The 288,358-nt window shown below is 45.2% G+C and overlaps 3 protein-coding genes and 3 long non-coding RNA genes across 6 annotated transcripts; all 6 read left to right on the top strand.

The window, feature by feature from the left end:
* The first annotated feature begins 33,020 nt into the window (after positions 1–33,020).
* LOC122925035 (gastrula zinc finger protein XlCGF17.1-like) lies at positions 33,021–35,127 on the top strand. The gene is made up of 2 exons (XM_044276571.1): positions 33,021–33,077; positions 33,675–35,127. Exon 2 carries the CDS (start codon positions 33,704–33,706, stop codon positions 34,805–34,807), a length of 1,104 nt encoding a protein of 367 aa, XP_044132506.1. The 5' UTR covers positions 33,021–33,077; positions 33,675–33,703; the 3' UTR covers positions 34,808–35,127.
* A 32,471-nt stretch (positions 35,128–67,598) lies between these two features.
* LOC122925023 (zinc finger protein 585A-like) lies at positions 67,599–214,830 on the top strand. The gene is made up of 5 exons (XM_044276557.1): positions 67,599–69,233; positions 69,361–69,481; positions 69,919–70,624; positions 125,544–126,386; positions 213,871–214,830. The coding sequence occupies exons 1-5, from the start codon at positions 69,150–69,152 to the stop codon at positions 214,721–214,723; spliced, it is 2,607 nt and encodes an 868-aa protein (XP_044132492.1). The 5' UTR covers positions 67,599–69,149; the 3' UTR covers positions 214,724–214,830.
* On the top strand, positions 103,898–105,957 carry LOC122925043. Its single transcript, XR_006387486.1, has 3 exons — positions 103,898–103,961; positions 105,478–105,602; positions 105,917–105,957. It is a non-coding gene; the product is annotated as an uncharacterized LOC122925043 (long non-coding RNA).
* LOC122925041 lies at positions 190,237–191,152 on the top strand. Its single transcript, XR_006387484.1, has 3 exons — positions 190,237–190,297; positions 190,664–190,788; positions 191,103–191,152. It is a non-coding gene; the product is annotated as an uncharacterized LOC122925041 (long non-coding RNA).
* LOC122925042 lies at positions 191,429–200,800 on the top strand. Its single transcript, XR_006387485.1, has 3 exons — positions 191,429–191,489; positions 200,312–200,436; positions 200,751–200,800. It is a non-coding gene; the product is annotated as an uncharacterized LOC122925042 (long non-coding RNA).
* Positions 214,831–252,137: 37,307 nt separating the features above from the next.
* On the top strand, positions 252,138–265,833 carry LOC122925030 (gastrula zinc finger protein XlCGF57.1-like). Its single transcript, XM_044276566.1, has 2 exons — positions 252,138–252,193; positions 263,872–265,833. Exon 2 carries the CDS (start codon positions 263,904–263,906, stop codon positions 265,212–265,214), a length of 1,311 nt encoding a protein of 436 aa, XP_044132501.1. The 5' UTR covers positions 252,138–252,193; positions 263,872–263,903; the 3' UTR covers positions 265,215–265,833.
* Positions 265,834–288,358: the final 22,525 nt, after the last annotated feature.

A 288,358-nucleotide genomic window follows, 5' to 3' on the forward strand; every position in this document is an offset into this window, starting at 1 on the left:
GTTTTGTACTCGTCTGGGTATTCAGTTGTCTTTCTCTTCGGCTTTCAATCCTCAGTCGAATGGTTAAACTGAGCGCACTAACCAGAACCTGGAGACTTATTTGAGGTGTTTTGTCGCTGAGAATCAGGAATAATGGTCCTCGTTTTTGTCCTTGGCTGAGTTTGCCTAATTGCCTTGAATAACCGTAGACAGGAGTCAACTGATAAGTCACCATTTTTTGTCGCATATGATTTTCACCCTCAGTTTGGTACTTTTTCTATCTGGCGGAAGATTCAGGTTAATTTGAAAAAGATGGGCGAAATATATAATCGGATGACTGACAAGAGACGTATGACTGGTCCGGACCTAAGAACATTAAGTTGAAGGTACACTCTTGGAAGTTGGGCCTAAGATTTATTAGGCCATTAATAATCCGGTGGCATTTTGTCTGGAACTTCCGCAGGCCTGGAAGATCCATAATGTGTTTCACAGGTCCTTGTTGAAGAAGTATGTTAAACCTGCTGACCATCTCCTTTGCCTCCTCCTCCTGTCTTGGTAGATGGTAATCTGGAGTTTCAGATCTCCAAAATACTGAACTCATGTGTTTTTCAGGGTTCCCTTCAGTACCTGGTGCTTTGGAGGGGATACGGTCCTGAGGAAAGAATGTGGGTTCCGGCTACCAATGTCAAAGCTAGCCGCCTTGTGAACTCCTTTCACAGGGCACACCCGGATAAAGTTGCTCCTGGGTGCCCGGAGGTCACCGTTGGGGGGGGATGGGGGTACTGTTACGCCCTGCCCTGTGAGTGATCTGAGAAGATCTGTCAGACTTGCTGTACGTGAATCTATCTGAGAGCTTTGTTGTGGCTTTGTCCTGGATCCCACCCCCTCACAGGTTCTGCTCAGTAGTTAGTTAGTGATGCTATTTATACCTGCCTCTCACTTTAGCCCTTGTGGCTTATAGTTTCTCTTGGAGTTCTCTGCTGGTGTTTGGTGGATCTCCAGCTCCCAGTTCATCTTCAGTTAAGTCCTCCCTCCTTCCCTTCTGTTGTTTGTACTGCCTATGCCTTAGGTTGACGCCTATTCCTTCATCTTATGCAAGGAACCAGTTGTCTTTTTGCCTGCTCCCTAGCTGAGGGTTTGTGTCAGTTTCAGCAGGGCTTAGGTTCGTGTGCATGAACACTTTTACCATCGAATTCTACCATTTGTTCAGGTTGGTAGCAGTCAAGGAAAGGCTTAGGTATTGTTAGGAGGTGACCTTTTCCTGTTCCCTAGCTGTGGGGCCTAGTCTGCTGTTTTGTTTAATTTTGTTGTGTTTGGTTTGCTTCCCTTCCCTTCCCATACCACCCGTGACAATCAGTAGAAAAATAAAAGTAAATTCGCTGGTGCACTTATATGTTGAAAAACCTTTAGTGACGTATATCAGTAAAAAAATAAAAATACATTTGCCATTCGTTGCTGCACTTATATTTTGAAAAACCTTTATTGATGTCTGTGACGAATACCGCACCTCGCTGCCGCCGGAAGTCAAATACGTAGAGCCAGTGATATACGGTATAGTCACTGGTTACCAAGGCGTTATGCCGTCCCTGAGGAGCAGGTAAGGTCAGCTTGGTACAGTGTTCACAGACTCCTCCTGTCCACGCGGGCACAGAGAGGGAACAAGATGAGGGAGCCTTTTTACTGCCCCAGTGAAACAGCCCGGGAAGACTGCCACCAACTTCTCATTTGATATAAGTCCGGTCCGCTAACAGGATTATATAGGGTGAGAAGCACACCTGCAGTAGCGTATAACTAGGCCGAAACACAATAAGCCGTACGCTCCATAGAGTTGGGCTTTATGGCAGAGTAACATAGTAACATAGTAACATAGTACATAAGGCCGAAAAAAGACATTTGTCCATCCAGTTCGGCCTGTTATCCCGCAAGTTGATCCAGAGGAAGACCCCTCTCTAGTAGCTATAGCCTGTAATATTATTAAGCTCCAGAAATACGTCCATGGCCCTCTTGAATTCCTTTATTGTACTCACCATCACCACCTCCTCAGGCAGAGAGTTCCATATTCTCACTGCTCTTACCGTAAAGAATCCTTTTCTATGTTTGTGTACAAACCTTCTTTCCGCCAGGCGCAGAGGATGTCCCCTGGTCACAGTCCTGGGGATAAATAGCTGATGGGATAGATCTCTGTACTGACCCCTGATATATTTATACATAGTAATTAGATCTCCCCTCAGTCGTCTTTTTTCTAAAGTGAATAACTCTAATTTTGATAATCTTTCAGGGTACTGTAGTTGCCCCATTCCAGTTATTAATTTAGTTGCCGTCCTCTGGACCTTCTCCAGCTCTGCTATGTCTGCCTTGTTTACTGGAGCCCAGAACTGTACACAGTCCTCCATGTGTGGTCTGACTAGCGATTTGTAAAGTGGTAGGACTATGTTCTTATCACGGGAATCTATGCCCCTTCTGATGCAACCCATTATCTTGTTGGCCTTGGCAGCAGCTGCCTGACACTGGTTTTTGCAGCTTAGTTTGCTGTTTATTAAAATTCCTAGATCCTTTTCCATGTCAGTGTTACCGAGTGTTTTACCATTTAGTATGTACGGTTGACTTGCATTTTTCCTTCCCATGTGCAAACCTTTACATTTATCAGTGTTAAACTCCATCTGCCACTTATCTGCCCAAGCCTCCAATCTATCCAGATCCCTCTGTAGTAGCATACTGTCCTCATCAGTGTAAATTACTTTACACAGTTTAGTGTCATCTGCGAAAATTGATACTTTACTATGCAAGCCTTCTACAAGATCATTAATAAATATATTGAAGAGAATAGGGCCCAATACTGACCCCTGAGGTACTCCACTAGTGACAGTGACACAATCTGAGTGTGTACCGTTAATAACTACCCTCTGTTTTCTATCACTGAGCCAGTTACTTACCCACATACAGATGTTTTCTCCCAGTACGAGCATTCTCATTTCATATACTAACCTTTTATGTGGTACAGTGTCAGATGCTTTGGAGAAGTCCAGATACACGACATCCATTGATTCGCCGCTGTCAAGTCTAGAACTTACCTCCTCATAGAAACTGATTAAATTAGTCTGACATGACCGATCCCTCACGAAGCCATGCTGATATGGCGTTATTTGCTCTAATATAGCATCTCTCAGAAAACCTTCAAACAGTTTACCCACAACAGATGTTAAACTTACCGGCCTATAGTTTCCAGGGTCTGTTTTTGGCCCCTTTTTGAATATTGGCACCACATATGCCATGCGCCAATCCTGTGGGACATTCCCTGTCAGTATAGAGTCTGCAAATATCAGAAATAAGGGTCTGGCTATGACATTACTTAATTCCTTTAGGATACGGGGGTGTATGCCATCCGGTCCTGGCGATTTGTCTATTTTAATCTTTTTAAGTCGCTGATGTACTTCTTCCTGGGTCAGACAGGACACTTTTAATGGGGAATTTATTTTTGCATTCTGCATGTCATCTGAGAGTTTATTTTCCTCAGTGAATACATTGGAGAAAAAAATATTTAACAGCTTTGCTTTCTCCTCATCGCTCTCTGCGACTTCCCCCTCATTACTCTTTAAAGGGCCGACACCTTCAGATTTATACTTTTTAACATTTATATAATTGAAGAACATTTTAGGGTTAGTTTTACTCTCTTTGGCAATTAATCTCTCGGTCTCTAGTTTGGCCGCTTTTATTTGTTTTTTACATGTTCTATTTTTTTCCTTATAGTTTTTCAGTGCTTCCGTGCTACCTTCCTGTTTCAGTGAATGATATGCTTTCTTTTTGTCATTTATTGTTTTAGTTACAGTTCTATTTATCCACATTGGTTTCTTTTTATTCCTTAACCCTTTATTCCCATACGGTATGTACCTCTCACAATGAGATTTTAGGATGCTTTTAAAGATATCCCATTTTGTGGCTGTATTTTTATTTTTGAGGACTTTGTCCCAGTTAGTTCGGCCTATGGCCTCTCTTAGTTGGCTAAATTTAGCTTTTTTGAAGTTTGGTATTTTTGTTCCTCCCTGTAGAAACGCTCTTTTGAATGATAAGTGTAAGGCCGATTCATTGGCCTGTATTTGTGGGAGGGGCTTGGTTGCCTACTTCAACGGCCAGTGCCCTCCCACAAATCGTACGACGTGCAGAGTTTTGCAGGAAGCGTGCGCTCGTACCTGGCATCTTTGTCTTTAGCAGGCAGGTGAGTGGAGTCCGGTCGGCTGGCCCCTAGGTGAGTGGGGCTATGCTCCGGACCGCATCGCTTCTTTTCCTCCAGGCTGGGGGCGGACCGCACGGAGGCCAGGCTCCCTCATGCACCATGTCTGGCCGTCATTCAGGGGGAAGGGGGGCGGCGGCGGAGCCGCGGCGGTATCTGCGCCCCCCTCCTCCCCCCGTCCACACAGGGATCCCGAACTCTGCCCTCCTCCGGCGGGGGGGGCGGAGCCACGGCGGGGGGGGGCGGAGCCACGACGGTGACGAGCTCCCCTCCTCCCCTCCACACTGGGCTCCCGAACAGTGCCTTCCTCCGGCGGGGGGGCGGAGCCTCGGCGGGGGGCGGAGCCACGACGGTGACGTGCTCCCCTCCTCCCGTCCACACAGGGTTCACTGCCCTCCTCCGGCGGGGGGGCGGAGCCTCGGCGGGGGGGCGGAGCCACGACGATGACGAGCTCCCCTCCTCCCGTCCACACAGGGTTCCCTAACACTGCCCTCCTCCGGCGGGGGGGCGGAGCCACGATGGTGGCGGCGCTCCCCTCCTTCCCCGCTTACAGGTCCACCACGTTCCACTTCACCAGCGGGGGGCGGGACACTCGATGGAGCAGGGGCCCCCCCCCTACCCCTCCGATCTGGCCAGCGTCGCACTACCTCCCCACGTGGTGGGCGGGCTCAGCCGGCAGGTGGGTCGGCCCCCAGATGAAGGGGGGCGCCCCCGCACTGAGCGCCCTGCCAGGGAGCGAGTGCGGCGCCACGGGGCCACAGTTATCCGGATAAGGGGGGGGGGGCTGGGTCACATGAGGCCTCCCCCCTATCCCGGCTCCTAGATGCCAGGGGGCTGCGCCGTTTCCCCACGTGGTGGGTGTGCCCAGCCGGCGGCGGGTCGGCCCCTCGAGCAAGGGGGGCACCCCTGCACTGGGCACCCTGCCAGGGAGCGGCGTGACCCCCCACGCGGCTCGTCTCAACCGGTGAAGGGTGGGGGCCGGCTCATATAAGGCCCCCCCCTGTCCCGGCTCCTAAATGCCAGGGGGCTGCGCCGTTTCCCCACGTGGTGGGTGTGCCCAGCCGGCGGCGGGTCGGCCCCTCGAGCAAGGGGGGCACCCCTGCACTGGGCACCCTGCCAGGGAGCGGCGTGACCCCCCACGCGGCAACATTCATTTGACCGATGTGGCGGGGCCCGCGTTGATTCAGGGGCCCCCCCGCACCGGTTTAGGCCAGAGGGCTACGCTACTCCCCACGCGGTAGAAGTGCTCAGCCGGCAGGTGGGTAGGCCCTGAGCGACGGAGGGCACCCCCCGCACTGGGCACTCTGCCAGGGAGCCGCGCAGCCCTCCACGTGGCTCCCGTTCTGTGTTGGCGTGGGGCAGGGGCCAGTGCGCTAGAGGGTCCCCCCATTCGGGCCACGGTGCCAGGGAGCTCCGCGCTCCCCACGCGGTTATCGTGGTGGAATGCGGGGGGCGCATTGGCCATGCTCTGCGTTTTCACTAAAGTCTGGCACGGGCCGCCGTGCCACCTAGATAGGCAGGGATCCGTGACAACGCCGGAACGGTCGTGGGGGGTACATCTTAGCCAGTGACTAACCCCTTCTACCGGTCACCTGCAACTTACAGCTCATGTCCAATCATTCCATGTTTTACCTGCACGGTTCCGTATGGCAGGCACGATCCACAGTTGACACCTTCATTGTTTGCTTCCAGGGTCCAAGTTGTCTTGATCTCATTACGTAATTGTGGCTTATCGGTAAGGTAGTAGGGGTTCACGTGGGGGAGGGGAAAGGAAGTGCCCATCAGTGGGTTATGTGTCTCACGCATTGTCTCACGTCCAGGTTGTGCTGTTTCACGAACTTTCTGTGGTGGTCAGTGTAGATTTCTGAGTAGGTAAGTAGATCATTTCCCCCGTGTTGTATTTCCGGGTGGCGGTTCCTGGCCACTCCCTCACGGTTCCTTTTGTGTCAGTGTGCATAGCTACACGGGGGCAGTACACCTTTCCTTGCTTTGCGTGCAGTTTCACGGATACTGGTGGTCGTCCAGTTTAGCCGGTCACTTATGTTACTGTTTCCACAGCTGTGATGTCACACGCATCAGACATCATCGAGGCGTCCGTGGACGAAAACGCAGCAGGAATGTCTGAGGGGGGCAGTATTCCGTCCCTACGTGCATGGACCATTCCCAAGCTCATGTCGGAGCTAACGAAGAAGGGCGTCCCTTTCCCGGCTTCCGCCAGGAAGGCAGAGTTGTATCGACTGTGGAAAGACTCTTTAGTGCCCAGTAGTGACGATCCCCCTATGGCCACGGTGCAGACGTCACTCGCGCAGTTGCACGTCATGTTGAACAGTCTGACTTCGGCGGTCACCTCGATACAGGCTAGGTTGGAATTAATCGAGTCTCACGTCCCGGTCGTTCCGATTTCTGCCCCTGAGGTCCCGGTCGTTGCCACCTCTGCCGTAGGGGATACCCGTTCTGTCCAGGCCATCCCCAACGTGGCTCCATCTCATTTCGTGCCAATCAGCATCAGGAAAGACATCCTTGAGGGTAGGGATGTTAACCTCGCTTCATTGCTGATAGCCTCCAGAGACTTGTCTGACAACAAAGTCATAGCTTGCGGGGAAGTCTCGGTGGTGCTGAGAGGCCGTGACCACAGGCTTAACCGCAAGCTAACCATCCCGGAATTTGTCATGGCGTTCAGCCTTTTAGGGATGTTATATGTTCTGCCAGGCCGGACAGGAGGGAGGAACTCGATCTGTACCTCTTTCGGGTTACAGAGTTGGGTTACAAGTATGGAGGAAATTCGTTTTACGACTATCATTGTTCGTTTTGGCCAAAGCAGCAGCTGCGCTTTCCCAGTTCCAACATGTGACAGATTGGTCCAACTTAGACACAGAACTGTTCTGCAGGCACTTTGCTGGCCTGAAAGCTCCCTCCTGTTCCGCCTGTCAGTCCATCTTCCACTCGGTAGAGTGGTGTCACTAGTCAGCCGCCAGTACCTCATCGTACCCTGTCCAGCTCTACAGCTGGACCACTCGATGTTTTCAGACCCCCCCAGCTCCGTGGACAAGCTAGGTCGGCCCATTGTTCAGCTAGGTAGGGCTCAGATCTGCCAAGAAAGTTGAGGGCCCGTCCACAGTTATCACCTTTCTGGGCATTGAACCAGACTCACAAGACATGTTAGCCAGGTTACCTTCGGACAAATTGATGAGGATCAGAGAAGTTATCCACAGGTTTGCAGTCACGACCGTGGTCACTAAGGCCGATTTGCAGTCACTACTGGGCATGTTAAATTTTGCCATGCGCATCATTCCGCAGGGCAGGGCGTTCATATCCCGCCTGTTGGCGCTCCTGGCCACGGCCCGGAGCAGGACAGCCCAGTGTGTCTGGATAGTCAGGCCTTAGCTGATCTCCACATGTGGGATCAATTTCTTTGTCAATGGAATGGGGTGTCCTTGTTCAGTCCCGAGTTGTCGTGTAATTCTCCTGTAGTATTTTCAGATGCGGCCGCAAGCTCAGGTTGGCCGCTATTTTTGGCACCCACTGGGTCGCGGGCGAATGGCCTGCCGAGGTGAGACAGATCCCAGGTTTCCTCCACTCCTCGGTACTGTTCGAACTGTACCCCATTGTGGTAGCTGCCTACATATGGGGCAATCGTTGGGTAAATCAGTCTGTTCTGTTTGTGTCTGACAATGCAGCAGTGGTAGACATTGTAAACAGTGGGTCGTCTAGATCATCCCATGTTATGTGTCTCTTGAGACGACTAGTACTACTCTCCCTACATCACCACTTCCATGTCCATAGCGCGCATGTGCCAGGTTCACAAAACGTGGCTGCCGATGCCTTATCAAGGGCTAATTTCTCCCTTTTCTTACAGGTCATGCCAGAGGCAGATGTAGTGGGCGCTACCGTCCCTCCTCACGAATCCTTAATCCTAGCGTGACTAGTCACCTAGAGACGGCCCACGCCTTGATTTCCAAGTCCCTTTCCCCCAACACCACCAGGGCATATACCACCGGGTGGAAGGCGTTTTGCAAGTTTCAGGGGGAATGTCCTCAGGAGGAATCTAGTTTTGTAGAATACATCCTGGCGTTCATTGGCTACTGCCACTCAGAACTAAAACTCTCTCATAACACCGTGAGATCATACCTGTCGGGAGTGCAACATTTCTTCTCCATCAATCATCCCGAACGGACATCGGTGTTCTCCATGCATGCTGTCAAAGCCGCACTCGAGGGTTTGAGCAAATGCGGGCCCCAGGGCCAAGTACGTAGGCAGGCTGTCACAGGGCTCCTTTTCGTAGACTTTATGACGTTCTAGGATAGGAATCCTTTTGGGGTTCTACCCAACCTGGTGCTCAAATCCGCCATCTATCTAGCTTTATGGCTTCTTGAGGCCTGGGGAGTTCACTTGTTCTCCTGGCAGCAGCAGGTTTCTCACAGTCGACCAGCTGGTCCAAAACGCCGAAGGTTACGTGCTGCTGCTGAGGACGTCCAAAACCTCACAGGTGGGGCCCCCAGTACCGGTGTCTTATTTCCCGCGTCTCATCAATGGTGCCCTGTCACAGTTCTGTCAACTACTATCAGCCTTGTCAGGGTCCGGGCCAGATAGTCCATTATTGCCCTTTGGGGTGGCGTCACTCACCACCCATCAGTTCGTGTCCCACGTACGCTCCCTGGTGGCCAGCTTGGGCGGCGACGCCACCGCGATCTCGGGACATTCGTTCCGCATAGGTGCTGCGTCCGCGGCTTCCAAGAATCAGGTGCCAGCGCATGTCATTCAGAAATTAGGGCGTTGGCGCTCCTCGTGTTTTAGCCGTTACATACCTCACCCCGAAACTGAGATGTCAATAGCTTTCGGAGTCTGGTTTTTTAATCACGTTGTAATAAAGTACTCCTGCCTACCGGTATGTCTTTTGCCCTCTTTCAGGCGTCCCTCCACGACGCGGTTACGGCACAACTCTGACCGCTTTAGAGTAGGGCATCCCAGGTAGATCTCGGTACGTTCCTGGTTGCCACGACCACAATTGGAAGGTTATTACTTTGTGGTCACTATTTCCCAGGTGTCCCCCAACCTGCACGTCTGTTGTTCTGTCCGGCCTATTGGTTAATACTAAGTCCAGTATGGCCGTCCCTCTAGTCGGGTCCTGAACCAGTTGGGAGAGGTAATTGTCTTTGGTTATTGCCAAGAACCTGTTTCCTTTATGAGATATACAAGTTTCAGTTTCCCAGTCTATATCTGGGTAGTTGAAGTCCCCCATAATAACCACCTCATTATGATTTGCCGCCTCGTCTATCTCGTTTAGTAATAGATTTTCTGTGGACTCTGGTATATTAGGTGGTTTATAGTAAACTCCTATTAGTAATTTATTGTTGTTTTTAGCTCCATGTATCTCTACCCACAGTGACTCCACATGTTCATGTCCCTCATTTATATCTTCGCGGAGTGTGGGCTTTAGACCGGACTTTACATAGAGGCAGACCCCTCCTCCTCTCCGGTTTTGACGATCCTTTCTAAACAGACTGTAACCTTGTACATTAACCGCCCAGTCATAGCTATCATCCAGCCATGTCTCAGTTATTCCCACTGTCATAGCTATCATCCAGCCATGTCTCAGTTATTCCCACTGTCATACCTATCATCCAGCCATGTCTCAGTTATTCCCACTATGTCATAGTCCTCCTCACACATCACTAATTCCAGTTCACCAGTTTTATTAGTCAGGCTTCTGGCATTAGTATACATACATTTGAGAGGTTTATGTATATTTTTTACCCTACACCTTTCCTTCTGAACTGTTCTAGTCCCTCCTTCCATTCCTCCCCCAGTCCCATTACTTTGCCCCCGGTCTCTATCTGCACTATCTTCCCGTCCTATAACGTAATTACCCTCCCCCCAGTCCCTAGTTTAAACACTCCAACCTTCTAGCCATCTTTCTCCCCAGCACAGCTGCCCCTTCCCCATTGAGGTGCAGCCCGTCCCTACGATAGAGCCTGTAGCCGATAGAAAAATCGGCCCAGTTCTCCAGGAACCCAAACCCCTCCTTCCTACACCAGTTCTTGAGCCACTTGTTAATTTCCCTAATCTCCCGCTGCCTTTCTTGTGTGGCTCGTGGTACAGGCAGTATTTCGGAAAATACTACCTTTGAGGTCCTTGCCCTCAGCTTTTGACCTAAATCCCTGAAATCATTTTTAAGGACTCTCCACCTACCTCTAACTTTGTCATTGGTTCCGATATGGACCATGACCGCTGGATCTTCTCCAGCCCCTCCCAGTAATCTGTCAACCCGATCCGCAATGTGTCGAACTCTAGCGCCAGGAAGACAGCACACTGTTCGGCGATCACGGTCTTTGTGACAGATTTCCCTATCTGTTCCCCTAATAATGGAGTCGCCCACTACCAGCACCTGTCTGGCCTGCCCTGCTCTCCTGGTTCCCTGCTTACTGGAGCTGACATTCCCCTGACTGGCAGAGGAAGTGTCCGGCTGCAGCAGTGCCGTCCCCGGACTGACATCCCCCTCATCTGCCAAACGTGCAAACTTGTTGGGGTGTGTCAGATCAGGGCTAGCCTCCCTGGCACTCTTCCCTCTACCCCGCTTTCTAACTGTTACCCAGCTAGCTACCTCACTTTCCTCAGCCTCCTCTCTGTCACCCTCCCCCTCATCTACCCCAAAGAGTGCTTGCTCGGTGAGAAGCAAACTCTTTTGCAAATTATCAATGCCTCTCAGTGTTGCAACTTGCCCGTTTAGAGACTCGATTTGCGATTCCAAACGGGTTATTTGCTCACATCTAGAACAAAGATATGCACCCTTGAACTCCTGTTCCAGGACTGCATACATCATGCAAGATGTGCACTGGACTGCGTTGTAAATTGTGCAACACATACTAAATGGGGATTACAACAGTAAAAAAGTAAAACAGTATATATGATTCAGACCTAGACTCTGTCTGCTGTAGCCGAAGGGCTACGCTAAACCAAGCCAACAACACACAAGGAAATTATATCCAACCTTAGTTTCCAAACTCCTTTTCTTAAACTCCTTGAAAGTAATGGCCAGAAGAAAGCCATTACTTTCAGCTAAAAACAAAAAGGCACATTGTGAGTTTTCGAAAAGGCATGTTGGAGACTCCCATAATGGATGGAGGAAGGTGCTCTGGTCTGATGAGACTAAAATGAATTTTTCAGCCATCAAAGAAAACGCTATGTCTGGAGCAAACCCAACACATCAAATCACCCAAATAACACCATCTCCACAGTGAAACATGATGGTGGCAGCATCATGTTGTGGGGATTTTTTTCAGCAGCTGGGACTGGGAAACTGGTCAGAGTTGAGGGAAAGATGGAGGCCTCTACGTTGTCTGACAACAGATAAGATCCAGATCCCCAACACACAGAAGGACTGTAGGATCCCTGGGACATTCACATGTTCTACATCTAATGTTGTTATCTGATTCTCTGCACTAAATGTCCTGTTGGAGGCCTCTATGTTGGAGAAACAGGACAGAGACTCAATGCAAGGATGAGGTCCCACCGCCACACAATTAACCCCTTAGGGACACAGCCTTTTTACACCTTAGGACCAGGCCATTTTTTGCAAATCTGACCAGTGTCACTTTAAGTGCTGATAACTTTAAAACGCTTTGACTTATCCAGGCCGTTCTGAGATTGTTTTTTCGTCACATATTGTACTTCATGACACTGGTAAAATGAAGTCAAAAAAATTATTTTTTTGCACAAAATAATACCTAATTTACCAAAAAATCTCAAAAATTAGCAAATTTCAAAGTTTCAGTTTCTCTACTTCTGTAATACATAGTAATACCCCCAAAAATTGTGATGATTTGACATTCTCCATATGTCTACTTCATGTTTGTAGCATTTTGGGAATGATATTTTATTTTTTGGGGATGTTACAAGGCTTAGAAGTTTAGAAGCAAATTTTGAAAATTTTCAGAAATCTTCAAAATCCCACTTTTTATGGACCAGTTCAGGTTTGAAGTCATATTGTGAGGCTTAGATAATAGAAAACTCCCAAAAATGACCCCATCTAAGAAACTACACCCCTCAAGGTATTCAAAACTGATTTTACATACGTCGTTAACCCTTTAGGTGTTGCACAAGAGTTATTGGCAAATGGGGATGAAATTTGAGAATTTAATTTTTTTGTCTATTTTTCCATTTTCACCCATTTTTTCCACTAACAAAGCAAGGGTTAACAGCCAAACAAGACTGTATCTTTATTGCCCTGACTCTGCCGTTTACAGAAACACCCAATATGTGGCCGTAAACTACTGTACGGCCACACAGCGGGGCGTACAGTGAAAGGTGCGCCGTTTGGTTTTTGAAAGGCTGATTTTTATGGACTGGTTTATTTACACCATGTCCCATTTGAAGCCCCCTGATGCACCCCTAGAGTAGAAACTCCATAAAAGTGACCCCATCTAAGAAACTACACCCCTCAAGGTATTCAAAACTGATTTTACATTCATTTTTAACCCTTTAGGTGTTGCACAAGATTTAATGGAAAATAGAGATACAATTTCCAAATTTCACTTTTTTGGCAGATTTTCCATTTTAATTTTTTTTTCCAGTTACAAAGAAAGGGTTAACAGCCAAACAAAACTCATTATTCATGGCCCTAATTCTGTAGTTTACAGAAACACCCCATATGTTGTCGTAAACCACTGTACGGGCACACGGCAGGGCGCAGAAGGAAAGGAATGCCATACGGTTTTTGGAAGGCAGATTTTGCTGGACTGGTTTTTTGACACCATGTCCCATTTGAAGCCCCCCTGATGCACCCCTAGAGTAGAAACTCAAAAAAAGTGACCCCATTTTAGAAACTACGGGATAGGGTGGCAGTTTTGTTGGTACTAGTTTAGGGTACATATGATTTTTGGTTGCTCTATATTACACTTTTTGTGCGGCAAGGTAACAAGAAATACCTTTTTGGCACAGTTTTTTTTGTTATTTACAACATTCAGGGTAGATCATGTGGTAATTTTATAGAGCAGGTTGTCACGGACGCGGCGATACATAATATGTATACAATTTTTTTTATTTATGTAAGTTTTACACAATGATTTCATTTTTAAAACAAAAAAAGTTTTAGTGTCTCCATAGTCTAAGAGCCATAGTTGTTTCAGTTTTTGGGCGATTATCTTGAGTAGGGTCTCATTTTTTGCGGGATGAGATGACGGTTTGATTGGCACTATTTTGGGGTGCATATGATTTTTTGATCGCTTGCTATTGCACTTTTTGTGATGTAAGATGACCAAAAATTGCTTTTTTTACACCGTTTTTATTTTTATTTTTTTACGGTGGTCACCTGAGGGGTTAGGTCATGTGATATTTTTATAGAGCCGGTCCATACGGACGCGGCAATACCCAATATGTATACTTTTTTTTATTTATGTAAGTTTTACACAATAATTTCATTTTTGAAACAAAAAAAATGATGTTTTAGTGTTTCCATAGTCTAAGAGCCATAGTTTTTTCAGTTTTTGGGCGATTATCTTAAGTAGGGTCTCATTTTTTGCGGGATGAGATGACGGTTTGATTGTTACAATTTTGGCGTACATGCAACTTTTTTGATCACTTTTATTACCTTTTTTTGGGAAGTAAGGTGGGCAAAATTTCTATTTTATCATAGTTTTTAATTTTTTATTTTTATGGCGTTCACCGTTCGGGTAAAGTAACATTACCGTTTTATAGATCAGGTCGTTACGGACGCGGCGATACAAACATGTGTAGGGAATTTAATTTTTTTCATTTTTAATCAGTGATAAATGTGTTTTTTGATTTTTACTTTTTTTTCACTTTTTTAAACTTTTTTTTTTACCCAGACCCACTTGGTTCTTGAAGATCCAGTGGGTCTGATGTCTATATAATACAGTACTGTACTCTATATAGGGTACTGCACTGTATTTTACTTACACTGAACAGATCTATGCTTTCAGCACAGATCTGTTCAGCACCATGGACAGCAGGACGCCTGAGCAGGCGTCCTGTTGCCATGGGAACCTTCCCCGTCTGCCACAACTTCTCAGACGGGGAAGGGTAAGGACTGGGGTGTCGGGGGGCTGTCTGGGGGCTCTCTCCCTCTCCCATCGGGGGGCTGCAAAGGCACAGCAGCCCCCCGATCGGAGAGGGAGGGAGCTCCCTGCGCTGTTAACCTTTTCCATACAGCGGTCCGTACGGACCGCTGTATGGAAAGGGTTAAACGGCTGACATCGCATCAACGATGTCAGCCGTTTATACCAGGGTGCCAGCAATGTGCTGGCACCCTGGTATACCCACTCTACACCAACGATTACGCAATGGGAGGCGGGCGGGGGATCGCGATCCCGCCTGCCGCACCGCCCGCCTCCCGCACCGCCCGCAACCCTCCCCCTGCACCACCCGCCCACATAATATCATTCAGGGGTGCAGGGGGAGGAATAACATATATATTCTGGGCATTGTAAAGTTTCTGATCCCCGCGGTCAGGGACCGCGGGGATCAGAAACGGCAAAAAGCGCATCAAACCGCAGGTCTGAATTGACCTGCGGTTTGTTGCGATCGCCGACATGGGGGGGTCACGGGACCCCCCCGCGCATTTAGCCTAGGTGCCTGCTCAATGATTTGTGCAGGCACCTTGTTCCGATCACTGCCAGCCGGGCGGCAGTGATCGAAACAACACATGACGTACCGGTACGTCATGTGTCCTTAAGTACCAGGGCATCATGACGTACCGGTACGTCATGTGTCCTGAAGAGGTTAAAGAGAAGAAGCTGCACTTTCCTGTGGCTAAGAATTTCTGTAGCCCAGAACACAATGTAGAACACATGAAAGTTCTCATATTAAAAGGTAACTTCAAATCTCAAAAGCTAGAAGAATTTGGGAATACAAATTTATAACACTGCTTGACACTTTGAATACTGGACTGAATTTGTCCCCGGGATTTATGACACACTACAAGATCTAAAGAGTCTTCTATAGACATAGTCAGGGCACCAGGTCTCTGAGATAACATCAATTTAGAGACCATAAAACTTTTACACCCCTTATCTGTGAGATAATTAAAGACTCATTCTCAAGATCTTTAATATGTTGTTCTGTTTTTTTTTTCCAAATGTCCATTCATTCCCCCCATGCCTCTGTTCTTATTGTATATATATTGCTGTTTCTTCATATATTCTTGTAGTACGCCTGATGAAGAGACTGGTGATGTCTCAAAAGCTCGCTATGTAACATCATTACTTCTATGTTTGTTAGCCATTAAAAGGTTTCTCTTAATGAGAGCACTAAACTAGTTTTCTATAGGCTAACACGGTACCAGACTTTTTCCTTTTTCTTTAAACTTCCATCTGTCCTCCTAGTAGACGGGGCAGGAATACCCCCTTATAGTGCTGCATGTTAGGACGTCAGGGCAGCGTCCTCTCCTGATAATCGCCTGCTCCATTTACAGGCATCGATCCCCTCCACAGTACAGGGATAAGCAATGGCTGCCGCTCTCACTCCTCCCTATACAGAATCATCGTCACTGTTCACACTGCACAATCTGCTGCCCAGAGACTTGTGCGGTGTCTGCGGCTGGTGTGAACCCCGGGCCGTGTATACCGCCTGTAGGAAGCTCTCGGGGGTCTTCCAGTGTCTGCTGTGATGGAACAGGAGCTTCCTCTTCAGACCTGCATTCCCGGGAACAACTACATTTCAGTATTTTATGTCTACCATATGAGAGGTGACCACAAAACTATGTACAGAGAACTACAACCCCCAGCATGTCCAGACTGTTATATATCAGAGAACTACAACCCCCAGCATGTCCAGAATGTTATATATCAGAGAACTACAACCCCCAGCATGTCCAGAATGTTATATATCAGAGAACTACAACCCCCAGCATGTCCAGACTGGTATATATCAGAGACCTTCAACCCCCCCAGCATGTCCAGACAATATTTCAGAGGTGAGAACTACAACTCCCAGCATATTTCCAGTTCTATAGGAAAACTATCATAAACTTCTTCTCCATGCAAGGATCATCCCTCTCATGTCACATGACAACAACTACAGATCTTCCTCCATCTTATCTCCTCTCTACAGCTGACCCCGCCCCCTACACTGATCACATGATGGTGACATCATCAAAGGTCCTTCACCACCTCTTCTCCCAATTGCTGAGCCACGCCCCCTGCACTGATCACATGACAGTGATGTCACCCCAGGTCCTTCAGCTCTGGCAGTGCAGCAGATACTGGGCAGGTCCTGGTCGGTAGTCAGGGCTCTTGTTCTCTCTGGTATCAGCCATTCCTCCAGCCTGCAGGTAAGATGAGCTGTGAGGAGACAGTGTGGTGGAGAGCTCAGACATGTCACCTCTGGAGATTCTCCTCCATTACACACAAGGAATCCTTCTCCGCTCCTCAGCTTAGTATGATGGGGAGGAGTAGTGGGGATAGTGGGGGTTGTCATCATTCACTGGCCCCTGACTGTCCTGCTGAGGGGCCCCTGCATCCAGGAGGAGAATAAATGGAGCGGGGCCCAGCCTGAGCTCAGCTCTCTCCAGTCTCTTCTCTAGGAGTTCTGGACACAGCACAGCCCAGAGGTGGGACCTGCATCTATCAGACATTTATCTCCTGTGGAGCCACCAGAAATCTCCATGTTGGGGACACTGGGATCCATGTGGTGGGGCCCCCAGGCTCAGGAAGTGCGGTTCTGGAGGTGCCATCTGGTCTTGTCCCCTGGATGATTTCCTCTCCTCTTCTCATAAAGGCGCCTGCAGTACTAGAAGCCTCCAGCTCCTCCAGTTCTCTCCTCTTCTCCCGAATGACCACCAAGGATGGACAGGAAGGAGATCAGCAGAAGAATATTAGACCTCACCTTGGAGATCATCTCCCTGCTGAGCGGAGAGGTAAACTTTTCTAGATTTCTCTCTTCTTTATTGTATTCTGTAGCAAGTCAGACATCGGGAAGGAGAATCCATCATAGGAAGTGATAGGAAGAGTCCAGGGTCCTGGAGAACGGCCTCCAGACCTTCCAAGTGACGGAGAACCTGAAGATCAGCCCCCAGTATGGTGAGTGATGTGTCATGGGACCAGTGACCAATAGTAATGTTGTAGGAACCATGAGAAGGTAAGTAGGCACGTTGTATCCAGGAGGAAAGGGCCGGAGGAGAGCACATGGCCCATGGAGGGTTTATTCCCTAAGTGTCTCTCTCCATCCACAGGAGTACACAATAGTGAAGAAGACATCAGGGGATTGTGTGACTCCCATCATCCATCTCCAGGAGTCAGGAGGGCGGAGCAGGACCCCTCACCCCATCACAGAGCCTCCCCCTCACCCCCTGATACATGAGCAGAAGATCCTAGAACTCACCCACAAGATGATGGAGCTGCTGACTGGAGAGGTGACACTGCTGGGAATGCTGGGAAATTCTCCAGTAACAGCACTGGAGGGGTCTGGGTGATGACGGTGTCATTGTGTTGTCAGGTTCCTATAAGGTGTCAGGATGTCACTGTCTATTTCTCCATGGAGGAGTGGGAGTATATAGAAGGACACAAGGATCTGTACAAGGAGGCCATGATGGAGGAGCACCAGCCTCTTATATCACAAGGTAAGAGTCGTCATGTGCAGTGTATACACGTGTGTGCAGTGACATGTAATGGAGGAGAACCAGCCTCTTATATCACAGGGTAAGACCCGTCATGTGCAGTGTATACACGTGTGTGCCGTGACATGTAATGGAGGAGCACCAGCCTCTTATATCACAAGGTACGAGCCGTCATGTGCAGTGTGAAGTGAAAAGAAAAATATGTGTGAAGTGAAAAGAAATTGAAAACCAAGGAACACATCAGACAGGTCAGGGATAAAGTTGTGGAGAAGTGTAAAGCAGGGTTAGCTTATAAAAAAAATATCCCAAGTTCTGAACATCACACAGAGCACTGCTTAATCCATCATGTGAAAATGGAAGGAGTATGGCACAACTTCAAACCTACCAAGACATGGCCGTCCACCTAAACTGACAGCCCAGGCAAGGAGAGCAACAATTAGAGAAGTGGCCTATGGTCACTGTGGAGGAGCTGCAGAGATTCACAGCTCAGGTAGGAGAATCTGTCCACAGGACAACTATTAGTTGTGCACTCCACAAATCTGGCATTTATGGAAGAGTGGCAAGAAGAAAGTCATTTTTGAAAGCAGTCAAAAGAAGTCCTGTTTTCAGTTTGCCCTAAGCCATGTAGGGGATACAGCAAAAAATGTGGAAGAGGGTGCTGTGGTCAGATGAGACCAAAGTTGAACTTTTTGGCCTAAATGCAAAACGCTATGTGTGGTGTAAAACCAACACTGCACATCACCCTGAACACAGTATCCCCACCGTGAGACATGGTGGTGGCAGCATCATTCTGGTCAGGTAACCTGGTCAGAGTTGATGGGAAGATGGATGGAGCCAAATACAGGGCAATCCTGGAGGAAAACCTGGTAGAGGCTGCAAAAGACTTGAGACTTGGGGAGGTTCACCTTCCAGCAGGACAACGAGATCAAAGCATATTCATGTATTAGAATAGACCTAAATCCCATTGAGAATCTGTGGCAAGACTTGAGAATTGCTGTTCACAAAATGCTCTTCATCCAATCTGACTGAGCGCAAGCTCTTCTGCAAAGAGGAATGGGTAAAAATGTCAGCCTCTAGATGTGCAAAGCTGGTAGAGGCCTACTCCAAAAGACTGCAGCTGTAATTGCAGTGAAAGTTGGTCCTTGGGGGGTCTGAATACAAATGCACGCCACACTGTCCAGAACACCATGCATCATTTTCTTTACACTTTACAATTATTTGTACTTTCTGTTGGTCGATCACATAAAATCCCAATAAAATACATTTAAGTTTGTGGGTGTAACGTGAAAAATGTGGAAAAGTTCAATAGGTATGACTTTCAAAAGATTGTGTATCCATAGTGCTCCATTTAAATGATGGAAGAGTGGCCTTCTGGCCTCCAGGCTGGTATATAATAACTTTCCTTTCCTGTAGTCTGTAGGCAGCACAGTCACAAATGGGTTACAGCTGGGATACAGCTAAACTGAGACAGGTTAATAAGCAGTAATGATCAATTAACGAATCACCCTGGACCAATGTTTTTCAGTGGTATGTGCCCAGTTCAGCTCGGAATATGGCAATCGAGCAGGTATAGTGACAAAACTGGAGGCACTACTCAATAGTTCCCCTGATCCTCCAAGCCAGTGGCATTTTTTGCCCTCTGGCCCTTGATGTGTCCTTGATGCTGAAGAAAGGGCCTAGGGTTTTTTGAAGGTATCTGACCTTTGGCTATATATTAAGACAGTACTTCTGCCATGAACGGAGTGCCATTCCTCTTGCTCCTGACCTTGTGGATTCTAAATCTATGGAGGTCACTTGTATGTAAAGATCCTATAGTTAACTAAAATGCCTTGTAGAGGTGATGACAACTATCAAGATGATCTTGAAAATGATTAATCTGAGAGAAAAATCTTCGGATGATTTAAACTGATGGTTAGCTTGTGCAGCTGACACTAGGCAACCACAAGAATGTGCAGGCAATGAATGCTGGACTGAGATTCTTTAAGGCACTGAAACAAAAACCTTACATGAAGGTGGAGAGAAACCTTGTAACTGTGTCTTAATGATGGTGAATTGCACCATTATTGATTTTATTTTTCAATACTTTCTACAAAACTATCCTGAGCCTTCAGACAGCTGATTTAGTGTTAACAACCTAAGTGGAAATCCTAGGTGTAACAGGTTGCCCTTGCCAGCTTCCACACACTGAGATGTAACTTGTAGAGATAAAGTTGTTGCGATACCAAATTTTTGATTCAATTTCGATACCATAAAGAAGTATTGCGATACTCGATACCATTTGATACCACGCGAAAAAATAAATAAACCAAAAAAGCCACGTGCATTCTGCATTTTTTGAAAAAGGAGATTTTTTTTGTGAAACTCACCTGTAAAATCTTTTTCTCCTCTTTTCCATTGGGGGACACAGACCATGGGTATAGCTTAGAGGTATTAGTATAGCTTAGAGGTATTAGTAGGAGGGACACTATGCAAATATAAAAGAGAGCTCCTCCTCCTCGGGCTATACCCCCAGGCTCCACCAGGAGGAACTCAGGCGTTACAAAAGCAGTAGGAGGAGACAAGAAAAAATAATGGAAGCCATCGGACCAAAGCCCATGAGGTCCAACCACAAACAGAACTAAACTGAAAAAATCCCTCTCCTGCAACACGCAGAATGGGTGAGAGCTGTGTCCCCAATGGAAAAGACGAGAAAAAGATTTTACAGGTGAGTTTCACAAAAAATCTCCTTTTCTCGTACTTTTTTCCATTGGGGGACACAGACCATGGGACGTCCTAAAGCAGTCCATGGGGTGGGAAAAAAAATATCGGCACCGCCAGGAGGAATGTCCAACGGTCAAACAGGTACCACAGCCTGCAAAACCCTGCGGCCAAAGACAGCATCCGCCGAAGCCAGCGAATGTAACTGATAAAACCTCGTAAAAGTATGTAAGGACGACCAGGTGGCCGCCTTACACAGCTGAGACGCAGAGGCACGATTGCACCTTGGCCAGGAAGCCCCCCACTGCCCTAGTGGAGTGAGCGGTAATCCGAGCCAGGGAGACCTCCCTCAGAGGCTCGAAGTGGGCCATCTGGAGAGCACGCAGGACCAAATTGAGATCCCAAGGAGGCAAAGGAGGGACGTACGGGGGAATTGAATGCGCCACCCCCTGAAGAAAGGTCCTCACAGGACCCAAAAGAGCAAGGGACTTCTGAAAACAAACGGCCAGAGCCTAAACTTGACCTTTCAGGGAGCTCAGCGACAGTCCCATCTCAAGTCCAGACTGAAGAAACGATAGCACCATAGGGATGGAAAAACGAAGGGGAGGGAAACCCGAGTTCTCACAAAAGGCTAGGAAGGCCTTCCAAGTACGATAGTAAATCCGGGAGGAAGCAGGCTTCCTCGCTCTGATCATGGTTCTAATTACTGAATCCGAGAACCCCTTCTTCTTCAGGATAGCGGTTTCAACAGCCACGCCGTTAAATGCAGAGGCCGTAAATTCCGGTGGAAGAGCGGCCCCTGAGACAGTAGATCCTCTCTGTCGGGAAGAGGCCATGGGGCGTCCGCCAGCATCCGAGCCACGTCCTAGAACAATGCGCGGCGAGGCCAATCCGGGGCGATGAGAACGGTGGGGATCTCTTCTGCCTCGATCTTGCGTAGAACCTTCGGCAGCAGAGGAAGCGGAGGGAAGACATAGAGGGGGCTGAAGTCCTGCCACGGAGACACCAGCGCGTCCACCCCGTACGCCTTCGGATCCCGGGCACGAGCCAGGAACACCGGGAGCTTGTTGTTGAGCCTGGACGCCATCAAGTCCACATCCAGATGGCCCCACCTGCAGCAGACGTCTTCGAATACCTCCGTATGCAGAGACCACTCGCCTGGATCCACCTTGTTGTGGCTTAGGAAGTTCGCTGTCCAGTTGTCTACACCTGGAATGTATACCGCTGACAACACCAGAACGTGCGACTCCGCCCACAGTAGAATTCTCGTCACCTCCCGCATCACCATCCGGCTGCGGGTCCCGCCTTGATGGTTGATGTAAGCCACAGCCGTGGCATTGTCCGACTGAATCCTCACCGGGGGTCCGGTAAGGAGAGGAGTCCAATGGGAGAGGGAGTGGAAAATCGCTCTCAGCTCCAGGATGTTGATCGGGAGGCGAGATTCCGCCGCCGACCAAACCCCCTGAACCGTGTGAGACTGGAGAACGCCGCCCCAACCCAGGAGGCTGGCATCGGTGGTGACGACCGTCCAGGAGAATGGGAGGAAAGATCTTCCCGACCCCAGGTTCATTGGGGACCGCCACCAAGGGAGAGCTGCCCGAACCCGCTGAGACAGGCGGATGCGACGTTCCAGACCACAAGAGGTCTTGTCCCAGAGGGAAAGGATCTCCTGTTGTAGCAAAAGAGTGTGAAACTGGGCATATGGAACGGCCTCGAAGGAGGCTACCATAAGACCCAGGACCTGCATGCACTCCCGGATGGAGAGACACGTGGAGCACAGCAGGTGCAACACTGCCCCGTGGATCTGGGAGGACTTGGAGACTGGAAGAAACACTCTGGCGGCCGAGGTATCCAAAACCATCCCCAGGAAGGATAGCTTCTGGGACGGGAGGAGAGAGGACTTTGGGAAATTGATCAGCCAACCGAACTGTTCCAGAGTCTGAACAGTGATCCGAACGCTGTCCTCGGCCTGCGGAAGCGAGGGAGCCTTTATCAGGATGTCGTCCAGGTAGGGCAGCAAAGGAATGCCCCTGGTACGAAGAAGCGCCATGAGCGGCGCTAGGATCTTGGTAAAGACCCGAAGGGCGGTCGCTAACCCGAAAGGAAGAGTGACAAAATGAAAGTGCCTGCCCCCAATGGCAAAGCACAGTAATCGTTGGTGAGACACTGCGATAGGGACATCCAGATAGGCGTCTTGGATGTCTACGGACACGAGGAACTCCCCTGGAAGAAGAGAAACAATAACGGAGCGGAGGGATTTCATACGAAACCTCCGCACCCGCAGAAACTTGTTGAGCAGCTTCAGATCCAGGACCGGACGCACAGACCCCTCCTTCTTTGGAACCACAAACAGGTTTGAATAGAAACCCGTGCCTTGTTCCCCTGGGGGAACTGGGGTAATAACCCCCCGGTCCAGAAGGGAGGAAACTGCCATCAAGAGATCCGAGGCCCGGGCTGGATCTCCTGGAACGTGAGAAGGGAAAAAACGTTCCGGTGGTCTGGACGCGAACTCTATTTTGTAACCTGATGATACAACTTCTAGGGCCCAGGCGTCCTGAACATGAGCCCTCCAAACCTGCTGATAGGAGAGAAGGCGGCCCCCCACCACGAGGGATGGGGGCGGCCCTCAATGCGGAAGACTGCTTGGGGGCAGAAGGGCGGGTCGACTGTGCCCTAGGGCGCCAGGAAGATTGGGGCTTGAAGGAGGGCTTCTTGCGGGAGTCCTGTGACCCCCCTGCGGAGGAAGCCGGCGACGTTCTGTTAGAAGAGAAGCGTCGAAAGGACTGGTACCGAGAACCGGAAGACCTGGTCCGAAAAGGGCGCTTAGATCTAGGCTGGGGAAGATGAGTACTCTTGCCTCCAGTAGCGGCAGAGGTAAACTCATCCAGTTGAGCCCCAAAAAGTCTGGAACCCTCAAAGGGAAGGTTAGCAAGGGAGCGCTTGGAAGAAGCATCGGTGTCCCACACCTTCAACCAGACCTCTCTGCGCTGGATGACCTAAAGGGCTGAAATGCGGGCAAAGAGAGAAGCAATGTCCATGGAAGCCTCGCAAAGAAACTTGGAAGCCTGAGACATCTGGAGAACCAATTCCAATGCATCAGCACACGCATCCTGATCCGCCAGGTCTTGGTGGTGGCGCTGTAACCACATCGAGAGGGCTCTGGCCATCCATGCCGAGGCAAAGGCAGGTCGCAGGGACGTGCCCGCCAGTGAGAAAATTGATTTGGACAGAGAATCTAGGCGTCTGTCCACAGCGTCCTGCAAAGAGGAGCTGTCCAGAACAGGGAGAGCCGTGTTCTTAGCTAACCTGGCCACCAGGGGATCCACCTTAGGGGGAGAGGACCACTTCTCCACACTGTCAGCAGGAAAAGGATAAAGCGTATCCATGCGTTTGGTGGCCGAGAACTTTTGATTAGGACGGTCCCAGGCCCTGGTTAATACCGCGGAAAATTCCTCATGGGCAGGAAAAGCGGCGGCCTCCGGCTTCTTGGACGGAAAAAGGGCATACTCCCGACTAGTGGAAGGGGGAGAGTCCCCTTGAAGATTAAAGGTGTCGCGGACAGCCGCCACTAAGTCAGCCACCATGGTGGAGAGCTTAGGCGGAGGGTCCCGCTCCATGACCTCGTCCGAGCTGGACAATTCCCCTCCGGACCTGCGCTCCCTAGGGGGGGAGAGTCGTCCGAACGTGCCTCCAGACGAGGGGGGGAAACGGAGTCATCCGAGGATGGATGCTGCCACTCACGCTGCCTCTTAGCGGTCGAGCGTCCTCTGCAGGAACCACTGTGAGGAGATGGAGTGGTTGGAGCCACAGGATTGGAAATTGCCATACGTTCCATAAAGGACATGGCTGCCTTGGCGACTAAGGCCAAATCAGCGGCCGCGCTGGACATGGCAGAAGCCCAAGCGGGAACCGCAGATTCCGCAGGGATGGGGGCTGGGCTGGGCAAGCGAAGGAGGAGAAGAATGATCCTGTCCAGGGGCAGGGCAGGAGGCACAGACACCAGAGACCGACAGTGGAAGAAGACACTCCTTACAGGACCCAATTGTGGGCCGTGAAGAGGTCTTGGAAGACTTAAGGGGGGCCCCAGGGTTAGGCATGATGGCAACCAAGTAAAAAAAAAATAAGTCTTACCACCCAGCAACAGCACTGACCGGAGAGAAGCAGGGAGCAGCCACATGAGAGAGGAGCTTCAGGCAAGCTGCGGCAGACGGCAGAGCGAAGAACGGAAGCTCCACCCCCACGACGCGTCACACCGCACCCATAGAAGCACGAAGAGAGGAAGGGCGCCAGGTCGACCGAGCCCCTCATAGAAGCCACTAATACCAGTCAGTGCGACTTCCCCTGCAGACATGGTTCTCCACACTGTCATGTCCCCATGTCCCATAGTGCCTCCAGATATCCACCCCCTGACAGACAGAACATCCAGTCTCCATTCATCAGGCGGCCCATAGACCTTCAGGAAATGAGCGTGGGGGGGATTGCAGCCATACTTATCTGATCCTGCAGTCTTCTCCCTCTGCTCCGGACCAGCAGGGCTCACCTCTTCAGACATCTGACTCCCTGAGTACAGTGCTCTGGATGGAGGGCAGCAGCAGGTGACCCAGGAGCTGGTGGGATGCCGGAGCTAACAGGTCGAGCCCGGATCCACTTGTCTTCTTTGGGGAAAAATGGAGGCAGCCAGGCAGTGTCAAAAGACGGCGGCGGGCACTCCACGGGGGACCAGGAAGGCATAGCGCCGATCTGTGTCCCCATCTAGAAAAATAACAAAAAGGAGTCGAATCAATCAGTGAACCTGTCACCGCCAGATATCTGAGAAATTCTGACAGACGTTCTTCAGAACCTCCTGCTTGAGGTGCTTTTGTTTTGTAATCTCGTTTCCCTCTCTCAGCTGTCATTTAGTTGCACTGATTGCATCCCTTTAAATCCCCTCCCATACTGCATCACTTTGCGGTTTATACAACTTCCTGGAGTGTGCTCATGCTGCAAGCTTCAACTGATGCTTCTACAGATAAGTCTGTTCATTTATTTGTGTTTTCCTGTTGGCTTGATCCTAGGTGACCCTGACTCCCTCCGTATTAAGTGTCGGGAGCCGGTGGTCGTGTCCCCTCACTATTATAGGTTGTTCAGGTGTCATACAGTCGAGGAACGAGGGCATGCAATTATCTATCATAGAGATCTTTGCATGGGCTGAGAAGTCAGTGAGAGTGCAAGGGCTTTTACAGGGCTCACCCTTATGTTCCTTAGTTTGGGATCAAGTCAGTCGGATGTTCATTTGTTGTCTTCTAGTTTTCTGCAACACCATCTGTGACATTATAAACCGCCAAAACCGTCTTAAGCATGGATCCGGTTTCTCTCTTGACTGAACGTATGCAGGGTCTTTCACTGGAGGTAGCAGATCTCCGTAAAACTGTATCTCAGTTTCAGGTGACCGGTTGGTTCAGCTTGCGTTCATGGAGTTTGTTCTGAGCCTAAGATCTCGCTTCCGGATACCTTCTCCGGGGGTAGTGAGAATTTTGTTCGTTTTAGAGAGGCTTGCAAACTCCATTTTTGCCTACTTCCCCATTCCTCTGGTGATGAGGAGCAGAGGGTGGGGATCATCATCTCGCTGCTCAGGGATAACGCTCAGTCTTGGGCCTTTTCACTACCGGTGGGGGCACGGCCCCTCCGATCCGTGGATGAATTTTTTGTAGCTCTGGGTCAGATATATGATGATCCGGATCGTATTGCTCTGGCTGAATCTAGACTGCGTCTTTTATGCCAGGGTAAACAGTCCGCAGAGTTATACTTTTCAGAATTTCGGAGATGGGCAGCTGATTCTGGTTGGAATGATGCTGCACGCCGAAGTCAATTTTGCCATGGTCTTTCAGAGGGATTGAAGGATGCATTTGCCTTTCATGAGATACCTGCCTCCTTGGAGTCTGCCATGTCTCAGGCTGTTCGTATTGACAGGCGTCTTAGAGAGAGAGGAGAGATCACTCCTTCCTGTCATATTCAGTCCAAGGACAGTGGGTCTGTCTCATTCAATGCACAGGGGTCTCAGTCTCCCTCAATCCCCTTTGAGGAGGAGCCCATGCAGCTGGGTTTGCTTGCCTCTAATAATAGAGGATTCAGCTCTCCGAGGAGGGTTTGTTTCTGTTGTGGAGGTATAAATCATTTGGCAAATGTTTGCCCCTCTAGAAGATCCAGGGAGAGTTTTCAGGGTAATAAAGAAACAAAAAGAAAGAAATCCTCTAAAAAATTTCCATCTGTTACCATTGGCAAGGTTGATGCGGAAATTAAAAGCTTTTCCGTTTGCTTGTAATTCTCGTTTTGTCCTTCCTGCCAGGGTGGCGCTAGAGAGCAAGAACATTGTTTGTGAGATTTTTGTAGATAGTGGAGCAGCTGTCAATCTCATTGATAGTCAATTTGCTGTAACACATGGTTTCCAGGTTTGCACTTTGGGAAAGGACATACCTGTTTTCGCTATTGATTCCGCTCCACTTTCTCAAAAGTCGTTAAAGGGCATAGTTCACAATATCCGTTTGACTGTAAGTGATGCTCATGTTGAGGATCTGTCATGTTTCGTCCTAAGCGGGTTACCTACTCCTCTAGTATTGGGGCTACCCTGGCTCACTAAACATAACCCCACCATTGATTGCCAAGCGAGGCAAATAAATGATTGGAGTGACTTTTGCAGAGAGAATTGCCTCTCGATGTCTCTTTCAGAGGTTTTTACTAAGACTGTACCATCTTTTCTCTCTGAATTTTCAGATGTGTTTTCTGAGAGTGGTGTTCAGGAGCTGCCCCCTCATCGGGAGTACGATTGCCCTATTAATCTCATCCCAGGCGCCAAGCTGCCTAAATCTCGTTTATACAATCTCTCCCAACCTGAAAGGGTCGCTATGCGTGCTTATATCTCTGATGAGAGTCTGAGAAAGGGACACATACGGCCCTCAAAGTCACCTGTTGCCGCTGTTTTTTTTTTTTTTTTTAAGAAAAAAGATGGTTCTTTAAGACCATGTCTGGATTTCAGGGAGCTGAACAGTATCACAATTCGTTACCCTTATCCGCTTCCTCTGATCCCGGACCTGTTTAACCAGATTGTTGGGGCTAAAGTTTTTTCCAAGTTGGATTTAAGAGGGGCTTACAACCTGGTCAGGGTCATTCAATACCCCTGAGGGCCATTTTGAGAATTTGGTTATGCCTTTTGGTTTGATGAATGCTCCAGCCATCTTCCAACATTTTGTGAACAGCATTTTTTATCATTTAATGGGGAAATTTGTACTAGTGTATCTAGATGACATTTTGATTTTTTCTCTGGATTTCAAGACCCATAGGGACCACCTATGTCAGGTCTTGCTCATTCTGCGGGAGAATAAATTGTACGCTAAACTGAAAAAAATGTGTGTTTGCGGTTCCAGAAATTCAATTTCTGGGGTTTCTTCTCTCCGCTTCTGGTTTTCTCATGGACCCCGAAAAGGTCCGCGCTGTGCTTGATTGGGAGCTTCCTGAGAATCAGAAGGCGCAGATGCGTTTTTGGGGTTTTGCCAATTATTACAGGAAGTTAATTTTGAATTATTCCTCTGTTGTTAAGCCACTCACTGATATGACTAGAAAGGGGGTAGATTCTTCCTCCTGGTCGGTAGAGGCACATAAGGCCTTTTCTAGTATCAAGGAGAGTTTTTCTTCCGCTCCCATCTTGGTACAACCTGATGTCTCTCTGCCCTTCATTGTTGAGGTGGACGCTTCTGAGGTGGGTGTGGGTGCAGTCTTGTCGAATAAACTCTCCTCCGCAGAGAGAAATTACGATGTAGGAGATAGGGAGTTGTTGGCCATCAAGTTAGCTTTTGAGGAATGGCGCCATTGGCTAGAGGGAGCCAGACACCCTATTACCGTGTTTACTGACCATAAGAATCTGGCCTACTTGGAGTCAGCCAAGCGTCTGAACCCGAGACAGGCCAGATGGTCTTTGTTCTTTTTAAGGTTTAATTTTATTGTCACGTTCCGCCCTGGGGTTAAGAATGTGAAAGCGGATGCCCTGTCACGTTGTTTTCCGGGAGGGGGGAATTTTGAAGACCCGGGTCCCATTTTGGCTGAAGGGGTGGTGGTCTCTGCTCTTTATCCTGAATTGGAGGCAGAGGTTCAGGCAGCCCAGGCAGAGGCTCCTGATCTTTGTCCTCCTGGGAGGTTGTTTCTGCCTCTCACTTTAAGACACAAGGTTTTTAAGGAGCACCACGATACTGTCCTTGCTGGGCACCCGGGGGGTAGAGCCACAGTGGATCTCATCGCTCGGAGATTCTGGTGGCCGGCGCTTCGTAAGTCGGTTGAGAGTTTTGTGGCAGCCTGCGAGACCTGCGCTCGTGCCAAAGTCCCTCATTCACGGCCATCAGGTCCTCTCCTCCCGTTACCCATTCCTTCCCGTCCTTGGACACATCTGTTTACGGACCTGCCTCGTTCCTCGGGGAAGACTGTGATTCTGGTGGTGGTGGACCATTTTAGCAAAATGGCGCATTTCATTCCTTTTCCTGGGTTGCCCAATGCTAAGACGCTGGTGCAGGCATTCATTGATCACATTGTCAAATTGCATGGTATTCCTTAAGACATAGTCTCTGATAGGGGCACGCAGTTTGTTTCCAGATTCTGGAAGGCTTTCTGTTCTCGCTTGGGGGTTCGGTTGTCATTCTCTTCTGCTTTCCACCCGCAGTCGAATGGCCAGACAGAGCGCGTCAATCAGAATCTGGAGACATATCTGCGCTGTTTTGTGGCAGAGAATCAGGAGGATTGGTGTTCTTTTTTGTCCCTTGCTGAGTTTGCTTTAAATAACCGTCGTCAGGAGTCCTCTGATAAGTCACAATTTTTTGGTGCATATGGGTTTCAGCCGCTGTTTGGGACATTCTCTGGAGAAGGGTCTTCTAGTTTACCTGATGAGGAGAGATTCTCCTCGTCTTTGTCATCTATTTGGAAAAAGATTCAGGATAATCTAAAGAGCATGAGTGACAGATATAAGTACCTCGTTCATTGGGAGGGTTATGGTCCTGAGGAGAGGATGTGGGTCCCAGTGACGGACATTAAGGCCACTCGTCTCATCAGGGCTTTCCATAGGTCCCATCCTGAGAAGTTGGGCTCTGAGTGTCCGGAGTCCACTCGTAGAAGGAGGGGTACTGTCACCGCCAGATATCTGAGAAGCTCTGACAGACGTTCTTCAGAACCTCCTGCTTGAGGTTCTTTTTGTTTTGCTTTCGTTTTGTCATCTCGTTTCCCTCTCTCAGCTGTCATCTAGTTGCACTGATTGCATCCCTTTAAATCCCCTCCCATACTGCATCACTTTGCGGTTTATACAACTTCCTGGAGTGTGCTCATGCTACAAGCTGCAACTGATGCTTCTACAGATAAGTCTGTTCATTTATTTGTGTTTTCCTGTTGGCTTGATCCTAGGTGACCCTGACTCCCTCCGTATTAAGTGTCGGGAGCCAGTGGTCGTGTCCCCTCACTATTATAGGGTGTTCAGGTGTCATACAGTCGAGGCACGAGGGCATGCAATTATCTATCATAGAGATCTTTGCATGGGCTGAGAAGTCAGGGAGAGTGCTAGGGCTTTTACAGGGCTCACCCTTATGTTACTTAGTTTGGGATCAAGTCAGTCAGATCTTCATTTGTTATCTTCTAGTTTTCTGCAACACCATCTGTGACAGAACCTTCTTCACCAGACACTAAGCAAAGACTGAGTTCCTCCTGGTGGAGCCTGGGGGTATAGCCCGAGGAGGAGGAGCTCTCTTTTTTATTTGCATAGTGTCCTTCCTACTAATACCTCTAAGCTATACTAATACCTCTAAGCTATACCCATGGTCTGTGTCCCCCAATGGAAAAAAGTATGAGAAATGGCGAGTTTCGCAGTTTTTATTTTATTTTTTCTGTTCCGGCGTTCACCGCATAGATTTTTTTTCTATTTTAATAGTTTGGAATTTTCAGACGTGGCGATATGTGATATGTTTATTTATTTATATTTACTTATATATTTTATATGTAATTTATACTTAATATTTTGGTGTTTTGTTTTGTTTTTTTACTTTTTATTTAATAACTATTTCCCCCCTTAGGGGCTAGAACCTGGGATTTTTTTCCTCCCTTGTCCTATTCACCCTAATAGAGACAAAAGTATCGATTGGGTATCGAAATTTCGATACCCGCAACAACCCTAAGATAAAGATGAAGAAGACAACCCTTCTGTAAGTGAAGGCCCGAAATTTCTAGCAACGTTTTCAGTAACTGTTCTTAGAGTGTTACAAGAAAAACAGGAACCAGACAATGCAAGACCATCATGGGAGAATGCCTATGACTTCTGTCTGCTCCTCCAGCCTCTTCCTGAGTACTGGAGGAGCCTACCATATCTCCAGAAGGATATTGATACTTTGGAGGGAGTTCAGAGAAGAGCTACTAAACTGGTCCATGGATTGCAGGATAAAACTTACCAGGAAAGATTAAAGGACCTTAACATGTATAGTTTGGAAGAAAGACGAGACAGAGGGGATATGATAGAAACTTTTAAATACATAAAGGGAATCAACAAGGTAAAAGAGGAGAGAATATGTAAAAGAAGAAAAAAAGAGGACATAGTTTTAAATTAGAGGGGCAAAGGTTTAAAAGTAATATCAGGAAGTATTACTTTACTGAGAGAGTAGTGGATGCATGGAATAGCCTTCCTGCAGAAGTGGTAGCTGCAAATACAGTGAAGGACTTTAAGCATGCATGGGATAGGCATAAGGCCATCCTTCATATAAGATAGGGCCAGCGGCTTTTCATAGTATTCAGTATATTGGGCCAAATGGTTCTTATCTGCCGACACATTCTATGTTTCTATGTTTTCTGAGGCTGGGGAATCGGGAAGTTGTCGCATAGCGGATGTTTGGGTTTTAACCACCATTTCAGATCTTAGTGAGTTGAAGGATATCTTCAAATGTTTCTTATGCTCTTGAGGCATCTGTTCCAAGGTGTGTATATTGTCTTGAAGAAAGTGGACATGAGGTATTTTGGCTCCTGAGGTAGGACTAGCTCCCTAGTAACTGATCAGGGAGCCATTATCATGTAACAGCTGTATGGTTGTGTGCAAATCCATCAGAAGGGAGCCTGTCAGAAACCTGGCTCATAGCTACAGCCTGGGAGCAGAAGAAACGTAGAAGGGCAGACAAGTAACTTGTAGATGAAGAATGCCCACATTTGTGTGCACTAAGAACATGGGATTTTCCTGTGGCTGGGCAGCAAGGGAACGTGCAGGTAGATATCCATGGGATGTATTGTGGCCAGAAAAATGTTACTCTTTTAAACACATGACCAATTGAAAAGTCCTTTTCTTTAATTTCTTTCTGAAGAGGACACTTATTCTAATACTTTAACAACAATCCATAAACAAAACAAAACCCCGCTCACCAGTTCCAGACTGCTTCACTGCTCTGCTTCAATGTGCTTACATATCGGATCCAGTATCGCAATGCATTTGTGAGACGGATTCACATCCGGATCCGTCTACAAATGCTATCCGTTTGCATACACATTTCCGGATTCGACAGGCAGTTCCAGCGACGGAACTGCCTGCAGGAATCCAAGAAAGCAAGTGTGAATTTACCCAAAAATGGTGACCGTAGGAAAGTCTCCAGATAAAGGAGGCAGAGCTTGACGGCCATCAGAAGTGATGTGCTTATTACCCACTTTGTCCTGGGCAGAAGTGACCAGTCGGTTTCTGGTTGCCCAGCAGAGGCTATAGGGCTACTTCTCAAATAGTGAAGAAAAAAGGAATGGTCTTCCCAGGGAAAGGAGACTTGGAGGGGGCTATAGATGCAGAGTTTTCTGCAACACCTCGGTGCCTGGTGGACATGAGATTAGGAGTAGTTGGTTTACTTCTTCTTTGCACACTGACTAATTTACGAAAGTCTTTACTTTGGGTTCTCACTCTCAACATTTACCTCATAAGAAGTGGTGTCATTGTGTCAAGACGATGGCCTGAAACCTTTCCGGTTGGTAGGGTGCTGCAAGAAGAAACCTCTAGTCCTGACACTTATACCCTTGTTCTCCTTATACAAACATGGCCAATTCACTTTCACAGACCAGAGGTTATTTGGGCATGTGACCTGCTAGGAGCTGGAACCTTGGCACAGGAGGTGAGGAGAAGAACATTGTATTTATCCCTGATAACTAAACCTAGAAGTTAAGGAGCTGCAAGAAGTGTCTGATCTATAGATAGATCTACAGGAGGCCATGTATTCAGTCACTGTGTGCTTGTGTCTCCACAGATGGATCCAGGAGGAGAAATCCACCAGAGAGATGTCCTCGTCCTCTGTATTCCCAGGACTGTCCAGAGGAGAAGGTCCCAGAGAACCCTCAGGTAGATGGAGCTTAGCCCTATACACATCTATATAGGGGGATCCTGCAGTCATAGAGGGGTCATAGATTGTGGGGGTCTCTTATGTGGATCTGTTAGATGTCTGCTGTATTGTACTAAATTGTTACAGATGACAAATCAGAGGGAAGATCTGATTATTATTAAAGTGGAGGATGAAGAAGAGAGGATGATGGGCGATCTCCCGTGTAAGAGTGAGGTGAAGGAGGACATTCCAGGAGACGTCACCACAGGTATGGAATCATGAATGGAGAAAGTGACTTCAGATTCTGTCCTTGGTGCCTCCAGGGCAGGAGGAGAATTTGATCACCGGCTGCTGCGCAGCTCTTTGTAGATATCCCCATCACATCATGAAGTGTTACCCTTATCCAGCTGACGGTGATTTTTGATCAGATTCTTCTCTGATCCACGCTGTTCCTTCAGGACATGGCGGTCAGTCATAGCCACATCCAGATCGCGGCATAAAAGTTATTTGTGCCGCAATCTGCAATTATTCCCGCTCACACCAGGTCTAAAAAAGGGTGCACGGAGGGACATTCATTATTTTCTATTCCTGTTTTAGGCCTAGAAAGTGGTCTACATGTAAGACAGCAAGGAAGCTGAGTTACTATTAGACCGGTGGTGGAAACGTTGCAGTTATGTAGAAGCTTGGGCCTATACATAACCTCGGCAGATCCACCACCAGCTAAAGGGGTTATTAAAACGCCGGTCTTAATAAATGACCTCCTTGCTACCAGATCCATTTCCAGCCTAATAGAAATATTATGATGTATTTTGTGTATTGTATGGTTTAAAAAAATATTACAAATTCAAATTTTTATATTAAACAGGAAATTCCTGGAATTCTGAAGGAAACTTCATGTTATCAATAAATTATAATGAAGATGAAGATATCATGCAGCGCTCTTCAGGAGAAAACCTTAATGTACATCCAGGACTTCAGAGTACAGATCTATCATATAATCCCCTTAATCATCAAGAACCTTTTCCTGACCAATCACAGATTGTTACCACAACTAAAGGTCAGAAAGGGGATAAAGGGTTTCACTGTGTTAAAGAGTTCACAAAAAGCTCAGGTCTTTCTACAGACAGAAGATTTCACGCAAGGGAGAAGCCATACTCCTGTTCAGAATGTGGGAAATGTTTTACAGATAAATCAAATCTTGTTATACATGAAAGAAGTCACACAGGAGAGAAGCCATATTCATGTTCACTTTGTGGGAAATGTTTCACACAGAAATCAAATCTTGTTAAACACCAGAAATTTCACACAGGAGAGAAACCATATTCGTGCTCAGAATGTGGCAAAAGTTTTACGCAGAAATCAGATCTTGTTACACATGAGAGAATTCACACAGGAGAGAAACCATATTCATGTCCAGAATGTGGGAAATGTTTTACAGATAAATCATGTCTTGTTACACATAAGAGAAGTCACACAGGAGAGAAGCCGTATTCATGTTCAGAATGTGGAAAATGTTTTACAGAAAAATCTAATCTTGTTAGACATGAGAGAATTCACAGAGGAGAAAAGCCGTATTCATGTTCAGAATGTGGGAAATGTTTTACAGATAAATCATGTCTTGTTACACATAGGAGAAGTCACACTGGAGAGAAGCCATATTCATGCTCAGAATGTGGGAAATGTTTTACCGATAAATCAAATCTTGTTAGACATGAGAGAAATCACACAGGAGAGAAACCGTATTCATGTTCACTTTGTGGGAAATGTTTTACAGATAAATCAGATCTTGCTAGACATGAGAGAAGTCACACAGGAGAGAAACCATATTCATGTTCAGAATGTGGGAAATGTTTTACACGGAATTCACATCTTGTTAAACATGAGAGAATTCATAGAGGAGAGAGGCCATATTCATGTTTAAAAACTAGGAAATGTTTTACAGAAAAGTCACATCTTGTTACACATGCGATAAGTCACACAGGAGAGAAGCCGTATTAATGTTTAGAATGTGGGAAATATTTTACAGATGGATCTTGTTAGATATGCGACAAATCACATAGGAAAGAAAACAAATTCATGTTTAGAAAGAGGGAAATGTACAGATAAATGTACAGATCTTTTTTGACATGACAAGACATGGCCTGCAACCAAAAATCCAAGTGTTTTTTTTTTTTGTGACCATCATGGTATATCACATTGTCAATCATTTTTTTGTATCTTTATTGATTAATTTTCATGAGCAAAATACAAGAATAAACCATTTAATTATCAACAATTAGTAATTAACAATACAATACAACCTCCCTACAACAATTGAGACAACCTATAAAGGTATCAGAAAGACACTGAGTCCCTGTATTTTGTATACAGCAATACATTTATTAAGGGAGGGAAAGCCTGTACCGCCTACAAACTCCTGGAAAAGGAAATTTTATTGAGTAAGTTTTGGATTTCCTGATAGTCCTGTGGCAACATAGCATACAATGGGACTTGAAAAGCAATATTATTTGGAAGGGGGAGGGGGGGTACTGTACTCGAAGTCACCAACTGTAGCACTCTTCTGCTGCTATAACATCCAGATGTCACGAGGGTGTCAAGAACCACGCCTGACTTCGTTATACCCGGGGTCAGGAAGTCGCAGCGGTTGGCTGCGCGCTCTATGTAGAAAGATAGGGTGGTTTCTTTATGGTAGCTTTCTGGGTTTGCTTTGCAACCCTTTTTGGCTCACTCAGGGATCCGTAACTCCTTCTCCTCAGCTGTTCCTTGTCCAGCACTCCCAACCTCCTTATATTCCCCTCTCCCGCTTCTCTGGTTGCCAGATATAGAGCTTCCTGCCTGGACTTCTATACTGACCCACTGGAGCTGTGTTGCTGCGTTCCCTGGTTGTTGTTCCAGAACGTTACCCTCCGGATCCCTGTTGGGCCTTTGTGGTCTGCTGTTGTCGCCCACCTGGGATTATATGTTTGTCTGTATTGTTTGTCCTCTCCTTGGTGTTTTCCTCTTAGTGTCAGTGGTGCGGACTAGTGATCCCACCGCCCCGTTCACTACCTAGGGCTCATCTTAGGGAAAGCCAGGGTTTAGGCACGTGATCGGCGTACGGGTGAGGAAACCCGTCTAGGGACGTCAGGGCAGTCCGGGGGCAGCCGCAAGGTGAGTCAGGGGTCACCACCTTTCCCTCTCCCTTGGGCAGGGCCTTTCCTTTTTCCTCCCTTTGCGTGACGCCGGTCATTACACCAGACAATAGTGTCTGATGAATGTTAAGGACGGGGCCCATATTGCTGCTCTGCAAATCCGTCCCAAAGACACCTGAGCCAGTTCAGCAAAGGAGGAGGAAGTAGACCGGGTGGAGTGCGCTTTAACTTGAAATGGAGACCGCAGATTCAAAAGGTCATAGCAGTAGTCAATGGTTACCTTTTTACCGACTTGCAATGATGCTTTACTGGCCTTCTTGCCCTTATTAGGTCCTTGGAACTGTAGGAAGAATTTTTCTGCCTTCCCAATTGTTTCTGTCTTTAGGATGTAAATAAGAAAACCCTTTCTGACATTCAGGAAATGACAGTTTATTTGATCATTGTGAATGGATTTAGAGGCAAAAACAGACAAAGAGATCTCTTGATGAATATAAGAAGTGGAGGCAACTTTTGGAATGAAACCAGGCATGGTACGCAGAACCAGACAATCTCCAAGATCTCTGCAGTATGGTTCTCTACAGGATAGCGCCTTTAACTCACTAACAGATTTCGCACATGTGATGGCTACTAGAATTACTGTTCTATAGGTCAACATTTTTAGAGAGGCATCTTCCATAGACTCAAATGGAGGCATGGCAAGGGATTTAAGTACAGTTGAAAGATGCCAGGATGGCAAAGACGGATGAAAACTGGTTTGAGATTTCTAAGAGCTTTAAAAAAAAGTTCTCACTAAAGATTGACCTGTAAATGTACCTTGTAATTGGGCATTGATAGCTGTAAATGGATGTTAGGAGTGTTGAGTTTCAGCCCTTTATCAAACCCCTTTTTTAGTGGTGTCACGTGCCCGAGGCAAAGCTCCAGCACGTCTAGCAAACAGGAAACAGGCAGAAACAGACACATGTAATAAAAGAACATGACAGTAAGGCCTCTTGCCACAACAATATAGATTTTTCAGTATTTTCCGGTCCGCAAAAAACGGATACGCAAAAAATACAGATGACATCCCTGTGCATTCCGTTTTTTGCAGAATGGAACAGCTGGCCCCTGATAGAACAATACTATCCTTGTCTTTTATGCTGACAATAATAGGACATGTTCTATCTTTGAACGGAAGGCATACGGAGTACCTTCTGGGTCCATTGAAATTAATAGTTTCGTATTCCATGAACAGAACGCAAAAAACTGAACGTAAACTGAAAAAATAAACGTTTGTGTGCAAGAGGCCTGAAGCAGGTTAAAGAGGACCTTTAACCACTCCTGACATTCCTGTTTTAATAGCTTCATGAATTCCCCATGTACTAACAATTCGGAAACATCCATTCTTATGTCTCTATGGTGTGCCATTCCCTTATTATTTGCACTAGAAGTTATGAATGAATTGCTATTAGCCTTCAGTAAGGGTACAGAGGGGAGGTAACCAGTTGGGGGGGTGTACCTGCACAGACTGACTCTATCCAATCAGTGCTGCCATTGTCAGTCTGTACAGGTACACCCCCCCCCCCCCCAACTGGTTACCTCCCCTCTGTACCCTTACTGAAGGCTAATAGCAATCCATTCATAACTTCTAGTAGAAATAATAAAGGAATGGCACATACAGACATAAATATTGATGCAGGCATGTCAAGAGTGGTGAAAGGTCCTCTTTAAGCAATAGTGGTAGCACTACCACAGAACCAAGTGCACAGGCAGACCAGAGGCAAAACCCAGAAGGTGGAGAGCCAGTGAGCCTCGTTCTTCACAGAGGTGGTGGTGGGGATGAACTGGGCCCAGGGCTGACTGGTCTGTTGTTGTTGTTGCTTTGTCTGTTCTCCGTACCTGTCCTGTGATGATGTTGATGTTGTTATCCTTGTCCATGCCTTGCCTGTTCTTTTGTTCCTGTTCTGTGTCTGAGTCCACTCTGTTCAGCCTAGCAGCCAGTGTCGGACTGGGGCGCCTAGGGCCCATCAGTGGAATTGATTTTGAGGGCCCACCCTAGAGATGTTCATTTTTCAGTCTCGCACACATGAATGTATGCAGTTTAGCACACAATACAGTAACAGTATGCTAAACAGAACAGTATTGCGCACTGCACTATATCAAATTGTTTCTCCTTAAGTGACTCATTTAGTTGATAATTGTATCCGTTATTTACAGTCAGTAGTTTGGACAGCAGTCACACATGGACATCCCATGTCCTAGATGAACCACCCAGTCCCCCAGCCAGCCTAAACGATATCCAAAGTGAAGGAAATGTTTCCTGCATATTCAAAAGGATATGTTTATTGAAGTGCTGGCAGTAGTGCCCCGGCCTCCTCCCAGATCACCGAGCTCAGCGCCGTACATTGTATCTGCTTGGTATCATGCTCAGCCCCTTTCACTTCTATGGGGCTGAGCTGCTCCTAGGCCACTTGATCAATGAACGTGACGTCACATGGCCCAGAAAAATCACAGAGAAGGGCACAGGTGAGCCCCAGTGCCTTCTCAAACAGCTGATCGGCAGTGGTCCCAGGTAGGGATCGACCGATTATCGGATTTACCGATATTATCGGCCAATATTCAGGATTTTCAAAGTTATCGGTATCAGCATCTAACCTTGCCGATATGCCGATAACGAATCGCGAACATGGATCGCGCTGCTATCAACACGATCAATGTTCCCTCAGCAGCACAGGGGAGAAGGAAGCAGTCCCTCCACCCTGTGCCGCTGCTGCCGCTGCCACCAGTGAGAGGCAAGAGGGGAAGAGGAGGGGAGGGGCTGTGGCCATTGCGCCACCAATGATGTTAACTCAGTTATTAATTCAAATATAGGAGGCGGGTGAATCATATAGCTGCACCCAACCTCTATGAGAGGTAGCTGCGATCCGCGGCAGTTAACCCCTGCTGCACCTGAGGGGTTAACTGCTGCGGATCGCAGCTACCTCTCATAGAGGTCAGGTGTCGCTATATTTGAATTAATGGGCAAGTTATGTTCATTGGTGGCAGTGGCAGCTTCTGATCGGAGCCCCAGCAGTGTAATCCTGGGGCTCCGATCAGTTACCATGGCAGCCAGGACGCTACTGAAGCCCTGGCTGCCATAGTCGGCTCCCTGCTGCTGTGTGTACTATGCACAGGGCAGCAGGGAGAGTGTGAAGTCCTATTCACCACAACAGAGATCTATCAGGGTAAATAGGACAAGGGATCAAAAGATTCCAGGTTCTAGCCCCTAAGGGGGAAATAGTTCTTAAATAAAATTAAAAAAACATCAAATTATTAAGTATAAATATTTAATCTTATATATATATATAATGGCATCTCTTCATTTAACAACAGATTTGTGTAGGATTTTTTTTTTTCTAAAATGAAAACGCACAGAATATCGGTATAAATTATCGGCTATCGGCCTGAAAGTTTACAGGTTATCGGTATCGGCTCTAAGAAAATCAATATCGGTTGATCCCTAGTCCTGGGTGTCAGACCCCCACCAATCACATACTGATGACCTATCCACAGTCACATGTGACTGATATCAGCCGCTCCTCTTATAACGCTCCAGCACTGATATAACCTCCAGAGACATATATCACATGTGAATGATATCAGCCGCTCCTCTTATAACGCTCCAGTACTGATATAACCTCCAGAGACATAACATCACATGTGACTGATATCAGCCGCTCCTCTTATAACGATCCGGCACTGATATAACCTCCAGAGACATTACATCATATGTGACTGATATCAGCCGCTCCTCTTATAACGCTCCAGCACTGATATAACCTTCAGAGACATTACATCACATGTGACTGATATCAGCCGCTCCTCTTATAACGCTCCAACGCTGATATAACCTTCAGAGACATTACATCACATGTGACTGATATCAGCCGCTCCTCATATAATGCTCCAGCGCTGATATAACCTCCAGAGACATAACATCACATGTGAATTATATCAGCCGCTCCTCTTATAACGCTCCAGCGCTGATATAACCTCCAGAGACATAACATCACATGTGACTTATATCAGCCGCTCCTCTTATAATGCTCCAGCACTGATATAACCTCCATAAACATAACATCACATGTGACTGATATCAGCCGCTCCTCTTATAACGCTCCAGCGCTGATATAACCTCCAGAGACATAACATCACATGTGACTGATATCAGCCGCTCCTCTTATAACGCTCCAGCACTGATATAACCTGCAGAGAGGAGGGGGGCTGTACGCTCATGTGCGGTCTGTGAATTTTTGCTTTGGAGAGACAAGTGCTGCAAGGTATTGTGCTGTCCCTTTCACCAAAGTAAAATGATATGTGTGCCAGTCCTGCAGTCCAGCACCTGATAACAGCCAGGCGCCTGAAAGTATAGTAACTACCCTGCTGGTGGCTCTGGCTGTAGTATAAGCAGACAGGCAAGGGGCCCACCGGGCATTTCACCGGCTTCCCGGTGAGCCAGTCCGACCCTGCTAGCAGTGCTCTAACTGCGTCTGATAGCCTGGCCATGCCTACTACTTCTGATCTAGTCTGTTCCTTGTCTGTCCAGCAGTGCCTTACTGCTCCTGTTTCTGTGTTTGTCCTTTTTTCGTGAGAGGGTCCCTGGGTTCTCTGGTAGGAGGATCTCTAGTCTGTGTGTAGCTGTGCCTGAGACCACCATGCTTCCATTCCGCTTGGGGTCCGGCATCTGCTTCTGTGCTGATTCCCGTTCGTCTTGTTGTCTGATCCAAGTCCTGTGTTTGCTTGGGTTCCAGTCCTGTTGTCTGTGTTTTTTTGCAGGTATCGACCAAGTGTACTGGGACCTTCCTGGTTTTGCGACCAGTGAGCCCTTGGCCCAGTTCATCCCCACCACCAGGGGCTCTGTGAAGCATGGGGCTCACTGGCCCTCCGCCCTCTTGGAAAGGGATTTAGGGGTCATTATTTCAGAGGACTTAAAGGTAGGCAGACAATGTCATAGAGCAGCAGGAAATGCTAGCAGAATGCTTGGGTGTATAGGGAGAGGCATTACCAGTAGTACAGAGTACTAGTGAGACCTCATTTAGAGTATTGTGCTCAGTACTGGAGACCATATCTCCAGAAGGATATTGATACTTTGGAGAGAGTTCAGAGAAGAGCTACTAAACTGGTACATGGATTGCAGGATAAAACTTACCAGGAAAGATTAAAGGCCGTCCTCAAGGCCCTGATCTTTTCGGACCGGGAAAGAGCAGGCCGGAGTATCTCAGGAACTGGAGGCGCCCGGATCGTCCCTGGCCAACACTTTCCAGGTGTGGTCCCCCATACTGGAAAGAAGGGACGAACCCAAAAAAGGTGCAGAGTGTGTCACAGGAGGGGGATACGGAAGGACACCACTACTCAATGTGACACGTGCCCCGATCATCCGGGCCTCTGCATTATTGGTTGCTTCAGGGAGTACCAAACTTCCATGGAGTACTAAATTTGTATCCCAATGTAGCCACTGACAATCGGATAAAAAAAACTATGGTTCTCAGACTTGTAAAAACTAAAATAATAAAAAAAAAGTATACAAATTAGGTATCTCTGCGTCGGTAATAATCTCCTATAAATCTCCTATAAAAATACCCCATGACCTAAACCCCCAGATTAACACGGTCCAAAAAAAAAAAAAAAGGTGCAAAAAAAGATTTTTTTTTTGTCACCTTACATAACAAAAAGTTTAATAGCAAGCGATCAAAAAGTCATATAGCCCCCAAAATAATGCCAATAAAACAGTCCTCTCATCCCGCAAAAAATGAGCCCCCACATAAGATAATCGGCTAAAAAACAAAAACCAAAAAATGACTCTTAGACTTTAGAGATACAAAAAATATGTTTTTGTATCAAAAAGGATTATATATTCTAAAACCGAAATAATTTAGACTTATTAGGTATCGCCGCTTCCATAAAAATCTCCTCTATAAATATACCCCATGACCTAACCCCCCAGATTAACACGGTAAAAATCTAAAATTAAAAGCGATGCCAAAACAGCTATTTTTGGCACTTTTCCATTTCAATCTGTTTTTTCCGGTAACAAAGCAAGGTTTAACAACCAAACAAAACGTAATATGTATTGCCCTGATACTGCAGTTTACAGAAACACCACATTTGTGGTCGTAAACTACTGTATCACTAAAAGGCAGGGCGCAAAAGGAAAGGACCGACATGGTTTCTGGAAGGCTGATTTTGATGGACTTTTTTGTTGACACCATGTCCCTTTTGAAGCCCCCCTGATGCACCCCTAGAGTAAAAACTCCCTAAAAGTGACCCCATTTAAGAAACTACACCCCTCAAGGTATTCAAAACTGATTTTACAAACTTTATTAACCATTTAGGTGATCCTCAACAGTTAATGGCAAATGGAGATGACATTTTTGAATTTCAATTTTTGGTAACCTTGCCTCACAAAAATGTAATATAGAGCAACCAAAAATCATATGTACCCTAAAAATAGTCACAACAAAACCGCCGCCTTATCCCGTAGTTTCCAAAATGGGGTCACTTTTAGGGAGTTTCTACTCCAGGGGTGCATCAGGGGGGTTGAAACAGGACACGGTGTAAATAAACCGGTCCATAAAAATCAGCCCTCCAAAAACCACACAGCGCTCCTTTCCCTCTACGCCCCGCCATGTGGCTGTACAGTAGTGTACGACCACATATGGGGTGTTTCTGTAAACATCAGAGTCAGGGCAATAAAGATACAGTCTTGTTTGGCTGTTAACCCTTGCTTTGTTAGTTGAAAAAATGGGTTACAATGGAAAATTGGCAAAAAAATGAAATTCTCAAATTTCATCCCCATTTGCCAATAACTCTTGTGCAACACCTAAAGGGTTAACGATGTTTGTAAAATCAGTTTTGAATACCTTGAGGAGTGTAGTTTCTTAGATGGGGTCACGTTTAGGGAGTTTCTACTCTAGTGGTTCATCAGGGGGGCTTCAAATGGGACATGGTGTAAATAATCCAGTCCAGCAAAATCTGCCTTCCAAAAACCATATGGCGCACCTTTCCCTCTACGCCCTACTGTGTGCCCGTACAGTAGTGTACGACCACTTATGGGGTGTTTCTGTAAACGGCAGAGTCGGGGCAATAAAGATACAGTCTTGTTTGGCTGTTAACCCTTGCTTTCTTAGTGGAAAAAATGGGTTAAAATGGAAAATTTGGCAAAAAAATTAAATTCTCAAATTTCATCCCCATTTGCCAATAACTCTTGTGCAACACCTAAAGGGTTAACGACATTTGCAAAATCAGTTTTTAATACCTTGAGGGGTGTAGTTTCTTAGATGTGGTCACTTTTAGGCAGTTTCTACTCCAGGGGTGCATCAGGGGGGTTGAAATAGGACACGGTGTAAATAAACCGGTCCATAAAAATCAGCCCTCCAAAAACCACACGGCGCTCCTTTCCCTCTACACCCCGCCGTGTGGCCGTACAGTAGTTTCTTCTGGTGAAGCCATTTCTTTGTTGATTTGGATGTATACTTTGGGTTGTTGTCATGCTGAAAGAAGCCATTGTCAGCAGAAGCCTGAAGGTTTTGTGCCAATATTGACTGGTATTTGGAACTGTTCATAATTCCCTCTAGCTAAACTAAGGCCCCAGTTCCAGCTAAAGAAAAACAGCTCCTTGGCATGATGCTGCCACCACCATGCTTCACTGTGGGTATGGTGTTCTTTTGGTAATGTGCAGTGTTGTTTTTGCGCCAAACATATCTTTTGGAATTATGGCCAAAAAGTTCAACTTTGGTTTCATCAGACCATAACACCTTTTCCCACATGCTTTTGGGAGACATCAGATGTGTTTTTGCAAAATGTAGCCTGGCTTGGATGTTTTTCTTCGTAAAAAAGGCTTTCGTCTTGCCACTCTACCCCATAGCCCAGACATATGAAGAATACATGAGATTGTTGTCACATGTACCACACAGCCAGTACTTGCCAGATATTCCTGCAGCTCCTTTAATGTTGCTGTAGGCCCCTTGATAGCCTCCCAGACCAGTTTTCTTCTCGTCTTTTCATCAGTTTTGGAGGGACGTTCAGTTCTTGGTAATGTCACTGTTGTGCCATATTTTCTCCACTTGATGGTATATATAATGCCTTGGAAATTCTTTTGTACCCTTCTCCTGACTGATACCTTTTAACAATGAGATCCCTCTGATGCTTTGGAAGCTCTCTGTGGACCATGGCTTTTGCTGTGGGATGCGACTAAGAAAATTTCAGGAAAGACCAACTAGAGCAGCTGAACTTTATTTAGGGCTAATCAGAGGCACTCTAAATGATGGCCGGTGTATGCTGACTCCTATTTAACATGATTTTGAATGTGATTGCTTAATTCTGAACACAGCTACATCCCCAGTTATAAGCAGGGTAGTGCACACTTATGCAACCACATTATTTTAGTTTTTTTTGTTTTGTTCCCTCCACCTAAAAGATTTCAGTTTGTTTTTCAATTGAGTGGTACAGTTTATAGGTCACATTAAAGGTGGAAAAGTTCTGAAATGATTTATCTTTGTCTCATTTTTTTTTACATCACAGAAACCTAACATTTTAACAGGGGTGTGTAGACTTTTTATATCCACTGTATGTGTGTATATACAGTACAGACCAAAAGTTTGGACACACCTTCTCATTCAAAGAGTTTTCTTTATTTTCATGACTATGAAAATTGTAGATTCACACTGAAGGCATCAAAACTATGAATTGACACATGTGGAATTATATACATAACAAAAAAGTGTGAAACAACTGAAAATATGTCATATTCTAGGTTCTTCAAAGTAGCCACCTTTTGCTTTGATTACTGCTTTGCACACTCTTGGCATTATCTTGATGAGCTTCAAGAGGTAGTCACCTGAAATGGTCTTCACTTCACAGGTGTGCCCTGTCAGGTTTAATAAGTGGGATTTCTTGCCTATAAATGGGGTTGGGACCATCAGTTGCGTTGTGGAGAAGTCAGGTGGATACACAGCTGATAGTCCTACTGAATAGACTGTTAGAATTTGTATTATGGCAAGAAAAAATCAGCTAAGTAAAGAAAAAACGAGTGGCCATCATTACTTTAAGAAATGAAGGTCAGTCAGTCCGAAAAATTGGGAAAACTTTGAAAGTGTCCCCAAGTGCAGTCACAAAAACCATCAAGCGCTACAAAGAAACTGGCTCACATGCGGACCGCCCCAGGAAAGGAAGACCAAGAGTCACCTCTGCTGCGGAGGATAAGTTCATCCGAGTCACCAGCCTCAGAAATCGCAGGTTAACAGCAGCTCAGATTAGAGACCAGGTCAATGCCACACAGAGTTCTAGCAGCAGACACATCTCTAGAACAACTGTTAAGAGGAGACTGTGTGAATCAGGCCTTCATAGTAGAATATCTGCTAGGAAACCACTGCTAAGGACAGGCAACAAGCAGAAGAGACTTGTTTGGGCTAAAGAACACAAGGAATGGACATTAGACCAGTGGAAATCTGTGATTTGGTCTGATGAGTCCAAATTTGAGATCTTTGGTTCCAACCACCGTGTCTTTGTGCGACGCAGAAAAGGTGAACGGATGGACTCTACATGCCTGGTTCCCACCGTGAAGCATGAAGGAGGAGGTGTGATGGTGTGGGGGTGCTTTGCTGGTGACACTGTTGGGGATTTATTCAAAATTGAAGGCATACTGAACCAGCATGGCTACCACAGCATCTTGCAGCGGCATGCTATTCCATCCGGTTTGCGTTTAGTTGGACCATCATTTATTTTTCAACAGGACAATGACCCCAAACACACCTCCAGGCTGTGTAAGGGCTATTTGACCATGAAGGAGAGTGATGGGGTGCTGCGCCAGAGTCACCGGACCTGAACCCAATCGAGATGGTTTGGGGTGAGCTGGACCGCAGAGTGAAGGCAAAAGGGCCAACAAGTGCTAAGCATCTCTGGGAACTCCTTCAAGACTGTTGGAAGACCATTTCAGGTGACTACCTCTTGAAGCTCATCAAGAGAATGCCAAGAGTGTGCAAAGCATTAATTAAAGCAAAAGGTGGCTACTTTGAAGAACCTAGAATATGACATATTTTCAGTTGTTTCACACTTTTTGTTATGTATATAATTCCACATGTGTTAATTCATAGTTTTGATGCCTTCAGTGTGAATCTACAATTTTCATAGTCATGAAAATAAAGAAAACTCTTTGAATGACAAGGTGTGTCCAAACTTTTGGTCTGTACTGGGTATATATATATATATATATAATGTGTGTGTAAATGACACCAGAACATGTTACACTACGACATATAACCAAAAAACATATAATATCGCTGCAAACATTAAATAACTAAGGATATGGCGGTCCTTATTCCCTGACCTAGAGGTCTAATACTACTGATTTTGGGGTGTTCACATTGTTTTATACATAAGTAATTCCATTAGGCTTTGATTCTCTAATTGGAGTGAAAAAGCAGTCTAATACTACTGCTATTGACAGACAGTTGCCAGGGCCTTCCAAGGGAATGGGCAATGACAGAAAAGCTTGTGGAGCTGGTAGAGGTAGCAGCAGAAGAAGGGGCGGTGGTAGCAGCAGTCGCAGCAACAGGCCAAAGCTGCCAGTGTCATCCAGAGGTCATGTTTTGACCAGCAGCCCAGCTGTCCTTGAATGGTTGACTCGGTCTTCAACATCATCTCAACTGACATCAGACACCCACAGCCAGGAGTAAGTTGGCATGGCCCAGGAACAACCTCTGTGCCCCCACCTGTCCTGAACCTACCTCTTTCTTTTTATATCCTTCTGCTCAAGAAGTTTTGTATGCTGCTGGCTGTGCTCTGCTTTCAGGACGAACTTATTGAGCACAGTCAGCAGCTACTGCCTAGCCAAGATTTGGAGGAGAGATCCACTGCTTCCTCCTGTAGGCAGGCAAGTAGCGACAATGAGAGTCGCGTGGGTGCAGGTGTTGCGAGGAGTCAGGCATGCTGCCAATGTTGGCACCACAGCCCGTGCATCACATGGAGAATCACCATAAACTGGCCTGGGAAAACCATGGGACTAATGTGGTGTAGCCTGAGGCATCTCCTGTCACAGATGAAGTTAGCAGATAGCTGGAACATATAAATAAATGAGTGACTGGCTTGATCCCAAACTAAGGAGCTTATAGATGAGCCCTATAAAACCCTAAGAGCTCTCCCTGACTGCTATGCACATGCAAGGGTCTGTATGGTAGACGATTGCATGCCCACGTACCTAAGACTGTGTGACACCTGATACCCTATAATAGTGAGGGGACACGACCACTAGCTCCCTGCACTTAATACGGACGGAGTCAGGGTCACCTAGAATCAAGCCAGCAAGGAAACACAATAAAGTAAAAGACTTATCTGAACAAACAGCAGAAGCAGGCTCCAGCAGTGAACACTTCATCCAGGAAGTAGTATAAACCGCAAAGTGAGGCAGTATGGGAGGGAATATAAAGGAAGACGATTAGTCGAAATAAGGGACACCTGGCATAAGGGTAGGAGATGAGAAAGTGAAACCAAAACAAAGAACATCATACAAGAGGTAGAGAAGAACATCTGCCAGAATTTCTCACAGAACTGGCGGTGACATCTCCTAGCAGCCCGCACCCCTTTTCCTGCAGTCAAGGCTTCACCACCTCAGCACAAGGGATCTCTGTTTCCTTCCCATCATCTACTGGTCGTGATGCTCCTGCTCCTCATTGTCACTTATTTAATCATCAATCGATCACAGAGGGGAGTGCAAAAAGACAACAGTATGCGTGCACTCATCCAATAGCTCAGAAGCTGAAAGTGCTCCTGGCCAAGTTGCTGGTACTACAATCCCTATCTTTCCATGTGGTTGACTCTGCACCTTCAGAGGACTGATGACTTGTGCCAAGCTCAGGTGGAGAGTTCCAAGCTGTCATTACTTCCCAAAAATGACTGTACCAACCCTGCACATGTGTGTTGAAAAGAAGGTGGGATAATCCTTCAGCCTGTCAGTGTCTGGTAAAGTTCATGGTACCGCCAACATGTGGATCTGTAATTATGGTCAAGGACAATATATCTCCTTTATGACCCACTGGGTGAATGTGGTTCCTGTCCAGGCAAACCAGCAACTAGGCGACGGCAATGCTGCTCCTGCGTTCTCAAACTGATTCCTTCACCAACGTCCTCCTCTGTCTCCTCATCCTCAACCTTGTCCTCAGCCTCCACTGTAGGCACAATTAGGAGTGGTCCTCCAGCATACCACCTATGCCGAGCACGGCGGTATCATTCTGTTCTGCATCTGTTTTTCCTGGGCGAATGGAGTCACACTAGGGAGGAACTGCTCCATGTCCTTCAAGAGGAAATCGAATCCTAGCTATCTCCTCACCAACTTCTCAAAAGACAGAATCATTATTTTTTTGGGGTTGTTCTTGTGATGGATCAGAAGAAGGGCAAAATAGTCACTGACGTCAACACAAACTTACTGCTGACACCCTCTCCACTCTGTCGGGGGAACTCTACTTGTATCAGCGTGTAACAGAACATGTTCTGTAAACATCTATGTGGAATCAGCTGACGACAGTGTAAAAGGAATGCGCTCTTTCACGCTCTAGTAGAATCTTGGGCCACTGCACGATTAAGTACATTATATTTGATACTAACATTGACCTGTAAGGCTGAGTTCACACTTTAGTTATTTGGTCAGTTTTGGCCCCGTAACTGACCCAGTAAGTGAAGTGTGAACTGATTCTAAGACTGACGCCTGTCAACTGCCTGTCATACTGACTCACATTAACTGTTTCACTACCACAACGGACTAGCTATGCATGTTTCTGCAATGCACAGTGTTCTACACCGAGATACAGGCTCTCTGCAGCCAGGAAATAGCTGATTTTTAATGCGCTTCATCATAAGTTAATTCAGGTCTAATCAAATTCAGTGAAGTGTCCGAATTGAATTTTTGAAAACCTTGCTTATCTCTAATATTTACCCTGGAGGACTGTGTAATGATTAGGGCTGCAACTAACGATTATTTGAATAATCGATTAGTTGCCGATTAATTTCTACGATTAATCGGGAAAAACAACAAAATTACAAAACAGAGAGGTTTATATGATCTTACTTGAAAAATTATGTTCAAAGGCCATATTAAAACAAATTGTGGACGACACTATTATAGGGGGATCTGTGGACGACACTATTATGGGGGATCTGTGGACGACACTATTATGGGGGATCTGTGGACGACACTATTATGGGGGATCTGTGGACGACACTATTATGGGGGATCTGTGGACGACACTTATGGGGGATCTGTGGACGACACTATTATGGGGGATCTGTGGACGGCGCAGTTATGGAGAGGGGGATCTGTGGATGGCGTAGTTATGGAGAGGGGGATCTGTGGACGGCGTAGTTATGGAGAGGGGGATCTGTGGACAGCGTAGTTATGGAGAGGGGGATCTGTGGGCGGCACAGTTATGGAGAGGGGGATCTGTGGGTGCGCAGTTATGGAGAGGGGGGATCTGTGGGTGGCGTAGTTATGGAGAGGGTGATCTGTGGGTGGCGTAGTTATGGAGAGGGGGGATCTGTGGGTGGCGTAGTTATGGAGAGGGTGATCTGTGGGTGGCGTAGTTATGGAGAGGGGGATCTGTGGGTGGCGTAGTTATGGAGAGGGGGATCTGTGGGTGGCGCAGTTATGGAGAGGGTGATCTGTGGGTGGCGTAGTTATGGAGAGGGGGATCTGTGGGCGGCGCAGTTATGGAGAGGGGGATCTGTGGGTGGCGCAGTTATGGAGAGGGGGATCTGTGGGTGGCGTAGTTATGGAGAGGGGGATCTGTGGGTGGCGTAGTTATGGAGAGGGGGATCTGTGGGTGGCGCAGTTATGGAGAGGGGGATCTGTGGGTGGCGTAGTTATGGAGAGGGGGATCTGTGGGTGGCGCTGTTATGGAGAGGGGGATATGTGCACTGTTATGGGCATAACAGTGCACAGATCCCTTTCCTCATAACAGTGCACAGATCCCCCTTCCCATAGCAGTGCCATACACAGACCCCCCTCCCCATAGCAGTGCCATAGACAGATCCTCCCCCCTCCCCATAGCAGTGCTATACACAGACCCCCCTCCCCATAGCAGTGCCATAGACAGATCCTCCCCCCTCCCCATAACAGCCCCGGCCCCGATGCTTATAAGTCGGACTAATCACTGCATCTTTATTTTACCTTTTTACAATGACGCTCCTGTAACAGCCAGGCAGAGCGGACGGCGGTGCAACGTCACTCACTCACGTGACGCACCTGCTCCGCCCACCTCATGAATGAAGGAGGCGGAGCAGGCGTGTCACGTGAGTGAGTGACGTTACGCCGCCGTCCGCTCTGCCTGGCTGTTACAGGAGCGTCATTGTAAAAAGGTAAAATAAAGATGCAGCGACCGCCCGCCCGCATAGCAACGAATCGGCGATTATTCGATAACTGGATTCGTCGACAACGAATCCAGTTATCGAATATAATCGATTACATCGATTAATCGTTGCAGCCCTAGTAATGATCTTCATTTCATATCAGATAAGGTCTCCATTATCTTATCCAGCTCTGAAACCGTGAGTCTACTCGACTCATACCAGAAAGCAACCTACCTATAGTAAACTAGGCCAATGGATTGTCCACCAGATTATCTGTTAGGAGTTGGCATCACCGTGAATATATCATAGCTGGAACTCTAGATAAGGATATATTTCTTTAGGACTTCAGAGACATAAGAAGCCACAGAAGCCTGAGGGTAGGGTTCTCTAAGAGCACGCTCAGCTTGGAGGAGGGACCCACAGACAATAGAAGGTACAATAGAATGGCAGGATAATCTGGCTATAAATGTATTAACTTTAGTAGGAAGAACCCACTATGTAAGTTATACTTTACAGGCCTGAAGCTGTGTACTTTACACTCCAATGAGGGCAGAAAATTCCCAAAATGACCTACTTAGTCAGTGATGAGCGTATTAACAAATATATCTCATTCCCATACAGTCCTATTACCCCTATTTTACACTTACTAGTTATCTTTAAAACATAACTTTTATTCCTATTTTAGTTCATTATATTCTTCAAGATATGAAGTAGTACTTAAAATACTGCAGTAGGATTCACAGTATTATCAGCATGTGTATTGGGATAATATATGTCTACTGAGTATACTCTCAGCAGTGACATTCTGGATTCCTCCATATTACTTATGCTAGCGTATTACGTCAGCATAGTCCACTAAGATGTAATCTCCATATCAGTTATTGCCTGCCTAACTTTGCTCCCACTGTGTTCTCTAAAATTCGACTAAACTCTACCTCCCGACATGTTTCGCCGGAATACCGCCGTCCTCAGGGAAGATTCTAATAAACAAATAGGAATAAAAGTTTTAAAGATTACTAGTAAGTGGAAAATAGGGCGATTTTCAGTCCAATGAGGGCAGACACATTCACCTCAGTAGATGATTCACTTTATGCAGATGAAAGATCTGATGACGTCTACACTTCCACAGAACAAAACTGAGCAGATGACTTTCTGGCCTTATTCTCTCAAGTACAGCAGCTCCTGAGTAGCTCCCTAGCACTCTCTGCTTAGCTTCCCACATTAAGAGGAAGAAGACCTGTTCAGGATTGAGAAGCTGTCTATAGTGAATCCGGACAGAATTAGTCAGTAAGGATAATTTCCAGGATGTTTCCATTCTGCCATCATAGCTTTTTTTCAAAGCTTCAACCACTTTGAAGGCCCTAGGCCTCCTAGAGGTAGATACCCCGTGGTCATCATCCTGGTCTCCCAACCAGACGGACATGAACAATTTCTTTGTCCTAACGAGCCGCACAAGTAGCGAGTTCTCCCCTGTGTAACTGGTAGGACAGGTGGAATGTTTATTGATTAAAATTACTACCAAGACAATTAAACAATTAACCCACCCCCTATAAAGGGGCGCCTGCCCCTAAACCAGTGCTTTATCTGTACTGTGGACTGAGGACAGGTTCAGGCGCTGCCTGTTACCTTATTGATTCGTTTGCTGCCAAGTCTTGGTCCTTGTGGCCCGTTTTTTTCCTAATTTCGGCCGGGTTGCAGCCTCTGCCGCAGTTAGATGGAGCGGGGGGCCTGTTGGCACCTCTATATTCTAGCGATATCCCTCTAGGCTCGGCCTGTACTCGGCCGCGGTCCCGGCTGTCGCGCTAGGCGTTTGGCGCGCATGCGCACCATACCCGGAAGTGCATCAGATGACGACTTCCGGGTCGGGGTCAGCGGTGCGCGTATCTTCGGTGGCTATTTTAGCTGCGCTTTGGCTCCTAGGGTGTCTAAGACTCAAGACTCCCCCTCTCTGCCTGCAATGAGTCCATTCTAAACTACTTTCCAAGTTGTTTTTCAGATGGCGTCTCCCAATGGTGACCAGCATGGGAAATCCTCCCATAAACAGAAGCACCTAACTTGTGCCAACTGTGAGATGCCAATGCTGGACTCCTATCAATACAATAGGTGTCCTTTATGCCATCCTCCTCCGACGCAACCCTCAGGTGGTGGAGGAACCTATCAGATGGGAGGTCCTTGATTCAACCTCGTTGGATCACGTTGACCACAGACGCCTTCCTTCTAGGTTGGGGAGTCCATCTGGGGGATAATACAGTACCAGGTACCTGGAGTCCACAGGAGAGGCTTCTCTCATCCAATCTAAGAGAATTGAGAGCAGTTCGTCTCGCTCTCTACCACTTTGCTTCTCTTTTCTGCGGGGAGAGTCCGCTCGGACAATACGACGGTAGTCGCTTACATCAACAGACAGGGAGGCACAAGATCTTAACCTCTCCTCCAGGAAGTTGGTTTAATTCTTGCTAGGGCAGAAACCAGTCTATCCCACCTTTCAGCTGTTCACATCAGAGGGAATCTCAACATAGTTGCAGATCAACTGAGTTGGGGTCTGCCAGTTCCAGGCGAATGGTCATTGAACAGAGAAGTTTTCACCCAGATCACACTCCGGTGGGGTGTTCCAGAGATCGACTTGATGGCGACCCGCTTGAACGCCAAGGTGGACAGATTCTGCTCCCTCTACAAGAAGGACAATCCTCTGTCCATAACATGGAGTTTCAGGCTGGCTTACATATTCCCTCCAATTTCCATGATACCAAGGGTATTGACGAAAATCAAGCAAGACCAGACCCCGGTCATTGCGATAATACCATTCTGGCCGAAGAGGTCTTGGTTTACCCAGCTCATGAAGATGAGTCAGGGTGCATATTGGAGACTTCCCCTAACGCAGGACCTTGTGCATCCGGACACAGGTACCTGCCTAGATCTGAGGATACTCAGTCTGACAGCCTGGAGATTGACAGGTCCCTAATAGAAGCTAGAGGGATTTTTGCGGAGGTCTTGAGAACCATTTCACACTCCAGGGCGCAGTCTACAAACAAAGCTTACTCAAGGATATACAAGATCTTCCTTCAGTGGTGTGCTGATAAAGAGGTTGTACCCTCAGATCCTCCTCTTTCAGCTATTCTACAGTTTCTGCAGGACGGCCTGGACAAGGGTCTAAGCCCGCCAATGCTCAAAGTTCATATCAGTGCGCTTTCTGCCTTTTTAGGCAGACCTTTAGCTCAAGACCCCCTACTCAGGAGGTTCCTCAAAGGAGACAAAAGATTAAAACCTAGGATCCTGAGACCTATCCCTGGATAGGATTTATATGTGGTTCTGAAGGGGCTATCCTCTCCCCCCTTTAAACCCTTAGAAAATGTGGACCTTAGATTTTTATCTTTGAAGGTCACATTTCTACTGGCCATAACTTCGGCCAAGAGGATTGGAGAACTTCAGGCCTTAACGGCCGCTGAGCCTTATACCCTCTTCCTCCAGGACAGAGTTCTGTTGAGGTTTCTACCGACCTTTGTCCCCAAGGTACCATTGTTTAGAAATACTAATCAGACCATCACCTTACCGGTTTTATGTCCCTCTCCCTCATCTCCAGAGGAAGAAGCCCTCCATTCCTGGGACATTTCAAGAAATCTCAAATCTATCTGAACAGAACTGCAGACTTCAGAAGATCCGAACACCTCCTGCTGTCCTTGTCGGGGAAAAACAAAGGTCTAAAGGCCTCTAAACCCTCTTTAAGTAGATGGGTAAAAGAGGCAATCTATGAAGCTTTTCTAGCTCAGGGGTTGGCTCCTCCATCCTTTGTCACTGCCCACTTGTTACGCTGAGCGCTCCGGGTCCCCTGCTGGCCGCGGAGCGCTCACAGCGTATGCCCTCAGGCAGCACTCCAGTGTCTCGGCGTGTGCGTCCTCGCTCTCTAGGGCGCGCGTGCGCCGGGACTCGTAGATTCAAAGGGCCAGTGCACCAGTGATTGGTGCCTGGTCCAAAAGGGATATTAAGGGTTAAGGTTTGTGAGAGGCAGTGCTGACTTAATTAGGCTGCACCTGTGCACTGCCCATTTATACCTTCTCCTCCCACAGCTTCCTGCCGGATCTTTGTGCCTTGTGCCTCAGAGAAAGCGTTCCACAGTGTTTGTTTGCCTCGCCTGTTGCCGAACCCGTTGCTACCGTCTACTCGCCTTAGAACCTTTGCCGCCTGCCCTGACCTCTGCTACGTCCGACTACGCTCTTGCCTTCTCCCTGTGTACCACGCCTTATCAGCTGCCAGAGAGGTCGAGTTGTTACTAGGGGACACGACCTGGTAGTTACCGCCGCAGCAAATCCATCCCGCCTTGCGGCGGGCTCTGGTGAAGACCAGTAACTGCTTAGAACCGGTCCTTTAGTACAACCCGCGCCATCGCCTCTCTGGTCCAGGGGATCCACTACCTGTCCTGCCGGTACGTGACAGTAAGATCCGGCCATGGATCCCGCTGATGTTCCTTTGCCAAGCCTAGCGGACCTCACCACTATTGTGGCCCAGCAGGGTCAACAGCTGGCCCAGCTGACCGCCATGTTGCAGCAGCTCCTGCCTTCTCAGCAACAGCCAGCTCCTCCGTCTGCTCCTGCTGCGTCACCTCCGCCTGCAGTTGCCACCGGTTCCAGAATCCGTTTGTCCCTACCAGACAAATATGACGGAGATCCTAAGCAGTGCCGTGGGTTCTTGTCGCAGTGCTCTCTCCACCTCGAGCTTCTGTCCGACCAGTTTCCTTCTGAGCGAGCCAAGGTAGCCTTTATTCTCAGTTTGCTGTCCGGGAAGGCCCTGGCCTGGGCTACACCACTATGGGACCGCGCAGATCCTGCCACCGCTTCCGTCCAGAGCTTCTGCCTAGAGTTCCAGAATGTTTTTGAGGAGCCTGCCCGGGTTACCTCCGCAGAGACTGCCTTACTAAATTTGACCCAAGGAGGTTCTTCCGTGGGTGACTATGCCATTCAGTTCCGCACCCTGGCCTCTGAGCTGAACTGGAACAATGAAGCCCTTTGCGCCACCTTCAAGAAGGGACTTAATAGTGAAGTAAAGGACGTTCTGGCTGCACGTGAGCTTCCTTCCACTCTTAGTGACCTCATCTTGCTGGCCACTAGGATAGACAAACGTTTCGCCGAAAGACAAGAGGAACTCCTCCTTGAAAAGGAAAAAGCTCGTCCTAGACGCTTTCCTCGTCTGGCTCCCGTTTTTCTGCGTCCACCTCAACCCGCTACTGGGCTTTCCACCGTGGAAGCCATGCAGGTGGATCGGTCACGCCTGACTCCGCAAGAACGAAGCCGCCGCAGAAACGAGAACCTGTGTCTGTACTGTGCCAGTACCGAGCACTTCCTTAGAGATTGTCCTCTCCGTCCACCGCGTTCGGGAAACGCTCGCACCTAGTAAACGTGGGAGAGGCGTTGCTAGGTGTGGATTCTTCCTCTCCACGTCTCATCATACCCGTGCAGTTGATCATCTCTTCCAAGTCCTCTTTCTCCGCAGCCGCCTTCTTGGATTCCGGTTCAGCTGGCAACTTCATTCACGCCTCCTTGGTTGATAAGTACCGTATTCCAGTAATCCGTCTACCCAAGCCGTTTTTCATCTCTACTGTTAACGGTGAGAGACTCTCTGCCACCGTACAGTTCCGTACCCAGCCTCTGCAGATGGACATCGGAATATTTCATACCGAGACTATAGAGTTCTTTGTCCTTCCCTTCTGTTCCTCCGAACTCCTCCTGGGTCTGCCGTGGCTTCAACGTCATAGTCCTGTCCTGAATTGGTCCACCGGTGAGATCCTGCGTTGGGGTTCCTCCTGTTCGGACCGCTGTCTCAAGCCTGCTCTGGTCAAACAGAACCCGCAAGTTTCTCCGCCTTCTGGGCTGCCCAAGCCATACCATTCCTTCGCGGATGTCTTCTGCAAGAAACAAGCTGAGGTCCTTCCTCCTCACCGATCCTATGATTGCCCGATCGACCTGATACCCGGTTCTACTCCACCTCGGGGCAGAATTTATCCTCTCTCACCTCCTGAGACTCTTGCCATGTCCGACTATATACGTGAGAACCTACAGAGAGGATTCATAAGAAAATCTTCTTCTCCTGCTGGGGCCGGTTTTTTCTTCGTGACAAAAAAAGACGGCTCCCTCCGCCCCTGCATTGACTACAGAGGTCTTAATAAAATTACCATCAAGAACCGTTACCCTCTGCCTCTAATCTCTGAGCTATTTGATCGTCTCCGAGGGGCTAAGATCTTCACAAAATTGGACCTTCGAGGGGCCTATAATCTGATCCGTATCCGGGAAGGAGACGAATGGAAGACCGCCTTTAACACAAGGGATGGCCATTTTGAGTATTTGGTGATGCCCTTCGGCCTCTGCAATGCACCTGCTGTCTTCCAGGAATTCGTCAATGATATTTTCAGGGACTTACTTTACACCTGCGTGGTCGTATACCTAGATGATATCCTGATCTTTTCCTCCAATTTGGATCAACACAGGGTCCATGTGCAACAAGTTCTTACTCGTCTTAGAAGAAATCGCCTGTACGCTAAACTTGAAAAATGTCTTTTTGAACGGACCTCCCTGCCTTTCCTGGGATACATTATCTCAGCCCAAGGACTTCAAATGGACCCAGCCAAGCTCTCGGCGGTTCTGGATTGGCCACGCCCCTCTGGTCTCCGAGCCATACAAAGATTTCTGGGCTTTGCGAATTACTACAGGCAATTCATCCCTCACTATTCCACTCTGGTAGCTCCTATCGTGGCCCTCACAAGAAAAGGAGCTAACCCCAAATCCTGGCCTTCCCAAGCCGAGGAAGCCTTCCAGTCCCTGAAATGCGCCTTTGCCTCTGTACCCGTTCTCTCTAGACCAGATTCCACCAAGCCTTTCTCTCTTGAAGTGGATGCCTCCTCGGTGGGAGCCGGAGCTGTCCTCACCCAGAAGTCTTCCCGGGGCAAGACTTCTACTTGTGGCTTCTTTTCTAAAACACATCTTCCGTCTCCATGGCCTTCCCAAACATATTATCTCGGATCGTGGGGTACAATTCGTCTCCAAATTCTGGAGGGCTCTATGTGCTCAGCTCGGGATCAAATTGGACTTTTCTTCTTCGTACCATCCTCAGTCTAACGGCCAAGTAGAACGGGTGAACCAAATTTTGGGTGACTATCTGCGTCACTTTGTATCCTCACGCCATGACGACTGGGCTGATCTACTTCCCTGGGCGGAGTTCTCCTACAACTACAAACAATCCTCTGCCTCTAACAAGTCTCCTTTCTTTGTCGTTTTTGGCCGTCATCCTCTTCCACCTCTGCCGCAGTCTCCCACTCCTTCTTCTGTACCTGCCGTGGACAGTCTTGTACAGGATTTTTCCTCCATCTGGCGAGAAACCCACGCTGCTCTCCTCAAGGCTTCCGCCCGTATGAAGGTTCAAGCTGACAAGAGACGCAGATCTCCTCCGGAATTTCACCCGGGTGACAAGGTGTGGCTCTCCTCTAGGTACATCCGATTTAGGGTCCCAAGTTACAAGTTGGGCCCTCGTTTCTTGGGACCCTATAAAATCAAGAGTCGTATCAATCAAGTTTCTTATCAGCTCCATCTTCCTCCCTCCCTCCGAATCCATAACTCCTTCCATGTCTCCCTTCTTAAACCTGCTGTCTTTAACCGTTTTTCTCCCAAGCTTGTTTCTCCCACCCCTGTCGCCGGTACCTCCGATATATTCTCTGTCAAGGAGATCTTGGCGACCAAGATCTCCCGGGGAAAAATATTTTTTTGGGTCGACTGGGAGGGCTGCGGTCCTGAGGAGAGGTCATGGGAGCCGGAGGAGAACATCCTGGACCGCAGTCTCATCCGCAAGTTCTTCGGTACCAAAAAGAGAGGGAGACCAAAGGGGGGGGGGTACTGTTACGCTGAGCGCTCCGGGTCCCCTGCTGGCCGCGGAGCGCTCACAGCGTATGCCCTCAGGCAGCACTCCAGTGTCTCGGCGTGTGCGTCCTCGCTCTCTAGGGCGCGCGTGCGCCGGGACTCGTAGATTCAAAGGGCCAGTGCACCAGTGATTGGTGCCTGGTCCAAAAGGGATATTAAGGGTTAAGGTTTGTGAGAGGCAGTGCTGACTTAATTAGGCTGCACCTGTGCACTGCCCATTTATACCTTCTCCTCCCACAGCTTCCTGCCGGATCTTTGTGCCTTGTGCCTCAGAGAAAGCGTTCCACTGTGTTTGTTTGCCTCGCCTGTTGCCGAACCCGTTGCTACCGTCTACTCGCCTTAGAACCTTTGCCGCCTGCCCTGACCTCTGCTACGTCCGACTACGCTCTAACCTTCTCCCTGTGTACCACGCCTTATCAGCTGCCAGAGAGGTCGAGTTGTTACTAGGGGACACGACCTGGTAGTTACCGCCGCAGCAAATCCATCCCGCCTTGCGGCGGGCTCTGGTGAAGACCAGTAACTGCTTAGAACCGGTCCTTTAGTACAACCCGCGCCATCGCCTCTCTGGTCCAGGGGATCCACTACCTGTCCTGCCGGTACGTGACACCACTCTACAAGGGCAGTATCTACTTCGTACGCAAATCTGTGCCGCAGCCATTCTCAGTGCCGCCCTCTCATTAAAAAAAAGGAACGGGGAACCCTCCCAATTTGTCTGTTGCTCCTTGCTAGGTCCCCACTTGTGCTGCTGGTTAGGATGTAAGGGAAGCGTTAATTTTAACGTAAATTTGTTTTCCCTTAGTCCTAACAGCAGCACACAAATTTCCCACCCTATTTTTGTTTGTGTACTTGCTGATAAAGCACTGGTTTAAGGACGGGCGTCCCTTTATAGGGGGTGGGTTAATGGTTTAATTGTCTTGGTAGTAATTTTAATCAATAAAAATTCCACCTGTCCTACCAGTTTCACAGGGGAGAACTCCCCACTTGTGCTGCTGTTAGGACTAAGGGAAAACAAATTTACAGTTAAAATTAACGCTTCCTTAGAATGAATATTCCCTTCTTTATTCTTCTCCTCCTCAGAGGAGGAAAACAGTTTATCCTGAATTCTTCGTCAGAATGGTGCACTGACCGGGGTTGTTGCACCTGGCAATTCTTTGCGTTTCCTGAAAGAAGAGAGACTGACTCCTGTCATCTGGATCTTCAAATCAGTCAGCACTGCAGAGATGGTTCAGAGCGAGGTCACGAGGGCGACATTCTGGCCCCTTAGTAATTCCTAGCTATAGGACAAGACATATAACAGATTCCTTACAGCAAGGTGCTTTCATTTGGAAGTTGTCTTCCTTACCTCTAAACCTCTGTCACCAGGACCTGCTGAAGGAAATACATTAGTAAAAAATTTATACCAAGAAAGGAAAAAAACATATAAAATGATACAACCAAGTGAACTGCTATCAAAGAAGCAGCGCAGCCCAAAGTTCAGACTAGAAAGTGTGAAGAGGACCAGAGAGGTGAAACTTCATCTGTACCACGCTCAACAAAAGGAACAGTGTTCCCGGACGTACAGGCTTTTATAGCGATACAGACATTGATCTTCTCAGGAATACGTATCTGAGGAACGCTGAAAATATTGGGAACTTCCATCCCAACATATGTCCCGAGAGACACTAAGTCAGGCTGCCCAGAGGGGAGGAGAATTACTGCAAACAGATGGACAACAGCAGCAGCTGCAGCAGCTTCCGGGGTCCAGAAACCAGTATTAATACAAACTTCCATCTGTCCTCCTAGTAGACGGGGCAGGAATACCCCCTTATAGTGCTGCTGGTTAGGACGTCAGGGCAGCGTCCTCTCCTGATAATCGCCTGCTCCATTTACAGGCATCGATCCCCTCCACAGTACAGGGATGAGCAATGGCTGCCGCTCTCACTCCTCCCTATACAGAATCATCGTCACTGTTCACACTGCACAATCTGCTGCCCAGAGACGTGTGAGGTGTCTGCGGCTCCATTACACGGAGGAAGCGTTGGTATGAACCCTGGGTCCTCTTCAGACCTAAATTTGCGGGAACAACTACATTTCAGTCTTTTATGTCGTCCATATGAGACATCTAAAGAGGTGACCACAGCCATGTACAGAGAACTACAACCCCCAGCATGTACAGAATGTTATATATCAGAGAACTACAACCCCCAGCATGTCCACTGTTATGTATCAGAACTACAACCCCTAGCATGTCCAGCCAATAATCTATCAGAGGTGAGAACTACAATTCCCAGCATTTTTCCAGTTCTGTAGGAAAAATATAAACACCGTCTCCATGCAAGAATCATCCCTCTCATGTCACATGACCACAGTTACAGCTCTTCCTCCACCTTATCTCCGCTCTACAGCTGACCCCGCCCCCTACACTGATCACATGATGGTGACATCATCAAAGGTTCTTCACACCCTAATCTCAACCCTGCTGAGCCCCACCTCCCATAGAATCACATGACATCAGCCCAGGTCCTTCACCACCTCTAATCCTCTCCACTGCTGAGCCCCGCCCCCTGCACTGATCACATGACGGTGACGTCACCCCAGGTCCTTCAGCTCAGTGCAGCAGATACTGGGCAGGTCCTGGTCGGTAGTCAGGGCTCTTGTTCTCTCTGGTATCAGCCATTCCTCCAGCCTGCAGGTAAGATGAGCTGTGAGGAGACAGTGTGGTGGAGAGCTCAGACATGTCACCTCTGGAGATTCTCCTCCATTACACACAAGGAATCCTTCTCCGCTCCTCAGCTTAGTATGATGGGGGGAGTAGTGGGGATAGTGGGGGTTGTCATCATTCACTGGCCCCTGACTGTCCTGCTGAGGGGCCCCTGCCTCCAGGAGGAGAATGAATGGAGCGGGGCCCGGCCTGAGCTCAGCTCTCTCCAGTCTCTTCTCTAGGAGTTATGGACACAGCTGAGCACAGCCCAGAGGTGGGACCTGCATCTATCAGACATTTATCTCCTGTGGAGCCACCAGAGATCTCCATGTTGGGCCCCTGGAATCCATGTGGTGGGGACTCTGAAAAGCGGGGCCCCTCCAGGCTCAGGAAGTGCGGTTCTGGAGGTGACATCTGGTCTTGTCCCCTGGATGATTTCCTCTCCTCTTCTCATAAAGGCGCCTGCAGTACTAGAAGCCTCCAGCTCCTCCAGTTCTCTCCTCTTCTCCTGAACGACCACCAAGGATGGACAGGAAGGAGATCAGCAGAAGAATATTAGACCTCACCTTGGAGATCATCTCCCTGCTGAGCGGAGAGGTAAACTTTTCTAGAATTCTCTCCTCTTTATTGTATTCTGTAACAAGTCAGACATCGGAAAGGAGAATCCATCATAGGAGGTGATAGGAAGAGTCCAGGGTCCTGGAGAACGGCCTCCAGACCTTCCAAGTGATGGAGAACCTGAAGATCAGCCCCCAATATGGTGAGTGATGTGTCATGTGACCAATAGTCATGTTGTAGGAGCCATGAGGAGGTAAGTAGGCACGTTGTACCAGGAGGAGAGCACATGACCCCTGAAGGGTTTATTCCCTAAGTGTCTCTCTCCATCCACAGGAGTACACAATAGTGAAGAAGACATCGGGGGACTGTGTGACTCCCATCATCCATCTCCAGGAGTCAGGAGGGCGGAGCATGACCCCTCCCCCCATCACAGAGCCTCCCTCTCACCCCCTGATACATGAGCAGAAGATCATAGAACTCACCCACAAGATGATGGAGCTGCTGACTGGAGAGGTGACACTGCTGGGAATGCTGGGAAATTCTCCAGTAACAGCACTGGAGGGGTCTGGGTGATGACGGTGTCATTGTGTTGTCAGGTTCCTATAAGGTGTCAGGACGTCACTGTCTATTTCTCCATGGAGGAGTGGGAGTATATAGAAGGACACAAGGACCTGTACAAGGAGGCCATGATGGAGGAGCACCAGCCTCTTATATCACAAGGTGAGACCCGTCATGTGCAGTGTATACACGTGTGTGCAGTGACATGTAATGGAGGAGCACCAGCCTCTTATATCACAAGGTAAGAGCCGTCATGTGCAGTGTATACACGTGTGTGCAGTGACATGTAATGGAGGAGCACCAGCCTCTTATATCACAGGGTAAGACCCGTCATGTGCAGTGTATACACGTGTGTGCAGTGACATGTAATGGAGGAGCACCAGCCTCTTATATCACAAGGTAAGAGCCGTCATGTGCAGTGTGTACACTTGTGTGCAGTGACATGTAATGGCGGAGCACCAGCCTCTTATATCACAAGGTAAGAGCCGTCATGTGCAGTGTATACACGTGTGTGCAGTGACATGTAATGGAGGAGCACCAGCCTCTTATATCACAAGGTAAGAGCCGTCATGTGCAGTGTATACACGTGTGTGCAGTGACATGTAATGGAGCACCAGCCTCTTATATCACAGGGTAAGAGCTGTCATGTGCAGTGTATACACGTATGTGCAGTGACATGTAATGGAGGAGCACCAGCCTCTTATATCACAGGGTAAGAGCCGTCATGTGCAGTGTATACACGTGTGTGCAGTGACATGTAATGGAGGAGCACCAGCCTCTTATATCACAAGGTAAGAGCCGTCATGTGCAGTGTATACACGTGTGTGCAGTGACATGTAATGGAGCACCAGCCTCTTATATCACAGGGTAAGAGCTGTCATGTGCAGTGTATACACGTATGTGCAGTGACATGTAATGGAGGAGCACCAGCCTCTTATATCACAGGGTAAGAGCCGTCATGTGCAGTGTATACACGTGTGTGCAGTGACATGTAATGGAGGAGCACCAGCCTCTTATATCACAAGGTAAGACCCGTCATGTGCAGTGTATACACGTGTGTGCAGTGACATGTAATGGAGGAGCAACAGCCTCTTATATCACAAGGTAAGACCCGTCATGTGCAGTGTATACACGTGTGTGCAGTGACATGTAATTGAGGAGCACCAGCCTCTTATATCACAAGGTAAGACCCGTCATGTGCAGTGTATACACGTGTGTGCAGTGACATGTAATTGAGGATTACTAGTTGCAAGTTTGTGTGAAGTGAAAATAAATTGATACACGGTGTGACGAATACCGTACCCCGACTGACGTCAGACGCCCTCCTGGAGGAGCAGGTAAGGTTAGCTTGGTACAGTGTTCACAGACTCCTCCTGTCCACACGGGCACAGAGAGGCAACAAGCTGAGAGAGCCTTTTCACTGCCCCAGTGAAACAGCGCTTTCTCAGCCCGGGTATAATGCCACCAGCTTCTCGTTTGATATAAGTCCGGTCCGCTAACAGGATTATATAGGGTGAGAAACCAACTCGCAGTAGCGTATAACTAGGCCGAAACACGGACGTGGGGATTCGTGATCGAGATACCAGAACAGCACAAGATTAAATTATATATTTTATTGCCTTAAGGGATCACTAGACATAACACAATATATGCAGAAAATATATACAGTGGTCTGAGGTTACAAATACAGGTGAAATAGGTACAAACAGTGTTAGGCCTCATGCACACAGCCGTTGTTTTGGTCCGCGACAGAGCCGCACATTGTGCGGCTTGGGCGCGGACACATTTACTTTAATGGGGCCGCAAAAGATGCCCCACAAAAATAATATAACCTGTCCTATTCTTGTCCACAAAACGGACAAGAATAGGCAGTTATATCAATGGCCGCCCATTCCTTTCCGCAAATTGCGGAAGGCACACTGGCGGCTTCCGGTTTTTTGCGGACCGCATAAAACAGCACGGTCGTGTGCATGTAGCCTTAAAGGGGTTGTCCGACACCCGGCACCCCCTCCGATCAGCTGTGTGACGAGAAGGCGCGCACGGTGTCAGCGCTGCCTCCTCTTCACTGTTTTCCTTCTCGCCGTTGCATCTGCAGTGGTGAGCAGGTGTAATTACACCCAAGCCTTCCTATCGAAATGAATGGGACGGCTTGGGTGTAATTACACCTGCTCACCACTGCAGATGCAACGGCTAGAAGGTAAACAGTGAAGAGGAGGCAGCGCTGACACCGCGCACGCTTTCTCTTCAAACAGCTGATCGGAGGGGGTGCTGGGTGTCGGACCCCCGCCGATATGATATTGATGACCTATCCTGAGGATAGGTCATCAATAAATTTGGAATTTAAACTTTAGCCGGCCCTCCTCTTCCCGCCTCTGGGAAGGGTCCCCCCTCCCTGCTGATCCTGGCAGCTCAATGACCCACAAAACTCTTTAGGGTTCATAGCTCTAGACCAGAAGGTCACAGGTAGATGGTTCTGGGACCAACGGATCCGCCTGGGTTACGGCTACCAGTAGAGTCCAAACCTGGTACCTTTGTGTGGTTTCTGTGGGGAGATATGTATAGCTCCCTTTTCTGGCCTCCCACCACCAGACTATGACCATGGGCCTGTTCATCGTGGCCGCAGAGACACAAATATGTATCTGGTTTATGTATGTAATGCAGGGGCGATTCATAATTCCTTATGAACCGCCGGTTCCAACCTGTCTGATAATCTGAGTAAAGTGGTGAATGGCTTAGACGTCATGCTGAGAGATTCTTCCTGTTACACCAGCTTGGTTCCTGGCTGACTGGAGGACGTGTGAATTTGTAAACAAGTGGCTTGCTTGAAGCCAGGACCCCTGTGGAGTTCACTACCTCTGCTATCTGACAAGCAGAGGGTTGAAGTGAGAACTTACTTTGCATGTACACTGACCACATTTGTCACACCTCTCCCTTTTAGAGGGCGCTAGTGGAAGCACATAGCTGTGTTTCCCCGTGCGCCCATCCGCACCCTCTCTGGTGGCAAAGTGGTATGGCTGGAGGGCAAGACTCCTGCGTACCCACATCCCATTAGTTTTTGGCCAATAGAGTCCCCCCGACTGAGCATGACACTGTGCCCGAAATTACTGGCGTCGGTCGGTACTATAAACGGCCGCGTGAAGTCGGCTGCTTGTAGCACCGGGAAACTGGAAAGAGCGTCCTTCAGCGCCTGGAAGGCAGTCTCTCAATCGGTTGTCCAATCGACTGCGGAGGGCAGCTTCTTCCTGGTGCTGTCCGTCAGGGGCCTCGCCAGGCTACTATAGTGGGGCGCGAACCCCCTATAGTACTCAGCAGTGCCCAGGAAGGACATCACCTGTTTTTTGTCCCGGGTTGGGGTGAGCCAGGATGAACCTTGTAACTGTGTCTTAATGATGGTGAATTGAACCATTAGTGATTTTATTTTTCAATAATTTCTACAAAACTATCCCGAGCCTTCAGACAGCTGATTTAGTGTTAACAACCTAAGTGGAAATCCTAGGTATAACAGGTTGTGCTTCCCAGCTTCCACACAGTGAGATGTAACTTGTAGAGATAAAGATGAAGAAGAAAATCCTTCTGTAAGTGAAGGCCCGAAATTTTGAGCAGGCTTCAGTAACTGTTCTTAGAGTGTGACCACAAAAACAGGAACCAGAGGTCACGCCTTGCCCTGTGAATGTGCAGAGATCTGTCAGACTGGCTGCACATGTCTGACTTCTTAGTTTGTTTTGATTTGGGTTTGAGCTGGATCCACCTTCCCTCAGGTGTACTGGGTTTCATTGTTAGTGAGGCTATTTATCCCTCCTTACCCCAGTGGCCTGTGCGGGTTATAGTTTTTTCCTGGGAGCTCTTTATTTGTGGTGGATCGTCTGCTCCAGCTCTGCTCAAGATAAGTCCTCTCCTTTATTTCCCTTTGTGTGTTTTATTTAGGCCTCTAGGGAGACGCTTGCTTCCTCCTGGTTTGAAGAAGCAGGTTGCCTCTTCCCTTTTCCCTGCTTACCTACCTATCGTGGCACCAGACAATGCAAGACCATCATGGGAGAATGCCTATGACTTCTGTCTGCTCCTCCAGCCTCTTCCTGAGCACTCTCAGCAATAATGGAAGCTATACATACACCAGCTTCTCTTCCCAGCTGATCGATAAACTGTCTGATGCTAGAACATGGTGAGAGCAACACACAGAGAAAATTTGGATATCTTAGTATTACCTCTCTAGTATTACCACAGCTGCTTCACTATTCGATAGAAGTTGTAGAGTTGAGGCTTCACTCCTCTGGATAAAGCTCCTTGTAGCCTGTTTACTGAAATGAACCATTTGGTAAATTAGCTTGACTGAAGAAGCATTTGGTGGTTGTGAGGCTATGGTTGGAAGTGAGCTAAGGCTAGCCTGAGAGCCCTGGATTTTTCAGGTTGGATGACAATCCCTTTTTATGACTCATATTGTGGACCCACAATCTGACTACATGTGCACCCAAGTCGCAGGCGAAGTCATCCATAGTGAGGACTTTTCTGAGGCTGGGGAATCAGGAAGTTGTCACGTAGCGGAGGTTTGGGTTTTAGCCACCACTTCATACCTTGATGAGTTAAAGGATATCTCCAAATGTTTCTTATGTAGGTGTCACGACCACCCCCGTTTAAATCAGACTTATGACCGCTAGAACACCCCAGCGGGGCGAAAAGCCCAACCGAGGGTGGACCGTGACAGGGAAGGGATACAGAATTACCCAGTCAATCCTGGACCCCCCTTATTTTCTGCTGCTACCACGTTCGTGAGTGAACGACTCTATAATTGTAGGGATAGGGGTTCGGACCACTCGCAGATCAGCCCCGGTACCACGCTACAAGCTAACACCAATCGAGTCATAAAACAGTTATGTCTCTAATATCAGTCGACTATAAAACAGGTCTCTTCAAGGCGTACAAGTACTTTGTTGCAGTGTGGCTTACAGCGATAAGAGAGAGACAATTTAAAAGATATAAAAATATATTTTACTTTAAGTAACACAGAAGTGAAACAAACATTGCATACAAAAATTTACAGAAAAAGATTACAATAGCAAGCTGGGAAGCATGTGGAAAATAAACTGGGATAAAAAGAGAAATTTTTATCTTGGACTTTGCCTATGCAAAATCCAGGCACAAAACTTACGTTCCAACGGACAGCCTATCGGCGATGTGACCACAGGGCAAAAAGCGCTCCTTGTCACCGCCACTTCTGTGAGAAGGTCTGACAGACGTCCTTCTCTACCTCTTGCATGATGTTCTTTGTTTTGGTTTCACTTTCTCATCTCATTTTCTTCTCCCAGGTGTCACCTATTTAGACTAATCCTCTTTCCTTTATATTCCCTCCCATACTGCCTCACTTTGCGGTTTATACTACTTCCTGGATTGAAGTGTTCACTGCTGGAGGCTTCTGCTGCTGCTTGTTCAGATAAGTCCTTTCATGTATTGTGTTTCCTTGCTGGCTTGATTCTAGGTGACCCTGACTCTTTCCGTATGAAGTGCAGGGAGCCGGTGGTCGTGTCCCCTCACTATTATAGGGTTTTCAGGTGTCACAAAGTCTTAGGTACGGGGGCATACAATCGTCTACCTTTGAGACCCTTGTATGTGCTTATCAGTCAGGGTGAGCTCTTAGGGTTTTATAGGGGGTCACCTATATGCTCCTTAGTTTGGGATCAAGCCAGTCGTACGTTTATTCATAACTTCCAGCTATCTGCAACTTCATCCGTGACACTCCTCTCCATTTGCGCACTGACTTTTATGCCCCATTTTGTGGGAGAGTAAGGGGGGTTGGCCCAGCCAATAGCTAGCCAAGGGCTGCAAAGTGGGTGTTCCTGAAGGAGGGTTTGGGAGGGCTTGTTCGCCCCTCCCTGCTGCTGGCCAGGCCAGTTTTCCTGACTTAAAAAAAAATGGCCCATAACTTTGCCAGCGTAATAAATATGAAAAATCGTCCGCTTGTGCTGGGTCCACCATGAATTTATGGACGATTCCATGGATGACACCACACCTCTCTTCCCTCTAGGTAACTAGTACCCCATTTCCCAGTCTGGGAAGACCCCAGAGCTGCCAAGTTTGGACTCTCCCGGTTCCTCTGGGTGAGAGGTGCATTTTGAGCGTAGCTACATTCATAATTCCATATAGCCCCAATATGCTTTTTGGGGTTCTCAGAGCACGGTTCACATGTCTCTCCTTATTCGCTCCCCTCTTCCAGCTCTCTCTGCTTCTGATGTGTAAATTGACCAGGCAGAATGGAAGGGGGCAACTAGCATGTGTTTAACTTTCGTGGTTTCAAAGTGGCCAGGAGACACATGGTCTGGTTTTGTCCTTTTGAAGCTGTCCGAGGTGTGAAGTGAGCTCTGCGGGGGGTGATTAAAGGTCTGTGGTCTACAAAGGGCTGCAGGAGCGGCCATATATGGACGTACTGTTCCCTGGCTAGAAGTGGTTCATTTTTTTAAACTGACAGTCAACCGGATTCTACTCATAAAACATTTTTATGAATAAAATCCGGGCGGGGACGTGACATCGCGTCACAATAGGCTCTTGAGGCATCTGTTCTAAGGTGTGTATATTGTGGACATGAGGTATTTTGGCTCCTGAGTTAGGACTAGCTCCCTAGTAATTGATCAATCAGAAGGGAGCCTGTCAGAAACCTGGCTCCTAGCTACAGCCTGGGACCAGAGAAAAAGTAGAACGGCAGACAAGTAACTTGTAGATGAAGATTGCCCGCATTTGTGTGCACTACGAACATGGGAATTTCCTGTTGCTGTGCAGCATAGGAACGTGCAGGTAGATATCCATGGGATGTATTGTGGGCAGAAATTTTTTTTCCCTTTTAAACACATGACCGATTGATTTACTGTTTCTGAAGAGGACACTTCTTCTAATACTTTTCCAATAATCCATAAACAAAACAAAACCCCGCTCACCAGTTCCAGACTGCTTCACTGCTCTGCTTCAATGTGCTTACATATCTAAATAAGTTCAGCATGAAAAAAACTTCTTCTCCTTTGTAAGTACATATAAAAAATCCATCTTTGGACTCATCACTGCTTTTACCACTTAATACACCTCCAACGCGTTTCTGATGCACACTGTGTCCTTAGTCATGACACTAAAATTTTAGATCTGCAGTGACTATTAAGTCATTGTGTGCTTGTGTCTCCACAGATGGATCCATGAGGAGAAATCCACCAGAGAGATGTCCCCGTCCTCTGTATTCCCAGGACTGTCCAGAGGAGAAGGTCCCAGAGAACCCTCAGGTAGATGGAGCTGAGCCCTGTACACATCTATATAGGGGGGTCCTGCAGTCATAGAGGGGTCATAGATTGTGGGGATCTCTTATGTGGATCTGTTAGATGTCTGCTGTATTGTACTGAATTGTTACAGATGACAAACCAGATGGAAGATCTGATTATTATTAAAGTGGAGGATGAAGAAGAGTGGATGATGGGCGATCCCCCGTGTAAGAGTGATGTGGAGGAGGACATTCCTGGACATGTCGCTACAGGTATGTAATCATGAATGGGGAAAGTGACTTCAGATTCTGTCCTTGGTGCCTTCAGGGCAGGAGGAGAATCTGATCACCGGCTGTTGCGCCGCTCTTTGATTGGAGATGTCTCCATCACATCATGAAGTGTTCCCCTTATCCAGCTGATGGTGATCTCTGATCAGATTCTTCTCTGATCCCGGCTGTTCCTGCAGGACATGGTGGACAGTCACATCCACATCCAGATTGCGGCATAACTTCGGCTGGCGCCTCTACATATCTTCGGCAGATTTACCACCAGCTAAAGGGGTTATTAAGACACTGGTCTTAATAAGTGACTCCCTATATTTGTCCTTCCTACCAGATCCATTTCTAGCCTAATTGGAATATTATAATATATTTTGTGTATTGTTTGGTTTAAAAAAAAATATTACAAATTCTAATTTTTATATAAACAGGAAATCCCAGGAAGAATTCTGAAGGAAACTATATTTTACCACTAAATTATAATGAAGATGAAGATATCATGCAGCACTCTTCAGGAGAAAACCTTAATGTACATCCAGGACTTCAGACTACAGATCTATCATATAATCCCCTTAATCATCAAGAACCTTTTCCTGACCAATCACAGATTGTTACCACAACTAAAGGTCAGAAAGGGGATAAAGGGTTTCACTGTGTTAAAGAGTTCACAAAAAGCTCAGGCCTTTCTACAGACAGAAGATTTCACACAAAGGAGAAGCCATACTCCTGTTCAGAATGTGGAAAATGTTTTACAGATAAATCAAATCTTGTTAGACATGAGAGAATTCACAGAGGAGAAATGCCGTATTCATGTTCAGAATGTGGAAAACGTTTTACAGAAAAATCTAATCTTGTTAGACATGAGAGACGTCACACAGGAGAGAAGCTGTATTCATGTTCAGAATGTGGGAAATGTTTTACAGATAAATTATGTCTTGTTACACATAAGAGAAGTCACACTGGAGAGAAGCCATATTCATGTTCAGAATGTGGAAAATGTTTTACCGACAAATCAAATCTTGTTAGACATGAGAGATATCACACAGGAGAGAAACCGTATTCATGTTCAGAATGTGGGAAATGTTTTACTCGGAAATCATATCTTGTTACACATGAGAGAATTCATAAAGGAGAGAGGCCATATTCATGTTTAAAAACTGGGAAATGTTTTACAGAAAAGTCACATCTAGTTACACATGCGATAAGTCACACAGGAGAGAAGCTGTATTAATATTTAGAAGGTGGGGGAATGTTTTACAGATAGATCTTGTTAGTTATGCGACAAGTCACATAGGAAAGAAAACAAATTCTTGTTTAGAATGAGGAGAATGTACAGATAAATCAGATCTTTTTAGACATGACGTGACATGCAGCCAAAAATCCAACTGTTGGATTTTTTTTTGTGACCATCATGGTATATCACATTGTCAAATCATTTTTTAGTATCTTTATTCATTTTCATGAGCAGAATTCAAAAATAAAACATTTAATTATCAACAATTAATTATTAACAATACAATACAACCTCCCTGAAACAATTGAGACAACCTATAAAAGGTATCAGAAAGACACTGAGTCCCTGTATTTTGAATGCAGCAATAAATTTATTAAGGGAGGAAAAGCCTGTACCGCCTACGAACTCCAAGAAAAGGAAATTTCATTGAGTACGTTTTGAATTTCCTAATAGTCCTGCGGCAGCATAGCATACAATGGGACTTAACAAGTAATATTATTTGGAAGGGGGGAGGGGGGGTACTGTACTTGAAGTCGCCAACTGTATCACTCTTCTGCTCCTATAACATCCAGACAATAGTGTCTGATGAACGTTGAGGACGGGGCCCATATTGCTGCTATGCAAATCCATTCAAAAGACACCTGAGCCAGTTCAGCCAAGGAGGAGGAAGTAGACCGGGTGGAGTGCGCTTAAACTTGCAATGGAGACCGCAGATTCAAAAGGTCATAGCAGTAGTCGATGGTTACCTTTTTACTGACTTGCAATGATGCTTTACTGGCCTTCTTGCCCTTATTAGGTCCTTGGAACTGTAGGAAGAATTTTTCTGCCTTCCTAATTGTTTCTGTCTTTAGGATGTAAATAAGAAAAGCCTTTCTGACATTCAGGAAATTACAGTTTATTTGATCATTGTGAATGGATTTAGAGGCAAAAACAGACAAAGAGATTTGGAATGAAACCAGGCATGGTACGCAGAACCAGACAATCTCCAAGATCTCTGCAATATGGTTCTCTACAGGATAGCGCCTTTAACTCACTAACAGATTTCACAGATGTGATGGCTATTAGAAATACTGTTTTTTATAGGTCAACATTTTTAGAGAGGCATCTTCCATAGGCTCAAATGGATGCATGGCAAGGGATTTAAGTACAGTTGAAAGATCCCAGGATGGCAAAGACAGATGAAAACTGGTTTGAGATTTCTAAAAGCTTTAAAAAAGTTCTGACTGAATATTGACCTGTAAATTTCCCTCATAATTGGGCATTGATAGCCATAAATGGATTTTAGGAGTGTTGAGTTTTTTTAGTGGTGTCAAGTGCCCGAGGCCCAAGGCAGACCATCTAGCAAACGGGAAACAGGCAAAAACAGACCAGGAACATGACAGTAAAGCAGGTTAAGTTATAGTGGCACTTCCCCAGAACCAAGTGCACCAGCAGACCAGAAGCAAAACCCAGAGGCGGAGAGCCAGTGAGCCCTGTTCTTCACAGAGGTGGTGGTGGGGAAGAGCTGGGCCGAGGGCTGACTGGTCTGTTGTTGTTGCTTTGTCTGTCCTGTGATGATGTTGACGTTGTTATCCTTGTCCATGCCTTGCCTGTTCTGTGTCTGAGTCCACTCTGTTCAGCCTAGCAGTGTTCTAACTGCGTCTGATAGCCTGGCAGTGCCGACTGCTTCTGATCTAGTCTGTTCCTTGTCTGTCCAGCAGTGCCTTACTGCTCCTGTGTTTGTCCTTCCTTCGTGAGAGGGCCCTGGGTTCTTATCTCACCGTTCCGAGTCCTAGCATATCAAACGAGACACATCCAGGAAGCTCGGAAGGTGAGATCCTTCTTTTAGGAAGATGAAGGTGAGTTGATACACCATGTCTGGTGTCCATGCGATGCCCCCATCATACCAGTTATGAAGGACTACAAATTATTGTTTATTCTGTGGTTAGGAACCCCCCTGCTGACAAAAGGGGCCAGAGAGTCTGCAGTCCTGAAGTGTGATCAGCAAACGGGCCCACTCTCGTTAGCATCTCTGTGCTAACTATCTCTGGAGGAGCAGTGTGTCAGACAGCTCAACTCTCTCTATGAAGCCTTAAACCAATTCATAAATCAATTACCCCAGCATGGCTGCTGGCCTTGTAATACAGAAGATACAATGACATAAATACACACTGTGTGTGTGTGTGTATATATATATATAATGTAAATCACACCGGAATATGTTACACTACGACATACTTTATAACCATAAAACCTATATTATCGCTGCAAACATTATAATAACTATGGATATGGCGGTCCTTATTCCTGACCTAAAGGTCTAATATTACTGATTTTGGGGTGTTCACGTTGTTTTATGCATAAGTAATTCCATTAGGCTTTGATTCTCTAATTGGAGTGAAAAAGCAGTCTAATACTACTGCTTACACTTACAGTTACTGTACACTATATTCGACAGACAGGTGCCAGGGCCTTAGGTAGCAGCAGTCACAGCAATAGGCCAGAGCTGTCACTGTCATCCAGAGGTCGTGTTTTGACCAGCAACCCAGCTGTCCTTGAACGGTTGACTCTGTCTTTAACATCATCTCAACTGACATCAGACACCCACCGCCAGGAGTAACTAGGTTTCTCTGACACACTTTAAATTTTTTTTATATTTTTTTATCATTTTGCAAGATAAACATCCGTGACTTAAGGACCAGTGCCTTACATGTACGGCGCTGTGATCGGTCGGGTGCAGGAGATGCGCCCGCCCGATCCGCGGCAGGGGTACAGCAGTCACTGATAACCAGACCCCTGCTGCATGCGCCGGCATCTGTCGGTGCATTAACGCCTTGATGTGCCGCGGTCAGCGCTGATCGTGGCACCTGCGATGTCCTTGCGGGTATCAGAGCTTCCATCAGGTCCCCGTGCTGCTGTGACGTGGACCCGATTGCAGGAAAGGCAGCCCGGTGCCTTCCTTGGGCATCATGGCTGCCTTCCGGGAGAGGCTGTGAGATCCAGCCCCCCAGATTTCACAGGCAAGCAGTCTGTAAGTGTATTACAGTCTGTAATACACTTACAGCAAATGCATCACAATACAAAAGTATTGTGATGCATTGTAAAGGTGATCAGACCCCCAAAAGTTAAAGACCCAGAGTGGGACAAAAAAAAAAGTTAAAAAATAAAGTTTTACAAAAGAAATTTAACATTTCAAGTAAAAAAAACTAACAAACGTCCTTTTACCAAAATAAAGCAAAAGAAATTGTAAAAAAAAATAGGGAAAAAAGTAGACAAATTAGGCATTCGCAGCACCCGTATCGACCGGCTCTCTAAAAAGTGCAGCCCCAAGCGATCAAAGAGGCGTATGCCCCCCAAAATAGTACCAATCTAACCGTCGCCTAATCCCGCAAAAAATGATATCCTAACTAAGACAATCGCCCAAAAAAAAAAAAAAAATATGGCTCTCAGACAATGCAGAAACTAAAACATGATTTTTTTTGTTTCAAAAATGCTGTTATTGTGTAAAGCTTAAGTATATAAAAAAAAAAGTATACATATTTGGTATCGCCGCATCCGTAACAACCTGCTCTATGAAACACCACATGACTTAACCCCTTAGGTGAACGCCATAAAAATAAAAAAAATAAAAGCGGTGTCAAAAAAGCCATTTTTTGTCACCTTACATCACAAATAGTGTAATGGCAAGCGATAAAAAGTCATATGCACCCCAAAATAGTGCCAATCAAACCGTCATCTCATCCCGCAAAAAGGATACCCTACCTAAGACAGTCGCCCAAAAACTGAAAAAACTATGGCTCTCAGACTATGAAGACACTAAAACATCATTTTTTTGTTTAAAAAATGATATAATTGTGTAAAAACCTGCTCTATAAAAATATCACATAACCTAACCCCTCAAGTGAACACTGTAAAAAACATAAAAAAAAAAAAATGTGTTTTTTGTCACCTTACATCACAAAAAGTGTAATAGCAAGCGATGAAAAAGTCATATACACCCTAAAATAGTACCAATCAAACCGTCATCTTATCCCCCAAAAAATGAGCCCCTACACAAGACAGTCACCCTAAAAATAAAACAAACTACGGCTTGCAGAATGTGGAGACACTAAAAAATCTTTTTTTTTCAAAAATACTTTATTATGCAAAACTGAAACAAACAACCAAAAAAAGTAGTCATATTTGGTATTGTCGCATCCGTAACAACCTGCTCTATAAAAATAGCACATGATCTAACCTGTCAGATGAACGTTGTAAATAACACAAAATAAAAACAGTGCCAAGACCGCTATTTTTTTTACCTTGCTTTACAAAAAGTGTAATATAGAGCAACCAAAAATCATATGTACCCTAAAATAGTACCAAGAAAACTGCCACCTTATCCCGTAGTTTCCAAAATCGGATAACTTTTTGGGAGTTTCTACTCTAGGGGTGCATCAGGGGGGCTTCAAATGTGACATGGGGTCAAAAAACAAGCAAAATCTGCCTCCCAGAAACCATATGGCATTCCTTTCCTTCTACGCAATGCCGTGTGCCCGTACAGCAGTTTACAACCACATATGGGGTGTTTCTGTAATCTACAGAATCAGGACCATAAATATTGAGTTTTGTTTGGCTGTTAACCCTTGCTTTGTAACTGGAAAAAAATGGATTAACCTCCCTGGCGGTATGATTATGTCAGGAATTTTGTTCCAAAAGCGGTACCATTTTTTTGCATGGAAATTTGGTGTTATGTATTGTAGGCCTGCAATTCTTAGTAATTACTTACTTAAACCTGACCAAAGAAGACTCTAGTAGACCTCTCAGATGTGATAAAGTTCGAAAAAATAAAATCATGAGTTATAATTAGAGTTGAGCGAACACCTGGATGTTCGGGTTCGAGAAGTTCGGTCGAACTTCCCGGAAATGTTCGGGTTCGGGATCCGAACCCGATCCGAACTTCGTCCCGAACCCGAACCCCATTGAAGTCAATGGGGACCCGAACTTTTCGGCACTAAAAAGGCTGTAAAACAGCCCAGGAAAGGGCTAGAGGGCTGCAAAAGGCAGCAACATGTAGGTAAATCCCCTGCAAACAAATGTGGATAGGGAAATGAATCTGGCTTCCCGTCACCCACCACTGGAACAGTCCATTCTCAGATATTTAGGCCCCGGCACCCAGGCAGAGGAGAGAGGTCCCGTAACAGACAATCTGGCTTCATGTCAGCAGAGAATTAGTCTGCATGTCATAGCAGAGAATCAGGCTTCACGTCAGCCACCACTGCAACAGTCCATTGGCATATATTTAGGCCCAGCACCCAGGCAGAGGAGAGAGGTCCCGTAACAGAGGATCTGGCTTCATGTCAGCAGAGAATTAGTCTGCATGTCATAGCAGAGAATGAGGCTTCACGTCACCCACCACTGTAAGAGTCCATTTTCATAAATTTAGGCCCAGCACCCAGGCAGAGGAGAGAGGTCCCGTAACAGACAATCTGGCTTCATGTCAGCAGAGAATCAGTCTGCATGTCATAGAAGAGAATGAGGCTTCACGTCAGCCACCAGTGCAACAGTCCATTGGCATATATTTAGGCCCAGCACCCAGGCAGAGGAGAGAGGTCCCGTAACAGAGGATCTGGCTTCATGTCAGCAGAGAATCAGTCTGCATGTCATAGCAGAGAATCAGGCTTCACGTCACCCACCACTGTAAGAGTCCATTTTCATAAATTTAGGCCCAGCACCCAGGCAGAGGAGAGAGGTCCCGTAACAGAGAATCTGGCTTCATGTCAGCAGAGAATTAGTCTGCATGTCATAGCAGAGAATCAGGCTTCACGTCAGCCACCAGTGCAACAGTCCAGTGGCATATATTTAGGCCCAGCACACAGGCAGAGGAGAGAGGTCCCGTAACAGACAATCTGGCTTCACGTCAGCAGAGAATTAGTCTGCATGTCATAGCAGAGAATCAGGCTTCACGTCAGCCACCACTGCAACAGTCCATTGGCATATATTTAGGCCCAGCACCCAGGCAGAGGAGAGAGGTCCCGTAACAGAGAATCTGTCTTCATGTCAGCAGAGAATTAGTCTGCATGTCATAGCAGAGAATCAGGCTTCACGTCACCCAACATTGGAACAGTCCATTGGCATATATTTAGGCCCCGGCACCCAGACAGAGGAGAGGTTCATTCAACTTTGGGTAGCCTCGCAATATAATGGTAAAATGAAAATAAAAATAGGAAGTGCCCTGGAGTCCAATAATATATGGTTAAGGGGAGGTAGTTAATGTCTAATCTGCACAAGGGATGGACAGGTCCTGTGGGATCCATGCCTGGTTCATTTTTATGAACGTCAGCTTGTCCACATTGGCTGTAGACAGGCGGCTGCGTTTGTCTGTAATGACGCCCCCTGCCATGCTGAATACACGTTCAGACAAAACGCTGGCCGCCGGGCAGGCCAGCACCTCCAAGGCATAAAAGGCTAGCTCTGGCCACGTGGACAATTTAGAGACCCAGAAGTTGAATGGGGCCGAACCATCAGTCAGTACGTGGAGGGGTGTGCACATGTACTGTTCCACCATGTTAGTGAAATGTTGCCTCCTGCTAACACGTTGCGTATCAGGTGGTGGTGCAGTTAGCTGTGGCGTGTTGACAAAAGTTTTCCACATCTCTGCCATGCTAACCCTGCCCTCAGAGGAGCTGGCCGTGACACAGCTGCCTTGGCGACCTCTTGCTCCTCCTCTGCCTTGGCCTTGGGCTTCCACTTGTTCCCCTGTGACATTTGGGAATGCTCTCAGTAGCGCGTCTACCAACGTGCGCTTGTACTCGCGCATCTTCCTATCACGCTCCAGTGCAGGAAGTAAGGTGGGCACATTGTCTTTGTAGCGTGGATCCAGCAGGGTGGCAACCCAGTAGTCCGCACAGGTTAAAATGTGGGCAACTCTGCTGTCGTTGCGCAGGCACTGCAGCATGTAGTCGCTCATGTGTGCCAGGCTGCCCAGGGGTAAGGACAAGCTGTCCTCTGTGGGAGGCGTATCGTCATTGTCCTGCCTTTCCCCCCAGCCACGCACCAGTGATGGACCCGAGCTGCGTTGGGTGCCACCCCGCTGTGACCATGCTTCATCCTCATCCTCCTCCACCTCCTCCTCATCCTCGTCCTCCTCGTCCTCCAGTAATTGGGAATTGTATTTCAACCCTGAACAAAAAATGTGCTTTGACGGACACTAAATAACTTTCCCAGCCACAACAGTACAGCGGTAACGAGAGATTTAGCGGGATATAAATTTGAGGCCTAGTATTTAGGCACTGGGTGACCGGTATGGATTTACTGACAGAATTAGACTGGGATATGGCCAAAAAATAACCACACTATTGCTGGTTAAATGCACTTGGTGTGACAGCTTGACCAACCACACTACTGAGGGTTAAATGCACTTGGTGACGGGCGCAGCTTGCCCCTGATGTAGTATATGGCCAAAAAATGAACAGACTATTGCTGGTTAAATGCACTTGGTGACGGGCGCAGCTTGCCCCTGATTTAGTATATGGCCAAAAAATAAACAGACTATTGCTGGTTAAATGCACTTGGTGTGACAGCTTCACCCTGATGTAGGCTTTAGCCAAAAAACAACCACACCATTGAGGGTTAAATGCACTTGGTCGCAGCTTGTGCTGGCGCACCACAAGACACAAAATGGCCGCCGATCACCCCAGAAAAATGTGACTGACAAACGGTCTGGGCAGCCTAAAAACAGTGAGCAATTGAATTTCAGCAGCTCAATGACCCACAGCTGCAGATCGATCAATTAATCAAGTCCTTTGGAGGAGTTAATCTGCCTAATCTCGCCCTACTGTCGCAGCTGCATCTTCTCCCTACGCTAATCAGAGCAGAGTGACGGGCGGCGCTATGTGACTCCAGCTTAAATAGAGGCTGGGTCACATGGTGCTCTGGCCAATCACAGCCATGCCAATAGTAGGCATGGCTGTGACGGCCTCTTGGGGCAAGTAGTATGACGCTTGTTGATTGGCTGCTTTGCAGCCTTTCAAAAAGCGCCTAGAAAGCGTCACAAAAGCGCCAAGAAAGCGACGAACACCGAACCCGAACCCGGACTTTTACGAAAATGTTCGGGTCCGTGTCACGGACACCCCAAAATTCGGTACGAACCCGAACTATACAGTTCGAGTTCGCTCATCCCTAGTTATAATCTAATAAATAATATAATTTTATTCAGTAATGTAATTAATAATGAAATTTGTCAAACAAAAGAAAATTCAGTAAACATCCTGGGTGTGGTAAATTTTGAAGCATGGGACTGCACATAGACCAACGTCACAATCAGGGCAATGGAACCTGGTTTCCTTTCGGATTTTTTTTCCATTTCCATCTCGCTTTGAGCAGCAAACTACACACATCCTTGTAGGTGCTGCCTTTTTTGCGCTTGGCGGGATGTAATCCATAAAGTGACGACCAGTCAGCCTCTCTGGGTTTACAACGTCAACAGCGCGACGTCCATATCTGTTCACGGCCACTGATGGCGTTTGGTAGTTCACAAAAATCTGCTCCGCCACCTTCCAGATGAAGTCAGAGTGAACAAGAGGCTTGTCACTCTTTCCTCCGTGCAGTATATAGGCATTCCACAGACTATGTTCCAGGAGATGCCTGAATATTTTTTTGTAGTATTTTTTTTGTTGCTTCCGCATTGCTGGATAGAATGTCATCGCCTGATCGGCTCTATCGACTCCTCCCATGGTGTTATTATAGTCGATCACAAGTTGTGGCTTTATGACATCTTTCCCACCTCTTGTGTGGACCGTGGTAGTGGAGGTGTTATGTACTGTACTCATTAGGCACACGTCTTTTTTGTCACGCCAACGCATTGCCATCATCTTTCCTTTCTGCCAGGCCACCATTTCTCCTGTTTTTAGTTTTTTCTTGGAAAACATACATGGCAGGCCACGTCGGTTGGCCCTAACGGTTCCATATGCGTCAGTCTTGTTTTTTAGTAGAAACTCGTACAGCTCAGGCGACGTGTAAAAGTTGTCTGTTGAAACACAATACCCCTGATTGAGCAATGGTTCAAGCAGTGAAAGGACTGATGATGTTGCCATCCCATAGCCGCTGTACCTGGGGTTGAATTGTGTTCCTTTGCCGGTGTATATGATGGAATTCCATATATAGCCAGTTGTAGACTCGCAGAGCATATAGGATTTTATTCCAAACTGCGCTCTCTTGGATGCGATGTATTGAATCCAGCTGAGGCGTCCTTTGTAAGCCATCAGACTTTCATCAATGCTGATGTCTCTGTCTGGCACATAGGCCTGCTGGAAATTGGTTATGATCATTTGGAATACTTCCCAGATCTTCTTCAGTTTTGGCGCTGGATGTGTGGCTTCGTCAAATTCCTCATTGTTGGTGAAGTGTAAATTCTTCATTATGAGGAAAAACGGTACTCGGACATGATGGTGCCAAAAAATGGGGTTGCCAGCAATTTATTGGTAGTCCAGTACCATTTCTGCAGGGGTTTCCCCACCACCCCCTGAAGAAGTATTAGCCCCAGAAATTTCCATATGTCCTCCTTACTCACCGGTTCCCATTTTCTGGTTCTGGAAAACTTGCTGTGCAGAGTAGTGGATTGCTGCTCTTTGTAGCGGTTTGTCTCCGTGACAATCTTTTCAATGACGTCATCAGTCAGAAATAATTTTAGGTACGCCAAAGGATCATTGTGATCAACGTCTACCTTCATCCCAGGCGATCCTGTAAACGGGAATCTTGGCGGTGGTACTGCATCCATACCGCAATCAATAGGGCACCAAGAGCGCACCTCACTGAGCTCAAGTGCAGATTCGTCGCTGTCGCCACTTCTCTGGTCAGGTTCAGAGTCGGATGATGAATCTTTCCACGAATCGCTATCGCTGTCGCTCAATTCTGCGAGGGGCTCTGTGTCGCTGTCACTTATCTGATCCAAACTCGCTTTGGTGATGCTAAAGTGACGCTTTGATGCCATGGTAAAAAAATATATTTTTTTTTTATATATTTTTTTTGCTTAGAAAAAACAGCTAAAAGGGCAGCCAGGGCAGTGTAGAATGATCAGATGTCAAATCTGAGGTGATAGTGTAATCTGACAGGATTGTATCACCTAACTTTATGTGTGTGTGTGTGTGTGTGTGTTTGACTTATATACAATGTATTTTTTTTGAATCTCCCGCCCAGTTCCGCCTCTGTGAGGCGCTGCGGCTCACAGAGGCGGAACCAGGAAGAGAGATGAGACATCCGCCGGGGCTCTCACCGGCGATCACAGCGGGGAACATCGCTGGATCGCCGGGATTAGGTAAGGACACCCGCGGCTCCCTCTGCAATCTACCCCGAGCGTGACTCGGGGTTACCGCTTCTGGCAGCAAAAATTAACCCCGAGTCACGCTCGGGAATACCGTCAGGGAGGTTAAAATGGAAAAATCTGCCAAAAAAGTGAAATTTTAACATTTTATCTCTATTTTTCAATTCTTGTGGAACACCTAAAGGGTTAACAAAGTTTGTAAAATTAGTTTTGAATACCTTAAGGGGTGTAGTTTCTAAAATGGGGTCATTTTTGGGTGGTTTCTATTATGTAAGCCTCACAAAGTGACTTCAGACCTGAACTGGTCCTTAAAAAGTGGGTTTTGGAAATTTTCTGAAAAATTTCAACATTTGCTTCTAATTTTCTAAGCCTTTTAACGTCCCCAAAAAATAAAATGGCATTCACAAAATGATCCAGTCATGAAGTAAACATATGGGGAATGTAAAGTAATAACAATTTTTGAGGTATTTCTATCTATTATAAAAGTAGAGAAATGGAAATTTGCTAATTTTTCTAAATTTTTGGTAAATTTAGCTTTTTTTTTAAATAAAAAAAATAAATAAAATTGGGCTCAATTTTACCACTGTCATGAAGTACAATATGTGCCGAAAAAACAATTTCAGAATGGCCTGGATAAGTAAAAGCGTTTTAAAGTTATCACCACACAAAGTGACACTGGTCAGATTTGCAAAAAATGGCCTGGTCCTTAAGGTGAAAAATTGCAGGGTCCTGAAGAGGTAAATAAACAGTTCACTGAACAAATGCAGAACGATCAGTAAAACGTGTCAACAGCAATTTGATATATTAAAAATGTACCACAAAAGTCCATCGGTGTACTTTTTCCAAGCTTAAGTTTTCGCCGTAATAATTGTGTATTGTATTTTGGTATCATTCGCTCACACATACACTCCTCCGCGACGCCGCAGGGTCCCCATTCTCCTCAGGCTACCGATGTTCTAGCAGCAAACCACAATCCCCATATTTTGTCAAATTTCTCCAGATTGCCTCGAGCTAGATATGTCATTTTATACATTGGCAGTGCTTTATCTATAAGATGTACCCAATGTTGAACTGAGGGGACTTTAGGAGTCGATATACCATCTTAGAGTATTTGGTTTACAACAGGTCATCTACCAATCCTAACAAGCTATTTTCAGGGGAGCAAACTGCCAGTAACCCTAACTTCAGATTCAGGAACTCGTGGACGGAATTCCGCAATATTCGGGTAGTCCCAGATCACGTGAATCAGAGTGCCAGCTTCTGCATTACATCTGGTACATAGGGAGCTATTAAGGCGACGCATTCGTTCTAGTCTGATCGGGGTTAAATAAACTCTGTGTATCCACTTCACTTGTATCAGCTGGTCTCTAGCACATATGACAGTGCTCCTCCAGTTATGCACAATATCCCTCTCATGCCTATCTTCTAATCTCGGGATATCCATGTGCCACCTTGCCAAGGCTCTGGTCAACAGGGAGGTCAACTGGGACATAAGCACTGAATAAAGGGTCGATACTGGCTCGCACAAATTTGTACGTCTAACAATTTTTTCAATCTCTCCATGTTCTATCTTAATCCTGCCACTACCAAATTGCTCTGTACAAGCGTGTCTTAATTGAAAGTATCTAAAAAGGCTGTTCTGAGGGAGGTGGAATTCCTCCTTTAAATCATGAAAGGTTTTAAAAACTTCCTCTGAGAATAGCTGGGTCAAATATTTAATTCCATGTGCATTCCTCCACAATGGCAATACAGGGGACCATCCCTCCCACTCCACCTCTGTTACCCCACATCCGCACATGTTTTTTCCAGACTTTTATTACCACAGTCATATTAGAGGTAATACATCTAACTGGATATTTCCCCATTCTGTATCGAAAATTTGTTAGAGCCTTATATGATCCTAAGAGTGCCGCTTCCAACACTATTGCCGGGTTATTTGCATCCGCTCTTACCCACCAACTTTCATATGTCAACTGGATAGCACAGTAGTATCTGTACATATTCGGCAGAGCCAGACCACCCCGAGCGAATGGCGCTTTCAGAGTTTCCCTAGCCTGTCTGGGTTGCACATTGGCCCAGAGAAATGGAGTCAGTAATATGTCAATAGCCACAAAGTGGGGTTTCTGAAGGACAACTGGTGCCGCCCTATATACATATAATAGCTCGGGTAGAAGTAACATTTTGAAGATGTTAATACGCCCTATCAGGGACAGAGGAAGAGTCTCCCATGCTTTCAGCTTTCGGCCATTGTATTGAGTGGGATAAATTGCTGTATATCTTTATGTACTATCATTACCAGATATTTAGATTGATCAACCACCAATAGATTAGATCTAGGCGAGACTGAGTCCCCCCCCCCTCCGTCAACCAGATACAGCAGATTTGGCCCAATTAACCTTCAGGCCAGAGAATCCGCCAGGGGGCGGAGCCAGCAAGCCATGGTGTAGGTTGTCTTCACCAGAGCTCCACCAGAGCTCCACACCGCTAGCCCAGCTTTATTGGTGTAGTGAGCTGTGGCTTATATTTCCATAAATTTTCACAATGCCAAAGTGGAACGTGGAAAAACTGATCACGTTGGTGCAGGAGAGGTCTGAACTGTGGGACAGCAGGCTGAACGTGTATCAGCACAGGGTCCGAAAGGACGTCTCCTGGGAGAAAGTGGCCAGGTCCATGAGGCGCGTGGAATGGCAAAAAGCTGATGCCAGAGGCCGGGCAGATTTAGGTAAGTACCAGCAATGTCATTGCACTGTCCTGGTCCCTGTCTTGTCACTATTGAACGTGCTATAATTACATGATGTGCCAAAAACTGCATACGAGCATGGAACACGGAGGTGAGCGTTCCGCGGTATCCCAGCCTGGCATCCTCTTTTGTTGCTATGATGCGGTGTGCTTTTTGTCGACCCTGAAGTACAGTCAGACCCTGGTATAGTTCATACGAGTGTATTACGGTACTGCAGTGGCGGCACTAGGTGCACGGCGTCCTAGCAACCAATAATGACATGAACTCCTGTTCTCACCAGGATGCTAGGCCGTGATACTGCGGAACGCTTAGCTCCATGTTCCTAATAAACTGTTTGTTTTTTACATTCCCCTCCCTTATATTATATATATGCCTATATATGGATTTGACTTTTTAATTTATTTGATAAAATACACCGTACTCCTACTATTGGGTGTATTTGAAATGCCTGGCCCTAGCTATGATACTGTAAACTGTAGTAATGGATACTATGCATGTGCACCTGCTAGTTGGTGGCACTTGTTCTAGTTTTTAATTGCGTATGCTATAGTTGACACTTAACGCATATTGTGCATTATTTTGCATACCAATGCCTAGCACGATTATTCCCTGGCTTCCTGAACGTTTTAAATTAGTATGTCCAAAATGGTAGTACTGTAGCATGTGTTCCATTTTTTTTCATTATGGCCAAATTATCCTCCGTTTGTGCCTAATTTATGGATCTTTTTTATATTGAATTTTCCCAAAGGTCACTTTTATAAACAAGTCAAAATTCTCAAACTTTTTTTTTTTTTGTCACAATAGTGAAACAGACCAAAACCCGGTGGAACAGCTGCCGGGATCAGTTCCGCCGGGAACTTAATGAGCGTGGCCGAAGTGGCGAGGGTGGTGCCCGAAAAAGGCCATATATTTATACGGCACAGTTGGAGTTTCTGAAGCCGGTGATGGATTTGAGGCCGTAAGTATATTTATAATATGTTAATTATCTATTGATCACCACTTACCTCGGTGTATGTGCTTTTTTTCGATCCATATTAAAAATGGATAAAAAAAACCCACACTCTTTCAGCAGTATGACGAGACAACACAAACACATCGCACATGCCCTGCCCTCTGCTGTCTCTCTTCATCCTGTGTGCCACTTGTTGTGAAATATATAGTCTTTTAGATATCTGATGGGATAGAGTGCTATCAGTGCTTGAAATTAGAAGGGAGATGACACATGTGCATGGCACGTTTTTTATCATCATACTGCTGTTTGACATATATTTGGCCTTTTGTTTGGCGATCGTCAATATGAGAATGTGTCCCTTTACATTGGATATGTTCGAAATATATGCTAACGATTGGCCCAGGCCTTACCAGTCAGAGGTGCGTGAATAGTGTTCCCATTTTAGATTTTTTCGCAGTATTTCTATATTTTTTAATGCTTTGTATTGTTTTTACCTTATAGTTTATCAACAGGACCTCGTGACTATGAAAATTTCCTTAAACAATATTCTACAGTTGTATTTCATTTTCCGAAAATGTTTTCCATGCAGATATTATTCCAAATGCGCAATACTTTGTAGTATTATACATTGACTAATGATGCACCTTCTGCATTCCTGGTGCAGTTTTTGAAGATAAACTTCAACCCTGACCTTAGGAAGCATTTGAAATGTTCAGGAAGTAGTATTTTGGAAGCTTGAATAAACCCAAACGAGTGTGAGAGTGTACAAACACGTCCACAATGCCGATGTGGAGAATTTCAGCACTTGGTTAGCTCCTCGAATGTGTTCACCATTTTTCGCACAGGACATCCACAAACCTCTATCAGTGTTCAGTTTTTTAACAGTCAAAAAAAGAGTACTTGCTCACATTAGGATTCATCAGTGATTATTTAGTGTTTCAATGGATATGTTAAGTTTTCATCTCACAAGGATAATCCTCTTTTTTAAAAGTTTGGACTTGTACAAACGAGTAGACTCCTTTGTTTTAATTTTTGATTGATCTAAACCTTTTGACAATCCACAATGTTGGACAACATTAATTTAATATCTAATTATCTATAATGTTTCCATACAGTACTGTGGACAGCTTGGAAGACGATCCGGAGGATTCTGATGCTGGGGGCAGTGAAACTCTGGCCGTTTTCTCCCCGGAGAGCAGCCCCACCCATCCCCAGGCTGAGGAGCCACAACAGCCACCTCTGGAGCCGCCAACCCTTTCACAGGGGACCCTGGATCCAACCCCGCAGCCTCATCCAAGGCGGAGACGCACTGGCCCTCAGGCTTCCTCGGCGCCAGATACAAGGGAACAAATAGATGCCCGTGTTATAGAGTTCCTGGCCAAGAGGAGGAGTGAGGGCCCGGAAGAAGCCATGGTGAGGGGGCTGGGTCCGCTACTCAGGGGCGTCCCTGCCCACCGCTTGAGCCCTTGCGTGGCGGGGATTGCGATGCTCATTGAGCTTTTCTCCTCCCCCTACGAGGAAGATATACTCGCAGAAATATGCAACGTGAGACGGCGCATACTTGCAGCACGTGCGCAACATGTTGCTGGGCCAAGTCAACCCCAACCCCATGGCCCCCCTGTACCTGGCCCGTCTTACCAGGTGGCCCCAGAAGCCAGCCGGCCAGCTTCTCATTTCTTCACACAGGCTGCCCCCTATGCCACTGCCCCACTGCCACAGCAACAGCAGAGGCCTGGCAGTTCGTACCAGCCTGGTCCCTTCACCAGGGATTTGTTTGATCTTTAATTTTGTGTTCTTTTGTTTTTATGTTATATTTGTGTTTTTTATTAATGGGCAAATTTGTGCCAACATACTTTTGCTTAAAAATTAGCGGAGACCTTTGGTTTCCTTCTTTAAAAAATTTGTCAAAAAGAATGTGTCTTGTATTTATTTATAAAGCCTAACAAAATGTGATGGCATCTAAAACGGATAAAACTATGGGATGATGCTTTCCAAACAACTCAACCATTTGTGGATGGAGAAGTAGCAATACAAATTATTAGATAGGGCAGTGATGGCTAACCTTTGCACTCCAACTGGGAAAGAATTTCAACTCCCAGCATGCTCCATTTATTTTGATCGTGTTTTTTAAACTAATCAACGAAGCAAGGGGGGCATCTTGTGAGTTGGAGATTTTACCCAGCTGCAGTGCCAAGGTTAGCCATCAATGATCTTGCTCTTTTAACTAGGTGTTGAGGTAATGTAAAAAAAATAATAGATGAGAGTAGAATGCACACGGCCAAACCCACCTTTTCTCAAATTTTGGGTTTGGGCAAAATAAAATATTATCCTAATGTTTGTCCTGCAAAGCTATTGGCTATGTACATTTTCAACCAACAACACTTACAATTGTTTCTTTTGGGTAGCAAAAAAGCAGATCATGTATGAGGACGACATGTAGAATGTGACAGTGTAAATTTCAAATTTTCAACTAGTTTTAAAATATACATCACTCATATTTCTAAAGACACTTCAAAGAGACACAAACAATACTTGTAGTAGTAAAACAAGTTTATTTTACATGGTGTCGGCCACTTTTAAAAAAAACATTTTTAGAGGTATTAGAAGGTTTTGGGAAACATATAGCAAATCCATTAATGCTGTTTCTAAAATTGGAAAAACAAAGATCTTGTTTGGGGATCAAAAGATTGATTTGCTTTTAGTTCCCAAAAACCTCAGCCCGCAAGCCCACGTCAAGGGTCCTCATTGTCTTGCGAGTCCCTACACTCAACTATGTCTAAAATTACATAAGCTATCTGGAAAACAAAAAAAAAACTAACGAGCACAGAAGAAATCAAACACTGCCACGAATTGCGTCCCTCTGCCATGGCAAGGACCCCTCTGGGCTTAGAAAGTAGTCTGCATAGAGTTCTCGAACTGCAAGGCCTGCAGTCCCAGGTCGTCTATGCAGGGTCCGATCCAAGCCCAAACCTGCTGACGCGGGCAAATCTTCCATGTCAACAGAAGAGGAAGCCTCGTGAATCCTGGTGAAGTTGTGTAGAACAACACAAGCTTGAATCACCAGGGTAGCATTCTCCGGATCCATCTGTATGGATGACAAAAACACCCTCCATTTGCTAGAGAGTATTCCGAAAGCGCACTCAACATACCGACGGGCACGAGTCAACCGGTAGTTGAAAATACGCCTCCTGACATCCAAACCACGCTTTGGAAAGGGCCGCAGAACATGGTGAGTTAAGGCAAACCCTTCATCCGCCACGATGACAAATGGAGCCGGCGGACCAGCAGATCCGGGCAGTCTTCTGGACTCGGGCAGGGCAAGCTGGTTGGCACGAAGCCGCTCACCCATTCTAGAAGCACTAAAGATGTGAGCATCAGCAGTGCTTCCATAGGACCCGATATCAACCATTATAAACCGGTAGTTACTGTCAGCAACAGCCATCAGCACTACCGAAAAATATTGCTTATAATTGAAGAATCGGGACCCTGAGTGAGGAGGCTTCTTCACACGGATGTGCTTGCCATCCATTGCCCCGATGCAGTTTGGAAACTGCGCAGAAATTTGGAAGCCCTCAGCGATCCGAAGCCAATCGTCCACCTTGGGCTGCGGCATCACCGTCTCTCGGAGTTGCTGCCAGATGACCTGGCAAGTGTGACGTACAATCCGAGAGATCGTCGAGGTTCCTAAAAGAAACTCAAAATGCAGCGATGCAAATGAGTTCCCCGTTGCAAGGAATCTGTGGAAAAATGTAAAGAAAAAAAATCAAACAGCGGAAAAACAAAGGGAACATCAGATACATCAATGACATATAATGTTGGACACCAGATAAGATATAAAAGACCCTATGTCCATTGTGGCCAAAACCAAATAAATAAGGCAAACACTAGGGGCTACGAGCAAAACACTATCAGCTATTGGGGTGTGGGCAGTACGACCAGAACTAAGTTTCTACTACTGTCTTTAGCCCCTTTGAAATGTTGCACGTTATTGGCAAATTAACACTTATTATGTGAGCATTACGCATGATGAGGACGAAAGTTGAAAATCACAGGGTTTGGCAACAACCTCAAACACACAAAATAGGGTACAGACTGGCATATAGGCTTCAAGCAGGGTGGTGCACGCAGCTAGGGATCCTGACTGAGGGTCCAAAAGCTTAAAGACACTACAATATAATCTGATGCAGTACCCAATAAAGTTTTATTTAATAAAGGAGATTTAGTCACTCACACGGCCAGGATACAGGCTGCTGTAACCTGGCTGCCTGACTGACTATAAAAAACATTTTGTCACAAACTATTCTTGCGAGTGCTGCGGAGTATTGTAGCGTCTTGAGGACGTTTGTGGAACCAAAGTTCCAAACTTGCACATACGAATAGACAACCTTCAAGATTTGGGTGTTATGTGACAGGGATTAACGGTAGGCACAACCAAAAATTTACAATAAAATTACACCAAACACTATGGCAAAAGAAAGGTTACTTCAGCAAACAGAAGCACATGTCTAACAGCAGCCATTTTAAAACACATGTTCCTCCTGACAGAAGCACGGCACCTTACTGGTGAAGCTTGATCAATTAAATATTGCTTACCTCAACATGACGATGAGCCTTTCCTCAGGAGTAATGCTGCGCCTCATATTGGTGTCCATGAAGGTAAGGACAGTACGTAGAGACGACAGCAAGCGATCAAATGTATTGACTGACATCCTGCAGAAGGAGAAAAACTTCTCTGGATGCAGCCGCAGATCTTGGTATAGGGTATGGAAGTGTCCTTTCCGGTAACGTTGGGAAACAATCGAATGGACCCAAAATCTACGCCTTCTACTAGGTTCCTCAGGCAACAAAGGAGTGCGCGGTCCCCATCGCCGAGAAGCAAGCCAATGCATTAAGACCTCGTCCTCAGATGCATCATCCATGGTGAAATTGCAAAGAAAAGCAACCAAAATCACCTCTGTACTCTGTGCAGACTACAGAAAATGGCCACCAAACAAAACTCAGGTGCACTTCATTTATACCAGTATCCTGGGTGGAGTTATTAAAATTTTAATTTTTTAACCATTCCTTTTTTAAAGACGGTCCGCAAAAAAACACGGAAACACAACGGAAGGAAAAACGGACACGGATCACGGAACAACGGAACCCCCTTTTGCGGACCGAGAAAAAAATACTGTCGTGTGCATGAGGCCTTAATCAGTAGACGCAGATCCCAAGATGGGGAAAACTCTCAGAGACGGAGCTTCTGGGACCACTTTGAAGATGAAAAAGACTTAGGGGGACCTGAACTAATTCCTTAATAGGCAATCTACATCGCACCCCGATGGCGGCAAGATGGCGCGGGAGGCGCGCAACCTCTCTGAGCGGGAAGGAGCCGATTTCGGAAGCTGATAGCTCCGACGCTGAAACATACAATAGAGGTGAGTCGGACTCCCTACCTCTTACCCGAAGCTTCCTACAGCAATCGCTGGCCCAGGCCCTTACCCCGGTCATGAAAGAACTGTCGGATATCAAGGCCGAGTTTCAGCAGCTTGGCCACCGGGTGGAAAACCTGGAAGATAGCCATGATCTATTAGTCCAGCATGAAGTTGGAGTCCACAATCACCTGACGGCTATGTCCAATATGATTAACACAGCTTTCCTGAACCTGGAGGACCATGAAAAAAGGGGACGAAGGAAATATGTCCGCCTGAGGGGAATACCTGAGACGGTGCAAGCGGAGGATCTGACCGATACTGTACGCTGTCTGTTTGCCTCCCTAGTAGGTGAAGAGCAGGCCGCCGCCATTGTTATTGAGAGAGCTCATAGAGCTCTTCGGCCCAAACCGGCTGCGGGTGAACCGCCCAGAGACGTTGTCTGTGCCCTCATGAACTTTCTAGATACTGCAGCCGTTCTGAGAGCGGCTAGGGAGAAGGGCGATGTCTCCCTGGACGGCCATAAGGTGCTTTTGTTTCAAGACCTGGCGGCGAGCACGCTAGCCAAGCGCAGGAACCTGCGCCCATTAACCACGCTGTTAAGAGATAAGAAATTACCGGTCAGATGGCTGTTTCCTTTCGGCCTTAGTACCGCCATTGGAGGAAAACAGTACACTGTGAGACTCCCGGAGGACTTGCCGCCTATATGGGAGGCCTTGGGATCAGAAGCCCTGGACATTCAATCATGGCTTCCATGCAACCCGATAACGGACCTTCCAAGCCTGCCACAGACGGAGGGTTGGCGTCTAGCGCAAAAGAAGAGATCCCCAAAGAAGAGGATCCCCTAACTTGCTTCCCACAGGAGTTTTCTGAGGTCTATCTGATATGGGACTCCGGGGCCCACCGCCATTGAGATTGCGGCGGCTACTGTGTCTCAGCCTTGCAGGATTCAGGTTCTATGTCTCCTGCCTAACTGCCCCTTAATTGCCCCCTTTGTATGTTATATTAGTCTAATTTCCTTGATTTCCATGCTGTTGATTCTATCCTCACCTGCTTTTCCCTCACCTTTCCATCCCCCTCCCTTTTTGCCTCTTTTCCTTCCCCCTTGCCCTACTTTTTGTTCTGTTACCAAACCGCCATCTTTAGTATAGTGTGTGCCGCCCGACCAGCTTTCTGTTGATCACACATGGGGTCCAGTCACCCTGGTCTTATTTGCGCTTGCGGCGGTGACACTATGCAGTATTTCAGAGAGCTTGTTTCATATACCACGCTCCTGCTCTACATAGCTTTTCATATGTCTACTGTCTGTTCTCCCTGTGTTGGGCTTAGTGTGTGGGACCTGGTTCTTGGGTGTTTTCACACTAATTCCCCCCCTGACGGGGTCCGTGACCCCCTAGGTAGATATTACCTTTTCAGTATTTACCTTCAATACCTTATCAGTTGTTATGTTCATATTTCGTGTTTTATTTGTTGTCCCCGTGTCGCCACCCACCTGGTCTTCTAGCCTATCTGCTCAGAACCACCCATTATTGACATGTCTGACTTGAAGGTACTGTCTTTTAATGTGAATGGTATGAACACCCCGCAGAAAAGGAGTCAAATTTACCATTTGCTCCGAAAGGAGTGTGCTGACTTAGTGCTTTTACAGGAGACCCATTTTAGACACTTACACATACCCAAAACCGTAAACAAACATTTTCCTGTATGGCATTCATGCCTCCTATTCCTCAGCAGCCAGAGGAGGTTCCATAGCCCTGGGGCAGAATTTTCCTTTTACTTTGGCGTCCAAACTAGCTGACCCTGATGGGCGCTACCTATTTTTGAAAGGTAAAGTAGCAAACACTATGTTCACACTGGTGAACCTGTATGCTCCAAACAGTGGGCAGTTCACTTGGCTGCTCCACACTTTGGAGACTCTAAAAACATTTAAGGAGCGATACCTCATCATGGGGGGAGACCTTAACCTCACACTTGACCCTTCCAAAGACTCTACCTCTACAGGTCGTCCCCCCTCTAGGAGACAGCTGAGGAGACTACTTATCACCCTCAGGGATTTAGGGGTCTCGGATGTCTGGCGCCTCCTCCATCCTGAGGAAAAAGATTACACCTTCCACTCACTGGACGCATAATACATATCAGCGTCTGGATTATATTTTCTTCGCTAACCACCTGCTGTCCTCGGTTACTGAGGCCAGAATAGGGAACATAGTCGTTTCTGACCATGCGCCGGTGAGTGTGAAGGTGAGAATTCACGCCCTACCTCCGAGATCCTGGATCTGGAGGTTGAATGAGACGCTCCTGGAGGAGGAACCACATACGCAGGCCAGTTGAGTAATGTCTTAAAAACTACTTTCAGGAAAATGCTGGAGATCTCGCTAATGGGACATCACTCTGGGAGGCACATAAGGTTGTGGTCAGAGGGGAACTTATAAGCTTAGGCTCTAGAGCCAAGAGACGTGAGACAGAAACAGTTAGACTCCCTCCTTCAGCAGATCTCCACACTTGAAACTCTTCACAAGAAAACAAAATCAGATGAGGTCTTGGTGTCGCTTCAGTGTTTGAGGCATAAGGTTACTGACCTTTTGAACGTCCGAGCGGCTAGGGCACTGAGGACCCTGCGTTTTAAACAATACCTTCACGGGAATAGGGGCTCCAAACTAGTCTCCAACCTTATCAAGGGCCAAAGGAACAAGTCCTTTATTCAAGCCATCAAATCAGCCTCGGGCCCCCGACTTATTAATACCCCAGCGATAGCTCAGGAGTTTTGCTCCTTCTATTCGACCTTGTATAACCTCCCGGTACCCCTCACCAGACAGCAAATCGATGAACGCACATCGGAGTTTCTTAGCTCCATCACTATCCCGAAGCTATCTGCGGATGATATGCACCAGCTGCTTCAGCCGTTTACAGTAGAAGAGGTAGACAAGGTCCTAGCCTCTATTCCTTCTGGAATCTCCTATTATAAAAAATTCAAGGACATTCTAATCCCCCATTTTGTTGATGTATGTAACCTCCTCCTCAGGGGTGGTTCTTTGACCCCACAAGCCCATGAGGCACACATAACGATTATCCACAAAGAAGGGAAGGATAAGGAGGCCTGTGGAAGTTACAGGCCGATTTCGCTGCTGAATACTGATCTGAAATGGTGGGCTAAATTGCTTAATAGTAGGATATTGAGATTGCTTCCTGGGCTGGTGGGTGAAGAATAAGTAGGTTTTGTTGAAGGCAGAGAGGGCAGACATAATATTAGTAGAGTGATACATGCGATCACCCACGCCATCAAAACCAAGTCCCCCCCCTTGTGCTGTTAGGCACAGACGTGGAGAAGGCGTTCGATAGGGTCATTTGGGCCTATATGAGTATAGTACTAAATGCCTTTGGCTTCCCCGAGGACTTCATTAGAGCTATTTACACTTTGTACGCTGCACCATCTGCGAGAGTACTGGTCAACGGCACCCTATCGGGCGCCTTCCAAATTAATAATGGTACCCGTCAGGGATGCCCACTGTCCACCACCTTATTTGTACTCACCCTAGAGATGCTTCTACTTAAGTTTCACCAATCCCCCATGATCAAAGGGGTGAAATTAGGTAGCTACACCCACAAGATGGCCGCCTTTGCGGACGATTTACTGCTCTTGATGACAAACCCTGAAGAGGCTCTGCCGGAGGTTATGCAGGTATTCGAATCTTTTGGGACCATCTCAAATTTCAAGATAAATTTTGATAAGTCGGAGGCCTTGGGCATTTCCCTTTCAGCTGCCTTACGCACTAAGGTTAAGGCCCTCACTCCATTTAAATGGCCTACACAAGCAATAAAATATCTGGGGGTTTTGATACCGATGGACCCCAAATTACTGTTTAGTCTTAATTTCCCCCCGCTACTCTCCAAAGTCACTTCCATTCTCTCGAAGAGCGGCTCTCCTTTTCTTACCTGGCTAGGTAGAAAGAATGTCCTCACCACTTACATTCTGCCGCTGGTAATGTACACCTTAAGAGCCCTTCCCATTTTAGTTCCAGGCAATTTCATTAATAAACTACAATCCATCATGAGCAAATATCTATGGGATAAGGGTCGCCCTAGAATGTCCTTTCGTCTTCTTTCCCGTAGGAAGAAACATGGGGGTATTTCCCTCCCGGACTTATCGACCTACATCTAGGCCATTAGTTTAGAAAGGTGGCTTAGACTGACCAGACAAGAGATTCACTGTATGCATGTAGACTTAGAATTGGCCCTGTTAGGCAAGGAATCGTTTCATAGGCTGTGGATACCTGAGAGGGCAGGAGAAGGGACTAAAATAGAAAGCAAACTTACCAGAGGGATGCTTCATGTTTGCCACAAGTCAAAGGAATTAACCTCTACTCAGGCCAAGATTTCTCCCTTGGCTCCTATGTCAGTTATACCCACACTAATGTTCCCACAAATTAAATCTCCATCGGGCATTTGGCTCTCATTGTCACGTCACAAATTAGGAGATATGAAAGGGATCCAGGCCTCAACCGGCTTCTATACTGCCCTCTCAGGTGATCCAGCTCCTGGAAAGGACTTCATCCAAAGGAATGACTTTGAGAACATCTGTAGGCAGTTTATGACCTCTATGTTCATCCCATTACCTGACCCGACGTGGTTAGAGAACTACGTTTTATTGCTAAGCCTGCCCCAAGGGCACCACCCTCATTTATAGACAAATCCTCAGTGCGAGAGACTCTAACTTGCCACCATGGGTTGCTGAGTGGGAAAGATAGCGTTACGATGGTACAGAACCCCTGAGTACCTTTTTAAAATCTAGTTGCTCCCCACTGATCTTTGCTGGAGGTGTACTGCCGCCACTAGTTCCCTGTCTCACATCTGGTGGTTCTGTCCGGCCATTCGTCCTTTCTGGGCAGATGTTGAATGCGCTATGAACAAGATTTGCGCAATGACCTTGAGGCTGTCAGCTCAGCTGGTACTACTCTGGTTGCCCGCCCCAGATTTTCACCCGGGGAAAAATAATCTGGCCACGCACCTGCTTATGGCCGCAAAACTCTTGATTCCAGTAAAATGGAGATCAGTTGATCCACCAACATTAGATATGTGGCGGGACAGGGTCCACCAGATGTGCCAAATGGAGGAATTGATAGGTTGGACGTATCACAGCAGAGGCAGATTTTTGCAGCTCTGGCAGCCCTGGTTAAACTATAGAGCAAGCCTTCTCAACTCTTGGCAATGAGGATCTAATTAGAAATGTGGGATGGTAGTTACTTCCTCCAACGGATGTGTAGGACCCTCCATCTCCTCTTTTCTCAGTTATACCCACAATACTCCAACCTTCTATTCTATTGCAGTTATTTAAGAGACATGACAGAGGTTCCATTACCAAAGCGAATATTAGTGGGGGTAGGGGACATCGCTGTAGTGGACTCTCATTGCAGTCTTTGGTGGCCATTTGGCACCAGGAGTGGTGTGGAATGGGCCCGGCATGCAGGTTGGTACCTGCATTCCTTGGATATAATGGAGTCCATTTTGGCACCAAAAATGACAGAAATTAAAGCAGGCCCAGCATGCATGTGGAACCTACACTCGCTGTATGGTAGACGTCATGGCACATAACAGGTAGAATTTAGTGTTAGGAACCCATCTTACAGAGATCGCCTTGACGTGCGGCAGACGGGCTCAAATAATTTTGTACAAAATGATTTGCCAAGCATCTCTAAATTATTAGTATAGCACTTGCATTTATTATGCAATTTTGTACTTTATTTGGTTTGCAGAAAGCTGTTGCATTGCATGTTTTGTTTTACTATGTACAGGGAACGGTTCTGACAGATATCCTTTAAAGGGGTTGTCTGAGTTATGAAAAAATATATATATAGCACTGAAAATCTGATGGGCAGCAATATATAACTAAGCAAGTTTTATGCAAAAATATATATCTATTTCCTCATTTCCCTGGTTCTTTTCTGGCCCTTTGTTTACATGCAATAAAAACAATCTCTGCCCCTCCCCCCGCTCTGCTAAGGGAGTGGATACAAGAGCTGCCCTGAGTGACATGTCTGCCTGCTGGGAGAATCAGCAGCATGTTGTATGTGTAGGACTACAAGTCGCAGCTGTATAATGACACTGCTAAGGGAATGGATACAAGAGCTCCCCTGAGTGCTGGGAGAATCAACAGCAACTTGTAAGTGTAGAACTACAAGTCCCAGCTGTATAATGACACTGCTAATACACATAGGATCTTTCCCCTACCTTCTTGTACAATGCTCTCTCTAGTCTGTCAGCTCCTGTGCCCATAATTGTCACTGCCTGCACCTACCCAGTCTGTGCAGCTGAAGGGGTTAAGAATCCTAGGAGAGAGCAGACAGCCCGGCAGTGAAGGGGGGCGTGGCCGGCACAGTGACCTCTCGTTTACAGGCTTGTAAACAAACTTTATCAGAGCAGGGAGAGAAGCTGACATCACAGGTCATGTGACCCTCAGTCAAATCTGATAAACCAGGCACTGCAGATAAAGTGAGTTAATTGTAAAGTTGTTATATTTGCCTAGTTAGGAACATAGAACAAAAAAATAACTCGGACAACCCTTTTAACTCTGACACTGGCTGTAGGTTACCGGTATAGGAGTCGTAACCAATGCAGGAAGTTTTCTGGAAACCCAAATCTCTCCAAGACCTCCCAAAGGAAAGTCCACTGTACCGAATCGAATGACTTCTCATTATCTAATGAGGCTATGGCTCTATTGCCCATATTATCTTGTTTGATCTGTAAATTGGTATAGAGGTGCCTGAGATTAATATCCGTAGATTTTCCCAGCATAAAGCCAGATTGGTCTGTCCCCACAATAGATAGGATGACTCCCATTAGTCGTAAAGCTAATACCTTAGCCAAGATTTGGGCATCTAAGTTTATGAGTGAAATGGGTCGGTATGAACTGCACTGATCCGGTGGTCTTCCCGCCTTGTGAATCGCCACAATTGCTGCCTCAGAGAAGGATGATGGTAACTCTGAGGTCTCCAAGGCATATTTGAATAATTTGCTTAGCCGGTCACTAAGACCCTCAGTGTGTAGTTTATACCACTCGGCAGGGAAGCCATCCGGACTCTGGGTCTTGTGGGATGCCCTAGAGCCCATTGATATCTGAATCTCTGCAGCATATATTGGGGAATCTAGTATCTGTCTATCTCCCTCCGATAGTCTCGTGAACTCAATCTGGTCTAGGTATGTCTTCAAGCTATCAGTTGCGGGGGTATACCTTGATGTATAGAGCTTATTATAATAAGAGGCAAATTGGGCACATATCTCTTCTGGTCTAGACTCCTCTACCCCAGATTCCAGTCTAAACGCTGCCACTACCATTTGAGAAGCTTCAGTCTTTGCCAAATAGGCGAGAGATTTCCCGGTTTTGTGTAGAAAGGGGATGGGTTACTGGTGGCTCGCCTGACTAATACAATGTGTAGGTGCTCTAGGTTCGACTGATTCACCCAATCTGGAAAGGAAGTTATACAATAAAAATATGGAAAACCGGCACTCTTCACCTGGTAGAACACCTAGAGAGCAGTACAAGATTGTGGGTAAAATGTGCATTTATTTCATATAAAAATCAATCATAAAGCATATACTTTAAAAAGAAGAGGGTAAGGGAGGATCGTAAAAATATATTGCATAAAACTGGTGCATGAAGCTAATACTTGGTATGATGCTGTTAAAATGCACGCACTGGACTCACCCTGGAGAAAGGGACTTCTGAGTAGTTTTTGGATACCAAAGTAAATCAATGGGTTTGCAGAAAGAAGAATAAAAAGATCATTGAGCAGTCATCTCCACCTTCCGTGGTTGTTAGTAAATTTCCGATAGTTTTCAATGCAGTTAGTTTGTTGATAAGTTAATATGTAAATATATTAATCATTTGCAATACTTCCCTCCTATGAGTTGGTAGCCAGTCACTGTCAATGATGATATTAGCAGGGTTATAGATGTTAATATGTCAGTCGGGTGCTGTACCTTGTGTGGCGTCCCACACGTTAGAAAGGACCGCACCCTGACTGTAATTTACCTTCTCCGATTGATTCGTGAGTTGCGGCTGTTAGCACGCCTTTCTGGACGTTCAAGTGTTTTCCTTCGGCGTCCCACGTGGGTGTGACGTCACATTTATGGCGTCCCACGTGTCTCGGGTCCGTTCGCGATCACTGTGTAGCGATCTTTTAATCAAATAAAGGGGGAAGGTAGTTGTTGGAAGCGCTTCCAAGGTATTCAATGGTGTCCATACAGTGGTATGATTGCGGGTTTGTTAAGTTTTCACTATACGCTTTTCGGAGGCCCAGACTGCCTCCTTCATCAGTGGTTACCCGCTGTCTGCCGTTGAATTGGCTTTTATACCCTGTCTATGGTTAACATTCAAAGACTGGACTAGATTTCATTTCATTGTGTGGATGTGGCAAACCACACAATGTTAATTTTCCTTTTCTTTCTTTCTTTTCTTCTTTCTTCTTGGTTGGATGATATGGGAGGCAAGCTTTATGGTTACGGGAGGTTGATGTTGTAATATTTAGATACAAATTCCATAGTTGTATCATTTGTGCGGTAACGCTGCTTTTTTTCTGCTGTTGGTGCGTTTTTTGTGGCTGATTTGCACATTATACTCGTCAGTACAACCTGCACTGGTTTTTACCTGCATTGACCAGCCAATCGCAGCGATCTGGGCTGAAGGGGGGTACAACCTCCCGCTGCCCTTGATTACGAAGGCTGGCTGTTGGAGTAATCTCACAGTGACAAGTTTTCAATGCGTCGTACGGTGCGATGCGGGAAGGGGTTAAATGTTGCAGGTGTTAGACCTTCTGTTATCTGTGTTTCAGAAATATGCTAATAAGGTAACCAGATGTATTGGACTATTCCCAATTTATGTAGATGTCCCCAGACGTGTGTTAAGCCTCATTCACATGTCAGTGTCTCACAGACATGTGCTGTACGCGTTCTCCACGGACAACATGCGTTCCCATTCACTTTAATGTGTGTATTCAGACATCAGTGTTCTACCACGGTCCGTGGGTCAGTGTTTCTAGCATGGGTGCATGTTCTATTATGTCCAGGTTCACGGATCCATCACGTCCATTATAGTCTATGGGTCCGTGAAAACCACGAATGCAACACGGATGCCATCCATGTTGCATCCATGCTTCACGGATCATTAAGAAGAGATGCTTTGAAAATTATTTTTCAGCTGTTCAGTGTCAGTGAAACACGGATGCAACATGGACAGCAAAAAACGGTCACAGGGACCCAACACATACTTCACGGACAGCTTCACGGATGCATCACTGACCACCTGCCTCTAATGAGGCTTTAGATGTAAGGTGTGTTATCTATTACTACTATAGTGATTGGTATAACATTGTATTCCGCTGTGTTGTAACCATCCATCATCGTCGCTATAGTAAACCAGTTCAGGGAATAATCCCCAGAGCTCCTTTAAGATACAACCTGTTATTTCATTTGCTTTTCAGCCGTAATCAACTTAGGTTTTAGCTCAGTTGAACAAAGAATTGCGCAGGTTTCAGCGCCAACAGTCCTTGGCGGCCCCTCTGAAAAGCCAAGCCAAGTGACTGACCTGGAAAGTGTCCGCGACTGGGAGGAAGGGAGATGACAAAATGCTGGATAAGTAGAGATTTTTCTGCTTTGTTTTCTCCCTTTTACGTCAAGGTAAAGATGTCCGGTCGTAGGTGATACGATTGGGATTAGAGGCTCACTCCTGGGAAGATTATTCTGTCTTTCCACGATCTCTGATGCTGTTGCCTATAGGTGTATGACAGTGAGTGCTGGAGAAGGAGAAGGTGGTCGGTAGAGGTGCTCGGGATCGTCTGCCGTTATTAATGTGTGTTCACTTAGGCTACTTTCACACTAGCGTTCGATCGGATCCGTTCTGAACGGATCCGATCATATTAATGCAGACGGAGGCTCCGTTCAGTACGGATCCGTCTGCATTAATAACTTAGAAAAAATTCTAAGTGTGAAAGTAGCCTGCGCGGATCCGTTCAGACTTTCAATGTAAAGTCAATGGGGGACGGATCCGCTTGAAGATTGAGCCATATGGTGACATCTTCAAGCGGATCCGTTCCCATTGACTTACATTGTAAGTCTGGACGGATCCGCACGCCTCCGCACGGCCAGGCGGACACCCGAACGCTGCAAGCAGCGTTCAGCTGTCCGCCTGTCCGTGCGGAGGCGAGCGGAGCAGAGGCTGAACGCCGCCAGACTGATGCAGTCTGAGCGGATCCGCTCCATTCAGACTGCATCAGGGCTGGACGGAGGCGTTCGAGTCCGCTCGTGAGCTCCTTCAAACGGAGCTCACGAACGGACCTATGAACGCTAGTGTGAAAGTAGCCTAATACTAACCTTGTCTGCTGGAGGGTGGAGGGCAGTTCACATAATCTGAGACTTTATAATACGTAAGAGACTGAACATGTTTCTTAGGCCCCACTTATTTGCCACTGTTTTGTTGCCATGACTGGTAGTAGCTGTTGTCATGGTGTCCTACCTCAGTCCATCTACATTTGGTGTTTTGCAGGGGAATATTCCTATTGTCGTCGGAGAGGACAGCTGGTTTCTGACAATTATGTTTTTGAGGTTAGGGCACTGTCTCTAGCACAGGGGGTCTGGAAATCTGGATTTCGAATGGTCAATTTTTGTAGTACTGGATGAAGTCTCTGAGCAACCTTCCTTAGAATTTTCAGATTTGGGTTGTAGGTGACCACTAGAGGTACCCAATGATTACCTTGTTTTGTATTGTAGAAGCTCACACCTTGGTAGTCTGGTGACTCTGGCAGTTTGGTTTTCCACCATAGTTGGATGGTATCCCTGACTAAAAAAGAGGTGTTCATCCCTCTCTGTAGAGTTTGAACATATGCGGTTGTATCTGATAGCTTGACTGTAGATGATGGAGTTTTGTATATGTTTTAGGTGGAAACTGTCCCATCTGAGATATGCTTTGCAGCCAACTGGTTTCTTGTAAAGAGTTTATTTTTATTTTATTCTTCTGTATCTTGATGGTGTCCATAAAGTTTATTTCAGTAAAGGAGTAGTTGAGTGTTAAAGGGGTTGTCTGAGTTATGTAAAAAAAAAAAAAAAAAAAGTCACTGTAAATCTGATGGTCAGCAATATATACATAAGGTAAGCAAGTTTTAGGCAAAAAAATATTTCCTCTTTTCCCTAGTTCTGTTCTGGCCCTTTGTTGACATGCAGTTGCAGAGCTGTGCGGGTGTTTAACAACGATCTCTGAGGTTTTCCTCATGAATATTTGTAGGTGTCAACAAAGACTGCCTTTCCCTCCCCCTGCTGTGCAAAGAAAGTGAATAAAAGTGCTGCTCTGTCTGCAGTCTGACTTTGGGGTGCTAATGTTGTATGTGTTAGGAGTCTGGGACTACAAGTCACAGCTGTACAGTACAATGACATTGCTGAAACACACAGGATCTTCCCCCTACCTGTTCTTGTGCAATGCTCTGCAGACAGCATAGAAGTACAGGGGCGTGGCTTGTTGCTCCAATTAGCACATCCCACAGTCACATTCCATGCACAGAGACAAACCTGCTTCTCCTGCTCCGTCAGACTTGTGCATGGAACGTCATCGGAGCAGGGAAAGAAGCTGACGTCACAGGTCAACTGGATGTCTCGCTAGCTCCTGTTTTGATAGTGGGGCTGCTACTGTTTGCTCCCAGCTCCTATCATGACTGCCTCCTCCCAGTGACTCGATATGGCATATCTCGATACTGCCATATCGAGTTCCTGGGAGGAGGCAGTCAGAGACACCCAGCCCGCATCTGATAAGGTCTGTTTTATCATTACTAATTGTGACGTCCGCAGTATTCGTTCAGGACGACAAATGGTATAATATATAGACGGTGATTGTATTAGTTTCACTTATCCATATAGACACTGCAATAAGTGTTATTGTATATATAACTGGAACCAAGACCCCCTGAGGAGCCCTTGAGTGGGCGAAACGCGTTGGGGCATTGTATTGTGGGGTGCTATATTGGTACCTTACTTGTGGGGCATTGTCTTGTGGGGTGCTATATTGGTACCTTACTTGTAGACAATAACCATTTCTGTTTCGGCAGTATCATTTGGGGTATTGTGTTGTGGGGTACTATTCTGGTACCTGACTTTCAGACAACAATCATCTCTGTTGTGCCAGTATCATTTAATATATGTTAATTGTTCACACTATCACTGTTAGGGTGTTACAGGGAAAGTAGGGAAGGCACGCGGACAGGGAACCCCACCATCAGGGGTGACCCCTGGGCAAAGGTTAGAGGAGGATTGTGTTAGGGAAAGAATTCCCATACAAGGATACTAACCAATGACCTCCCCAATCATACTGTACACTGTGTAAGTCTGTTTGTACGTCATAATTGTGGCAGATGCTATTGTGCAGCAAGAGTAGCCGGCCTCAGGTCTGCACTTTTTGTATGATATCAGCCACTAATAAGGGGCATTTATTTTAAAGATAAATAATAAAAAGTATATTTTAAAAGGATCCGAAGTTGACTTGAGAGAGAATAATATTGATGAGAGGACCTATAGTATCTCAAAACATAAAACGTTAATCACCATATTGGGGGCTGATCTTCAGGTTCTCTATCACTTGGGAGGTCTGAAGGCCATTATCCAGGAGCCTGGACTCTTCCTATCACTTCCTATGATGGATTCTCCTCCCCTGGGGGAAGCTGGCTGTATTTCTCACCAGGGGTTTAAGGACACCTTCTATCCATCCAGAAATGTTCGCGGTGAGGGTGCCCACGCATGAAATTATTGGTCTCCCTGGATTTCCAGGGTTGTGAAGCATGTAAAATGTCCCTGTTCTTGGAGCTTCCGGTATCAGGCTGTATGGAATGGTAGGCAGGCCAGTAGTAATCTTTTTAAGTTCTTTATAGTACTACTTTGTGGGGTCTGATTGCAGTTTTGTATAGTGGTGTGTCTGTCAGTTGCCTGTTTGCTTCTGTACTATAGTCATATGTGTTTTCGTTATGACTATAGCGCCTCCTTTATCTGCTGGTCCTCCTCTCCTGGGCACTCATATAGGATAGATGCCTCTTGTCTGCATCCAGGATGGTATATTGTCATCTGTCTGAAGGATTCTATCTATCTAGACGGGGATTGCGTCCAATTGGGGTTGTCCAGACAGATTTCTTCCTAGCTGTCACATTTCCTTCTATCAGGATGGGTTCTATCTCCATCATAAAATAGTCCTTCAGGCAAAGTCTTCGAAAATAATTTTCCATATTGCTGCAGAGTTCACTTTTACCCAGGGCTTTGTAGGGCCAGAATGAAATCCTCCAGAGAGCTCCCGAAGTTTATTAGGTTCATACGTAGACCCTTCAGTAGATGTATTGGAGCAGTGGTCCACATGGTCAGGTTTTGGCTTCATTCTGTGTTAGTGTTGAGCCCTGCCTTACGTCTCCGTCTGTGGAGTTTCTTTTCCTTGTTTTGGTTCATCAAATGTCCGCATCTTGTTGTAGAACTGTTGGTGCTTTTGTTTTGTGCTCTCCGTAAGTTTGTTTTTCTGTGTTTCAGCTTCCAATTGGACCTTAATATCAACCACAGAGGAATCACATTTCTTTTTTTATCTTCTATTTACTTCTAACTTTTATTTTATTTTATCCTATATTTTTTCTCTTATCTAATACACTGGAAAAGAAGAAGGGCCTGGGATGACGTCAATTTCATGTGATCACTGTGTGAGAGGTGGAGCTTGGCAGTCGAGTCACTGATCACATGACGGTGACGTCACCCAGGTCCTTCAGCTCTGGCAGTGCAGCAGATACTGGGCAGGTCCTGGTCGGTAGTCAGGGCTCTTGTTCTCTCTGGTATCAGCCATTCCTCCAGCCTGCAGGTAAGATGAGCTGTGAGGAGACAGTGTGGTGGAGAGCTCAGACATGTCACCTCTGGAGATTCTCCTCCATGACACACAAGGAATCCTTCTCCGCTCCTCAGCTTAGTATGATGGGGGAGGAGTAGTGGGGATAGTGGGGGTTGTCATCATTCAGTGCTGGATGAGATATTCTGTTCTTTGTGAATGAGAGAAACACTGCCAGGAGCTTAGATACACACGGAGCTCAGAGTCTTCTGCCTCCACACACTGCACCGCCAGGAGCTTAGATACACACGAGTCTCCTGCCTCCACACACTGCACTGCCAGGAGCTTAGATACACACAGAGCTCAGAGTCTCCTGCCTCCACAAACTGCACTGCCAGGAGCTTAGATACACACAGAGCTCAGAGTCTCCTGCCTCCACAAACTGCACTGCCAGGAGCTTAGATACACACAGAGCTCAGTCTCCTGTCTCTATACACTGCACCGCCAGGAGCTTAGATACACACAGAGCTCAGAGTCTCCTGCCTCCACAAACTGCACTGCCAGGAGCTTAGATACACACAGAGCTCAGACGCTCATTTCTCCATATACTGCACTGCCAGGAGCTTAGATACACACAGAGCTCAGTCTCCTGTCTCTATACACTGCACCGCCAGGAGCTTAGATACTCAGAGAGCTCAGGGTTTTCCCATCAGTGCAGATTTATGAGGGTCTGAGTTTTGCCGGATGAGTTGTGTTGAGCGCGAATATTCGAATAGCGAATTATTTGCGTGAATATCGCCACTTCGAGAATTTGCGAATATTTAGAACAGGCATTCTCAAACTGCGGCCCTCCAGCTGTTGCAAAACTACAACTCCCAGCATGCCCAAACAGCCTACAGCAGGGCATTGTGGGAGTTGTAGTTTTACAACAGCTGGAGGGCCGCAGTTTGAGGATGCCTGATTTAGAATATAGTGCTATATACAGTATTCGTTATATTGAATATTCTGCATTTTATTCCATCTGAACACATGATTGCTCTCTGCTTCTTGCTTGTGGGCCAATGAGAAGGAAGCAATGTCAAGTCCACAACAATACTTAGTGCACCAATCAGTAATCTGTAGTCAGACCTGCTAAAATGTTAAGTTGTACGTAGTGCGAAAAAATATTCTAATCACTGCCTGATTAGCGCAATCACGAATATATCTGCATTTAAAGCTACTGTAATGTTCTGCCCTGCCAACCATTTTCTCCAGTCTCAGGAGAAACTCATGAAACTTCTAGCAGCTTGAAAAATGTAGCCAAAGTGACCCACGCCTGTATTTCGGGTTACGAATTTGCATTACGCAATTTTTACATTGCCGATTTTTCGCATTTAATAAAATAATCTCGAATTTGAGAATTTATGATGAATATTCTACAAAAGTTTCATAAAATATCGCGAATTCGAATATAGCCCGAGCCCCTGCCTCTAATGAGTTGTACTTTTTCTCTGCCTCATTATCGGGGACCTGGGACTCACTGATTAACCTTTTATTCTTTTTTTTTTTGGAGGTGTCATGAAGAAAACCAGAAATACGACCCTTCTCCTGAATGAGCCACCAAGGATGGACAGGAAGGAGATCAGCAGAAGAATATTAGACCTCACCTTGGAGATCATCTCCCTGCTGAGCAGAGAGGTAAACTTTTCTAGATTTCTCTCCTCTTTATTGTATTCTGTAACAAGTCAGACATCGGGGAGGAGAATCCATCATAGGAAGTGATGGGAAGAGTCCGGGGTCCTGGAGAACGGCCTCCAGACCTTCCAAGTGATGGAGAACCTGAAGATCAGCCCCCAATATGGTGAGTGATGTATCATGTGACCAGTGACCAATAGTCATGTTGTAGGAGCCATGAGAAGGTAAGTAGGCACGTTCTACCAGGAGGAGAGGGCCGGTGGAGAACACATGGCCCCTGAAAGGTTTATTCCCTAAGTGTCTCTCTCCATCCACAGGAGTACACAATAGTGAAGAAGACATCGGGGGACTGTGTGACTCCCATCATCCATCTCCAGGAGTCAGGAGGGCGGAGCAGGACCCCTCACCCCATCACAGAGCCTCCACCTCACCCCCTGATACATGAGCAGAAGATCCTAGAACTCACCCACAAGATGATGGAGCTGCTGACTGGAGAGGTGACACTGCTGGGAATGCTGGGAAATTCTCCAGTAACAGCACTGGAGGGGTCTGGGTGATGACGGTGTCATTGTGTTGTCAGGTTCCTGTAAGGTGTCAGGACGTCACTGTCTATTTCTCCATGGAGGAGTGGGAGTATATAGAAGGACACAAGGATCTGTACAAGGAGGCCATGATGGAGGAGCACCAGCCTCTTATATCACAAGGTAAGAGCCGTCATGTGCAGTGTATACACGTGTGTGCAGTGACATGTAATGGAGGAGCACCAGCCTCTTATATCACAAGGTGAGAACCGTCATGTGCAGTGTATACACGTGTGTGCAGTGACATGTAATGGAGGAGCACCAGCCTCTTATATCACAAGGTAAGACCCGTCATGTGCAGTGTATACACGTGTGTGCAGTGACATGTAATGGAGGAGCACCAGTCTCTTATATGACAAGGTAAGAGCCGTCATGTGCAGTGTATACACGTGTGTGCATTGATGTCACGGCGCGGTGTGGGTGATAAACTCCACACCGAACACAGGATGGAAGGGGAAAGGTACCAGGCCTGGAAACTAGGGAAAGGGGAATGGTCACCACCTATTAAGTCCCTAATCCGAGCCCTACCTACTATCAGTATGAATATACCTCGATGGTAAGAATCTTAATACGCAGGAACCTAAGGCCCTATCTCACCCTCTAGGGCCCTGAAAATAGTGTCAGGACAACAGATGACCTGTTCCTTCCCAGCTGAAGGCACAGGAGACCCCATTAGGCCTAATACCAAAAGATAAAGGAATACAACAAACTATAAAAAGGAAAAAGACACTTAACTCCGTAAGTACGCCAGCGAAATAACTCAATTGAGAACCAAACACCAGCACTTCCACAACCAGAAAGGAGCTATCAACCGCATAGCATGATGGGTGAGACCAGAATAAATAGAGGAGTTGCAATGACCACTTAAGCTACACCTGAGACAAGAGGTGTGGTCCTAACCAGCAACAACACTGAAACAAGTGAAACCAAAGAGGCTGTCAGATCACCTCGCGTGCAGCCAGTCTGTTAGATTTTCTGACCCCTGTCAAAGAAGAGACCATGACAGTACCCCCCTTCTACGGGTGGCCTCCCGACACCCAGGACCGACTAGCATTAACATCGACCTCTGGAACCCACATCCTCTCCTCTGGTCAGTAACCCCTCCAGTGAAAGAGATACTGGAGGAATCTACGTAAAACTCGGGAGTTTGATATCCTCGCGATCTGAAATTCCAGATTACCGTCCGCCATGATATGAGCGGGAGGCAAGGAGGACGGTTCAACGGGTTCAGCATATCTCTTCAACAATGATTTATGGAACACATTATGAATCTTCAAAGCGTGAGGAAGTACAAGACAAAAGGCTACCGGGTTAATAATGGCAGTGATCTTATATGGCCCAATAAACCTTGAAAGAAGGTACTTTCAACTTAATGTTTCTTGTGGACAGTGTGGAGGTTTAGCTCTATCTCCAGGGTCTCAGTCACAGAATTCTCGCTGACAACCGTGTTGATTGTCGAAACAGTGCATTTATGTTTGACACCAGCACCAACAAACACGCTACAAAATGAAAACCTGCCCGTCCGGGCTCTACCTAAACATATAACATAAATCCCTGACTCACCTATACAGAGCGCAGTTCACACACGGTCTCTGGTGCAGCTTTCTCAGCCAGTAGTCCACCAGCCCCCAGGCTGAAGCACGGTCAGTCCAGACTATCTCCCAGCCTCATGGTCTCTCAGCCTTGTCCAGCTGAGACCACACTAACAGAGCCTCCAGCAGGACTGGGTTTTACAAAAACTCTGTCTCCTTCCCCAGACTGGGAGACACACCCAAGTCCAGCAACATGATTAAATACCATCCCTGGACATGGGCATATTCCAAAACATGGGCAACAGGCACCCACCCAACACATTGCCTGTTCCCAGTAAAACCCCGCCCTGGACTAGCTGGAGCCAGCTAAGCTAAGTAGTTTGGTGTCCACCAACTAGCTTAGTGGCCACCGATATCTAGGGCCTTTACTCCACCAAGGTCGGGCCCTTAGTGACACACTCCTGGTGCAAACAACACCCCTTTTTCATGCTTCCCTGGGACTTTACTGCACCCATCACTATTCACATTGCCACATATCCCCCCCCCTGTGTTCAACCCTGTGGGAGTTAACACATGTACGAAACGGATGCTTGTGATAGGGCATCCGCATAAACCTGCCATCTTCCAGCTCAACATTTCCCCTGGAAGATATGGCCAGCATCACAGGCTTCCCTTTATTCTTCTAGACCCAGGACAACAGCGCTTGGTTTGTTACCCTCATGAGTTTATTACAGAGCTGACAAGGCCTCTGGGATTTTCTTGCCCATCTCATGAGCAGGTACTCTCTTATTATATTTCCTGGCTTCTGCACAGGCCCCTCACATCCTTAGTGGGGTCTGCGGCAACTCTTGACTGAACTGGACCTAGTAATGATCGTGTCTCGACCAATTCTCTTTTGCCTTGCGGAGCTCCTTCAGCAGAGCAGGTTTCTTACGACTTGCTCCTTTTCCACGCATCTGGACCACTTTCCCATTATTCTCAGCAGGGGTTTCTTCGGGTTTGGCGCCAGCTTCAGTCTTCTGTGTTTTCAGTGGCTTTTCCCACTTCGGCAGTCTCTCCTTTCGCCCTAACCTTGGTTTCTGGAACATCCAAGGATTTCTCCCATTTCAAGACCTCGGCCTTAGCTTCTTCAGGCCTCTGTTTCTTTGGCTTCTCCATTCACTTTATTAGCCTTTTCATCCTTCACGGACATGGCATTATATCCTTGCCTTCTCAACTCCTCCTCCTCTTTCTCATCAAAGTTGAAGGCACTGGGGACATCGGGATCTTCACCAGACTCGTTGCCTTCTGGCAATCCCTCCAGAGGTTCACCCAGGATATTGTTCACCAATCATTTAGGCTGTAGGAGAGCCAGCTCACAGTAGTAGACAGGATATGCATACTGGTCGCCCATCTCCTAGTATTCCTTCCCCAGCAGGCTGCTGGCTACTTAGACGGCTTTGCAGGCGGAGGGGACGTCTTTCGGGACCAGGTCCTGGCTACCCCCTTCCATGTGTCTCTTGGCCTCTGCATTCACATCAGCCTCATGAACGGGCTCAGCAGAAAGATCTTCCGTCTTCTCCGCCTCGGTCGGCACCATGGCGCCACCATCTCCAGACCCATTCTTAACAGGCTCTGGCTTAGACTTCAGCTCATAGACGTTCTTCCCGAGATCATCTTTTGAGCTCATGAGATCTTCCATCCCTGCTCTGAGTTGCTTGTTCAGCCTCACATTCATCTCGCTCCTCAAGCGCTTCTTCAAGGGATCGAGCCAAGGAGAGGGCCTCCTGTTCCATATGCTCTTCACTCTGCTGCAGCTGATGTAGGAGTATCGCCATTCTCTTTTGGCCGCCCTGTGTGGGTTCCACCCAGGGTCCCTTTAAGCACTTTGTGTCTACTGCAGTCTTCGGTGACTCTGTGAAGACAGCTAAGCTAAGTAGCTTTGTGTCCACCAACTAAATTAGTGGACACCTATATCTAGGGCCTTGACTCCACCAAGGCCGGGCCCCTTGGTGACACACTCCTGGTGCAAACAACACCCTTTTTTCATGCTTCCCCGGGACTTTACTGCATCCCATCACTATTCACATTGCCACAACAGTTACACAGAATCACCCACTCTCAAGTCCAGACCATTCATACGTCTTTTGTCAGCCATACGTTTATACTTGTTGCCCATTTTTTCACATTATTTAGAATTTTCTGCCAAATAGATTTACAAAGAAGAGGAGAATCGTTCCTATTCAGGTATATCAGAAGTCTCCGTACCAGAGAATGTGCCAAATTGCTGGTGGAACCCATATGCCCCAAAAAACTCTGACTTATCAGTGGACTCCTGTCTATGGCTATTTATTGCAAACTCGGCTAAAGACAAAAATTAAGACCATTCCTCCTGGTTCTCCGAGACAAAACATCTCAAATAAGTCTCCAGATTCTGATTAGTGTGTTCAGTCTGTCCGTTCGAGTAAGGATGAAAGACTGAAGAGAAGGACAATTGTACCCCCAGACGAGTACAGAACGCCTTCCAGAATTTGGAAACAAACTGAGTCCCCCTATCAGACACCACATCAGAAGGAATACCATGTAGCTTCACAATGTTATTGACAAGCACTTGAGTTCTAGCATTAGGTAGACCAGGCAAAGCTATAAAGTGCGCCATCTTACTAAAGCGATCAACAACCACCAAAATCACAGTTTTTCCTGAAGAATTAGGTAAATCTGTAATAAAATCCATGGATAAATGAGTCGGGACAGGATGGGCAATGGAAGTAAAGATCCAGAAGGTTGAGTGTGTGTCACCTTAGCACGTGCACAAGTACTACAAGCTGACACATAGTTCTCAACACACTTACGCAACCCCGTCCACCAGAATCTACGAGAGATGAGATCAACAGTGGATCTGCTCCCAGGGTGTCCTGTTCCTGTGAGAATCATACAGTGATATTCCTTGAACACCTTGTGAAGTAATTTGGAAGGAACAAACAACTTCCCCGGTGGACAAGAATCCGGTGCATCTCCCTGGGCATCCAACACCTCTGCCTCAAGGTCGTGATATAGGGCGGATATAACTACCCTGTGGCGAAACCAACCTCGCCACTGGGTTTTGGAGGGGCCTGTTTACCAGCCTCTTGCCCCAGGATTATGGGCCCTCTCATCAGCCTCATTTGTTCACAAAGGACTTGGACTAACTTGAACCCCTGGTCTAATTCGTGCCATTGTGGGATGTTAAATGTCTATGTGTATTGAAAAGGGGGGGACATTGTATACGTTGAGTAGGGAGGTCTGTTCCATTGACTGTGTGTATTGGCGATGTCCTTTGTCCTGGGAGATAATTGAATTACGTCTCGGTTGTGTCCAAGACAGAGGATATTGTGTATTCGCCTGCCTGTGATAATTGCATCAACCCAGTGTGAGGTAATTCTATCACAGGCAGAGGGGAGGATTTTGTGTGGGAGTGTCTGAGTGTATTGTACGTGGTTATTGGCTGTTTTTACAAAACCCTGTGGGTGGTAACCTTGTTGGAAGATGTGTATAAAATGCTTGTGTGTTAAAATAAAGAGGCTGCTTTATACCTTCATGAAGTTTTGGCTTATGTTTGGGGAATGTGATAACTACACTCTTGGGGATTGCTATATCACAATACTCCCCTGAGTATAAGCTCTTGTAAGAGCTTGTTCATGGCTCCTGCTCTCTGGATGTAGGAGAGGTTCACCCACTGGAAGCTGAAGCCCAGTCTTGGGTCCAGCGTGGGTGGAGGACGGTGAGACCCCAACCAAGCTGCAACGGTTCGTGGGGTCTGCAGTGCTTACGGTGTCAGGTGGAGTGCTTGGAGTCCTCGGAAAGCACTAGGAGCATCTATCGACGGAGGTACCCGGTCGGGGTGCCAGGAGATCCGTTACATACCCCTTCAGACATTATCGGACCATGATCTTCCGAATCACCCCCCCCCACCCCATGAAAGCTACGTGACAAAGCATCAGCCTTGACTTTCTTAACCCCAGGGCGATAGGTGACGATGAAATGTAATCTGGTAAAAAACAACGACCATCTGGCCTGCCTTGGGTTCAGTCGTTTAGCCGACTCCAGATAAGCCAGATTTTTGTGGTCAGTTAGCACAGTAATAGGATGAATTGCTCCTTTCAACAAAGGACGCCATTCCTCAAAAGTCAACTTAATGACCAGCAACTCTCTATTACCCACATCCTAATTCCTTTCTGCGGCCGAGAGTTTCTTAGAATAGAATGCACATGAGCGCCATTTACTAGGTGAAAGACCGCTGCTACCCCTACCTCGGATGCGCCAACTTGCACAATGAGTGGCTGTGACACATCCGGTTGCGCCAGTATAGGAGCAGAAGCAAAACATTCCTTCACCACTGAGAAAGCTTGTAATGCCGCATCAGACTAGACTACGACATCTGCCCCTTTCCTAGTCATGTCCGTTAAAGGTTTAACCACAGTCTAGTAGTTCAAAATGATTTTACGGTAGTAGTTGGTGAACCCCAAAAACCGCATAAGCGTTTTCAATTTTTCTGGTCGATCCCAGTCCAACACAGCACGGACTTTCTCTGAATCCATACGAAAACCTGAAGATGAGAGTAGGTAACCCAGGAATTGCACTTCCTGAACTGCAAATACACACTTCTCCATCTTAGCATATAATTTATTCTCTTAGGATCTGTAACACCTGTCTCACGTGATCCTGATGAGTCTCTATGCCTGGAGAATAAATTAGTATGTCATCCAGATACACAACAACAAACCTCCCCACCAGATGATGAAAGATAAGATATCATTAACAAAATGCTGGAAAACCGCAGGAGAATTAGTTAAGCCCAAACGGCATGACAAGACTCTCAAAATGACCCTCTGGGGTATTAAACTTGTCTTCCATTCATCCCCCTCCTTGATCCTGACCTAGATTATATGCCCCCCTTAAGTCTAACTTGGAGAACACCTTGACACCAACAATCTGGTTAAACAAGTCAGGAGTCAAGGAAGGGGGTACGGATCACAGACCGTAATCTGATTGAACTCACGGAAGTCCAGGCACGTCCTAAGAGTTCTGTCTTTCTTCTTTACAAAGAGAAACCCTGCCGCCACTGGGGACTTGGAAGGTTTAATATGTCCCATAGCCAAACTCTCGGCAATATACTCTCGCATGGCCGCTCTTTCGGGTTCAGAGAGGTTACATAACCTAGATTTGGGCAACTTCGCTCCGGGAATTAGATTGATAGGACAATCTTATTCCCGATGTGGAGGTAAACTCTGGCAACCACTCTGAAAAAATACATCAGAAAAATCTGAAATGAAAGAGGGAACAGCTTTAGTGGTCATGACAGAAAGAGATGCATTAAGACAGCTGTTCATGCAATAATCACTCAAATTGAGAATCTGTCTCACTTGCCAGTCAATGGTAGGATTATGTTTGCTCAACCATGGTAAATCCAGAACCAACAGAGCAGGCAGACCCTCCAGCACAAAACACAAAATGGATTCCTGATGGTGTCCTGCACCATCTGTCACAAATATTTCTGTGTAAGTGGTGCGGAGTCTATTTCAATCACCAAAATGTTTTTTCGAATGCACTTGTTGTCAACCCATGCATATGGATGAACTGACCATCAACTAGGTTAACCCCTACCTCAATTCCCACAGTGGGATCTAGCACCTCCTCGGCAGACATAAGAAATCAGGTACTACCAGTAAATGACAAAAGTAAATTCTCTGACTCCCCACCCACACCACCAAGTGTAAGATGGGAATTAAACTTCACCTTGATGCTAAATGTAAGGATAAACATTAACAAAATGTCCCCTTTTTCCACAGAAAAAACATACTCCCTTCTTATGACTAAAACTGTTGAAACCTGGTCCAGGGGTAGCTCCCCCTAACTGCATAGGTTCGTCACCAGGCATAAACTCCAGGAGTCTCTCCATCCAAAGTGTCAGAGGAAGCAGCCACATTAGCTAGGTCCATATATATTTGGATACTGACTCAAATTTAGTTTTTATTGCCTGTTTACTAAAACATATTCAAGTTATAGTTATATAATGGATATGGACATAATGTCCAGACTTTTAGCTTTCATTTGAGGGTATCCACATTAAAATTGGATGAAGGGTTTGGGAGTTTTTGCTCCTTTACATGTGGCACCCTGTTTTTAACCCCTTAAGGACTCAGCCCTATTTCACCTTAAGGACCAGGCCATTTTTTGCTAATCTGACCAGTGTCACTTTAAGTGCTGATAACTTTAAAACGCTTTGACTTATCCAGGTGATTCTGAGATAGTTTTTTTCGTCACATATTGTACTTCATGACACTGGTAAAATGAAGTTAAAAAAAAAACATTTTTATTTATAAAAGAAATTGCAAATTAACATTTTTTTTTTTTAAATTGCAGATTTCCAAGTTTCAATTTCTCTACTTCTCTTATACATAGTAATACCTCCAAAAATAGTTATTACTTTACATTCCCCATATGTCTACTTCATGTTTGGATCATTTTGGGAATAATATTTTATTTTTTGGGGATGTTACAAGGCTTAGAAGTTTAGAAGCAAATCTTTAAATTTTTCAGAAATTTTCAAAAACCCAATTTTTAGGGACCAGTTCAGGTCTGAAGTCACTTTGCGAGGCTTACATAATAGAAACCACCCAAAAATGACCCCATTCTAGAAAATACACCCTCAAGGTATTCAAAACAAATTTTACAAACTTTTTTAACCCTTTAGGTGTTCCACAAGAATTAATGGAAAATATAGATACAATTTCAAAATTTCACTTTTTGGGCAGATTTTCCATTTTAATATGTTTTTTCCAGTTACAAAGCAAGGGTTAACAGCCAAACCAAACTCAATATTTATGGCCCTGATTCTGTAATTTACAGAAACACCCCATATGTGGTCGTAAACAGCTGTACGGGCACACGGCAGGGCGCAGAAGGAAAGGAATGCCATAAGGTTTTTAGAAGCCAGGTTTTGCTGGACTCTTTTTTTTTTTCTCACACGATGTCCCATTTGAAGCCCCCTGATGCACCCCTAGAGTAGAAACTCCATAAAAGTGACCCCATCTAAGAAACTACACCCTCAAGGTATTCAAAACTGATTTTACAAACGTCGTTAACCCTTTAGGTGTTCCACAAGAATTAATGGAAAATAGAGATACAATTTCAAAATTTAACTTTTTTGGCAGATTTTCCATTTTAATAATATTTTTCCAGTTACAAAGCAAGGGTTAACAGCCAAACCAAACTCAATATTTATGGCCCTGATTCTGTAGTTTACAGAAACACCCCATAGGTGGTCGTAAACTGCTGTACGGGCACATGGCAGGGCACAGAAGGAAAGGAATGCCATACGGTTTTTGGAAGGCAGATAGGCAGATTTTTTTTTTACACCATGTCCCATTTAAAGCCCCACTGATGCACCCCTAGAGTAGAAACTCCCAAAAAAGTGGCCCCATTTTAGAAACTACGGGATAGGGTGGCAGTTTGTTGGTACTGTAAAACAAAACATGCAATGCAACAGCTCACTGCAAACCAAATAAAGTACAAAATTGCATAATAATTGCAAGTGCTCTACTAATAAGTTAGAGATGCTTGGCAAATCATTTTGTACAAAATTATTTGAGCCCGTCTGCCGCACGTCAAGGCGATCTCTGTAAGACGGGTTCCTAACACTAAATTCTACCTGTTATGTGCCATGACAGCTACCATATAATTCAGCAAGTGTAGGTTCCACATGCATGCTGGGCTTGCTTTAATTTCTGTCATTTTTGGTGCCAAAATGGCCTCCATTATATCCAAGGAATGCAGGTACCAAAATGCATGCCGGGCCCACTCCACACCACTCCTGGTGCCAAATGGCCACCAAAGACTGCAATGAGCATCCACAAACTATCTCTCTCCTGGTGCCAAATGGCTTCCAGTGAGTGAGGGGAAGCAGGCCAAGCTATATACTCACACTAATTAAAATCAGCCTATGGGGATGATGAGCTGGTCAGGAGTGCACGACTAAGGAGGCAGCCACACCTTCAGTACAAACTGCAAAGAAAAAAGGGGGTCAGTCAGCAAATCCCAAAACGCAGGGGCACATTGCTATGGCTGAGAACAACACTGTAAAACAAACTTTGCGCTTTGGGATGTGCTGACTGACCCCCTTTTTTCTTTGCAGTTTGTACTGGAGGTGTGGCTGCCTCCTTAGTCGTGCACTCCTGATCAGCTCGTCTGCCCCATAGGCTGATTTTAATTAGTGTGAGTATATAGTTTGCCCTGCTCCCCCTCACTCATTGGAAGGCCATTTGGCACCAGGAGAGAGAGAGTTTGTGGACTCTCATTGCAGTCTTTGGTGGCCATTTGGCACCAGGAGTGGTGTGGAGTGGGCCCGGCATGCATGTTGGTACCTGCATTCCTTGGATATAATAGGAGGCCATTTTGGCACCAAAAATGACAGAAATTAAAGCAGGCCCAGCATGCATGTGGAACCTACACTCGCTGAATTATATGGTAGCCGTCATGGCACATAACAGGTAGAATTTAGTGTTAGGAACCCGTCTTACAGAGATCGCCTTGACGTGCGGCAGACGGGCTCAAATAATTTTGTGCAAAATTATTTGCCAAGCATCTCTAACTTATTAGTATAGCACTTGCAATTATTATGCAATTTTGTACTTTATTTGGTTTGCAGTGAGCTGTTGCATTGCATGTTTTGTTTTACAGTATTGTTGGTACTAGTTTAGGGTACACATGATTTTTGGTTGCTCTATATTACACTTTTTGTGAGGCAAGATAACAAGAAATAGCTGTTTTGGCACCGTTTTAATTTTTTGTTATTTACAACATTCATCTGACAGGTTAGATCATGTGATATTTTTATAGACCAGGTTGTCACGGATGCGGCGATACCTAATATGTACACTTTTTTTTATTTATGTAAGTTTTACACAATGATTTCATTTTTGAAGCAAAAAAAAATCATGTTTAGTGTTTCCATAGTCTTAGAACCATAATTTTTTCAGTTTTTGGGCTATTACCTTGGGTAGGGTATGATTTTTGCGGGATGAGATGACGGTTTTATTGGCACTATTTTGGGGGCTATATGACTATTTGATCGCTTGCTATTACACTTTTTGTGATGTAAGGTGACAAAAAAATGGTTTATTTAGTACAGTTTTGATTTTTTACAGTGTTAATCTGAGATGTTAGGTCATGTATTTTTATAGAGCCGGTCGATACGAACCGATGCGATACCAAATATGTATACTTTTTTTTTTATTTATGTAAGTTTTACACAATAACAGCTTTTTTCAAAACAAAAAAAATGATGTTTTAGTGTCTCTATATTCTGAGCCATAGTTTTTTTTTTTTTTTGGGCGATTGTCTCAGGTAGGGACTCATTCTTTGCGGGATGAGGTGACGGTTAGATTGGTACTATTTTGGTGGGCAAACGCACCAGCCTCTTATATCACATGGTTGTTTGGCTTATAGAGCGCAGGATTTATTCTCTCTTATTATAACGTCGTTGGAGATCTGCAGCCTTAAAGCTTATGGACACCTTGGGCTAAAACAAAGAGACCACAGAGAGGTTAAAAAGCCTATCCCACCTTCCAGTGTTATTCTGTCCCTATAGCGGATGGGTCAGAGTAATTCCCTGCTCTAGCGGATTTTATTGACTACGGGCTGGATCAGGGGTGAAGGCCTCTCTTCCCACTCCATTATTAAGGCCTTGGCTAAAACCTCTCAAGGTGAGGTCTTTAAGCAATTTTTTCTCCAGACCCTTCTTAGGTTACCTGTATGGTGACAGCTGCTGGGATCATGCCACTGGTCTTGGGAGCTTATTCGCCACATCGCCATGGGGGCGCCGGGTGCCGGTATCTTTCTCCCCAGTTCCTCCAAAGCTCCGAGGAACAAGTAGGTTGAGGTCCATGCTGCAGAGGGACTTTCAGTGACAGTGCACTGTGGAGTAATTTCTGTCTTTGGGTGTTGAGACTGGAAGCAGCATAGCAGTGGCCGGCAGTGTGGAGCACAGTAATGCTTGAGACCTGAATCCGGTTCTCATGTTCCATTTGATGGGCACTTTTACTGGATTAAGCCCTAAATGAAGAGGGGAGGAGCCACACAGCAACAGGAGGGGATATCTCTGGGTATCTAAGGGGGATAGATACAAGGTACTGTGTTCCTCTATCATGGATGCCCAGAACTCAGCCCTATGGGAGCACTCTCCAGAGCCTCCTGTACAGGGACATGTAAATGGTTGTAATTGCACATGTTCCTGGATCCCTATCTATCAGACAGGAGGCAATAGCAGTTGTGTATTCCTCATTCATTGCAGGGGAAAAGGAAAGCCACTATAAAGTGGAACTAACAAAGCAACCTAAAAGATGTGCTACTTGTAGTAAAAGACTTCAGGATGTGTATACCAAACAACTCTGTGCTGACTGCATCAATAAAGTGATGAAGGAGGAACAGCCGACCTTACTAACAGACTTAAGAACAATGATACATGAGGAAGTCCAGGCATCTGTATCCTCTGATGCCTTCAACTACCACTACAGCTCTCCCTCAGGTAAAAAGACCTAGATATGATCGATACTTGGGTTCGAAAAAATTAGAATCCTGTTATATCCGAACTGATGAGGATCTTGAGGAAGGAGAAAAAGTATTGCTTTCCACTTATTTTGAAGAATATAAAAAAATATTGCTTCTCTTTTGAACACTATCACTCCTTACCTTCTGCAGTCTGGCAGACTTTGCATACAGAGGAAGTCCGGCAAAAAAAATCCATACAGGATGAAATATTTGCAGGTTTAAGGGCCAAGAGACGGAAGCTCTTTCCGGTCAACTCAAATCTAAAATAATAAATCTTAGAAGAATGGGAAAATGTGGTAAGAAAACTATTTATTCCTGGGGAGTTCAAAAATGACTTCATCTATGATAGCAAAGAAATCAAGTTATGGAAGGAAGTTCGTAAAAATTGATATACCAGTGGCTAATCTGGCAAAATAGATGTTCATTCCATTTGAGGATTTCTCCCAACTCAAAGACGCAATGGACAGAAAATCAGACGTCCTTCTTTGGAAATCCTGGGAAACTTTGTCAGCTTTGATTAGTACCAATACAGCTGCAAAGTCAGTGGCCAGATCCATGACGTTATGGCTGACGCAATTAGAGATTTGCCATGAGGAATGGGACATTGTCCTACACGGGCAGGAGAGCACTCTGGCTAAAAAAGTTGGTCGGAATATTCAGTCAAAGAATAAATTGTTTGCAATTCCTTTTTTAGGATCCTATGTGTTCGGACCTGTCCTGGACAAGATCTTACAGAAGGTGTCTGACAAGAAAATAGGTTTTCCAGATCTTTTTAACCTCTGTGTTCCTATCCTTGCTGTAGACTGGGAGACGTCCTTCATGTGGTGCTTCTAATTACCAGTAGGACTAATTTCTACTTTTCAATTGGGCTTTATTAAAATTGTTCAGACTTTTTTAGATGAAGGGGTTAAAAAATCAGTTTATTTGCACTTCTCAGTCATGAACCATCAGTTGACAGGACTGAGAAGTGAAACTCAGCAATCAGAAAAAAAACTTATGTTTTTTTTTTGTATGTAATCTATGTTTGGATTTATTTTTAATTTTTTTTAGCTGACTGTAAAAGACCCTCCCTTAACTGGGAGAGGCATACGCCCCTGACAAAGCAGATGGTGAAACCCAGGTTGGGCGATTGTTGGGAGACCAATGTTTTATCGTGATATGCTTGTATTTTTATCCCTTTTGTAAGTACAATAAATGTGCAGGATTCTGGTTTTATCTGCGGTGCTTCACTATCTGTGTGTTTTACCTCTATTTGGTCAATGTAGAAAATTTGGGAGAAGCGCTTGCATACTGGAGCAGTGATTGACTATTCCAGAAAAAAGATCTTGGAGATTTATATGTGTTTGATTCTGTGGAAACTTGCTCTGAATCATCAGGAGCAGCGCATTTTTTCCCTTGAATATCCCAAAAACCTAGGTGGAGCTGAAGGGAGACAAAAAAGGGAGAGTAAAAGTATAATTCATATCATTCAATAACAACAGTAATAATGGTAAAGATATACACATGGGTGTACCCACAAAAAACAAAACTCCCCCCAAAAAGGGCAGTAAAAATAGGAACACTGTATCAAAACTATGTATGATTAGCTATGTATAAATATATCAGGGGTCAGTACAGAGATCACTCCCATCATCTATTTGTCCCCAGGACGGTGACTGTGACGAGGGGACATCCTCTGCATCTGGAGGAAAGAAGGTTTCTACACAAACATAGAAGAGGACTCTTTACGGTAAGAGCAGTGAGACTATGGAGCTCTCTGCCTGAGGAGGTGGTGATGGTGAGTACAATAAAGGAATTCAGGAGGGGCCTGGATGTATTTCTGGAGCGTAATAATATTACAGGCTATAGCTACTAGAGAGGGGTCGGGGATCCAGGGAGTTATTCTGATGCCTGATTGGAGTCGGGAAGGAATTTTTATTCCGCTAAAGTGAGGAAAATTGGCTTCTACCTCACAGGGTTTTTTGCCTTCCTCTGGATCAACTTGCAGGATAACAGGCCGAACTGGATGGACACATTTCTTTTTTCAGCCTTATAAACTATGTTACTATGTAAAAAGAAGAAATAGAATTCAACCCCCATGTTGTGGAAAAAAAGCTGAGCAAATCACTTATGAAATAAAACCATAACCAGTAGTGACACCCAGGTCACCGGCTATATCCTGAGCTCCAATAGCAATAATGGGCTGCCTATAAGGAAAAAAAAAAAAGTCAAAATGGGAACAAAACAGCAGCAAATCTTATACCTGTTATAGAGAGAAACAACAAGGGGACAACAGGGCCTTGGTCCGCACCAATGTGTCACCTGAACTTTACGCACACCACTTTTCTTACCTATTGCATGATCTCCCCTAAACAGTGGCCCCCAACTGAGCGATAGTCCTTAACCTGGCTAAGTTCACACGGCCTAGCCAGAGGAGGGGTAAGGAGAAGACAGACAGGCCACAGACAAAATATGCACTAACTCAAATCAGAAACCGTGAATCAATTCTAACACCAGGGAAAAGACAACATGCAGAGTCAAATATCAAAATCAGGAGGTCAGAGGCAAGGTCACTAACATGCAGAAGGTCAGGAATCCAAACCGAAAGTGAAACAAAGCGTGTGGTAAGAAGACCAATCACAGGCAACTGTGGCCAGAAGTTGCCGTTTTAAATACCCCGCTCACATGAAGCATATGACGCCAGTCCGAGATTGTTTGGCCTGGCACACCTAATAGGCCAACCAGACCCACAGTAATGGGCTGATGCTGGCGACACTGCATTACAAAGACTGGATTCAGTACAGGAGTGTGGGCGGGTAAGTGCATTACAAGATATCAGAGAAATTAAACAGAGTTGTGGCCGGCACAGGGGACATGTGGCCCCATATAATATAAACTAAACTGTGACATAATAACAAATGAGAAATAGCAATTAAGTATGTGGATTATTATTCCCAAAAGGATCCATAGTCACCTGCCAATCAGGTGAAACGGGTCCTAACAGCATCCAAATCCAGGATCCAAACTGAATCTCTCTAGAAGATCAAGGAGGAGAATGGTGGGGTAATGCTCGCATGCAACGTCTTTTCTGGTGGGGCTGATGGATTGCCCATGGATAATTTGAAGTATATCACAATTAAACTAAAGCAAGCCCCCGTCGATAGCTGATGTTATTGTCCAGAAAAATGTTCAGCTGGGGTCGTAAGAATCTCCTTTATGAAAGAGTAATGCGAGAGATCTAGAAACTCAGACACATGATACTATCTTTAAAGCAAAGTGGAAAGTAATATTTAGAGATTGAGAGGTTCTTCCCTGAGGTGCCACAGCCCTGGAGCACAGTCCATTTTCAGTGGTATATCAGGTGGTAAATCAAGAATTTGATTGAATAAAGCCGAAGGTCCCAATAATCTAAGTCCTCAGGGTGTCTTCTCATTTCATGGCCTGAGTTTTGGCATCAGAAATGTTGCTTATTTGGACTGCTAGGAAACAAATATGGTCATCCTATAGTTGCTCAGTACGGCCTATGTTAGCTTTCAGATCCTCCCTAACCACAGTAATTGAAGATATATTTGACCTCTGAGATAAGGGACTTAAAATCCTATGTGCTTGGAAGAAATTTAAAATGTTGTAGCCAAGATGTATGATCCGAGTCCCCAGGGATGGGAAGCTGGAGAAGACCAAGATCTATCAAGCTATCAAAAATGGTGGGCATAGGGAGACCTCCCAATTGAGGAGGCAGCGCTTGACGAGCATCAGGAGTGGTGTGCCTATATCCCAGCTTTTCCTGAGCAGAAGCAACCAGTCTGTCTCTGGGTGCCTGGCAATGGCTGTAAGGCCGCTGCTGTAATGCTGAAAGAGAAAGGAATTGTCTTCCCATGGAAAGGAGATTTGGAGGGTGATGTAGAGCTTTCTGCAACACCTCGGTGGAGAGGAGACTGGGAGTATTTGTTTTACTTCCTCCTTGTACATTGATTCATTTACAAAAGTCTTCATATGGACCTCAGCACAGGTGATGAGGAACAGAATATTATTTACGCCTGATAACTAAATAAGTGAAGGAGCTGAGAGAAGACAGATCTACAGGAGGCCATGTTTTCAGTCACTGTGTGCTTGTGTCTCCACTGATGGCCCCAGAAGGGGAAATCCACCAGAGAGATGTCCCCGTCCTCTGTATTCCCAGGACTCTCCAGAGGAGAAGGTCCCAGAGAATCCTCAGGTAGATGGAGCTGAGCCCTATACACATCTATATAGGGGGGTCCTGCAGTAATAGAGGGGTCATAGATTGTGGGGTCATAGATCTTATGTGGATCTGTTAGATTTCCCACCTGTCTGCTGTATTGTACTGAATTGTTACAGATGACAAATCAGGGGGAAGATCTGACTGATATTAAAGTGGAGGATGAAGAAGAGAGGATTATGGGCGATCCCCCGTGTAAGAGTGAGGTGGAGGAGGACATTCCTGGAGATGTCACCACAGGTATGGAATCGTGAATGGAGAAAGTGACTTCAGATTCTGTCCTTGATGCCTTCAGGGCAGGAGGAGAATCTGATCACCAGCTGCTGCGCTGCTCATTAATTACCTGTCCATACCAGAGGCTCGGTATAATACGCTGCTGATCAGTGCTCTGCTGTCAGGCTAAAATGCGGTGGTAAACTGCATGATCTAACCGGTCAAAGAATCACAGCTTTGAGGAAGGCAAAAAAATAAAAAAAATTGTGTTCAATAAACAGAAAAAATAAACCCCTTTTATATAACTACATTTGTTTGTTGTATATAGATTTGGTTCTGGACCAATCATAATGACCCATAGAATAAAGAAAACGATTTGGTGTTTTTTTTCCATTCAACAAATAGTCAATAAGTGATATGTAGCCCAATATGGTAGTACTAAAAATAACAACTCGTCCCGCAAAAAAAAAAACAGCCTTGAGGGAAAATGAAAAAAGTTATGGGTAGTGTTGAGCAAATCAAAGCCACAGAAATTGACTTCGATCTGAATTTTAGGAAAAATTCTATTCGACCGGGAACTTTTTGGATAATCAGCTATATATTGTGCATAAGATCTAAGCTTGGTTATGACTCAGAATGTACGTGGGTTGGCTATGGGCAATCAGGCAGCCTTGGGATCACGTGCATGTGATCCAGAAAGTGCCTGGAGCCTAATTACACTGGGGAGACCAGCACTGGCCATTGTCATTGTGACAACCACCCGCCAATCCCGTCGTACTAAGCCAAAGGTGCCATACAGATCTCGTCCACTGGAGACTTCTGGAGCCGAATCCACTGTAGCACAGTAGATGTTTAAGCTTGGTTGGTGGGCCCATACATGATATAATCGGTAAAATAAAATGATTGATTTTGCGCTGGAAATCAAATTAATTTGCTGCCACCACTCTTCATATTGAATCGGGGCGAAGAGACCCCGTCTAGCTAATCCTAAAGGGAAGAAACGGTTATTTGCAACCTAGCTAACCAATTAACAATTTATAAAAATAAGACAATGCGGTAGTATGTCTCTTCTGAGGACAGAGTTCTTAGCATAGACCAGATAATCCAGTAACAAGGGCAAAACTGGAACGATGCAATCATTAGTTTTATTCTAAAAACTATACACAAAAAATATATACATCAAAACTGACAGATAAATATACCTGCCTGTCGAACAGATTGGTTGGATAGAAATAGGTAAGAGGTGGAAGGGAATAGAATGGTTGTAAGTTCTGAATTACCGGGGTAGAGTCCAAATAAAAGATAGTGTTTGTATGGAATAATCCAAGATGGCGGGGTGCCCTTGTCCAGCGGGCGGTCGTGATGTTATTCGACGTCAGATGTTGGATGAAGGACGCAGGACCTGAGTGTGTCACTGTTTTTATACACTCTGAAGCGGGGAGTGGTTATGACACGTACAGGTCCAGCCTTGTGTAATTGGAACAAGGGCAGTCCTTTGCCCCATAGGGAGAAAATCTGGCAGAATCTTTGCTTTGCCAGTTTCTCCGTACCCATAAGTCAAATCAAGAAATAGAGTTGACATTTATAATTAGTACACTTTTACGCATCATTCATCTGATACCAAATATTACTGGAAGACCATACAGTGTGCCTGAGAACCGTTATATCTCAGAGCGGGAATCTCCGATTGGCTGGTAGATTTCCTGGAAGGTGTGTTATAATAATCTAAACAATTTCTGTAGAGATTATTTATTTCGTATTTTCTTATCCTATGAAATATGAGGACAATATGAGATCTATGGAATGGAGGGTGACTGCAAGGTCACCTTTCTCCCTGTGTCTTCCCAAGATCTGTCATTCTCCCTTGAAGTTTCCTGACCAGTGTAATGTGCTAGGACCCCCTGGTGGATTGGAGCCACACAGACTAGGGTGGAGCACGTTTATGAGGTTTTGTCATGATGATATCAGATTGATAGATGTATAACCTGGCAGGGGGTGCATTTCTGTCCAGGAAGACTCTTTTTGGCAAAGAGGTGCTAATTTCCTCTGATCTGTGAGCTGTGCTAGCAAGGTGTATTACTGCTGGGTTGAAAAAAAGATTTTAACTCTTTGTGTGATTTTAAAAAACGGACGCATTCGTGATTTCTTCGATAACCGAAATCACAAAGCGTCACAGTCATCATTATCAATGTTATAGCTGTAAGATGCATGAGTCAAAAAAATTGTCAAATAACCCCTTTAAGAAATGTGTTGATAGATCGTTTTAACTGCTGTATTAAAGAGTTGGCCAGTTAGTGTTGAAGGGCAAAGTAGTGTCAGAAGGGTGCAGGACTGGGTGCCAGACATAGTCAGACTTTTCATCTTTTGAGTTTTATCAAGTCATAATTTTATCTATGTAATAAAAGTGGTGACTGGATATAAACCAGAATCCTGGACTTTGTCATGAGGTTGTGGAAAACTTGATTAGGCCGGAACCACAAATGCAGGAGTGCATACAAGATGAATAGCTTATATTTCTCCTTCTGCTGGATTCACTTCCTGCTTATTAGGAATATTATATGTTTGTGTACTGTATGACTTGAAAAAAATAACAAATTCCAATTTTTATCTTAACAGAAAATCCCAGTAATAATTCTGAGAAAAACTTATTACTAAAGTATAATGAAGATGAAGATATCATGCAGCGCACTTCAGGAGAAAACCTTAATGTACATTTAGGATTTCACAGAACAGATCTGTTATATAATCAACCTGAGGAACCTTCTCCTGACCAATGTGTTAAAGAGTTCACAAAAAGCTCAGGTCTTTCTACACATGGAAGATTTCACAAAAGGAGGCCATACTCCTGTTCAGAATGTGGGAAATGTTTTACAGTTAAATCACATCTTGTTATACATGAAAAAAGTCACACAGACGAGAAGCCATATTCATGTTCAGAATGTGGGAAATGCTTTACACATAAATCACAACTTGTTATACATGAAAGAAGTCACACAGGAGAGAAGCCATATTCATGTTCCCTTTGTGGGAAATGTTTCGCACAGAAATCAAATCTTGTTAAACATCAGAAATTTCACACAGGAGAGAAACCATATTCATGTTCAGAATGTGGGAAATGTTTTAGACAGAAATCACATTTTTATAGACATCAGAGATTTCACACAGGAGAGAAGCCATATTTATGTTCAGAATGTGGGAAATGCTTTACAGATAAATCAAGTCTTGTTTTGCATAAGAGAAGTCACACAGGAGAGAAGCCGTATCCATGTTCAGAATGTGGGAAATGTTTTACACGAAAATCAAATCTTGTTACACATGAGAGAATTCACACAGGAGAGAAGCCGTATTCATGTTCAGAATGTGGGAAATGTTTTAGAGACAAATCAAGTCTTGTCACACATGAGAGAATTCACACAGGAGAGAAACCATATTCTTGTTCAGAATGTGGGAAATGTTTTACAGATAAGTCATATTTTGTTAGACATGAGAGATTTCACACAGGAGAGAAGCCATATTCATGTTCACTTTGTGGAAAATGTTTTACTGATAAAGCACATCTTGTTATACATCAGAGAACTCACACAGCAGAGAAGCCGTATTCATGTTCAGAATGTGGGAAATGTTTTACACGGAAATCACATCTTGTTAAACATGAGAGAATTCACAGAGGAGAGAAGCCGTATTCACGTTTAAAAATTGGGAAATGTTTTACAGAAAAATCAGATCTTGTTACACAGGAGAGAAGCCGTATTAATGTTCAGAATATATGAAATGTTTTATAGATAGATTTGTTAGACATGAGACAGGTCACACATGAGAGAAACCATATTCATATTTAGAATTTGGGAAATGTACAGATAAATCAGATCTTGGTAGACATGAGAGAAGTCACATGGGTAAGAAGTCATTTTTCTGCTCAAAAAGAGAGAAATATTTTACTACTAAAGAGTCGAAATTTAATTTCTGCCAGTCAAAACCAACACATGTTCCTTTTTTCTAATCTGTTTTGGGCACTGTCATTTTGCCTGAGCTGCACAATGAGAAATGCTTTATAGCAGCTAGAGGGACCATAGACCCAATGGAGTTTTCTAGGCATGATCTATGACCTGTGCAGAGGTCAGGAGGGAGCTGATAAGCTGTGACTTCACCTATTGTGAATGGTGGATCATGTGTTATCTATACATAGAGGTGATATCTGTCATTCTAATGCCACCTGTAATGATAAACAGATAACTAATAAAGTGATCTCTACAGATGAAAAAGAACAGACAAATGTGAAAACCACAGGGTTTTATGAATTTTGTTTCAATATAGAGAGTATGGAAAATTAAAATTATCATCACCAAAATGTCTTTAAAAATATATTTAACACAAAAACATGATTTAAACAATAGGTAATTTTCTGGTGACATATTCCCTTTAAGGAGCATCAGAGGTGTTTTATATGTGAAAAATGTTTTGTAAGGAAATCAAATACTCATCATATGAAACACCAATTATTTTGAAGATTAGAAATGCTAAAAGAGCAAAGTAGAATTTTAAATCCATGTTAACAGGCAGAAAAAATGCCGTCATGAAGCTATTTTAGAAAAGTTGCAGTCACATGACTTGCATTGTCTTTATGATGGCAGTCAGATATGACCTGCAATCAAAAATCCAGGTGTTGGATTTTTTGTGGCCAACATGGCATGTCACGTGTCACGCTGTCAATTATTTATGTCTTTATTGATTTATTTTCATTAGCAAAATACAAAAAAGCACCTTTTAATCATCAGCAATTAGTAGTTAAAATTACAATATGCACAACCTAAATGCAAAGTAAGAGACCAAACGGGAAAAAAAAAGGAAAAGAGATAAACACAGAATATATACATTTATACAATAAAGACATCAAACTCTGTGAGACCATTCCAAATTTAGCGTTTGTTTACATTTTAATTTTTTTTTTACATTTAACCTTTTGTTCTATCAGGGATAAGAAATGAGAAATACTCATTATTGGAAATCCACACTCAAAGTATTAATAAAAGATTGGCTTATACCGAAGAATCACTGAGGAATATGGATTATCATTTATTGGCAGCCCTGATTGTCATTTGATTTACATTTTGGCATGTACACAGTCAGTGTACATAAAAAATAAGTTATCATCCCCCAGCCATTTGATGTCAGCTAGCAAGGGAGGAATCCCCAGGGGTCCAGGCTTCAAGGAGGCCCCAGGTGGATACAGTTACACCTCAACCAGCCAGGTTGGAGGCAAGCTAATCCTGCAGGAAAACCCCCAGCAGGAGGTCTCAGCCCTTGCCCAGGATCAATAATATCTCCCAGACATGTTGGCACCTGCATTTCAAAAGGAATTATGAATCGTCCATCCATCCCAGGCATAATTCGGTTATCTTTTTGTAATCCTCGGTCAAAGCCGAACATCCACGTGGTCCTGGCTTTATGCTAGGATGCCCAGGAGGGGAGATATACATATCTCCCCACAGAAACCAAATAACTACCATGCTCGGACTCTAGTTGTAGCCGAAACCCAGGCGGATCAATTGGGCCCGGAACCATCTTCCTGCGACATTCTGGTCTGGGGCTATGAGCCCTAAGGGGTTTTATAGGTCATTTGCTGCCAGCACCAGAGAAGGAGGGGTGGACCCTCCCAGAGTTGGAGAGGGGAGGTGCCAGCTACAGGTCATAAGCCCATGCAAGCCAGCGGGTGGTGTCTTTTCTGAAGGGGGTCACATCGTGCCAATGTGTTTGGAGAGACCAGGAACCAGCTGCCCCCACCTGACTGCACAGCCAAAGCTCCCAAGGAGCCAGTTGCCGGAGTTGAGGTCCGCGGTGGGCCTCACTCCACCTGCCCATCCCCAGCCAAGCCGCCTCAGCTGCTCTCCTACAAGCTGCCCTGAAGTGTCTCCAGGCCGGAGACCAGGCAGCCTCTGAGCTCCTCCTGATAGCTGCAGAGCGTCGCAAGCAAGCAGAGGTTGCAGAGCATTGCAAGCAAGCAGAAGCTGCAGAACGACGCGAGCAAGCCTAGCGTGAGCATCAGCTGTTTGTGTTCCAACTCCAGCAGCCCTTCTCCAGTCCGATGTAAGTCTCTAGAGGTCTGGATTCCCAAACTGCGGGCAGAGGACTTTCCCCTACCTGGACACCTTTTTGTTGGCACTTGAGACGGCCTGCCATCAGTACCACACAGCACAGGTTGGAGGAATTTTCTCCTGAAAGAGCCCAGGGGCGCCAAGCCACAGAGTGATTGGTAAATAGAGGATGAATGGGTGAAAGTGCAATACCCTTGGAAAGTAATATTAAAAGAATAATGTACATAAATAGTGTGTCATTGAAATGTTCTCCATGTTTTATTATAGTTTAACACTTACTTCACCAGGGAGGAGGGTATAGGATGAAGCTCAAGACAACTATACTTCCACCTCCCTCGCCGAGGTCGCTTGTAAAGATGTACCAAAAGTCTCCTGGTCCCCAAAACAGATGACACCGGGGCTCCAAGGTGTAGAGGAAGTCTGTATTTCTTTTAGCTCAACGCATTTCGGGAATAATCCCTTTTTCAAGAGCATGTACATAAAACAAGTGTAACAAACTTATATAGGGATACAGAGGCACATGGTTTGAGGTCAGAGGGAGTGTTTCCTCTGATGTGACTTCCTGGTGACAGTTGTGTTCAGCAAAATATAAAACATACTAAAATCCTGGTTGATTCAAAATTATCTACAGCCCTCATACGCATAGGCATGGAAATAAATATTTTATTGAGTAGTATGTATATTCTAAAATCTCCAGTTCCTCTATGACCTGGAAGAGGAAGTGATGCTATTTGAATAGAAAATTAACCCTGCGTTCCATGATGGAACGCCTATTTTATTCATGAACTGTGGAAATAAATGGTAGAGGAGGGGGGCATCTGTCAGGGAATACATCCCTGGATGCGGTGATTGCTGTAGTTCTCTAGCCTATAACACAGTGGAACACATCGGGAATGAGAGTAGGCAGACATGCAAGGCATACGTTGCGATGCGCTTCACTCTGGAGCACATCGGAATGAGAGGAGGGGCTAAGGAGCGGAAGTATAAGTAGAGGAAAAAATCAGATGCATTCCAGAGTGGAGCGCATCGGAGGGGAGTGGGAGGACAGAGTGTGGGCAGGTACAAGAAGGGGGAGGTGGATATCTGAAACTACTATGCGTTTCATATGGAACACTTACATGGCTAATTTTGCTGAGAAGAATGGATGGATAATAAAAAATTGAGAAATGAATACATGAGTGAGTGAATGAGTATATATAATTGAAATTGAGTTGCCTACGCCTTTGACATTGATACCCATGCAAAGGGGGTATATTTAACATTAAAGGATTAATGAATCCCAATAAGTAAATATTAATAGAAAAATAAATATATACTAATTAATAAGTTCTAATGAGTGGATCTTAATAAATAAACAAATAGATAAAATAGATAGGTATTACACGTGCCAAATCGTACCACAATATACGGTTACAAAGAATATACAGTACAAATAATACACCATTAAAATCAAGGATATCATGCAATAACCTAATTTGGGGGTGGGGAGTTAAAATTAATAATAAATAGATGGCTGGATGTATCGCATAATTACATAATATAATATAATTTAAAAAAGTGTGTATCAGTACGCTCATTCGTAAATGAGAACGGTAAGACAAGATGAGGAAATTATTATGAAGATAAAGGGATATTAAAAATTCAAGAGTATTGCTCATAATAGTGACTCCATACAGCAAAAGAAGAAAATGTCACTGCGGAAAAAGAACTTTTGGTGAGATGTAATGAAATACCCAGTATGAAATAATAAGATTAGAAAATAATAATAATGAAATAATAAAATTCTAAAATGGTGGACTCCAACCTAAATAATATATATACACCTATATCATTATCTGTAAGATATATATATATATATATATATATATATATACACCTATATATACATGCACACACCTAACTGGGTTAATAGTTGCTGTGTTACGTACAATGATTGTTTTTACATTCAGAACCGAGGAACTGCAATGGGGACCAAATTCGCTCCATCGTATGCTAATCTATTCATGGTGGCTTTCGAAGAAACCTTTGGTCTTTTAGACCACCCCAACATTAAACTCTATAAACGCTATATAGATGATATTTTTATTTGGCAGGGCGAGAAGGATCTTCTTAATGACTTTATAACATACATCAATCAGAATGATTGGAACCTACGCTCCACTGCACAAATAGACACTACAACCATGGTATTCCTTGATCTACAACTAACCAGTCATAACAACCAAATCGAGACGAGTACATACTTCAAAGATGTAGATGCGAACAGTTATCTGGACTATAAAAGTTGCCACTACTATAAGTGGAAACGCAATATACCAAATAGCCAAATGAGGAGGGTTCTAAGAAACTGCTCTAACAATTAGTGATGTCCCAAACTATTCGCCGGCGAATAGTTCCCGGCGAACATAGCTTGTTTGCGTTCGCCGCTGCGGGCGAACATATGCGATGTTCGGTCCGCCCCCTATACATCATCATTGAGTAAACTTTGACCCTGTACCTCACAGTCAGCAGACACATTCCAGCCAATCAGCAGCAGACCCTCCCTCCCAGACCCTCCCACCTCCAGTACAGCATCCATTTTAGATTCATTCGGAAACTGCATTCACAGTGAGAGGAGGGACAGTGCTGCTGCTGCTGATTCAATAGGGAAAGTGTTAGCTAGGGCATTGTTCTGTGTCCACAGACTCATCTGCTGTAAGGACAGCGTCCTGACAGCACCCCAAAAAGCTCTTTTCAGGGCTGGTACATCAGTGTGCTTTTTCTTTTTTCATATATATATATTGCAGTTGCCTGGCTGCCCATGTGTGAGAGGCTGCAGGCTCAGTCATAGACAGCACTGTGTGCACACCATTCATACAGGGTGTGACAGAAAATACCTCGCAGATAAAAAAAAATTATATTTAATATTTTTCTGTGACATAATCACATTTGCAAGCCCGTGTGTGTCAGGCCCACACAGACTGTACTGTGCCCACTGCCCACTACTTATATAGGGTGGCACAGTACCTTGCACGCATAGTAACACTTATCTAATAAAAAATGACAGGCCGAGGCAGGCCACGCCGCAGGGGCCGTCGTGTTCGTGGTGCTGTGATTTCCACTGGCCCTGGAAAAATGCCCAGTGTTCAGAGGCTACGTGCCCTGAACCCAAAAAATTCAGAGAAAATAGTTGACTGGCTTACACAGGACACCCAATCTTCACCAGCTTCCGCTAAGAACCTTGACGCACCATCCCCCTCCAGCTCAGCTTTGGTCACCTGCTCTCAAGTTACCACTCTCCCCCCGCCACCACCACCACCACCACAGCCGCTTCACTTGATCCCTCAGAGGAGTTATTTACACATCAGTTGGATGAAATTAGTGATGTGCAACCATTATTGCCAGGGGATGTAGATAACAGGGATATGTCTCAGTCAGGCAGCATTACACACATGGACGTACAGTGTGATGATGATGATGATGATGTTGTACCCGCTGCTGCTTCCTTTGCTGAGGTGTCAGATACAAGTGAAGTGGTTGATGATGACGATGTGTCCGTGGATGCCACGTGGGTGCCTGCTCGAAGAGAAGAAGAAGAGGGGGAAAGTTCAGAAGGGGAGACAGAGAGAAGGAGGAGACGAGTTGGAAGCAGGGGGAGGTCATCGCAAGGAGCTAGTGGCACAGTCAGACAGCATGTATCGGCACCCGGAGTCAGCCAGACAGCACACCAATCAACGCATGCTGTTGCCACCACCAGAATGCCGTCATTGCAAAGCTCAGCAGTGTGGCATTTTTTTGGTGTGTCTGCCTCTGACAGAAGCTATGCCATTTGCAACCTGTGCCAAAAGAAACTGAGTCGTGGGAAATCCAACACCCACCTAGGTACAACTGCTTTGCGAAGGCACATGATCGCACATCACAAACGCCTATGGGATCAACACATGATGACGAGTAGAAGCAGCACACAAGCTCAAAGCCACCATCCTCCTCCTGGTCCAGCATCTTCAGCCACGTCAACCACTGCTGTCCTCCTTGCCCCCTCTCAACCACCCGTCACTCCGCCTCTCACCTTGAGCAGTTCCATCTCATCTGCCCACAGTCAGGTGTCTGTAAAGGATATGTTTGAGCGTAAGAAGCCAATGTCACAGAGTCACCCCCTTGCCCGGCGTCTGACAGCTGGCTTGACGGAACTCTTAGCCCGCCAGCTTTTACCATACCAGCTGGTGGAGTCTGAGGCCTTCAAAAAATTTGTCGCTATTGGGACACCACAGTGGAAGGTACCCGGATGATTTTTTTTTTTCTAATAAGGCAATCCCAAACCTCTACTCAGTGATTGAAAAGGAAGTCATGGCTTCTCTGGCATACAGTGTTGGGGCAAGGGTCCATCTGACCACTGATACCTGGTCTGCAAAGCACGGTCAGGGCAGGTATATCACCTACACTGCGCATTGGGTCAACCTGCTGACGGCTGCCAAGCATGGAATGCGTGGCTCTGCAGCGGAGTTGGTGACACCGCCACGACTTGCAGGCAGGCCTACTGCCACCTCCTCTACTCCTCCTACTCCATCCTCTTCCATAACCTCCTCGGCTGAGTCCTCTTCTGCAGCGGCGTCTGGCTGCACATCAACTGAATCCCCCCAGCTCCCCAGGGGCTATTCCACATCCCGGATACGACAGTGTCACGCTGTCTTGGGGTTGACTTGCCTGAAAGCAGAGAGCCACACCGGACCAGCACTCCTGTCTGCCCTGAACGCACAGGTGGATCAGTGGCTGACCCCGCACCAACTGGAGATCGGGAAAGTGGTGTGTGACAATGGAAGCAATTTGTTGGCGGCATTGAATTTGGGCAAGTTGTCACATGTGCCGTGCATGGCACATGTGTTGAATCTCATCGTACAACGCTTTGTGTCTAAGTACCCAGTCTTACAGGACGTCCTCAAGCAGGCCAGGAAGGTGTGTGGCCATTTCAGGCGTTCCTACACGGCCATGGTGCACTTTTCAGACATTCAGCGCCGAAACAACATGCCAGTGAGGCTCTTGATTTGCGACAGCCCGACACGTTGGAATTCAACACTCCTAATGTTCGACCGCCTGCTCCAACAAGAAAAAGCTGTCAACGAGTATTTGTATGACCGGGGTGCTAGGACAGCCTCTGCGGAGCTGAGAATTTTTTTGCCACGTTACTGGATGCTCATGAGCAATGCCTGTAGGCTCATGCGTCCTTTCGAGGAGGTGACAAACCTAGTCAGTCGCACCAAAGGCACCATCAGCGACCTCATCCCATTTGTTTTCTTCCTGGAGCGTGCCCTGCGAAGAGTGCTGGATCAGGCTGTAGATGAGCGTGAAGAGGAAGAGTTGTGGTCACCATCACCACCAGAAACAGCCTTGTCATCATCGCTTGCCGGACCTGCGGCAACGCTGCAAAAGGAATATGAAGAAGAGGAGTCAGAGGAGGAATGTGGCTTTGAGAAGGAGGAAGACCAACCACAGAAGGCATCCCAGGGTGCTCGTTGTTGTCACCTATCTGGGACCCGTGGTGTTGTACGTGGCTGGTGGGAAGAACAGACCGTCAATGACATCAGTGAGGAGGAGGAACGGGAAATGAGTAGCTCGGCATCCAACCTTGTGCAAATGGGGTCTTTCATGCTGTCATGTCTGTTGAGGGACCCTTGTATAAAAAGGATGAAGGAGAACGACCTATACTGGGTGGCCACGCTACTAGACCCCCGGTATAAGCAGAAAGTGGTGGAAATGTTACCAAATTACCGGAAGTCAGAAAGGATGCAGCAGTTCAAAACCAAACTAAAAAATATGCTTTACACAGCTTATAAGGGGGATGTCACAGCACAACGGGAATCTAACTGGGGAAGAGGTGAAAGTAATCCTCCTCCTACCACGACGACGGCGGCAAGGAAAGGACGCTTTACAGATGTGTTGTTGATGGAGGACATGCTAAGCTTTTTCGCCACAGCCCTTCGGGATCCAGCCTTAGAGAACGACTCGACCGACTCGACCGCTCTGAGGAGCGATGAACCCCTTGACTACTGGGTGTGCAGGCTTGACCTGTGGCCTGAGCTATCCCCGTTTGTGATAGAACTTCTGGCCTGCCCCGCTTCAAGTGTCCTGTCAGAAAGGACCTTCAGTGCAGCTTGTTGTGGTGAAGGGGCTTGCGTATCACAATGAAGCGATCATCACCTCTATGAGTGTGTTGGCAATATTGCCACATCCCAGATGATAAGGCCGTTGCTTCATTATGATCAGACCAAAAGCGATCGGGACGGTTGGATGTTTTTTCATAAAAAAAACTTTTTTTTATTTTATTTTTTTAAGTTGTATGGGTGGGTTTTTAATACATAAAATAAAAAAATCATAATAAAGTCTCCTAATAGTTTATTAGAAATAATGCAGACAATTTAAAAAATCCCCATCAATTCCAATACAAAGCAAGTACAGAGCTCAGAACAAAATTATTCCAGGATGTCGTAATGGTTCGTTAATTCGACAATGGTTAATCAATTCGACAAACGTCCCCGGATAGGGGACGTAACAGGAATTAAACTGATAGGAATAGTACTAGTTAAGACACCACTCATATAGGGTGTCACAGCACATTGCTCCGTGCACGTGCAGTGCCCCAACTTGGGAGTAAGAGGACCGACCAAGCAGATTTTTCCATCTCCCGGTTCCTAAAATCAATTCAGTTTGTTGTATCAGAGTTTGGTCTGTCACTGTGAAGGCAGTCGAAGGTACCCGGCCTAAATTTTTTTTCACAAAAGGCAATCCCACCCTGATATGGGACGTAACAGGGATTAAACTGATGAGAATAGTACTACAGAAAATACCACTCATATCGGGTGTGACAGTAAATTGCACGGCGCAGACGCAGTGACCGTGGCGTGGATTCAAACAAAGGGGAGGGAGCCAGCAATTTTTTAACCATCTCCCCGTTCGAAAAATCTATTTAATAAATGGACCCCAGATTGGGGACGTAACAGGGATTAAACTGATGAGAAGAGAGAACTACAGGAAATACCACTCATATCGGGTGGGACAGTAAATTGCACGGCGCAGACGCAGTGACCGTGGCGTGGATTAAAAAAAGGGGAGGGAGCCAGCAATTTTTTAACCATCTCCCCGTTCGAAAAATCTATTTAATAAATGGACCCCAGATTGGGGACGTAACAGGGATTAAACTGATGAGAAGAGAGAACTACAGGAAATAGCACTCATATCGGGTGTGACAGTAAATTGCACGGCACAGACGCAGTGACCGTGGATTCAAACAAAGGGGAGGGAGCCAGCGTTTTTTTAACCATCTCCCCATTCGAAAAATCTATTCAATTCACCTTTCCGGGACCCTTGGTGTTGTACGTGGCTGGGTGGAGGAAGAAACCTTCAATGACATCAACGGGACATGGCCAGCTTGGTATCCAACCTTGTGCAAATGTGGAGTTTGCGGTTGGGCAAATGGACTGTTTGCGGTGTATTAAAAGAGGAGTTTGGTCTGTCAATGTCTGTGAAGCGGGCGTAACCCTTACACTACCTGATCGATACAACATCATACCTGATCGTATACACACACTGGATGTTTTAAACCACGTTGTTAAAAAAAAAAAATGATTGTTAGGTGATTTATGCCCTTTATGGATTAAAATCCAACTCTGCATCAACTATGTAATTTTCCATGGGAGTTTTGCCATGGATCCCCCTCCGGCATGCCACAGTCCAGGTGTTAGTCCCCTTGAAACAACTTTTCCATCACTATTGTGGCCAGAAAGAGTCCCTGTGGGTTTTAAAATTCGCGAACATTTGCGAACATTTGTAGAAATTCGGGTTCGCCGTTCGCGAACGGAAAATTTTATGTTTGCGACATCTCTACTAACAATACGACTTTAAATCAGATTAAAACTCTGGAATCCAGATTTTTGGCAAAAGGATATCCAGATGGCCTGATAACTGATTCCATCAACAAAATTAATAAAAACAACCCAATTCGAATGCCTGTTATCAAAATACCCAACAGAGAACCGTCAAACACCTACTGATAAGAATAACAAGAATAATAAACATATGTACAACTTTATAACCCGATATACACCAGCTCATAATAAATTCAATCTAATTCTGAAGCAATACTGACCACTACTCCTTAGTGACCCTATCATAGGCAAATCCATACCTAAATCACCACAAATAACTTACCGGAGAGTCAAAACACTAAAACTAATTCTAGCAATTTCCTGTCCGAAATTAAGCAAACTGAGCGCCATGGCTAAGTACGATCCACAGTCTGCAACAAATCCAGAAAGATCCAAGGGAGCATACAGATGTGGTCACAAACAATGTAAATGCTGTTTCACAATAACCCATAACACTAAATAAGCTATCATCAACTTTTTGGGTGAAAAAATCCCTCTGACTAGCTACATGGAGTGCGGCACCACATATGTGATATACATGCTTGAATGCCCCTGTAGACTACAGTACATAGGTAGGACTACCCAAAGCATCAGAGATAGACTTAATTCACATCGCTCCAACATCAACAAAAAATACACAAAGCATAGTGTGACCAGGCATTTCGCGGAAAAACATAACGGCGATGCATCCCTCCTGAAATTAACGCCAATAGAATGGGTCCCTAAGTCCTTCCTATAACTCTGTAGGAAGGAAATGTATTGGATCTTTCATTTTAATACATTGACCCCATTTGGCCTGAACGAAACATTGGAACACAGCAACTATTAACCCAGTTAGGTGTGTGCATGTGTATATATATATATATATATATATATATATATATATGTGTGTGTTTTGTGTGTGTGGGCATGCGCACATATATATACAGATATAGGTATATATATATATACAGACGTGGACAAAATTGTTGGTACCCTTTGGTCAATGAAAGAAAAAGTCACAATGGTCACAGAAATAACTTTAATCTGACAAAAGTAATAATAAATTAAAATTCTATAAATGTTAACCAATGAAAGTCAGACATTGTTTTTCAACCATGCTTCAACAGAATTATGTAAAAAAATAAACTCATGAAACAGGCATGGACAAAAATGATGGTACCCCTAGAAAACACAGAACATAATGTGACCAAAGGGACATGTTAATTCAAGGTGTGTCCACTAATTAGCATCACAGGTGTCTACAACCTTGTAATCAGCCATTGGGCCTATATATATGGCTCCAGGTAATCACTGTGTTGTTTGGTGATATGGTGTGTACCACACTCGACATGGACCAGAGGAAGCAAAGGAAAGAGCTGTCTCAAGAGATCAGAAAGAAAATTATAGACAAGCATGTTAAAGGTAAAGGCTATAAGACCATCTCCAAGCAACTAGATGTTCCTGTGAGTACAGTTGCACATATTATTCATAAGTTTAAGATCCATGGGACTGTAGCCAACCTCCCTGGACGTGGCCGCAGGAGGAAAATTGATGACAAATCTAAGAGACGGATAATCCGAATGGTAACAAAAGAGCCTAGAAAGACTTCTAAAGAGATTCAAGGTGAACTTCATGCTCAAGGAACATCAGTGTCAGATCGCACCATCCGTCGTTGTTTGAGCCAAAGTGGACTACATGGGAGACGACCAAGGAGGACACCATTGTTGAAAACGAATCATAAAAAAGCAAGACTGGAATATGCCAAACTACATGTTGACAAGCCACAAAGCTTCTGGGAGAATGTCCTGTGGACAGATGAGACAAAAATCGAAGTTTTTGCCAAGGCACATCAGCTGTATGTTCACAGACGAAAAAATGAAGCATATCAAGAAAAGAACACTGTCCCTACTGTGAAACATGGAGGAGGCTCTGTTATGTTCTGGGGCTGCTTTGCTGCGTCTGGCACAGGGTGTCTTGAATCTGTGCAGGGTACAATGAAATCTCAAGACTATCAAGGAATTCTAGAGAGAAATGTACTAGCCAGTGTCAGAAAGCTTGGTCTCAGTCGCAGGTCATGGGTCTTGCAACAGGACAATGACCCAAAACACACCGCTAAAAACACCCAAGAATGGCTAAGAGGAAAAAATTGGACTATTCTAAAGTGGCCTTCTATGAGCCCTGACCTCAATCCTATTGAGCATCTTTGGAAGGAGCTGAAACATGCAGTCTGGAAAAGGCACCCTTCAAACCGGACACAACTGGAGCAGTTTGCTCATGAGGAGTGGGCCAAAATACCTGCTGAGAGGTGCAGATGTCTCATTGACAGTTACAGGAAGCGTTTGATTGCAGTGATTGCCTCAAAAGGTTGCGCAACAAAATATTAAGTTAGGGGTACCATCATTTTTGTCCATGCCTGTTTCATGAGTTTATTTTTTTACATAATTCTGTTGAAGCATGGTTGAAAAACAATGTCTGACTTTCATTGGTTAACATTTATAGAATTTTAATTTATTATTACTTTTGTCAGATTAAAGTTATTTCTGTGACCATTGTGACTTTTTCTTTCATTGACCAAAGGGTACCAACAATTTTGTCCACGTCTGTATATATAGGTAAAGAAGTGTGGGCAGCACCACTGTCTGTAGGGTACAGTCGGAGTGCCAGCGGCTGTGGGGGCGATCCACCTCCAAGGTATAAAAAAAAAAAAATTCCACAGCACATCCAAGTAGTAGAAAAGTTGAAAAAGGCTTTATTCACCAGACATGCGACGTTTCGATCCTCTCAATGGGATTTTTCTCAAGCATGTCTGGTGAATAAAGCCCTTTTCTACTTTTTTACTACTTGGATGTGCTGTGGAATTTTTTAATTTTTTATTTATATATATATATATATATATATCTTACAGATACTGATATAGGTGTATATATATTATTTAGGTTGGAGTCCACCATTTTAGAATTTTATTATTTCATTATTTATTATAATTATTTATTATTTTCTAATCTTATTATTTCATACTGGGTATTTCATTACATCTCACCAAAAGTTCTTTTTCCGCAGTGACATTTTCTTCTTTTGCTGTACGGAGTCACTATTATGAGCAATACTCATAATACACAGAATTTTTTATATCCCTTCATCTTTATAATCATTTTATCATCTTGTCTTACCGGTCCCATTTACGAATGAGCGTACTGATACACACTTTCTTTTATTTATATTATATTATGTACTATGTGATACATCCAGCCATCTATTTATTATTCATTTTAACTTTCCCCCCCTATTTGGTTATTGCATAATATCTTTGATTTTAATAGTGTAATATTTGTACTGTATATTCTTTGTAACCATATATTGTGGTACGATTTGGCACGTGTAATACGTATCTATTTTATCTATTTATTTGTTTATTTATTTATTAAGATCCACTCATTAGGATTTATTAATTAGTATATATTTATTTTTGTATTAATATTTACTTATTGGGATTCATTAATCCTTTAATGTTAAATATACCCCCTTTGCTTGGTTCTCAATGTCAAAGGCGTAGGCAACTCAATTTCAATTATATGTACTCACTCACTTACTCATGTATTCATTTCTCCATTTTTTATTATCCATCCATCCTTCTCAGCAAACCTAGCCATGTAAGTGTTCAAAATGTATCCCTCCCTCACCACGCCTGGGCAGAATACCGAACGGTGCGAGATTTCCCCAGGGCACAGGGCAGGCAGAAGGATGCGATAGATGCCTGGCCCTGTCAATCAACACTTGGAAGGCGTGACTTGAGGTGGGAGACGGAACCCTTTAGGTGCAGGAGCAACGCTTCGCCTTCTCCAAGAGGCTCATTTACATATTATAAAATTAAGAATTCTACACGGGGGCACGGATAATCATTAGAATAGCAGAGTTAGGTGCTGCTGACATTAGCACATTGCTAATGTCAGCCAGTTTAATACTGAAAATTCTAGTGACAGAAACCCTTTAAACCCCATCTGGTTTTGAATGTCTATACCTTTGTCCTCCAGACTGGTATCTGCCTTAGAAATCTGAGAAATCAGATCTTTTTCCCTCTGTAAATCCTTCTCTGATGTCGGTCTATTTGTAGATTGTTGACACTGACAATTATGTTCATTTACAGTTGGTATCTGTGTATTTGTATCTGTGGCTGATTTTATCATCTGATAGGGTTTAACCTCTTGGGGACACATGACGTACCGTTACGGCATGATGTCCCGGTACTTAAAGGGTTTCTACCACCTCATTTGGACCTTATTAGCTGTCAGACACTAGCGATCAGCTAGTGTCTGCTCTACCTAACCATGCTATTCTAAGACCTTGGTGTGCAGCCGTTACACTAAAAAAACAAGCGGGGCGGAATACAGGGTGAGTAGACGGAGCCCCTAGGTGCTGAAAAGATGCCCCCATAGCACCTAGAGGCTCATTTGCATAGCAAATGTTTTTTTAGTGTAACAGCTGCACACAAAGGTCTTAGAATAGCATGGTTAGGTAGAGCAGACACTAGCAGATCGCTAGTGTCTGACAGGTATTTAGGTCCAAATGAGGTGGTAGAAACCCCTTAAGGACACATGATGTACCGCTACGTCATGTGTAGTACCGATCACCGACGCCTGGCGGGCAGTGATCGGAACAAGATGCCTGCTCAAATCATTGAGTAGGCACCCTGCAGCGATCGCCAACACCCTCGTGTTGGCGATCGCTGCAAACCGCAGGTCAATTCAGACCTGCGGTTTGCGGCCTTTAGGGGAGTTGCAGCGGTGATCGGAGGTGCCATCGGGTCCCCGTGCGGCTGTAAGGGGGACTCGATGGCATGGAAGGCAGCGCAATGCCTTCCTTAGGCATCAGCGCTGCCTTCCGGTGAAGAGCCTGTGAGATCCAGCCCCATGGATCTAACAGGCAGAAAGCTGTATGAGTAATACACAATGTATTACTAATACAGCCAATGCATTCCAATACAGAAGTATTGGAATGCACTCTAAAGCAGGATTAGCACCCAAAAGTTGAAGTCCCAAAGTTGGACAAAAAATAAAGTGAAAAAAAAAAGTTGAAAAAATAATGTTTTCCCCCCAAAAAAGTTTCAAGTTAAAATAAACAAAAACGCAATTTTCCCCAAATAAAGTAAAAAAAATTGGTAAAAAAAGTAGACATATTGAGTATCTCCACGTCTCTATCGACCGTCTCTATAAACATATCACGTGACCTAACCCCTCAGATAAACACCGTAAAAAAGAAAAAAACTGTGCTAAATAAACCATTTTTTTGTCACCTTACATCACAAAAAGTACAACAGCAAGCGATCAAAAAGGAGTATGCCCACCAAAATAGTACCAATCTAACCGTCACCTCATCAAATGAGCCCCTACCTGAGATAATCGCCCAAAAAATAAATAAAAATATGGATCAGAATATGGAGACACTAAAACGTCATTTTTTTGTTTTAAAAAAGCTGTTATTGTGTAAAACTTAAGTAAATTTTAAAAAGTATACATATTAGGTATTGCAGCGCACCTTACATCACAAAAAGTGTAATAGCAAGCGATCAAAAAGTCATATGCACTCCAAAATAGAGCCAATCAAACCGGAATCCAAAAACTGAAAAAACTATGGCTCTTAGAATATGGAGACACTAAAACATGATTTTTTTTTGTTTAAAAAAATTAAATCATTGTGTAAAACTTACATAAAAAAACAAGTATACATATTAGGTATCTCTGCATCCGTAATAACCTGATCTATAAAAATATCACATGACCTAACCCCTAAGGTGAATACCGTAAAAAAAATTAAATAAAAATGGTGTAAAAAAAAGGCTTTTTTTTGTCACCTTACATCACAAAAAGTGTAATAGCAAGAGATCAAAAAGTCATACGCACCCCAAAATAGTGCCAATCAAACCACAAAAATCATACCCTACCCAAGATAATCGCCCAAAAACTTAATTTTTTTTGTTTCAAAAATGAAATCATTGTGTCAAACTTACATAAATAAAAAAAATAGTATACATATTAGGTATCGCTGCGTCTGTGACAACCTGGTCTATAAAAAGACCACATGATCTAACCTGTCAGATGAATGTTGTAAATAACAAACAAAAAATGGTGCCAAAACAGCTATTTCTTGTTACCTTGCCTCACAAAAAGTGTAATATAGAGCAACCAAAAATCATATGTACCCTAAACTAGTATCAACAAAACTGCCACCCTATCCCATAGTTTCTAAAATCATAGCCATAAATATTGAGTTTTGTTTGGCTGTTAACCCTTGCTTTGTAACTGGAAAAAAATTATTAAAATGGAAAATCTGCCAAAAAAGTGACATTTTGAAATTGTATCTCTATTTTCCATAAATTCTTGTGGAACACCTAAAGGGTTAACAAAGTTAGTAAAAATCAGTTTAAAATACCTTGAGGGGTGTAGTTTCTAGAATGGGGTAATTTTTGGGTGGTTTCTATTATGTAAGCCTCACAAAGTGACTTCAGACCTGAACTGGTCCTTAAAAGTTTTTGAAAATCTCAGAAAAATTTCAAGATTTGCTTCTAAACTTCTAAGCCTTGTAACATCCCCAAAAAATAAAATGTAATTCCCAAAATGATCCAAACATGAAGTAGACATATGGGGAATGTAAAGTAATAACTATTTTGTAGGTATTATTATGTATTATAGAAGTAGCGGAATTGAAACTTGGAAATTTGCAAATTTTTCAAAATTTTTGGGCAACAAAAGGGTGAGCCCTATTAAAGCCCTATAGCTCTCACTGACTGCTCAGCCCATGCAAAGATCTCTGTGATAGAAAGTTGCATGTCCACGTACCTAGACTGAGTGACACCTGAAAACCCTATAATAGTGAGGGGACACGACCACCGGCTCCCTGCACTTAATACGGAGGGAGTCAGGGTCACCTAGAATCAAGCCAACAGGAAAACACAAATAAAGGGATAGACTTATCTGAGAAAACCAGCAGTAGCACACTTCTAGCAATGAGCACAATCCAGGAAGTAGTATGAACCGCAAAGTGAGGCAGTATGGGAGGGGATATAAAGGGAGGCAATCACTGCTAATAGATGACAGCTGGAAGAGGGAGAAGAGATGTCAAAGCGAAACCAAAACAAAAGAACATCATGCAGGAGGTACTGAAAAACGTCTGTCAGAACTTCTCAGAGATCTGGCGGTGAAACCTGGATAAGTCAAAGGGTTTTAAAGTTATCACCACATAAAGTGACACAGGTCAGATTAGCAAAAAATGGCCTGGTCCTTAAAGAGGACCTTTCATTACAATAAAAAATCTAAACTAAGTATGCTGACAGGGATCTCCCTGCACTTTCTATTATCCCTGGGTTCCGCTCTGTTCTCCCGGTATAGGCTCCGGTATCTTCAGATTTTTGGCTTAACTGGGAGGAGCCTGCTCTTGTTCTCCTGGGCGTCTCCTTCTCCCAGGCTGCAGTGCTGGCCAATCGGAGCACTCAGCTCATAGCAGGCTATAAGCTGAGCGCTGCGATCGGCCAGTTCTACAGCCTGGGAGAAGGAGACGCCCAGGAGAACAAAAGCAGGCTCCTCCCAGTTGAGCCGAAAATCTGAAGATACCGGAGCCTATACCGGGAGAACGGAGCGGCACCCAGGGATAATAGAAAGTATAGGGAGATCCCTGGGCACCGCTCTCTATGTCAGCATACTTAGTTTGGATTTTTTATTGTAATGAAAGGTCCTCTTTAAGGTGAAAATTAGCCCGGTCCCCAAGGGGTTAAACATTACATGTAATTTTTTGCGTTCATCATAAAGAGTATCTTTGCTGCTTTTACATGTATATGATATTTGGGTCTTAGGCCGGATTCTGTCTATTTTTACATCTACACTTGTATGTGATGGACACATGTTCTGTTTAATGTGCTTCCTCATAATGTCCAGAAACTTGGCAGCCTGAAATAACAATGGTTTCTCTGATGTCAACACTTATATAGAAGGCTCTAAAAATGTGAACTTTCTGCCAAACATGTGAATGATATGTGAAGGTTTGGCATTTTCAATAACCGCTTTGTATGTCCGTTCAAACATGGACATAAATCCAAATGTTGATTCCTTTCTGACAATTCCTTTAGAATTTCATATGTGGGCATGCTGTCACTTCTAGTGCACCAAATCAGCTCTTTTATTCTTTGAACATCATTATGATAAATCCATTCGTTTGGCTCCTCATTATCATCAACCTACTTCATTGCTAGACTCTTAGAAAACCTCACAGGAAGCCACAATCTAAATAATCGATTCCTTTGTTCATTTGATAATTCAAATCTGTCTGCATGACTCTCAAAAATCTCAGAATTCCTGCACACATGTAGGTTTACATAATATATGGGAATTTCTTTGCATATTTTCATTAATACCTTCTGCAATTTTAATTGTAAGTTGGCCTCTTTAATATGCAATGTCTGCTGGTGTATAGACTTGTCATTGTCTACTGACACCTTCAGCAGAGATCTGCAATGTCTTCTCAAGTTGTACTGACCCTTCCTCATCTATACAGTTATGGCCACTTTCAGCAGAGATCATACATATATATTTTATCTCATTCTGCTGAGTTCTCAAATCATCATTATTCTTACTTTCCTCTACTTTATTGCCAATTCCACCCTCAGTTGATGCATCTTCACAGATAACATCGTCTGTGGTTGGAACTTCACTGGTACAATTATCTGACACTAATCTGTGAAAGACCTTTACCATATGGAAAATATTTCTTATGTTCTCTTTCTCTTTACTGACTAAAATACGCTTACATTCTATATTCTTGTTTTTCTGTTCACATTCTGCAAATAAACTAAACCATATTGTCTGCAGATCTAACTGTTCACTAGGCATAAACTAAAATTGTAAGCTACTCTTATCAGCAATAGAATTTAATATTTCCATACTCACAACCTCAGTAGATTCAAGGCTGGACTTCTGTCATCAGCATGTCTTAGTACGTCTGGCACTTGTCCTCCTTCAGAAGATTCTTCTTAGATTCTCCAACTTATTAAAGCTTAAAAATTATTTTTAAGTTCACTCTTCCCCCTCTTCAAGATTTATATAGCGGTATGGTAGCTTGTCATTTGTAATATCACCAAATGTAATATAAATATGTATGAAAAATATAATAACTGGTTTGGTAATCATCTCCAAATATAGTGTATGCATTATTTGGAATAAGGAACACCCAGAGGACTCATTAACCAGGATTCAACAAGAGTTATATAAAAAAATGAATAATGTGATTTATTTTTGGTCTTCATAAAAGTTCATTACTTACAAAAATAGTTTAGGAAAAGTCTTAGGCTAATTGTCCATGTGTGAATATTGAAAGTCCTTAAAATATCCTTCCTGAAAGGTAGATGCCTTCTTGTTAGGCTCCATGTGTTCCTTGCTTCAGCAGCCTCCCCCAGCAGGGTGAGTAAGAAGACGACCCCCTTGTCAGTCTCTGTCAGTTAATTATACCATAGATACAGGCCTGTCTTGCTAATGTATGGGCTTATACATTGTCATATATGAAGACTTAAAATATAGGTCTTGACGTCCTCATACAGACCTCGCATTGGCAAGTGTATTACTATAGATGGTGTGTGTGTAGTGTAATAAATCCTTTATAATAAATACCAATGAATTTTATATCGCATATTATTTAACACTATGTTGGGGTGGGGGAGGGAGCAATGGCGGGAGGCTCCTTGCTGTGTGGAGCGCCTTGCAGGGAGAGCTGTCCTGGGAGCACTCCTCCATCGTCCTGGGTGGTGAGGGAGAACAGGGAGGAGGAGAGGACCTGCGGGGAGCAGTTTTCTTTCCCATGTGGCCGGTAGTATGGGTATCACTAGCCAGTTTGCAGTGGTGCAGGTGGGAGCCAAGTGCTCAGGCGGCAATCTTGGTTGGCGTCCAGACAACCCCTTCCCCCCTGTTGTTACCCTTTCTGAGTAGTTGCCCGAGCAAGGATCATAAGAGGACTCTCTGATTTTTGTGTACCATGCCACAAGATTTGACTGCATGGACCAGCCGCATTACCCCTACGGCATCCGCTCTTCCACAAAAAGCCAAACACCATTTGATTGAGAAAATGGGGTGGCCACAGCTTTATTAACCACCTCCGGACAGCCTAACGCAGATGTGCGGTCCGGAGGTGGCAGCGCTGCGCAGAGTCACGCATATACGCGTCATCTCGCGAGACGCGAATATGCGCCCGCGCATGCGCAGTTCGGGCCGGCATTTCGTACAGGAGTATTTTGTCAGCAACCTGCCAGCCGCGATCAATGGCTGGCAGGTTGCTGATTTTAAAAAAATCCAATCAGAAGCCAGATAACAGATCATATTTGTAAATATGATCTGTTATATGGCTGCCTGCTCCTCTGCTGGTTCTTTTCGTCGGTTGGATCCAGCAGAGGAGCAGGCTTCACAGTGAGTACACCAAACACTACACTTTAGCCCCAGATCACCCCCCTGAACCCCAATTAACCCTTTGATCACCCCTTTGATCGCCCCTGTCAATCACAAGTGAAAAGAAAAAAGTGATCAGTGCAAACTGTCATTTTTTTTTTTCACTGGTATTGACCGTTAGGTTTTAGGGATAGTTTAGGCCCCTTGGTTAGGTAGTTTAGGGATCGGTTAGCGCCCAGCCCACCGCACCGCAGTCCGTTATTCGCTGATTAGCGTATCGCTAATCAGCATTTGTACTTTTATAGTATCTGGAAGTGATCAAAACTGATCAGAGTCAGATCTATAATAGTACTAGTGTCACTTTAGTTCTCCCTCCACCCAAAACGCAGTGTTTGCCCGGTCAGGCCTGATCGCTCGCCCACACGTGCGTTCGCCCACACCCGCCCCACCGCAGTGACAAAAAAAAACATTTTTTTTGGATCGCTGCACATTCACTTTACACGCACTGCGGCGATAAAAAAATCAGTTTTGATATTTTTTATCAACCGCAGCGGCCTCCGGTACTTCGCTAGCCTCCCCTTTGTAAGACAGGCTTGCTTTTTTTTCTTGTGTAGTCTCAGGGAATACCCCTAAATTTAGTTGCCCACATGTCTAACAGGGGGTATTCCTCTGAAGAGGCCTACAGGCTTCTGACCCAGTCGGATGAGGAGTGGGAACCCTCATCTGATGAATCCAGCGGGTCAGAATACGAACCTGTAGAAAGCAGTGGCTCTCTGACCCAAAGTTCGGACGAGGAGGCTGAGGTCCCTGATAGCACCAGGCGTACCCGGCCCCGTGTCGCTAGACCGCAGGTTGTGCAGGATCCGCTTCAAGAGCAGCAGAGTGGGGCTGGTGCTGTCGGATTACGTGGTGAGGCATACACCAGCAGCCCAGCCCTTCCTGGACCTAGTACCAGCACTGCCGTACAACCTGGTGAAGTAGCGAGCACCAGAAGGGCAGTTGAAGCTGGTACGGTGGCACGTGCAGTAGTGACCCCGTCGCAGCCACCGCAAAGACGTGCCCGTAGAGCCCCTAGAATCCCAGAGGTGCTGGCAAACCCTGATTGGCAGTCCCCAACTTCAGCCGCACCTGTAGTTTTCCCTTTCACCGCCCAGTCTGGAGTTCGGGTTGAGACAGCTCAGATCGGTTCGGCCCTGGGATTTTTTGAGCTGTTCTTGACTGCGGAGCTCTTAGACTTAGTTGTGGCAGAGACAAACCGGTATGCCACACAATTTATAACCGCTAACCCGGGAAGCTATTATGCCCAGCCTTTCCGGTGGAAACCAGTCCAAGTTTCCGAAATTAAAACTTTTCTGGGCCTCCTCCTCAACATGGGCCTGACAAAAAAGCATGAATTGCGGTCATATTGGTCCACGAACCCGATTCATCACATGCCCATGTTCTCTGCTGCTATGTCCAGGACACGATTTGAGGTCATCCTGCGTTTCCTGCACTTTAGTGATAACAGCACCTCCCGTCCCAGAGGCCACCCTGCTTTTGACCGGCTCCACAAAATTCGGCCCCTCATAGACCATTTCAACCTGAAATTTGCAGATATTTATACCCCAGAGCAAAACATCTGCATAGACGAGTCCCTGATACATTTTACCGGGCGCCTTGGCTTCAAACAATACATCCCAAGCAAGAGCGCCCGGTATGGGGTCAAATTGTATAAGCTCTGTGAAAGGGCCACAGGCTATACCCACAAATTTCGTGTCTATGAGGGAAAAGATCAGACCCTGGAGCCGGTCGGTTGCCCTGACTACCTGGGGAGCAGTGGGAAGACAGTTTGGGACTTGGTGTCACCCTTATTCGGCAAGGGGTACCATCTTTATGTGGACAATTTTTACACAAGTGTGGCCCTCTTTAGGCATTTGTTTCTAGAACGGATTGGCGCCTGTGGTACCGCGCGAACTAGTCGCGCGGGCCTTCCCCCAACGGCTCGTTACCACCCGTCTTGCAAGGGGGCAGAGGGCCGCACTGTGTAACGAAGAACTGCTCGCGGTGAAATGGAGAGACAAGCGTGACGTTTACATGCTCTCCTCCATTCACGCAGACACGACAATACAAATTGAGCGAGCAACCCGTGTCATTGAAAAGCCCCTCTCAGTCCACGACTATAACCTCCACATGGGAGGGGTGGACTTCAATGACCAGATGTTGTCTCCGTATTTAGTTTCCCGCAGAACCAGACGCTGGTATAAGAAGGTGTCTGTATATTTAATTCAATTGGCTCTGTACAATAGTTTTGTTCTCTACAGTAAGGCTGGGAGAACTGGATCCTTCCTCAAATTTCAGGAAGAGATCATCGAGAACCTCCTGTACCCAGGAGGTTCCGTGGCCCCATCCACCAGTGTAGTTAGCCGTCTACACGAGCGACATTTCCCCAATGTCGTTCCTGGTACCTCAACCCAACCGTCACCCCGAAAAAGATGTCGTGTCTGTAGCAGGAGTGGAATAAGGCGTGACACCCGCTATTTCTGTCCTGACTGTCCTGACCACCCTGCCCTATGCTTTGGAGAGTGTTTCCGGAAGTACCACTCACAGGTACACTATTAGCATAGGGATCATCTCACCAGGAGAGGCACACAGGGCTATTAGGGCCCATTCACTCACACAGCTGCTGCAAACGTCTCCTTTCACCTGGGACAAAGTGCATAACGCACTTCGCCACATCTTTGGGCGATTTGCGCTTTGCACATTGACCCATGGGGAAGGAGAGGTTTGTTCTATAAAGGTAAAAAAAAACAAAAAAAAACACCAGTAAGCAAAAAAGTTAATGTTCAGTTAAAAAAGTTAAAGTTTATATGTTCTGTTGCAAAGTTAATAAAATAATTGCGTTGCGGCCTGTTTTTTTCTTTTTTTTTTCTTCTTTTTTTACCTTCCAGGTGGACCAACCGATCGATTAGCTGCAGCACTGATGTGCATTCTGACAGAAGCATTGCGCTGCTGTCAGATTACACGCAAGTCAGTGTATGCGGCGCTGCAAGACGAGATTTCTACTCTGCAGTAACAGATATGTTTGCCGAGGCATACGAGCTGAGGAGGAGCCGGCGTTCCTATGCTTTGGCAAACACTTTGTATATATATAAAAAATTAAAAAAATCCCGGCAATGATTTATTCATCCACATCGATTGATGTGAATGGAGAAATCTGGTTTGCCAGGGCATACGAGCTAAGTGGGTATGGATGTAGGGCGGAGCTCCTATGTCCTGGCAGACGCCTTTCCCCTCCATTTTTTTATTTTTTGGCAGAGATTTTTTCATCCACATTGATCAATGCGAATGAAGAAATCTGTGCCGTTCATTTTTTTCTTTCAGCCCAGAGGCTGAACGGAAAAAAAAATCTCATTACCTGTATGCTCAATATAAGGAGAATAGCAGAAACTCCTAATGCTGGCCATACATGTACTGATTGCGGAGACCCTCAAATGCCAGGGCAGTGCAAACACCCAACAACTGACCCCATTTTGGAAAGAAGACACCCCAAGGTATTCGCTGAGGGGCATATTGAGTCCATGAAAGATTTAAATTTTTGTCCTAAGTTAGCGGAAAGTGACACTTTGTGAGAAAAAATTAAATAAAAATCAATTTCCGCTAACTTATGCGAAAAAAAAAAATTCTATGAACTTGCCAGGCCCCTCATTGGATACCTTGGGGTGTCTTCTTTCCAAAGTGGGGTCACATGTGGGGTATTTATACTGCCCTGGCTTTTTAGGGGCCCTAAAGCGTGAGAAGAAGTCTGGGATCCAAATGTCTAAAAATGCCCTCCTAAAAGGAATTTGGGCACTTTTGCAGCCTAGATGCGCAAAAGTGTCACACATCTGGTATCGTCGTACTCAGGAGAAGCTGGGGAATGTGTTTTGGGGTGTCATTTTACATATACCCATGCTGGGTGAGATAAATATCTTGGTCAAATGCCAACTTTGTATAAAAAAATGGGAAAAGTTGTCTTTTGCCAGGATATTTCTCTCACCCAGCATGGGTATATGTAAAATGACACCCCAAAACACATTCCCCAACTTCTCCTGAGTACGGCGATACCAGATGTGTGACACTTTTTTGATGCCAAGGTGGGCAAAGGGGCACATATTCCAAAGTGCACCTTTCGGATTTCACCGGTCATTTTTTACACATTTTGATTGCAAAGTTCTTCTCACACATTTGGGCCCCTAAATTGCCAGGGCAGTATAACTACGCCACAAGTGACCCCATTTTGGAAAGAAGACACCCCAAGGTATTCCGTGAGGGGCATGGCGAGTTCCTAGAATTTTTTATTTTTTGTCGCAAGTTAGTGGAATATGAGACTTTGTAAGGAAAAAAGAGAAAAAAATAAATCATCATTTTCCGCTAACTTGTGACAAAAAATAAAAAATTCTAGGAACTCGCCATGCCCCTCACGGAATACCTTGGGGTGTCTTCTTTCCAAAATGGGGTCACTTGTGGCGTAGTTATACTGCCCTGGCAATTTAGGGGCCCAAATGTGTGAGAAGTACCTTGCAATCAAAATGTGTAAAAAATGGCCTGCAAAATCCGAAAGGTGCACTTTGGAATATGTGCCCCTTTGCCCACCTTGGCAGCAAAAAAGTGTGACACATCTGGTATCGCCGTACTCAGGAGAAGTTGGGGAATGTGTTTTGGGGTGTCATTTTACATATACCCATGCTGGGTGAGAAAAATATCTTGGTCAAATGCCAACTTTGTATAAAAAAATGGGAAAAGTTGTCTTTTGCCAAGATATTTCTCTCACCCAGCATGGTTATATGTAAAATGACACCCCAAAACACATTCCCCAACTTCTCCTGAGTACGGCGATACCAGATGTGTGACACTTTTTGCTGCCAAGGTGGGCAAAGGGCACATATTCCAAAGTGCACCTTTCGGATTTCACCGGTCATTTTTTACACATTTTGATTGCAAAGTTCTTCTCACACATTTGGGCCCCTAAATTGCCAGGGCAGTATAACTTCCCCACAAGTGACCCCATTTTGGAAAGAAGACACTCCAAGGTATTCCGTGAGGGGCATGGTGAGTTCCTAGAATTTTTTTTTTTTTTGTCGCAAGTTAGTGGAATATGAGACTTTGTAAGAAAAAAATAAAAATAAAAAATCATCATCATTTTCCGCTAACTTGTGACAAAAAATAAAAAGTTCTATGAACTCACTATGCCCATCAGCGAATACCTTAGGGTGTCTACTTTCCGAAAATGGGGTCATTTGTGGGGTTTTTCTACTGTCTGGGCATTGTAGAATCTCAGGAAACATGACAGGTGCTCAGAAAGTCAGAGCTGCTTCAAAAAGCGGAAATTCACATTTTTGTACCATAGTGTGTAAACGCTATAACTTTTACCCAAACCATTTTTTTTTTGCCCAAACATTTTTTTTTTATCAAAGACATGTAGAACAATAAATTTGGCGAAAAATTTATATATGGATGTCGTTTTTTTTTGCAAAATTTTACAGCTGAAAGTGAAAAATGTCATTTTTTTGCAAAAAAATCGTTACATTTTGATTAATAACAAAAAAAGTAAAAATGTCAGCAGCAATAAAATACCACCAAATGAAAGCTCTATTAGTGAGAAGAAAAGGAGGTAAAATTCATTTGGGTGGTAAGTTGCATGACCGAGCGATAAACGGTGAAAGTAGTGTAGTGCCGAAGTGTAAAAAGTGCTCTGGTCATGAAGGGGGTTTCAGCTAGCGGGGCTGAAGTGGTTAAACAACATTTTCAACAAGATAACCACTATCTGAAGGCAGCCTTTTCACTGTTCCTTATTTCGATGTTCCTTTTCTGTATGCTCCCCTTGATGCTATATAACATCGAGCATGTAGATCCATCGAAGGCCTTCAGGGCCAACTCCCCCGCCAGCTGTGACACCTGCAACAGAAAAAAACAAAACCACCAACCGAACCCACCAAACATTAGGGGTAAATTGAAATCAGAAAAAAGGGGGGTTGGGGGGTGGGATGTCACTCTCCTCACAGTGGATTGCATCACCAACAATTAGCTACCTCTTATATATGTTTATCCTCCACCCCTCCCTCCCTTTGAATCTACAAATCCTGCTCCTGCATTTTCCCGCTCTATTAACCCCTGTAGTCCCTGCCACTTTCCCTATGCAGTTCACTGGCACACGACTGCATGGACCAGCCGCATTACAACTACGGCATCCTCTCTTCCACAAAAAGCCAAACACCATTTGATGGAGAAAATGGGGTGGCCACAGCTTTATTAAACAACATTTTCAACAAGATAACCACTCCCTGAAGGCTGCCTTGTCACTCTTCCTTATTTCAATATTGCTTTTTTGTATGCTCCCCATGATGCTGTATTACATCAAGCATGTAGATCCATTGTATGCCTTCAGGGCCAACTCCCCTACGGAGGAGGAGAGCGACAATCTGACACTCACCGACCACCGCCACCCAAAAGCCGAATTGCGCCTCCACACCATCCTGTAAATCCGAAATGAAAATGTCTAAGCCGATGGGATTAAAGTGCATGCCATCCGGTAGCAACAAATTCTCATTATCCCCTTTCAATGACCTATGCCTCAGAGAAACACCACCCAAAGTCCCGACAAAACGCGCCACTCTAAAATTCAGCAGTCTCTGCGACCTCTCCACTGCTTCTCTGCTGCGAGCACCTCTCCTTACTTTTCTACTAACCATTTCTGTCCACAACAAAACACAATTCTCAAACAACAACATAAAGCGACCTTAATCTGCTTTCATAAGAGATAGTGATGTCCCGAAATATTCGCCGGCGAACAGTTCCCGGCGAACATAGCTTGTTCACGTTCGCCGCGGCGGGCGAACATATGCAATGTTCGGTCCGCCCCCTATACATCATCATTGAGTAAACTTTGACCCTGTACCTCACAGTCAGCAGACACATTTCAGCCAATCAGCAGCAGACTCTCCCTCCCAGACCCTCCCACCTCCTGGACAGCATCCATCTTAGATTAATTCGGAAGCTGCATTCTCAGTGAGAGGAGGGACAGTGCTGCTGCTGCTGATCTAATAGGGAAAGCGTTAGCTAGGGCAGTGTTCTGTGTCCACAGACTCATCTTCTGTAAGGACAGCGTCCTGACAGCACCCCAAAAAGCCCTTTTCAGGGCTGGTACATCAGTCTGCTTTTTTTTTATTTTTTATATATATATATATATATATATATATATATATTGCAGTTGCCTGGCTGCCCGTGTGTGAGAGGCTGCAGGCTCAGTCACAGACAGTACTGTGCACATTCATACAGGGTGTCACAGACAATACCTTGCAGAAAAAAAATCATTTTAATATTTTTCTGTGATATAATCCCAGTTGCAAGCCAGTGTGTGTCAGGCCCACACAGACTGTACTGTGGCCACTGGCTAGGCCTCCACTCATACCGTTACAGGGTGTCACTCACAAATACCTTGCAGATCAAAAAAAATAATTTTCATATTTTTCTGTGATATAATCCCAGTTGCAAGCCAGTGTGTGTCAGGCCCCAGACTGTACTGTGGCCACTGGCTAGGCCTCCACTCATACCGTTACAGGGTGTCACTCACTCACAAATACCTTGCAGATAAAAAAAATTCTATTTAATATTTTTCTGTGATATAATCCCAGTTGCAAGCCAGTGTGTGTCTCGCCCACAGACTGTACTGTGGCCACTGGCTAGGCCTCCACTCATACCGTTACAGGGTGTCACTCACTCACAAATACCTTGCAGATAAAAAAAATTCTATTTAATATTTTTCTGTGATATAATCCCAGTTGCAAGCCAGTGTGTGTCTGGCCCTAGACTGTACTGTGGCCACTGGCTAGGCCTTCACTCATACCGTTACAGGGTGTCACTCACTCACAAATAACTTGCAAATAAAAAAAAAAAATATTTAATATTTTTCTGTGATATAATCCCAGTTGCAAGTCAGTGTGTGTCTGGCCCCAGACTGTACTGTGGCCACTGGCTAGGCCTCCACTCATACCGTTACAGGGTGTTACTCACTCACAAATGCCTTGCAGATAAAAAAATTATATTTAATATTTTTCTGTGATATAATCCCAGTTGCAAGCCCGTGTGTGTCAGGCCCACACAGACTGTACTGTGCCCACTGCCCACCACTTATATAGGGTGGCACAGTACCTTGCAAGCATAGTACCACTTATCTAAAAAAAAATGACAGACAGAGGCAGGCCACCCGGCAGGGGCAGTCATGGTCGTGGTGCTGTGATTTCCACTGGCCCTGGAATAATGCCCAGTGTTCAGAGGCCACATACCCTGAACCCAAAAAATTCAGAGAAAATAGTTGACTGGCTTACACAGGACACCCAATCTTCAACAGCTTCCGCTAAGAACCTTGACGCACCATCCTCCTCCAGCTCAGCTTTGGTCACCTGCTCTCAAGATACCACTCTCCCGCCCGCCGCCACCACCACCACTACCACCACAGCCACCAAAGCCGCTTCACTTGATCCCTCAGAGGAGTTATTTACACATCAGTTGGATGAAATTAGTGATGCGCAACCATTATTGACAGAGGATGTAGATAACAGGGATATGTCTCAGTCAGGCAGCATTACACACATGGACGTACAGTGTGATGATGATGATGATGATGTTGTACCCGCTGCTGCTTCCTTTGCTGAGGTGTCAGACACAAGTGAAGCGGTTGCTGATGACGATGTGTCCGTGGATGCCACGTGGGTGCCTGCTCGAAGAGAAGAAGAAGAGGGGGAAAGTTCAGAAGGGGAGACAGAGAGAAGGAGGAGACGAGTTGGAAGCAGGGGGAGGTCGTCGCAAGGAGCTAGTGGCACAGTCAGACAGCATGTATCGGCACCCGGGGTCAGCCAGACAGCACGCCAATCAACGCATGCTTGTTGCCACCAACAGAATGCCGTCATCATTGCAAAGCTCAGCAGTGTGGCATTTTTTTTGTGTGTCTGCCTCTGATAACAGCGATGTCATTTGCAACCTGTGCCAAAAAAGACTGAGTCGTGGGAAGTCCAACACCCACCTCGGTACAACTGCTTTGCGAAGGCACATGATCTCACATCACAAACGCCAATGGGATCAACACATGAGTACAAGCAGCACACAAACTCAAAGCCACCATCCTCCTCCTGGTCCAGCATCTTCAGCCACGTCAACCACTGCTGTCCTCCTTGCCCCCTCTCAACCACCCGCCACTCCGCCTCTCACCTTCAGCAGTTCCATCTCATCTGCCCACATTCAGGGGTCTGTAAAGGAAATGTTTGAGTGTAAGAAGCCAATGTCACAGAGTCACCCCCTTGCCCGGCATCTGACAGCTGGCTTGATGGAACTCTTAGCCCGCCAGCTTTCACCATACCAGCTGGTGGAAAAACTTGTCGCTATTGGGACACCACAGTGGAAGGTACCCGGATGAATTTTTGTTTTTCAAAAAAGGCAATCCCAAACCTCTCCTCAGTCATTGAAAAAAAAGTCATGGCATCTCTGGCATACAGTGTTGGGGCAAGGGTCCATCTGACCACTGATACCTGGTCTGCAAAGCACGGTCAGGGCAGGTATATCACCTACACTGCGCATTGGGTCAACCTGCTGACGGCTGCCAAGCATGGAATGCGTGGCTCTGCAGCGGAGTTGGTGACACCGCCACGACTTGCAGGCAGGCCTACTGCCACCTCCTCTACTCCTCCTACTCCATCCTCTTCCATAACCTCCTCGGCTGAGTCCTCTTCTGCTGCGGCGTCTGGCTGCACATCAACTGAACCCCCCAGCTCCCCAGGGGCTATTCCACATCCCGGATACGACAGTGTCACGCTGTCTTGGGGTTGACTTGCCTGAAAGCAGAGAGCCACACCGGACCAGCACTCCTGTCCGCCCTGAACGCACAGATGGATCAGTGGCTGACCCCACACCAACTGAAGATCGGCAAAGTGGTGTGTGACAATGGAAGCAATTTGTTGGCGGTATTGAATTTGGGCAAGTTGTCACATGTGCCGTGCATGGCACATGTGTTGAATCTCATCGTACAACGCTTTGTGTGTAAGTACCCAGGCTTACAGGACATCCTCAAGCAGGCCAGGAAGGTGTGTGGCCATTTCAAGCGTTCCTACACGGCCATGGCGCACTTTTCAGACATTCAGCGCTGAAACAACATGCCAGTGAGGCGCTTGATTTGCGACAGCCCGACATGTTGGAATTCAACACTCCTAATGTTCGACCGCCTGCTCCAACAAGAAAAAGCTGTCAACGAGTATTTGTATGACCGGGGTGCTAGGACAGCCTCTGCGGAGCTGGGAATTTTTTTGCCACATTACTGGACGCTCATGCGCAATGCCTGTAGGCTCATGCGTCCTTTTGAGGAGGTCACAAACCTAGTCAGTCGCACCGAAGGCACCATCAGCGACCTCATCCCATTTGTTTTCTTCCTGGAGCGTGCCCTGTGAAGAGTGCTGGATCAGGCTGTAGATGAGCGTGAAGAGGAAGAGTTGTGGTCACCATCACCACCAGAAACAGCCTTGTCATCATCGCTTGCCGGACCTGCGGCAACGCTGCAATAGGAGTATGATGAAGAGGAGTCAGAGGAGGAATGTGGCTTTGCGGAGGATGAAGACCAACCACAGCAGGCATCCCAGGGTGCTCGTAGTCACCTATCTGGGACCCGTGGTGTTGTACGTGGCTGGGGGGAAGAACAGACCGTCAATGACATCAGTGAGGAGGAGGAACGGGAAATTAGTAGCTCGTCATCCAACCTTGTGCAAATGGGGTCTTTTATGCTGTCATGTCTGTTGAGCCTCGTATAAAAAGGATGAAGGAGAACGACCTATACTGGGTGGCCACGCTACTAGACCCCCGGTATAAGCAGAAAGTGGCGGAAATGTTACCAAATTACCGGAAGTCAGAAAGGATGCAGCAGTTCAAAACCAAACTAAAAAATATGCTTTACACAGCTTATAAGGGGGATGTCACAGCACAACAGGAATCTAACTGGGGAAGAGGTGAAAGTAATCCTCCTCTTACCACGACCACGGCGGCAAGGACAGGACGCTTTACAGATGTGTTGTTGATGGAGGACATGCAGAGTTTTTTTAGTCCTACACATCGCCACAGCCCTTCGGGATCCAGCCTTAGAGAACGATTCGACCGACAGGTAGCAGACTACCTCGCCTTAACTGCAGATATTGACACTCTGAGGGGCGATGAACCCCTTGACTACTGGGTGTGCAGGCTTGACCTGTGGCCTGAACTATCCCAGTTTGCGATAGAACTTCTGGCCTGCCCCGCTTCAAGTGTCCTGTCAGAAAGGACCTTCAGTGCAGCAGGAGGCATTGTCACTGACAAAAGAAGTCGCCTCGGTCAAAAAAGTGTTGATTACCTCACCTTCATTAAGATGAATGAGGCATGGATCCCGAAGGGACTGACAGTGGGTGATACGTTTGACTAACAAAAGGCCTGATGACATACCTTGGCCTCAAAATGGTCCCAAGCTTCTGTATTTAATGTCTGCATACCGGATGACTTTCGTGAATTCTCCGCCACCAACTATGGTTCTAGCCGCAATATTTTAGTCACCTTACCAAATTTTTTAGTCAATTCCCCTTCGTGATCGGTACCTTGTTGTGGTGAAATCATAAAAAAACTGCAGCACTCTCCAGCCTTGATCTTTCAGAGTTTTATTCACCAATATAATGCGACGTTTCGATCTGTGCGATCTTTCTCAAGCAATTCACAAAGTGAACTAAAATCAAATACATATACCCTACCAAATAGGTCACATGACCCAATCAATTATGTTAATGAACATAAAAAAAAAATACATACCGCCCCTTTCAGTGCTCACCCCATTATGGGGATAATAAACCATCTAGTGTTTAACATCTCACTTCATATTTTATACAATAAGACCTACTTACTGTGATACCTATTGCAGACCTGGGGAGGACATCTCTTAGATAGACCTGTCTCTATCCAAATGTGTATACGATTGCCATGCTTCCTCGGTGTTCCTCTGTGTCCAGTGCGCCTGCGCGCCACCTCTATGACGTCAGTCTCAAGCGCCCCCGTGTGTCCGGTGTCATGGGAACCAGACGCCTCGCATCCATGCCGCCTCTAACGCGGAGCGTGCATGCGCGCCCAACGTAAGCCGCAACAGGATCTGACGTCAGGTCCCACGTCACCATATGACGCCCTCAGCGCCGGCGTCATGTCAATCATATAAACAAAAGTCTTCCTATTATTATACTTGACAGCTCGTATATAATGTAAGCTGGACTTTCTGTTACTTGTTACGATGTCACCACCACATACTTGTAAGCCTAATTTGTACACATCAGACCCACCATTAGGAGCAAATCTGCCCGTGATTTAAAACATAGGAGTCAATAGAGATTCAGTGATCGTTAATATTTAATAAACAGACTAGGTGTCCACTACTCGTCCTCAACACAGGGTCTGAGTATCTAGCCTGATTCAACTGAGTTCAACCTCATAGTACAATCTCATAGGGCTCACAGACTCATTTTAATCGGGAAGGCCACTCTCCAATCTAGACCACAGAGGTGGATACCACCTCAGCTCCAGAGTGGATCAGTGCCCTCCCCTACCAAACAACAATGGTGGTCACAGTGGTGTCATGTCTCCTTCCATAATATTATGGGGTCGACAAGCACATCCCTGGAACACCCCATTCAACTCTAGAAAGGCTAAACCTCCGATCAAGAGTGGAGCCTTTCTTTTTCAATCACTACATACCTGACCTATTGGGTGGTAAGCAGCCACCTTTCTTGACAGGTATCTCAGAGACTATGCCATGTCTACTAGGTCTTATGTGAAAGACACTACAGACTTCCTCAACAAATTGCAAACATTTCAGGTTGAGGAAGGACAATATCTTGTTTCCTTTGATGTGGTCAGTCTCTATACGAGTATTGACCACATCAAAGGACTGGATTCAGTCGAATGAACCCTCTCCAGGGGTAGGATCAAGCCAGAGATTTCGAGGTTTGTTCTTTCCCTGTTGGAGATTGTCCTAACGTGCAACTATTTCCTCTTTGAGGATACTTATTATGTGCAACAGCGGGGGACCGCAATGGGGTCCAATGTGGCCCCAACCTACGCAAACATTTATATGAATAAATTTGAGGAGTGCTTTATATACCCATCCAGCCACTTTACTTCTGTGAGTGGCTGGATGAGGTATATAGATGACATATTTTTTGTCTGGACTGGAACTCTTGAAAGCCTATTGGAGTTCCAGGAATATGTCAATTCAGTCCATGCGGAACTACAGTTCACAGCGGTTTATTCACAAACTAGTTTACAGTATTTGGACACAACCGTACATTGCATAGGGGGTAAACTTCAAACAGATTTGTTTGTCAAACCTACGGATAGGAACAACATGTTACTCTTTCAGAGTGACCATCCAGGGTTTATGAAAGAGTCATTGCCCTATAGTCAGTTACTTAGGGTGAAAAGAATAGTAACAGATGAAGAACAATTGGAGGTGAGGCTTAGGGAGATGTGCAATAGATTCTATGAGAGGGGTTACCCGAGGACCATGGTGCAGAGACATCAGCAGAGGGTTAATCAAGTTAAAAGAGAAGACCTCTTGATAAATAAGAAACAACGAGAAGAGAATAAGAGGGTTCCCTTTGTTTCAACCTACACAGTGTTCAGTAGGCAAATATCGCATATCCTTAAGAACAGCTGGCATATTCTCACGGAGTCATTTTCAAACATTGAGGCATTCCGTACCACTCCCCTTATGTCATACAGAAGGGCGCGCAATGTAGGCGACAGGTTAGTGCGTGAAGACACTAAACAACCTAGTTTATCCAAAATCCAGAGAATGGGTTGTTTTCCTTGCTTGGGGTGTTGCAATTGTAATGGCATTCTAAAGGGTAGCTCCTTTGCACATCCCAGGACAGGGAAAATCTATCAGATCAGGAACTATTACACATGCAGATCGGAGTATGTGATTTATGTACTTCAATGCCCCTGTGGGCTCTTTTATGTGGGTGAGACGACCCAGGAGTTTAGAAAGAGATTGAATCGACATCGGTATCACATACGCAAACTCCTCTCAGGTGTAAAAGAGGCTGATATTTCCAAAACTGAACTACCAGTTCCAGAGCATTTCCTTAAATTTAAACATAACATCTCGCAACTACGTTTCCGAGTTATAGATGGGGTTCCACCCCAAAGAAGAGGGGGTGATAGAGAAAAATTATTAATAAGGATGGAGTTGAGGTGGATCTACGAGTTACAAACACTTGAACCTATGGGCCTCAACAGGGAGTTTAAGATTGGTCCACTGTACTGAGCTGTACGAAGCCAAGTCTTCACCTCACTTGTTAATACAATACTGTACTCTATTTAAGTATTGTGTTTTTAATTAAGTTTTTACCCAACCTGATAGGCTGAGACTTTTTATATATATTACGTTTTTTTTAGAAAAAGGTATTTTTTTCTCACACACTTATTTTCTTTCTTTTTACTGCAGAAAACTGCATTTGCCGAGGAGACCTGGGGATATGGACTGAGAAAAGACCGAATATAAATAATAAAATGGAAGCCACCGCGATATATCAATGGTTTGGGCCTTCTTTGTCCATTCGTCCCACGGGGGAACAAATTTTTGGTCCGTTTATGCAATATTAGACTGTTTATTATGGTTTCTGTTACTCGTCCTGTAACAGGGTATTTGAGTGGCATAGCTGTTACTGAGCGTCCATATGGTCTAAATACAAAGGGGGTGGTTTTGAATGAGATGACCTGAGATTGTTGGGTTTAAAGAGATACACCCGGGGACGGATCTGCTTACCACCCAAAAGGTCAGGTATGTAGTGATTGAAAAAGAAGGGCTCCACTCTTGATCGGAGGTTTAGCCTTTCTAGAGTTGAATGGGGTGTTCCAGGGATGTGCTTGTCGACCCCATAATATTATGGAAGGAGACATGACACCACTGTGACCACCATTGTTGTTTGGTAGGGGAGGGCACTGATCCACTCTGGAGCTGAGGTGGTATTCACCTCTGTGGTCTAGATTGGAGAGTGGCCTTCCCGATTAAAATGAGTCTGTGAGCCCTATGAGATTGTACTATGAGGTTGAACTCAGTTGAATTAGACTAGGTACTCAGACCCTGCATTGTGGACGAGTAGTGGACACCTAGCCTGTTTATTAAATATTAAATATTATCTATCACTGAATTTCAATTGACCCTTATGTTATAAATCACGGACAGATTTGCTCCTGATGGTGGATCTGATGTGTAAAAATTAGGCAAACAATTATGTGGTGGAGACATCATAATAAGAAATAGAAGGTCCAGCTTACATTATATATAAGTTAAGTATATTAATTGGAAGACTTTTGTTTATATGGTTGCCATGACGCTGGCGCTAAGGACGTCATATGGTGACGTGGGACCTGACGTCAGATCCTGTTGCGACATACGTTGGGCACGCAAGCGCGCTCTGCGTTAGTGGTGGCATTGATGAGAGGTGTCTGGTTCCCATGACGCCGGACGCATGTGGGCGCTTGTGGCTGACGTCATAGAGGCGACGCGCAGGCGCACTGGACACAGAGGAACGCCGAGGGAGGCATGGCAATCGTATACACATTTGGATAGAGACAGGTCTATCTAAGAGATGTCCTCCCCAGGTCTGCAATAGGTATCGCAGTAAGTAGGTCTTATTGTATAAAATATGAAGTGAGATGTTAAACACTAGATGGTTTATTATCCCCATAATGGGGTGAGCACTGAAAGGGGCGGTATGTATTTTTTCTAAATGTTCATTAACATAATTGCTTGGGTCATGTGACCTATTTGGTAGGGTATATGTATTTGATTTTAGTTCACTTTGTGAATTGCTTGAGAAAGATCGCACAGATCGAAACGTCGCATTATATTGGTGAATACAACTCTGAAAGATCAAGGCTGGAGAGTGCTGCAGTTTTTTTATGATTGCATCTGAAGTTGGGGAAGTTCAAGACTGGCTTCCGACACAGCAGGCACCACCACAGTAAGGAACTGTAAACCTACGTTTTTTTGTTGTGCTGCTACAATTTTTCTTTTTTTGTTGTGGTGAAGGGGCTTGCGTATCACAATGAAGGGATCATAACCTCTATGAGTGTGTTGGCAATGTTGCCACACCCCAGATGATAAGACCGTTGCTTCATTATGATCAGACTAAAAGCGATCGGCTGGATAATTTTTCATAGAAAAAAACATTAATTTTCTTCTCTTTTTTTTTAAGTTGTATGGGTTTTTAATACATAAAATATAAAAATCCTAATAAAGTCTCTTAATAGTTTATTAGAAATAATGCAAACAATTTAAAAAATCCCCATCATTCCAATACAAAGCAAGTACAAAGCTCAGAACTAAATTATTCCAGGATGTCGTAATGGTTCGTTAATTCGATAATGGTTAATCAATTCGACACCCGTCCCCGGATAGGGGACGTAACAGGAATTAAACTGATAGGAGTAGTACTAGTTAAGACACCACTCATATAGGTTGTCACAGCACTGTCACGGCCACGGTTATGGTCGTGACTCCTTGGGAGCCGCATACAGTTGCCCGCGGTTGTGGTTGTTGTGCCAACCGCAGCTGAGGCATAATGTAGTTGGCCTCAGTGCGGTTGCCGCGGACAACAGCTATGTGTGCGGTTCCCGGGGAGTTGTGTGCGTGTGTGGATGCACTTTGTTTGTATGTCTGGTGTGCACTTGTTGTTTTGGTGCGCACGGACATCTTCCTCTCACTGTGGCTGCCCGTGGCAGCGTCTGGTATGTTGTACATGTGGTGGCAGTGTCCTGGCCTTCGGGCTGTCTTTCTGGACGGCTGCCACCCATGTCGTTGCCAGCGGCAACAGCCACAGTGTGATCTGTTGGACACTTCCCCTGTCTGTGACTTTCCCTTCTGTGGTGCTGGAAGGGTTAACTCCCTTCCCAGTGTGTGAGTGATGTCACTGGGTGTGTCTGACTGTGGGTGTGGCTTCTTGGCCTATAAAGCCTGAGTGTTTTGCATGGTTCAGTAGGTTGCTTCAGCCCTGCTAGCTGGAGCAGCCTCCTGTGTATTTGACCTGCCTGTGAGAGCCACCCCTGTGGTCATAAAAATTATTGTTCTTGTTGATGTCTTTATGTTGGTGAGGTTGTATGTTCTTCTGTTGGGAGCTTTCTATGTTTTGGTGCAGCTCACGGTTCTGGTTTCCTGTCTCTTGAGGGATCCAGTCAGCAAGGCTGTGGCAGGTTGGTAGAACTACTTAGTTCGCCTGCCATTTCCATTAGTCTGTTAGTGTTCCCCTTTTCCCAACAGCTTGGCCATTGAGACTCCTGCTCCTCCGTGCCAAGGAGGAGTAGGTCGTCTTACCCAGCTCCTAGCGCAGGGACCTGCGGAGGGTAAGATAGGGCTCTGAGGTTCCTGCGCATGGGTCCTCCTACCTCAAAGGTCGGCCCATGCAGGTTAGGAGTTAGGGTCAGGGTAGGGATGCGTTGAGGAGGTGACCTGCTCCCTATCCTGTGCTCATGGCCGAGTAGCCACTACAACACCTGGCATCGCACGGCTGAGGGTTTCCCCCATCCTCAGCCGTGACAAGCACATTGCTCCGTGCACCCGCAGTGCCCCAACTTGGGAGTAAGAGGACCGACCAAGCTGCTTTTTCCATCTCCCGATTCCTAAAATCAATTCAGTTTGGTGTATCAGAGTTTGGTCTGTCACTGTGAAGGCAGTCGAAGGTACCCGGCCTAAACTTTTTTTTCACAAAAGGTAATCCCTGATTTGGGATGTAACAGGGATTAAACTGATGAGAAGAGAACTACAGAAAATACCACTCATATCCGGTGGGACAGTAAATTGCACGGCGCAGACGCAGTGACTGTGGATTCAAACAAAGGGGAGGGAGCTAGCATTTTTTTAACCATCTCCCCGTTTGAAAAATCAATTCAATAAATGGACTCCAGATTGGGGACGTAACAGGGATTAAACTAATGAGAATAGTACTACAGAAAATACCACTCATATCGGGTGTGACAGTAAATTGCACGGCGCAGACGCAGTGACCGTGGATTCAAACAAAGGGGAGGGAGCCAGCGTTTTTTTTAACCATCTCCCTGTTCGAAAAATCTATTCAATTCACCTTTCGGGGACCCTTGGTGTTGTACGTGGCTCGGTGGAGGAAGAAACCTTCAATGACATCAACGGGACGTGGCTAGCTTGGTATCAAACCTTGTGCAAATGGGGAGTTTGCTGTTGGGCAAATAGACTGTCTGCGGTTGTTTGCAGTGCATTAAAAGGGGAGTTTGGTCTGTCAATGTCTGTGAAGCGGGCGTAACCCTTACACTACCTGATCGATACAACATCATACCTGATCGTATACACACACTGGATGTTTTAAACCATGTTGTTCAAAGAAATTTAGGATTCTTAGGTGATTTATGCCCTTTATGGATTAAAACCCAACTCTGCGTCAACTATGTAATTTTCCATGGGAGTTTTGCCATGGACCCCCCTCCGGCATGCCACAGTCCAGGTGTTAGTCCCCTTGAAACAACTTTTCCATCACTATTGTGGCTAGAAAGAGTCCCTGTGGGTTTTAAAATTTGCCTGCCTATTGAAGTCAATGGCGGTTCGCCCGGTTCGCCCGTTCGCGAACGGAAAATTTTATGTTTCGCGACATCTCTAATAAGAGACAGAAGCTCAGCTAATCTCAACTGCCCAACATCATTAGCACCGGCATGTATAACTAACACCACTGGTGAATGGCAACGACTGCTAATCTGAACAATTTAAGGCAACAACTGTACCCACCATAAACCCTGGATTCCACGCCAATGGACTAAAACAGACGTAAAACCCAGCGACAGGCCTGGAGACCAGTGTTCTGCATGCCGAGCTGCCCAATATATAGATATGAATGCCCAACGATCCAAACCTGAGGAACACCAGCAAAATTAAACAAAACATAACATTACAATCTGAACATCACATCACGACTAAATCCGGGCGAATATATGACTGAAAGCACTGAGACCTCCACCTACCGAGCATCATAATTTCTTGCTCGCCCAGACCCAATGATGCGGCCTCCGTTGCTGCCCCGATACGAAACAAATGGGTGCCAAATTGCTTAGCATCCAGACTCAAACGATCCAAACAGGACCTGAAAACTGCAAAGAAACTGGAAATGAGTCAAATAATGACCAGACTTATGAACCAGAAATTGAGGACTAGAAACCCGCTCTGCCACAAATGCACTAACTAGGTGGACCAGACAAAGTTAACCCCCCAAAGATTTAATCGTCAACCACGCACCGAGCCGAGACTGTCTGTCTTCGAGCGGCGGACACACACTCTGAGGCACTGTTCTATCACTAGTACATCCTTTGCAGCCAAACCACCAGACCTAACTGAACTAGGAGCAACCAACTCTCCAATGCGCAACAAGGCAAAAAAGGCTAATGAATAGCCTGCCTTAAATAGGACCCTTTCCTGAGCACCTGCACAGATCTGCTCCAAAACCTGCAATAAACGCTGTAATAAAGCAAATGTAAGCCGCTGCCCATCACGCCAGAAAACCTCTTTAAGTATTTGTCTTATGACAAACGCTTTTGTGATGTCCTGGTAACCCCACAGCTTCAACACGAATGCCACACCGACCAGATTCTTTGCTGCTCCTGAGACAGAAACACACTTGCGTAGGTAAGCCAAATAATCCAGTGTTACCTCTAAAAAAGAAGAAGTGTCTGTAGCAAAACGGTCACCTGCTAACACCAACCAACCTTCCCATGCTCTGGTATGGCTATGCCACATCGCCGGGACTACAGAATTACGGAGTAACATCGCGATGTGTTCCCTACAATCCCCCACAAGCACTCTGGGCAGCCTGCCCTTTCCGCCCATGGTGTGGGGTGTAACTCCCGGAAATGAGTCATCTGTAAACGAGATAAGGCATCAGCTACAACATTCTGACAACCCGAAACATGCTTAGCCCTAAACCAAATATTCAGCTAAAGACATTTTCAAACCATGCGCCGGAGCAATGCTAAGACTGGCAAGGAGCGAGAAGACAAATTATTGACTACCAACACCACCGAAGAGTTATCTGTCCAAAAGCAAATACGTCTATTCGCCATTGTCTCGCCCCATAATTCGATATCCATTACAATCGGAAATAGTTTGAGAAGCGTAAGGTTGTCAAACCCACATCATGCCAGTGGTCAGGCCACAGTGCTGCACACCATTCGCTGCACAGCACTGCCCCGAAACCAACTGCACCGGCTGCGTCGGTAAACAGCTCAAAATCCACGCTGGAAACTTCTGAGTGTCACTCTAATAAAATGCTGTACAAAATAAATTAGTAATATTACTGGTGGCTCTACTAAACCTCAATATGAAATAGGTGCACACTCCTTATGACACACCCAATGTCAAAAAATTAAATTGTGTTAATAATAAAGATAAAAATAGGTTGGCACTCTCTATCTGGTTTTGTATGGATATATCACGCAACTGTGTATGACAATAAAAAGAGTTCTTTTAATAAATTAAGGGCTCTTTCACACTTGCGTTCTTTTCTTCCGGCATAGAGTTCCGTCGTCGGGGCTCTATGCCGGAAGAATCCTGATCAGTTTTATCCTAATGCATTCTGAATGGAGTGAAATCCGTTCAGGATGCATCAGGATGTCTTCAGTTCCGGAACGGAACGTTTTTTGGCCGGAGAAAATACCGCAGCATGCTGCGCGTTGCACTTTTTGCTCCGGCCAAAAATCCTGAACACTTGCCACAAGGCCGGATTTGGAATTAATGCCCATTGAAAGGCATTGATCCGGATCTGGCCTTAAGCTAAACGTCGTTTCGGCGCATTGCCGGATCCGACGTTTAGCTTTTTCTGAATGGTTACCATGGCTGCCGGGACGCTAAAGTCCTGGCGCTCCCGGGGCGCTCCAGAGGGACGTCAGGGCGCCCCACGTGCATGGATGACGTGATCGCATGGCACGTCATCCATGCGCATGGGGCGCTCTGACGTCACTCTGGAGAGCCCCGGGAGCCGCGCGGACTGTAAGTATACCGCTCCCCGCTCCAACTATGGCAACCAGGACTTTAATAGCGTCCTGGCTGCCATAGTAACACTGAAAGCATTTTGAAGATGGATCCGTCTTCAAATGCTTTCAGTACTCTTGCGTTTTTCCGGATCTGGCGTGTAATTCCGGCAAGTGGAGTACACGACGGATCCGGACAACGCAAGTGTGAAAGAGGCCTTACACATAAAACAAATACTTAAATAAAAATGTAAATATAGAATACTTATTAAAAGACAAAAATCCACAGCTAGAATATTGTGCCAATAAAAGTCTTCTTTTGATCAAGTATATGACAGATGTTAATTATTTGGTGGTATATATTATAGCGTATTACTGCCACAATATAATATCAAATATACATTCCGCGTGATATACCACCCCTGCTGATATAACATTCACATTATATGATAGACATTCTCTCTTCAAGTGGAGGTAATTCAAAGGATTAATATACACTCTTACTGGGAGTAGGTTGTAACCTAGTCCTAGTGTAACATGAGCCTTGCAATCAGGATTTATTGTCTTGCCGCCAAGGTACTTTGTAACATAAAATCTTAGTGCAGCATAGGTCCTAGAGCAGGTAGTGTTGTTCCTTGCTGATGTAGCAGAGCTCAAGCTGTGCAGTTTTATTCCTTTATATTTGTTGCCATGGCAAGAAGAAAGTTCAAAAGGTTTTTCTTGTATTAGCCAAGGATCTTTGTATGGAAACCCAGATGCGTTTCGGGGACCGTAGTCTCCTTCTTCAGTGGTATGCCATTTTTGCGAAGATCCTGGCTTTATATAGAGGCATTAATTAAGAAAATTTAGGTCTTACAAGGTGTATGGTAAAAACTCAGCGATGGTGAAGATCCAAATATATACCACAGCGGTTATACATATAATATTCAACATATATATATCTTCCTTTTATACATAAATAAAATAATTAACATAACTCTATAAAACCTTTAAAGTGCCTAAAAATGCCTAAAAATGAACTAAAAATGCAGTTGCATTTTATTTGCGGTAATGTTGCGTTTTTTAATTTTTAAAATGAAAAACTTTTTCGATGAACATTTTGAAAATATGCAGTGGAAAAGATAAGTAGGCCGATCATGGAGGAGAATCGGCATTATATAACTATACGCCGATGTCTAATCAATGGTCGGCGCACATACCAAATTACATGAATCCAAAAATTTCAATATCTGCATTCAAACCAGTAGGGATAAGTGTATCAAATTCATATATTTTCGTTGATTCAGCTCTAGACATCTGTGCTAAATAATTCCCCAATCGCCATTGTCTTTTGATTGTTTCTAAAGCTTTAAAAAACTATTGGCTGGGGTCTCTATTGTGGACTTCTAAGAAGTGTTTGGATACAGAATGTTGCTCGTAGCCTTTTTTAATGTTCGCTATATGTTCAGCTACACGTTTTTTTAAAGTCTGTTAGGTTCTGCCAATGTATTGTTTCTTGCATGTGCATTGTAATAAGTATATTACACCAGATGATGAGCATGATAAATGTTCCTTAACCCCCTCAACCCCGCTAGCTGAAACACCCTTAATGACCAGGCCACTTTTTACACTTCTGCACTACACTACTTTCACCGTTTATCGCTCGGTCATGCAACTTACCACCCAAATGAATTTTACCTCCTTTTCTTCTCACTAATAGAGCTTTCATTTGGTGGTAATTCATTGCTGCTGACATTTTTACTTTTTTGGTTATTAATTGAAATGTAACGAAATTTTTGCAAAAAAATGAAATTTTTCACTTTCAGTTGTAATTTTTTTTTTTAAAAACGACATCCATATATAAATTTCTCGATAAATTTATTGTTCTACATATCTTTGATAAAAAAAAAAATTTTGGGGTAAAAAAAAAAAATGGTTTGGGTAAAAGTTATAGCATTTGCAAACTATGGTACAAAAATGTGAATTTACTCTTTTTGAAGCAGCTCTGACTTTCTGAGCACCTGTCATGTTTCCTGAGGCTCTACAATGCCCAGAACGTAGAAAACCCCCACAAATGACCCGATTTCGGAAAGTAGACACCCTAAGGTATTCGCTGATGGGCATAGTGAGTTCATAGAACTTTTTATTTTTTGTCACAAGTTAGCGGAAAATGATGATTTATTATTATTTTTTCCTTACAAAGTCTCATATTCCACTAACTTGTGACAAAAAATATAAACTTACATGAACTCACTATGCCCATTATGAAATACCTTGGGGTGTCTTATTTCCAAAATGGGGTCACTTGTGGCGTAGTTATACTGCCCTGGCATTTTAGGGGCCCAAATGCGTGGGAAGTAGTTTGAAATCAAAATCTGTAAAAAATGCCCTGTGAAATCCGAAAGGTGCTCTTTGGAATGTGAGCCCCTTTGCCCACCTTGGCTGCAAAAAAGTCTCACACATGTGGTATCGCCGTACTCAGGAGAAGTTGGGGAATGTGTTTTGGGGTGTCATTTTACATATACCCATGCTGGGTGAGATAAATATCTCAGCAAAAGACAACTTTTCCCATTTTTTGATACAAAGTTGGCATTTGACCGAGATATTTATCTCACCCAGCATGGGTATATGTAAAATGACACCCCAAAACACATTCCCCAACTTCTCCTGAGTACGGCAATACCACATGTGTGACACTTTTTTGCAGCCTAGATGCGCAAAGGGGCCCAAATTCCTTTTAGGAGGGCATTTTTAGACATTTGGATCCCAGACTTCTTCTCACGCTTTAGGGCCCCTAAAAAGCCAGGGCAGTATAAATACCCCACATGTGACCCCATTTTGGAAAGAAGACACCCCAAGGTATTCAATGAGGGGCCTGGCGAGTTCATAGAAATTATTATTTTTTGCATAAGTTAGCGGAAATTTATTATTTATTTATTTTTTCTCACAAAGTCTCACTTTCCGCTAACTTGGGACAAAAATTTCAATCTTTCATGGACTCAATATGCCCCTCAGCAAATACCTTGGGGTGTCTTCTTTCCAAAATGGTATTATTTGTGGGGTGTTTGTACTGCCCTGGCATTTGAGGGTCTACGCAATCATTACATGTATGGCCAGCATTAGGAGTTTCTGCTATTCTCTTTATATTGAGCATACAGGTAATGAGATATTTTTTTTTTTCGTTCAGCCTCTGGACTGAAAGAAAAAAATGAACGGCACAGATTTCTTCATTCGCATCGATCAATGTGGATGAAAAAATCTCTGCCCAAAAAAATAAGGAGGGGAAAGGCGTCTGCCAGGACATAGGAGCTCTGCCCAACATCCATACCCACTTAGCTTGTATGTCCTGGCAAACCAGATTTCTCCATTCGCATCAATCGATGTGGATGAATAAATCATTGCCGGGATTTATTTATTTTTTTATATACAAAGTGTTTGCCAAAGCATATGAACACCGCCGCCACCCCGCCTCCTCATGCCTCGGCAAACGTATCTTTTACTGCAGAGGAGAAATCTCGTCTTGCAGCGCCGCATACACCGACTTGTGTGTAATCTGACAGCAGCCCAATGCTTCTGTCAGAATGCACATCAGTGCTGCAGCTAGTCGATCGGTTGGTCCACCTGGAAGGTAAAAAAAACAAAAGAAAAAACCAGGCCGCAACGCAATAATTTTATTAACTTTATAATAACCTTTGAACAGAACATATAAACTTTATTTAACTTTTGGAACTAAACGTTAACTTTTTTGCTTACTGGTGATTTTTTTATTTTTTTACCTTTATAGGACAAACCTCTCCTTCTCCATGGGACAATGTGCAAAGCACAAATCGCCCAAAGATGTGGCGAAGTGCATTATGCACTTTGTCCCAGGTGAAAGGAGGGGTTTGCAGCAGCTGTGTGTGAATGGGCCCTAATAGCCCTGTGTGCCTGTCCTGGTGAGATGTGATCCCTATGCTAAGTGTATCTGTGTGTGGTACTTCCGAAAACACTCCCCTAAGCATAGGGCAGGGTGGTCAGGGCAGTCAGGATAGAAATAGCGGGTGTCACGCCTTATTCCACTCCTGCTACAGACTCGACATCTTTTTCGGGTTGACGGTTGGGTTGAGGTACCAGCAACGACATTGGGGAAATGTCGCTCGTGTAGACGGCTAACTACACTGGTGGATGGGGCCACGGAACCTCCTGGATACAGGAGGTTCTCGATGATCTCTTCCTAAAATTTGAGGAAGGATCCAGTTCTCCCAGCCTAACTGTAGAGAACAAAACTATTATACAGAGCCAATTGAATTAAATATACAGACACCTTCTTATACCAGCGTCTGGTGCGTCGGGAAACTAAATACGGAGACAACATCTGGTCATTGAAGTCCACCCCTCCCATGTGAAGGTTATAGTCGTGGACTGAGAGGGGCTTTTCAATGACACTGGTTGCTCGCTCAATTTGGATTGTCGTGTCTGCGTGAATGGAGGAGAGCATGTAAACGTCACGCTTGTCTCTCCATTTCACCGCGAGCAGTTCTTCGTTACACAAGGCAGCCCTCTCCCCCCTTGCAAGACGGGTGGTAACGAGCCGTTGGGGGAAGCCCGCGTGACTAGTTCGCGCGGTGCCACAGCAGCCAATCTGTTCTAGAAACAAATGCCTGAAGAGGGCCACACTTGTGTAGAAATTGTCCACATAAAGATGGTACCCCTTGCCAAATAAGGGTGACACCAAGTCCCAGACTGTCTTCCCACTGCTCCCCAGGTAGTCAGGGCAACCGACCGGCTCCAGGGTCTGATCTTTTCCCTCATAGATCCAAAATTTGTGGGTATAGCCTGTGGCCCTTTCACAGAGCTTATACAATTTGACCCCATAACGGGCACGCTTGCTTGGGATGTATTGTTTGAAGCCAAGGTGCCCCGTAAAATGTATTAGGGACTCGTCTACGCAGATGTTTTGCTCAGGGGTATACAAATCAGCAAATTTCTGGTTGAAGTGGTCTATGAGGGGCCGAATTTTGTGGAGCCGGTCAAAAGCTGGGTGGCCTCTGGGACGGGAGGTGGTGTTGTCGCTAAAGTGCAGGAAACGCAGGATGGCCTCAAATCGTGCCCTGGACATGGCAGCAGAGAACATGGGCATGTGATGAATTGGGTTCATGGACCAATATGACCGCAATTCATGCTTTTTGGTTAGACCCATGTTGAGGAGAAGGCCCAGAAAAGTTTTAATTTCGGAAACTTGGACTGGTTTCCACCGGAAAGGCTGGGCATAATAGCTTCCCGGGTTGGCGGTTATAAATTGTGTGGCATACCGGTTTGTTTCTGCCACGACTAAGTCCAAGAGCTCCGCAGTCAAGAATAGCTAAAAAAAATCCCAGGGCCGAACCGATCTGAGCTGTCTCAACCCGAACTCCAGACTTGGCGGTGAAAGGGGGAACTAATGGTGCGGCTGAAGTTGGGGACTGCCAATCAGGATTTGCCAGCACCTCAGGGATTCTAGGGGCTCTACGGGCCTGTCTGTGCGGTGGCTCCGACGGGGTAACTACTGCACGTGCCACCGTACTAGCTTCAACTTCCCTTCTGGTGCTCGCCACTTCACCAGGTTGTACGGCAGTGCTGGTACTAGGTCCAGGGAGGGCTGCGCTGCTGGTGTATGCCTCACCACATAATCCGACAGCGCCAGCCCCACTCTGCTGCCCTTGAAGCGGATCCTGCACAACCTGTGGTCTAGCGACACGGGGCCGGGTACGCCTGTTGGTATCATGGACCTCAACCTCCTCGTCCGAACTTTGTGTCAGACTGCCACTGCTTTCTACAGGTTCCTCATCCGACTGGGTCAGAAGCCTGTAGGCCTCTTCAGAAGAATACCCCTTGTTTGCCATTTGGTCAACTAAATTTAGGGGTATTACCTGAGACTACCCAAGAAAAAAAGCAAGCCTGTCTTACAAATGGGAGGCTAGCGAAGTACCGGAGGCCGCTGCGGTTGATAAAAAATATCAAAACTGATTTTTTTTATCGCCGCAGCGCTTGTAAAGTGATTGTGCAGTGATCAAAAAATATATATATTTTTTGTCACTGTGGCGGGGCGGGCGAGGGTGAACGCACGTGTGGGCGACCGATCAGGCCTGATCGGGCAAACACTGCGTTTTGGGTGGAGGGCGAACTAAGGTGACACTAATACTATTATAGATCTGACTGTGATCAGTTCTGATCACTTACAGATACTATAAAAGTACAAATGCTGATTAGCGATATGCTAATCAGCGAATAAGTGACTGCGGTGCGGTGGGCTGGGCGCTAACCGATCGCTAACTACCTAACCAAGGGGCCTAAACTATCCCTAAAACCTAACAGTCAATACCAGTGAAAAAAAAAGTGACAGTTTACACTGATCACTTTTTTCCTTTCACTAGGTGATTGACAGGGGTGATCAACGGGTGATCAATGGGTTAATTGGGGTGCAGGGGGGTGATCTGGGGCTAAGTGTGTGGTGTTTGGTGCTACTCACTGTGATTCCTGCTCCTCTGCTGAGACCAACCGACCAAAAGGACCAGCAGAGGAGCAGGGAAGCCATTTAACACATTATATTTACAAATATGATGTGTTAGATGGCTTGTGATTGGATTTTTTAAAAATCATCAGCTTGCCAGCCACGATCATTGGCTGGCAAGCTGATGACGTGACCCCCCTCGAACAAATGCCGGCCCGCGATGCACATGCGCGGGCCAGCTAAGTGCGTCATCTAGCGTCTCGCGAGATGACGCACCGCTGCGTGACTCTGCCTGGAGCTGCCGCCTCCGGATCGCGATCCTGCGTTAGGCGGTCCAGAGGCTGTTAATTTCCCACTGGTATGTGTTTTGGGTGGAGGAAATTGTCGTGATCTTTTTGGGAAAATTGGTGGCTTTGCAATTGTTGCAAGTGCCACATCGAAAAAAACTTTTGAGAGTTAGCCAATTTTGTTTGATCATACAGGTTTTCTTTTTATTTGGAATAGTGGGGGCAATTTTAATACCCAAATTTGGGGCTCTAGTGTATGTGATATAAGGTCTGGATGTTAATAATGGTCCGATAATTTTATCTTTTAGTAAATGATGCTAATGATTATTAATAATTTTCTATATTTTTTTATGTTGTGCTTGGAATGGTAATATAATCCTGATATTATCTTGGGTTGGCTCCTCCTTGTATTGTTTAGTGAAAAAATCTGATCTTTCCATAGATTTGACCTTATTCAAAGAGGTTTCTATTATCCCTTCTGGTTAGTTTTTTCTTTAAACTGTTGTGTGAGCTTTTTGGCTTCTATTTCATATTGTGTGTTTTCAATACAATTACGCTTTCATCTTCTAAATTTACTTGTGGGGATGTTGATCATCCATCTATGCAGATGACAACTGGAAAATAAAATAAAAACTATTTTTCATTGTGGGTTTGTGATATGTTTGACGTATAAGTTTATTGTTAACTGTTTTTATAGTTAGATCTAAAAAAATCGACTTGAGATTTACTCATCGTACTTATGAATTTAAAATTCACACTATTATCATCAATTTCTTGCAAAAACGATGACAATCTTTGTTCGGAACCTCGCCAGACAAAAAGGACGTCATCGATGTAACGGTGCCAGAGCACCAGATCTGCCCCCAGCCTAGGACAAATGGTGTCTTCTTCCCACTGAGCCATAAACAAATTTACATAACTGGGGGCAAATCTGGTACCCATAGCAGTGCCCCTCGTCTGGAGATAGTAATCCGAACCAAAATAAAAATAGTTATGGTTAAGAATAAACTTTACTCCTTCCAAGATGAATGTTATTTGGTCTTGATGGAGTATAATATATTTGAGAAACTGTTTCTGTAAAGCTTCTACCCCAAGTGAATGTTCAATAATAATGTACAGTGAGTTAACATCAATGGTGCCTAATTGTCACTACCAGAGCTTTGAGACATTCTCACAGCTCTGTGTCTCCACCCCTGTGATGATGTCACTTAGGGTTGGAGGTGTTCTCACTGTTCTGTTTCTCCGCCCCTGTGATGAGGTCTTTACTCCCAGCTGTCTCTCCTGCGTTTGATTTCCCTGCCTTTAAATCACCCCTCCTCCTATTGCAGGGCGTGGATTATATTTCTCTTTTCAGTTGTAGCTCTGCCTTGAGTATCTTCACTTCTTAAGCTACTAGTTCTCTGGACCTGTGTTCTGCTGCTGCAAGCACTCCGGATATTGCCAGCGGCCCTTGGATCCGTCTTCTCTGCGGCTGCAGCTCCATCAGCTAAGTGTGCAGACTTTGTTGTGTTCCTGGTGATTTCCTGACTGGATCTGAGGTGGCCACGGTTCCCTTCATATTCTGAGCAGGGCATCGGTGGCCGTGCCCCTTCCACTATTGTAGGGGTTACAGGGCTCATCAGTCTAAGGTACGCGGGCATGCCTCGTTCCACCATTTGGATCCGGGCATGTGCTTTAGCAGCATAGGGAGAGTGTTGAGGGTCTGACAGGGGTCACCCTTTCTCTTCCCTAGTTTGGGTCCGGTCAGTAGCTCTTCTTACTGTGTATGCTCTTGTTACCCTTAAACAGCCGTGACACTAATATCCAATTGTCTCCAAACTCTAGATGTTCCACTATTTTGATGATTTCTGTAGTATCCTTAATATAAGAAGGGGTTTTCTTAACGATCAGTTGAAGTATTGTGTCTATTTATTTTGACAGATTCGAAGTGACTGATTGAATTCCAGATATGATTGGTCTTCCTGGTGGTTGTTGTTGATTTTTGTGGATTTTAGGAATACAGTAGAAGACTGGGAGTCTTTTTTGTGTATTTGTTATAAATTTGAATTCTTTTGTATTTAAGATTACCCTATCTAGACCTTCTTGACATTATTCGACCAATTGTTTAGAATGGATGTCTGTAGGATCTGTTTTTAATTTAGTATAAGTTATTTGGTCTGATAACTGATGTATACATTCTTGTTCATATAAACAGGTATCTTCAATCACTATGGCCCCTGCTTTATCAGCTGGTCTGATAGTGATGTCATGGTTCTGTTGGAGTTCTTTAATGGCAGCCATTTATTTTTTAGTTAAATTATTTTTTATGTGTGTTTTTTTATTTTTTCTTAAATCTGACTATACATTTTTGCGGAATGTGTATATTTCTGCTCCAATTTCCTGTCTAGGATAGTGTTTAGATTTCTCTTTTAGACCTATGTGAATATATGTAGAGTTGATTATGTTTATTGCAGTATTAGTTTGAATGGGATCTTTAATATAATATTTTTTCAAGCAAAGTTTACGGATACATTTTTCAACTCCAATATAAGATAGGTTGTGAATTTATCCAAAGGTGTGGTCGGTGCAAATTTTAAGCCCTTGTTTAAAAGTGACTTCTGTGCTTCTGTGAGTGTAATTTGACTTAGGTTTACAATATTGTCATTACCTAAGAAGGTGTCCTGTGATGCCTCTATGGGCTTCTTCTTATGTTTTCCTCTGCGTATCCTCTTGTGTATCTGTGTGTTTGTAGTCGATTGTATTGATGTCTCTCTTCGTTGTCCATTTGTTGGTGATGTCCGTATGTGTTCTTCACTGGATGTGCTCTCTCCCTGTTGTTGTTCGGCAGTTATTAACACTACCTGCTCTAGGACCTGCCAGACCTACAAGGAGATCGCTTCCCGGACACGTGGGAATTAAAAACTGGAGATACAGACTGTTACATTGCAGATGTGAACTTTATATGTAATAGAATATTTGGCATAGTACGAAACTTTCTGGGTGACCCAGCGATTCGCCTGCAAGCTAATATACAAGCCTGCTATTTGCTACTATTTTAATCCTATATAAATTAACTATTTAGCAAAACCTATGCTGCACTAAAATATTATGTTACAAAGTACCTTGGCTAACTCAGCGATTCGCCAGCAAGACAATAAATCCTGATTGCAAGGCTCATGTTACACTAGGACTTTATGTTACAATCTACTCCCAGTAAGAGTGTATATTAACCCTTTAAATTACCTCCACTTGAAGAGAGAACGTCTATCATATAATGTGAATGTTATATCAGCAGGGATAGTATGTCACGAGGAATGTATATTTGATATTATATTATGCCAGTAATACTCTATAATATATACCACCAAATAATTAACATCTGTCGTATACTTGATCAAAAGAAGACTTTTATTGACACAATATTCTAGCAGTGGATTTTTGTCTTTTAATAAGTATTCTATATTTACATTTTTATTCTAGTATTTGTTTATGTGTAAATTTAATAAAATAATTATTTTTATTGTAATACACAGTTGCGTGATATATCCATACAAAACCAGATAGAGAGTGCCAACCTATTTTTATCTTTATTAAAAGAGATTGCAGCTGCTTTAACGTAACTTTTTTAGCCAATGCCACCATATCTACTGTACGCAGACCAACAAACGTTCCAACTTTTCATTTGGAAGCCGAAAACCATCTTGGCCGTATCAATTTCAATACCTAAAAAGGACAAACTGGTACAAGGCCTCTCAGTCTTGTCCTCTGCCACTGGAACACCAAAACGCAACATCACGCTCTGAAAAACCTGCAACAAATGGGCGCATGTATCGGACTCCCACGGGCCTACAAATAAAAAATCGTCTACATAATGTATAATTGATTAAGCACCCGCCTCCCGTACATCAGGATGTACTGGTAGCAAATTAAATGCGGACTTGGTGTCCGAATTCGCCAACCACGCAAAGCTCCACGCAGACTGCTCCAGCTGTACTGCCACATCAAATGGTGTATAAGATACTGCTGTCACCTCTTCTGGAATCCCATCGTTGACTGATTCGATATTGTATTAACCGAAATTTGCCAGGCTCTTTTTTTAGGAATCAGGCCCAGCGGGGAAACGTGCAAATTGGGAAATGGAGGGTCACTGAAAGGATCCAACACCCAACCCAAAGTGACTTCCTGGTCCAGCTTCCTCCTAGCGACAACCTTATTTTCACGAACTGAATTTAAATTATCAGCAAACGACGCAACAGCGGAATGCTCATGGGGAATATGAAAGCCCACACTAAATCCATCAAGTATGAGCTTTGCTTCCCGCCTCCTGGGGTAAAGCCTTAGCCATGGCTCCATCTCGCGTATGCTCACCGGGGTTCTCGGACATAGGAGCTGTCTTACCTGCTGGATGTTTTTTGTGAGGCAAGGCAACCACAAAATTGATGTTTTGGCACTGTTTTTATTTTTATTTTTAACAACATTCATCTGACAGGTTAGATTATGCGCTATTTTTATGGATGCAATGATATCAAATATGTCTACTTTCTATGTTTGTTTCTTTCAGTTTTAAATAATAAAGCAGTTTTGAAAACAAAAATTATGTTTTTGTATCTCCATTTTCTGAACGCCCTATTTTTTTTTTCTGCCGATCGTCTTGTTAGATTTTTTGCAGGAAGAGTTGACTTTTTACTGGTACCATTTTTGGGTAATTATGATTTTTTGATAATTCATTATTACACTTTATGGGGTGACCAAAAAATAGGTTGTTTTGGTGCAGTTTTTATTTATTTATTTTTACAGCGTTTACCTGAGGGATTAGGTCATGTGACTTTTTTAAAGTGCAGATCATTATGGACGTAGCAATACCTAATATGTCTTTTTCTTATTTATTTTTAAGTTTTACACAATAATAGCATTTTTCAAACAAAAATAATGATGTTTTAGTGTATCCATAGTCTGAGAGCCATAGCTCTATACCAAGCGATAAAAAATGCATATACCCCCCAAAATCAAACAGTCACCTCGTCCCGCAAAAAATGAGACCTTACCTAAGACAATCGGTTTACCTTAGGTAAGGTCTCATTTTTTGCGGGACGAGGTGACTGTTTGATTTTAGGGGGTATATACATTTTTTATCGCTTGGTATTGCAATTTTTGTGATGTAAGGTGACAAAAATGGCTTTTTTTTATTTTTTTTTACGGTGTTCATCTGAGGGGTTAGGTCATGTGATATTTTTATAGAGCAGGTTGTTATGGACGCGGCGATATCTAATATGTCTACTTTTTATTATTTATTTCACTTTAACACAATAATATCAGTTTTGAAGAAAAAAATAATAATCATATTTTAGTGTCTCCATTGTCTGAGAGTGATAGCTTTTTTATTTTTTGGCCGATTGTCTTAGGTAGGGTGTAATTTTTTGTGGGATGAGGTGACGGTTTGATTGGTACTATTTTGGGGGGCATACGCCTTTTTGGTCGCTTGCTGTTGCAATATTTGTTATGTAGGGTGACAAAAATGGCTTTTTTTACACTGTTTTTATTTTTATTTTTTTTACGGTGTTCATCTGAGGGGTTAGGTAATGTGATATTTTTATAGAGCTGTTTGTCACGGACGTGGCGATACCTAATATGTATTTTTTTTATGTATTCCACTTTAGCACAATAATAGCAGTTTTGAAACAAGAAAATTATGTTTTAGTGTCTCCATGTTCTGAGAGCTATAGTTTTTTTTTATTTTTTGGCCGATTGTCTTAGGTAGGGGCTCATTTTTTGCGGGATGAGGTGACGGTTTTATTGATACCATTTTGTGGGACATACGCCTTTTTAATCACTTGGTGTTGCACTTTTTGTGATGTAAGGTGACAAAAATTTTACACCTTTCTTATTTTATTTTTTTATGGTGTTTATCAGACAGGGCGGATCATATGATATATATGTAGAGAGCCGGTCATTATGGACGCGGTGATACCTAATATGTGTGTGGGGTCTTTTTTTCAGTTTTTTTTTATTATAAAATAAGGGTAAAGGGAGGTTTTTTCTTTTTTTACTTAAACACTTTATTAATTTTATAAAAAAAACACTTTTTTTTTACTTTTTTTCTTTACTTTATTTCTGACGTTTTGGGGGTCTGATTCCCTCTGCAATGCATTACAATACATCTGTATTGTAATGCATTGCCTGTTCCGTGTACTACACTGAGTAGTACACTAACAGGTTGCCTAGGAGACCCACCCTGAGGCTGGATCTCCTGGGCACCTGTAGGAGGCAGGTCCCAATGCCGTGCAAGGCATTGGGCAGCCTCTGCACAGCATCGGGCTGCCTTATGACACATCGAGTCCCCGCCACAGCAGCGCGGGGAATCGATGTGCTCCCTCACCCGACACAAACCTCTTCTATTTCGCAGTCAGCGCAGACTGCGGCATATACAGTGATGCCGGCAGATACAGCAGGGGCCCGGCTACAAGGGACTGCTGGGCCCCTGCAGTCATCGGGCGCGCATCGCTCTGGTGCCTGCCCGATCACCATGATGTACCATTACGTCAAATTGTAGGAATGCAGTGGCTTCCATGATGTCATAGTATGTCATGTGTCGGGAAGGGGTTAACATATAAACATGTAAACTGTATTGCATTATTAGCAGGTCCAGCTGTATACACATATAAGCCGTATTAGCAACCTAGGACAGGTCTTAGCTAGCCAGCTACACTCCCACCAAAATTACCTATAATTATATGTTCTTAGTGGTAGGACTTAAACATGAATTTGCTTCTCCATCAACATATCTCTGAAGATAGAATAATTCGGGAAGGGGTTAAATGTTGCAGGTGTTAGACCTTCTGTTATCTGTGTTTCAGAAATATGCTAATAAGGTAACCAGATGTATTGGACTATTCCCAAATTTTGTAGGTGTAAATCTCACTGCTGGATGTCCCCAGATGTGTGTTAAGCCTCATTCACACGTCAGTGTTTCACGGACATGTGCTGTACGTGTTCTCTACAGACAGCACACATCCCCATTCACGGATCCATCATGTCCATTATAGTCTGTGGGTCCGTGAAAACCACGAATGCAACACGGATGCCATCCATGTTGCTTCCATGTTTCATGGATCATTAAGAAGGGATGCTTTGAAAATTATTTTTCAGCTGTTCAGTGTCAGTGAAACACGGACAGCAAAAAACGGACACACGGACCCAACGCAGATCCTTCACGGACAGCTTCACGGATGCATCACTGACCACCTGCTCACGGATTTGAGCACGGACATGTGAATGAGGCTTTAGATGTAAGGTGTGTTATCTATTACTACTATAGTGATTGGTATAACATTGTATTCCGCTGTGTTGTAACCATCCATCATCGTCGCTATAATAAACCAGTTCAGGGAATAATCCCCAGAGCTCCTTTAAGAGCCAACCTGTTATTTCATTTGCTTTTTGGCCGCAATCAACTTAGGTTTTAGCTCAGTTGAACGAAGAATTGCGCAGGTTTCGGCGCTAACAGTCCTTGGCGGCACCTCTGAAAAGCCAAGCCAAGTGACTGACCTGGAAAGTGTCCGCGACTGGGAGGAAGGGAGATGACAAAATGCTGGATAAGTAGAAATGTTTCCGCTCTGTTTTCGTCCTACGTCAAGGTAAAGATGTCCGGTCGTAGGTGTGACGAATACCGCACCTCGCTGCCGCCTGTACTTCAAATACGTAGAGCCAGCGAGATACGGTATAGTCACTGGTCGCCAAGGCGTGACGTTACGCCATCCCTGAGGAGCAGGTAAGGTTAGCTTGGTACAGTGTTCACAGACTCTCCTGTCCACACGGGCACAGAGAGGCAACAAGCTGAGGGAGCCTTTTCACTGCCCCAGTGAAACAGTGAGCGGTTCCTCAGCCCGGGAAGACTGGCACCAACTTCTCGTTTGATATAAGCCCAGTCCGCTAACGGGATTATATAGGGTGAGAAACCAACCCGCAGTAGCGTATAACTAGGCCGAAACACGGACGTGGGGATTCGTGATCCAGATACAAGACAGAACAAGATTAAATTATATATTTAATTGCCTTAAGGGCTCACTAGACATAACACAATATACGCAGAAAATATATACAGTGGTCTGAGTGGTAAATACAGGTGGCGTGATACAACAGGGTTAAGCAGAACAAAAGTCAGTTTACCAGATGGATGAGTCCTTTGGGTTGTGATGAGTTCTTAGCTGTAGGCACATGGGGGGCAGTGATGTCAGCTGTTTGCAGGTCCCTCTAAACACATGGCACGATGTGACCCCCCTTCAGAGAAAAGACACGCCCGCTGGCTTGCATGGGCTTTTTGACCTGTAGCCGGCTCCTCTCCTCCCGGCCTCTGGGATGAGTCCATGACTCGTCTTCTGTGCTGACAGCCAACGACCCACAAAACCTATTAGGGCTCATAGCTCCAGACCAGAAGGTCACAGGGAGATGGTTCTGGGACCAATGGACCTGCCTAGGTTCTGGCCACAAGTAGAGTCCAAACCTGGTACCGTTATTTGGTTTCTGTGGAGAGATATGTATATGGCATTCTATTACCAACCAAGAGCAGGAGCCTGACCCTCCTGGCCACAGGATCGCAAATATATATCTGGTTTATGCCTGTGATTGATATTCCTTAAGTTTTCCTGCAGGATCCGTGCTGTCTGAATGGAGGTGATAAATTGTACGCAAGTGGCCTGCTTGGCCAGGACCCCCTGTGGAGTTCTCTGACCTCCGCTATCTGGCTGTGCTTTGAATCAGGGCCCCCCTGTGGAGATTGATTTCCTCTGCCCACTCCTGGAGCATATAGCAGAAATTAAATCATACTCCAGATTCCTCACACCTCCCCCGTTTAGAGGGCGCCAGGGGGCAGCACATTCCTGTGTTTCCCCGTGCACCCTCTCTGGTGGCGAATGGCAAAGTGTTACGGCTGGAGTGCAAGGCTCCTGCGTACCCACCTCCCATTCGTTCCTGACCAATAGAGTCACCCTGACTTAGCATAACACCAAGGCCACAATTACTGGCGTCAGTCGGTACTATAAACGGCCGTGTGAAGTTGGCTGCCTGGGGTACCGGGAAGCTGGAAAGGGCGTCCTTCAGCACCTAGAAGGCCGTCTCGCAGTTGTTTGTCCAATCGACTGCAGAGGGCAGCTACTTCCTGGTGTGGTCCGTCAGGGTCCTCGCCAGGCTGCCATAGTGGGGCGCGAACCCCCTATAGTACCTGGCGGTGCCCAGGAAGGACATCACCTGGTTCTTGTCCCGGGGGGTGAGCCAGGATGCGCTGGCATCCACTCTCCCGGGCTCCAGTTCCAAAGATTCCCCGCCTGCCCGGGGCCCCGCGCTTATGCCCAGCTGGCACTTTCCTGGCGTAAGGGTCAAGCCTGCTTGGCAGGTCTGCCTGAGCATCTGCGCCAGATGCTCTCGGGGATCCTCCCATGTAGGACTGAAGACTGCAATGACCTCCAGATATGTGGCCGCGTACCCTTCGAGTCCCTTAAGCAGCTTGACCATCCGCTTAGAAGTGGCAGGGGCATACTCCATGTCCAATGGCATCTCGGTGGACTCCGTACTTCCGGGCTTTTTGGTGAACATTTCCCGGAAGTGGCAGCATTCTGGGAGGGCACCTACCTCCCGCTCATGAATTGCCTGCATCAGGTTCATGGGGAAGGCCTTCTGCCTTCCCTGGGCGTGGTCAAGGTTGACTAGGTACATTCTGGCATTGAGCCGCTGGTGCACGAGGTACGGGCCTTCCCAGGCCGCTTGAAGCTTGTCCTGAGGTACAGGAACCAGTATCCACGCTTGCTGACCCACCTGGTGAGTCCTCTCACAAGCCTTCTCGTCATATCCCCGCTTCTGGTCGGTCTGGGCCTGCCCCATACTGTCGTGCACCAACCGCGACAAGGCCTGTGCCTTTTCCTGGAAGCACATGACACACTCGATGACCGACTCCCCAGGGGTGGCTACGTCTCCCGTCCAGGTCTCTGTCTAAGCGGCCCCTGGGAATCTGGCCATCGGAATTTCATGCGCAACCCACAAAAACTCTGCCCTGAATGGATAGGGTACCACAAATTGTCGGTCTCTAGGCCACACCTCCGGTGAGCCCTGCTGGACTCTTTCCCGGCACAATCGTCCTTGGTCCCAGACCGTCCTCTGGCGGTCTGAGTCCAAGGGAGGCCGTGCCACCTGCTCCGTGAGAGCTTTCAAGCTGGCGCTAGCCCCTAACGCCACATGAAACCCCTGGTGGGATGTGGCCAGAATAGACGAGACTGCCACACCCCCTGTCAGTTCTACTACCTGCCGGTCCCTATGCCATTCCACCGGTACAGCCGCCATTGGTCCCAGACCACCTGCTTGAGGTCTGAGTCCGTGGGAGGCTGTGCCGCCTGCTCCTTGAGAGCAATTAGGCTGGCGTCAGCCACTAACGCCACCTGAAACCCCTGACCGGACGTGGCCAGAATAGACAACACTGCCTTGTCCTCCGTCAGGTTCTCGGGACCTGTCTCAGGGCCTCCATCTGACTCAGCAGCAACTTGGTCGGAGGGGGGAAACCCCTGAGGGGCCCCTAGGACCCCAGCACTCCCACTGTGCCGCTGCCACCGCTGGTAGTGCCTGCTTCCCCTCGGCTTCCGACCAAGTCGCCAGTCTAGACGGACTAACCTGGCCCTCTGACATCCCAGTTGTGGAGGAACCCTGCACTAAGGCTTTACCTGGGATCCCTACTTCTCCTGGGACAGCCCTGACCTAATTTGCATCCTCCTCCTCCGCAGCTGTCTGTCCCCTGCTTGTCCCCTCAGTCACCCCACCTGAGGACAACAGGTTCTAGCATACTTTCTGGCCACCCCCTGGGGCCTCAGCACAGCTGGCGTGAATGACCCCATCCCCACTGAGGGGAGAGGCACATATTACATCCCCCACCCCCACATCCCCATCAACAGGCATGTTATGAACATTAACAGTATCAACAGGGGTGGACATGGCATCACATTCTGGGGGATCGGACCTCGGGGTGTCAGTGGCCATGTACATAGTCACAAGCCGCCCCAGGTCCGGGGACGGAACATTGGCAGGGATATTCGAGGATACCCCCACCATTCAGATTTCTTCCTAGCTGTCACATTTCCTTCTATCAGGATGGCTTCTGTCTCCTCTGCATCATAAAATTGTCCTTTAGGTGAAGTCTTCGAAAATAATTTTCCATATCGCTGCAGAGTTCACTTTGTAGGGCCAGAATGAAATCCTCCAGAGAGCTCCCGAAGTTTATTAGGTTCATACGTAGACCCTTCAGTAGATGTATTGGAGCAGCGGTCCACAAGGTCAGGTTTTGGCTTCATTCTGTGTTAGTGTTGAGCCCTGCCTTACGTCTCCGTCTGTGGAGTTTATTTTCCTTGTTTTGGATCATGAAATGTCCGCATCTTGTTGTAGAACTGATGGAGCTTTTGTTTTGTGCTCTTCGTTAGTTTGTTATTCTGTGTTTCAGTTTCCAATTGACCCTTAACCCCTTAAGGACCTCCGCCGTATATGTAAGGCTGAAGTCTGGTCCCTAAACATGGCGCCCACTCGCGCGTGCTGGGGGCCCCATAGCTGCGCGGTTTCTGCTATTTTAAAAAGCAGAGACCCGCGGCACATGTATGCGATCAGCCATAAGGCTGATCGCATACATTTTACCCTTCAAATGCTGTGGTCAAATGTGACCACGTCATCTGTGGAGTCAAGAAGCGGAAGACGCACGCTTTCGCTCCGGTAACAGCATTCCCTGAATGAGATCGGGGAACCCGTTACATTGCTCTAATAGGCTGAATCGTCAAGCAGGCTTCAGAGCCTATTAGATGAATATACCAATACAGGCCACTAGGTGGCAGCATTGTATTGATATTGTGCAAATAAAGTGCTCAATGATGACTATACTGTATAGTCATTAATGAACACATTAGGGCAATCTAATGATTGCCAATTATTGTCACCCAAGGTGACTTAAAAAAGGTAAAAAAAAAAGGAAAAAAAAGTTTTTACAAATATATAAAAAAAACAACTAAAAGTTCAAATCACCCCCCTTCCCTTAAAATAAAAATAATCAATAAAAAATAAATAAACATCATGGGCATCGGCGTGTGCGAAAATGCCCATACAATTATGGCTGAGATCACATCAGCGTTCAGCCGAGGGGTGGGCGATATGGCCTAAAATCTATATTGCGATATAATTTTAAGCATGTGCGATATATTCTATATATAACACTTAGAAGAGGGGGAGTAGAAGGGAGGGGCTGTGGCCACTGCACCACCAATAAATATAGTTAATATGCCTGAATACAAACGTAGCTACCTGCATGTGCCGGCCATATACCATACCTGGTCTCTATTACTGCGCGCAGTGATCCGCCGCAATTAACCCCTCAGGACCTAAGGGGTTAATTGCGGCGGATCACGGCGCACAGTAATAGAGGCCAGGTATGGGATATGGCCGGCACATGCAGGCTACGTTTGTATTCAGGCATATTAACTATATTCATTGGTGACACAAAAGGGGGGTCAGCACATCCCAATGCGCAGGTGCACGTTGCTTGTGGCTGCAAATATACATCTAATAAACACATAGTGCAACAGCACTCTACAAACCAAAGGTAGAGTACACAAGAATATTACATTGTAAATGCTATGCTAATAACTTAGAGATGCTTAGCAAATACATTTTGTACAAAATCATTTGAGCCCATCTGCCGCACGCCAAGGCGATCTCTATAAGACAGGTCCTAACACTAAAGCTCACCTGTTGGGTGCCATCACAGTGACCATGAAATCCAGGAAGTGCAGGTCCCACATGCATGCTGGGCCCCTGTTGATCCATATCTGTGTGGAGCCAAAATGGCCTTTATAGAATCCAGGGACTATAAATACCAGCATGCATGCACTCCCTTAGCCTCCTCTGCCTCACAGGCTGATTTTAATTAGCATGAGTATATAGTCTGCTCAGCATGCATGCTGGTATTTATAGTCCCTGGATTCCATGAAGGCCATTTTGGCTCCACACAGATATGGATCAACAGGGGCCCAGCATGCATGTGGGACCTGCACTTCCTGGATTTCATGGTCGCTGTTATGGCACCCAACAGGTGAGCTTTAGTGTTAGGACCCGTCTTATAGAGATCGCCTTGGCGTGCGGCAGACGGGCTCAAATGATTTTGTACAAAATGTATTTGCTAAGCATCTTTATATGGATACACCTTAATAAATAGGGAATGGTTGGTTATATTAACTTCCTGTTTGTGGCACATTAGTATATGTGAGGGGGGAAACTTTTCAAGATAGGTGGTGACCATGGTGGCCATTTTGAAGTCGGCCATTTTGAATCCAACTTTTGTTTTTTCAATAGGAAGAGGGTCATGTGACACATCAAACTTATTGGGAATTTCACAAGAAAAACAATGGTGTGCTTGGTTTTAACGTAACTTTATTCTTTCATGAGTTATTTTCAAGTTTCTGACCACTTATAAAATGTGTTTAATGTGCTGCCCATTGTGTTGGATTGTCAATGCAACCCTCTTCTCCCACTCTTCACACACTGATAGCAACACCGCAGGAGAAATACTAGCACAGGCTTCCAGTATCCTTAGTTTCAGGTGCTGCACATCTCGTATCTTCACAGCATAGACAATTGCCTTCAGATGACCCCAAAGATAAAAGTCTAAGGGGGTCAGATCAGGAGACCTTGGGGGCCATTCAACTGGCCCACGACGTCACCAGACAGCAACACAATTTCTATCTGCTCCGCACGTGTTAACCTCGGCGACATGTCAATGGCTGTAAACAAAGAGAAACTTGTAAATAACTCATGAAAAATTAAAGTTACGTTAAAACCAAGCACACCATTGTTTTTCTTGTGAAATTCCCAGTAAGTTTGATGTGTCACATGACCCTCTTCTTATTCAAAAACAAAAGTTGGATTCAAAATGGCGACTTCAAAATGGCCGCCACGGTCACCACCCATCTTGAAAAGTTTCCCCCTCACATATACTAATGTGCCACAAACAGGAAGTTAATATCACCAACCATTCCCATTTTATTAAGGTGTATCCATATAAATGGCCCACCCTGTACTTTTGTACTCTACCTTTGGTTTGTAGAGTGCTGTTGCACTATGTGTTTGTTAACTATATTGATTGGTGGCGCAGTGGCCACAGTCCCTCCCCTCCTCCTCCTCTCTGTTCTCATTGGTGGCGCAATGGCAGTCGCACACAGTGGGGAGGGAGAACATGGTGCGTGCCGAGAGCGGAGCATGCCATGTTCTACCGCGATATGGCGATATAAACAAAATCTCTATCGTTGGCCAAATTGATATGGTTTATATCGCATATCGTCTATATCGCCCACCCCTAGCTCAGCCTTTCCGTTCTTCTGCTCCGTTATTGGAGCAGGATAACTGAGAGGACGGATTCGGCACATAACTGAGCCGAATGGAGCCTACGGACCCCATAGACTATAATGGGGTCCGTTAGGTTTCCGCTCAGAAGATGATTTTGAAGCGGAGACAAAAGTCCTGAACGCTGATGTGAACTCAGCCTAAAATATAAAAAGTATAAAAATATATATATATTTTATTTAATAAATAAATATATTAATGGCATACGGAAAATGTCGTATTTGCCATTTTTTGTCACTTCAACTACCCAATATTTTTTTTAGAGAAAGTGATCAAAAAGTCGCACACACTTCAAATGAGCCCCGTACACATAACTACCAAAAAGTTATAGGGGTCACAATGTGGTCATATTTTTTTATAAATTTTTTCCTCAAAGGTTTAAAAAAAAGAATTTCAGTATAAAAACAATACAAGAAAAATGCTACAAGAGTGGTGTAACCGCACTGACCTGGAGAATGAAGATAACACGTCAAGTTTACCACATAGTGTACAGTGTAAAAAAAAAATAACTTTATCAGAATTGCGTTTTTCCCCAATTCTACCCCATTTGGAGTTTTTTTCCGCTTCCTGCTACATGGTATACAACCGTACATGGTGCCATTAGAAAGTACAACTTGTCCCGCAAAAAGTAAGCCCTCATAAGGCTATGTGAATGGAAAAATAAAAAAGTTAGGACTATGGGAAGGCGGGGAGTGAAAAACGAAAACGCAAAGATGGAAAATCCCAGGGTCTTTAAGGGGTTAATATTAACCACAGACGAATCACATTTCCTTTTTTATCTTCTATTTACTTCTAGCTTTTATGTTCTCTTATCTAATACACTGGAAAAGATAAAGGACCTGGGATGATGTCACCATCATGTGATCACTGTGTGAGGGGTGGAGCTTGGCAGTGAGTCACTGATCACATGACGGTGACGTCACCCCAGGTCCTTCAGCTCTGGCAGTGCAGCAGATACTGGGCAGGTCCTGGTCGGTAGTCAGGGCTCTTGTTCTCTCTGGTATCAGCCATTCCTCCAGCCTGCAGGTAAGATGAGCTGTGAGGAGACAGTGTGGTGGAGAGCTCAGACATGTCACCTCTGGAGATTCTCCTCCATTACACACAAGGACTCCTTCTCTGCTCCTCAGCTTAGTATGATGGGGGAGGAGTAGTGGGGATAGTGGGGGTTGTGCCGGATGAAACACTGCCAGCAGCTTAGATACACAGGGAGCTCAGAGTTTCCTGCCTCCACACACTGCACTGACAGGAGCTTAGATACACCTGGAGCTCAGGGTTTTCCCATCAGTTCAGCTTTATGAGGGTCTGAGTTATGGGGAAAAGTTGTACTTTTTCTCGGCCTCATTATAGGGGACATGGGACTCACTGATTAACCTTTTATTCCTTCTTTTTCAGGAGGGATAAATAAAACCAGCAATACGACCCTTCTCCTGAACGAGCCACCAAGGATGGACAGGAAGGAGATCAGCAGAAGAATATTAGACCTCACCTTGGAGATCATCTCCCTGCTGAGCGGAGAGGTAAACTTTTCTAGATTTCTCTCCTCTTTATTGTATTCTGTAACAAGTCAGACATCGGGAAGGAGAATCCATCATAGGAAGTGATAGGCAGAGTCCAGGGTCCTGGAGAACGGCCTCCAGACCTTCCAAGTGACTGAGAACCTGAAGATCAGCCCCCAATATGGTGAGTGATGTGTCATGTGACCAGTGACCAATAGTCATGTTGTAGGAGCCATGAGAAGGTAAGTAGGCACGTTGTACCAGGAGGAGAGGGCCGGAGGAGAGCACATGGCCCCTGAAGGGTTTATTCCCTAAGTGTCTCTCTCCATCCACAGGAGTACACAATAGTGAAGAAGACATCGGGGGACTGTGTGACTCCCATCATCCATCTCCAGGAGTCAGGAGGGTGGAGAAGGACCCCTCACCCCATCACAGAACCTCCCCCTCACCCCCTGATACATGAGCAGAAGATCCTAGAACTCACCCACAAGATGATGGAGCTGCTGACTGGAGAGGTGACACTGCTGGGAATGCTGGGAGATTCTCCAGTAACAGCACTGGAGGGGTCTGGGTGATGACGGTGTCATTGTGTTGTCAGGTTCCTATAAGGTGTCAGGACGTCACTGTCTATTTCTCCATGGAGGAGTGGGAGTATATAGAAGGACACAAGGACCTGTACAAGGAGGCCATGATGGAGGAGCACCAGCCTCTTATATCACAAGGTAAGAGCCGTCATGTGCAGTGTATACACGTGTGAGCAGTGACATGTAATGGAGGAGCACCAGCCTCTTATATCACAAGGTAAGACCCGTCATGTGCAGTGTATACACGTGTGTGCAGTGACATGTAATGGAGGAGCACCAGCCTCTTATATCACAGGGTAAGAGCCGTCATGTGCAGTGTGTACACGTGTGTGCAGTGACATGTAATGGAGGAGCACCAGCCTCTTATATCACAGGGTAAGAGCCGTCATGTGCAGTGTATACACGTGTGTGCAGTGACATGTAATGGAGGAGCACCAGCCTCTTATATCACAAGGTAAGAGCCGTCATGTGCAGTGTGTACACGTGTGTGCAGTGACATGTAATGGAGGAGCTCCAGCCTCTTATATCACAAGGTAAGAGCCGTCATGTGCAGTGTATACACGTGTGTGCAGTGACATGTAATGGAGGAGCACCAGCCTCTTATATCACAAGGTAAGAGCCGTCATGTGCAGTGTATACACGTGTGTGCAGTGACATGTAATGGAGGAGCACCAGCCTCTTATATCACAAGGTAAGAGCCGTCATGTGCAGTGTATACACGTGTGTGCAGTGACATGTAATGGAGGAGCACCAGCCTCTTATATCACAAGGTAAGAGCCGTCATGTGCAGTGTATACACGTGTGTGCAGTGACATGTAATGGAGGAGCACCAGCCTCTTATATCACAAGGTAAGAGCCGTCATGTGCAGTGTATACACGTGTGTGCAGTGACATGTAATGGAGGAGCACCAGCCTCTTATATCACAAGGTAAGAGCCGTCATGTGCAGTGTATACACGTGTGTGCAGTGACATGTAATGGAGGAGCACCAGCCTCTTATATCACAAGGTAAGACCTGTCATGTGCAGTGTGTACACGTGTGTGCAGTGACATGTAATGGAGGAGCACCAGCCTCTTATATCACAGGGTAAGAGCCGTCATATGCAGTGTATACACGTGTGTGCAGTAACATGTAATGGAGGAGCATCAGCCTCTTATATCACAAGGTAAGAGCCGTCATGTGCAGTGTATACACGTGTGTGCAGTGACATGTAATGGAGGAGCACCAGCCTCTTATATCACAGGGTAAGAGCCGTCATGTGCAGTGTATACACGTGTGTGCAGTGACATGTAATGGAGGAGCACCAGCCTCTTATATCACAAGGTAAGAGCCGTCATGTGCAGTGTATACACGTGTGTGCAGTGACATGTAATGGAGGAGCACCAGCCTCTTATATCACAAGGTAAGAGCCGTCATGTGCAGCGTATACACGTGTGTGCAGTGACATGTAATGGAGGAGCACCAGCCTCTTATATCACAGGGTAAGAGCCGTCATATGCAGTGTATACACGTGTGTGCAGTAACATGTAATGGAGGAGCATCAGCCTCTTATATCACAAGGTAAGAGCCGTCATGTGCAGTGTATACACGTGTGTGTAGTGACATGTAATGGAGGAGCACCAGCCTCTTATATCACAGGGTAAGAGCCGTCATGTGCAGTGTATACAAGTGTGTGCAGTGACATGTAATGGAGGAGCACCAGCCTCTTATATCACAGGGTAAGAGCCGTCATGTGCAGTGTATACACGTGTGTGCAGTGACATGTAATGGAGGAGCAACAGCCTCTTATATCACAGGGTAAGAGCCGTCATGTGCAGTGTATACACGTGTGTGCAGTGACATGTAATGGAGGAGCAACAGCCTCTTATACAGTCCTGATCAAAAGTTTAAGACCACTTGAAAAATGACAAAAAATCCTATTTAGCATGGCTGGATCTTAACAAGGTTCCAAGCAGAGCTTCAACATGCAACAAGAAAAAATGGGAGTGAGACAAAACATTGTTTGAGCATTCAATTTATTTAAAATAACGATTAAATTGAAACAGGCTGTTTTTCAGCTGATCCAAAGTTTAGGACCACATGCCTTTAAAAGGCCAAATCTGCCCAAAGATGTGGATTCATTGTCATGTTCTGTCAGGTAGTCACACGTTGTGATGGCAAAGACAAAAAAACTCTCCCTTTTTGACCGTGGTCAGGTTGTTGACCTGCATAAGCAGGGTCTCTCACAGCGCGCCATCGCTGCTGAGGTGGGACACAGTAAGACAGTCATTTGGAATTTCTTCAATGATCCTGAGGGTTATGGAACAAAAAAGTCGAGTGGAAGACCCAAATAAATTTCATCAGCACTGAGCCGGAGGATCCAATTGGCTGTCCGTCAAGACACTGGACGATCCTCGACCCAAATTAGGGCCCTTACTGGTGCTGACTGCAGCCCCATAACCATCAGACGGCATCTGAGACTGAAGGGCTTCAAAAACAAAAAACGTCTTCAAAGACCTCGTCTCCTTGAACGCCACAGAACTGCTCGTTTGGACTTTGCAAGAGAGCACCAAACATGGGACATTCAAAGGTGGAAGAAAGTTTTATTCTCTGATTACCTTGATGGTCCTGATGGTTTCCAACGTTACTGGCATGACAAGCAGATCCCACCTGAGATGTTTTCTACGCGCCACAGTGGAGGGGGCGCCATAATGGTCTGGGGTGCTTTTTCCTTCAGTGGAACAAGGGAGCTTCAGGAAGTACAGGGGCGTCAAACGGCCGCTGGCTATGTCCAGATGTTGCAGAGAGCATTCCTTATGACTGAGGGCCCTCGTCTGTGTGGTAACGACTGGGTTTTTCAACAGTACAACGCTACAGTACACAATGCCCGCAGGACAAGGGACTTCTTCCAGGAGAATAACATCACTATTTTGGCCCATCCTGCGTGTTCCCCTGATCTAAATTCAATTGAGAACCTTTGGGGATGGATGGCAAGGGAAGTTTACAAAAATGGACAACAGTTCCAGACAGTAGATGGCCTTCGTGCGGCTATCTTCACCACTTGGAGAAATGTTCCCACTCACCTCATGGAAATGCTTGCATCAAGCATGGCGAAACAAATTTTTGAAGTGATCAAAAATAATGGCGGAGCTACTCATTACTGAGGTCATGTTTGGAAGTTGGATTTCTGTTTTGGGGGGGTTTAGTTTTTTTTGGGAGGTGTGGTCCTAAACTTTTGATCAGCTGAAAAACAGCCTGTTTCAGTTTATTTGTTGTTTTTATTAAATTGCTCAAAAAATGTTTTGTCTCACTCCCATTTCTTCTTGTTGCATGTTGAAGCTCTACTTGGAACCTTGTTAAGATCCAGCCATGCTATTCAGGATTTTAAACTTTTGATCAGGACTGTATAAGGTGGGTGTAGATGGAGAGGAAAGAATGAGAAGACCAAGGAGTGAGATTTGACCTGGAGATCTTGAAGCTTATGGACACCTTGGGATAAAACAAAGAGAACACAGAGCGGTTAAAAAGCCTATCCCACCTTCCAGTGTTATTCTGTCCCTACAGTGGACGGGTGCAGAGTAATTCCCTGCTCTAGCGGATTTTATTGACTACAGGCTGGATCAGGGGTGAAGGCCTCTCTTTCCACTCCATTATTAAGGCCTTGGCTAAAACCTCTCAAAGTGAGGTCTTAAAGCTATTTTTTCTCCAGACCCTTCTTAGGTTACCTGTATGGTGGGTGACCGCTGCATGAAGTATGCTTGCTGCTGGGATCATGCCGCTGGTCTTGGGAGCTGATTCGCCACATTTCCATGGGGGCGCCGGGTGCCGGTATCTTTCTCCCCAGTTCCTCAGAAGCTCAGAGGAACAAGTAGGTTGAGGTCTGTGCTGCAGAGTGACAGTGCACTGGGGAGTCCTTTCCGTCTTTGGGTGTTCAGACTGCAAGCAGCATAGCAGTGGCCGGGCAGTGTGGAGCACAGTAATGCTTGAGACCTGAATCCTGTTCTCATGTTCCAATTGATGGGCACTTTTACCGGATTAATCCCTAAAAGAAGAGGGGAGGAGCCACACAGCAACAGGAGGGGCTATCTGGGTATCTAGTAACATAGAACATAAGGCCGAAAAAAATACATTTGTCCATCCAGTTCGGCCTGTTATCCTAAAAGTTGATCCAGAGGAAGGCAAAAAAAAAAAGTGAAGTAGAGGCCAATTTTCCCCACTTTAGGGGAATAAAAAATTCCTTCCCGACTCCAATCAGGCAATCAGAATAACTCCCTGGATCAGCGACCCCTCTCTAGTAGCTATAGCCTGTAATATTATTACGCTCCAGAAATACATCCAGGCCCCTCCTGAATTCCTTTATTGCACTCCCCATCACCACCTCCTCAGGCAGAGAGTTCCATAGTCTCACTGCTCTTACCGTAAAGAATCCTCTTCTATGTTTGTGTACAAACCTTCTTTCCTCCAGACGCAGAGGATGTCCCCTCGTCACAGTCCTGAGGATAAATAGATGATGGGAGTGATCTCTGTACTGACCCCTGATATATTTATACATAGTTATTAGATCTCCCCTCAGTCGTCTTTTTTCTAAAGTGAATAACCCTAATTTTGATAATCTTTCAGGGTACTGTAGTTGCCCCATTCCAGTTATTACTTTAGTTGTCCTCCTCTGGACCCTCTCCAGCTCTGCTATGTCTGCTTTGTTCACTGGAGCCCAGAACTGTACACAGTACTCCATGTGTGGTCTGACTAATGATTTGTAAAGTGCTAGGACTATGTTCTCATCGCGGGCATCTATGCCCCTTCTGATGCAACCCATTATCTTATTAGCCTTGGCAGCAGCTGCCTGACACTGGTTTTTGCAGCTTAGTTTGCTGTTTATTAAAATTCCTAGATCCTTTTCCATGTCAGTGTTACCCAGTGTTTTACCATTTAGTATGTACGGGTGACTTGCATTATTCCTTCCCATGTGCATAACTTTACATTTGTCAGTGTTTAAACCTCATCTGCCACTTATCTGCCCAAACCTTCAATCTATCCAGATCCCTCTGTAGTAGTATACTGCCCTCTGTAGTATATATACAGTATACTGTCCTCTGTAGTATATATACAGTATACTGTCCTCTCTAGTATATATACAGTATACTGTCCTCTTCAGTGTTAATTACTTTACACAGTTTAGTGTCTGCAAAAATGTATATTTTACTATGCAAGCCTTCTACAAGATCATTAATATATATATTGAAGAGAATAGGGCCCAATACTGACCCCTGAGGTACCCCACTAGTGACAATGACCCCTCCAGTACTGACCCCTGAGGTACCCCACTAGTGACAGTGACCCAATCTGAGTATGTACCACTAATAACCACCCTCTGTTTTCTATCACTCAGCCAGTTACTTACCCACATACAGATGTTTTCTCCCAGGCCGAGCATTCTCATTTTATATACTAACCTTTTATGTGGTACAGTGTCAGATGCTTTGGAGAAGTCCAGATACACGACATCCATTGATTCGCCGCTGTCAAGTCTAGAACTTACCTCCTCATAGAAACTGATTAAATTAGTCTGACATGTCCGATCCCTCACGAAGCCATGCTGAGATGGCGTTATTCGCTTATTTCCGTTGAGATGCTCTAACATAGCATCTCTCAGGAAACCTTCAAACTGTTTACCCACAACAGATGTTAAACTTACCGGCCTATAGTTTCCAGGCTCTGTTTTTGGACCCTTTTTGAATATTGGCACCACATTTGCCATGCGCCAATCCTGTGGGACATTCCCTGTCAGTATAGAGTCCGAAAATATCAGAAATAAGGGTCTGGCTATGACATTACTTAATTCCCTTAGGATACGAGGGTGTATGCCATCTGGTCCTGGCGATTTGTCTATTTTAATCTTTTTAAGTCGCTGATGTACTTCTTCCTGGGTCAGACAGGACACTTTTAGTGGGGAATTTATTTTTACATTCTGCATTTCATCTGACAGTTTATTTTCCTCAGTGAATACATTGGAGAGAAAAATATTTAACAGCTTTGCTTTCTCCTCGTTGCTCTCTGCGACTCCCCCCTAATTACTCTTTAAAGGGCCGACACCTTCAGATTTATACTTTATAGCATTTATATAATTGAAGAACATTTTAGGGTTAGTTTTACTCTCTTTATCAATTAATCTCTCGGTCTCTAGTTTGGCCGCTTTTATTTGTTTTTTACATGTTCTATTTTTTTCCTTATAGTTTTTCAGTGCTTCCTCGCTACCTTCCTGTTTTAGTGATTTATATGCTTTCTTTTTGTCATTTATTGCTTTCTTTACAGTTCTGTTTATCCACATTGGTTTCTTTTTGTTCCGTAACCTTTTATTCCCATACGGTATGTACCTCTCAAAATGAGATTTTAGGATGTTTTTAAAGATATCCCATTTTGTGGCTGTATTTTTATTTGTGAGGACTTTATCCAATTTAGTTAGGCCTATGGCCTCTCTTAGTTGGCTAAATTTAGCTTTTTTGAAGTTTTGGTATTTTTGTTCCTCCCTGTAGAAACGCTCTTTTGAATGATAATTGGAAGGTTATTACTTTATGGTCACTATTTCCCAGGTGTCCCCCAACCTGCACGTCTGTTGTTCTGTCCGGCCTATTGGTTAATACTAAGTCCAGTATGGCCGTCCCTCTAGTCGGGTCCTGAACCAGTTGGGAGAGGTAATTGTCTTTGGTTATTGCCAAGAACCTGTTTCCTTTATGAGATATACAAGTTTCAGTTTCCCAGTCTATATCTGGGTAGTTGAAGTCCCCCCATAATAACCACCTCATTATGATTTGCCGCCTCGTCTATCTCGTTCAGTAGTAGATTTTCTGTGGACTCTGGTATATTAGGTGGTTTATAGTAAACTCCTATTAGTAATTTATTGTTGTTTTTAGCTCCATGTATGTGTACCCACAGTGACTCCACATGTTCATGTCCCTCACTTATATCTTCTCGGACTGTGGGCTTTACACAGGACTTTACATAAAGGCAGACCCCTCCCCCTCTCCGGTTTTGACGATCCTTTCTAAACAGACTGTAACCTTGTACATTAACTGCCCAGTCATAGCTATCATCCAGCCGTGTCTCAGTTATTCCCACTGTCATAGCTATCATCCAGCCGTGTCTCAGTTATTCCCACTGTCATAGCTATCATCCAGCCATGTCTCAGTTATTCCCACTGTCATAGCTATCATCCAGCCATGTCTCAGTTATTCCCACTGTCATAGCTATCATCCAGACATGTCTCAGTTATTCCCACTGTTATAGCTATCCTCCAGCCATGTCTCAGTTATTCCCACTATGTCATAGTCCTCCTCATACATCACTAATTCCAGCTCCCCAGTTTTATTAGTCAGGCTTCTGGCATTAGTATACATACATTTAAGAGGTTTATGTATATTTTGTACCCTACACCTTTCCTTCTGAACTGTTCTAGTCCCTCCTTCCATTCCTCCCCCAGTCCCACTACCTACCCCCCGGTCTCTATCTGCACTATCTTCCCCTCCTATAATGTAATTTCCCTCCCCCCCAGTCCCTAGTTTAAACACTCCTCCAACCTTCTAGCCATCTTCTCCCCCAACACAGCTGCCCCTTCCCCATTGAGGTGCAGCCCGTCCCTACGATAGAGCCTGTAGCCGATAGAGAAGAGGGCCCAGTTCTCCAGGAACCCAAACCCCTCCTTCCTACACCAGTTCTTGAGCCACTTGTTAATCTCCCTAATCTCCCGTTGCCTTTCTTGTGTGGCTCGTGGTACAGGCAGTATTTCGGAAAATACTACCTTTTGAGGTCCTTGCCCTCAGCTTTTGACCTAAATCCCTGAAATCATTTTTAAGGACTCTCCACCTACCTCTAACTTTGTCATTGGTTCCGATATGGACCATGACCGCTGGATCTTCTCCAGCCCCTCCCAGTAATCTGTCAACCCGATCCGCGATGTGTCGAACTCTAGCGCCAGGAAGACAGCACACTGTTCGGCGATCCCGGTCTTTGTGACAGATTTCCCTATCTGTTCCCCTAATAATGGAGTCTCCCACTACCAGCACCTGTCTGGCCTGCCCTGCTCTCCTGGTCCCCTGCTTACCGGAGCTGGTATTCCCCTGACTGGCAGAGGAAATGTCCGGCTGCAGCAGTGCCGTCCCCGGACTGACATCCCCCTCATCTGCCAAACGTGCAAACTTGTTGGGGTGTGTCAGATCAGGGCTAGCCTCCCTGGCACTCTTCCCTCTACCCCGCTTTCTAGCTGTTACCCAACTAGCTACCTCACTTTCCTCAGCCTCCTCTCTGTCATCCTCCCCCTCATCTACCCCAAAGAGTGCTTGCTCGGTGAGAAGCAAACTCTTTTTTGCAAATTGTCAATGCCTCTCAGTGTTGCAACTTGCCCATTAAGGGGGATAGATACAAGGTACTGTGTTCCTCTATCATGGATGCCCAGAACTCGGCCCTATGGGAGCACTCTCCAGAGCCTCCTGTACAGGGACATGTAAATGGTTGTAATTGCACATGTTCCTGGATCCCTATCTATCAGACAGGTGGCAATAGCAGTTGTGTATTCCTCATTCATTGCAGGGGAAAAGGAAAGCCACTATAAAGTGGAACTAACAAAGCAACCTAAAAGATGTGCTACCTGTAGTAAAAGACTACAGGATGTGTATACCAAACAACTCTGTGCTGACTGCATCAATAAAGTGATGAAGGAGGAACAGCCGACATTACTAACAGACTTAAGAACAATGATACATGAGGAAGTCCAGGCATCTGTATCCGCTCATGCCTTCAACTGCCACTACAGCTCTCCGTCCATACACTGCACTGCCGAGAGCTTAGAAACATACAGAGCTCAGGGTTTTCCCATCAGCGCAGCTTTATGAGGGTCTGAGTTTTGCAGGATGAGTTGTACTTTCTCTCGGCTTCATTATAGGGGACATGGGACTCACTGATGACCCTTTTATTCCTTTTTTTTGTAGGGAAGATGAAGAAAACCAGCAATACGAGCCTTCTCCTGAAAGAGCCACCAAGGATGGACAGGAAGGAGATCAGCAGAAGAATATTTGACCTCACCTTGGAGATCATCTCCCTGCTGAGCGGAGAGGTAAACTTTTCTAGATTTCTCTCCTCTTTATTGTGTTCTGTAACAAGTCAGACATCGGGGAGGAGAATCCATCATAGGAAGTGATAGGAAGAGTCCAGGGTCTTGGAGAACGGCCTCCAGACCTTCCAAGTGATGGAGAACCTGAAGATCAGCCCTCAGTATGGTGAGTGATGTATCATGTGACCAGTGACCAATAGTCATGTTGTAGGAGCCATGAGGAGGTAAGTAGGCACGTTGTACCAGGAGGAGAGGGCCGGAGGAGAGCACATGGCCCCTGAAGGGTTTATTCCCTAAGTGTCTCTCTCCATCCACAGGAGTACACAATAGTGAAGAAGACATCGGGGGACTGTGTGACTCCCATCATCCATCTCCAGGAGTCAGGAGGGCGGAGCAGGACCCCTCCCCCCATCACAGAGCCTCCCCCTCACCCCCTGATACATGAGCAGAAGATCCTAGAACTCACCCACAAGATGATGGAGCTGCTGACTGGAGAGGTGACACTGCTGGGAATGCTGGGAAATTCTCCAGTAACAGCACTGGAGGGGTCTGGGTGATGACGGTGTCATTGTGTTGTCAGGTTCCTATAAGGTGTCAGGACGTCACTGTTTATTTCTCCATGGAGGAGTGGGAGTATATAGAAGGACACAAGGATCTGTACAAGGAGGCCATGATGGAGGAGCACCAGCCTCTTATATCACAAGGTAAGAGCCGTCATGTGCAGTGTATACACGTGTGTGCAGTGACATGTAATGGAGGAGCACCAGCCTCTTATATCACAAGGTAAGAGCCGTCATGTACAGTGTATACACGTGTGCAGTGACATGTAATGGAGGAGCACCAGCCTCTTATATCACAGGGTAAGAGCCGTCATGTGCAGTGTATACACGTGTGTGCAGTGACATGTAATGGAGGAGCACCAGCCTCTTATATCACAAGGTAAGAGCCGTCATGTGCAGTGTATACACGTGTGTGCAGTGACATGTAATGGAGGAGCACCAGCCTCTTATATCACAGGGTAAGAGCCGTCATGTGCAGTGTATACACGTGTGTGCAGTGACATGTAATGGAGGAGCACCAGACTCTTATATCACAGGGTAAGATCCGTCATGTGCAGTGTATACACGTGTGTGCAGTGACATGTAATGGAGGAGCACCAGCCTCTTATATCACAGGGTAAGAGCCGTCATGTACAGTGTATACACGTGTGCAGTGACATGTAATGGAGGAGCACCAGCCTCTTATATCACAAGGTAAGAGCCGTCATGTGCAGTGTATACACGTGTGTGCAGTGACATGTAATGGAGGAGCACCAGCCTCTTATATCACAGGGTAAGAGCCGTCATGTACAGTGTATACACGTGTGCAGTGACATGTAATGGAGGAGCACCAGCCTCTTATATCACAAGGTAAGAGCCGTCATGTGCAGTGTGTACACGTGTGTGCAGTGACATGTAATGGAGGAGCACCAGCCTCTTATATCACAGGGTAAGAGCCGTCATGTGCAGTGTATACACGTGTGTGCAGTGACATGTAATGGAGGAGCACCAGCCTCTTATATCACAGGGTAAGAGCCGTCATGTGCAGTGTATACAGGTGTGTGCAGTGACATGTAATGGAGGAGCACCAGCCTCTTATATCACAAGGTAAGACCCGTCATGTGCAGTGTATACACGTGTGTGCAGTGACATGTAATGGAGGAGCTCCAGCCTCTTATATCACAAGGTAAGACCCGTCATGTGCAGTGTATACACGTGTGTGCAGTGACATGTAATGGAGGAGCTCCAGCCTCTTATATCACAAGGTAAGACCCGTCATGTGCAGTGTATACACGTGTGTGCAGTGACATGTAATGGAGGAGCTCCAGCCTCTTATATCACAAGGTAAGACCCGTCATGTGCAGTGTATATACGTGTGTGCAGTGACATGTAATGGAGGAGCACCAGCCTCTTATATCACAAGGTAAGAGCCGTCATGTGCAGTGTATACACGTGTGTGCAGTGACATGTAATGGAGGAGCACCAGCCTCTTGTATCACAGGGTAAGAGCCGTCATGTGCAGTCTGTACACGTGTGTGCAGTGACATGTAATGGAGGAGCACCAGCCTCTTATATCACAAGGTAAGAGCCGTCATGTGCAGTGTGTACACGTGTGTGCAGTGACATGTAATGGAGGAGCACCAGCCTCTTATATCACAAGGTAAGAGCCGTCATGTGCAGTGTATACACGTGTGTGCAGTGACATGTAATGGAGGAGCACCAGCCTCTTATATCACAAGGTAAGAGCCGTCATGTGCAGTGTATACACGTGTGTGCAGTGACATGTAATGGAGGAGTACCAGCCTCTTGTATCACAAGGTAAGACCCGTCATGTGCAGTGTATACACGTGTGTGCAGTGACATGTAATGGAGGACCACCAGCCTCTTATATCACAAGGTAAGAGCCGTCATGTGCAGTGTGTGCAGTGACATGTAATGGAGGATCACCAGCCTCTTATATCACATGGTTGTTTGGCTTATAGAGCGCAGGATTTATTCTCTCATTATAACGTTGTTGTTGGTAAATTGCAGTAATTTTTCCACATAAATCAATGTGAGCTCTTTAGGTTTGGATGTAGTGGGAACTCATTTGTATAAGGCTGGTGTAGATGGAGAGGAAAGAATGAGAAGATCAAGGAGTGAGATTTGACCTGGAGATCTTGAAGCTTATGGACACCTTGGGCTAAAACAAAGAGACCACAGAGCGGTTAAAAAGCCTATCCCACCTTCCAGTGTTATTCTGTCCCTACAGTGGACGGGTGCAGAGTAATTCCCTGCTGTAGCGGATTTTATTGACTACGGGCTGGATCAGGGGTGAAGGCCTCTCGTTCCACTCCATTATTAAGGCCTTGGCTAAAACCTCTCAAGGTGAGGTCTTTAAGCTATTTTTTTCCTTCACCCATGACAGCACCACGAGAGAGAGGATCCGCCACCAGAGACATGAAACCTTCAGAAAATAAAAGGGCGGACACTCTCCTCCCAATTCAGTGTGGTTTCCTCTCTCTGGTGAAGCCTGCAGTTTTTCCTTTCAGGTTCTTCCCTCTGGTGGTGCTCTGTTCATACCTGCGGTCCCGGGGTAAGTAAGGCGGCATCAGTTGGTGCGTATGGGGACAAGCAGAGGCACAGCTAAACTCCGGAGGGAGTGATAGTGTGCTGGAGCTGGAAGTGCCTGGAGGCATCACTTGATGCACTAGAGGCACGGATGACGAACCCCAGGGGGAGGAGGAGGAGTATAAGCTTCCGGCAGTGAGTAGGCCGGGGAAAGCGGTCACATGATCGGCGCACTGCGTTGCGAGTGACGTCATTCAGGTGCACCTATGAGAAGAGCGCAGTTTTCGATTTGCCTGGCATTCCAAGCAATCCTGGTGGCCAGTAAGGGAAATGGAGGAGGACAAACTTACTGAGGAGACAGTCCCTCCAGTCTCGGTATTTCTGAGGGGGTGAGTGCCTGGGTCTCTTTATTATGCTTCCTTGTACTGATGTATTTATGTTAATCAATTGTCAGACAAGAAAAGTCTTTTCTAAAGTGTTTTCTAAAAAGAAGAATAAACAATGTGCCCTATGTAAATCCGTGTTGTCCTCAGATTGGGAAAAGAAGATGTGTCAATCTTGCATAGATAGAACAGTAGCGGAAGAGTCTCCTTCCTTTTATAAATGTCTCCAGACCCTGGTTAGATCTGAAGTCAACTCTACACTATTATCTAGGAAGGGACTGGGGGAGAAAGACCCTAGAACAAAGAGCCGGGAGTCTGTACAGGAGTATATATCCTCTGACCCTGAGGAGGAAGAGATACACTCCTCTCTGTTTGAACAATCTGAAAATTCTTCACAGTCCTCCTCTGAGGATGGCGAGATTAGTGGAAGTCCCTGTTTTCCTTTAGAGGACACAGATAAACTCCTGAAAGCGATTCGCTCAACCATGGGCATTGAGGAGACGAGAAAGCCCCGATCTATTCAGGACATCATGTTTGGGGGCCTGAAAATCCAAACACCATAGCACATTTCCAGTCCACAGAAATGTTTCAGCCTTAATCAAGGGGGGATGGAAAAAGCTTTACAGGAGAGTGTTTATATCAAAAAATTTTAAGCGTAAATATCCATTCAAAGAGGAAGACTCTGCTACATGGGATAAAGCCCCAAAAATAGACGTAGCTATCTCTAAAGTCTCTAGGAAAACAGCCTTTCCATTCGACGATATGGGGATACTAAAAGATCCCTTAGATAAAAAGGCTGATACCTTTTCTAAAAGGAGCATGGGAGGCATCAACTTCCTCCTTTAGGCCAAGTATAGCCTCTACCTGTACAGCCAGGTCCCTTATAGTCTGGCTTTCGGAGTTAGAAAACCAACTTAAAAATAGAGGTCCCAGGGAAGAGATTATTGCTTCCCTTCCAACAATTAAGAAAGCAGCGGACTTCCTAACTGATTCTTCCGCTGATTCAGTCAGATTGGCAGCCAAATCTGCAGCATTATCAAACTCGGCACGAGGAGCGCTATGGTTAAAAAATTGGGGTGGCGATCTCCCGTCTAAAAAAAAACTTTGTGGTGTCCCATGCGAAGGAGAACACTTGTTCGGTCCCACTTTGGACGATCTATTAGATAAGGCGGCCGATAAAAAGAGGGAAGTTTCTGGGGTTCCAGAATTTTTTCTTTTCTTCTTTTCGTACCTTCAGAGGGAATTGAGACTCAGACAAAAAAATCCAGAGATGACAAATTTAGGAACCAGAGGAAGGGTAGAAACTACTTCAACAAGTCCTTTGGGGATAAAAATAAACAAAACCAACAATGACGCCAGATATCCAGTGGGGGGAAGACTAAAACATTTCTTCATAGAATGGACCCAAATTTCATCAAGTTCTTGGATTCTAGACTCAATCTGCAGCAGTTTAAAATTAGAATTCCGTCTGGTCCCTCCAGCAAGATTCTTTATTACAAAAATTCTAACTCCAAGTGTAGGAAAATCTGCCATGGAAAAAGAAGTACAAAATTTTATAGAAAAATCATTTTTAATCCCGGTAATGGAGCAGGAGAAAGGCAAAGGGTTTTATTCCCCCTATTTCTGGTAGAAAAACCAGACGGGTCTTTAAGAACTATTATAAACCTAAAGAAGTTAAATCAGTGCTTCCAGTTAAAAAAAATCAAAATGGAAACTATCATATCAGCCATAAACCTTCTTTTGCCTCATTGCTTCATGGCAGTACTCGACCTCAAGGATGCGTATTACCACGTCCCAATTTTTGCAGATCTTCAGAGGTTCCTAAGAGCCGCTGTCAGTTAGAACATTTCCAGTTTCAGGCCCTCCCTTTCGGCCTATCTATGGCTCCAAGAGTATTCACGAAAATAATCGCATAAATGGCAGCCCATATAAGGGAAAGGGATATTCCTTGTTATTCCCTACCTAGACTATTTTTTAATTGTTGGAAACACAGAAGATTCTTGCAGAACAGCGGCTACTGCTGAGGTAGTAAAAATCCTAAACATTTTAGGATGGATAGTAAATCAGGACCACGTCCCACAAAGAGGCAGTTTTTTCTGGGATAAATTCTGCATTCGTCCCTCCAGAGATGTTTTTGGCAAGAGGAAAAAGTGAGTCTCATCCAAGAAAGAATCAGGGGCCTGATCAGAAACCCTGTAATTTCACTAAGGAAGGGGATGTCTATCCTGGGGTCTCTCACATCTTGTATTCCAGCAGTACGATGGGCACAGCTCCATTCAAGGGGACTACAACGGGAGATCTTGTCCCAATGGAAAGAAAGCAACTATCTAGAGGTAAAGATAAAAATATCAAACCAGACCCTCCAGAACTTGACATGGTGACTGAAAAGAGAAAATCTTATCCATGGAAAATGGAAGAACTAATTTGTCTGACCACAGACCCAAGCCCATGGGGATGGGGAGCTCATATTCAGGAAGTCTCCCTCCAGGGCCTTTGGGGAAGTGTCCAAGAAAAAAGGTCCTCCAACCTGAAAGAGCTGATGGCCGTGTGTCTAGCAATGAACTCTGTCCTTCTCAGGATAAGGGGAAGAGATTTAGGAATTTTAACGGACAACAAGACGGTAGTTTCATACTTCAACAAACAGGGAGGCACAAAGTGCAGCACTCTAATGCAAGAAGCCTACAGAATCCTAAATCTAGTAGAAAGAGTATGTACTTCAATCTCGGCAGTCCATATCAAGGGCATCGAAAACAAATAGGAGGAGTTTCTAAGTCGTCAGATACTTTCTCAAACCGAGTGGTCTCTCGACCAATCCGTTTTCAAAAAGATAACGGACCTCTGGGGGCAACCAGACATAGATTTATTCGCGACTCACCAGAACAACAAAGTCACAATCTTTTTTACCCCTAGATCATACCGGATCCCTTTATGGCATAGATGCTTTGATTCAGAAATGGGATTTTCACCTGGCCTACGCCTTCCCTCCCTTTCCTTTAATTCCCTGTGTGTTACAAAAAATCCGGGAAGAGAGGGCAAGAGTGATCCTCATTGCCCCCCTTTGGCCGAGAAGATCTTGGTTCACGTGGCTCCGGATCCCTTCGGTCTCGGACCAATGGGTGCTTCCGGAGATCCGGGGCCTGTTGAGCCAGGGACCAGTAATGCATCCTCATATAAAGAACCTCCACTTAACTGCTTGGAACTTGAAAGGTACATGCTAAGGAAAAGGGGGTTTTCTGAGGCCCTAATTTCAACCCTTTTTAAGAGTAGGAAGAAGGTTACTGTTGCCATTTATACTAGGGTATGGCAGAAATTTTTAGCCTTTGCACAAATTCAGATTAATGATATTCCACCCTCTGCTCCCATAAACTTGGTATTACTTGGCAGGTAGTACCTTTTTAAAAGTACATGTCTCGGCATGTCAGCTCTATTCAATCAAAAGATTGCAGCATTCCATTGGGTATCTAGGGTTTTTAAAGCAGTTGACGGGTCTTCCTTGGTGTCATCAGTCAGGCCTCCTCCTTGGGATTTGGACATAGTCTTAAAAGCCTTAACTTGTCCCTCATTTGAACCTATAGATTCAATTTCCATAAAATGTCTTACCCTGAAACTATGTATCCTGGTTGCATCGACATCTGCCCGCAGAATAAATGAAATTCAGGCCATCTCCATTAACCCCCCGCACACCACAATTTTTTGAGGACAAGGTTGTGATTCGTCCTGACCCGGCTTTTCTAGACGTCCATGTGGTGCTTCTAATTACCAGTAGGACTAATTTCTACTTTTCAATTGGTCTTTATTAAAATTGTTCAGACTTTTTTAGATGAAGGGGTTAAAAAATCTGTTTATTTGCACTTCTCAGTCATGAGCCATCAGTTGACAGGACTGAGAAGTGAAACTCTGCAATCAGAAAAAAACTTTTTTTTTATTTTTTTTTATGTAATCTATGTTTGGATTATTTTTTTAATTTGAGCTGACTGTAAAAGACCCTCCCTTAACTGGGAGAGGGATACGCCCCTGACAAAGCAGATGGTGAAACCCGGGTTGGGCGATTGTTGGGAGACCGATGTTTTATCGTCATATGCTTGTATTTTTATCCCTTTTGTAAGTACAATAAATTTGCAGGATTCTGGTTTTATCTTTGGTGCTTCACTATCTGTGTGCTTTACCTCTATTTGGTCAATGTAAAGCTAAAGGCGAAAATTTGGGAGAAGCGCTTGCATACTGGAGCAGTGATTGATTCTGTGGAAACTTGCTCAGAATCATCAGGAGCAGCGCATTTTTTTCCTTTGAATATCCCAAAAACCTAGGTGGAGCTGAAGGGAGACAAAAAAGGGAGAGTAAAAGTATAATTCATATCATTCAATAACAACAGTAATAATGGTAAAGATATACACATGGGTGTACCCACAAAAAACAAAAATCCCCCAAAAAGGGCAGTAAAAATGGGAACACTGTATCAAAACTATGTATGACTAGCTATGTATAAATATCAGGGGTCAGTACAGAGATCACTCCCATCATCTATTTATACCCAGGACTGTGACGAGGGGACATCCTCTGCGTCTGGAGGAAAGAAGGTTTGTACACAAACATAGCAGAGGATTCTTTACGGTAAGAGCAGTGAGACTATGGAGCTCTCTGCCTGAGGAGGTGGTGATGGTGAGTACAATAAAGGAATTCAAGAGGGGCCTGGATGTATTTCTGGAGTGTAATAATATTACAGGCTATAGCTACTAGAGAGGGGTCGCTGATCCAGGGAGTTATTCTGATGCCTGATCGGAGTCGGGAAGGAATTTTTCCCCTAAAGTGAGGAAAATTGGCTTCTACCTCACAGGGTTTTTTTTTTTTGCCTTCCTCTGGATCAACTTGCACATCCTACTTGTACCGTACATTGATTCATTTACAAAAGTCTTCATATGGACCTCAGCACAGGTGATGAGGAACAGAATATTATTTACACCTGAAAACTAAAGAAGTGAAGGAGCTTAGAGAAGACAGATCTACAGGAGGCCATGTATTCAGTCACTGTGTGCTTGTGTCTCCACAGATGGATCCAGGAGGAGAAATCCACCAGAGAGATGTCCCCGTCCTCTGTATTTCCAGGACTGTCCAGAGGAGAAGGTCCCAGAGAACCCTCAGGTAGATGGAGCTGAGCCCTATACACATCTATATAGGGGGGTCCTGCAGTCATAGAGGGGTCATAGATTGTGGGGGTCTCTTCTGTGGATCTGTTAGATTTCCCACCTGTCTGCTGTATTGTACTGAATTGTTACAGATGACAAATCAGGGGGAAGATCTGACTGATATTAAAGTGGAGGATGAAGAAGAGAGGATGATGGGCGATCCCCCGTATAAGAGTGAGATGGAGGAGGACATTCCAGAAGATGTCACCACAGGTATGGAATCACGAATGGGGAAAGTGACTTCAGATTCTGTCCTTGGTGCCTTCAGGACAGGAGGAGAATCTGATGCCTTCCTCTGGATCATCTTGCAGGATAACAGGCTGAACTGGATGGACACATTTCTTTTTTCAGCCTTATAAACTGTTACTATGTAAAAAGAGATAATAGAATTCAACCCCCATGTGGAGGAAAATAGCAGAGGAAATCATATATAAAAAAAACAATGACAATAAGTTCACCGGCTATATCCTGAGCTCCTATGGAGTGATGGGCTGCCTGTAAGGAAATAGTAAAAATGGGAACAAATCTTATACCTGTTATAGAGAGAAACAACAAGGGGACTACAGGGCCTTGGTCCGCACCGATGTGTCACTTCAGGTCCTGAACTTTACCCACACCACTTTTCTTACCTATTGCATGATCTCTCCTAAACAGCTGTCCCCAACTGAGCGATAGTCCTTAACCTAGCTAAGTTCACACGGCCTAGCCAGAGGAGGGGTAAGGAGAAGACAGACAGGCCACAGACAAAATATGCACTAACTCAAATCAGAAACCGTGAATCAATTCTAACACCAGGGAAGAGACAACACGCAGAGTCAAGTATCAAACAGATCAAAACCAGGAGGTCAGAGGCAAGGTCACTAACATGCAGAAGGTCAGGAATCCAAATTGAAAGTGAAATAAAGCGTGTGGTAAGAAGACCAATCACAGGCAACTGTGGCCAGCAGTTGCCGTTTTAAATACCCCGCTCACAGGAAGCAAGTGACGCCAGCCCCGAGATTGTTTGGCCCGGCACCCCTAATAGGCCGACCAGACCCACAGTAATGGGCTGATGCTGGCGACACTGCATTACAAAGACCGGATTCAGTACAGGAGTGCGGGCGGGTAAGTGCATTACAAGATATCAGAGAAATTAAACAGAGTTGTGGCCGGCACAGGGGACATGTTGCCCCATATAATATAAACTAAACTGTGACATAATAGCAAATGAGAAATAGCAATTAAGTATGTGGATTATTAATCCCAAAAGGATCCATAGTCACCGGCCAATCAAGTGAAAAGGGCCCTAACAACATCCAAGTTCAGGATCCAAACTGAATCTCTCTAGAAGATCAAGGAGGAGAATGGTGGGGTAATGCTCGCATGCAACGTCTTTTCTGGTGGGGCTGATGTATTGTCCATGGATATTTGAAGTATATCACAATTAAACTAAAGCAAGCCCCCATCGATAGCTGATGTTATTATCCAGAAAAATGTCCAGCAGGGGTCGTAAGAATCTCCTTTGTGAAAACTTCGACACATGATACTTTCTTTATGGCAAAGTTGAAAATTATATTTAGAGGTTGAGAGGTTCTTCCCTGAGGTGCCACAGCCCTGGAGCACAGTCCATTTTCAGTGGTAAATCAAGAATTTGATTGAATAAAGCCGAAGGTCCCTATTATCTAAGACCTCAGGGTATCTTCTCATTTTACGGCCTGAGTTTGGGCATCAGAATGAATTGTTGCTTATTTGGACTGCTAGGAAACAAATATGGTCATCCTATAGTTGCTCAGTACGGCCTATGTTAGCTTTCAGATCCTCCCTAACTGCAGTAATTGCAGAGATTTCTGACCTCCTGAGATAAGGGACTTAAAATCCTATGTGCTTGGAAGAGATTTCAAATGTTGTACCCAAGATGTATGATCAGAGTCCCCAGGGATGGGAAGCTGGAGAAGACTGAGATCTCTGCAGGCTATCAAAAATGGTGGGCATAGGGAGACCTCCAAATTGAGGAGGCAGAGCTTGAGGAGCATCAGGAGTGGTATGCCTATATCCCACGTTATCCTGAGCAGAAGCGACCAGTCTGTCTCTGGGTGCCTGGCAATGGCTATAAGGCCGCTGCTGTAATCCTGAAGGAGAAAGGAATTGTCTTCCCTGGGAAAGGGGACTTGGAGGGGGATGTAGAGCTTTCTGCAACACCTCGGTGGAGAGGAGACTGGTAGTAGTTGTTTTGCTTCCTACTTGTACATTGATTAATTTACAAAAGTCTTCATATGGACCTCAGCACAGGTGATGAGGAACAGAATATTATTTACACCTGATAACTAAATAAGTGAAGAAGCTGAGAGAAGACAGATCTACAGGAGGCCATGTATTCAGTCACTGTGTGCTTGTGTCTCCACAGATGGATCCAGGAGGAGAAATCCACCAGAGAGATGTCCCCGTCCTCTGTATTCCCAGGACTGTCCAGAGGAGAAGGTCCCAGAGAACCCTCAGGTAGATGGAGCTGAGCCCTGTACACATCTATATAGGGGGGTCCTGCAGTCATAGAGGGGTCATAGATTGTGGGGGTCTCTTCTGTGCATCTGTTAGATTTCCCACCTGTCTGCTGCATTGTACTGAATTGTTACAGATGACAAATCAGGGGGAAGATCTGACTGATATTAAAGTGGAGGATGAAGAAGAGAGGATTATGGGCGATCCCCCGTGTAAGAGTGAGGTGGAGGAGGACATTCCAGAAGATGTCACCACAGGTATGGAATCATGAATAGAGAAAGTGACTTCAGATTCTGTCCTTGGTGCCTTCAGGGCAGGAGGAGAATCTGATCACCAGCTGCTGCGCTGCTCATTAATTGCCTGTCCATACCAGAGGCCAGGGTTGTCACGATACCAAGATTTTGATTCGATTTCGATACCATGAAAAAGTATTGCGATACTTGATACCATATGATACCACGCGAAAAAAATAAAACACCATAATAGAGCAGTCCTATCCTATTTTATGGGGGGACAAGGTGACAAAAAATGGCGAATCACGCAGTTGCGACATATTTAATTTTTTTCTGTTACGGCGTTGACTGCATAGGAAATATTTTTAAATATTTTAATAGTTCACACTTTTTCGGGCATGGCGATATGTAATATGTTTATTTTTTATTGTTTGTAAATTTTATATGTAAAATTGGAAAGTTTTTTTTTTATTATTAGCCCCCTTAGGGGCTAGAACCCTTGTCCTATTCACCCTAATAGAGCTCTCTTAGGGTGACTAGGACTTCACACTCTCCTTGCTTACCAGGGCAGCCAGGGCTTCAGTAGCTTCCTAGCTGCCATGGTAACAGATCGGAGCCCCGCAATTACACTGCCGGAGCTCCGATCGGAACTGCCACTGCCATCAATGAAGAGGAGGGTAGGGGACCCTGTGGCCACTGCCACCAATGATACTAATATTGGGGGAGGCCACTGAGAGCGGCGCGTGCCATGTTCTCTAACTGATACTAGGCTGCACAGCAGCAGAGCCTAGTATCGTTAAATAGTAAGACCCGGTATCGTATCGATCCGGGTCTAAAAGTATTGATTGGGTATCGATACTTCTATACCCGGTGCAACCCTACCAGAGGTTGGGTATAATAGGCTACTTATCAGTGCGCTGCCAGGGTAAAATGTGGTGGAAAACTGCATGATCCAAGTGGTCAAAGGATCACAGCTTCAAGGAGGGCAAAAAAATATAACTACATTTGTTTGTTGTATATAGATTTGGTTCCAGAGCAATCATAATGACCCTTAGAATAAAGAAAACGATTTGGTGTTTTTTTCCATTCAACAATTAGTCAATAAGTGATATGTACCCCAAAATGATGGTACTAAAAATAACAACTTGTCCTGCAAAAAACAGCCTCGAGTGAAAATGAAAAAGTTATGGGTAGTGTTGAGCGAATCAAAGCCAAAGAAATTGACTTCGATCTGACTTTTAGTAAAAATTCTATTCCACCAGGCACTTTTTGGATAATCAGCTATATATTGTGCATATGATCTAGGCTTGGTTACAACCCACAATGTACGTAGGTTGGCTATGGGCAATCAGACAGCCTTGGGATCACGTGCATGTGATCCAGAAAGTGCCTGGAACCTAATTGCACTGGGGAGATCGGCACTGGCCATAGTCATCATTATCAATGTTACAGCTGTAAGAAGCATGAGTCAAAAAATTGTCAAATAACCCATTTTTAGTACTGCTGTATTAAAGTGATGGCCAGTTAGTGTTGAAGGGCAAAGTAGTGTCAGAAGGGTGCAGGACTGGGTGCCAGACATGGTCAAACTTCAATTTTTTTTTTGTTTTATCAAGTCATAACTTACTCTATGTAGTAAAAGTGGTGACTGGGTGTAACCATAAGCCTGGACTTTGTCAGGAGGTTGGAGAAAACGTGATAAGGCTAGAACCACAAATGCAGGAGTGGATTCAAAATGAATGGCTTATACTTCTCCCTCTGCTGGATCCACTTCCAGCTTATTAGGAATATTATACGTTTGTGTACTGTATGGCTTTAAGCAAAAATCACAAATTCCAATTTTTATCTTAACAGAAAATCCCAGTAAGAATTCTGAGGAAAACTTCATGTTATTACAAAAGTATAATGAAGATGAAGATAACATGCCGTGCTCTTCAGGAGAAAACCTTCATGTACATCTAAGATTTCACAGTACAGATCTATTATATAGTCAACATGAGGAACCTTCTCCTGACCAATGTGTTAAAGAGTTCACAAAAAGCTCAGGTCTTTCTAACCATGGAAGAATTCACAAAAGTCAGCCATACTCCTGTTCAGAATGTGGGAAATGTTTTACAGTTAAATCACATCTTGTTAGACATGAAAGAAGTCACACAGGAGAGAAGCCATATTCATGTTCAGAATGTGGGAAATGCTTTACACACAAATCAAATCTTATTATACATGAGAGAAGTCATACAGGAGAGAAACCATATTCATGTTCAGAATGTGGGAAATGTTTTACACAAAGATCACATTTTCATAGACATCAGAGATTTCACACAGGAGAGAAGCCATATGTATGTCCAGAATGTGGGAAATGTTTTACACAGAAATCAAATCTTGTTACACATGAGAGAAGTCACACAGGAGAGAAGCCGTATCCATGTTCACAATGTGGGAAATGTTTTACACAGAAATCAAATCTTGTTACACATGAGAGAAGTCACACAGGTGAGAAGCCGTATTCATGTTCAGAATGTGGGAAATGTTTTCGAGACAAATCAAGTCTTGTCACACATGAGAGAATTCACACAGGAGAGAAACCATATTCTTGTTCAGAATGTGGGAAATGTTTTATAGATAAGTCATATTTTGTTAGACATGAGAGATTTCACACAGGAGAGAAGCCATATTCATGTTCACTTTGTGGGAAATGTTTTATTGATAAAGCACTTCTTGTTAGACATCAGAGAACTCACACAGCAGAGAAGCCATATTCATGTTCAGAATGTGGGAAATGTTTTACAAGGAAATCACATCTTGTTAAACATGGGCTAATTCACACAGGAGAGAAGCCATATTCATGTTTAAAAATTGGGAAATGTTGTACAGAAAAATCTGATCTTGTTACACAGGAGAGAAGCCGTATTAATGTTCAGAATGTATGAAATGTTTTATAGATAGATTTGTTAGACATGAGACAGGTCACACAGGAGAAAAATCATATTCATGTTTAGAATGTGAGAAATGTACAGATAAATCAGATCTTGGTAGACATGAGAGAAGTCATTTTTCTACAAAAAAAAAAAGAAATGTTTTACTACTAAAGCTAAACTTAAAGGGAATGTGTCATCGAAACACATATATTCTTTTTTTCTAATCTGTTTTTATTTACTGATTGCAGATTATTATTATTTTTTTATTCTGTTTCATGAACAGATTATGGGCGTGCTGTCATTTTGCCGGAGCTGCAAATTGAGAAATGCTTTATAGCAGCTCCATGGACCATAGACTCAATGGAGTTTGTTTAAATAAAGATGGTATGGAAAATGTAAAATATCATCACCAAGATGTCTTAAAAAATATATTTAACTGAAAAACATGATTTAAACAATAGTTCATTTTCTGGTGACGCATTCCCTTTAAGGAGCATCAGAGATGTCACACAGGAGAGAGGTTGTTTGGATGTTTTATATGTGAAATATGTTTTGCAAGGAAATCAAAGGCTCATCAGATGAAAATACTATTATTTTGAAGATGAGAAATGCTAAAAGAACAAAGTAGAATTTTAAATCCATGTTAACAGGCAGATAAATTACAGAACCTGTCTGCAACTTGCCATCGTGAAACTATTTTAGAAAAGTTGCAAACAAGTTGCAGTCACATGACTTGCATTGTCTTTATGATGGCAGTCACATTTGACCTGCAATCAAAAATCCAGGTGTTGAATTTTTTTGTGGCCAACATGGTATGTCACGTGTCACACTGTCAATCAATTTTTTATGTCTTTATTGATTCATTTTCATTAGCAAAATACAAAAAAGCACCATTTAATCATCAGAAATTAGTAGTTAAAAATACAATATGCCCAACCTAAATGCAAAGTAAGAGACCAAACGGGGGAAAAAAAAAGGAAAAGAGATAAACACCGAATATATAAATTTATATAATGGAGACATCAAACTCTGTGAGACCATTCCAAATTTTGCATTTGTTTACGTTAAATTTTAAAAAAAATATATTTAACCTTTTGCTCTATCAGGGATAATAAATGAGAAACACTCCGACTCTTATTGGAAATCCACACTCAAAGTATTAATAAAAGATTGGGGTTATTTTCCCCTTTAAGTAGGTATTATCAGGCTTATACCGAAGAATCAGGGACTAACTGAATTAAGTAGCCCTTATTAATAATATCATATACTTGAGTCCAATAGTAAAAAAACAGGGCACTAAAAATATGAGTCCTCTAAGGACAAGCACCTACTGTAGGACACTTAGAATCTTCCCATATCACTATTCCTTTCAGGAAAACGGGGGGATAGTAGAGATGGACAATATTAAACCTAACAATCCAAAAGTTCCTATTCCTGGAGACCCCGTACAAATATTCTTAAGAATAGTGCCCCAGATGGTCACCTGTACCCTCTACATCTTTTCATTTAAACTGAAACTTCTCAAGATGATGAGATATAATTGTCTTATAACATATGGAAGCTATCTTTTTCCTGGAACCAATTGATGTTAACTGGTTAATAACATAAAATTAAGAATTCTAAAGTGTTTCCTATAAGTTGAACATAAGTATTATATACTTGAAAATAAATCCTGAAATACTCAGGTAGATTATACCATTGCCTAATGCCGTCAAATTGTCTCAAGCAACTTCCCTAAAACAACTAAGATAAATCTTATATTTAATCTCAACCATCCCTTAGTTTGCTCAGTTTTTTGAAATTTCTTAACATTAAAATGTGTACCTAAAAGGAGAAAATATGACATTGTTGAATAGTGATGGACGAACATCGACCGGGACGATTCACGATCAAATGTTCACGAACCGCAAGTTCGCGGCGGACCCCAATCACTTTAATGGCAGGCGAACCTGAAAAACCTTCAGGTCATATTTGCAGTCACCAAATACTTACACAAATCGTCCTACAACATGGACAGTGACATACCACAGGGGGATCAATGGCAACATTTTCCCCCAAAAATATGTATTTTATTCAGGGGCCATTTTTCTGTGTCTTAAATGGAAATTTTCAGAAATGTGACCTGCTGGAGCCTAGAAAATTTTTATTTTCAGCCACGGGAGTACAGGCCCAAAAATTAGACATTGACCTGACAGAAAACATCAAGTGATTATGTGGCTGGAGGTATATTAGACGGTCATTGGATATACATTTTACTGCGGGCCAGTACAAGGAGATGTCAAATACATATGTTTAAAAGAACAAAAAATATAAAATTGGATTAAAAACATGGCTAACGAAATCCCCCCTCTTGAAAAAACCCTAAATGATAATAGTTGAAATTCGATAACACGTGGTCGATGTCAACAGGTGTTGAATTCCTCTGAGGTCCCAAACATTAGGCATTCACCGGACAGAAAAGAACAATTGATATTGTGGATGGAGGTACATTAAGCGGTCACCGTATAACCATTTTACTGTTGGCCAGTTAATTTACAGGCCCCAAAAATTATGCATTCACCGTACATAAAAGATCAAGTGATTATGTGGCCGGAGGTATATTAGACTGTCAATGGATATCAATTTCACTGCAGGCCAGTGGACTACAGGCCCCAAAAATGATTAAAATTATTCATTCACCGTACAGAAAAGAACAATTGATAATGAGGCTGGAGGTAAATTAGGCGGTCACCGTATAACAATTTTACTGTTGGACAGTTAAATTACAGGCCCCAAAAATTATGCATTCACCGTACATAAATGATCAAGTGATTATGTGGCTGGAGGTATATTAGACGGCCATTCAATATCTATTTTACTGCAGGCCAGTGTAGTACAGGCCCCAAACATTAGGCATTCACCGGACAGAAAAAAACAAGGAATTATGTGGCTGGAGGTATATTAGACGGTCATTAGATATCAATTTTACTGCAGGCCAGTACAAATAGATATCAAATACGTATTTTTTAAAGAACAAAAAAATATAAAATTGGATTAAAAACATGGCTAACGAACCCCCCCCTTGAAAAAAACCCAAATGATAATAGTTGAAATTCAATAACACGTGGTTGTCACAGGTGTTGAATTCCTCCGAGGTCCCAAACATTAGGCATTCACCAGACAGAAAAGGCCTTTTATGCCGCTGTATTTACCTAAGACAGGGACCATTATTTGTTCTGGGTGGTGGTGGATATTTGTGGGCTGTCATGAGTAAATTCAATTACATGTGGTCGTCACAGGTGTTGAATTCCTCCTAGATCCATGCCTCTTTCATTTTTAGAAATGTGAGGTAGTCCACCCTGTCGTGAGCTAGGCGAGTGCGCTTATCGGTCATGATCCTTCCCCCCCCTGCTGCGCTGAACGTCTTTTCAGACAGGACACTCGACGAGGGGCAAGCCAAGAGTTCCATGGCAAATTGTGGCAGCTCTGGCCACAGGTCAAGCCTGCACACCCAGTAGTCCAGGGGTTCCTCGCTTCTCTGAACGTCCACATTGGCCATTAACCCGATGTGGTCAGACACCTGTCGGTCTAGGTTTTCCCTGATGCTGGATCCGGAGGACGGCTGTCGATGGGTTGCCTGCAAGAATGATCTCATATCCATAGTGACCAACACATCTTCAAACCACACTCTTGCAGGCGCGGTAGGATTGGTACCCGCACCTGTTTCGCTGTGGGTGGAAATTCCTCTGCCAGCTCCCACAACAGTAGAATGCAGCATCTCTCGCAGCAAGGCCTGGAAATGCTGCATTCTGACAGCCCTCTGTGATGCTGGTAACATGTCCGCCATTTTGTGTTTGTACCGGGGGTCTAAGTACGTTGCCACCCAGTACTGGTCCTTGCCCTTTATGCTTTTTATATGGGGTCCCTCTTCAAACACTGGAGCATGAAGGCCCCCTTTTGCACTAAATTGGAAGCGGTGGAGCGGCCTGGCTCCTGCTCATCGCACAGGAGAATGTCGTCCTCGGTCTCCTCCCCCCATCCACGGACTACACCAAGGATCCCAGAAAAATGTAAAGCCTGCTCTTCTTGCTCCTCCTTCCCCAGCCACCATCCTCCTCAGACTCCTACTGACTTGTCTCAGATGGAGTAGCCCCCCTGGGAATTAATTCAGCATTGCGACTTCCTCATCTTCCAGCTCCTGCTCCTCGACGGCTTGATCAATGACACAACGCAATGCATGCTCCAGAAAGAAGGTGTAAGGTACGATGTCACTGATGGCGCCCTGGCTGTGACTGACCAGTTTGGTGATCTCATCAAATGACCACAAAAGTCTGCATGCGCCGCGCATGAGCAGCTACTGGCGCGGTGAAAAAAACCTGTCCTGCCGCAGAGTTCGTACAGGTAGATGTTAACGGCACGTTTCTGCTGGAGAAGCCTATCGAGCATATACAAGGTGGAGTTCCAGCGCTTCGGGCAGTCACAAATAAGACCTCTGACGGGCAAGTGGTGTCGAAGCTGAACGTCAGCAAAGCAAGCCATGGCCGTGTAAGATCTTCTTGGGTGAGCAGTAGGGGGTGGGAGATTAAGGAGTTTTTCAGTCCCCAAACCTTTGAGTGCTTAAGGGTGTTTCTAGTGACAATGTTGTAAACATCTTTTAATAATGAAGGGTTAAGATTCCCGCTAATCAAAGCGGATCTTAAGGCAATGGGGCACATGGCATTTTCAGCTTGGATGTCTAATCTCTCACTACCAGGTCCGAGCCAGTCAAGGCACCTAATCCCCTGTATTGCTTTGTAGTATGTTCTGAAGTCTGGGAGTCCCATCCCTCCCCTCTTTACATGTTGAACCAAATATTTATGAGCTAGTCTTGGTCTAAGTCTCTTCCACAGGAAGGAAGAAATGATTCTCCCCAGCCTATGGAAAAAGTGCAAGGGAATTGGAATAGGCAAAACCTGCAGGGTGTAAAGTAATTTAGGGAGGATAATCGTTTTAATTAAGGCTCTTCTTCCAAACTAAGAGACATAAGGTATGTCCCAAGGCTGTAAAATGTCTTCAATCTGCTTAGGGAGATCAAGGAAGTTTGCCTTGTATAGGGAGGAGACTGCGGGGGTGATGTTTATCCCTAAGAATTTGATAGATTGTGAAGTCCACATGAGTGGGGTGGAATGTTGGAGGTTTAAGGCTGTTTGAGTGGGGAGTGAAATATTTAATATTTGGGATTTATTCAAATTAATTTTGAAGTTGGATAATTGACTAAATTGATTCAGGATTGACATTAGATGTGGGAAAGCTTCTGTGGGGTTTGTGATAAAGGGGAGGACGTCATCTGCAAATACAACTAATTGGTGGTGGGTGCCTCCCAGGAAGATCCCCTCTATCCTCCTCTCCTGGCGGATAGCTTTTAAGACTGTTTCTAATGTTAGTACAGAAGGGGGGAGAGAGGGCATCCCTGCCTAGTTCCATTACTTATGTTAAAAGATGGGGATAGTATACCGTTAACCCAAACGTGTGCCGTAGGAGAGGCGTACATGGCTATGACTGCTGATATGAAGTTCATTGGGATTCCGAATTTAATCAGGACTCTAGTCATGAAAAGACAATCTACTCGATCAAAGGACTTCTTAGCATCTGTACTGGGATGGACCAAGGGTAATGATGTTTTTTTAGCGTATTGAAATAAGTGGAGGAGGCGTGATGTGTTCATCTTGCCCCTCCCTTCCTGGGATGAATCCAACTTGTTCAGGGCTAATGAAGGAAGGAAGGGTTTTAGTCTGTTGGCTAGGAGTTTAGCGAACAGCTTTAAAGGGGTTGTCCGGGTTCAGAGCTGAACCCTGACATTCTTCCATTTTTACCCAGGCAGCCCCCCTGACTTGAGCATCGGAGCAGTTCATGCTCTCTTTTGCCCTGCGCTAAATTGGGCAGGGCAAAGGCATTTTTTGGATATCCGGAGATGTACCGGGCTCTCCATGGGGCTGCCAGGAAGCCCGGTGACGTCATCGGCACTGATCGGCGGGATTTAGCACTGCCCTAGCCGGTAAAAGGCTAGGGCAGCGCTAAAGCCCGCCCATCAGAGCCGGTGACGTCACCAAACACACTGCCGGGCGGAAACTTCCGGCAGGCAGTGTGTTATGATAAACAAAAGAGCACGTGTACACTGCGCGAGTTAGCGCAAGGCAAGGGAGCGCATCAGATCATGAGATGCTCCGATGCTAACATCAGGGGGGCTGCCTGGGTGAAAATAAGGGTATGTCCGGGTTCAGCTCTGAAACCGGACAACCCCTTCGTCATTTAGGAGAGATAATCGCCTGTATCTTGCACACTGTGACAGGTCCTTGCCTTCTTTGGGGATAATGGTAATATGAGCTGAAAGCATTTGGGCTGGGAAAGGAGATCCCGTCAGGGCCGCGTTGTAGACTTCTAATAATTTGGGTAATAAGGTTGTCTGGAAAGTCTTATAATAAGGGATTGGCAGTCTGTCCGGTCCAGGTGATTTATTAGCTGGGGAGTCTTTTAGGGCCTTTTCTAGTTCGTTTAAGGTGAAGGGTTTCCCTAATAAGGTAGAGTGCTGTAGGGTAGGGAGAGAGAGGAGAGCCAGGTAACTTTGGCGTAGATGTATCTTACCGATGTTGCTTTGGAGTCCTGCGGAGTGAGATTGTATAGTTTGCTATAATAGTTACTGAACTGCTGCACTATCTTTTCAGTGGTTTGCATAAGTTGTGATGTGGGGCTTTTTATTCCAGGGATAAAGGAACTTGCTTTCCTCTTCTTAATTTAGGCCAGTAAAATTTTGGACGCCTTGTTTCCGTGCCATAATATTTAAACTAATTGGATAAAAAGAGTTTAGCAGTTTTGGCATTAAGGCGATTTTTTTTAATTCTGTGCATGCTTGAGTGAGAGCATGTAGACCATTAGGGGAGACTTGTTCTTTATGGGCCTTTTCTAATATAGATATTTTCTCCTGTAGTTCCAGGATGATCTTTTGCCTCTGTTTATTTAGATACGCTCCTAGGGCTACGAAGTGCCCTCTGACTACCGGTTTATGAGCTTCCCAAAGGATGCCCCTGGATATATCTGGGGAGTCGTTTAGCCTAAAATATTCCTGCAGAGCCTGATCTATGTGGATTATATTAGAGTCCTTATCTAGGATAGTGCAATTCAGTCTCCATTTGTATGCTGGTTTGGGTATTTCCTGCAGGTTATATGTCATGAAGACTGGGGCGTGATCGGACAGAAGAATGCTACCAATTTCTGACCGCTGACATAGAAGCAATTGTTGTGGGGGGACAAAAAGGTAGTCAATCCTCTGGTATGATTGATGAATATGGGAAAAATAGGAATAGTCTCTCTCCCCCGGGTGAAGTATGCGCCAAGCGTCCACCAGGGCGGCATTTGCCAGAGATGCCCAAAGCCTCTCTAGTGAAGTTTTAGAAATGGAGGAGGAGGAGCTAGAGGCATTATTAATGGATGTAAGGCTACATTCATATCCCCACCTAGCATCATACATCCCTCTGCAAAGTCACTAAATATCAGTAAAATCTTACATAACCAATCAACTTGGTGGATATTAGGGGCATATATATATTTCCCAGAGAATACATTTGTGATCCTATGACTACTTTGAGAAAGATATATCTCCCATCAGGGTCATTCAGTCCTTTAACGTTGAAAGTACAGATTCTGGGCCCAGTAAGTCTGAGAATATAGAGGTGAGGTTATAATTTTCTCTGGTGTCACTGACTCTGGAATTCCCTTCAGCCTAATGTTATTCCTCCTTCCTCTGTTTTCTTGATCTTCAATCAGGGAATATAGGTAGTTTACATGGGCTTGGCAGTTGTCCATGCTGCTAGCTACATCATTATTGAAATCTATCAGGGATGTTTGGGTTGTTTCGAGTGTTTCTAGTCTGGAATATATGTGTCTTAGGTCTTGTTTTATATCTTTTAACTCGCGTACCAGTGGTTCCAGGGAGTGAGCCATCAATTCTTTAAGAAAACATTTAGAAATTCTTTGATCTTCTCCTTCTGCCGCGGTAACCTCTGCTTCACTATCTCCTTCGTGTTGAGATTCCTCCACCGAAGGTAGCGCCTGATCTTTCTGCTTGCTCGGCGCCATTTTGTGATATCCACATGCTGAGGCCGCTGGTGTCTTCTTCAAGAAGCACTCTATTACTCCTTGGCTGGATCTGAGTCTGGTGGTTCCTTGTGGGTCCCTGGACCAATCCCTCATGGTTTTGCCCATTTTTATTTGAGGTGAGTGCTTATAATTCGCCCGATAAAGGTTGGCCAGCAGCGGAGCTCAGCGCGCAGCTTGCATGCGGCTTGGCTGCGAAACCCCGCCCCCCGGCGTTATCATTTTTTTTTACGCTCTAACATTTGGGCCATGGAAGCCTGTCTTGTGCCAGATGAACGCGACAACTGCACGGTGGAAGGTGGAGTAGAGGACAATCGAGAGGAGAAGGCGAAGAGGCAGGACGTGGAGCACCAGGAGTGTGGCTTTGTGGGTTCTGACGGCATTGCTACCACTGGGCTCAGTGATGGGAGGCTAGGTGCCTTCTTAAGGCGGTGATCCCTAGATGAGTGTTGGGCTTACCGCGAATTATGCGTTGACAGCACAGACTGCAGATGGCAAAACTATTATCAGCAGCTGACAAGTTAAAAAAAAAAGCCCACACTGCGGAGCCATGTGCCGACGTCTTCGAAGCGCAAGATGTGACCATGCATGGTAGATGGCTCGCTCCAGATACATTTGCAGTCTGTTTTTTGCCTCCTGTGCATTGCAAGTTCTGCCTGGTTCTCCTCCTTCTCCTCCCTATCTTCTGCTCCGTCTCTCCCTCTGAACTCCCCTCCTCTTCCTCTCTTGTGGGCACCTACCAGTGGCGGATCCAGAGCCTGGTCTCGGGAGGGTCACTTCCAGATTATATTCTGTCCGCCGCCACAAAACAATCGTGCTTATAGAACAGACTACACAGTGTAGAGCAGGCATGTCCAAACTGCGGCCCTCCAGCTGTTGCAAAACTACAACTCCCAGCATGCCTGGATAGCTTACAGCTATTAGGGCATGCTGGGAGTTGTAGTTTTGCAACAGCTGGAGGGCCGCAGTTTGGACATGCCTGGTGTAGAGGTATACTGTATATTGTGTGGCACAGTGTAGCGGTATACTGTATATAGTGTGGCACAGTGTAGCGGTATACTGTATATTGTGGGGCACAGTGTAGAGGTATACTGTATATTGTGTGGCACAGTGTATGCTATATGTGTATAACATAAACATATTTCACATGAAAACTTACAATTACTTGGCTTGGCCCTTGGGGATCTTGGACTCCACTTCAACACTTTGGCCGGGGGCTCGGTGGAGTTGATGTTGTGTTTTATCCTAATGAGAAAGATTTCATAATAAGGATTTGGAGAAGAGGCAGAGGGATAGCAGAGCAGGGAGAGGCTGGTGTTGCTACTAGGGGGTCATACCATGGGGGAGTAATAATGCCCCCCCAGTAGAAATAATTCTCCTTATAATGTGACAGTGCAAAAAATACTCAATTGTAATGCTCCCAGTTGAGCTAATGCCCCAATAGTGCCCCCATAATGTGCCAGTATAAAATGTCCCCAGTAAATGCCCCCATAGTGCTCCTCTCCCCCCTTCCTCCTAGTGCCCCCATAATGTACCAGTATAAACTGCCCCAGTAGATGCCCTGTGTCCCCCATAATTTGCAAGTATAAAATACCCCTTATTAGTGCCCCCCGTAGATGACCCCATAGTACTCCTCTCCCCCTTTCCCATAGTACCCACCATAATGTGTCCCAGTATAAAATTCTACTGTACAGAGCCCCTATATAAAATACCCCTTCGTTGTGGCCTCAGTAGATGCCCCTATAGTGCCTCCAATCATGTGCCAGAAATAAAAGCACTCCCCTCCAATCATGTGCCAGTAATAACAGCCCCCCCATTATGTGCCAGAAATAAAAGCATTCCCCTCCAATCATGTGCCAGTAATAACAGCCCCCCCATTATGTGCCAGTAATAACAGCCCCCCCATTATGTGCCAGTAATAACAGCCCCCCCATTATGTGCCAGTAATAACAGCCCCCCATTATGTGCGAGTAATAGCCCCCATTATGTGCCAGTAATAGCCCTCCCATTATGTGCCAGTAATAGCCCTCCCATTATGTGCCAGTAATAACAGCCCCCCATTATGTGCCAGTAATAACAGCCCCCCCATTATGTGCCAGTAATAACAGCCCCCCCATTATGTGCCAGTAATAATAGCCCCCCCATTATGTGCCAGTAATAATAGCCCCCCCATTATGTGCCAGTAATAACAGCCCCCCCATTATGTGCCAGTAATAACAGCCCCCCAATTATGTGCCAGTAATAACAGCCCCCCCCCCATTATGTGCCAGTAAAAGTATTGTATATATAAAAAAAAATAAACACTTATACTTACCTCCTTGGCAGCGATGCGATGCAGGCCTCTTCCGGCCTGTGTCCCGCGCTGTACGGCTCAGGCAGCGCGATGAAGGTCATCGCGCCGCCTGCGCCGGCCTCTGATACGCTGCCAGCCTAGTGCCGGCTGCCTATCAGAGGAACAGGGAAGGGACACACCTCTCCCCTGCTCCTCCGCACAGCCTTCTGTATCGCTGTCCTGAGGACGGCGATACAGATGACTATGGAGATAAGCGCTTCCGCAATGGAAGCACTCATCTCCCTGTGCCCCGCTGCGGCCGCCCCCACCTCTGAGCAGCTCTGGGGGGCAATTGCCCTGTTGCCCCACCCTGGATCTGCCACTGGCACCCACTTGACCTCGATCAAGACATCATCGTCACCTTCACCACCACTCACATTAGAGATCTTGGAGTAGGCAGCAACAGCGGGGGCCACCCTCCTTGGCTGATCTGGGTACCGTTGGGTGGCGGCCGTTGCTACTTCCTTATCCAATGCCAAGAATGGCTGCGCATCGGTAAGGTCTGGGAATTGATGGGAAAATAATTGCTCTGACTCAAGTGGAGGGGCTATGGTGGTGGTAGTGTCTTTGGGGGTGCACACAGCAGAGAGTGAGGAGGGTGCAGAAGCGGAAGGCTGAGTGAGCCACTCAACCAACTCTGGTGCGTCCTTTGACGTAATCGCACGCACCTTCTCCAACTTCCCACTTAGGTTCCGGCCTTGTGCACCTACCGGACCCCTACCTGCCCTGCGGAATGGCCTGCCTCTTCCTCTGCCTGTCATTTTCAAAATGACCCTGTGACAAAGTCCCTATAGAAGAGCAGTATTTGTGGAAGTAGGTATATAGAACCCCTTAATCAGTTTTTTTGGGGGGGCAACTGGTATATCACACCAGTTGCAATTAGATGTTCCAATAGCGTTTGTCCCTCTGTATAGCTGCAGTATCCAGGCAAAACTACACACAACTGCTGCACAATACAAATGCACTATAATATACTTTCTATGTTAGAAAGTATATTATAAGTATATTACACCCATCTGTGTATCACACCTATCGATAGCACACCTATACCAGTCCTTAAAAGGACTTGTGGCCCTATTAGCGTTTGGTGTCACTAACAGCCTGTCCCTGCTCCACACAGCAACCTCTTCCCTACACTGGCAAAAAGCAGAATATAATATGGCGGCCAGATCGGGTTTATTTATAGGGTGGTAGGGGGTACGTCCATGTGCTGAAACATCTCAATTGGCTGTCCTGTCCGACCTGATGGATGTGTCATGGGTCAAAGTTCTTCACAATGCAAAGAATATGGCACCGGCGGACATCGCCATATGTTTGCCAAATAGCGAACAAGCAAAGTTTGCAGCTAAATGACCGCCGGGCGAACCGCAAGGCCATCTCTATTGTTTATAACATACTACAAGAAAATCTAGACTAGCACATTCATATTCCTAGTCACAGGTGCATATCCATCAAGCAAACATGGTTGATAAAAAAAAAATAGCTGCACAACATAAACAATGGGGATCATTCTAAATTAAAGTGGTATACCTACTATAAATGGAAAAATAGAAGCTCTTTGCGCACATTTTTGATCAAACATGCGTCGGGCCCATCTACCAGGCGTCAAGGTGGCTTCCCCAGGTGGGTACCTAACACTAATATACCGCCTCTCTTGGACTTACCGAAGCCTACAATTTACAGGGCAATGTAGGAACCAGCTATATTTATACTCTGCTCAGAAGCCCCAGGCAGATGGGCGTTGCTCAGTCTAAAAGAGGTGCTACCCTCAATATATACTACAAGAAAATTTAGACTAGCACATTCATATTTATAGTCACAGGTGCATATCCATCAAGCAAACATGGTTGATAAAAAAAAAAAAATGGCTGCACAACATTTCACATACAAACAATAGAGCTGAGTTACTTATAACATAGTAACATAGTTTGTAAAGCTGAAAAAAGCCCTCTGTCCATCCAGTTCAGCCTGTCATCCGGCAAGTTGATCCAGAGGAAGGCAAAAAAAAAACCTGTGAGGTAGAAGCCAATTTTCTTAACTTTAGGGGAAAAAAAATTCTTCCCGACTCCAATCAGGCATCAGAATAACTCCCTGGATCAGCGACCCCTCTCTAGTAGCTATAGCCTGTAATATTATTACACTCCAGAAATACATCCAGGCCCCTCCTGAACTCTTTTAGTGAACTCACCATCACCACCTCCTCAGGCAGAGAACTCCATAGTCTCACTGCTCTTACCGTAAAGAATCATCTTCTATGTTTGTGTACAAACCTTCTGTCCTCCAGACGCAGAGGATGTCCCCTCGTCACAGTCCTGGGGATAAATAGATGATGGGATAGATCTCTGTACTGACCCCTGATATATTTATACATAGTAATTAGATCTCCCCCTCAGTCGTCTTTTTTCTAAAGTAAATAACCCTCATTTTGATATTCTTTTAGGGTACTGTAGTCCCCCCATTCCAGTTATTACTTTAGTTGCCCTCCTCTGGACCTTCTCCAGCTCTGATATTTCTGCCTTGTTCACAGGAGCCCAGAACTGTACACAGTACTCCATGTGTGGTCTGACCAGTGATTTGTAAAGTGGTAGGACTGTGTTCTCATCACGGACATCTATGCCCCTTTTGATGCAACACATTATCTTATTGGCCTTGGCAGCAGCTGCCTGACACTGATTTCTACAGCTTAGTTTGCTGTTCACTAAAATTCCTAGATCCTTTTCCATGTCAGTGTTACTCAGTGTTTTACCATTTAGTATGTACAGGTGACTTGCATTATTCCTTCCCATGTGCATAACCTTACATTTGTCAGTGTTAAACCTCACCTGCCACTTATCTGCCCAAGACTGCAATCTACCAACATCCCTCTGTAGGAGTATACTGGCTTTACACTGTTTAGTGTCATCTGCAAAAAATTGAAATTTTACTGTGCAAGCCTTCTACAGGATCATTAATAAATATATTAAAGAGAATAGGGCCCAATACTGACCCCTGAGGTACCCCGCTAGTGACAGTGACCCAATCTGAGTGTGTACCATTAATAACCACCCTCTGTTTTCTATTACTGAGCCAGTTACTTACCCACATACAGACGTTTTCTCCCAGTCCGAGCGTTCTCATTTTATATACTAACCTTTTATTCGGTACAATGTGAAATGCTTTGGAGAAGTCCAGATATACGACATCCATTGATTCACCGCTGTCAAGTCTAGAACTTACCTCCTCACAGAAACTGATTAAATTAGTTTGACATGACCGATTCCTCATGAAACCATGCTGATATAGCGTTGTTTTCTTATTTTCATTGAGGTACTCCAAGATAGCATCTCTTAGAAAACCTTTAAACAGTTTACCCATGACAGATGTTAACCTTACCGGCCTATAGTTTCCGGGCTCTGTTTTTGGACCCTTTTTGAATATTGGCACCATATTTGCTATGCGCCAATCCTGTGGAACACTCCGTCAGTATAGAGTCCTTAAATATCAGAAATATGGGTCTGGCTATGACATTACTTAATTCTCTTAGAATACGGGTGTGTATGCCATCTGGTCCTGGCGATTTGTTTATTTTAATCTTTTTAAGATGCCGCTGTACTTTTTCCTGGGTCACTTTTAACGTGGAATTTACTTTTATATTCTACATTTAATCTGACATTTTTTTTCCCCTCAGTGAATACAGTGGATAAGAAAATATTTAATAGCTTTGCTTTCTACTCATTGCTGTCTGCAACTCCCCCTCATTACTCTGTAGAGGGCCGACACCTTCAGATTTATACTTTTTACCATTTATAGAATTGAAAAACATTTTAGGGTTAGTTTTGCTCTCTTTGGCAATTAATCTCTCGGTCTCTAGTTTGGCTGCTTTTATTTGTTTATTTTTACCTATTCTATTTTTTACCTTATAGTTTTTCAGTGCTTCCTCGCTACCCTCCTGTTTTACTGATTTAAATGCTTTATTTTTGTCATTTATTGCTTTCTTTACAGTTCTATTTATGCAAAAAAATTATTCTTGTTCCTTAACCTTTTACTCCCATAAGGTATTGTAAGGGATCGACGTCTTTTAGGGTGTCACACTCACAGATATCTTCACAGACACCAGGATTTAAGGGTCAAAACTGTGTTTTATTGCGGCACTTTTGGGTAAGCATAAACAGTTATAAAAAAGAAACTCCTGGCGCTTTTTGAAAGGCTGCAGAGCAGCCAATTAACAAGCGTTTAACTCTGTGCCCTTAGAAGCCATCACAGCTATGCCTACTAATGGCATGGCTGTGATTGGCCAGTGCAGCATGTGACCCAGCCTTTATATAAGCTGGAGTCATGTAGCGCTGCATGTCACTCTGCTGTTACTAGTGTAGGGAGAGGATGCTGCTGCTGTGAGGGAGAGAATAGGAAAGAATCTTTAATCAGAAGTGCTTGTTAACTCAGCGATCTACCTAGATTTAGTTTTGTGGGTGCAGGGCACAATCTTTTTACTCTGCCCTGAGTCCAGTGACACAATATCCGTCTGTTAGTTAGGTGGGCGGCGGCGGCCATTTTATGCAAGCTCAGTGGACCAGCACAGCATATGTGCTTTTGTGACATTCAAATCCAAGCTTGAAATACTGCAATAATAATCTGGGTTTAAAAAACACTCATTTTTGGTAATATCCTACATCTGGTGCCTTTGCAGCATTTGTCAGTGTGCAATTTAAGCTAGAAATACAGCAATAATTTTTTGGGTTTTAAAAACACCCTTTTTGGGCAAAATACTCAATTTTACAGCCCTTGCTGCATCTCTTAGTGTGAAATGCAAGCGTTATATACTGCTGTCATATTCTGTTAGTACAAAAACACCTATTTTGGGAAAAGTACTTAATATTGCAGCCTTTGCTGCATCTGTGATTGTTAAAAACAAGCTTGAAATACTTCAATAATTTTCTGGGTTTTAAAAAACACCCATTTTTGGCAATACCCTCCATCTGGGGCCTCTGCCGCATTAGTCAGTGTGCAATTTAAGCTAGAAATACAGCAATATTTTTCTGGGTTTTAAAAAAACAAAAAAAAATACACCATTTTACAGCCCTTGCTGCCTCTGTACGTGTGACATTTAAGCGTTATATACTGCTGTCATATCCTGTAATAAAAAAAAAAACACTCTTTTTGGGAAAAATACTTAATTTGCGGCCTTGTCTGCATCTGTCAGTGTGAGATACACGCTTTAGATACTGTTGTGCTATTATGCTATTAAAAAAACACCCATTTTGGGCAAGATCCTAAATTTGAGAAATATGAGGAGAGCGTCAAATAAGGGACGTGGCCCAGGTCGTGGTGCTGCTGGTGGAACTCCTGTTGGAGGGAGAGGACGTGGTCGATCTGTGCCAGCTACATGCACAAGTGAAACCCCTTCCTCAGGTGCGAGTAGGCGACAGAACCTGCAGCGGTATTTGGTCGGGCCTAATGCGGCTCTACGAATGGTGAGGCCAGAACAAGTACAGGCGATAGTAGATTGGGTTGCTGACAGTGCCTCCAGTTCCTTTACATTGTCTCCCACCCAGTCTCCTGCTGAAAGATCAGAGTTGGCACGTGCAGCCAATGTCCATCAGTCTTTCACCTCACCCCCTTGCAAATCAGCCAAGCAGTCTGAGCCCCAGGTCATGCAGCAGTCTCTTCTGCTTTTTGATGACTCTGCTTGCAGGGTTTCCCAGGGCCATCCACCTAGCCCTGCCCCAGAAGTGGAAGATATTGAGTGCACTGATGCCCAACCACTTATGTTTCAAGATGAGTACATGGGAGGACCACCGCAGCACGTCTCGGATGATGACGAAACGCAGGTGCCAACTGCTGTGGCTTTTAAAAGTGTGCAGACCAACAAGGGGGGCAGGGGTGAAGACTGGGTGGAAGATGATGTGGTGGACGATGAGGTCCTCGACCCCACATGGAATCAAGGTCATGCGAGTGATCTGTGTAGTTCGGAGGAAGAGGTGGTGGTCGCACAGAGCCACCAGCACAGCAGAAGAGGGAGCAGGGTGCAAAAGCGGAGCGGCCTTTCCCTAGACAGTACACCTGCTACTTCTCACCGCAGCAAGGGACCGAGCACACCAAAGCCAGCTCCAATGAGTTCCCTGGCGTGGCAGTTCTTCAGACAATGTGCTGACGACAAGACACGAGTGGTTTGCACGCTGTGCAATCAGAGCCTGAAGCAAGGCATAAACGTTCTCAACCTGAGCACAACCTGCATGACCAGGCATTTAAGTGCAAAGCACGAGCTGCAGTGGAGTAGACACCTCAAAAACCAAGAAAGGTCTCTGGCTCCTCCTGCTTCCTCTTCTGCTGCAGTCTCGGCTTCTTCATCCACCTCTGGAGTGACATTGGCACCTGCCACTCCGCAAACAGAGGATCTGCCAGCAACACCACCACCTGGGTCACCAAGCATCTCCACAATGTCCCACAGAAGCGTTCAACTCTCCATCTCCCAAACACTGGAGCGGAAGAGGAAGTACCCTCCTACCCACCCGCGATCCCTGGCCCTGTATACCAGCATTTCAAAATTACTAGACGGAAAGTTTTAAAAGCCTTATGGCGGTGGCTGTCCCACAGTATGTCGTGCCCAGCCGCCACTACTTTTCCAGGCGTGCCATCCCTTCCCTGCACAACCAAGTGGGGGACAAAATCAGGTGTGCACTGCTGAACGCCATCTGTGGATGGCAATGTCCACCTAACTACGGATACGTGGACCAGTAAGCACGTTATATCTCCATAACAGCACACTGGGTAAATGCAGTGGTGGATAGGCCTGAGGCGGATAGCAATTTAGCGCATGTCCTTCCACCACCAAGGATTGCAGGGCGCTTCAGTTTGCCTCCTGTTGCTTGCTCCTCCTACTCCGCTTCCTCATCCTCTATCGGCTTTTCATCCAATCAGCGTAACACCTTCACCACCAACTTCAGCACAGCCAGGGGTAAACGACAGCAGGCAGTTTTAAAAACGTATCTGTTTGGGGGACAAACCCCACACAGCTGTAGACAGGCCTTGAACAGACCGATAATGGTGGTGTGCGATAATGTCCGAAATCTCGTAGCAGCTCTGGGACTAGCCGGTTTGATGCACATTCCTTGTGTGGTGCATGTGCTGAATTTGGTGGTGCAGAGATTCCTTAAAAATTACCCCGATATGTCAGAGCTGCTGCATAAAGTGCGGGCCGTCTGTGCGCGCTTTCGGCGTTCTCAACCTGCTGCTGCTCGCCTGTCAGCGACGTACCCACAAGGTGGAACTCCACCTTGCACATGCTGGACAGACTGTGCGAGCAGCAGCAGGCCATAGTGGAGTTTCAGCTGCAGCACGCTCGGGTGAGTCGCTCTGCAGAACAGCACCACTTCACCACCAATGACTGGGCCTCCATGCGAGACCTGTGTTCCTTGTTGCGCTGTTTTGAGTACTCCACCAACATTGCCAGTGCCGATAACGCTGTTCTCAGCATTACTATACCACTTCTATGCCTCCTTGAAAAAACGCTGCTGGAAGAGTATATGGCACAGGAGGAAGAGGGATCATTTCATAGGGTTTCAGGCCAGTCATTCACAAGTGGCTCCGAGGGTGGGTTCCTGCACACACAAACGCCAGGTACACAATTGTCCAGCCAGGGCACAGTTCTGGAGAATAAGATGGAGGAGGAGGAACCATGTTCACAGCAGGGTGGCACCCATACCAGCTCATGGCCATCACTGGTGCGTGGCTAGGGGGATACAGAGGACACAGACGATACACCTCCCACAGAGGACAGCTTTTCGTTGCCTCTGGGCAGCCTGGCACACATGAGCGATTACATGCTGCAGTGTCTCCGCAACGACCGCCGAGTTGCCCACATTCTAACTTGTGTTGATTAATGGGTGGCCACGTTGCTGGATCCCCGTTACTAGGACAACGTACCATCCTTAATTCCCTCACTGGAGCGTGATCGGGGGGTACAGTGGAAGCACAAGGCGAAGGCAGTGGAGGAGGAAGAGGTCGCCAGCACCTCGGAAGGCAGGGTTAGTATGGCCGAAATGTGGAAAAGCTCTTTCAGCACGCCACAACAACCAGCACCACCAGCTGATATGGAACGTCTTAGCAGGAGGCAGCATTTCACCAACATGGTGGAGCAGTATGTGTGCACACGCCTACACGTACTGAATGACGGGTCTGCCCTTCAACTTCTGGGTCTCCAAATTGGGCACATGGCCTGACCTTGCCCTTTCTGCCTTGGAGGTGCTGGCCTGCCCTGAACGTGTGTTTAGCACGGCAGGGGGCGTTATCACAGACAAGCGAAGCCGTCTGTCCACAGCCAATGTGGACAAGCTCACGTTCATTAAAATGAACCAGGCATGGATCCCACAGGACTTGTCCGTACATTGTGCAGAATAGACATGTATATGTATGCCTTAACCAGCCATTGTTATACTACAGCGCAATTGCTCATTCTTGTATTTTGGATATTTCACACTCTTTTGGAGTGTACCCTAATTAAAAAATAAAAATGTAAACCAAAAACCAGTGTTGGCTACCTCGTCCTCCTCCACCGCTGCTTCCACCTACACCGCTACGTCCACCGCCTCCTCAAACTCCTACTCCATATAGAACTCCACCTCATGAATAATTTTTTTATTTTATGTTATGTCATTTCACTAATTTTTCTGCTACATTTTCGGGTGAAATTCACCAATTTTTGGGTGTTATATACCACTGCTCTACCTAGTAGACAGGTTAAAAAATTCACCAATTTGTCTGTTACATTTCCAGGTGAAATTCACCAATTTTTGGGTGTTATATACCACTGCTCTACCCAGTAGACAGGTTAAATAAAATTCACAAAAACTTTGGGTGAAATTCAGCAATTTTTTGGTGTGATATACCACTGCTATACCTAGTAGACAGGTAAAAAAAAAAATATCAATAATTTGTCTGTTACATTTTCGGGTGAAATTCACATTTTTGGCTGTGATATAATCCTGCTCTACCTAGTTGTCAGCTTAATAAATTCCACTAATTTTTCTGTTACATTTTCGGGTGACATTCAACAATTTTTGGCTGTGATAGACCCCTACTCTACCTAGTAGGCAGGTTAATAAATTTCACTAATTTTTCTGTTACATTCTTGGGTTGACATTTTTGCCTTGAATAAACCCCTGCTCTGCATAGGTGACAGGGACTTAAAGAGGACCTATTACCTGAAAATGAAAGTTAAACTAAAGATATAGCCTTACTTACATGCCCGGTATTGCTTATTCAGTCATAAATTTTTCAATCAGTGCCCTCGTTTGTCTGCGCTGCCCCCCGGAATATTTGCCGCCTTGTATGCTAATGAGCCATTCGGCTCAACTGGGCGGGCCTTCAAAATTTCTCCCAGGTGTGTCATTCTTCTCCCTGGCACGGAGCGCATCCAATCAGCGCGCTCCGCTCTTAGCCAGGGAGAAGACGCCCCAGTTCTCGCGAGATGGCGCCGGCTCCGGATGGATGAAATCGCTCCAGTTCTCGCAAATCTCACGAGAACTGGAGCGTCTTGTCCCTGGCTAAGAACGGAGCGCCAGCTGATTGGATGCGCTCCGTGCCAGGGAGAAGAATGACACACCCGGGAGAACTTTTGAAGGCCCGCCCAGTTGAGCCGAATGGCTCATTAGCCTACAAGGCAGCAAATATTCCGGGGGCAGCGCGGACAAACGGGGGCACTGATTGAAAAATTTATGAATGAATAAGCAATACCGGGGGCATGTAAGTAAGGCTATATCTTTTAGTTTAACTTTCATTTTCAGGTGAAAGGTCCTCTTAAAATGTCAAAAATAACTTGTCCCACATTTCCGCTTAATCTCATTGCAGCCTTTGACCTCCCTTGTATGAGGTCTCCCTTTGACACGCTCCCTCTCCAGCGTGGAACCCTGATTCGCCGATAACTGTGATCAACATGGTAGGCTCAGAAAAGAACATCGAAAGTTGATTGATAGAGAAAATATCCAAATGGATCGTGGACGTCACAGGGACGTGCGATCAGGCAGAAGTTATCTAGAGTCAACAAAGCCGCAGCAGGGTCTCTCCTGGCTAACGTTTCCAGATCCAAAATACCACAGTGACATTCCCTATAATTTTTTATTAATCATTCCAATAACAGGGCATCTTAAGAGTCCTGTATTGTTATTTATCGTCACTACCTCCCCGAGTCGGGAGTGGGTAATTGCCGCGCGCCCCCTGATTTCCTGCAATTCTTCCATTTTAATAGCTTCTCCCACATTTCCGCTCTATCACAATAAAATTTCATCCATTGATCTCCCTTGGATGAGGTCTCTCTTTCTCACGCTCCCTCTCCAGGGTGGGACCCTGATTCACCGCTAACCGTGATCAACATGGTAGGCGCAGAAAAGAACATCGGAAGTTGATAGAGCAAATATCCAATTGGATCATGAACATCACAGGGATGTGCGACATGGTGGGGCAGTATGTTTGCACACGCCTACACGAACTGACTGATGGGTCTGCCCCCTGCAACTTCTGGGTCTCCAAATTGGGCACATGGCCTGAGCTTGCCGTTTACCGCCTTGGAGGTGCTGGCCTGCCCTGCAGCCAGTGTATTTGTCTGAACGTGTGTTTAGCACGACTGGAGGGGGGTTATCACAGGTTATATTTCCCAATGTTTTGGGGTGTACCCTAATTAAAAAAAAAAAAAAAAAAATGTAAACCAAAAAGCAGTGTAGGCTACCTCCTCCACCTACACCGCCACATCCACCACCTCCTCAACCTCCTACTCCATATAGACCTCGTCCTCCTAGATCAAGATTTTTTTTAAATGTACAGGTCCTTCTAAAAAAATTTGCATATTGTGATAAAGTTCATTATTTTCTGTAATGTACTGATAAACATTAGACTTTCATATATTTTTGATTCATTACACACAACTGAAGTAGTTCAAGCCTTTTATTGTTATAATATTGATGATTTTGGCATACAGCTCATGAAAACCCAAAATTCCTATCTAAAAAAATTAGCATATCATGAAAAGGTTCTCTAAACGAGCTATTAACCTAATCATCTCAATCAACTAATTAACTCTAAACACCTGCAAAAGATTCCTGAGGCTTTTAAAAACTCCCAGCCTGGTTCATTACTCAAAACCGCCATCATGGGTAAGACTGCCGACCTGACTGCTGTCCAGAAGGCCATCATTGACACCCTCAAGCAAGAGGGTAAGACACAGAAAGACATGTCTGAACGAATAGGCTGTTCCCAGAGTGCTGTATCAAGGCACCTCAGTGGGAAGTCTGTGGGAAGGAAAAAGTTTGGCAGAAAACGTTGCCCAACGAGAAGAGGTGACCGGACCTTGAGGAAGATTGTGGAGAAGGACCGATTCCAGACCTTGGGGGACCTACGGTAGCAGTGGACTGAGTCTGGAGTAGAAACATCCAGAGCCCCCGTGTACAGGCGTGTGCAGGAAATGGGCTACAGGTGCCGCATTCCCCAGGTCAAGCCACTTTTGAACCAGAAACAGCGGCAGAAGCGCCTGACCTGGGCTACAGAGAAGCAGCACTGGACTGTTGCTCAGTGGTCCAAAGTACTTTTTTCGGATGAAAGCTAATTTTGCATGTCATTCGGAAATCAAGGTGCCAGAGTCTGGAGGAAGACTGGGGAGAGGGAAATGCCAAAATGCCTGAAGTCCAGTGTCAAGTACCCACAGTCAGTGATGGTCTGGGGTGCCATGTCAGCTGCTGGTGTTGGTGCACTGTGTTTTATCAAGGGCAGGGTCAATGCAGCTAGCCATCAGGAGATTTTGGAGCACTTCATGCTTCCATCTGCTGAAAAGCTTTATGGAGATGAAGATTTCATTTTTTCAGCACGACCTGGCACCTGCTCACAGTGCTAAAACCACTGGTAAATGGTTTACTGACCATGGTATTACTGTGCTCAATTGGCCTGCCAACTCTCCTGACTTCAACCCCATAGAGAATCTGTGGGATATTGGGAAGAGAAAGTTGAGAGACGCAAGACCCAACACTCTGGATGAGCTTAAGGCCGCTATCGAAGCATCCTGGGCCTCCATAACACCTCAGCAGTGCCACAGGCTGATTGCCTCCATGCCACGCCGCATTGAAGCAGTCATTTCTGCAAAAGGATTCCCGACCAAGTATTGAGTGCATAACTGAATATAATTATTTAAAGGTTGACTTTTTTTGTATTAAAAACACTTTTCTTTTATTGGTCGGATTAAATATGCTAATTTTTTTAGATAGGAATTTGGGTTTTCATGAGCTGTATGCCAAAATCAGCAATATTAAAACAATAAAAGTCTTGAACTACTTCAGTTGGTGTGTAATGAATCTAAAATATATGAAAGTCTAATGTTTATCAGTACATTACAGAAAATAATGAACTTTATCACAATATGCTAATTTTTTTTAGAAGGACCTGTATTTTATGTTATTTAAAGCAATTTCCCTATCCACATTTGTTTGCAAAGCACTTGCCATGCTCTTAGCCACATTTTGCTGGCATTTGCAGCCCTCTAGCCCTTTCCATGACATTTTTACAGCCATTTTAGTGCTCAAAATTGAGCTTCAATGGGGTTCGGGGTCAAGTGAAGTTCGGCCGAACCCGTAGAACCGGAACATTCAGGTGTCTGCTTAACTCTACTCTCAGGATCTAAGGCCATGGTCCACAGAGAGCTTCCAAAGCATCAGAGGGATCTCATTGTTAAAAGGTATCAGTCAGGAGAAGGGGACAAAAGAATTTCCGAGGCATTAGATATACCATGGAACACAGTGAAGACAGTCATCATCAAGTGGAGAAAATATGGCACAACAGTGACATTACCAAGAACTGGACATCCCTCCAAAATTGATGAAAAGACGAGAAGAAAACTGGTCTGGGAGGCTACCAAGAGGCCTACAGAAACATTAAAGGAGCTGTAGGAATATCTGGCAAGTACTGGCTGTGTGGTACATGTGACAACAATCTCCCATATTCTTCATATGTCTGGGCTATGGGGTAGAGTGGCAAGACGAAAGCCTTTTCTTGCGAAGAAAACATCCAAGCCGGGCTACATTCTGCAAAAACACATCTAAAGTCTCCCAAAAGCATGTGGGAAAAGATGTTATGGTCTGATGAAACCAAGGTTGAACTTTTTGGCCATAATTCCAAAAGATATGTTTGGCGCAAAAACAACACTGCACATCACCAAAAAAATACTATACCCACAGTGAAGCCTGGTGGTGGCAGCATCATGCCAAGGGGCTGTTTTTCTTCAGCTGGAACTGGGGCCTTAGTTAAGCTAGAGGGAATTATGAACAGTTCCAAATACCAGTCAATATTGGCACAAAACCTTCAGGCTTCTGCTAGAACAGGCATGCTCAACCTGCAGCCCTCCAGCTGTTGCAAAACTACAACTCCCAGCATTCTCGGACAGCCTACAGCTATCAACCTACAGCAGGGCATTGTGGGAGTTGTAGTTTTACAACAGCTGGAGGGCCGCAGGTTGAGCATCCCTGTGCTAGAAAGCTGAACACGAAGAGGAACTTCATCTTTCAGCATGACAACGACCCAAAGCATACATCCAAATCAACAAAGGAATGGCTTCACCAGAAGAAGATTAAAGTTTTGGAATGGCCCAGCCAAAACCCAGACCTGAATCTGATTGAAAATCTGTGGGGTGATCTGAAGAGGGCTGTGCCCAGGAGATGCCCCTCGCAATCTGGCAGATTTGGAGTGTCTTTGCAAAAAAGAGTGGAACAATCTTGCCAACTGAAAATGTGCCATGCTGATAGACTCATACCAAAAAAGACTGAGTGCTGTAATAAAATCAAAGGGTGCTTCAACAATGTATAAGTTTAAGGGTGTGCACACTTATAAACCGATTATTTTATTTTTATATTTTTTCTTCCCTCCATCTAAAAGATTTCAGTTTGTTTTTCCATTGAGTTGTACAGTTTATAGGTCACATTAAAGGTGGAAAAAGTTCTGAAATGATTTATCTTTGTCTCATTTTTTTACATCACAGAAACCTGACATTTTAACGAGTGTGTAGACTTTTTATATCCACTGTATATATATTGGCCAAGTGGGATATGTATATAAATGCAGAGGGAAGTGTATTAAATATTCTCTATCAACTCTGATACAGGCCCACGTTTAGCCTGTAGGCCACGGCTTGCATTGTTAGGTTTATAACAGCTGATACAAGGCCAGCAGCCATGTTGGGGGTAATTGATTTAGGACTGCATAGAGAGTCGAGCTGTCTGCTGTCTTTCATGACCACAGAGACACAGATGGAAGAGTGGACCTGAGATGAGCAGCCCCTCCTGAAACAGAGACTATGAACATTGGCTGAGTATCATTAACCCCTGTAATAGCCCACAGTTAACTATAACCCCTGTATAATAATTAGACCATTAACCCCTACATTCATCAACTCTTTTACCGCTGCCACAGTATTCCTGCTGCTGAACCCCTGTAGCCCCAGCCTTAACCCCTGTATAACCATTACCCCGGCACTCCATTGCCCTGATCACCCCTGACCTGCTGTTAACCCACCAACCCTGGGTTAACCCTTTCTGTAGTCATTGCCATATTGTATTTAACCCTTTCTACCCTGTAGGGACAGCATGTAGATAGGTTGGCGCTGTTAGGCTACTTTCACACCTGCGTTTGATCGGATCCGTTCTGAACGGATCCGCTCATATTAATGCAGACGGAGGCTCCGTTCAGAACAGATCCGTCTGCATTAGAACTTAGAAAAATTTTCTAAGTCTGAAAGTAGCCTGAGCGGATCCGTTCAGACTTTACATTGAAAGTCAATGGGGGACGGATCCGCTTGAAGATTGAGCCATATGGTGTCATCTTCAAGCGGATCCGTCCCCATTGACTTCCATTATAAGTCTGGACGGATCCGCTCGGCTCCGCACGGCCAGGCTGCTTGCAGCGTTCAGGTGTCCGCTCACTGAGCGGAGGCTGAGCGCTGGCAGACGGATGCTTTCTCAGTGGATCCGCCTCCACTGAGAATGCATTAGGGCCAGACGGCTGCGTTCAGGGCCGCTTGTGAGCCCCTTCAAACGGAGCTCACGAGCGGACACCGGAACGCAGGTGTGAAAGGAGCCTTATTTACGTGTGTGTATTTAGTGTGCTATTTAGATAGTTTGTGGGGTGGAATTGTAATATTAGAATATTGTACTGTGTGTAGCGTAGTTTAGGTGTATTTTAGTGTTAAAGTATTACTGTGTGCGACTATAAGTATTGTAGGAAGGCGCAAGGTTCCATCGTTGACTGAAGGTATGTGTCACCGAGGTACTTGTCCTTGGTGAAGAGACGGTATTTTCAGGTGTCAGCAGCTGCTAGTGCTGATTGACACTTTGCTATTTTAGTATGGCTGTATAGCTGATCTGGGACGGCTCTTACTGGGAGTAGCCAAAGTGATGGGTGGGTGGCTTCTCCCCACGTTCCAGGCCAGGTCTTGACTGGCCTATAAAAAAAAAACAGCCAGCAGTGTCAGCTGTGAGTGGATTACTCCTCTCTGACAGTCTCTGTGTTGGGACCTGGGAGTTTGGGCCTGGGTTAAGGCCTGCCACCTGGTTGGTGTGAAAGCAGGTGGATTCTGCTTTGTCCAAGGACTTCTTCTTTGCCGCATGGTGTGAACGAACACCAGAATCACAAGGTGACTGTTTTCCTTGAAGCGCACTTTTTGTTTTGTCATTTACTTAAAGGGAGTCTGTCACCAGCATTTCACTTTTTTAACCCTTCCCACAGCTCCCTAGCATGCTTATAGTTAATAAAAACGTTACCTCTGGCATCAATCCTGGACTTATAGAACCATTAAAAACGATCTTTATAACATATGCAAATGAGGGCTCGCAAGTGCCCAGGGGCGGCGTTACCCTCGTAGGTGCCCTGCTTGCTCAGCCTTTTCATTGCGTCCCCCCGCCCCTTCCTACCCTCCGCCCGCCCATCCTTACCCTCTGACCGCCTTTCTACTAGCTTGTTATTCGGCCGAGATCCCGCACCTGCGCACTCATTCCTTTGGCCGGCGCATGCGCACTGCGATGCCCATTCCTCGTATGGCATCAGAGTAACTATTGCGCATGCGCCGGCTAACGACGCGAAAACACAACAAAGGAGGCGGTCCATCGGCGCATGCGCATTAATTACTGTGCGCCGGCCAAAGGAATGAGTGCGCAGGCGCGGGATCTCGGCCGAATAACAAGCTAGTAGAAAGGCGGTCAGAGGGAAAGGATGGGCGGGCGGATGGTAGGAAGGGGCGGGGGGACGCAATGAAAAGGATGAGCTAGCAGGGCACCTACGAGGGTAACGCCGCCCCTGGTCACTTGCGAGCCCTCATTTGCATATGTTATAAAGATCGTTTTTGATGGTTTTATAAGTCCAGGATTGATGCCAGAGGTAACGTTTTTATTAACTGTAAGCATGCTAGGGAGCTATGGGAAGGGTTAAAAAATGCTGGTGACAGACTCCCTTTAATGTGTGAATAAACACTGAACTGTTTAATTCAAAGACTTTGTTGTTGCCTCTATACTGCGTCCGCTAACCTGCCTCCTAGCGTTGAGCGAACTTGTGTTTTAAGTTCGGCGTCTAAAGTTTGGGTTATCAAAGAATCGCGTTATGGATTTCGCTACTACGGACCATAACGGAATTTAGGATCCATAACGCGATTCTTCCATAACCCGAACTTAAAACAGACGTTCGCTCAACACTACTGCCTACCAGAGCGAATCCCCACAGTATATATATATATATATGAACATTGATATAAATATACTGTATATAATTATAGCAATAATAGACTGTAATATTAATTAATATTTCCTTTAACACCTTGTTGCACACAAGCGACTCCATTGCGGGAACCTCGCTTCGTGTGTGAGTGCGATGCTCCCTTCTGGACTTACAGGAGTGCACAGCATTATACGGATTTATAATGCTGTGTGCCTCTGCTTGATGTTATTGTTACAGAATCACAGAAACAGCTTTATGTCACTATGATCCTGTAGAAGTAAGGTCATAAAGAGGCACACATCATTATCAATCAGTATAATGCCGTCCATAATGGAGTATGACACTCGCACACGGAGCGAGATTCCCGCAATGCATGTGCTCCTGTAAAACAGCCCTCAACTTGGCTCCTTCCATTGGACACTACACTTACAGACCTTGGGGCCGTAGGCAGATCTAAGCGAGCAAAGATTCAATCAAATCTGATGCCGAGGATAAGACCCAGTTACTTTCATGTAATGTGCTAGATTAGACGACCGATCAAACACTCCTGATGTTAATGATTATACACCATATGCAGAAAAGCATTGGGCCCCAGCTCTTAATCATAGTTTTCAGGGGATAACTAGCTGATTGGTAGAGGTCCGACTCTCCAACCCCCACCAATCCTGAGAATGGAGGTCCCATTCTCCTGATCAGACGGAGCAGCAATTTGGGCATGTATCCTGCTGGTCCATGGATTTTCTATGAGATTGCGGGAGACATTTGAGTACAACACTTGCCGATTTCTAGTGGTTCTGTAACTGTGATTGGCAGGGTAAATGTCTGACCTGCTGCTAGATCAGGAGAAGGGGGCCTCTGTTCTTATAATCAGTGGGGGTCCCAGAAGTCGGACCTCCACCATCCAGCTAGTTATCCCCATTGGATTGGGGGAACGGGACCCCCTTTCTCATGATCAGTAGCATGGTGCAGTGTGACTGGGGGGACCCTCATGAATATGGAAAATGTTCAATAAATGGGGAGCCAAAAATATTTACTATAGATTTCTGTTGGTAGCAAATCAGAGCCTGGATGTTACCCCTCTGCTATCTCTTATGTGACCAGAGTATAACTCCTACCAGACTGCCTATGTGACCGGAGTATAACTCCTACCAGACTGCCTATGTGACCGGAGTATAACTCCTACCAGACTGTCTAAGTGACTGAAGTATAACTCCTACCAGACTGCCTATGTGACTGAAGTATAACTCCTACCAGACTGCCTAAGTGACTGAAGTATAACTCCTACCAGACTGCCTATGTGACTGAAGTATAACTCCTATCAGACTGCCTATGTGACCAGAGTATAACTCCTACCAGACTGCTTATGTGATCAGAGTATAACTCCTACCAGACTGCCTATGTGACTGAAGTATAACTCCTACCAGACTGCCTATGTGACTGAAGTATAACTCCTACCAGACTGCCTATGTGACTGAAGTATAACTCCTACCAGACTGCCTATGTGACTGAAGTATAACTCCTATCAGACTGCCTATGTGACCGGAGTATAACTCCTACCAGACTGCCTATGTGACCAGAGTATAACTCCTACCAGACTGCTTATGTGACTGAAGTATAACTCCTACAAGACTGCCTATGTGATCAGAGTATAACTCCTACCAGACTGCCTATGTGACTGAAGTATAACTCCTACCAGACTGCCTATGTGACTGAAGTATAACTCCTACCAGACTGCCTATGTGACCAGAGTATAACTCCTACCAGACTGCCTATGTGATCAGAGTATAACTCCTATCAGACTGCCTATGTGACTGGAGTATAACTCCTATCAGACTGCCTATGTGACCGGAGTATAACTCCTACCAGACTGCCTATGTGATCAGAGTATAACTCCTATCAGACTGCCTATGTGATCAGAGTATAACTCCTATCAGACTGCCTATGTGACCAGAGTATAACTCCTACCAGACTGCCTATGTGATCAGAGTATAACTCCTATCAGACTGCCTATGTGACCAGAGTATAACTCCTACCAGACTGCCTATGTGACCGGAGTATAACTCCTACCAGACTGCCTATGTGACCGAAGTATAACTCCTACCAGACTGCCTATGTGACTGGAGTATAACTCCTATCAGACTGCTTATGTGACTGAAGTATAACTCCTACCAGACTGCCTATGTGACTGAAGTATAACTCCTACCAGACTGCCTATGTGACTGGAGTATAACTCCTATCAGACTGCTTATGTGACTGAAGTATAACTCCTACCAGACTGCCTATGTGATCAGAGTATAACTCCTACCAGCCTGCTTATGTGACTGAAGTATAACTCCTACCAGCCTGCTTATGTGACTGAAGTATAACTCCTATCAGACTGCTGGAGCAAAGACAACATTCACAGAAGATTGAAAACATTACACTGCAAGTGTCTGGCTGGTGGGCAAAACGCACGACAGACCCCAAAACTTCTCTTCCAAAAATAAGACAAAGTAAAGTCTTATCACCGCCTGGAAGATAAAGCCGAGCCACTAAACGGAGGATTAATAAAGGCGAGCTATGGAGGGGACTTGTTCTCGCCCGGAGTATGAACCTCAGTGCAGTAGGGCCTCCTCGGCTTGTCATCGCGAGCTGCCTGTGGACAGCGCTGAGCGAACTTGTGTTTTAAGTTCTGCGTCCAAAGTTCGGGTTATTGAAGTATCGCCTTATGGATTCCATTCCGTTATGGTCCGTGGTAGCGGAATCCATAACGCGATACTTCAATAACCCGAACCTTGGACGCCGAACTTAAAGGGAGTCTGTCACCACATTTGACCATATTAGACAGATCCTATAGCGTTATATGTGCCACCCAGCAGTTAAAAACTGTACCTTTGTTGCATATAACCGAGTCTTCTTTCTGCCAAAAATGAACTTTGAAGATTGTGTAAGCGAGCCCTCTCAAGTGCCCAGGGCGGTGTCTCAATCTCCGAGCCCAAGACCGGACCTCCCTAACGGCTCATAACCCTGCCCTCCTTGTGCCTGTGCCCGCCCGTTTACTCCCCTCCCCTTTTCCATTGCGGCTGCACGGACAAATTCGTAGCCGGCGCATGCGCAGTAGGTATTGCGATGCCCTGCCAGGACGAGGCATCGCATTGCGCATGCGCCAGCTACGAGACTCGTAGCTGGCGCATGCGATGCCCGGTCCTGGCAGGGCATCGCAATACCTACTGCGCATGCGCCGGCTACGAATTTGTCCGTGCAGCCGCAATGGAAAAGGCGAGGGGAGGGGAGTAAACGGGCGGGCACAGGCACAAGGAGGGCAGGGTTATGAGCCGTTAGGGAGGTCCGGTCTTGGGCTCGGAAGATTGAGACACTGCCCTGGGCACTTGAGAGGGCTCGCTTACACAATCTTCAAAGTTCATTTTTGGCAGAAAGAAGACTCGGTTATATGCAACAAAGGTACAGTTTTTAACTGCTGGGTGGCACATATAACGCTATAGGATCTGTCTAATATGGTCAAATGTGGTGACAGACTCACTTTAAAACACAAGTTCGCTCAGCACTACCTGTGGAGCATAACCCTGAGACACGGCCTCCCTGCCCGTCACAATCCCATAGGCTGTAGTGCTATTCTATGGCACAAGAGATGAGAAAATCACACGTTCAGGTCCCCTAAGCGGACTAAGAATCACAAGAAAAATATATAAAAAAGAATATTACAAACTCAAAATACCGTCTTTTCCCAATTTTACATACAAAAAAACTATAAAAAAAATTAATTTAAATGGGATCGCGGTGTCCAAAAATGTCTGAATGAAATGAGCAGATCCTGTAGGACACTCCATTCTAGTCCTGTCAGCAGTGATCTGTCTGGAGTAGAGCTGCTGTAGGTAAGACCGGAGAGGAGCGGCTCCAGTCTACACACAACCCCCAGGAATGGCTGATACCAGAGAGAACGAGAGCCCTGACTACCGACCAGGACCTGCCCAGTATCTGCTGCACTGTGCACTGCCAGAGCTGAAGGACCTGGGGTGACGTCACCGTCATGTGATCAGTGCAGGGGGCGGGGCGGGGCGGGGCGGGGCTCAGCAGTGACTACAGACCAGGACCTGCCCAGTGTCTGCTGCACTGCCAGAGCTGAAGGACCTGCGGTGACGTCACCGTCATGTGATCTGTGCAGGAGGCGGGGCTCAGCAGTGGAGAGGAGAAGAGGTGGGGAAGGACCTGGGTTGGTGGCACCGTCATGTGATCAGGCCAGGGGGCGGGGCTAAACAGTAAAGTCATTGATCACATGACGGTGACGTCACCCAGGTCCTTCAGCTCTGGCAGTGCAGCAGATACTGGGCAGGTCCTGGTCGGTAGTCAGGGCTCTTGTTCTCTCTGGTATCAGCCATTCCTCCAGCCTGCAGGTAAGATGAGCTGTGAGGAGACAGTGTGGTGGAGAGCTCAGACATGTCACCTCTGGAGATTCTCCTCCATTACACAAGGAATCCTGCTCCACTCCTCAGCTTAGTATGATTGGGGGGGGGGGGGGGGATAGTGGGGGTTGTCATCATTTGCTGGCCCCTGACTGTCCTGGTGAGGGGCCCCTGCCTCCAGGAGGAGAATGAATGCAGCGGGGGCCCGGCCTGAGCTCAGCTCTCTCCAGTCTCTTCTCTAGGAGTTCTGGACACAGCTGAGCACAGCCCAGAGGTGGGACCTGCATCTATCAGACATTTATCTCCTGTGGAGCCACCAGAGATCTCCATGTTGGGCCCCTGGAATCCATGCGGTGGGGGCTCTGAGAAGCGGGGCCCCCCCAGGCTCAGGAAGTGCGGTTCTGGAGGTGACATCTGGTCTTGTCCCCTGGATGATTTCCTCTCCTCTTCTCATAAAGGCGCCTGCAGTACTAGAAGCCTCCAGCTCCTCCAGGTCTCTCCTCTTCTCCTGAATGACCACCAAGGATGGACAGGAAGGAGATCAGCAGAAGAATATTAGACCTCACCTTGGAGATCATCTCCCTGCTGAGCGGAGAGGTAAACTTTTCTAGATTTCTCTCCTCTTTATTGTATTCTGTAACAAGTCAGACATCGGGAAGGAGAATCCATCATAGGAAGTGATAGGAAGAGTCCAGGGTTCTGGAGAACGGCCTCCAGACCTTCCAAGTGATGGAGAACCTGAACATCAGCCCCCAGTATGGTGAGTGATGTGTCATGTGACCAGTGACCAATAGTCATGTTGTAGGAGCCATGAGAAGGTAAGTAGGCACGTTGTACCAGGAGGAGAGGGCCGGAGGAGAGCACATGGCCCCTGAAGGGTTTATTCCCTAAGTGTCTCTCTCCATCCACAGGAGTACACAATAGTGAAGAAGACATCGGGGGACTGTGTGACTCCCATCATCCATCTCCAGGAGTCAGGAGGGCGGAGCAGGACCCCTCACCCCATCACAGAGCCTCCCCCTCACTCCCTGATACATGAGCAGAAGATCCTAGAGCTCACCCACAAGATGATGGAGCTGCTGACTGGAGAGGTGACACTGCTGGGAATGCTGGGAAATTCTCCAGTAACAGCACTGGAGGGGTCTGGGTGATGACGGTGTCATTGTGTTGTCAGGTTCCTATAAGGTGTCAGGACGTCACTGTCTATTTCTCCATGGAGGAGTGGGAGTATATAGAAGGCCACAAGGACCTGTACAAGGAGGCCATGATGGAGGAGCACCAGCCTCTTATATCACAGGGTAAGAGCCGTCATGTGCAGTGTATACACGTGTGTGCAGTGACATGTAATGGAGGAGCACCAGCCTCTTATATCACAAGGTAAGAGCCGTCATGTGCAGTGTATACACATGTGTGCAGTGACATGTAATGGAGGAGCACCAGCCTCTTATATCACAAGGTAAGAGCCGTCATGTGCAGTGTGTACACGTGTGTGCAGTGACATGTAATAGAGGAGCACCAGCCTCTTATATCACAAGGTAAGAGCCGTCATGTGCAGTGTATACACGTGTGTGCAGTGACATGTAATGGAGGAGCACCAGCCTCTTATATCACAGGGTAAGACCCGTCATGTGCAGTGTATACACGTGTGTGCAGTGACATGTAATGGAGGAGCACCAGCCTCTTATATCACAGGGTAAGAGCCGTCATGTGCAGTGTATACACGTGTGTGCAGTGACATGTAATGGAGGAGCACCAGCCTCTTATATCACAAGGTAAGAGCCGTCATGTGCAGTGTATACACGTGTGTGCAGTGACATGTAATGGAGGAGCACCAGCCTCTTATATCACAAGGTAAGAGCCGTCATGTGCAGTGTATACACGTGTGTGCAGTGACATGTAATGGAGGAGCACCAGCCTCTTATATCACAGGGTAAGAGCCGTCATGTGCAGTGTATACACGTGTGTGCAGTGACATGTAATGGAGGAGCACCAGCCTCTTATATCACAAGGCAAGAGCCGTCATGTGCAGTGTATAGACGTGTGTGCAGTGACATGTAATGGAGGAGCACCAGCCTCTTAGATCACAAGGTAAGAGCCGTCATGTGCAGTGTATACACGTGTGTGCAGTGACATGTAATGGAGGAGCACCAGCCTCTTATATCACAAGGTAAGAGCCGTCATGTGCAGTGTATACACGTGTGTGCAGTGACATGTAATGGAGGAGCACCAGCCTCTTATATCACAAGGTAAGAGCCGTCATGTGCAGTGTATACACGTGTGTGCAGTGACATGTAATGAAGGAGCACCAGCCTCTTATATCACAGGGTAAGAGCCGTCATGTGCAGTGTATACACGTGTGTGCAGTGACATGTAATGGAGGAGCACCAGCCTCTTATATCACAAGGTAAGAGCCGTCATGTGCAGTGTATACACGTGTGTGCAGTGACATGTAATGGAGGAGCACCAGCCTCTTATATCACAGGGTAAGAGCCGTCATGTGCAGTGTATACACGTGTGTGCAGTGACATGTAATGGAGGAGCACCAGCCTCTTATAGCCTTCACCCTGGAGCTGTGGTTCGTCTGCCCACAGTGGGTCAGTCTCTGAATTGTTACTCAGCCACTCCCTTATGGTCCTTATTGTCCATCCTGTCTCAGACCTGCAGTCAGTCAGTGGCCCCTCATGTGTTTCTCCTGCACCAACATCTCTGCGGCCCGACTCCTTTATCAGCATTTGCACAGTAGACCAGAAATCCTCTCCAGCTCCCGAGCAGCTGTAGATTTTCTGCCAGACAGAACCTCAGAAGATGCTCCAGACTTATTACCAGCGGGGTTCACTATTTAGACTGGTGTAGGAAGCACCAATCTTAATTCATCCCCCCACTCCGCCTATGACACTCCACACCCAATGGAGCCAAAACATCCCCTTATATAAACTCCTCCCAGGAATAGTGTAGGTCCGTTATGTGCTGTCACGTTCCACATTATGTCCACAGTTTGCTCTACAGCAGCTCTTCTGTGGCATCGGACTGGATAGTCTTCACCCCCTACACACATCAGTCAGCCTTGGACACATGGCCTTTTATCCAGATAACCAGTTGTCCTTCCTTGGGCCACCTTTGGTAGATATGAACGACCACATACCCAGAACACCTCACAACCCCGGCCGCTCTGGAGATGATCTGACCCAGTCATCTGCATGTCACACTTTGGCAGTAAAGTCGCTCAGATCCTTACTCTTATCTGTATTTCTGCTTCTAGCATCAGCTTCAATATCTGACTGTTCACCTGCTGCCTCATATACAGTCGTGTTCAAAATAATAGCAGTCAGACATCACTAACCTGATCAATCACTGTTTTTGGTAGAAATGATATTTCTACATGGCAAATAATTTACTAGCAGGTGTAGTAGAGTAATAGAAATCCAACCGTCATGACATGCATGCTGCTGATTCTGTGGAATTGAATCACTAATTGAAAGCGGCATGTTCAAAATACTAGCAGTGTGGAGTTCAATGAGTGAGGTCATTCATTCTTTGAAAAACATGTGGCAATTATTGTCCTTATTTAAGGAAGGAAGGCAGCAAATGTTGTACATGCCGGTTACAGTGCATTTCTCTCTGAAATTCTGATGAAATTGGGTCGTTCCAGACATTGTTCAGAAGAACAGCGTACCTTGATTAAAAAGTTGATTGGAGAGGGGAGAACATATAAAGAAGTGCAGAAAATGATAGGCTGCTCAGCTAAAATGATCGCAAATGCTGTAAAATGGCGACCAAAACCTGAAAGACGTGGAAGAAAGCAAAAAACTACCATTCGAATGGATAGAAGAATAGAGCAAATGGCAAGGACTCGGCCACCAATCAGCTCCAGGAAGATGAAAGACGGTCTAAAGTTCCCTGTGAGGACTGTTACAATGAGAAGACGCCTATGTGAAGCCGAGCGATCTGCAAGAAGCCCCCGCAAAGTCCCACTGCTGAAAAAAGACGTCTGCTGAAGAGGTTACAATCTGCCAAAGAGCACATTGACGGCCTAAAGAGACATTCTGTGGACTGATGAAAGTAAGATTGTTCTTTTTGGGTCTAGTGGCCGGAGACAGTTTGTCAGACGACCCCCAAACACTGAATTCAGCCCCAGTACACTGTGAAGACAGTGAAGCATGGTGGACAAGCATCATGCTATGGGGATGTTCTCATACTACGGTGTTGGGCCTATTTACCGCAGACCAGGGATCATGGATCAGTTTGAATACATCAGAATACTGGAAGAGGTCATGCTGCCTTATGCTGAAGAGGAAATGCCCTTGAAATGGGTGTTCCAACAAGACGACGACCCCAAACACACCAGTAAACGGGCAACATCTCGGTTCCAGACCAACAAGATTGACGTTATGGAGCGGCCGGCCCGATCCCCGGATCTTAATCCAATAGAAAACTTGTGGGTGACATAAAAAATGCAGTTTCTGAGGCAAAACCAAGAAATGGAGAAGAACTGTGGAATGTGGTCCGATCCTCCTGGGCTGGAGAACCTGGTCACAGGGGCAGAAGGTGGTGACTCCGAGCAACACAGACGTCCAGCAGTTCTCAGAGACAGCGGTTATACAACTGAGTATTAGTGAAGTGATCCAGAGGAAAGAAAGTCTTCAAACATTTCTCAGTTTATATAGTGAATGTTTGAGTTTGTAAAGAAGAAGACAAACACTGCTATTTTTTGAACAGTCTAATATTCACTTTTCTTAATTTTTTTTTAGAGGAACAACACAGATTTGATATATTTTTCTTCATGTTTTGATTTAGAATAGAATGTGTAGTGTTCCCAGTGCATCGGTGTGGATGGAAATAAAAGCTATTAGAAGGATTTGAGCTTTATTCACTTTTTTAAACACACTGCTATTATTTTGAACACAACTGTATCTCCCCCTCGTCAGATGCCAATGTATCCAGATAATCAGTTATTAATCTTATGGCGGATCGGTATATATACTGAGAAGGGCATAACTATCTTTCTAATGACTCTTCCTACAGAGGAGGATGGGGGTTTCAGTGAGCTCAGAGGTTCCCGTTCCTATTCTGTCCATTCACCAAAACAGCTCCGCAGGAGAAAGGAATAGTTTTCCCTAAGAAAGGAGACCTGGAGGGGGATATAGATGTAGAGCTTTCTCCAACACCTGGGAGACTGGGAGGAGTTGTATTACTTTCTCCATGTACTGTATCTGACCGATGAAGGTCTTCACTGCGGGTTCTCTTTCTAGATATTAACCTCATAAGCAGAGGTGTCATTGATGGTGCCCTGATATATTGTATTTGGTTAGTAGGGTGATGGAGGGCGCTGTATCACCCCCGAGGTCATGTGTTCAGTTACTGTGGGGAACATCTATGATCCCCTTTTCAATGGAAAACTGATTCAAAAAGTCACAAAGCATGGGACACACTATTGTTGTCGTCTACACCAGGAAACCTACACTTGGTTTGACCACAGTTATAAAGAGGTGTGTGTGTGTGCCTTTAATACTTGTGGGGTATCTGATGCCAGTGGGGGACAAATTAAGACTTGTGTGTAATACTGTGTGCTTGTGTCTCCACAGATGGATCCAGGAGGAGAAATCCACCAGAGAGATGTCCCCGTCCTCTGTATTCCCAGGACTGTCCAGAGGAGAAGGTCCCAGAGAACCCTCAGGTAGATGGAGCTGAGCCCTGTACACATCTATATAGGGGGGTTCTGCAGTCATAGAGGGGTCATAGATTGTGGGGGTCTCTTCTGTGGATCTGTTAGATTTCCCACCTGTCTGCTGTATTGTACTGAATTGTTACAGATGACAAATCAGGGGGAAGATCTGACTGATATTAAAGTGGAGGATGAAGAAGAGAGGATGATGGGCGATCCCCCGTGTAAGAGTGAGGTGGAGGAGGACATTCCAGGAGATGTCGCCACAGGTATGGAATCATGAATGGAGAAAGTGACTTCAGGTTCTGTCCTTGGTGCCTTCAGGGCAGGGGGAGAATCTGATCACCGGCTGCTGCTCTCTGATTGGAGATGTCCCCATCACATCATGACGGGTTCCCCTTATCCAACCCCTTTACAGAGATCTTGACTTCATTGAGTAGTCCTATTTGGTTTACAGCTGATGTATAAGGGTGAAGAGACACTGGTGCAGTGCACTGAGGGATTAGGCAAAAACCAAAGTCAGGAAGAGGCGGCGGTCATGGAAGGCAGAGTATGTGTAATCTGATAAGCAGTCCGAATTCAGGGCAGACAGTTCAGGCTCAGTACAGATATCAGGCAGAGATCTGGTCAGACAGTACAAGGTAAAATTCGGGAAACAGCCAGAACCTTTAGGTACCCCAAGATGGCCAGTCATTGGCTGGTGAAGATTAGTGTGCACATACACTGGTCCTTTAAGAGCCAGGCAGAGTGAGAGAGGCTTAGCCACCAAGTAGTCCACAATCTGTGTGGAGGGACTAAATTACCCCAGTGGCCGGGTCCACCAGGAAGGAGAGGAGAATGGTAGGCACGCCTGAGCCACCATACCCGTAACACCGGAGCGGTTGAGCAAAGCACCTGTGGCTATAGGCTGCGGCTGTAACACTATAGTACTAAATAGATCTCTTAGACTAATGTGCTTACTCCGAAACTTTACGTCAAAATGGCTTTTCGTGTCTGATATTAAAATGAGCAACTATTGCAACGCTCCAGACTAAAACAAAAAAAAAGGATCCATTGGCTCCTAACCTGAAAATTTTAGGAGCCAAATGAATTTTTTGGTCGCCAAATTTAAAATACATATAATTATAATAAAAAATAAAAGACAATGCACACGGATGTCAACCGTATTTTTTGCAGATCTGTTTTTTTGCGGATCGCAAAATACATACGGTCGTGTGCAAGAGGCCTAAAGCACATAATTTAGATTTGGATGCTATGTTCTCCTCTCAACCTTTTAGCCACTAAGAGGCGCTGGGGTAAAACCCCTCTTACCCTCACCAGGAGTACAGCACCAAACTACACTGACACATTGTAACAAACCCACAGCTCTGTCACCAGGATGGGTTTTCCGACTCTGTAAATATGCGTTTATTCACTGTGTGTTGCTACCTCACTATTTTCAAACTCTCTGCTTGCAGTCAGCCACTGGGACACTGAAAACTATCTTAACCTTCTACTTATTACATCTGAGGTTCCGTTACAATATCAGTTGTGACACAGTGAGAGGTTTGGTCTGGGAAAACAGGTATTTTCCTCCCAACATGTGCTGCTGGGCTGATTTACAGCCAGGTGAGGTCAAATACCGGACCGGATTTGAAATGGCGGTCCGGATTTTGGCAGAACCTGGCTGTCCTTAAATAGGCAGCTGGGCTCAGAAGCCAGGTGTCTGTGTTGGGATCTGGGAGCCTTGTGTCTGGATGAAGGCTTGCTACCTGTTTGGCGTAAAAACAGGTTGGTGCTGCTATTAGCAAGGACTCTTTGAGGCAGAAATGCCGCATGGTGTGAATTACCACCAACACCTCAAGGTGACTTTGTTTGAATATAACTGCTTGTTTTGTCACTTGCCTAAAGTGTGAATAAAACACTGAACTCTTTGATCCAAAGAACTTGTTGTTGCCTCTATACTGCGTTCACTTATCCTGTCTACCAGAGCGAAACACCACAATTGGTGGAGGATGCGTGCAGGTGCAGTGAGGCTGGCGTGAAGGCCGAAATATTTTAGTTTTTCCGGGCACAGTTGTATGTCTTACATCAAACCAGCGAGATTACAATCCATGGGCCAGATATATCATTAGGCAAAGTCACTTTTGTGGAGTGGAAAAGTCGCAAAAAAGTCCCAAAGGCTAAAACTGCGCACAAATTTGCGACTTTTTTCTGCTCTGCACTATGCTCGCCAGTTTTCTGAAAGTGGGCGTGTTTTCGTATGTAAATGAATCTCTAGACAGATTTACTATTGGGACTTTTTTAAAAAGTCGCAACTTCACTCCAGTGAGGACCATGCTTATCTTATGAGACTTTTTAATAGAACATGCGACTTTTTCATAAAAACGTGCGACTTTTTCATAAAAACGTGCGACTTTTGAAAAGCTGCTTACTGACGGATAAACTGCTACCGTCAAACCACATTTATTACAGTCTTAAAGGGCCGATCATAAATCTGACTTGGCTAAAACTGACTTTAGCCATATGTGAAAGTGGAGTGAGCTGTCAGAGTCATGATAAATCTGGCCCCATGTCTCTCGACAAAATGGAGGTGGTCGTGAAAGCCTAATAAGCAGCAGCAGGAAACCAACCAGCTGCTATTACAACTTGTGATTGCTTTACAAGCGTCAGGAGCATCCCAAAGCGTCCGCGATGTCCGAAAAGCGGTCCATGCGGCGATCCCTAAGAAGACCCCCTCAGACGACGTCGAGACCTATCTGGTGGTGTTCGAGAAGGTAGCTGTGAGGGAGAGACTACCCCGAGATCAGTGGGCTGAGGTCGTCGCTCCGTTCCTGGCATCCAGACCCCAGCAGGTGTTTTTCGACTTACCAGATGATCAAGCGGCCGATTACTCGACAGAAAAGGGTGAGATTCTGGCAAGATTGGGGGTGAATGTGTTGATCCGGGCCCAGCAGGTGCATCAGTGGGAGTTTAACCTGGCTGAACCTGCGAGACCTCAGTATTATGATCTGTTACACCGCAAAAATGGCTGTAGCCTGACGTACTGAGTTCCACTGCTATGCTGGACTGTCTGTTGGCTGATGTATTCTAGAGGGCTTTGCCGTTCCCTCTCCAGCACTGGATCGGCCAGGTGTCTCCTGGTATTGCCCTTAGGATAGTCGACCTGGTGGAGCACTATGAGGCTACCAGGACTCTACAGGGGGGCTCTTTTGTGAGGGGGCAGTCAAACCCCAGAAATCTCCACCCCAGACCCGGCGACTGGTGCCAGCAAAACCCGCCCCGTGATATACCCCCTACAGACCTAGCTCCGTTAGTCTGCTGGCGGTGTCAGGAGCCTGGCCACATAAGGGTGGACTGTCCCCATCGGGGCGATCCCATGGATACTAACTATGGCTACCGCCACTCCTTGTATGCCAGGAAGCTGTGTGCAACAAGTACCTGTGCCAGGTGGAAGTGGGAGACACTCTGGCGGTAGCTCTGCTGGACCCAGGGAGTCTGGTGTCCCTGGTAAGAGCTTCCCTGGTGCAGACCGCCGACTATACTGGCCGAAAAGTCGGGGTTGTGTGCATCCCTTGAGACTTAAAGGACTATCCCGCCGCCCTGGTGTCTCTGTCCACGGTGGCCGGCAGGTGGACCCATGAGGTGGCCGTCGCCACCAATTTACATTATGAACTCATAATAGGGAGAGACTTCCCGACACTGTGGCCTATGAGAGTGACTGATACCCATGAGACAGCGGTAACCCTAGCAGAGTGGCCCGGCTCAGGGGGGAGACCAGAGCCCTGGGAACCTGAGACCGAAGGGCCAGCGGTAGGGGTGACCGCCACTTTGGTGGAAGAGGGGGAGACAACCCCGCTAAGTGTGATGGTGGGAGACGTGGAGGACTTGCCGCCGGGTCCTGAATTGGCAGACCTCAAAGTCTCTGGGGATAATTTTTGTGCCGCCCAAGGTCGGGACCCAACCCTATCGTGCGCCTGGGAAAATGTGTTAATAGTAGATGGTGAACCACAACAACATGGGGCAGAGTCAGTGTTTCCCCGTTTTGTGGTTTATCAGGATATGTTGTATCGGTGAACAGTTGGTGGTCCCCAAGGCTTATCGCAAGCTTGTGTTAGATCTAGGCCACCAACACGTTCTTGGGGGTCACCTGTTGCTGGAGAAAACTCAGGATCGTATTCTACAGCGGTTTTACAGGCCCAGCATATTCAAAGGAGTGGAAGAGTTTTGTAAGACTTGCCCCAACTACCAGATAACTAGCCCCCAGCCACATTTCCGAAGTCCCCTAGTACCTCTCCCGATTATCGAAGTACCGAAGTCCGCCAGTGGGCATTAACACATCTTAGTCATTCTAGACCACGCCACTCGGTACCCGGAGGCGGTGCCACTGTGACATACCTCGGCCAAACTCATAGCTAAGGAGTTAATGGAGATGTTTTCCCAAGTAGGACTACCTAAAGAGGTTCTGACCAACCAAGGGACCCCTTTTATGTCCAAAGTGATGAGGGAACTCTGTAAGTTGCTGCACATAAAACAACTCTGGACGTCCATTTACCATCCGCAAACGGACGGTCTGGTAGAACGGTTGAACCAAACATTAAAAAATATATTGAAAAAGGTAGTGTCTAAAGATGGAAAGGACTGGGACCTCCTTCTGTCCTATCTCATGTTCGCAGTGTGAGAGGTACCCCAGGCCCCTCTACTGGGTTCTCGCTCTTCGAACTGCCATTTGGCAGACACCCTCGCGGTCTCTTGGATGTGGCCAAAAAGGCGTGGGAACAACAACCCACTCCACATAAGTGTCATTGAGTAGGTTACCCAGATGCAAGATCGGATAGAGACAGTGTTGCCTCTTGTTAGGGAGCATATGGAAGCAGCTCAGCAAACCCAGAGTCGGGTCCGGATCTTTACCCGGGTGATTAGGTTTTGGTTCTGGTGCCGACCGTGGACAGTACTGGCTAGGTGGCAGGGGCCCTACGAGGTACTCGAAAAAAATTGGAGATGTAAAGTACAAGGTACACCAGCCAGGGCCGCAAAAGCCAGAGCAGATTTACCATGTGAATTTACTCAAACCGTGGAAAGATAGGGAAACCTGTACAGAAGACAATCTGCGGCTGGGTTTTCTAGGAGAAGAGGTACCAGCCCTTCTGTCTGATGCAAGAGAGGCGGCTGCCACAGTAAAAATTGCTGACAGCCTCTCCTCTAAACAGACTCAGGAGGCCTGGGAGTTTGTTAGTTGGAACACGGATGTGTTCTCGGACCTCCCTGGACGCACTTCCATAATCCAGCATGACATTGTCACGGAACCCTTAGGTCAAAGTCCGGTTAAAACCATACCGGGTACCTGAGGCTCAGCGACAGGCCATCTCGGAGGAAGTGCAGTTAATGCTGCAACTAGATGTCATTGAGGAGTCTAAAAGTGAGTGGACCAGTCCTATAGTCTTAATACTCATGCCAGAAGGGACGTTACGGTTCTGTAACGATTTTCATATACTGAACGAGATTTCCAAATTCGATGCATATCCCATGCCCTGGATGGATGAGCTTATCGAGAGGTTAGGACAAGCCCAGTATTGGACCTTACAAAAGGGTACTGGCAGGTGCCCTTAACGGAGGCTGCCAAAGAGAAAACTGCCTTCATCCCACCTGAGCGGCTGTATCAGTACAAGGTGCTACCATTTGGTTTGCATGGTGCCCCCGCCACTTTCGCTTATAGACATTGTGCTTCGTCCACATCGTCGGTATGCTTCGGCTTACCTGAACAATATTGTCATCCACAGTACCGACTAGAAAAGTCACCTACCCAAAGTGCAGGCTGTAGAGGACTCCCTTTGGAAGGCGGGACTAACCGCTAACCCAAAAAAAGGTGCGATAGGGTTAGAAGAGACTAAGTACCTGGGGTATTTCATTGGGCGCGGAGTCATCAAACCCCAAGTGAACAAAATAGAGGCGATACGGAATTGGCCCGACCTGTCACCACTAGGCAAATAAAGTAATTCCTGGGAATGGTGGGCTATTACATGAGGTTTGTTCCCCACTTTGCTACTCTAGCCGCTCCTTTGACAGGACTCTTGAAGGGACACAAGTCAGTGATGGTTCGCTGGGATGAGCGGGTAGAAGAATCTTTTTCCACTTTGAAGTCGGCCCTGTGCGGGTCACCGGTTTTGGTGACGCCCGACTTCAAGAGGGAGTTCGTAGTGCAGACTGATGCCTCTGAAGTAGGCCTCTGAGCATCCTGTTGTCTTCCTCAGCCATAAGCCCACCCCAGCCGAGACCCGGTATAGTATAGTGGCGAGAGAGTGCCTGGTCATTAAGTGGGCACTGAAATTTCTCCGCTATTATTTATTCGTGAGAAAATTCTGCCTGGTTACTGACCACTCCCCTCTCACGTAGATGAGCCAGGCCAAGGACAGAAATGCCCGGCTCACCCGATGGTTTCTCTCCCTACAAAACTTTAGGTTTTTGGTGGAACAAAGGGCAGGCCGGTTACAGGGAAACGCGTATGTCCTGTCCCGGGTACACTGTCTGGTGTGTGTTCACCCGCTCAGGGTTGAACAAAGGGGGGGTTATGTGACACAGTGAGGTTTGGTCTGGGAAAATAGGTATGTTCCTCCCAGCATGTGCTGCTGGGCTGATTTAGAGCCAGGTGAGGTCAAATACCGGACCAGATTTTAAATGCGGTTTTGGCAGCATCTGGCTGTCCTTAAATAGGCAGCTGGGCTCAGAAGCCAGGTGTCTGTGTTGGGATCTGGGAGCCTTGTGTCTGGATGAAGGCTTGCTACCTGTTTGGCATAAAAACAGGTTCCCCTCCTGCCATGGAATAAAGTGTACCTTTCTACAATCTGTGAGTGCCGCTCGTTTTGAATATTCTCCTTTGTTTGAAGATAAAAACAGGTTGGTGCTGCTATCAGCAAAGACTCTTTGAGGCAGAATTGCCGCATGGTGTGAATTACCACCAACAGCGCTAGGTGACTTTTTGTTTGAATATGACTGTTTGTTTTGTCACTTGCCTAAAGTGTGAATAAAACACTCAACTGTTTGATCCAAAGAACTTCTTGTTGCCTCTATACCGCGTCCGCTAATCCTGTCTACCAGAGCGAGTCCCCACACAGTGTAGATAAAGCATGGCGTTTACCACTGGATTGCAGTTTGCATGTAAGCATGAGCGTCTGCATTTACCGACAGCAAGCAGACATCTTCAATTCGATGCAGTGTGGCAAGAGGAAAGGGAGGGAGTTCCATTTTGAAGATAAAGGTTTGTCTGGACGGGTGAGCGTCAATATACACCGTGTAGGCCACTACAAGCACGTCCCTTCACAAGAACATGTAACTTTATTTGCAAAGTTGTCACACAGCAAGCACTCACCCAGCACATAACATGGCCAGTTCCCTTTTCAGGATTTATGTGCACGCCAGCCGGGACAACACAAAGGCGCCGCTTTTTCCGCCCACCACACTCACAAGCCAAACAGCGAGCAGGACACAGGAGGAGACTCACAACCGTCCAATAGAAACGAGCGTTGTTCATGCAGTAGCGAATACACGTGAAGGAGCGGTGACCACACGAGCAATGGCCAGGAATCGGGAAATTCCTAGAAACGTGAGCACAAGATGCGGAAACCCAAGCCCCGCCCACCCTCTATGCCGGGTAGTGTGAGGGGCGGGCGGATCTTCACCCAGCAGCGTGTGTCTGCTGGATGAAATTTCATTAAAGCGGCAGAGCAGCGGAGGGTCTTGTCGCCATTTTGCAATTGTAAGTCGCATTGGCGACCATTTTGGTCGCCATCTGGAGCGCTGTATTGGGTGAGAGTGCTCATGAGTCCTATATTCACAAGCTAAACGCAGTCTCTGTTCACCTATAGCTTAATTGACAAGCTCCTGTCAGTGCACCTGATGGTGATATCTCACACATGCTCCCACAGCAAAATAGAGCAGCCTATAGAATTAGAAGCTGTGATTCCACACTGAAACTGCTGCTGTAAGAAGGAGGATCTCTCACTGCAGAACCAGGAAGACTGCAGGTTGTACTGAGCAAGTGTGAAATTTCAGCAGCAGAGAAGGATGTGCACTAAATAAAGCCTGCGAGTTAAGCTCTAGAGGAGCATTATGGCATAATTTTTTTCTAGTGAATCCACCAGCTTCATAAGAGATCTTTTTAACCTCTTAAGGACCGGGTCATTTTTCACCTTAAGGACCAGACAGATTTTTGCAAATCTGACATGTCACTTTATGTAGTGATGACTTTAAAATGCTTTTACTTATCCAGGCCATCCTGAGATAGTTTTTTTGTCACATATTGTACTTCATGACAGTGGTAAATTTGAATCAAAATATTTCATTTTTATTTATAAAAAAATACCAAATTTACCCCAAAATTTTAAAAATTTACAACTTTCCAAATTTCTATTTCTCTGCTTTTAAAACAGATAGTGATACCTCATATAATAGTTATTACTTTACATTCCCCATATGTCTACTTCATGTTTGGATCATTTTGTGAATGCTATTTTATTTTTGAGGGATGTTAGAAGGCTTATAAGTTTAGAAAACCCACTTTTTAAGGACCAGATCAGGTCTGAAGTTACTTTGTGAGGCTTATATAATAGAGACCACCCAAAAATGACCCCATTTTGTAAACTACACCCCTCAAGGTATTTAGAATTTTAGGTGTTCCACAAGAATTAACGGAAAATGGAGATGACATTTCAGAATTTCACTTTTTTGGCAGATTTTCCATTTTAATAAAAAAAAAATCCCGCTAGCAAAGCAAAGGTTAACAACTAAACAAAACTTTATATTTATGGCCCTGATTCTGTAGTTTACAGAAACACCTCATATGTGGTCGTAAACTGCTGTACAGGCACATGGCAGAGCGCAGAAGGAAAGGAATGCCAAATGGTTTTTGGAAGGCAGATTTTGATGGACTGGTTTTTTGACACCATGTCCCATTTGAAGCCCCTAAAGTAGAAACTCCAAAAAAGTGACCCCATTTTAGAAACTACACTCCTCAAGGTATTAAAAACAGATTTTACAAACTTTGGTAACCCTTTAGGTGTTCCACAAGAATTAATTGAAAATGTATATGAAATTTAAGAATTTAACTTTTTTGGGCAGATTTTCCATTTTAAGAATTTTTTTCCGCTAACAAAGCCAGGATTAACAGCCAAACTAAACTCAATATTTATTGCCCTGATTCTGTAGTTTACAGAAACACCCCCATATGTGGTCATAAACTGCTGTACGGGCACACGGAAGGGCGCAGAAGGAAAGGAATGCCATATGGTTTTGGAGGGCAGATTTCACTGGGATAATTTTAACTTGCCATGTCACATTTGAAGACCCCCTGTTGCACACCTAGAGTAGAAACTACAAAAAAGTTACCCAATTTTGGAAACTACAGGATAAGGTGGCAGTTTTGTGGGTACTATTTTAGGGTACAGATGATTTTTGGTTGCTCTACATTAAGTTTTGGCACGGTTTTTATTTTTTGTTATTTACAATTTTCATCTGACAAGTTAGATCATGAGCTATTTTTATGGAGCATGTTGTTACGGATGCGACAATACCAAATATAACAACTTTTTTGGGTTGTTTGTTTCAGTTTTACATAATAAAGCATTTTTGAAAAAAAAAAGAATTTTTTTGTGTTTCCATATTCTAAAAGCCATATTTATTTATTTTTTGGGGTGACAGTCTTATGTAGGGGCTAATTTTTTTCTGTATGAGATGACTGTTTTAATTTGTACATTTTTGGGGTGCATATGACTTTTTAATCACTTGCTATTACACTTTTTCTTTTTTGGGCTTTTTGACACCTTTTTTTATTTTTTTTTAGTGTTTATCTGAGGGGTTAAAGCATGTGATATTTTTATAGAGAAGGTTGTTACGGACGTGGTAATATCTAATATGTATACTTTTTTTATTTAGGTTTTTTACACTAATATCATTTTTGAAACAAAAAATCATGTTTTAGTGTCACCATAGTCTGAGAGCCATATTTTTTTTGTTTTTTGGGGCGACAGTCTTATGTAGGGGCTAATTTTTTTCAGTATGGGATGATGGTTTGATTGGTACATTTTTGGGGTGCATATGACTTTTTGATTGCTTGGTATTACACTTTTTGTGATGTAAGGTAAAAAAAAAAAGGCTTTTTTGACACAGTTCTTTTTCTTTTTTTTGTACGGTGTTCATCTGAGGCGTTCGGTCATGTGGTATTTTTATAGAGCCGGTTGTTACGGACGCCACGATACCTAATATGTATACTTTTTTTTTCTTTTTTACATTTAACACAATAAAAGCATTTTTAAAACAAAAAAATTATGTTTTAGTGTCTCCATAGTCTGGGAGCCATAGTTTTTTTTTTTTTTTTGGGTTATTGTCCTATGTAGGGGCTCATTTTTTGCGGGATGATGTGACTGTTAGATTGGCATACGCCTTTTCGTTCGCTTGGTGTTGCACTTCTAGTGATGTAAGGTGACAAAAATGGCTTTTTTTGGCACATTTTTTTATTTTTTATGGTGTCTATCGGATAGGGTGGATCATGTGATATATTTATAGAGCCGGTCGTTACGGACGCGGCGATGCCTAATATGTGTGTTTTTCTTTATTTATTGAAAACACTTAAAATAAAAATAAACAATTATTTCTGTCCCACTCTGGGACTTCAACTTTTGGGGGTCTGATCCCCTCTGCAATGCATTACAATACATCTGTATTGTAATGCATTGCCTGTTAGTGTATTACACAGAGTAATACTCTAACAGGTTGCCTAGGAGACCCAGCCTGAGGCTGGATCACCTGGGCACCCGTAGAACACAGGTCCCAAAGCCATGCAGGGCATTGGGCAGCCTCTGCACAGCATTGGGCTACCTTCTGACACATCAAGTTCCCGCCACAGCAGCGCGGGGACTCGATGCACTCCCTCACCGGACACAAACCCCTTCTATGTCGCGGTCAGCGCGGACCGCAGCATAGAAGGGGTTAATCTGCCGGCCTATGTTTTTACAGCGATGCCGGCGGATACAGCAGGGGCCTGGCTATCAGAAACTGTCGGGCCCCTGCAGTGATCTGGCGCGCACCGCTCCGGTGTGCTCGCCCGATCAGCCCGCTGTGCATGTACAGTGGAATGCATTCTGGCAATGCATCCCCTGCCGTAGATTCACGCCGTTTTGCGTTAAGGGGTTAAGAATTAATGCTGTTTGTGTTGTGGAATATAGATCCTGTTTAAGTTAGGCCTGTTTCACACTTACGTTGTGGATTTCCATTTTTTGAGACCAGGCAGAGGATCTCAAAACCGGGCTAAAATGGATCAGTTTTGCCCCCATTCATTGGCAAAACTGATCAGGATGCATTCTGTTCCGTTTGGTTGTGTTTTTTAACTGGACACAAAACCGCTGCAAGCTGTGGTTTTGTGCCCACTCTGCTAAACTAAACATACTGAATCTTGCATGAAAATCATTGTGGGTCAATGGTGCCGGATCTTTTCTTTTTTGTTTCAGCCAAAACGAATGCATCTGGATGTACTGTATTAAATGGCACGGATCTGTTTAATTCCGGTTTCAAGATCCTCTGCCGGTTCTCAAAACCAGAAAGCAACAACTCAAGTGTGAAACAGGCCTAAACTTGTATTAATGTGATGCTCACTTGGCATTGAAGGACCAAATATCTTGGCAGAAGAAAGGCTTGATTGCCTGACATATTTGTTTGTTTTCCCTCATTTGTGAGTTATGTTTGTGTAATAAAAGTGGTGATCACCTGTAGACTAGAATCCTGAACTTTATTATACATAGCTTTATAAGGTTACAATCTCATGTGCAGTTTTTTTGCGCAACCAGAAATGGATTCTAAATGAATGACTTGTACCTCTAGTTTCTGCTGGATCCACTTCCAGCCTAATAGAAATGTTAGAAGCTTGTTTTCTTGGTGTTTTTTTTTTAACTAACAGATTACAATTTTTACCTTTTTACAGAAATTCCCAGTAAAAATTTGGAGGGAAACTTTATGATAACATTAAATTATAAAGCAGAAGATGAAGATGTCCTGCAGTGCTCTTCACGAGAAAACCTCATTACCCTTAATGTGAATCCAGGTCATCACAATACAGATCTGTCATTTAATCCTCCTAATTATGAGGAACCTTCTCCTGACCAATTACAGATTGTTACCACAAGTACCGGGCAGAAAGGGGGTAAAAAATGTATGGAGTTCACAAAGGGCTTAGGTTTTTCTGCACACAGTAGATTTCACATGGAGAAAACAAGTCTTAAACATGAGACAAGTCATAAAGCAGAGAAGCCATACTTTTGCTCAGAATGTGGGAAATGGTTTACAGAGAAATCAAAACTTGTTAGACACGAGAGAATTCACACAGGAGAGAAACCATACTTCTGCTCAGAATGTGGAAAATGTTTTACACAGAAATCAATTCTTATTACACACGAGAGATTTCACACAGGAGTGAAGCCATATTCATGTTTAGAATGTGGAAAATGCTTTGCAATGAAATCACATCTTGTTATACATGAAAGATGTCACACAGGAGAGAACCCGTATTCATGTTCAGAATGTGGGAAATGTTTTAAACATAAATTAAGTCTTGTCAGACATGAGAGAATTCACACAGGAGAGAAACCATATTCATGTTCAGAATGTGGGAAATGTTTTACACAAAATTCAGATCTTGTTTCTCATAAGAGACGTCACAAAGGAGAAAAGCTATATTCATGCTCAGAATGTGCAAAATGTTTTACAGATAAATCAAGTCTAGTTAGACATCTGAAAATTCACACAGGGGAAAAGCCATATTCATGTTCAGAATGTGGGAAAAGTTTTACACAAAATTCATATCTTGTTAGACATAAGAAAATTCACACAGGAGAGAAGCCGTATTCATGTTCAGAATGTGGGAAATGTTTTAAACAAAATTCTAATCTTGTTGCACATGAGAGAATTCACACAGGAGAGAAGCTGTATTCATGTTCACAATGTGGGAAATGTTTTGCAGATAAATCAGATCTTGTTGCACATGAGATACGTCACACGGGAGAGAAGCTGTATTCATGTACAGAATGCAGGAAATGTTTTACGTGGAAATCAGAACTTGTTAGACATGAGAGAATCCACACAGGAGAGAAACCACATTCATGTTTAGAATGTGGGAAATGTTTTACTTATAAATCAAGTCTTGTTAAACATGAGAGAATTCACACAGGAGAGAAGCCATATTCATGTTCAGAATGTGGGAAATGTTTTACAGATAAATCAAATCTTGTTAGACATAAGAGAAGTCACACAGGAGAGAAGCGGTTTTGATGTTTTATATGTGGAAAATGGTTTGTAAGGAAACTAATTTTAAAATTAATTAGACCAGAAGAAAATATATTTGTTTTTTGAAATATGGGAAATTTTAAGAGACAGAAATAATTTTAAACCCATGTTATTAACAAGCAAGAAAGAGTATCATATCATTAGTAAACAATGCTATTTTAGATTTAATGGACCTTATTTTAATTCCCTGATAAAGGGATGTGTCCTCTGGATAATGAAGGCTATATTGCATATAAGGGTGATCAGTAGTGTCACACTAGCAACATGACAGGTGACGAGGAGCACTCTAGCAATCAATGCACCCATGATTTTGGATGTGACTGTAAAGGGGAAACTCTTCTTCCACCCTCGCTTCCACACTTGCCTAACGCATTAGGCTACCAAAGAGTGACGAAAAACCCAAACACATCCACACATGGTGCTGCCACCATCCGTCAGTACTATTGAAACACCACGGTTACAGACGCACAACACTCACGGGAACACACTGCTTTCTAGCATTTGACACACAAACCTCTTGCTCACTGGCCTTCAATGGTAACACACCAAAATGGTACTTTAAGGGTGTGAGTATGTTTAGAGCACCAACAAACAACTTATTACATTTAAGATTTATTATACAAAAAAGTACAGTGCTAAAAAGGACATACCGACAAGCAAACAGTACAGAAATAAAATAGGGATACAGAAATTTATTGCATACCAAATAGCTGAGGGATCCTTGCTGGGATAACAGCTGAAAGTTGTCCAGACCTCCAGCTATGTGTATCTCCAGAATCTGACCCTGTGTGATTCACAGTATGCAATTTTAAAATGGCCTTAGCTGGCCCCTCTTTCACGCTCTCGCTTCGTCATGTGACAGGAGGCTGGCTACTTACATGCAAAGTTGTATGGCGTATAATTCTAATTTGAGCCAAAACTTCTTGTAGATATCTAAGAAAGATAATATAACTGACATGTTTTTCAGTAAATTTTTACTGAGCCAGGCATACCAAACACAAATATGAATCCTTTCAACCAATATTTAATTTGGTTGGATTACTAAGGCTGGAAATCTTGGTGCTAGAGTAGAGACCACTCTATTACAAAAGGTGAATTATAGGGGGTGTACAATTGAATATTTTTGTTCATGGATCATTAAAGCCATGGTCCCAACCATTGGATGAGATGGAGATATACCCTCTGTGGGTTGTGCAAGAATGGCCAGACCTGTAAATAGAAACTTACTTATCTGCTTGCCAGCGACAGCTTCCTGCTCCTTCTTCTCCTGGCCTGCGATGACCAACTCACTTTACATTGTTACGATCAGTGTGTGGGACCCACTGGTCCATCCAGAGATAGTGTGGATTATCTGTGTCAACAACAGAAAGAATGAAACTGAACCACTACCTACAGGATTAGTTAATATGGTTGACAGCTGACTGACTGAGTCAGACAGCAGGTAACACTCCAATAGCTCAAGTTGAAGTAAGAACCGCAGTTAGTGTGAACTGAGTCCAATAGCAGTGAGAAGTGGTATTGCAGAGAAAACAGGTATAAAAGCAGCAGCTGAAGATGACGATGATCATTGTCAGAAGCTGAAGGGTGATCAGAGACAAGTGAGAGGTCAAAAGCTGGTATCAAAGAGTAGCGTGGTACAGAGGATCGGACAGGTTCAGGAGTCAATGTAGGCAAACAGAATGGTCAAACACAAGATCAGAACACCTTTGCTATTACTGATAGTAACTCAACGCTCAGGCAACTTCCTGGAAGAAGAACCTTGTAAGTCTGCCCATGGGCCATGCTGAGAAGCAGGAAGCACTCGCCCCTGGAATCATAAATGCCAGGAAGGGGCAGATGCGCACCCTTATGGGAAGCCAACATGGGATGGAGCATGGAGGCAGCATGGCCGGAGGACGCGTCTGACAGGCATGCGCCTGCCACATCTGGCGGAGACAGCAGTGAGGCAGGAGATGCTGGGGTTATGACAGGTGGGAGGTGTGGCAGAAGGCCCTGGCCTAACAGTTCCCCCTCCCTTATGCCTCCCCATCCTCTCATTGGACCTGTGCGCAATTTTTTTAAGAAGAGGAGCATTGATGTTGTCTTCAAGTTCCCAGGATCTCTCTTCAGAACTGTATCGTTTCCTGTCAACTAAATAGAATGTTTTACCTCCTGACATTTTTTTTGTCCAGAATGTCCATGATCTCATATCCATCATCCTCGGTGACTGGAGGAGCTTTATAGCAGGCACTTTTACAGAATCTGTGAAATACGTCAGACTTGAGTAATGATACATGGAAAGAGTTCAGGAATGCGAAGACATGCAGGCAGTTCGAGTTTGTAGCATACAGGGTTAAACTTCTCTATGACAGGAAAAGGACCCTCTTCATCTAAGCCACGGCTTTTTGAAGAGAGTTCCTGGTATCCAACCAGATCTTGGCAAATTCTTCTATAGAGGTATCTGCAGCTGGTACCCCAGAGCAAGCGGACACTGGAAGAGGAATATTAGGGTGGCGACCATAGACGACAAAAAAAAGAAAGAGATTTACCTGCAGCATCACAGACGTGATGCTCACCAAGTCATCTTGATGAGCATTAGTGAAGTGCCACAAGAATCCAGTGAGGATTTGATTGACTCAATCTAATTGTCCATTAGATTGAGGATGATAGGCTGAAAAAAAATCTGTCATCCAGTAGTTTGCATAATGCTTTCCAAAAACGAGAAGTGAATTGTACACCCCGATCAGATACCCATGTAATCTAAAGATATGAAGCAGGAACAGTTCAGCCAGATGAGCAGAAAGTAGATCAGGTAGAGGTACACAATGCGCCACTTTAGAGAAATGGTCAAATTTTGTACAAATTTGATTGTACAAATTTTAGAAGGTGGAAGATCAGTGATAAAGTCCATTCCTATATCTTGCCAAGGGACTTCAGGTACAGGCAGAAGAAGGAGGAGACCGGCTGGTTTTAACTTAGACTTATTTTGGGCGCATAGGGTACAAGAGGAGACAAAGTCTTGAATGTCTTTGTTCATGGAGGACCACCAGTAATGACGAGCAATCCAAACTTCAGGATGACCAGCTATCTTGGAGGCATGTCCCTATTAAAGGACTTTAGTACGTTAGGCTTCAGGAACAAAAATCTTACCCGTGGGTAATGCAGACAGTTTGACAGGCGCAACCGAAATGCATCTGGAAGGATCAATTATTTTGTTGTGGATTGCCCTCAACATCAGAAACATCAAAGGACAAGGAAAGAGCATCGGCTTTAATGTTCTTATCTGCAGAACGGAAATTAAGCTGAAAGTTAAAGCCTGCAAAGAAAAGTGACCATCAAGCTTGTCAGGGATTGAGCCTCTGAGCAGTCTTAATATAAGTCAAATTTTTATTGTCACTGAAGACAATTAGAGAATGAAGAGCTCCTTCTAATAAATATTGCCATTCTTCAAAGGCCATTTTTACGGATAGTAGTTCTCTGTCTCCGATTGAATAGTTCATTTCAGCAGCAGAAAAAAACTTGAAAAAGAAACCACATGGTAATAACTTGCCAGAAGATTTTTTTTAGAAACCACTATACCCACACTGGTGGAGGATGTGTCCACCTCTAAGAAAACTTGTCTATTGACATCAGGACGATAAAGAATGGGCGCATAGGCAAAAGATTTCTTCAGGGTCAAAAAGGCATTTTCAGCCTCAGGAGTAAATTTTTTTTAGCATTGGCACCTTTTTTAGTGAGGGCAGAGAGAGGAGCGGTCAGAGAGGAAATGTTATTAATAAACTGTCGGTAATAATTAGCAAAACCAATGAATCTCTGGATAGCTTTTAGTCCATTGGGTCTGGGCCAATCAAGTATTGCTGAAACTTTTTCAGGATCCATTTTAAGCCCAGGATTCGAGATGATGCAGCCCAAGAAAGGTAAAGACTTTTCAAAAACCCATTTTTAAAATTTTGCGTATAAATGGTTCTCTTGAAAACGTTGTAACACCAGTTGAACATGTTTGCGGTGAGACGGAATATCTTTGGAAAAGATGATGTCACGGAAGGTGTACAGGAAACATGACAACACAAAATGAATATATGACTCACTGGATCCAAAACTAAGGAACAAAAAGGGAGACCCCTGCATCAGACCTGGTACTCTCCCTGACTGCTCAGCCTATGCGAAAATCCCAATGGTAGATGATCGCATATCCTCGTACCTCGACTGTATAACACCTGAACACCCTATAATAGTGAGGGGACACGACCACCGGCTCCCTACACTAGACACTGAGGGAGTCAGGGTCACCTGGGATCCAGCAAACAGAAAAACACAAAAGAATGCACAACACTTATCTTGTAGAAGACTGGGAAATAGGATCACCATGCACACACACTCCAGGAAGTTGTATAAACCACACACTAATGCACTATGGGGAGGAATTTAAAGGGATGCAATCAGTCCAACTACATGACAGCTGAGAGAGGCTAACGAGATGAGGAACTGAAAGCAAAACAAAGGAAGCTCAAGGAGGAGGTTCTGAAAGGCATCTGTCAGAGCTTCTCAGATGTCTGGTGGTGACAGTACCCCTCCCTCTACGAGTGGACTCCGGACACTCAGAGCCCACCTTCTCAGGATGGGACCTATGGAAAGCCCTGATGAGACGAGTGGCCTTAATGTCCATCACTGGGACCCACATCCTCTCCTAAGGACCATAACCCTCCCAATGAACGAGGTACTGGAGAGAACTGCGGACAACACGAGAATCCACAATCCTAGAGACCTGAAATTCAAGATTACCATCAACCATAATCGGAGGAGGAGGCAAAGACGAGGGTACAATGGGTTGAACATAAGGTTTTAATAAGGACTTATGAAAAACATTATGGATCTTCCAAGTCTGAGGAAGATCAAGACGGTAGGCAACAGGATTGATGACAGACAAGATTTTGTAAGGCCCAATAAACTTAGGACCCAACTTCCAGGAGGGAACCTTCAATTTGATATTCTTGGTAGACAACCACACCAGATCACCAACATTCAGGTCCGGACCAGGCACACGTCTCTTATCTGCCACACGCTTATATCTCTCACTCATGCTCTTTAGATTATCCTGAATCTTTTGCCAAATAGATGACAAAGACGAGGAGAATCTGTCCTCATCAGGTAAACCAGAAGACCCCTCTCCCGAGAATGTCCCAAACTGCGGATGAAACCCATATGCACCAAAAAATTGTGACTTATCAGAGGACTCCTGACGACGGTTATTTAAAGCAAACTCAGCAAGGGACAAAAAAGAACACCAATCCTCCTGATTCTCCGCCACAAAACAGCGCAGATATGTCTCCAGATTCTGATTGACGCGCTCTGTCTGGCCATTCGACTGCGGGTGGAAAGCAGAAGAGAATGACAACCGAACCCTCAAGCGAGAACAGAAAGCCTTCCAGAATCTGGAAACAAACTGCGTGCCCCTATCAGAGACTATGTTTGAAGGAATACCATGCAATTTGACAATGTGATCAATAAATGCCTGCGCCAGCGTCTTAGCATTGGGCAAGCCAGGAAAAGGGATGAAATGCACCATTTTGCTAAAACCGTCCACCACCACCAGAATCACAGTCTTCCCCGAGGAACGAGGCAGGTCCGTTATGAAGTCCATGGACAGATGTGTCCAAGGACGGAAAAAAATGGGTAAGGGAAGGAGAGGACCTGATGGCCGTGAATGAGGGACTTTGGCATGAGCGCAAGTCTCGCAGGCTGCCACAAAACCCTCAACCGACTTACGAAGCGCCGGCCACCAGAATCTCCGAGCGATGAGATCCACTGTGGCTCTTGCCCCCGGGTGCCCAGCAAGGACCGTATCGTGGTGTTCCTTAAAAATCTTGTGTCTTAAAGCGAGAGGCACAAACAACCTCCCAGGAGGACAAAGATCAGGAGCCTCTGACTGGGCTACCTGCACCTCTGCCTCCAATTCAGGAAAAAGAGCAGAGACCACCACACCTTCAGCCAAAATGGGACCCGGGTATTAAAAGTTCCCACCTCCCGGAAAACAACGTGACAGGGCATCTGCCTTCACATTCTTAACCCCAGGGCGGAACGTGACAACAAAATTAAACCTTGAAAAGAACAAAGACCATCTGGCCTGTCTCGGGTTCAGACGCTTGGCTGACTCCAAGTAGGCCAGATTTTTATGGTCAGTAAACACGGTAATAGGGTGTCTGGCTCTCTCTAGCCAATGGCGCCATTCCTCAAAAGCCAACTTGATGGCCAACAACTCCCTATCTCCCACATCGTAATTTCTCTCTGCGGAGGAGAGTTTCTTCGAGAAAAAGGCACACGGTCGCCATTTGGCAGGAGTGGAACCCTGAGACAAGACCGCACCCACACCCACCTCAGAAGCATCAACCTCAACTATGAAGGGTAGAGAAATATCAGGTTGTACCAAGATGGGAGCGGAAGCAAAACTCTCCTTGATATTAGAAAAAGCCTTACGCGCCTCTACCGACCAGGAAGAAAAATCTACCCCCTTTCTGGTCATATCAGTGAGTGGTTTAACAACAGAGGAATAATTCAAAATAAACTTCCTGTAATAATTGGCAAAGCCCAAAAAACGCATCAGCGCCTTCTGATTCTCAGAAAGCTCCTACTCAAGCACAGCGCGGACCTTCTCAGGTCCATGCGAAAACCAGAAGCGGAGAGAAGAAACCCCAGAAATTGAATTTCTGGAACCGCAAACACACATTTTTCCAGTTTCGCGTATAATTTATTCTCCCGCAGGATGAGCAAGACCTGACGTAAGTGTTCCTTATGAGTTTTGAAATCAGGAGAAAAAATCTAAATGTCATCCAAATACACTAATACAAATTTTCCCATTAAATGATAAAAAATGCTCGCGAAATGCTGAAAAACGGCCGGGGCATTCATCAAACCAAAAGGCATAACCAAATTCTCAAAATGGCCCTCAGGGGTATTGAAGGCCGTCTTCCATTCGTCTCCTTCTCTGACCCTGACCAGGTTGTATGCCCCTCATAGATCTAATTTGAAAAAGACTTTAGCCCCAACAATCTGGTTAAACAGGTCGGGATCAGAGGAAGCGGATAAGGGTCACGAATAGTGATACTGTTCAGCTCCCTGAAATCCAGACAAGGTCTTAAAGAACCATCTTTTTTCTTAACAAAGAAAAAAACAGTGGCAACAGGTGACTTCGAGGGTCGTATGTGTCTTTTTCTCAGACTCTCAGAGATATAAGCACGCATAGCGACCCTTTCAGGTTGGGAGAGATTGTATAAACGAGATTTAGGCAGCTTGGCGCCTGGGATGAGATTAATAGGGCAATCATACTCCCTGTACGGGGGCAAATCCTGGACTCCACTCTCAGAGAAGACATCCGAAAATTCAGAGAGAAAAGATGGTACAGTCTTAGTAGAAACCTCAGAAACAGATGTCGTGAGGCAATTCTCTCTGCAAAAGTCACTCCAACCATTTATTTGCCTCGCTTGCCAATCAATGGTGGGGTTATGTTTAGTGAGCCAGGGTAGCCCCAACACTAGAGGAGTAGGCAATCCGCTAAGGACGAAACATGACACATCCTCAACATGAGCATCACTCACAATTAAACGGATATTGTGAACTATGCCCTTTAATGATTTCTGAGAAAGTGGAGCGGAATCAATAGCAAAAACAGGAATATCCTTTCCCAAAGTGCATACCTGGAAACCATGAGTTATCGCAAATTGATTATCAATGAGATTGACAGCTGCTCCACTATCTACAAAAATTTTACAAAAAATGTTCTTGCTCTCTAGCGCCACCCTGGCAGGCAGGATAAAACGGGAACTACAAGCAAACGGAAAACCTTAAATTTCCGCCTCAACCCTGCCAATAGTAACAGATGGAACATTTTTAAAGGATTTTTTCCTTTTTGTTTCTTTATTACTCCCCAAAAACTGCCTGAATCTCCTAGAGGGACAAACATTTGCCAAATGATTTATACCTCCACAACAAAAACAAACCTTCCCATGCGGGCTGAATCTTCTATTGTCAGAGGCAATCAACCCCAGCTGCATGGGCTCCTGCTCAGAAGGGGTTGACAGCGACTGAGACCCCTGCGCACAGAATGAGACCGCTGCACTGTCCTGGGACTGAGTATGACAGGAAGAAGTGATCTCTCCTCTCTCTCTAAGACGCCTGTCAATACGAACGGCCTGAGACATAGCAGAGTCCAAGGAGATAGGCCTCTCATGAAAGGCAAATGCATCTTTCAATCCCTCTGAAAGACCATGGCAAAATTGACTTCGGAGTGCAGCATCATTCCAACCAGTATCAGCTGCCCATCTCCGAAATTCTGAGCAGTATATCTCTGCGGATTGTTTACCCTGGCATAACAGACGTAGTCTAGACTCAGCCAAAGCAATACGATCCGGATCATCATATATCTGACCCAGGGCTAAAAAGAATTCATCCACTGAACGGAGGGGCCGTGCCCCCACCGGCAGCGAAAAAGGCCCAGGATTGAGCGTTATCCCTGAGCAGCGATATAATGATCCCCACCCTCCGTTCCTCATCACCAGAGGAATGGGGAAGAAGGCAAAAATGGAGTTTGCAAGCCTCTCTAAAACGCACAAAATTCTCACTACCCCCGGAGAACGTATCCGGGAGCGAGATCTTAGGCTCAGAACAAACTCCATGAACGCAAGCTGAACCGGTCACTTGAAACTGAGAAAAAGTCTTACGGAGATCTGCTACCTCCAATGAAAGACCCTGCAAGCGTTCAGTCAAAAGTGAAACCGGATCCATGCTTGAGACGGTTTTGGCGGTTTATAATGTCACGGAAGGTGTACTGGAAACAAGACAACACAAAATTAATATATGACTCACTGGATCCAAAACTAAGGAACAAAAAGGGAGACCCCTGCATCAGACCTGGTACTCTCCCTGACTGCTCAGCCTATGCGAAAATCCCAATGGTAGATGATCGCATATCCTCGTACCTCGACTTTATAACACCTGAACACCCTATAATAGTGAGGGGACACGACCACCGGCTCCCTACACTAGACACGGAGGGAGTCAGGGTCACCTGGGATCCAGCAAACAGAAAAACACAAAAGAATGCACAACACTTATCTTGTAGAAGACTGGGAAATAGGATCAGCATGCACACACACTCCAGGAAGTTGTATAAACCGCACACTAATGCACTATGGGGAGGAATTTAAAGGGATGCAATCAGTCCAACTACATGACAGCTGAGAGAGGCTAACGAGATGAGGAACTGAAAGCAAAACAAAGGAAGCTCAAGGAGGAGGTTCTGAAAGGCATCTGTCAGAGCTTCTCAGATGTCTGGTGGTGACAGATGAGGATGTCATCCAGGTATTGTCACGGTGGGGAGTGGGGGGAAACCCCCCCCCCATACAATGTAAAAAGGATAAAGGATAGCTGCTAGGCCAATACGCCGGAATAAGGGAGCAGGTCACCTCCTAAAGCATCCCTAAATCTGGCCCTGTTCTCCTAACTGTATGAGCCGACCCATAAGGTAGGAGGGTCCATATGCTGGAACCTCAGAACCCTGAAATCCCTGAATTTCCCTGAGGTTAGGAGACGGGGACCAGAGACAACCGGGTTCATCCAAGACACGGATGAACCAGAGTCTCCACAGGCCTAGCAACATAGAGAAAAGGAGAGACCATTCACAGCAAGAGGATCGGCGGTAAGAACAACAAGACATCTCACTTACCTGGCGAAGCCTCTACAACTGGAACCCATGCATCAGTACAGGAGCCCGAACACACAGCAGGTCACAGTACAAACAACCCACACAGGAATCCAGCATACCAACTCTGCCAGAGCCCCCCATGCTCACAGCGCTGCAAACCGGCTTCAACATACAGGGCAAACGTCAAACATACATGTAGAGACAAACACTAACAACAGCCCAGACATGTAACAACCATGAAGACGTACAACACACCCTGAACATAAACCCACACCTAACAAATAACAAGTGAGGTAGGAAATGAGAAGCAAACATAAGGAAAGACAATTAATGTCCAATAAAATCAGAGCTCCATCACCAAACAAGGCTGTAGAACAACTGCCTCCAGCCTGCAAGCCACAGGTCTATAACAAGCTTGCGGCCACAGCCAGGACACACCATAATCCCCACTAGCTAGAAGATTAACCCCTAGCACACCAAACAGCAGGGAGGCACACCTTAAAGGGGAATTGCACGTGCAAACCAAAAACTACACGTTGCCACCAGCAACGAGTCTGCATGGTAACCGCGTCACGGTCAAGCAACAATATGACCGTGACAGGTATACGATGACGCATGTTTATAGCAAGTCTCTGAAAATGTCATTTACAAATTCCTGAAAAATAGCAGGGGCGTTGCTCAGACCAAATGGCTAGGTACTCATAATATCTATCACAGGTATTGAAGGCCGTTTTTCACTCGTCGCCTTCATGGATACGGATTAAATTGTAGGCTCCACTCAGGTCCAATTTAGAAAATGTCCTCTGAATTTATCAAAAAGTTCAGAAATCAAGGGCAAAGGGTATTTATTTTTAATAGTGATTTTGTTTAGCTCCATCTAGACATATGGACTTGCTAATGAACACCCTTTCCAGATTCTTCTTGATGTAGTCAGCCATTGCTTGAAACTGTGCGGGTGAGAGGGGATACACCCTACCACGAGCAGGAGTAGATCCAGGAGTAGATGAGGAAGAAGAGTCTCTACTTTTTTTACCGAATACATCCACACAATGATGGCATGCGGTAGGGAGACCTTCTAAATTTGCAGGTGGTTGGGAGCAAACTTTAGACTGCACAGAGGTCAGGCACTTGCTCTGGCACAACTGTCTCTCCTGATTTCCAATCCAGAACGGGTTCATAGACTCTGAGCCAGGGCAGCCCCAACAGGACAGGGTGAGACAGTTCTGGAAGTACATACAGGAAAATAAATCAAACTGTTCTCAAATATATTTCTAGACGAATTTTTAATATAGGACATTCGATCTTATGCATTTAGTGACACACTGTATGGTTTGTTAAGACCTTTTTTTCTGATCATTGGAAGTTTTACAATATAGGATTGTTAATACCCATTGCACATATCATGTTTATTGTCTTTATTGTTTTTAATCGTGTTCATAATTATTTTATTTGTATTAATAAATTGCTTTTAATTGACACAATTGTCAGCGAGTACCCAGATGTTACTTTTTTATGCAAATATTATGTAGAATGGGTGAAACTATTGTCACGAGGGTGTCAAGAGCCACGTCTGACTCCGTTATACCCGGGGTCAGGAAGTCGCAGCGGGTGGCTGCGCGCTCTATGTCTAAAGATCACGTTGTTTCTTAGTGATTGTTTTCTGTGTTTGCCTTGCAATCCTTTTTGTCTCACTCAGGGATCCGTAGCTTCTCCTCCTCAGCTGTTTCTTGTCTGCCACTCCCAACCTCCTTATATTCTCCTCTCACACTTCTCTAGTTGCCAGTTATAGAGCTTCCTGCCTGGACATCTATACTGGAGCTGTGAATCCTGGTTGTTGTTCCAGAGTGCTTCCCTCCGGATCCCTGTTGGGCTTTTTGTTGTCTCCTGTTGTCGCCCACCTGGGATTATATGTTTAGTCTGTATTGTCTGTCCTCCCCTTGGTGTTTTCCTTCAGAGCTAGTGGTGCGGACTAGTGTTCCCACCGCCCTGTTCACTATCTAGGGCTCATCTTAGGGAAAGCCAGGGTTTTAGGCACGTGATCGGCGTACGGGTGAGGAACCCGTCTAGGGACGTCAGGGCAGCCAGGTGCCAGCCGCAAGGTGAGTCAGGGGTCACCACCTTCCCTCTCACTTGGGCAGGGCCTTCCTCTTTCCCTCCCTCTGTGTCACGTATGTGATAGTCACGCCGATCGTGATAACTATTCAACTGTGAGCACCACATTTTTGGCTATCTTACACATTGGTGCAGCTTCACGCAATATATATTTTTACATACAGGGAAATCTTTCAGAATGTAGAGCTCCAACTTGAAGATTCAGAAGCTCATTGACATGTAACACAGATTTGGATGCCGAGAGGTGGCTGGAATAAAACTGCAGCATGCTGTAGTTTTTTTCAGCCCACCTCTCGGTATGTTTGCCGTACTGCGGCCAGACCTCCGGCCTGCACAATTATAGTGAACGAGGCCGTAGCAGACTTCTGGCGGCACGGTGCACTAGCGGTAGCACGGATCTGGCAAGCTGTTTCCCCCCTCCCCCAGAACAGTGTGAAAGTAGCCTTAGAGAACTGGGCCATATTCATTAGGGCTTGGGCCACAGATTCTTTGAGACCCTAGCAACACCCCTGGTACTGAGCAAATTAATTGTTATAAACTCTTCATAACTTTGAAGAACCCTCAAAACAGTGACCAGCGATTGATTGTTTGCTATAGGTGCTTATGTATCTGGCGCCAACCCCAGAGGAACCAATAAGGTGGAAATACCAGGAAGAGCCATTATAGAAACTATAGGGCCAATGGTTAGAGTCCCTAATCTTACCTATGAAGATAGACTAGCTCACCCGCCAGAACAGCCTGCCGCAGAAGGCTACCTCTAGTGTGAATGTAGCCTAAGTCGACCCTACCCGCACACGCTGCATTTTTCCGTACTCGCTATACAGCAGCACTCACATCTGGTGCCTCCAGGTGACGTCTCCTCTCATGTAGATCTTCTCTGTCATCATCTTCTCCACTTGGTCCAGAGAACTTCTTTCAGCTACACCTCGTCTCTGCAGAGTGTGACACACAGACATCTTAGCTTCCTCACATTTCTATCATCATCCCCCAACCTGGAGCCCCCACAGTGTTCCCCTGCTTCTTGCTGTGCCCCCCAATACCCCCAAATACTATCCTGAAGAAAAATGAATGCCGTACAGATAGCCCCCCCCATAGTAATAGTACTCCTCATAGTCCCACCAATAGTAATTCTCTTATAGAGTGTCCTTATTAGTAATACTGCCCCCTACAGTACCCCCAACAGTGATAATACTCCCCAAGAGTGCCTCCATTAGTAGAAGAGCCCTCCAGTATTAATAATGCCCTCACAGACCCCTCAGTAGTAATAAGGCCCCCATAGTGCTCTTTGTAGAAATTAGACAGATCTATAAGTCACTCCTATAGAGCCCCCAGTAGTATGCTCTATGTCCCCTGACATAAGAATGCCTAATATTCCCTGGATTTAAAATGCCCCCACAGTGCCCCCGGTATTTATATTGCCCCCTCCTGTTATAATGCTCTCCCCTGCAGTGCCCCCTGTAGTTATATTCCTCCTCTTAGTGTCCTCACAAATTATAATTCCTTAGCCCCTCCACCATGCAGTCCCATGTAAATAACACTATTTCCCTCCCTCCGCCATAGAGTCCCAATAACATCACACCATCTCTCTAGCCACCTTCAACATACAGCCTCATGTAAATAAAATTTCCCCCTCCCCAGCCTCCTCCAATATACAGTCCAATGTTAATAACATCACTCTCTCCCACAGCCGCCATCAACATACAGTCCCATGTAAATAACATCACTCCTTCCCCAGGCCACCATCATAATACAGTCCCATGTAAATAACATCACACCCTCCCACAGCCGCCTTCATTATACAGCCTCATGTAAATAACATCACTCCATCCCCAGCCACATCAATTAACAGTCCCGTGTAAATAACATCACTCCCTCCCACAGCCACCTTCAATATACAGCCTCATGTAAATAACATCACTCCATCCCCCAGCCACATCAATATACAGTCCCATGTAAATAACATCACCCTCTCCCCCAGCCACCATCAATATACAGCCCCATGTAAATAACATCACCCTCTCCCCCAGCCACCATCAATATACAGCCCCATGTAAATAACATCACTCCCTTCAGTCCGAACATACAGTCCCAGTTAAATAAATACAAATCCCAGCATTGCTCTGCCTCTCCCTTCACTTACCTCTCCTCATGTAGCAGACATCACCACAGCTTCTTCCCCAGGACTTCTCCTCTTCACTGCAGGCCTCTCCTGCACTGGTCACATGATGGTGACATCATCGCAAGTCCTTCTCAACCCCTGCCTTCTGCACTGATCACGTGACCTGTGATGTCATCACAGGTCCTTCAGTTCTTGCAGTGCATTATATTCAATTGTATTGCCATCCTAAGGACGGAAATAATGTTGTATCTGCCTGGCAGGCAGATCCTTCCGGGCCTGGGACAAAACATCAGGGGCCCAGGCCCTGAATGTTTTAGCCTAGCAACACCCCTGCTCAGTACACTATGAACTAGCTTAGTTGGGTCTTGTGTTCGGTGTAATCTATACCCAAAATCTTTTACAGTGTTCCAAATTGCTAAAGCCCAGTTTGAATATAAACGGTTACCTGGGGCATTGGTAGGTATAACGCATATATATTTATCAGACCATGTTAATCTAGCTGCTTGGTCCCTATTCCAACACTTCTCTTGCATCAGGGAGCAGAAATCTATTTCCCACATAAAACGTTATATTCATCAGGTTATAGTCAAGGCCAGTGTTATACCAATATGTTGGCTCCACAAGGTAGCCCGTTCTTCATCCACCTGTCCTAATTGCAGTTCCCCCAAAGAACCTTCTTAAAACCCATCCCACCAATACTGCCTCCTAATGAATGAATCCTAGATCTGATCCTTTTGTCCGAGATAGGGGTGGAGTGTCTTCACCAGGTTTGAGACAAGCCTTCCCTATTGGAAGACTTCTCTTTAAAGCTAGACTTTTGACAATTGAATCAGATCTTATTCTGTCCGTACCTTCCTAACTGGTTCACAGTGGGAAAGGTAGATCCAACTGGTACGTTCTGCTATTTTAACAGCTATGAGATTACCTTGGGCATTGTGTTTGGAACAAATTAGACACAATAGGCAAAAACATTTCTTTTAGTAATTAGTAAATCCATAGGCTACCATCCCTCCTGTTGAGACATGACTTGTTCCATGGCTCAGTATAGCTGCATACCTTCCCACTATGTGCAGCACATTTACAGATAGCGACCTTACTTGGCAATTGTATAACGTCTAGTAGTTAGAAAATAATTATTTATGATTTATGGATTTCCGAGAGGAAGTAACCATTCCCCTATTTCTCCACTGTTGGGCAAACACAGGGACCATAGAGAAGGCATACTGGCCATCTGTGTATATAGTCACTATTATCCTTTCTACCAGTCTGCATGCTTCTGTTAGAGCCATTAACTCAGCCGCTTGTGCTGACAGATATCTCGGCAGCGGTTTAGTTACAAGTACTTTTCTTGTGTTATTACAGCATAACCTACTATGTTTGTCTCGATACATTTGTCCTATGAGGATTTTAACTTGTTTTTCCCTGAAGACCTTCTCTTCATTACTTTTGTCAGGCCCTCTGGTATATCAGCTATAGGAATTGTGGTGATCAACCGATGGGTCTACTTTTTAAGTTGCTTCTTTTTCCAAGGCCTCTGTTACCGATAAGGGTTTAACTATGGGAGCCTCATGTGGGTGGATTACAGTTCTAGATGCCCCTGAATCACACAAAATTTGTATTTCCTTTCTGTCTATTCTTAAACCTCAGGTTTTTCCTCATTTTATAAAATTATTTCTGTTTGTCCTAAATTCAGCCCTTCCTCTTCACTCTCCTGGTAACTTACTTGTTCATCCTTAACTTGTTATGCCGACACGTCGTCCTCATTTTCAGGTTCTGACCTGTCCTTTCTCTGTTTGCCCAATGTCGGTCCTTTTTTTAATTTTTATTGTAGTTCAGCATGTCTGGCATAGTCTAGAGTAGGGGGGAGACTACTAGTGCGATGATCAATCGTGTTTAGTTCAGCATGTCTGGCATGGTCTACAGTATAGTTCTGAAGCTGCTTATGTGGTAATCAGCCTTTTAAGAAGGAGGAGGCATCGGATGTCCCCTCTCCACAATTCCCTACCATTCCTACAAATTTCTAGGGAGAGAGGTTTTGCTAAAGACATCAAACGTGGAAATATACACTGTCCTAGAAATGTGGCCATGGACTACGCTAGGACTGCAGCTTATCTTTGGACACATTGCTGCCTTTCACAAATAGAAATTATAAAAGACTAACGAATTCTTCAAACCCTCGCTGTCCTGCCTCCCCTACTGGAAGAACATCAACATATTATAGCAGATCGTGCTTTATCCAATAAACTACTGGTCGTCTCTTCAGTGTCCTCCCTGCTACTGGAAATAGAGGCGTGTCCTACAGGGAAGTACTTTTACGGTCCATGCGGATGAGGAAAGCAACCAGTACACTCCAGAAACAGAGAAAGGGGGAAATAAAGAAAATAACCCCAGAATAGAACATATACAAATAGTGAAATATATTCAATACAAACAGAGAACAGATTTGAGACACTAAGAAATGAACAGAGACTAGATATAGAAATGAACGATGAGCAGCCATCAAAGAATAAACAGAGATCACTTGGAGAAAACAGTGAAGAACAACAAAATAACACAAATCTGGAAGATACATGTAATATAAATCAGGGAGAAATGGAACAAAACAGCCAAATAGATAGGGCAGTGAGACCCAAAGAAAAGAGAGCAACGGGACATAACAGTAACACAAGAAGTATGAAAAATAATAGTAAAAAAAAGACTAAAAAGACAACACAACAGGATTTTTTCAGAATATACAAAAAAGATATCCAAAAAGAGGATGCAGAGGTGGCAAGCTCACCAAAAAGAAAACAAATAGTAGGGAAAGAAATGAAGGAAGATAAGACCACTGAGGACCTAGGACAGAAAATATACAATCTGAGTAATTATACCCTGGCAAAAGCAGATAATGACATATTAAGAAAAGGATTAAAATTTGCCCCCACCACCTATTTTAACAAATTTGAAGCATTTATTGGAGTAAGGAAATTCATGAGAAAATTAGCCCTAAAAAGATATTATAAGAAAAAAGAGAAAAATAATATGGAAAAGAAGGAAAATGAAAATGATAATGAAAATCCATATATACATACAAACTTAAAAATAAAATCTAGATTTGATCCACTCAATGAATATTCCATACCCATTAATACCTTTTCAAACTTAGTAACTAGAGAAATAAGGAAAACTAGAGAGGTTAATAAATATAGAAAAAATTATACGGGCAATACAACAAAGGCAGAAAGAGGAGCAATACGAAAAATGCAACAAAATAATGAAATAATTATCCGTCCAGCAGATAAAGGGGGGGGTATTGTGATATTAAATAATGAAGATTATGAAAAAGAAGTTATGAATATTCTAGGCGATAACAAAACATATAAACGTCTTAAAAAGGATCCTACAGAAGAGTACAAAAAAGACCTAAAACAACTGATACAAAAAGGAAAAATGGAAGGTAACTTAAATAAAAATGAAAGCACATATATATATATATATATATATGTAAAAAATCCCAAAATAGCGATTTTTTACCAGAACCCAAAGATCCACAAAGACATGCAGAGACCCCCAGGAAGACCAATAGTATCTGGGATCGAGTGCCTGACCAGTACACTACTAAAATACATCGACCAGTTCCTACAACCATGCGCCCAGACTTTACCATCATTTATAGAAGACACCAATCATGTACTGCAGATTTTAAAGGACATAAACTGGAAAGATGGATATATAATGGGAACACTAGATGTGAAATCTTTATATTCTATAATCGAAAACAAAAAAGGATGTGCAGCAGCGAAACACTTTTTATATCAAAAAGGGGAACTAAATAGCGCTCAAATAGAGTATATAGGGGAATATATTTTATTTATATTAGGGCTCTTTCACACTTGCGTTGTCCGGATCCGGCGTGTACTCCACTTGCCGGAATTACACGCCGGATCCGGAAAAACGCAAGTGTACTGAAAGCATTTGAAGACGGATCCGTCTTCAAAATGCGTTCAGTGTTACTATGGCAGCCAGGACGCTATTAAAGTCCTGGTTGCCATAGTAGGAGCGGGGGAGCGGTATACTTACAGTCCATGCGGCTCCCGGGGCGCGTCAGAGCGCCCCATGCGCATGGATGACGTGCCATGCGATTACATGATCCATGCGCGTGGGCCGCCCTGACGTCACTCTGGAGCGCCCCGGGAGCCGCACGGACGGTAAGTATACTGCTCCCCCGCTCCCCGCTACACTTTACTATGGCTGCCAGGACTTTAGCGTCCCGGCAGCCATGGTAACCATTGAGAAAAAGCTAAACGTCGGATCCGGCAATGCGCCGAAACGACGTTTGGCTTAAGGCCGGATCCGGATCAATGCCTTTCAATGGGCATTAATTCCGGATCCGGCCTTGCGGCAAGTCTTCAGGATTTTTGGCCGGAGCAAAAAGCGCAGCATGCTGCAGTATTTTCTCCGGCCAAAAAACGTTCCGGTCCTGAACTGAAGACATCCTGATGCATCCTGAACGGATTTCACTCCATTCAGAATGCATTAGGATAAAACTGATCAGGATTCTTCCGGCATAGAGCCCCGACGACGGAACTCTATGCCGGAAGACAAGAACGCAGGAGTGAAAGAACCCTTAGAAAAAAACTATTTTACAAGGATGAGTTTTATTTACAGACATGGGGGGCCGCGATGGGGACGAGGTTCGCACCGGGGATGGCTAATCTATACGTTGGCCGTTGGGAGGCTGATCACATACATCCCAACGGCGAGCTCCGGGCGGGCCTCGTCCTCTGGCGGCGTTTCATAGACAATGTCATTTTTATTTGGGATAAAGGGGAACATGCATTAAAACTATTTTTAGAGGAGATTAATAAAAATGAATTTTATCTGGATTTTACTTTAACTTATAGTAAATATGAAATACATTTTTTAGACCTCACTATTTACGCTACAGGGGACCATATTAGCACTAAAACCTACTCCAAACCCACAGATTCAAATAGCTACATCAACAGAGAAAGCTGCCATCTGCCCAGAGGGTTAGACAATATACCTAGAAGCCAATTTCTTCGCTTAAGAAGAAACTGTACTGAAACAAAAGAATATGAGAAAGAGGCAGAAATACTAGGAAAAAAGTTTGCAGCAAAGGGATACAATGGGGACATAGTAGAAACTCAGAAAAAAGAAGTCAAAATGATATAGAGAGAAAAACTAATAATACAGAAAAAAGAGAACAACAAAAAACAAAAAGGAAGCAGAAATAAAAGACAAAATACCACCCATTATAGTCCCGTACAATACACAAAGCTATATTCTCAGAAAGATTGTAAAGAAATATTGGAACATACTGAAGGAAGATAGGATTGTAGGTAATCTCATACCAGCAGCACCAGTTTTTATATACAAGAACTAAATGGGGTATTAAAAGAAGGGGGGATTTTTTGTGTGCACCTAAATAGTGTTGAAATGAGTTAGGAAAAAATGTGCACGTAGAAATCAATGCACATATGCAAGTCTACGTGCACATTTTTTCCTAACTCATTTCAACACTATTTAGGTGCACACAAAAAATCCCCCCTTCTTTTAATACCCCATTTATTTTTTATTTTTATAGTTATTTATTTTTATTTTATTTTTAATTTTATTTTTATTTATATTTATTTTTATTTTTATTCTGTACCAAAAAACCTCTACTCCCTTAAATCTGTGATTCCCTAGACTTGAAAAAGGAGTGTACCAACTCCGAAACGCGTTGTCTATCATCAATAAAAGACCCCTTCATCTATTTACTGAGGTCGTGTTATTGCGCCAGAAGGTATCAATTGGTGCACTACACCAGTGCACCAACAATCTTTTCCCATTGCAACACTTATCATTCCTCCGGAGCTTTGGCTACTCCACCCACGAGGACTGAGAAGATACCGGCTGCACCGACCCCCTGTCCTCACGAGTGTTGTGCCTACGTATGCACAACACCAGAAGGTGAGCATAACTTTTGATGTTTTGATTCATACATCTATAACTGAACCTATTACCCTATGAGCGCCTTCCTATCTTTTTTCGCCATCATCGCCTTATATACAAGAAGGCAGCTAATATAGGCAATAAGATTGCTTCAACCAGCAAAGGAGCAGGACTAACAGTAAAAAAGAAGAGTAATATTAAAGTAAACCTCCCACAAGGTTTTTTCCCATGTAAAAGATGTGCTCCGAGCAGAAGTACAGCAAACAATACAGTAAAAATATAAAAAACCATGAAGGTAATTTTGAACAAAAAATAAGGGGACATATTTCTTGTAATACAGAAGGGGTAATCTATGCTATCAGATGCCCCTGTAATGAGCTCTATATTGGGCGCACAAAGAGAAAATAAAAAAAACGCATTAGTGAACATATGAACAATATAAAGAAAAAATCAATAGGACACCCCCTATCCAGACACTTTACCGAGGTACACAAAGGACAACTAGAAGGAATGTCATTCATGGGTATAGAAAAGGTAGAAATGGATGCCCGGGGTGGAGACTATATAAAGAAACAATCTAAAAAAGAGACAGAGTGGATATTTAATTTAGATACATTGTTACCAAGAGGCTTGAACTCAGAAATAGAACTGTTTGGTTTTGAATAGTAACAATAAAGACGGGGGGAGGGAAGGAGAGATGGACAACAGACTATAAATGGTGAGAATATGCGCAGTGAGTGTAACATTCCCTGACGAAGAGTACCGCTTGTACTCGAAACGCGTAGGAAGTTAGACCCTCACTGCCATCCGTAGTTCACTTGCGGTGACGGGAGCATACCGCCACCGGCCGGGGCGAACTCCCAATACTTCAATATCATTGAATAGTCTATGCTGCAGCCACCTTCCCTGGGATCCGCTCTCCCTGTTTGCACCACATACAGAAGAGAAGTGAGGACCGCCGCACGATACATTACCACAGCACGTACATCTATGTTAAGGTAGGACCGAGAGATATATATAGATGTCAATGCGGGTTTGTACATCTGCGTGATAAGGAGGAAGGTGGTGATAAATTGGCTATTTATTGCAGAGTAAGCGCGCATTACTTTACATTTAGTGTATGGAAAGTGCCGCCCCCTTCAGTTGGGAGGCCTCACCCTTTCTTCTAACAGCCATTTGTACTTAGCGAGGCTCGTAGTCTGATCTCTGCTGTTAACCGTACAGTCAGTAACTTTACCTTCATACATAACACCACAAACAGATAAGACAACACGAAGGGCCCCATTCACTCACTTTTCACCATTTTCACATTTTCATTCCTTGACATTAATATGTCTTGTTATTAATCTACAGTATTCATACACACGTCTGTGTATAGCGTCACACCTCTGTACAGCGTCACACGTCTCACATCTATGTACAGCGTCACACGTCTCTGTACAGCGTCACACGTCTATGTACAGCGTCACACGTCTCACGTCTATGTACAGCGTCACACCTCTGTACAGCGTCACACGTCTCACATCTATGTACAGCGTCACACGTCTCTGTACAGCGTCACACGTCTATGTACAGCGTCACACGTCTCACGTCTATGTACAGCGTCACACCTCTGTACAGCGTCACACATGTCTGTACAGCGTCACATGTCTCACGTCTATGTACAGCATCACACGTCTCACATCTCTGTACAGCGTCACACATGTCTGTACAGCGTCACACGTCTCACGTCTATGTACAGCATCACACGTCTCTGTACAGCATCACACGTCTATGTACAGCGTCACACATGTCTGTACAGTGTCACACATGTCACGTCTATATACAGCGTCACACCTCTGTACAGCGTCACACCTCTCTGTACAGCGCCACACCTCTCTGTACAGCGTCACACATGTCTGTACAGCATCACACGTCTCACGTCTATGTACAGCATCACACGTCTCTGTACAGCATCACACGTCTATGTACAGCGTCACACATGTCTGTACAGTGTCACCCATCTCACGTCTATATACAGCGTCACACCTCTCTGTACAGCGCCACACCTCTCTGTACAGCGCCACACATCTGTACAGCGTCACACGTCTCTGTACAGCGTCACACATCTCTGTACAGCGTCACACATCTGTACAGCGTCACACGTCTCTGTACAGCGCCACACATCTGAACAGTGTCACACGTCTCTGTACAGCGTCACACATCTGTACAGCGTCACACGTCTCTGTACAGCGTCACACATCTGTACAGCGTCACACCTCTCTGTACAGCGCCACACATCTGAACAGTGTCACACCTCTCTGTACAGCGCCACACATCTGAACAGTGTCACACCTCTCTGTACAGCGCCACACCTCTCTGTACAGCGCCACACATCTGAACAGTGTCACACGTCTCTGTACAGCGTCACACATCTGTACAGCGTCACACATCTGTACAGCGTCACACATCTGTACAGCGTCACACGTCTCTGTACAGCGTCACACGTCTCTGTACAGCGCCACACCTCTCTGTACAGCGCCACACATCTGAACAGTGTCACACCTCTCTGTACAGCGCCACACATCTGAACAGTGTCACACATCTCTGTACAGCGCCACACCTCTCTGTACAGCGCCACACATCTGAACAGTGTCACACGTCTCTGTACAGCGTCACACATCTGTACAGCGTCACACATCTGTACAGCGTCACACGTCTCTGTACAGCGCCACACCTCTCTGTACAGCGCCACACATCTGAACAGTGTCACACCTCTCTGAACAGCGCCACACATCTGAACAGTGTCACACCTCTCTGTACAGCGCCACACATCTGAACAGTGTCACACCTCTCTGTACAGCGCCACACATCTGAACAGTGTCACACGTCTCTGTACAGCGTCACACATCTGTACAGCATCACACGTCTCTGTACAGCGCCACACATCTGAACAGTGTCACACCTCTCTGTACAGCGTCACACGTCTCTGTACAGCGTCACACATCTGTACAGCGTCACACGTCTCTGTACAGCGCCACACCTCTCTGTACAGCGCCACACATCTGAACAGTGTCACACGTCTCTGTACAGCGTCACACGTCTCTGTACAGCGTCACACATCTGTACAGCGTCACACATCTGTACAGCGTCACACGCAGTGGCGTACCGCCCATAGAGGCAGACCACGCCATTGCTATGGGGCCCGCGGCACTGGGGGGCCCGAAGCGCAGAGAAGGCCCCGCCCACACGTTAGAACGCAGCCGGCCAGCCGCAGCTGAATAACATAAGATTTACAGGGGGGCG

This window comes from Bufo gargarizans, chromosome 1 (genome assembly GCF_014858855.1).
Source record: "Bufo gargarizans isolate SCDJY-AF-19 chromosome 1, ASM1485885v1, whole genome shotgun sequence".
Lineage (NCBI taxonomy): Eukaryota > Metazoa > Chordata > Amphibia > Anura > Bufonidae > Bufo > Bufo gargarizans.

What these genes read in the sequence shown, in the direction of transcription:
- LOC122925035 (XM_044276571.1), top strand. Translation starts at nt 33,704, where the DNA reads ATGTTATCAATAAATTATAATGAAGATGAAGATATCATGCAGCGCTCT.
- LOC122925023 (XM_044276557.1), top strand. Translation starts at nt 69,150, where the DNA reads ATGAGGAGAAATCCACCAGAGAGATGTCCCCGTCCTCTGTATTCCCAG. An exon ending in AGGTCCCAGAGAACCCTCAG is followed by an intron (nt 69,234 to 69,360) that starts GTAGATGGAGCT and finishes GAATTGTTACAG; the next exon opens with ATGACAAACCAGATGGAAGA. An exon ending in AGAATTCATAAAGGAGAGAG is followed by an intron (nt 70,625 to 125,543) that starts GCCATATTCATG and finishes TCACAAAAGGAG; the next exon opens with GCCATACTCCTGTTCAGAAT.
- LOC122925030 (XM_044276566.1), top strand. Translation starts at nt 263,904, where the DNA reads ATGATAACATTAAATTATAAAGCAGAAGATGAAGATGTCCTGCAGTGC.